Source organism: Mauremys reevesii, linkage group 1 (genome assembly GCF_016161935.1).
Source record: "Mauremys reevesii isolate NIE-2019 linkage group 1, ASM1616193v1, whole genome shotgun sequence".
NCBI lineage: Eukaryota > Metazoa > Chordata > Testudines > Geoemydidae > Mauremys > Mauremys reevesii.
This window is the reverse complement of record NC_052623.1, coordinates 295,196,016-295,484,373: the sequence shown is the minus strand read 5'-3', so window position 1 is coordinate 295,484,373 and position 288,358 is coordinate 295,196,016. Positions and strand designations below refer to the sequence as shown.

Sequence of the window (288,358 nt, the reverse complement as noted above, 5' to 3'; positions counted from 1 at the left end):
AGTTTGCACTTTAAGCACTTCAGTACTGTGCTGCTTCTGTCTGTGTAGGTTTCAAGAGTCATTTCCCCTTGGTTTTAATTATCTGAATTTGTTTAGATCAGCTTGTTCTACAGGTCAGAACAGAAGCTGTATGTGTGCAAAGAATGATTGATTGTCAGTCCAGGTTAAATGCATATATAGAATTATTCCAGCCCACAGGATTAGCAAAAAGCATTTGAAAGTCAATTGCATCAAACTAGATGGCTCAGACCCACATACTGTACATAGTACACTGCTTCCTTCCTCCTCCGTGTCTGTCATCTGGAAGATGAAAAATTATGAGGGCTGAAGCTGAAAGCATCATTAAATGTTAATCTGCTGGGGCTTCCTTAGTGCTACTGAGGTCAGTTTCTGTTCCTGAATATAGTGACAGATGGAGTGTCCTCTGTGAAATAACGCAGCTTTGCCAAAACCCCTCAGGACATGAGCTGTCTGTCATCCTGCACGTGATCCCACCATGCGCCCTATTAACAATGAATGTGAGCGGTGTGTGTGTTTGTTTAAGATGGAAATGTTCAGAAATGTGCTTAGGGGGATGTGAATTCTCACTAAGAAGAGATAGGTAGAAATACACAGGCATGAATATTATGTATTGACAATAAATTAGGGAGGATAGGCTTTAAAGAAGAGCCAGTCATGAGCTTTTAGCCAATGTAGGTACATCTACATTGTGTTTTAAAGGCAGCGAGTCTAAGGGTATGTCTACACTACGAAATTAGGTCGAATTTATAGAAGTTGTTTTTTTAGAAATCATTTTTATACAGTCGATTGTGCGTGTCCCCACACAAAATGCTCTAAGTGCATTAAGTCGGCAGACTGCGTCCACAGTACCGAGGCTAGCGTCGACTTCCGGAGTGTTGCGCTGTGGGTAGCTATCCCACAATTCCTGAGTCTCCGCTGCCCATTGGAATTCTGGGTTGAGATCCCAATGCCTGATGGGGCAAAAACAGTGTTGCGAGTGGTTCTGGGTACATGTCGTCAGGCCCCCCTCTCTCTCCCTCCCTCCCTCCCTCCGTGAAAGCAATGGCAGACAATTGTTTTGCACCTCTTTTCAGCGCAGAACCAGAAGCTGCAAAAGCAAAACCAGGTGAGGAGGTGACGGCAGCGCGGTGATGAGGACATAGACATGGACATAGACTTCCCACAAAGTACGGGCCAGGCAATGTGCCCCGGCAATGTGCATATCATGCTGATGAGCTCTGAATGGTCACCTGTGCTGATCAGCTCACCACGTTGGCCAAACAGGACATGAAATTCAAAAGTTCGGGGGCCTTTTCCTGTCTACCTGGCCAGTGTATCTGAGTTGAGAGTGCTGTCCAGAGCGGTCACAATGGAGCACTCTGGGATAGCTCCCGGAGGCCAATACTGTCAAATTGCGTCCACACTACCCCAAATTCGACCCGGCAAGGTCGATTTCAGTGCTAATCTCCTTGTCGGAGGTGGAGTAAAGAAATCGATTGAAAGAGCCCTTGAAGTCGAAAAAAAGGGCTTAGTCATGTGAATGTATCCAGGCTTAAATCGGGGTAAGGCTGCTAAATTCGACCTAAAATCGTAGTGTAGACCAGGCCTCAGAGCCCAGGTGTTCCAACTCAGGCTTGTGGAGCTTGTGCTAAGCAGGGGCGGCTCTAAACATTTCACCGGCCCAAGCACGGCGGCATGCCGCGGGGGGCACTCTGCCGGTCGCCGGTCCCACGGCTCCTGTGGACCTCCCGCAGGTGTGCCTGCGGAGGGTCCACTGGTCCTGCGGCTCCACTAAAGCCGTGGGACCAGCGGACCTTCCACGGGCACGCCTGCGGGAGGTCCACCGGAGCCGCCTGCCACCCTCCCGGCGACTGGCAGAACGCCCCCCCGCGACATGCTGCTCCAAGCATGCGCTTGGCGTGCTGGGGCCTGGAGCCGCTCCTGGCGCTAAGACACTTAGGGTATGTCTAAACTATGAAATTAGGTCGATTTTATAGAAGTCAATTTTTATAAATTGATTTTATACAGTCGATTGCGTATGTCCACACCAAGTGCATTAAGTCGGCGGAGTGTGTCCTCACTACCATGGCTACTGACTTACAGAGTGGTTCACTGTGGGTACCTATCCCACAGTTCTCAGTCTCCGCCACCCATTGGAATTCTGGGTTAATCTCCCAGTGCCTGATGGGGCAAAAACATTGTCGCGGGTGGTTTTGGGTACATGTCATCAGTCGTCCCTCCCTCCATGAAAGCAATGGCAGGCAATCATTTTGCACCTTTTTTCCTGGGTTACCCATGCAGACGCCATAGCATGGCAAGCATGGAGCCTGCCCAGCTCACCATCACCACTGCTGTTGTGGGCAAGTCTACTGTGGGGACTGCTGTGATCCCAGTAGCCAATGCAATCGTTGACATTCTGTTATCAAGGGTAGTGACTCTGGGAAATGTGCGGGCCTTTTTAGATACTAGGTGCATCATATTCCTGTTCTTTGTTGCTGGTGAAGAAGTCTTGCAGCCGTACATTCCAGTCCGGTTGGCGCTGTAACACCCCATAACACTTCTGTGGTTGACATGTGTAAGAGCTCCAGGGCTCTTGCTCTTTTGCCTTGGCCAAGGTACCTTGCCCTACCCAGACCTCCAAGCATTCAACACAGAAGCACCTGCAGCAGCTGGCATTGCTACACAGCAGCAAGCTCCTTGCCTTCACAGCAGACAGTGCAGTAGGACTGCTAACCATCATCATCCACCACTTCCACTGCAACTCTGCTCTCCTGCTCCCCAGCGACAAGCTCGGAGGAGCTCTACTGGTCCTCCTGGGTGCTGCTGGCAGCAGACGGTGCAGTCGGACTGGTGACCGTCCTTGTTGGACATGTAGCTTGGCCAGGGGTTCTGGGAAGGTCTTCCATGCCTGGCTTCTAGCAACCTCCAGGGCATGGTGTAGGGCTCCATCACTTCCCCTGCAACTCTACTCTCCTGCTCCCCAGCGAAGAGCTCACGGGATCCGTTCATGAAGCCTGGACAGTAGTAAGGAGCAGTTCAACTATAGGCTGAGCAAGTGCAGAATGGTGATAGAATGTGCCTTTGGATGTTTAAAAGCTCGCTGGCGCTGTTGGTCAGACCTCAGCGCAACCAACATTCCCACTGTTATTGCTGCTTGCTATGTGCTCCATAATAGAGTAAGTGGGAGATGTTTATGGTGGGGTGGTAGGTTGAGGCAAATCGCCTGGCGTCCGATTTTGAACAGCCAGACACCAGGGCGATTAGAAGAGCACAGCAAGGTGCTCTGCGCATCAGAGAGGCTTTGAAAAACAGTTTAATGACTGGCCTGGCTTCAGTGTAACAGTTGTGTGTGTTTCTCCTTAATGCAAACCTGCCCCCTTTGTTGATTTTAATTCCCTGTAAGCCAACCACCCTCCCCCCTTCGAAATAAAGTAACTATTGTTTTGAAACCATGCATTCTTTCTTTATTAATTAAAAAAAAATGAGAGAACGGACAAGCTAGCCCAGGTGGGATGGGGGAGGAGGGAAGGACAAGGCCACATTGCTTATTGTAGCCACACTAAAAATAAAACTGTTTGAATGATAGCCTTCTGTTGCTTGGGCCATCCTCTGGAGTGGAGTGGCTGGGTGCCCAGAGCCTCCCCTTTCCCCTGCGTTCTTGAGCGTCTGCGGGAGGAGGCTATAGAACATGGGGAGGAGGGGAGGCGATTATATAATGGATGCAGCAGGGGTCTGTGCTCTTATTGGCTTTCCTGCAGCTCCAACAGATGCTTCATCATGTCCGTTTGTTCCCCCATTAGCCTCAGCATAACATCCTGCCTCTGCTCTTCACGCTCACTTAATTCTTTCCTGGCCTCTGCCACTGAATGCCTCCATGCATTAAGCTGTGCCCTATCAGTGCGGGAGGACTGCATGAGCTCGGAAATCATGTCATCGAGAGTGCATTTTTTTTCACCTTCTAATCTGCGATAACCTCAGTGATGGAGATGATAGGGGGAGTGTAGAAACATTCTATGCTCTACAATTCTGGGGGGACTGCATGGTCACCTGTGCTGCTGAGTTTGCCACGCTGACCAAACAGGAAATGAAATTCAAAGTTCCTGGGGCTTTTCCTGTGTACCTGGCTAGTGCATCAGAGTTCAAAGTGCTGTCCAGAGCGGTCACAATGGAGCACTCTGGGATAACTCCTGGAGGCCAATACTGTCGATTTGCATCTGCACTACCCCAAATTCGACCCAGCAAAGTCGATTTTAGCTCTACTCCCCTCGCGGGGGAGAAGTACCGAAGTCAATTTTAAGAGCCCTTTAGGTCGATGGAACGGAGTTGGTTGTGTGGATGCATTCATTTTTAAATTGACCTAACGTAGCTAAATTCAACCTAACCCCATAGTGTAGACCAGGCCTTAGAAACAGCTGTGTAGATGTTCGGGCACGGGCTTTGAATCTCTCACATCCTGCAGCCTTCAAATGCATTTTTAAATTGGTTTGTGCAGAAACATTAGGTCTTTAAATTGTTGCTAAAGGTGATTTCCCTCAAGTTGAATGGTACCATGACTTTGCCACATTTGATTCAGGAATCAAACCTTGATGGTTTACCCATTAGTACAAAATATTTGAGGTCACTAGCTGACAGTCTTGGGAGTTTTACCTTAATGAAGGAGAGCTACATTTTAGCCAACTAAACAGCAATGTAAGAAAGGTGAATGGTCTTGCCTAGATCTCTAGATACACCTGTTCTGTAGTGTCTGTCTGGATTGCTATAACTTTTGCAGCATCCCTTTGTAATGTACTGTGGGGAGGCTGCAATGTGAAACAAACCAATACAGGCCCTCTCCACGCAGCACTACACAGCCTATTAGCAGCAAGCCTGGGCGCAATTACTGCTTCAATTGCCACTTTGTTATACTTGTTTGCCACACTGAATGAGCTATGGCTGCCGACCTAAGGTATTGCTCAGCACCTCCAGGCAGAGTTGCTAGCACTGTGACCTAAAGCCTTCCTATTGGCTGATGAGATGAGAGAGAAATGAGTATTGTTAAAGCACTATGTGACTCCCTAAGCCAAAAGACGTCCTGCTATTTCACACAGTTATGTTGAAGAGCCTGCAAACCTGCTGGTATCAGTATGAAAGGGGTGCTGTTCCTAATGCCCCTATGGAGTGCAGACAAGTTCCTCTGCTGCTTTACATGGATAAGAGACTTCCTTCCCTTCCTGTCTCAACTCTTGTGTAGTGTTGCCAATGCTGTTGTAATGGCTGCCTCCAGTCCAATCTTGAGCTGGCTGTTTTGGTGGTGGGTGAAGGGTTACAGGTATCATTCTACAGAGCGTTCTGAGGCTTGCGAAAAGGACTATATACATCAGCAAATAATAAAATTCCTTGAGTTTGCCACCCCGAGAAGACAGGCACACTCTGCTGAACTGATAAATAAGCCCAGCTGTTTCAACTCTGCCTGACCTTACTTAACTTCACTATCCTGCAGAGTATGCAATTTACAGGGCTGTGGTTATATTTGATAGGTTAATTGGGCACATCATTCTCTGGGCTTGATTTTCTTTTAAGGGCACAAAATGCTTCAATGCTTGTATAATTGTGTACTGTAAAAGTCAGCAAATCAGTCCAGAATGAACCTTTTTACTCTTTTAAATTGGTAAAGTTTTATAGAAAGCATTTTTCCATGCCAATAACAGTGAGCCTACATATTCAGCCTCTTGTCTCCACTGAACTGAATAGCATCATATCGGAAACAAATGGACTACCTAGCTGCATTTATGCACAAAGTCAGACTCTGAATGGATGTGGCCTTTCCACAACAGAAGCAGGGACTTGACTCCAAGAGGGAGGCTGTGTCGCAGAAGCTGCAAAAGCTGTAACAAAATTATTGAAATCATAGAACACACTGACTTCTAGGAACTGGAATTACAAAGAAAGTCTGACTGTGTGTGTAGCCAACAATGCTTATTGAGGCTGTTCTTTTTTCTCTCTATCTTGGTACATATGTAGCCCCAGTTACTGTTGTATCTCAGTGTCTCACAACCAGTAATAGAATTCATGCTCTCAACCCTGTGAGTAGGCAGGAAGAACTATTATTCTCATTGTACAGATGAGAAACTGAGACACAGAAAGACAAACTTGGCCAAGCTCACACAGGAAGTCTGGTAGTGGAGGGAAACCAGGACTTCTGAGTCCCAGGTAAGCCTGGCACCTAAATCACTGGATCATCTTTCCTCCCATATGGACATATCTCTATTAGGATTGTGTGAGCCTTGCAGGGACTGGTTTATGATCTGTACTGTGCAGTTCAGTTTTCAGGAGATCGAAATAAGCCAACTGAAACATGCTGCTGGGGAAATCCAGAGCTGTGAGCCACTGTGATGCCTCTCTGCTTCAGCAAGGGTGAGCTTTGCTGGTGATTAGACTGTCAGCTCCCTGCCACACCAGTCTGTCATCCTCACCAGCAAACTCCTCAGCACTCTACCAGTCTTCACCTTGCCTAGCAGGTGATAATCCGTGAACTCTCAATTTTAATTGTAAGCATGGAGGGGAGCTGGAATGATTCCATGGGAAGGGGTTCACTAGTGCCCCTTCGTACTGTTGGGGTGCAAGCCCCTCAGACTTTAAGGGGTGTATTTTGAGTCTCTTCGCAAACAATTTTTGTAAAAAATATATATTTGGTTCAAAAATAGCCACCCCACTGGGCGCATAGCACCGATCTGTGACAACATCTCAAATGATCTGCTTATTCTTTGAAATATACAGTATATAGTTGCCCTTCTTTTCTTCACTGAAAATAGCTGTAGTTATGCAATTTATCATGAAATTTGCTAGATCTTTTAAAAATCCTTACACCATATTAATATAATCTGAGAAGTGAATCCAATAGGCTGACTCTTTTGGTATGATTTAATTATACATTTATCCAAATAATATATCACCAGCTTTTGGGCTGACCAATCTGTTTAAATCCAATTGTAGTTTCTCATAGTCTTCTATAGCTTTTACTAACAAACAGCTCAGGGCTTGTCTACATGGCAAGTTACTGCATGGGAAGCCAGGGCATGAATCTACAGCGCCCCAGCTTGCTATGCAGTAATGTCCTATGTGCACCCTGCAACAGCACAGTGGAAGTCCCAGAGTGTGACTGGGGTTACTACTACTTGCACAGTGTGATAGGCTGCTACAGTGCACCGAATGTCCTGGAGAGCAATGTTCACATGGGGTATTACTGCATGGCAAACTGGTACTCCATAGATTAATAGTTACCCTGGCTTGCTGAAAAAGTAACTCCTTGTGTAGAGAAGCCCTGTTGTTTGTCACCAATAAACTTATCACTTGATCTGCTTTTAATCTAGAACAAGAGTTTGTGCTTAACCTGCAGCTATTGATTTTCCTCAATAACCTCCTATAAAGAACTTTGTTTAAAAATAAAGTGTTTGAAAATCTTTTTGACTATGTAGAGTGTGCAAAGTCACGCACACACTTTTGCAGGATCAAGGTCTAAAAAGACAGACACAGGGTGGGAAAAGGGATGCGACATACAAGCACAGTGAATTAGATAATAATTTTGGCCCATGTCTTGTTTGCACTCTAACATTTAAATGTGTGTTATTAGAATGTCCTCTGTTGCTCCTTTATACAGCTGTTATTAGCTGTTATTTTTCAAAGGTGTAGTGGTAGGATTGGGCTTTAAAGATGGATTTGAGTGTGGCAGAATGAATTATTACAGTATTCTACTATTTCACCTACATCTATCTGATCTATTTTTATTGTAATTTGGATTATAGTTTCCAGGTATCCAAAATGACCAGCATAACGAGTTACACTTTAAAAATACATCAGTGAATCCCTATTGGTATCCCTGACGTGACATTAAAATCATGGCAGGATGTGCTATTAACATTCATATGGAAACATAAAAGACAAAGGGTGAGTTCTAAAGTTCTGTATAAGCCTACAAAGTGGGGTAGAGTAGCTTTCCCTAATTTGAATTGTTGTTGTGATGTATCACAATTAAGAGATGTGACTAGCTGGGTTACGAATCAACCATCTAAACACTGGGTAAAACTTGAACAAGACTGGAGTCCAACTATAGCTATTTATAGTAATTGTTTGGCTAAAAAGACCAAGAGAGATACAGGCGCTTTATATTATTTACATTATTGTATTTTCCAAATTTACAAGTGAAACATTTTTTTGTGAAATCTGGATACAAGATGACTCTATCCAGACCTTTAACCACACTGGAGGAGTTGACTCTGGAACAAAAGGTTTAAGTTCTAAGATATATAGGATTCTGATTGAAAAAAGACTTCGATAAGAAAACAACCCAGATGAAAAGAGGGGAGAGGGATTTGAACAAAGAAGTTGATCTGAATGAGTGGGTTTCTATATGAGAAAGGGAATATTCATCTTCAGTCTGCGTAGCTCATAAAAACAATTGTTATAAGTTATTGTATAGATGGCATTTGACTCCAGTTAAGTTCCATCATATTTTTGCTACTAGGGAGGCACTCCATTGGAAGGGTTGCAGGGAAAGGAGAACATATTTTCACGTCTGGTGGTTATGTCCCGGAATTAGACAATTTTGGGAGGAAATTATTAGAGATTCATCTTATAATAAAATGCCAGCTTCCCACAGATCTCCTAAACTGCTCACTTAATGCTCCAGTAAAGGATCAAGATTTTAAACAGAACAATAAACTATTTGTTTTATCGTGCATTATTAGAAAAATCTGTCTTTTCCACCTATGGAATTGTGGTATAGTCAAATATGGACTGTCCTAGTAAAGTAAAATCTTTCACACCAAGTATGTACACAAGAGAAGCGCCAAAAAGAGAAGATATTTAGAAATTTGGTCACCCAACAAAAAACAAATTAGGTTACATTTTATTGCAACTTTGCCTTAATAAAAAAGTTTTAATCTCCCATCCCCAATAATAATTAATAAATAAAAATCCATTAGTACAGAATCAGGGATCTAGATGTTGGAAGAAAAAATAAGGGCTTTCGTTACATCAGATGCAAGCTAGATGGTGCTAAAGCTTACTAATACGTTGTTGTTCAATTAATGGCTGTTTGAAATTACCATCTTGATGGTCAGAAGGACCTGGAATAAAGGAGACTGTGGAGTTAGGATTTGTTTTTTAGTTTTTTGTATACAACTTTTGACCTGATTGAATAACAGAGATCCTGGTTCCCTAATCCTGTTAAAAGACCCTGTCAGGTAAATTTTTCAGTAAATAAATATGTTGAGACTCTCATTTATAGCAGATTTGCAGAGATGCTCCTGCTCCAACATGATTCTCAATACGGTACGTTTATTTTTTCATTTATATTAAAATACAAACATTTTTCAAAGTTGTTTCTTCAGTCTCTAACTGCCCTAGTATAGCATAGGAAAACAAGGTTACATAGTGGTAATGGCTGGGACTAGTTAGTAGCCATTGCAGAAGTCTGAAGGATAAGAAGGTAGGGAGAGGAGGGATGGGAATCTGGACTTCTTAGGCAAGGGCAGCATCTCCTTTAGCCAACAAATAAAGGGGTGTTCTGTTTACTCAGATTCTGTGTAGGTTTAAAGGGGGTGATTTTAAGTGACTGAAGCTGACAAGCAGCAAAGAATCCTGTGGCACCTTGTAGACTAACAGACGTTTTGGAGCATGAGCTCTCGTGGGTGAATACCCACTTCGTCGGATGCATTTAAAGGCTATGGGACTTCTGCTTCAAAATCTTTTAGATTTTGAAAAACTTCCCCTGAGAATAGTTGGTTACATTTTTAGCCCAGTACTTCCACACTATGTAGTCCTAATAAAATGTTAATCTTTGGTTGTAAATTCTCTCAACAAACATTTTAAGTCCAAACTAATAAAACAAGACAGCCACATATCTTTTGGTGGTTTTTTTTCTCCATTTTGGGATGTGCCTTTTTAGAGGTGCTAGATTCAAACAGTTAAACTTTTTTTAGACCAGTTCTGGGGGGCTGCATCGCATGACAGTAGTATTATCAAACAAGAATCTTTCTTTGCATGCTCCAGGCTTCAATATATTTAAAATATGGTTTTACTTATTTAATATCCCTTGAAATAACCAGTGATTAAAGGGAAAAAGCATTTTGTAAAACTCCAGTGTTTAGAAAATCCCTGAACTTGTTTTAAAAGTTTTCACAGAACTCAAAATACCATCTGATTCTCCCATCCTTAGGAAAGAACTAACCCTGTGTTCAGAGTGTAACTTTACCCCTGTGAACAGTCCCGTTGATCATGAATCTCATGAGCACCAGGTTTGTATAATTTTTGGTGGTGCCCAGAATGGGTCCAAACAGAGCTGTCCTGTCCATAGGATGGACCAGGGCAACCACCCTGGGCCACACGCTTTGAGGGGTCCCGTGCTTCAGGGGGTCGCAGGGTCCAGTGGGACCTGGGAGGTTAGCAGGGGGCCTGGTGCCAGCAAGAGTGAGTGACCTGGCCCCAGCCTGCTCTGCCCCGCTGGCTCCTGGCGTCGCTCTGGGGAGGGGGCGGAAGCCGGAGAGGAGCAAGGGTGGGGGTTTGGGGGAAGGGGTGGAATGGGAGCGGAGCAGGGTGGGCTGGGGCCAGGTCACTCGCCGTTGCCGGCACCAGGCCCTCGCTAACTCCCCAGGCCACCCTGGACCACACGTCCCCCTGAAGCACTGGGCTCAGGGTGGTTTCCCCGGTCCGTCCTATGGACAGGACAGCTCTGAAAATATAAGCCCAAACATTGGTGGAGCCAGGCCCACGTTCCTGAATATTGGTGGAGCACGGGCACCATGGGCCCATATAACTCGCTGCCTATACCATTGAGGGAATGAGACCACTAACTTCAATAAAACCATGCATGCACTTAAGTGTGCGAGTTCAGGGCCTTTGTCTGAACTCAGGCAAATCTTGTTATCAGCATAAAGCAGGTACTGAAATTTTCCCTTTGGCTCCTTCTAGTGAAATGTAGTCCACCAGCGGAGAGGACCCTGGGCTGTGAATCAGGGCTTGTCTTCACTACAGTGCTACATGATGCAGTGTGTCTGGGGAAGACACACTATGTCCACAAGAGAGTGCTCTACCGTCAACATAGTTGCTCCGCCTCAAATACTTTTACATTTGTAAGTTGCACTTTCATGGTAGAGATCGCACTACGGTATTTGTATGAGGTGAATTGAAAATGTGCAAATATTTGTAATAAAAAATAAACTGAGCACTGTACACTTTTTGTATTCTGTGTTGTAATTGAAATCAATATATTTGAAAATGTAGAAAAACATCCAAAAGTATTTATAATAAATGATATTCTATTATTAAACAGTTCAGTTAAAACTGAGATTAATTGTGATTAATTTTTTTAATAGTTTGATAGCCCTGGAGGTAAGTATTATTAAATATACATAAAGGGTTTAAAAAATAGCCTTGTGGAAAGCTCTGTACATACGAAGTATTTAAATATGCCTCAGGTTAATGGTTTAACTGGCACAGAGCCCTATATTTATGTACAGCTGTTTCCTGGAGATCCTACTTTATCAGTCTTACTGGTCTGCTGTTGCACATGTGAAGATTGCATCTCTAGTTGTCTGAGACACTATGCTCCATCTTATACACTCTCCATAACATCCTGTACAGTTCAGCCTGAAAGAAACTGAAAGAAAAACATTTCCCTTCAGCAAATCTATCTGAAAACTAGACTGCAATGTAGTGACACCGACTTGCACTGGCTTTTGGCTCTAGTCTCGTCTAAACCCTAGGCGGTACAAGAGCTGCTCCCTCTTGCAATCTGTGAATATGACTGACAAGCATAGCTGAAAATGGTTACAATTAACAGAGGTGGGAACTACTGCTATGCATGCTACTCTTAAAGGCATATACACTCAAATGTATGTTCAGTTGAACACTGAAGGGAGTTATACAGGCATGAAAAATACATTTGGGTTGGTAATTCCATGGAGAACATTATCTTAATGGAATGTTAAGGTTAAGGAGTTCTGGCAGCTGGGCTTGGGCAGGGATTTAAAGGGCCCGGAGCTCCGGCCCTGGCAGCCAGGCTCGGGCAGGGATTTAAAGGGCCTGGAGCTCCGGCCCTGGCAGCCAGGCTCCGGTGGGGATTTAAAGGGCCCGGAGCTCCAGCTCCGGCAGCCAGGCTCTGGTGGGGATTTAAAGGGCCCAGGGCTCCCTGCAGTGGGAGGAGCACTGGGCCCTTTAAATCCCCGCCCGAGCCCAGCTGGCTGCTGCAGGAGCCCCGGGCCCTTTAAATCACTGCTGGAGCACTGCCGCCACTACCTCAGGACCCGGAGCTCCATGGCAGCAGGAGCCCCGGGCCCTCTAATTCGCCCCTGAGCCCTGGGATTCCCAGCTGCCTCTGCAGCTAGTAGCTCTGGGGTGATTTAAAGGACCTGGGGCTCACAGCTGGAGCCTCAGGGCCTTTAAATCATAGAAGGCCCCGCCTCTTCCGATTGAGGCTGTGCCTCTTCCGATTGAGGCCACACACCCCGCTCAGGACTCCGGTGTACCAGTAAGTCCTTAAAGTTACTTTCACCCCAGAAGAACCTTTCATTTGATTAAATTGGTTGGACTGTCTGGGGATTTGTCCTGCTTTGAGCAGGGGGTTGGACTAGATGATCTCCTGAGGTCCCTTCCACCCCTGATATTCTATTTTAAAAAAAACAAACAAAAACACTCATCTTAAATTCTAGTGTTTTTGGTGGTGATTCAAGGACTGAAATGCCTACAGAAACTGCTGTTCTGACTTCTTGTTAGCCAGTGGGATGAAACAGAAGTTTACTTTTATTGTTGGATTGGTATATTTTAAGGGAGAATAACTGCCAGTTTTCGGCTGAATCTGCTGTATTTCTCAGCAGTTTGTCCTCAATTTGGTATTCTCAGTTGTGACCCACAAAGGCAGGGTTACAGATGTTTACAGCTTTCTTTATTGCCCTATCTCAGATTCTCTGAGATCTGCAGCAGGAGGGTCACACCTTCCTACAGACCACATGCAGACTGAGAAAGGACTGGTTGAGGAGAGAGGGTTTGGGTAGTGTGAAGGTATATGGAAAGGGACACCATTCCTCTGGGGTCAGAGGCCTGCAGCTGGCTGATTAGCCCCACCTGCTGCATCTGAGAAAACAACTGGAACTTAATTATCTGACACTTATAAAAGAGGGCAGCAGGAAATGGAGGGTGGAGATGGCAACACTGTCCAGAAAGCTGAGGAGTCAGGAGCAGGGCCGGCTTTAGGGGCAGGTGACCGCTTGGGTGCCAGGCTCAGGGGTGCTGTTTTTGTTGTTAACGAGAAAAGGGAAAATAGAATGTTTGAAGTAAAATGTTTCAGGTATTCCATATGTGGATTCACTTTTCATGAGCTTCCTAGAATGTTCTGGACCTTTGTAGAATCTCGTGGAACCTTCCAGACTTTGAGCACTATATTTTCCTCCATTTTCCTTGAATCTTCTAGAATGTTGTCAGCCATCCCTTGTGGGTATATGAGGGGCAGGGTATAGCCAGTCATTGAGATACAAGTGACATGAGAGCCCAGCTGCTGCAATATTGCAAAGTTATATATATATTGTGCGATATTAAAAAGTTTAACAAATAGACGGGGGGGCATGCCAAAGATGCTTCTTGCGTGGGTTGCCATTTGGTCCAGGGCTGGCCCCGGCCAGTGGCAAAAAAAAAAAAGTGAGAATTTGGGAGTTGTGTAAATATATCTGTTTTAATATAACCTTTTATTTAGAAAGTAAAAACATTTTACAAATGATTACCACATAATTCCAAAATTGCAATCTTACTAATTACTAATTTTGGATGTAATAATTCAGGAATCTGTTTGTCTCTTTCACTTCAGATTTTGTGTAAAAATTTTACCTTTTTCCTGGATGTAACCTAAAAAGTTTTAGGCTGAGAAGTTGTGTTAGATCGAGCCCAAAACTCAGTGCCATCACCATCAGTTACACAAAAAAAGGGTGACTGTTAATCCTCCTAGAATCATGCCGGGGCCCTCCATGCATTGGCAAAAGGGGCATGCATGAGACCAAACGGTTAAGTGTGCTGTCCCGTACTACTCTCAGCTTCTGCCAATAAGAGAGAAAGATTTGGACATTAAACTCTGATTCCACCATTGTAGCAGTGTGTTGTGTTGAGATCAGTCTGGCCGCTACCAAGACTAATATTTTAACTCTTTTGCAGTACAAATTTCCCCCAGACTTACAAAATTTTTTGGGTGTTTGTGAAGTTTATGCAAAAATATCAACATTTCTCAAAAACCTGCTCAGTAAACTAACAATTTCTGGCTATGCACTAAAGGAATAAAACTTGAGGTAAAATTGATTTGGAAGAAGATGGGTTGTTTGCCTGAAATTTAATTCCCTGTGATTGATTTCCCAGGGATCAGCTACATGTTCCCAGAAAATCAGCAAGAAATATTATACCAGTTTATCCCACTAGTAATTCAACTGCATACTACAACTGCAAGAAACTTTGGGCACAAAATCATCCTAGGTTTGAGTTCAAGAATCTCATTCCATGCTCATGAAAGTTCAGGGAACATGCACAACATTTTTTCATATAGAGGTAAAGCTGGCAAACCTCCCTCATCACTGATGGCCTCCTTTTTTTCATCCCCATGAACACATGTAAGATGGTGACATGCTGTATAAAGAGAAATTGAGGCTATGGGGATAAGAGTTGGTGGTTGTGAGTTCCCACTTGTTGCCTAAACTTGAACATCAAAGTGAAGTTGTAGGATAAGGTTCACCGTCAACCTTTGCAAATCAACTGCAGGGTCTAGTTTCTGAATGGAACCATGTGAGACCATTACAGGGCTACTCCATATCTTTGCTTTACCACAAATCCTATTGCTTCATGTTACCACATTTAGGGTATTCATGGGTATTCATTCCCTGCCAGGAATGATAAGGATTTGCTCTACAAGGACTTTTCAGCCCAATGTTAGTTCTGTCTGGAACTAGGTTATATATGTGCTGACAAAAACTAAACCTGATACTACTGCCATGAAGAATTTTTCTTTTGGGAATTTAAATTTTTACCAACCTGGTAATTCAACACTCATCACGTTCCTGCCAAAAATCATGTCTTTGGTCCTCTGAAGCTGTATCTTGTCTGTATCTGCCCCCGTCTTTATTAAATATCAGTTTTTCTCCATTACATTTGTCCTGCTACTCTATGACGCTATAAAGAGTCGCATAGATTTGCTGTATATGACCATCCATTCTCTAAATCCTGCCAGGAATAATTTAGTGTAGTTCACTTGGAATTCAAAACAAGATTTTCCTTCTTATGAATTACATGCATGTCCTGCCAGGAATCACATATGGTAAGTATATCTGGCTAAGATCCAAGCCATTCTGTATGTTTGTGCTGTCAAGAGGAGGCCATGTGGTCTAGCTCAAAGGGGTCAGGGCCCCAAAGGACTCTGGGTACTAATCTACACTGAGATATTTGTACACTGAGTGACCTTAAGTAAATGTTTGACTTCCTTGTGCCTCAAGTCAGCCCTGCTAGAAAACAGCAAGTCAGGTAATAGGGCCTGCTGGATTAATTGTGTGTGTGTTAAGTATTTAACTAACAAAATGATTCATGGATATTTGCCCTGCTGTATAGTCAATTCCTTATGTATCCTACCAGAGAAACTTACATTAGATTTATCTTGACAAGAGATCAATACTTTGTTGCTCAAAATCATATACTGTACTAATATCCTATTAGAAAATCAAGCCCCACTTGCATGTCTGCCCTTCAGTCATTTGGATTCCATATTATTTGTCTTTTCTCCTTTTCAGATTGCTGTAACTTATTTTTCTACTCTGAAATTCAACACTTAAAATACTATTCTTTATTATTATTATTTATTATTAAACATATGCCTTTTTTAAAGTAATCTGCTTTAACGATTGCTTTAAAAATTCAATGAGCTTTAGCAAACCTTTTTGTGGGATGGTGTACTTAAATTTACAGATGGCTTAACTGGGCGTGATTTGCCCAAGGTAACCAGTCCGTGGTAGAGCTGGGAATAAACCCCAGTAGCCCTTCCTGTCATTTGCTGTAGCCATTATATAATATTGCCTCAGTGATTAATTTTTACCACTAATCATGTATCTTTTTCTTACTGAGAATTTAGCCCCAGAGTTTGTCCCATCTGAAGTTTAACAGAATTCTTTTTTACCCCATTTCTGAAATCATATGTTATACTACTGTGTCAGAGAAAAACTCAGTTCTCACTCTTTGGTTGGGTGCAGCAAAGTCAGATACTTTATTTCTCTAGCAATTGCGTGGAGGGAGACAGTGCACTAGGACACAAGGTTTCCCCCTCCTAGGCAGGTCTCTCGCTCCACGTAATTCCTAGAGAAATAAAGTATCTGATTTGCTGCACCCAACCAAAAAGTGAGAACTGAGTTTTTCTCTGACAACTGGGTTCTTATCTGAAATGTATAATCCTCTATCATTTTCAGACAGCAACCATTCCTAATTGTCCTGGGAGGAATTAATTTTATGTCCCTGCTAAAATGTCTATACAAACTGGTAGGGATGAAATGAATAGTGTTGGCCAGCCAGGATTGAAGATGTGGTAATAATCTGGTAACGTTATTGTAGATTTGTCCTATGCATGACTGAAGGGCTTATTCTGCTGGGAAAATTTGATATACTGATCCCTACTGGAACTACATTTTTTTCCTTTTTTATTCTATATTTCAGGCATAAAAGATTGATGGTGTTATGCTAGGAGGTAAAACAAAAATGTATTGCCAATATGACTTTTACTCACTTATTGTTCTTAGTTGAATGTATAGAATTTGCTGGCAGGAGTTCCTGGTTACCAGAGTTCTGACAGTTGCAAATGCCAGAATAACTTACAAAAAGCTCCCCCCACTCTTCTCCTAGAATTTAAAAAAGAACCCACAAAATTCTCGTGACACTAGTCCTGAGCTTGTGGAACCAGGTCAAAATGGTGGTTTCTGATGCCACTCAAAACACTGTTCAATGTGAGGGAATAGAAGCAGTAATTTTCTTCTGAGCCAAACTCTCTGTAAAATGAGACAGAGTATTTGTTTGAGGGTGATGACTGTTGAGCTACTTGGGCCTAAAAATGTACCCTTTTTCTGAGCCCAACTGTAAGGAGTGTGGGTAAATCATAAGGTGCCATAGTAACTGATAACAACAAATGTTATTGAGAAAAGTTGCAAAAGGGAGACAGACTAAATTAGTTCAAACAAAAAAGCCTACTGATGTAATTCAAGGACTGTGTTTAAAATCATGTCTGATAGACAAGAGAAGTGTGGAACCAGAAATAAGTGAATCAAAACTGGTGTGTCAGAAACAAGCCTAATTGGTGGACAAAATAATGAGGGGATGGGTTATTCTGCCCATTACTCCCTTTTGGGGTCCTTAAAAAAAGAGAGAGACACTTTGGGGGTGGGGGGAAATGGGCTACGGGAGTGAACATCATGGCTGCTACCCACACTCTCCTGGGACACTGGACCTTCGTCATCCAATCCTGAGAGATGTCCTGATCAGACCAGGCCAGAGAGAGTGAGACCTAGACAGGGCCGCCCAGAGGTGGGGGCAAGTGGGGCAATTTGCCCCGGGCCCCACAGGGGCTCCTTTCCGCTTCTTCTTCCGCTCCAGGTCTTCGGTAGCAATTCAGCGGCAGGGGGTCCTTCCACTCTGGGACCTGCCGCCAAAGTGCCCCAAAGACCTGCGGCGGGGGGTCCTTCTGCTCCGGGACCCGCCGCCGAAGTGCCCCGAAGACCCATGGCAGGTGGTCCTTCCGCCCTGGGACCTGCCGCTGAAGTGCTGGGTCTTTGGCAGCAATTCGGCAGCGGGGGGCCCCTGCTGCGGGTCTTCGGGGCACTTTGGCGGCGGGTCTCGGAGCAGAAGGACCCCCCCGCCGCCGAATTACCACCGAAGTGGGGGCCCCCTGAATCCTCTGGGTGGCCCTGGACCTAGATGACATTACCATGTCTACTGGCTCTGGTTGACTCCCAGTCTTTCTCTCTCTCCCAGCCCTGACATGTTCACCACCCTAGTCCTTCTCTTTCCTATTTCTCTCCGCTTTCCTTCTGTCTAGTAAGAGTCTGGTTTAGCTGACCAAAACTGCATATTTTGCAACTCTGATGTAAGCCTATGACCAGGAAGAAGGAACTCAAAGCAATGCCTCAAAGAACCCAATGCTGGTATAAGTTTTCCAGGTCGCCGAGTGGCTGATGAGAACGTGTGCTCTGTCTGTGTGTCCCCAGCAGCAAGATTGCATGTAAGAATCCTCACCAGAGACAGAAGCTGCATTTTCTATCTTTTCTCTCCCCTTTTTGTGTTTCTCAGTGTTGTATTCTAGGAAATGAAACTGGACTTTAACAACAGCAACAATGATGTCTCCAGCCAAGCTCAGCTAACTTCTCTTTTCCCCCAAAAGCAGTTACCATCTTTGATGCCATCTAGAAGACTGTTGAACAAGGGTTTTTTCCTTCTAAAAACTCTCCATCTAAAGAGGTTGGGTCAAGAGATGTTAAAATAAAAACCTTACTTTACATTTCAAATGCTTTAACTGTTTGTCCTTTTCTGTATCTTTTTAATAGACTAAAAGCATGTTTAATGGTATGTCTGTGATACTAAGAAGGCTAAGGTCTCTATACACCAAACCTCCGTATACTTGTTTAAAACTGTTTAAGGTTGGACAATGATTGGGATATGTTAGTACCTTTGACCCATATATTCCATCTAAATTAATATAACAAGACTCAGTCCCAAAATTATTGGAGAAAGTACAAAGGATAATTGCATGGACAAGTCTCTACAACCATTGCGAAAGATCTGTGTATGCTTCACAGTCAGTGCTAACTGGCTTTACATTTAGCTTTGATGTGGGAATTATATTTGAATTTCAGCCTGGTTGTGCTAACGTAATACTGCCAGGTGAGATTTATCCAGTGTGTGTTTAGAATTTCATTAGAAGTAATTTATTTTATCCTATGGGCACAAACTAGCTACTGACTAACCTGACATTTTTCCTTTAATCCACGTGCTAGGGTTAGTCTGCTGAAAATAAAGATAATGCCTTCACTCTCCAGTGATATCACCTCATCCTTCTCTTTGTTTCTTTATCCTTTTCCAATTTATGGGGCTGATCTTCCATTTGGGGAAGTCAGTGTCAAAGGTCCCATTCATAGTGCAGGATCAGGTCATTTTGGTCTTCTTTCATGCTGACTCATGCCTGGAACAAATTGCATATAAAAATGCACCAGTCTCCCGCTCTATTAATCCTTCCTGAAAATCTATTCAGCTATGAAGCCCGTAAAAACTAGCATATATCACTGTGATGTCATCAAAACTAATGTAGAGTGTGTGTGTGTGTGTGTGTATATGTATGAAATATTAAATAAATGTTATAATTGTTTTCTGAGTTCTCTAGTCTTGTCTGATTTTTGGAAATACATTTCTGGGACCAATCCTGCAAGTGACTGTTTATAGATGGACTGTTAATTGAAGGACTGGGTGTTTGGATTGTAAACCACTGATCCTGCATACACTTACTCAGGCTCAAATTTAAATTTATGCATAAGGCTTTTTAGGACTGGGGCCCATGTTTTGTTTGCACTTTGTACAGCAGGAAGCATACTGTTAGTGTTTCACTAATAATACATAATCCCCCAAATGTAGTCAGATTTCAATCAAGATACATTTGTTGGAACGATTGTTAAATATATATGGCTTGCTGGATCCTATTTTATAGCATTTACAAGCAACTCTGTCTCATAATTTTATAAATTAAAATACTCAGAATAAATACTAAATAGAAATATTTTAAATAAAAAAATCTGCCGAAAGTGTCAGTAGCCTTATTTATAAGACAGCAATAAACCTAAAATGAAGTAAGAAAAAAAAATTAAAATCAAGCATCAGAGCATGTTCTCTCTTTTGCATATTCCAGGGACATCAAGGAATAAAGTCATGTGGGGTGACATTTCTGAGAGTCTGTCTCTTTGTTATGGCTAGTGCTCTAGCAGGCTGGATATTTCTGTCACATTGGTGCTTAGGTAAGTACTATTTGTTTACACCAGACATGAAATGAAACTGGTACATACCTAAACTGGTAATCCTGAACATTTTATCAAAAACTGCACTTCCAAGGATCTAGCTGTAGAAGTTCTGTGGGATTCTTTGGTTCAGCTGCCACTAAAAGCCTGGAACTGAAATTCAGTGATAAAAATTATATTTGTATTAGGCTCTTGACTTTGCGGACAGCCTTGAACTCTTGTGAAAGATGAAGCCCGTATGGGTAAACATGGGAAGTGTTTCAGACAATATGAGGGCTACGTGAACAAACAATGAGGAGAAAGGGTATGTAGAGGCAGACTGATGATAACCCTGCAGCCAGCTGCTCTAAGCAGGAAACACACGACCTTCTGTAAATGCCTGTCATGGTTCTGGTAGTATATATTCTGGTTATGAGGGTAACAGAAGGTTGTCTTCCTACTTCTGCTCCATTATCTGGTTGAATCTAAAAGCAGGTTGCTTTATCTTCCTGCCCTAACCTTTATCAATATTTCAGAAAACCACCGCATAGGTAAAAGGTATGGTTCTCAAGTTTGATTATATATTCTGAGTGGATTTCTCCAGTAAAAGAACATTGTTGACAAGCTGTGGGGTTATGAGCCTTTGGCTCTTTGCCTGGTTCTCAGGGTAAATGTACAGCTTTTTCCCCCCTCCATCCATCAACATACTAACACTGTCAGTCTGCAATTGACTTGCCTTCTTACAGTAAATACAAGTAGTACTTGAAGCACATATTGTCACTTTCACAGCCCATATGTTCTTAGCAGGTTTCTCAGGTGCCTAGTGCACTGTAAAGAGAGGCTATTCACCAGTAACTGTAGTTACTGCTGCTCAGGAGGACTAGTGAAGAAGAGGAAACATCCAGCCCCAAGACTGGAATGTATTAACCCATGATTGCCTAATTGGCGGCAAGGATCACCGAGATAAAAGAGAGATAAAAATTAGTTTCCCTGACAACATGAGAAATTATTTGTAAAATGAATAGATTTTAATGCCAGAAGGGACCACTAGACTATCTAGTCTGACTTGCTGCGTAGCACAGCCCATAGAATTTCACCCAGTTATTCCTGTATTGGGGCTGGTGGTCCACAGAAGAAGGCAATGAGGTGTTCCAGTGAAAGCTTTTCAGCCTCTTAGCGCTGTTCTGTTTGGGGAAATGCCTTTACAAGTGGAATGTTGGAATAAAACTAGTCTAGGAGATTGGATTTTTTTGTTTCTTTGTTTTTTTAGATTTGGCTGAATTTCTGCCAATATGACAAATTAATCCAGGCATATCTCCATTGAAATAAATAACAAATACCACTATAAAAGGCTCTTACTATTAACTCTGTTAAAAATATTAGCAGAATAACAGGCCAAATGCCCAGAGAAATCCAGTTTAATTCCCTAGTTCTGGTAGAGCTAGTCCAAGCCATTATCATATCTCCGGCCCAAAGGTTTGTCTTCCTAAGGTTCTTTGACATTGACTTAGTCTTGTAACATATCTCACTTTTTAATTTTCTTGATTTGTCTGTCAATTTGATATTTAATAGAAGTACCTACTTGAATCATATCGTAAATAAAATAAACAACTCACGATAAACATAATCGGGACAGGGCAGACCACCAAATACTTGCCCAGACTGAATAAAATCCAATGAAATCAATAAGGGATTTAAATAATTTAAGAATCATGGAGACACTGGGGTAGTTTTTAATTTTATTTTTAAAATGGCATTTTCAAAAGGGACTTGAAAGTCAAAGTCCCAGTGACTTTCAATAAGAGTTAGGTTTCTAAGTGGCTAAGTCACTTTTGAAAATGAGGCTTCTGACCAGGGCAAGATAGTTACAGTTCTGGGGAGCTGCGGGGGAGGATGGATGGGGATTGGCTGGTGCCTTTCTCTGTGTGATTCGTGAGTGGCTTAGGGAGCATTCATGCAATTTGGCTGGGTGTGGGGCTCCACATGCCGTTGTACTGAGTGATAGCAGCGCCCGGAGGGGTTTGTTGTTTTTTACTGGCAAAGCATTGTAAGAGAGAAGCCAGGCTGGAGAGCTAAGAGTGCACAGCGATACCCCAGTTCCAGGTTGTACCCAGGGAATCTAAAAAAACTTTCAAAATGTTAAGACTCACAATGCTCCTGAGAGGAAGCCAAGTATTACAACACCCATTTTATAAATGAAGAAACTGTGGCTCAGAGAGGTTGATTTTCCCAGTGTCACTTATGGTTAGCCTAGGTTAGGAAAGCAGGGCATCCTGCTTAGCTGATATGTATTAGCTAACCTTAGCCTAACCATGACCTTTGCTTAATATGTGAACGTAATCTGAACTGTGTTGGAGAAAAGTTTGGGGTTAGCTAACCCAAACTTAACCTCAATTTATCTTTCTAATCTACACAGTGTCAGTGACAGAGCTGGGAATAGAATTCAACTGTCCTCTGCTCTGTCAACTGAACAACGGAAACCTGCAGATGAGAAAATCCATGTCATACCATACTTGAAAAGACTAAGATCTGGGCCTCAATAATTAAGGTAAACTAATCAAGTTAGGTACAAAATGTGAATCCATTCTATCCTGACGTACAATATCTGAGCAAGCTTTCTGTCCCCAAAGTATTTACTGATGATCCAGGTCAGCTGCGTGTACCACCAGTATATTTTGTTATAACCAGAGGTAAAAACACAAAAAATGTATACACACAACAACAGCAGTCTCTTGTTCAAGGTATGCTGTATGTGCCTTTATTAAATCTTTCTGCTGGTATTTCTTTTGCGTTTCAAGCTCACATATTGTTTGTTTTGTCCTGGGTTTGAATTGTATTTGACCGGTTGCTTGGTTTTGTTTGGACAACGATCAGGGTTTTCCTTTATATTTAAAGTTATGCTAAGGCTATTTTTTTCAGAAAAATAGTATCAAGGCATCAAGCTAGAATATGAATGCCAGGAAGTAGCAGTAGAATTAAAATGAAGGCTGCACCAATTTTGCTTATCAGTTCTTTATTTTACTATTAATTATTATTTTTTTTGTGCTCAAGGGTATGCTGGGCACTCCTTAGAAGACTAGAGAGAGACAATCTTTGCCAGAAAGAGTTTACAATCCTATAAAAATGTGTACAACTCTTATGATATTTCTTACGCAACTCTTTTGATATTTGGTGGTTTTCTTAAAGCCCCCGATGCTGGAATAATGTGATTTCATGGGAATCTCAAATTTCATTTTAAAAAGATAAATTCTGAGTGGTTGTGGTTAAAGGTTGAAATATGACCAAAATACACCTGAAAGGCTCAAGAGTCATAAGGCAAATAAAAAGAACCAAAAATATCGCTTTTAAAAAAAATTAAGCTAATTTCATGATTTTGAGTAAGCCTGACTCATGAGGTTTGAACACTCAAGAGTGGTAATGGTGCACATGAGTAGCCCTATTGACCTCAATGGGTTATTCATCTTAATAAAATTAAACCCATGCATAAGTCTGTGCAAGATTGAGGCCTGCGTTTTAGATAGGAGACGTGAGTTACAAACAGTAGTGGAGGGATAGGGTGAAGAGGGCTGAGTTGAAATAGCAGTGCCATAACATGGTTACCCAATTTGGGCATATGCACAGCATAGTGCTTCAGTTAAGGGTTTGTTTTTTAGGAAAAAATGTTACCTTTCTCAGTATAGAACATTCAGATAAGACAGTGAATGTTAATGATTCACTTATTCTGGGCATCCTGGAAGAGATGAGTTTTTGGGACTGATTGATTTAAAATGAAGAGTGTGCGGTGTCATGCTGGACCAGAGTAGGGAGGGCATCCTCATTGTGTGTAGGCTGAACGACCTTGTAGTTTAAAGATCATGTGATTTCAACTGGATCTGTAACCCTTCCCAGCTGATCTCCTTGGCCCACCCCACTCTCAAATGGGCCATCGCTGGCCTGAAGACCAACACCATGAGGTCTGGGCAAGGCAAGAAATTAGGCCCCAAGGCTCTTGGTACACATACAGGAAAGAGTCATTCTTGTGTGCAATGAGAAGTCCCTTCTTCCATGGCTCAAAGGCTGTCAAGGAGGTGAGTCTGAAGGGAAGATGAAGAAGCTGCTGTTACCACACCCTGATGGGTAAGAGGGGTGACACTAACAGCTCTGTGGCTACTCCAAGGAGTTACACAGGCATTTCTTCCTGAAGCTTCTTCCCACTGTCCACTAGCAGGCGCTGGATGCACTACGTATGGCCATACACATTTACATGGCACAAAATCCAAACAACTCTAAAAGTGAGGGAATATTGGCTATGCCCCTGGTTTGGGCGCATCTCAATCGATAAGTGGTGTTGTTGCCTAAATGTTCTGATTTTTATCAGTGCTAAGTTTTTGTCTATAATTCTACAGCTCTGTGTGTGTGTGTATATACATATATATTGGTGAGTTATATAGCACACCATAAATCAGTGCTCTGGGAAGTGTTTTCCTTTGCTTTTTAATTCTCTAGTAGCTTCATATGACACAAAATGATTAACAGACATCTGTGAGGGATGCTATGTATCGGGATGCCATTGTTTTATTAACTCAGAAACTGCATTCCAGAATAGACTGATGGTCCACATCTAGGTCAGTATGCAATGTTACTGCTTCAAAAGGCTGAATAAAACACCCACAAATCACTTATTAGTGCACTGCACTCGCATTTCCTCCAACTCACACTGCCTTATGGGCTGATGCATGAGGATCAATAGCCCTTGTAATTTTTTTTCACAATAAACTCAGGTTTGTTAGGTGCAAAACAACCTTTTGGAGAAAATACTTGCAGATTTTATTTCGAGAGAGAGTTTCCTTGTGGCTTTATAATGCTCTTAGGTTTTCTCTGAGCTGTAACACTATAAAGTGTTTATACACAGGTTTCAGTTACAGTTACAGCTGTGACTGATTCTGGCTGACATTAAGTACGTAGTAAAGTATTTCAGTGCTTTAGCATTTTCTAGATATTTGGGCACCACATCTTTCCTATTTTACTTCACATCTGTGCACTTGCTATCCATGGTGTCCATCATGTATTGATGCCATCTCACCCTGCTTAGCTTGTGAGGATTGACAAAATCAGAGCCTAAGTGTAGCTCCAAGCAATAGGAAAAATTACATTGGGCCCAATTCTCTCTCTGCCTTGCACCTTATTACACCTATGAAAAGTGTGTGTAAAACCCTACAAGTTTACATTTTTACAGTTTACAGTTCATTTTGCGAAGTGTAAATGATAACTTTTGGTGCTAACACAACTAACATGCGAGATCACGCTCACTGGAAGAAAGGAATTTTCTTCAGCTTCTTTGCCTCTTTATCCTTTTCCCCCCCATTAAACAGAATTGTAGCCAATTAGTTCATTTTATCATCCACTGATCATTGTATTATGTGATGTTATGGTCAAATTATATGCTATTTCATATATAATCAATGTATGCTAAATCGATTTAAGTTGTAGGATTATCGAAGTTTAGAACTGATAAGTATTTAGGAGTGATGAGTGTGTATTAGTTAGATAAGTAAAGCGTGGCTGATATGCATGGCCTAGAAGCTGAGACCTGTAAGATTTTAGCTTAATCATATTAGGCCGTAGGCTTACAAATGCTTGACACGAGTGGGTGACCTAGGAATAACCCAATGCCTCAAAGGTCTCATGATTACTGTAAAGATGCGCCAATAGGCAATTGCAATCGACTGTAAGGTATTGTCCAAGACCACAAGATTGTAACATCTTTGAATGTCTGTGTTGACCACATGGTATATGCTGTGTGTAGACGCAAATGAGTATAAGAGGAACTATAAACAACCTATGAAGAATGGGCACCCCTATATTCATGGTGTGGATGTACAGATAAGGAAAAAAGGGTTGACACCTTCATGTGTACACATAAGGTGTTAGGTGTAGTTAGAATTACAATATATAAAGGGTTCCCTGGTTGGGTAAAAGTGAGAATAGTCATGGGAAAAACCCCAGCAGGAACTATCCCTCTACTGATGATCAGTTGGCAAGAAGTTCATTGGACCCTAGAATATCAGTGAGGATGTGAGTATGACTACAGTTATTATTAATGCGTAGGCTTATGTAGGATATCTATATGCATGGGTAATTGTAACTTTACTTATTGCTTTAATAAAACTTGTAGTACAGATAAGACTTTGTCCTTGTGATTGTGTCTGTGGTCATTATCCTTGGGCTTCATGTGTTCCTAGAGCCTCCAAATTTGAGAAAAGCCCCAGAGGCAATTTTATTCTGTTGAGTTTGAAACTATAGCAGCCAGAGCGAAACCCATGGTGGTGTAATACATCACTAAATTCATTTTAAATAAAATAAAAAGCTACAGAATACAGTGAAGCATATAGAAAATGTGTGAGAGGATTATCCATAGGAAAAATTGTCAAAAGGAGACCCAATCCTACATACTGTCACTGAGATTTTTTTCATCCCACTCATACGTAGAGACGCAGTCCATTGAACTTTTTGAAATTCACTAATTAAAAAACACAATTGTCTGATTTCAAAGCCTCTAAACAGTATGTCCTGGTTTTTTGTTTTTTGTTTTGTTTTTTAATTCCTCAAAGAAAATTTTTGTAAAGCGGTTTTTTACTTGCTGGCTGTGTTTTATAAGGGTTCCTCCATCCCCTGACTTTCATGCTAGCTGCAGATTGAGTGTAGGTCCTCAGATCAGCCCTTGGATAGTAGCTACGTTACCTTGCCATGGTGAATTTACATTTCCAGTTTTATTTTTGCAGTTTGAATTGTTCCTATTAAATGAGAGAAAAAATAGATTGAGAGAGGATGGCTGTTACCTTTGCATATAACAAATAGTGCATTGAAATTTAATACATTTTTATACAATGTGAATGAATGTGTGATTCATATGAGATTCATACATGTAGTCAGAAGATTTTAATTTAGTAGGGTACCATCTCAAGCACATGGAGGTCACCTCATATAGAATAGACCTGGGGGATATTCACCTAGTCACCTCTTTTGAATGTGTAATATGCAAAGACTTACATTTTTGTACATCTTTAAGGAAAAGGCCACATAAGATTGCTCCTGTTGGGTACTGTACTCACAAGCCCTTTCCTAGGGATCTTCTTAAGGATCTTGAGATAGGGCAATGCATTAGGAACTGCCAAATACATGTATGATCAAATTTTTATGTGGAATATAGTGAGTGTGGTGAGTTAAGGAAAATACATGAAATGAGTCACACAGTGCACCCTTCATGTGACACACTTCATTCTAATATCTCATGCATTGCAGTACCCTTCTCAAATTCCTGCTGAAATGCTTTAGCTGACAATACTGGATCACACTGATGCCTGGTGTTGCGTATTAGGATTATTGCCAAAACACTGACTCCTACCTTATTTGAAACTGGCTTTGTATTTCACTGCTATATTTTGTGCTGCAGAGATGTTCCTAATTGGCCCATATGAAAGTATATGCAGATATCTTACCTGACATTGATTTATCAGTGTTATGAGTTGTTGTTTAATGTTGTACTGTGACACTATTTATTCATAAGGTGAAATCCAACTGCTTAATTTGCATGTTTTTACTTTTCAGTAGACAGAGTAGAGAGAATGAGATGGTTCATTACAAGTGAATTGGATCTCTGCAACAGTGAAGAACGGTAATGAAAATTCTCCTCCTGTGCCAGAGAGATTCTGCCAAGATGAAAACAAATTCAGATTAACAGTAACTTTAACATGGTCAATATTGGAACAGTTTCATAACATGGTATGTGTTCAGTTCAGGAATACAATGTGCTTCCAGGAAGCTCTGTTAGTGAATATAGACTTGGAGGTTTATCATGAGTTTTAAGACATTAAATTAAATGTTCTAAATACATTTAGTTTTTGATTTTGTGGGACAACAGTGTAAAGATAATTAAATACCAATTCATTATCACAAACTTATATTGAGCAATAGGAATTATGAAATACATAATTGTGACAATTCTTAACCTTTCATTTTTTTTAATCAAGTGACTTTATTAACCTACAACAGTTGTATTGTAACTAAACAGAAGCATTTATTGTAATGTTTGGATTCTAATTATATTACAATTGATTACTTAAAAAAGATTAAGATCAAAATCTGCTCAGAGATCCACTTTGCATAGTTCTTAAAGTGTAGTTTTTGATAGCATCATCTTCATTTATACCATCATCATCACTCCTATAACTGCATTGGTCATTGGGACACCATCATTTATGAGCAATCAACCAGTTGTCTCCACCCCTGATGATTGTGTGTCAGTGCTTGAGTATCCACAAAGTCCATTCCTGTCCACTCTTTTATGTTGTCAGTCCGTCTCTTCTTCTGTCTACCTCTTCTTCTCTTCCCCTGTACTGTCCCTTGGAGGATGATCTTGGATAGGCCAGCTGATCTTGTTACATGGCCATATCACTTCAGCTTGCGCTTCTTCACGGTCATCAGGAGGTCTTCATGTGACCCAGCGCATTGGGTGATGATGTTGCAGACCTCTTCATTAGTGAAGTGGTCGAAGTAGGAGATGCCCAGGATTTTACGGAAGTATCTCATCTCTACTACCTGTATTTTCCATTCAAGTTCTGCCGTAAGGGCCCATGTCTCACATGCTTACAGAAAAATGGAGATGCGTGAGACCAGTGCATGCAACAGTTTGTTTGGATTCCAGGGAGATGTTCTTGTTCCTCCACATTGGCTTTAGCTTTGCCACTGCTGCTTTTTGCACAGTTCTTGCCAGAATTTCTGCCTTTGATCTTTTGTCCGTGACGATTGCCCCCAAATACTCTAACTCTTTCACTGTCTCCAGCTCTTGTCCACTGACCATGGTATGTGAGCTGATATGTGAACAAATCACATTTGTTTGTCATTAGCTTGGTTTTCTCTGCACTGATTTCCATACCATATTTTGCGGAGGTTTCATCCAAATGTTTCACAAGATTGACAAGTTCATCTTCCCTACCCTAACAGGCCATCAATGTCATCAGCAAGCCGAAGATTTGAAATTGTTCACCCCCAATGCTGACTCTGCATGTGTGATCTTCTAGGGCATCAGTCCATTATGTGCTCCAAGTAGATGTTGAACAGTGTGGGCAAAAGAAGGTAGCCTTGCTGGACTCCAACAGTGGTGCAAAACCACTCTCCTATTGTCCCACTGACGAGAACGGCACTGCTGGCCTTGGCATACAGCAGTTAATGGTAAAAATAAGCTTATGACCAACATTGTACTTCTTCATGGCTGCCCAGAGAGCTTCATGCCATACTGTCAAATGCTTTCTTGAAGTCAACAAAACCATGGTAGATGTCCAGCTGACGTTGTAAGTACTTCTCACATAGAACACGAAGATTGAAAATCTGTTCTGTGGTACTTCTTCCAGCATGAAAGCCAGCCTATTCTTCAGCGATGATATTCTCCACTTGTGGCTTCAATCTCTTCAATATGACTTTCAATATCACTTTTCTGAGATGGCTAATTAAGCTTATGGTCCAGTAATTTTGACACAATTTCAGGTTGTCTTTCTTTTGGCAGAGTGATGATTAGTGACTGTGTCCACATGGAGGGCCACTCACCAGTCTGCCAGATCTTATTGCGGATCTTGGTGAGTACATCTATTACTATTTATCATCAGTTCAGCTGGGATGTTGTCAATACCTGTAGCCTTTCCGTTCTTCAGTGATTTCACAGCTCTCTCCACTTCTTCACACAGTATTGGAAAGTCATCATCCTCTGTTGAATCTGGGCTATCTAGAACACTAGGATCTCCATTTGTTGGGTGATTGTATAGATCAAAGCAGTAATTTGTCCACCTATTGATGATGTCCTTTTCTTCTGTAAGACTGTTCCCTTCTTTGTCTTGATTTGCATTAGCTTTGGTCCATCTTTCCTTTATCAGATTGTTGGTGCCACTAGGCCTGAGTAAACCAAAGTTGTGACTTTGGGCCTGAAGTGAACCAAAGTTCTTACATGCTGTGAACTTTAACCAGCCTAAGATGCTAACAGACTGCAAGCAAAATGTGTAATTGTCAGCAATCTCAGCTTGCAAATGTAGGAGTTTAAAACAGCAAAAGCGGCGGGGAGGAGGGGGAGAGGGGGAAGGAAAATCTGTATGCGTTTGTTCTGTCAAGGCCAGAGATAAGCCTGTGGATGAGAACCTTTTCTAACACGCTGAAATGTAATGCCTAATGTAGCTGCTGCTGGGAAGGGAGGGGTGAGGGGGAAAACCGAACAAAAGGCTTACACAAACAAGGGGGGTATAAATGTTGGGACCCCGCCTGTGAGCGGGTGTGCAGGATTTGAGAATGCTTTTCTCCCTGGCACCTTTATTTGGGCTCAAATAAACCTGGTTTTGCTTCTCCACCCTGGTGTGATAATTAGTGCGACGCACACCGGGCAACGAACCCTGCTGTTGCTCCGCCTCGGGCTCTTTGAGCCGGCAACAAGATCTTTAACAATCTGGAAGGCTCATTCGCTATTTTTATTATTGATACACTCTTCAGTTTTAGAGCATTGTTTTTTGATCCATATCTCCTTGGCCACCATCATTCCTTTCTTGATCTTTTTGCCAATCACTCTGTATTTATCAGCTCCCTCATTACTGTTCTTGTCTCTTGTGAGTTCTCTTCTAATGTTTTCTATGTTAGAGCTTGGCTACACTTGAAAATTAATCCAGAATCAGGTAAAGTGTGAATTTAAAGCCAATTAACTATTCCTGATTAATTCAGAATAAGGTAGGGGGTAAATTTAAAGCTGATTAACTATTCAAGATTAACTCCATATCTTAATTCAGAATAAGGTACTTAATTCAGAATAACAGCATCCACATATGGAGTTAATCAGGAATAGTTAATCAGCTTTAAATTTACCCCCTACCTTATTCTGAATTAAACAGGAATAACTATACCAGAGTAACATGTAGAAAAGGCCTTACACTTGTTTAGGGTTTTATCTAATTTACCTCATTGGCCAACTGAAAATGTGGGTTTTTTTGTTTTTGGTCACTAAAGCAAGCAGTTATCACTCTGAATATACACAGGGAGCATATCTTTTGAATACCATGATGCGTTTTTACAGTCACTTTTCGGTGTAGAACTCCACTTGAATGTGGCTCCGTGAAACTGCAATTTGGTTTATACTACTGACCTTAGAATTTTTTCCTCCCCTTGATTTTTTTTTTTAATGTATGTGTGTGTGACCATAGTTACTGGAGGGACCACGCTGAGATTGCTCAAATCAGGGCAAACTGCAAAGAATGGGGAAGACAATCCTCAATTCTGGTGGTTTATTCTAATAATTAGATTAACCTAGTCAGCTACAAAACGGCTTCTACAATACCTTACTTGTTATCCAGAAGCTAAAAATACAGCTCTCTTAAAGCAATCCAGCCCTGGGCTCCCACCCAGACAGCCAAGTCAGATATGGTGAGGATTACTTAAAATCTCATTCACCATATGTAAAGTTCTACCAGTCACAAGAGATTGGACACATTACCCATCAGGTCAATGAATATTTCAAATGTTACTGAAATATATGCTTACAGCTAATTCTTATTTAACTAATCTAAGATTTATTTTTTAAAAAAGTGAGTACTATGGTTACAAGATCATTAGACATACAGATGTGAATAACATTCTTAGGTCACTTTCATAGCAGAGATGGTGAGCTGCTGAGTTGCAAAATGTTCTTCCAGAATCAATTCCATAGGTTATAGTCCAATAGGCATTCCATGTTCAGAATCTGTTTAAATTCTTCCATGAGAAATTTCACGGTAATCCAAAATGGCGCTAGAGTCCTCAGTCTTGCAATTTAAACTTCCCCTGACCAAACTTAAGCAGATCTGAAATGACAGGATCAGGCCCTAGTGTTCTTTTATAGCTGTCTGCCAGGCTACGATAGCCTCTTGACACAGATAATACAGTGGGCGTTCCTTGAGTGAAGAATAGGGAATATACACTGGTGCTTTGAAGTCAATTCTTATTTCCTATGTATACACAGGTAATTGGTTGCATTTATTAGCATAAGGCATTTTACCATTTAAAGGCTCACAGGTAGTTTACTACAAACTTCAAAGAGAAATAAAAACAATGATATTATTACACCACATATTTCATCTAATTGCTAATATTCCCTTTTGATCTCTGAATCAATAGACCATAGTAACAGACAGGAAAAGAAATTTATCATCTTACCAGCTAATGAGATCACACTGTGAAGCTTCTAACAGATATAGGTAAACACAAATGTAATTAGTATTTACTTCTAATTCTCTGACCATACAGACTTACATTTACATGACTTTGTTAGCGGTTTACAAGAGATGGCCCTGTTTACCATTTCAGTACTTCCCTAATATGTTCTTAAAGGTTGACCTGGGTCACTTTAGCCTGTTGGTTGCTTAACCCTTTCTGGAGCAGTGTCACAACATGTATTTATTTATTGATGTACCATTATAAATACAGCGGCGAGCCTGGAATAATAAATCTTTGAAGTGCTATGTGCACTTCAGTTTTCCACTCAAAATCTTTCCTAAAATACGTCAAATATTTAACTATTAATTATTACAGTTATGCTTGTCAAAGTTATCTAAATTTGGCTTTATTTTACCAAGAGCCAGTCTTCACTAGCTAGGAAGTTGGTTATGAACAATAAAATGTTTAAATAGGAGGTAATAGTGGTGATGCTGTCTATGGTAAGTGTTTTCTATAGTATACGTTACCAATTAAAACAATTGTAGGAACTCTGTCTAGAACTAAATATCCAAAACTGCATGATGACTTTGGATCCTCCATACGCAAATATGAATGCTCCTTTCCTTCACATTTAAATCTCTTTCCCATGGGTATCACTGTTGGAATAAGTGATGAATTCAGTTTTTATAAAGGAATTCTGCTGGCTGTTCACACACATTGGAGCAATATTGGTTCCCAATTCAAAGAGAGTTTAGCTCCCTTAGAACTTGTAACTCAGGCTACACTAGTCTATAATGAGAAAAGGATTTGAAGTATAGATTGAAAATCTAAAGGACTCCACTTCAGCTGGTTTTGGTTTTGGTGCCAGAGGCAAAAAGAAAAGTGCCTTATAAAGAATAGATTTGTGACACTTTTTGCTGGTTGGGAAATATTTGATGATTTTTTTTTTCAAAAAATGCATTTCTCAGGTGCAGGATGGAATTTCTGGTCACAAGCAGAGAGAGTGCGGGATAACCCCCATTAGCCAATATCCTGGTAGTTGGGGCATTCAGCTGGGATGAAGCAAACCCAGGGTCAAGTTCCTGCTCCAAATCAGGAAAAGCAGAGAGCAGTGTCCCCCATCCCAGGTGAGTGCCCTAATGACAAGGCAATTGGCTGTTTTGGAATTATATTAGTCAGTGTCTCCCTCCCTCCTTCCCAAGTAAATGCTCCAACCACTGAGTGACTGGGTATTCGGGGGGGTGTTTGTCTCCCTCCCTCCCTTCCTCTCTCTCCCATGTGGAATGAAACAAGGACTGAATTATGGAATAACCAACACGTTCATCAAACATATTATAACTGGTGGGGGAGGTATTTTGTAGTAATGCAATATATGGTTTGTAAGAGGAGTACTGTATAGCTTTAACTTTCCAAAATGAATACTGGGAAAACTTTTTTTTTATTTTTAATAGACCCAACTCTGCTCTCATACAGGTATAGCTGTGGAGTAAATCCACTGAAGACAGTGGCGTTACACTGTTGTAAAATGTGTCTGACCAGATGGCTCATGCTGTATCTTTTACTCCTTTTCATACATTAATATGTTCTCTTACATTTTCTTTCTCCCTAAAACCAAGCTTAACCTGAGCAGACAAAATACAAGTTTTTGGGGTGATTTTTTTCTCTTCTGGAAGAATGTCTCATTTGAATAAGAAATGATACTAAAGCACATTGAATACTGGAACTAAATAAAGCCACAGAGCAGTAAGAAATAATTACCATCACTAACAAGTGTAGAAGTAAAATAAACAAACCATTATCTTCCACTCAAATTATCTGGGTGTTTTGTCTCATTTAGATGCTTGTTATACACAGAGCTATAGAAAGCTTTCTAATAATAGGACAAGGATAAAATAACAATAGCAACAAATTAGGTTCCTTGTTTTATCTTGTTAATGGATTCATCACTTTTCCTGAATCAGTGATTACTTTAATGAACCTCTTACCCATAATTACCATAAAAAGATATGCAGGGCTGTCGTCTTCTCATGGGAAAGGCTTTGGAGAATATAGGTTGTCCAGAATGTGGACATTTTTGTTATTTATAACTATCACATTTCATAGGCAATAACTATCAAAGATATTCAGGCACAACATATGTCAAACTTTAGGTAAAGGGAATGCTCATCTGAAAGTCCCCAAATGCTCTTCAGTTTCATATACTCAGGCAAACTCCTCTAATTAGTAATACTATCCACTCTGCAGGTGTCACATAAAGACAGGTAGTTGAAGAGGAAACATGATCACTTTTGTAGAGGGAATGACGATGAAACCAGGCACTGGAAACACTTTAAACCTTTGTGTGGCGACCCTACCATGCTATCTAGGCCTAACAAGTTCTCTAAGCCTTCTCCTACCTTCCTGGTTTCCCCCCTCTCTGGGCCCACCAGCCTCCCAATTCCCTCCTCTCAGGGAGTAACTGTGGATTAGCCTTTAGCTCCTAACATGCCTACTTCCCTGTAGCCCTTTTGTGTTGCCTTCTCTTGGGCTGAGCCGTTCCTGTCCAGCTCAGCCTGCTCCCAATCAATTCCCTGCTTACAGTGTCTTAAGATACTTTTTCAGGCTCCCAATCACATATATCTCTAAATAATGAACTTTGTTAATAAACAACAACAAAACCCCCTAAATGTTAGCCTGAAAATGCACAGCTAAAGTTTGCAGCCACTTCCCCTCAGTTAAAGTACATGCAAAAAAGGGCTCTGTCTCTAGATCATCCCCAGAGGCTGAGAATCAATTAAATGTCTACACTACAGTGGCATAGCTACGGCACTGTAGCTAGTCTTCTGTAGCCCCTAGTGCTGGCGCTTCCTCCATTGACAGAAGGGGTTTTTCTGTCAATCTAGTTAGTTAATCCACATCTCCGAGACGTGGTAACCAGATCAACAGAATAATTGTTCCGTTGATCTAACTGCATCTAAACACAAAGTTAGGTCAACCTAATTACACTGCAGAAGGCATGACATTTTTCACAGCCCTGAGCAACATAGCTAGTTAGATCTAACTGTTAAGTGTAGACCAGACCATAGTCTTTGAAAACCTTAATAGTAAAATTCAGACTGATAGACTCAAGCATGTCAGGCATCAGCTATGAAGGTCAGAAACGTGGAGTTTCAAGGAGGACAGTCTATAAACCCCATCATTTTTTGTGGTTTCTATCATATGTAGTGGTTGGGTAGGCCCAGGTACCAAGTTCCCCCTCAAAATAGAAAATTCCCCTAACTGAACTAATTTTTTTTTTCAATTTAAAACTCACTAATATAACTATATTACAATAACTGCTCTTCACTAAAGATCAGGATGGCAATGGCCAAAAAGCTACACGAAATGGAGGGAATTCTGACGTGCGGATCAGTGGCTAGAAGGAACTGAGGGTGTGTAGAGGCCATGTCTCTTTACATAACCTTGCATGGATTGTTCCACGGCTTGAGGCAGAGTCCAGGTGGCCCCCAAGGGTCAGACCCTTGAGGTTTTTGGGCTTTGTTTGACATGAGCAAGCACATCCCTATAAGGTGGGATCTGTACTGACCATACTTGAAGGGGAAGAAATAATACAGCTCCTGGCAGAAGTATCCTTTGTGTAGAGACCTTCATCCCTGGGCTGTCCCCAGGAAACTAAGCCTAGGAGAGACCCTGGTAGGGCAGCTCCATTGGCACCACTTTGCCAGGGAATGGAGTATTAGGGCTGGATGGCCAGAATATGTGCAGCTGCACCATTCACTGAACCCCAGCCATCCTCTGCAATGAATGAGGCAGGGGTCCTCTGGAAAAACTAGTATGTGCTTATATAATACGACACTGTGTCCTATAATGCATAAGCAGTGCTTAACTTGTAATGAAAGAGATGCTGGGGATCAAGTAATTGTTTTACAGTCATAACTGGTGCAGCCAGCCCAGAAGTGGCAGGGCTATGAACTGCCAAGCCTACAGGTGCCAGGGCTCAGTCCTGGCAAGCCCTGGCACAATTTAAGCACTGTGCATAAGGGGTTGGAATTCAGGTTGGCTCAGGCAGGTTGTCTAGTGATCCGTTGGGCTGTAGTGGGTAGAAATGTGACTCAGTCTAGCATGGGCAGCCCTGCTCTCTATGGAGTAATTTAAAAGAAATGCAGTAGGGAATTCCTTAAAGTTTTTCTGCCCATTTCTTATAGTGTGGGGGAGGTTAATCAATGCCCTGGAAATGTAACTTCAGTTTGCAATATGCTCCTTTAAAGATCTGAGCCTATTTTCAGTGTAATCAATGGGAGTTTTGCTATTAACTTTATTAGAACAGGATTAAGTACTGAGAGACGTATTATTAAATTGGCCTCTCATCTACGCAATGAAACATCCAGAAGATTAAACCCTGATCCTATCTTTGCCTCTTATGCCATTCCAGACAAATACACACACAGTCTTAATTCTTTCAAGCTACTTCTTCGCCTTCCCATTTTTGAACGTTCAGTTAAGTGCATGGAATTCATTACATATTTTTATAGTTTTTACCTATTTATTCTTAAGCTTATCCATTATTCACCATGTGTGTTTTAAGTTAATTTGTTAATAAGACCCAGCAAAAAGCTTTGCAATAGTGCAAAACCGATGCGCAAATCATTAGGTCTGGCTGCTTGCTACTTATTTTTGCAATTATTATTTCCAAAAAAACCTGGTCAATCTATCCTCTCTTTAACCATATATAATTACTGCTTGACTGACTAATAAGATCTGGTTTAGAACCAACGACTGGGGAAGCCTCATTTTTAGACACAAGAGAAACATTGTTTTTGTAGTTCTTTTGCAGAATTTGGGTCCCATTTAAATAAATAAGAAAACTACTGTCTGTCTACTTTAGAAAAGTGTAGATGGTTGCCTCTGAAATTGAAACATTCCGCGTTATTTTTATGCCTTTCACATTGTGACAACATACAGCTTCACTGTAGACTGATATAAACTCCAGTGGGACCACACTGAAAATGGAAAATAGTGAACTAGTGAGACATTTAAAAAAATTGAATATTATTTTACAGTAACATTTTGAAATACGACTTGGCAGCAAAACTTTCTTCCATTGTGGATATGTATGAGTCAGAAATACTGGGATATTTTGATGGCAGAGAGAGAGAGAGATTTAACTAGGTGCAGTGATCCAGTGTCTTATGTAGTTTGCTATTTTTGACTCATGGTTAGGGCTCCGTGTCTGTCACAGAGGTCGCGGAAGTCACAGATTCCATGACTTTCTGTGACCTCCATGACTTCTGCAGTGGCCACTGTGGCTGACCCAAGGGCTCAGGAGGCCCTGGGAACAGCTGCTCAGGTGGTCCTGGGGACAGCCACACCAGCCACTGCTGGAGCAGCTCCGCAGCCAGCCGCTCGGGCGGCCCCGCAGCCAGCCGCACTGGCTGCTGCTGGAGCGGCCCTAGGGCCAGCTGCATTGGTCGCTTCTTGGGCGGCCCTGGGCAGCTGGCCCAGGGGACAACCCAAGCAGCAGCTGGTGCAGCTGGCCCCAGGGACCATCTGGTCAGTGCACGGTGCAGTGGGCCCTGGGGACTGCCTGAGCAGCGAGCCCTGGGGCAGCGGGAGCAGCAGCAGGTGGGCAGTCCTGGGGGTGGCCGGAGCAGCTGCTGCTTGGTGGCCCCCAGAAGCTGGTGCCACTGGCCCCAGGGTCCCCCCCTCCAGGGTTTCCTCTGAGCAGCAGCCCCCTCAGTTAAGATTTAGTCAGAGGTATTTATAATACAAGTCATGGATAGGTCATGGGCCCATGAATTTTTGTTTATTGCCTATGACCCGTCCATGACTTGTACTAAAAATACCCATGACTAAACCGTAGCCTTACTTACTCGTGGTTAGATACTGAGTGAAATTCACCCCTGTGCAAACAGGCAACAAAAGGTCAATGCACCACTTACACCATGTTTTATGCTCTCAGTGAGACTTAAGTCATGCCTACCCTTGTGCTAGTCCGTTACAAAGGAGCAAATTTCACCGAGTCAGAGTACTCGGAATATCAGCGTCCTCTCAGGCTTTGTCCTACTGGGGGGATTTGCCAGCCATTAATGGCCAGATACCAGTGCAAATACCTAATATAGGGAGGGTAAACTGCTCTAAGCTCTGACTTGCACCCATGCAATTCGCACAGGTTTCAAACAGGGACAAAATCCACTGGCACAAAGCCAAAATTTTCACTGGGGATTTGCAGCTATACTATTGGTTGGTATTAAGACAAATCCCCAAGAGAGTGAACATGGCCTCGGTACCCACAGGTCTGCCAACAGGATTACAAAATGGACTGGAGATGGGGATAACAACTTCTGCCTCAGAAGTGGTACCTTTTTCTTCTGTCACCTTCACCCTAGTTTCAAACAGGACTGGAAAAAAACCCTCAAAGGGACAGCTTTGGATTACATTTACACTGTTATGAATCTGTAGTAACTCCACTGACTCCCTGGAGTTACTCCAAATATACACCTGTCTAAATAGGATCAGAATTCGATCTGAAGACTTTGCATGGTTATCAGATAAGGATGTGCAGAAACAATTTACAGCAGGGACCAAAGATTTTCTTTTTAACAAACAATGGTGCGAACAAGCCTTTTATATGTGATTTCACAGACTTCTGAGATGAAACACAGCAGGTACAGCAGAAGTATCCTGCACAGATTGTAAATAAGACCTGATGTCTGTTTGCCCTGTCATTTTTGTTTTGTTTTAAAGCTCTGGTTTCAAAACCATTCTCTAAACAATAAATCCAAGGCAAATCTCTATGGTAGGTTATAATGAAGGCTCTGTTGTCAAAAACTATACTCTCAGAATAAATCATTTAAACTAAAATAAACACTAATGCTACTTTTAAGGGGTGCATAGAACCTTTTACATTAAAGGATCATTGCTACTGTTTTAAATTTTAAATAATGTTTTAAATTTTGCCTGTTTGTAAGCGTATATTAAATGTAAGTATGAAATTCACAGCCATTCCAGTAAAAGGCATGCAACAACTTAACTGAATTGCTCCCTCTCTCAGAGCACCCCCTCTAATGCTTATCTAAGGAAGGGTATGACTCGAGCTGGCTGGGGAAAAGGGGACATCTTTTTTCACAATTTTTTTGACCAAAAAGTCCCCTTTTTTCATCAATTTCTAAATTAATTTTTTTTGCCTGGGTCTCTAACTGGCCCATTCTCAGGAGTGGGTGGTGGGACTCCTGGGAGGATGTACAAGGAACCTCCCCTCTCCTTTGTTCTCTGTCACTCAAGGGCTTGTCGTGTTGCAGTCTCTCCATTTGGGAAGGTCCAGCCCTCCCTAATCCTTGTGCCTCTAGGGTATACCTTGCCTCAAAGGGACCAGGAAGAGGGGCCACTATCATAGGCACCAACTCCATGGGTGCTCTGGGGCTGGAGCACCCATAGGGAAAAATTAGTGAATGCTCTGCACCCACTGGCAGCCAAACTCTCCGCCCCACCCCCGTGCAAGGCTTTGTCTACAAGGTGCAACTCAGCCCTAAATGAATACCCGTGTGCGGTGTTTAATAAGGACTCAAGAGTCTGGCTTTTCTGGAAAGAAGGTGCAGTACTTTATCAACTGCATTAGCACTCACTTTGGATTGAGTCTACTAGAAACAACCAATTCACATGGTCCATGCTCAGAACATTAACACATCTGTTAGCACAGTGTTGCCCCTTTGACCTGAGTGCTTAGCGCATATCTGGGGCCTTACCAGGTTGCTTCCATGAGGGGAGAAATGAATGATATGAGCCCGGTATTCTTTGGTGCAATCTGGTTTATTGATAAAGAATGTACACAGAGTCCTGTTCTCCTGAACACAGTAAGAATAAACAACAGCAGACAATTTCCTTGCTCACAATTTCCAAGTCTGCCTTTCCAGTCAGTTCTGTGCCCAAGGAGCTGCTCCTTCTCAGGCCACGCTAACAACCGTTTCTTTCATGGTCTTCCAGCTTCTCTGCCTCTAATACACACACAGCTTGCCAAACCAGCCCCAAGTCCTTGCATTTTCACCCAGGGAAACCCTCAACCCACAGGATGCGGCAGCTGATCAGGCCTTGTCATGCAGCCCATTGCCTTGGATGGTGACTTCGGCAGTTTCCAGCTATCTCACTCCAAAATGGACTTAATTACTCCTTCCATTTAGTCTGACAGAAGGGTATTTAGCATACCCATCAGCTTTAACCTGGTCTGTGATTATCTGTAGATCAAAGACTTACTTGATGACAACCATTAACACCTTCAAGCATAACAATCGCTCCTATGCTAGCATTACATCCTCTCATTAGCTTAGTTATTTCCTAACTATTAGATATATAGCTATATTTCTGCTATCAACTGATTGTAGCTAATTCAAACCATTACTGGCTATCAGTCCTAAACATCTTTTGTAGTTTTGTTTAGGTAGTGTATGCTTCGTTTCCTGTTCTAAACATTGTGCGGTGTTGTGCACTGTTATGTATCTGCTATATTTCAGTAGAGAGAATGCTGCATTTCAGTACTTGGTGAATTTATACCTATATGTAGTTTTTATATCAGTTGAAAGGTCTGATTCTCCAGTGCTTTTTACCTTGGGTGTGAGCTGTTACCATCAATGTAATTGAAGGCTGAATTCTGATTTGGTAGCATTTTAAACCCACTTTGGCTAGGTGAGAATAATTTATGTAATGTGCAAGGCAGTGAAAAATCAGACCCTAATTGTGTAAAAGGTTTTTGGATGAATGGCACTATACACATGTAAAAAATTATTATACATATTGGAAAAAATAAAATATAGTACAATACAATGGCTCAGTGTAATCAAGTGATTAGCAACAAATAAAGACTCAAGTAACTACATACAAATGTTGGACTAACCTCAGCCATTTGTACCCTGTAAAAACCAAGTGTTAGCAAATAAACTACCATTTTGTTAATCTCAAATCCTATCATTATCCCAGTTTGTTTGAAAACCTCCAGGTATTAAGCCTGCCAATTACGATAATAGATGCAGTGACAGTTGAGAGATTGGATTTTAATTTTCAGTGTAGGTGCAAAACCAGCAAAAATTTGTAATTAGCAATGATTTTCTGAACTTTTATATTTACTGACAACAGTAATCAATTAACTGGCCAGCACTGTTTGGGCACACACAATGGGATCAGTGCCTGATATGAAGGGAGGGCGATGTATTGCATTGCCATCAACATAAAGTTAGTTAAGGTAACTAGCAGGTTGCAAACAGAAAGTCTGTGTACAAAGGAGCGGTAAAAATACTAAAAAGAATTCCTGCTTTTGTGTTCCTAATTGATAAAAAATACTACTTGAGAAATGAATTCAGATTGGTGTGGATCAAGGAGTTCACGCCCACAAGGTGTGTAATTTTAAGGGCTGCCATCTTAATGATGTATAGGAAACACCTATTGCCCATGGATGAGAAAGAGCTTAAGGATCCAGAGGTGACACTATGATCCAGTATCTTATGAAGCTACTGCTAAGGCACCTATGTTCCATGGTAATGTCCATTCCTATGCATTCATGACAGGGAGCAAGTGCAAGAATTTAAGGAAGAGAATGAGAGGGAAAGTAGATGAAAATATGAGTAAGGGAAGAATGATGTCAATAAAGAGGTGCAGAGAGAGAGGGAATTCAGTGGAACCTTGTTAATTAATGACTGGGAGTCCTGCTGAGGATAACTGAGCTCTGCAAATTAAGCAAACAAATCCTATTAAAAACATAATTACATTGCTTCACAAAATGTACTTTGTTCATTTATTCTGAGGAGTGTAGTTTAGTTTTAATTAATGAGATCTTATGCTGTATAAGTAAATGTTCTACAGAACATTTTATAAAAATAATGAGCCATCATTAATGAATCTTTGGGCTTTTTCCCACTACAGAGAGAACTTTTATAACTCTCTCACACCAGCGAGGTTAACTCATTGCAACAGCAGTCTAGACTTATCTATAGACCAGAGGTCCCCAAACTGTGGGGCTGGGCACGCCCCTCTAGGGGGGCACAGAGGAATGTTCGGGGAGGTGCAGCAGGGCCCAGGCCAGGCCCCATAGGGAGCGGGGAGGAAGCACCACCCAGCTCTGCTCTGGCCCCCAGCCATGGCACCGTCCCCTCCCCCAGCCTCGGCCTCTGGCCACAGCTCCATTCCCAGCCCTGGCCCCAGATCCACCCCCAGATGCAGTCTCAGCCCCCTTACCTCTGTCCACCCCGGGAGCCGTGACCCTGCTCCCAGCCTGGCTCCCCATCAAGGGGGGCAGGGACAGGGGTAATGGGGGGGCACAACCCTGAAAAGTTTGGGGACCACTGCTATAGACACTCATTCCAGTGCAAACATTTAGAATATGTAGCTAATCATATCTTATAAGGGTTTCATATTAATGTTAACTAGGTTAATGGCTTTAGGGGAATCACTACATAATAACTATTGTAGGAGAACCAGACTTGGGAAGTGACCATGGAATTCGAGTTTCCTTGTCTGAGTTCCACATAAGAATGGCCACACTGGGTCAGATCAATGGTCCATCTAGCCCAGTATCCTGTCTTCAGACTGTTAACAATGTCAGAGGCTTTAAAGGGAATGAACAGACCAGGGAAAATATCAAGTGATCCATCCCCTGTTGTCCAGTCCCAGCATCTGGCAATCAGAGGTTTAGAGACACCCCAAGCATCTTGGCTAATTGCCATTGATGGATCTGTCCTCCATGAACGTATCTAATTCTTTTTTGAATTTGGTTATACTTTTGGCTTTCACAACATCTTCTGGCAATGAGTACCACAAGTTGACTGTGCATTGTATGAAGAAGTATTTCCTTCCTTTTGTTTTAAACCTGCTGTCTATTAATTTCATTGGGTGATCCCTGTTTTGTGTGTTATGTAAAGTGGTAAATAACTCTTTTTCTCATAATTGTATAGATCTCTATCATATCCCCCTTACTCGTCTCTTTTCCAAGCTGAACAGTCCATCTTTTTAATCTCTTCTCATACGGAAGCTGTTCCATACTCTTAATCATTTTTGTTGCCCTTTGTAACTCTGACGTTTGCTTTGGATTTAACTATCTTGAGTTATTTTGTATCACCTGTAAGGCCCTACTTAATTTGCAACATTGCAGAAATTTCAGATCCTCAATATTAAGCTTCCACTGCAATTTTGATTTTAATTAGCTTACTTTGCACAGTCCACAATTTTGCATATATTTTGAGGTTTGCAGCAGACATTTTCCCCCCATTAGTATGGTAAAATCCCTTTTATCTGAGCTGATAGCAGGTGGGACTTGGGCTGTCAGCCCCATGTATAGCAGGGCTCCTGCTGTTAGCCTCGCACATTAATGACTATAATTTAGTTGCAGCAAAATGTCTGGTTATCAAAAAAAATTAGTAAGTGTAACATAATACTTGAGCAAAATTTTCTCAAACAAATAGATCTTCTCTGGCTTTTCTAAATTACCACAATTAATAAAGGTCCATTATCACTTTTCTGTGATTTTTCCATGTCTTGTCTGCAACTCAGCTGCAATTATTTGACAATCATCCCATAATTTAAGCAGAGTCTTAATCATCTGCAAATTTTGCCACCTCACTGTTTATCCCTTTTTTCCAGATAATTTATTAATCTGTTTTATAGCACTGGTCCCAGTACAGATCCCTGGGGGACGCCACAATTTACTTCTCTCCATTCTGAAAAGTGAACATTTATTCCTGTCTCTTAACCAATTACTGATCCATGAGAGGACCTTCCCTCTTATTCCATGACTGCTTAGTTTACTTAAGAGCCACATTTGAGTTCCTTCAGAACTCCTGGGTGAATATCATCTGGTCCTGGTGAGATTTACTATTGTTTAATTTATCAGTTTGTTCCAAAGCCACCTCTATTGACACTCAATCTGGGACATTTCCTCAGATTTGTCACCTAAACAGAATGGCTCAGATGTAGGAAACTCTCTCACATCCTCTGCAGTGAAGACTAATGCAAAGAATTCATTTAGCTTCTCCACAATGGCCTTGTCTTCCTCGAATGCTCCTTTAGCACTTTAATCACCCAGCGGCCCAACTGATGGTTTGTTGGGCTGGCTTTCTGCTTCTGATGTACTTACAAACTAACAGAATTTCTTTTTTGTCTTTTGCTAGTTGCTTCAAATTCTTTTTAGGCCTGCCTGATTACACTTTTACACTTAAGTTGCCAGTGTTTATGTTCCTTTCTATTTTCCTCACTAGGATTTGACTTCCAATTTTTAAAAGATGTCTTTTTCTGCCTCTTTTACTCTGTGTAACCATGGTGGCATTTTTGGTGCTTTTACCTTTTTTGTTTTATTTTATTTTTATATGGGCTACACCTATCATTTGAGCCTCTATTATGATGTTTTTATAGTTTCCATGCAGCTTCCAGGCATTTTATTAGTGACTGTTCCTTTTAATTTCTGTTTAACTAGCCTCTTCATTTTTGAGTAGTTCAACTTTTTGAAGTTAAATGCTACTGTGGTGGAATCATTTGGTATTTTTCCCTCCTACAAGGATGTTAAATTTAATTACATTATGGTTGCTATTACTGAGTGGTTCAGCTATATTCACATCTTGGACCAGATCCTGTGCTCCACTGAGGACTAAATCAAGAATTGCCTCTCCTCTTGTAGGCTCCAGGACTAGCTGGTCCAAGAAGCAGTCATTAACAGTGGCTAGAAATTTTATCTCTGCATCCTGTCCTGGGGTGGCAGGATCCCAGTCAATCTCAGGATAGGTGAAATCCCCCATTATTATTGGCTTTTCTGTTTTTATAGCCTCTCTAATCTCCCTGAGCATTTCACCATCACCATCACCATGCTGGTCAGGTAGTCGGTAGTATATTCCTACTTCCATATACTTATTAATCAAGCATGGAATTTCTATCCATAGAGATTCTAGGTGGTGTTTGGTTCATTTAAGATTTTCACTATATTTGACTCTATGCATTCTTTCACATATGGCACTACTCCCCCATCAGCACCACCTACTGTCATTCCCATATATTTTGTACCCTGTATTATCATGTCCCATTCCACCAAGTTTCTGTGATGACTATTGTATCAATATCCTCGTTTAATATAGATACTCAAGTTCACCCCACTAATTATTTAGACTTCTTGCATTTGTATACAAACACTTCTAAAATTTTGTCAGTATTTCATTGTCTGCCGTCGTGATTGAACGGGGTTCTTTTTCACTTGACTGTTTCTCTTCAGTTCCTGCTTGTACTTTATCAACTTTCCTTTTTATCTGGATATAGAGTATCCCCTTTAATCAATATTCCCTTAAGGGACGTGTCTGTCTGGACTATGTGCTCCTCTGCACCTGTCAGCTTTCCCCCAGTCCTTAGTCTAAAAACACTTTCATTTTACATGCCAGTAGTCTAGTTCCATTTTGGTTTAGGAGGAGCCCATCCTTCCTGTATGGACCACTCCTTTCCCCAAAAGGATCCCAGTTCCTAATAAACCTAAATCCCTCCTCTGAACACCATTTCAATCTGTCAGGATCCCAACAAAGGCATTTGGGATCAAAGGTCACAGCAGGAGCAAACCTGAGGTGGGGAGTAGCAGAGGAATGCGTAGTCAGGTTCCAGGCCAGGGTTAATACGACGGGTCAGAGTCTGAGTCAAGTTTCAGGATCTGAGTCAGGAGGCGAAGTCCAAATCAAGCCAAGTTCGAAGCCAGGAGTTCAGCAGCAAGGAGCAGAAATGGTCGTGGTAGCTACAGGAGATCCACACTGGTTACAGCTGCCACAGGGTGGCAGAATAGAGATGCCAACTACCTGCCAGTGCTGCCAGCCTGGGTTCTAGACCTGTGGGGCCTTACACATCCACACGTTGGGGATCCGCAGTTCTGCCTGTCTAACTGGCCCTGCAGTGGAATGCTGGAAGATTGCACCGAATGCACACACGTACCACCTGCCCACAAGCCATGTAATCATACATGCTGTATTCAGTGCAATAAAGTGGATAACCCCCACTCTGGTGCTAGGCCTCTGCCTTCATTACTTTTGTTCTTGCAGGGGTCTCTTCATTTGTTCTTTGTGAGGTTTTACTGGGGAAACTATAAAGGTAGGTTGGATTCTGAGAGAAAAAATGATGTTCAAACCATTTTACTAACACTTTCTGTTGTCTGATTGATGGAACAGCAAAAATATCCAAGTTAAAAAAAAGGGGGGGCATTTATATTTTTAGAGGTGAGGGTGGAAGATGAAGGCAAAGGATTTAACCCTTTGATTTCTCCAGTTGGTGAGGCCTCTGGACCTAACTGGTTTACTTAAACACTGAAACTCCAGGGGAACATGCATATTCGGCATGGTGAATAGGGCCATGAAAGGGCCACTCATCTGGTGATGTGTTGAATGTTTTCAGGATACCGTATTAGTAAACCTAAAAGTAGTCATTGGTTTCCTTTTGAGTTATATTTAGAACCAAGATTTGTATTCAGTTTATCAAACATTCCCACTCTCATGCACACTGATATGGTCTTCATGATAGGGTGTACCACCTGACAGGGGACAGGGACTGTCTAGATCGTGGATGGGTGAGAGAGTGCCAGGGGGGTTCAGAGTGGGAAGGCAAGGGTTAACAGTGGCCTGGGAAGGGAAGCTAGTTGTTGGCGGCTACTGAGAGTAGGAAAGCAGTCCTGCATGGCTGGACTGGGAAAAATGTGTTCCTTAAGAGGAAAACACTACTAACTATAACGAGTAATAAAGTTTGATGTATAGCTTGTCTGGAAAGGCTTTAATCTGAAGAGCAGCGAAAACACCGGAGACTGTTTTTGAAGCAGCCTGCTTCCAAGCCTTGCTAGGAAGGGAGAAAAGGAGCTCCAAAGACTGTCTTTGCTAGCAGCTTGCTCACAAGCTTTGCTTTGTTCTGGAAACAAGCAGGAACTCCAATTCCTCATCTGTTTATAGCCTGGCTGTGTTTCCTTTGCTCTGCTCTGAGGTGGGAAGGAAGCCTTAGGACCACTTATAGCCCTCACTTTACTTTGCAGAGAGAGAGAGAGAGCGGTGGGGACAAGAGGAGGGCATCTGGGAAGCTAGCCCAGCCTTCTTCCTTGTCTGTTCCCAGGTGCTTTTCTCTCCCCATATCATGGAGGCTTTGTCTACACTGTGCTTTCATCGTTATAACTTTTGTGGCTCAGGGGTGTGAAAAAAACCATTGTAAGGTGTGCAGTACAGACATACCCTTCGAAACTGCTGTAGGAGCTGCTCAGTACAGTCAGCATCAGCGTCCTGATCAACATGCCACTCAGACATAGGTTACAACTCGCCCATTACTCATAGAGCATTGTCAGCTCTCTTGATCTTACCATGAGTCTTGTGACATTTGATATAATAGCTCCAGTTCCAGGAGTTAATTGATTATGTGAGAATCTCAGCTTTGTTTCTTTTCTTAAGTAAGTTTCTAGCCCTCTTGGTTGTGGAGAAAATTTTGAAAATATTACTCTATAATAAAGGCTCAGAAACCAGAATGCAAAGAAAAAGAACCTCCATTTTTTTTAAACTCATTCAGAATGGAAATAAGGTGTATATTTTTAACAGTGAGGGTAATTAATAGGGCTCTCAATTATTCAGGGTTAACTACATGATTAACTCAAAAAATTAATCCTGATTAAAAAATTAATTGTGATTAATCACAGTTTTAATCACACTGTTAAACAATAGACAATTGAAATTTATTAAAGATTTTAGATGTTTTCTACATTTTCAAATATATTGATTTCAATTACAAAATAGAATACAAAGTGCACAGTGCTCACTTTATTGTTTGCACTGTAAAATGATAAAAGAAATAGTATTTTTCAATTCACCTCATACAAGCACTGTAGTGCAATCTCTTTATTGTGAAAGTGTGACTTACAAAGGGAGAATATTTTTTGTTATATGACTGCATTCAAAAATCAAACATTGTAAAACTTTAGAACCTACAAGTCCACTCAGTCCTACTTCTTGTTCAGCCAATCACTAAGACAAACAAGGTTATTTACATTTACAGGAGATAATGCTGCTCACTTCTTATTTATAATGTCACCAGAAAGTGCAAACAGGCATTCATGTTGCACTTTTGCAACGGCATTGCAAGGTATTTATGTTCCAGATATGCTAAACATTTGTATGCCCCTTCATGCTTTGGCCACCATTCCGACGCGGGCTATAATAGTGCCATGCAAAAACCTGTTCTCACTTTCAGGTGACACTGTAAACAAGAAGCAAGCAGCATTATCTCCTGCAAATGTAAACAAACATCTGTCTGACCGATTAGCTGAACAAGAAGTAGGACTGTTTCTATGCTGATTATGCTAAAAAAAAAAAGTGGTAATTAAATTTGTGACTGAATTTCTTGGGGGAGAATTGTATATCTCTTGTTCCATTTTACCCACATTCTGCCATATATTTCATGTTATAGCAGTCTCAGACAGACAAAGACCCAGCAAGTTGTTTATTTTAAGAACACTTTCACTGCAGATTTGATAAAACACAAAGAAGGTACCAATGTGAGATTTCTAAAGATAGCTACAGCACTCAATCCATGGTTTAAGGGTCTGAAGTGACTTCCAAAATCTGAGAGGGATGAGGTGTGGAGCTTTCTTTCAGAAGTCCTAAAAAGCAACACTCCGATGCGGAAATTGCAGAACCCGAACAACCAAAAAAGAAAATCAACCTTCGGCTGGTGGCATCTGACTCAGATGAAGAAAATGGACGTGTGTCGGTCAGCACTGCTTTGGATTGTTATTGAGCAGAATCCATCATCAGCCTGGACGCATGTCCTCTGGAATGGTGGTTGAAGCATGAAAAGACATGTAAATCTTTAGCGCATCTGGCATGTAAATATCTTGAGATGCTGGCTACAACAGTACCATGCAAAAACCTGTTCTCACTTTCAGGTGACATTTTAAACAAGAAACAGGCAGCATTATCTCCTGCAAACAAACTTGTTTGTCTGAGCGATTGGCTGAACAAGAAGTAGGTGGACTTTGTTTTATTTTTTAATGCAGATTTTTGTATATAATTCTATAGTTGTAAGTTCAACTTTCATGATAAAGAGATTGCACTACAGTACTTGTATTAGGTGAATTGAAAAATACTATTTATTTTGTATTTTAAAGTGCAAAGATTTGTAATAAAAATAAATATAATGTGAGCACTGTGCACTTTGTATTCTGAGTTGTAAGTGAAATCAATATATTTGAAAATGTAGAAAACAGTCAAAAATATTTAAATAAGTGGCATTCTATTATTATTTAATGGTGTGATTAATCACAATTAATTGTTTTAATCACTTGACAGCCCTAGTAATTAACCAAGGATTGTGGTGGATTTTTCATTACTGACAATTTTAAAATCAACAATGGATATTTTTCTAAAAGATCTGCTCTAGGAATTATTTGGGGAAGTTCTCTGGCCTGTTTTATACAGGAGGTTAGACTACATGATCACAATGGTCCCTTCTGGCCTTGGAATCTATGATTTTGTGTTTTTATTTTTTTACCAGAGACATTTTTTAACGCTTAGAGCCAGCTAAGCAGAGCACGTTGTCTAAAATTCCACAAGAACAGTACAAAAAAACTAGCACATTTCGGAGAAGAATTCCCTTTAGATTGTAGGGCAAGTCCGCACCATGCCTCAGTACCTCCTGGAGTGAAGTTAGCACCCATTTAGTCCCCTTATTCTCTAGTGAACAGTGGGGGAAATGTTAAAACCACTGATATTTAACATAGGTTTTTGTTTGGTTCAATGATACTTATCTGCTATTGGTACAGAGCATCTCCTGAGTAGGTATTTCACATTAAGCTATAATTATAAATTATATTCAGAACTCTCCACTTTATATACCCTTATTAATGTTCTAGGAATATATTTCAAACCCACTGTGTTTATTTCTAAAAAATGAATATCTAATTATATGAACAAATAGTACAAACTATGAACATTTTCAATTTCCCAGAGCTCAGAAGAAGGGAAGCTTAATGCCAGTTGTCCTGGCTAATCAATCAGATGATAGTTAATATGTCGCCCTAAATGCTGGCTCCTGCTTCTTTTATTTAATCTTGGTTTGAGATAATTGTCTGGCAAATGGACAACTTCTGCTGAGCCAAAAATGGGTGGATGTAGTTTCTTGTCTACAAAGTATACACGGAATCTGCTGCAGTGGAAATGTGTTTCCATGTCCGTTCCAGAGCTTGGAATAAGTTAACTGAACATAATGTCTTCTGAAATCTTAAATCTGTGATCTCCAAGAGATTTTATTTTAATTCTTTCACTCTGAATTACTGATTACTAACCTGCAAAGAACTACACTGCTGGATTATGATGGTTACAGAGCAGCATTCTGACATGTTCCTTCCCAAAAAATATGCTCAGAAGTGCTTCTCTTCATTTCTGTAGAGTTTTTCTGTAATTGTCACTTTTAAATGTGTGTATGACTCATACCAGATGTCATGTCTAGGATGCACTCGGGAGAAAGTTTCTGTTTAGAAAGTTAGATCAGTACAATGGCAAGAGGAAAAAATACTAAGTAATTGTGAAAGCAGATGTCAAAATCAGGTTTAGCTCTGCTAGCATATCATCCAAAGTAACTTCATTTGTAGTCTGAATTTTGATACCTTTTGGATGTTCCAACCCATTCAGACAAATGAAAAACTAATAATGGTATCTAGGTGGTAGTATCAACACAGTATTTACTTTAGGTAAACTATTTCCAGAATTAACGATTGTTTTATATTTAATCTTAGCATAGTCTGTTGGGTGTCTTAGAAAACCTCATATAAACTGCTATTGATGATGGAATGTATACAGTATGTATATACTAAACAATGCCAACTCTAGAAAGAATGTACTATTATTAGTGAAGGAATCCTTAGACAAATGACTGCAGATGTAAACAAACAAAGAGGTTCTTTCAGCATCAGTATTTTGCTTCTGTATGAACCAATTAAAGATGAAATCGTGTCCCCGCTGATATCAATGGGAGTTTTGCCTTTGAATTCAGTAGAGCAAGGATTGCACCTCAGAACTTTAATCTGTATACATATTGGAAGACTAGGGTTCATTTAGTGCCACTTATCATGTTTATGTTGCATCTAGAGGCCTCAGTTCTGCCCTCAGTTGTGTGTAACTCCTTTAGATCCCAGAGAGAACTACTCCCATGTAAGTGTGGAAGAGGTAAACTGGGCATATGTACAATCACAGACAGATCATCGGTTATCATTAATAGGAATTATAGTAGTTGGGACCAAGATTAGTGATCAGATAGTTTAAAGGAATATCTCCTGCAAATAATTCAAAGGGATTTGGATGCAGATACAAAAATATCACTCAGAGTTCTGGGAATTATTCTGAACATAACAGCAAACTAGTAAGGGATCTTTGATGTTTTTTCCTATGGAAAGGGCTGCAGCTGGATAAAAATAAAACACAAAAGAAGCTCCCATTTATTTGTAAAGAATCTGAATGTCCTTTAGCAGCTAATATTTCTGGATACCACAATGGCAAGCTTAGTGGGTGTCTGTAAAATGGATGTAAACTCTCAGCTACTGACTAATGAAATCAGATGCTATCCAACAAAACTGACAAGTGTACATGTAATTCTATGCTTTTGGGTCCAGATCCTCCATGATATCAAGGTGCCTCACTGTCATTCATTTGAACGGGAGATAGGTGCCTACCTTTGAGAATCTAAGCCATGTTTACTGCACAAAGGTTGATACATCTGTAGCTGAAAGGACCTGCACATCCATAGTGAGAGAAAGAAGCCTATTATATGGTGGCAGTTTTTAATTAATGTTCCTGTCACGCTGTCTGGAGTGACTCATGACCATGAGTGCCTACCTCTGAGCAGACTGTCAAAAGCAGGGCAGACACCCCAAACTGGTGGTATGTTCTATAATTAGATTTCACCAACCTGGTATCAAATGTGAACTCCCAAAGTACTGCAATAGTCTTATAATGGATTCACAGACAGTCCCCTTAGACACTCCTGTCTATCTTGCCACCCAGGCAGGCTGGCCTATGTGGTAAATAGTCGCACCAAAAATCACAAATATTCCAGGTTGCACTCAGTCTCAAGAGACCAGTCACGCACCCAGGTCGAATTGCATCCTAGATCTCACACCAAAGACAACGCTAGTAGCCAGTTCTGTAGTAAACTAACTAATGGTTTAATAGCTAAGAAAAAGAAATGTAAGTTATTGAGAAGTTAAAGCAGGCAAAATATCTGTGCAGGTGAGGCATGGCGTATAGTTCCAAATGATAGCAGAGATGTAGTAATCTGCCTGTTTCCAAAATGTCTTTCAGGGCTATGCAGAATAACTCTGGTGATCTCCATCTTCTCATTCAGTTATTCTGCCCTGTTAGAAGCCAGACAGTCTGGAGATGAAGGGTTTTCTTTGGTATTCATATTTATATTCATTCTCTTGGAACAATCTGATAGGACAGCTATCCAGTGGTTTCTTCTTTGATGGCCAAGAGAGAGGGATGCTTTTAGAGACTTTGAACTCTGAATGCCCTACACAGTGACCACTCACTTTGAAGTGCCCAAGATACATTACCTTTCTGATAGGAGTCCTTCATTTGCATTACACAAGGCTTCTTTCATGTTTGGAGGGTTACTTAGATATTGGGGTCATATACAATGCACTATATTAACAAGATACAGATAAGTGAAAAAAAAATCTCATTCATTATATGAACTTTAAACACCAAACACATTCACTCCGTCTCTTTTGATCTTCTGCTAGTACACAAGTGAATTGGCCTGTGAAGTTTTATCAGTTTTCAGCTAAATCTACAGATTTGATCAGAGCTGGCATCAGTGTCCCAGTCCCATATAGTATTTTTGAGTTAAGACGTTGATTCCTTCAACAAACAACTTTTATTTTATTTAAATAAAAGTTGTTGCCAGTATTTTGTCTTCAAAATTAGAAGTGGGTCACAGTCTGGAACCTCACAAGTAGCTACAAGAATCAGTAACTTCAAGCTCAATCCTCCTGTGCAGAGCTGAATGCCTTCTTCACTGTCTTCAGTGAGTCATGATTGTGAGTGCTCTGCACCCGGGAGGATTGGGCCTTTATATTGAAATGGTGCAAGATTATTAAATACAGCTATGATGTGATGTTTCTTACCAGATTATTATACATGGCATGGCATGTGGCATCTTGCATTGTATCATACTCTATGACAGTGGGACACTGCCAGTTTGAAACGGCGATAGAGCATGAATGAAGGAACCTAAAGAAGCTTTAGTCATGCCTACACTGCAGCTGGAAGTGAGCCTCCCAGCCCAGGGAAAATAGACACATGCTAGTTCCTCTTGAGCTAGTGTGCTAAAAAAAAGCAGTGTGGACATTGCTGTGTGGGTGGCAGCTTGCGGTCTTAAGCCCATCCAGCTCCCTGGGCCTGAGTTCAAGTGCCTAGCCCAAATGTCTGCTGGAGCCACAATGATTATAATGTTATTTTTAGCATGCTAGCTCCAGAGAAGTTAGTATGAGGTTGTCTATCCAGGCTGGAGGACTCACTCCCAACTGCCTTGTAGACATACCCTGGGTGGCCTATTGGCCAATCAGGTTCCTAAAGAAACTATCATCAACAATTAACCTCTTTCTGATACAGACAGGTGTGTCTATATGTCACATCTTTGGGGAGGAGGGAAGGACTAAGCCACCTGCTGTACATTTTCACTGGAATTCTTCCCGAAAACAATGTAACAGGTTTTCATTGACTTACACACCTGAAATACCTGGCGTGGGTGATGCACATGAACCAAATATTTATTTCCATATTAAATTTATATTGGGTAAATAACCTTCCCAGTATTATGTTGCATTGTGAGTGCTGCAAATTCCTCTGATATTCAGCTGATATTTTTGTCCTTAAGAAAATGTTGAGCCTTCTATTTGAATCTTTCTGAACTGAAATTGACCAGTCAGTTCAGGTCCTTTTCTGTTGCTTATGCTCACTGTTCTGTATTGATTGTTAATGCTGTATTTAAGTGTAGGAAATGTGATTGCTGGCTCACTTGGGACCCTCACAAACATGAGAAGTGTATTTTATGAAGTTACCTCAGTGAACAATCTGATAGCAAAATGAAGAGAAAATAGGTTAACAGTAGCAGAAATTCTGTTCAGCAGTCTTGTTTAATTTCAGTGACAAAACCTAGTCTTCACAAATTTCAACTGAATTTGTTTAGCCATTGTAATCTTGCATTATAATAGCATCATCAGAAGGTCTTTTTATGCATATTCAAGATCCCATTACATGTATGCTAGAATCTTTCTGCCATTGCAATGACACAGTAATGGGTTTTTTTCCTAGGACTTAGTTGTTTTTTTGTTTTGGCTTGGTTTTTTTTATCAAGCATAGTAATGGTATTTTAATGGCATAATCAGTCAGACTAGAAAGATTAGCAATAAAAACATTAACAGAAAATGTGGAAATGGCAGAAGTGCTAAATGACATTTTTGTTTCAGTTTTCACCAAAAACTTTAGTAACAATTGGATCTCTAACTTAATGAATACCAGTGAAAATGAAATAGGATCAGAGGCTAAAATAGGGAAAGAACAAGTTAAAAATTACTTAGACAAGTTAGATAGCTTCAGGTCACCTGGTCCTGATGAAATGCACCCTAGAATACTCAAGGAGCTGACTGAGGAGATATCTGAACAATTAGCGATTATCTTCTAAAAGTCAAGGAAGACGGGAGAAATTTCAGAGGACTGGAAAAGGGCAAATATAGTGCCAATCTATAAAAAGAGGAACAAGGATAACCCATGAAATTACAGACCAGTCACCTTAATTTCAGTACCAGGAAAAAGAATAAAGCAAATAATTAAGCAATCAATTTGCAAACACCTAGAAGATAAAAACATGGGGAAACATGGGTTTTGCGTAGTCTGGAGAAGAGAAGACTGAAGGGGGGACATAACAGTTTTCAAGTACATAAAAGGTTGTTACAAAGGGGAGAAAAAATGTTCTCTTTAACCTCTGAGGATAGGACAAGAAGCAATCGACTTAAATTGCAGCAAGGGTTGTTTAGGTTGGACATTAGGAAACACTTCCTTACTGTCAAGATAGTTAAGCACTGGAATAAATTGCCTAGGGAGGTTGTGGAATCTCCATCACTGGAAATTTTTAAGAGCAGGTTGGTCTAGATAATACTTAGCCCTGCCTCGAGTGCAAGGGACTGGACTAGATAACCTCTTGAGGTCCCTTCCAGTCCTACTATTCTATGATTCTATGACTATTAAATTATACCATTAGAATTTTGCATATTAAAGTCTTGGTAGTAGGGTTTAACTGTATTTATTTATATCTCTAGATATATTGTAGTAGCACTGAAAGGTCCTTCTTAGGATCAGGGCCACATTATGCTAGGGGCTGTAAAAACAAATAGGAAGACAATCCCTGCTTCAAAAAATAGGGGGAGAGGATTAGTGAAAAGGATTGAACATAAATGCAAAGGCCTCAGTCCTGTAATTGAGTTTGCCTGTGTGGATCTGATTTCAGGTTTGAGGCCAAAGCGATCAGGGCAATGAATGGCCCCAATGCTGTAGATGTGCTGTATTTTAAGTTTATTAATCAAAGTAATCTCCTATGTTATAGCTTTGTGTCTGTTATGTTTACTTAGTTTTCTCTTTTAAAAGTGTATTTCTTATGACTTTTGTCTTCAAATGAACATTAGCACTTGTCTACTTTCTCATTTTGTATGTTATTTTGATCTTTTAAAGTCATTGCCTGTTTATATGGATGACTGATATTAATTTACATGTTTTGTTTTTAACTCGATTATGTTTTGTAATGGTCTTTTTATTTGCCCGCTGACTTTCTCTCCTTGCATGTTCACCCTAAAGTCATTTCTACCCCTGAGTACCAACCCAAATCCTTGTGTACGTCAGTTTTTAGTTACTTGGGTACTTCACTTCTGAGTTTGGCTGACAACACAGGTTTCTTACCATAGTCAGAGTCCCAAAATGTGGTGCTGCTCCATCCCATCATTGCCCAGTACTTAAGGGCTGTCTGCTTGAGATGTAGTTTGTTGGCTCCAGATATTGTGCCTAGTAGGGTGTGTCAGATGAGAGCGTGAGGGAATGGATGGACGTAAGCTGATTGTGGATGCACATTAGTTAAACATGTCAGCCATTTAAAATCATTTTGTTCCCCAGAATCATAAAGACTGCAGTATATCACATGTATAAAAACTGTGTTAAAAGAACATTATTAAAGTTGCATAATCAAGCATTCTAAAGTTAGCAAATGATAGAATTAAGGACATCTGTGCCACGCTAAATCAACAACTTCTTTTGAAGTGTAAGATGTGTGCACTGAATAATATGGAGGGACGGCTTCAGTCAGGGTGCATCTTGCTATTGATTGCATTTGTGATCACAAGGTAAGTTATTTTCAAAGCAAGATGCAAACAGACATTCTCAAGAAAAATCAGTCCTCTTTCTTCCTAGTAAATTCCTTTGCCACAGTAAGGGCAGAATATGCCTTCTGAATACTGGCCTTGCCCCACAAGAGAGACTGTAGAGACCAAATTCATCCCTGCTGTAACTCATCTGAAGTCAATAGAGTTAAAAAAGAAATGGATTTGGCCCTAAATAGTTATCCTACTGCCATCTATGACTGATCAGCTAAAATTCTCTCTGCTGCTCCTGCTTCAGTTGGATATGCTATTGCTGGCTCCTCTAATGGGCCCAGTTTTCTTCTACCAGAGTTGTGGTGCTCTCTTGAGGAGAGGAAGATGGAGAATGTTGGTTGGATGGCCTACTCCATAGTCTCATGCTCAGAGAGTAGTCAGTTGGTTCACTGTTCTGTATTCAAGCCATACTCTGAAGACCCATGGCATCTCCAACTTGATTGCTGGATTGTTCCTTCCCTCCCTCTCTTTTCTTCTTTTCATTGTTTTTATTTTTAACGAGTGAATAGTTATAAAGTGTGAAGTGCCCTCTCTCGTGTGCATTTCACACTTTCTTCTGCATTATTATTCACATAATTGCAGATGTTTCCATTTGCAGTAAGTGCACTTCACTCTCCCAAAAGTGAAATTCCTATTTCAGGTGAGTTATATGAGGAAACGGCTTTCCTTCTAGGTAATGTGTTGTATCGTAAGTCTGAAATGCACACGCCTAGCAAAGAAACAGCTTGAGGGGACAGAGCCTAACAAGCTGGGAAATGGGCAGGATTCTACCATCTCTTGCTTTTTATTATTATTTTATTTTATTTTATTCTCTTCTTCCTTTTTCAAATTAGCCTCTTCTCTCATAACCATAAATCTGTGATCTGATATTCAGAATGCCAAACCGTAAGAGAAATAACAGTGATTTCTTTAAACTGTGAGTGAAGTATTCTCATATGATACAGCAGATACTTCACAGCTCACCCCAGATGACTTCGCTAAATGGCCCAAGAAAGACAGCTTCGCCAAGGAGCAGGAGGGCAGGTTACATCTTAAAGGCATTAGGTTGCAGCTTCACATTTGCTTTGGTACCAAAAAAAAGGGTCAGCAATCATCAGGAAGTCTTCCCAACACAGAGATGCAAAGCAGCACTGTGCAGCAATCAGGGACAGCTCTAGCCATTTCGCCGCCCCAAGCACGGCGGCATGCCGCGGGAGGCGCTCTGCCGGTCGCCGGTCCCACGGCTCCGGTGGACCTCCCGCAGGCGTGCCTGCGGATGCTCCACCAAAGCCCGCAGGCACGCCTGTGGGAGGTCCACCGGAGCCGCCTGCCACCCTCCCAGCGACCGGCAGAGCGCCCCCCGCGGCTTGCCGCCCCAAGCACGCGCTTGGTGTGCTGGGGCCTGGAACTGTCCCTGGCAGCAATGTCGGGAAAGAATTGAAGCCAAAATGTGGAACAAAGATTGACAGGGGTAGAGCTGAGTACTAACTGCCTACTTGGGAAATGTAAACAAACGGAAAGAAGATTGGAAGGGGTGAAGAACTGGGCAGGGATCCAGAATGTCCATTTGTTGAGTGAGTCCTGGCTGCAACAGATTTTCCCAGCAATAGTGGAGCTGATTTCCTCTCATTTTATCCCAAATATTTAATGTGGGTTTTAAAATACAGAATAAGTGGAGAAGCACAACAGATAAACCAAAAGCAGATACAGTGAGAAAAGAAAAAAATCAAAAAAGGATTAACAGTGTTAATGGATCTTAATGATTAGAAGCAGATTTTAACAGCTGCCAGAACAAAGTCATTTCTGTTCTTTAAGTGTAATAGTTCTCTTTCTAGGCATCAGCTCTGTTATTCAGAGCCTCAGGGTTTGTCCATGAACAGAAGTTACACTGATATACCAATGCAGTGCAATTGAAACAACTCTTTTGGTAGATTGCTTTTACATTGTGTCACTTGCCCCCATGTTGCTATGCACACAGCAGCACACTGTCCTGATAACAGCATGGTGCCTGGTGGGTAGTAGATATTCCCGTGTCCTTTGCACTGTCTGCAGGCTCCCGGCTGTGTGGGCAATTTTTTCATGCGTTTCAAACAAAACAGAAAAAATCTTATCAAGAGAACCTGTCTATGGACCCTTTAGCCTGCTTTGGCTGCTTCCAGCCACTCTGGCAGTGCAAAGCAGCCATTAAAAATGCCTTTAACCAGCCCCTTCCAGAATTCCCTGGAATTAGGGAGTCCCTGGGTGATACTGAGCAGCCATAGTAGTTCCTACATCACCCCTGTTTTAGCCGTGGTGCAGAGGGTGTGGCTAGGCATACAATGCTATGATTCAGGGGTTCACCATTGCTGGAATATCCCCTGGGGAGATGTCAGCAGCTAGCATAATTTAGAGCAAACACAAGGTTTTCTCAGCTCATATCTGGGGTCCAGCCAACACAGATTGGCACCAGGATCCAGGGTCAGCAAAGGTGGCATAAACCCCTGTTTTTCTACAGCCTCTGATCGTTCTGCCCCAAATCTCTAATAAATTGTTACAATGTTGTCTTGTAAGATGCTAGTTGTATCAAATTAGGCAGTATGGCTAAAATATTCAAACCGGGGTGCCTAAAGTCAGGCACCTATAACCATATATAGGCATCTTAATTGACATGATTTTCATGACATGAAAACTTGGACTGAAGTTGGGGGAGGTTCAGGTGCTCGGTATCTATGAAAATTTGGCCTTACTTCAGGGATGCAAGTTTGAAAATCTCGTGCTGTTACTAAATTCCTTCCTGACACCATAAACGGAACTTGGTTAATATACGTAAAAGCACTAAAGCTTTCCTACATTGTTGGTACTATCTGGAGCAGACCTGAAGTTAGCAGTTGTAACATGGTACCATTTCTTCCTATGCATGTACAGCATGTAGCACAAGATGTGCCAAGCTTGATCTGGGTGGCTATGTGCTAATTCCCCGTTCTGCGTTCTCTGCTAGGTAAGCTGTATGTCATGTTTTCCTGCAATCTGAATTCTAGATTCGTTTGTAAAGCACTATGAGATGTACTGATGAAAAGCACTATAGAATCATAGAAATAGGACTCAAAGGGACCTTGACAGGTCATCTACTCCAGTTCCCTGCACTGAGGCAATACTAAGTATTATCTAGAAAATCCCTGTCAGGTGATTCTCTAACCTGTTCTTAAAAACCTCCAATGACAGAGATTCCACAACCTCTCTTGATAATTTGTTCCAGTGCTTCACTACCCTGACACTTAGGAAGTTTTTCCTAATGTATATGCTAAATCTTCCTTGCTGCAGTTTTAGCCCGTTACTTCTTATCCTGTCCTCAGTGGCTCAGGAGAACAATTTCACTGTCCTCTTTAGAACAACCTTTTACAAACCTGAAGACTGTCATCATGTCCCCCTCAGTCTTCTCTTCTCCAACCTAAACAAACCCAGTTTTTTCAATCTTTCCTCATAGGTCATATTTTCTAGACCTTTAATCATTGTTGTTGCTCTCCTCTGGACTTTCTCCAGTTTGTCCACATCTTTCCCAAAGTCTGATGCCCAGAACTGGACATAGTAATCCAGCAGAGGCCTTATCAGTGCTGAGTAGAATGGAAGAATTACTTCTGGAGTCTTGCTTACAACACTCTTGCTAATATCTCCCAGAATAATGTTTTTTGCAACAGTATTACATTTTTGACTCATAATTAGTTAGTGATCCACTATAACCCCCAGATCCTTTTCTGCAATTCCTTCTTCCTAGGCAGTCATTTCCCATTTTGTATTTGTGCAATTAATTATTCCTTCCTTCTAGATCATTTTGAATGCTAATCCTGTCCTCCAAAGCACTTGCAACCCCTCCCAGCTTGGTATCATCTGCAAACTGTATCGGTGTACTGTCTGTGCCATTATCCAAATCATTTATGAAGATATTGAATAGAACCAGAGCTAGGACACATCCCTGCGGGACTCCACTTGATATGCCCTTCCGGGCTGGCTGTGAACTATTGATAACTACTCTCTGAGTACAGTTTTCTAACCATTTGTGCACTCACCGTATAGTAGTTTTGTCTAGCCTATATTTCCCTATTTGTTTAGGAAGTTATGTGAGACAGTATGAAAAACCTTCTAAAGTCGAGATAGAACACATCGTCTGCTTCCCCTGCCCCCCATTCACAAAGCTTGTAACCCTGTCAAAGAAAGATATTAGGTTGATTTGACATGATTCGTTCTTGACAAGAAGAGCTAGGTATTATTATTTAATAAAAAGAGGAAATTAATTTATTAAAATAAATTTAACACAGTTGGTAATACTATCATAAAATATAATTTTTGAAATATAGCATATTCCAAAGGGATAATGCCAAGAGGGAAAACAATTAAATATAGATACTTGGTACTAGTGTATTTTAATTCAATTGTCATGCCTTCAGAATTCAATTGGAGGGAGGATGCCCCTATAAATGTTACATGTGAATGTGCTAGTGAGATTATACACTTAGATCATCAGCCACAGGAAAGCTGATTTTTATTTTTATTTTTATTTTTTTATTGAGGTTTCATCTCTCTCTTGCCAAGCTCACAAAGGCCTTTTAGAGTTATTTATGTTGTGTGTTTTTCCTGACAAGCCAGTAATGAATCATGAGGCTCGTTTGCAAAGTACTGTTGCCCCTTTTTTGACCCAAGCAGCTAGTCAAAATCTGGAGCCCTGGAGATGTTCCAACTGGGAGTAGAAATTAACAATGAAGACTGGTATTCTCTTTGATGCAATGTTGTTTTCTTTACAAGGAATGGACAAAGTTCTGCTTCTCTCAATGCAGGAAGAACCAGATACCAGGGATAGCTTCTTTGCTTAAAGTGCCACGCTCCTTTAGCCAGCACACAAAAAAACTCTCTGTAGATTTTTCAGGGTCACACTGTCCTTATAGGCTGTAGCTTGGCTTCCTAGATCTCCTTGGAGTCGTACCCGCTTTCTTCTCTGGCCCCACAACTAGATTTTTCCCCCATGCTAGTTTCCAATCTGAGCAGACTCTATTATGCCTTGTTTGAGATATGGCCCCTTAACTGTCTCTTACAACTTAAGTGAAGGGTGTGCTCACACACCCATTTCAATGAGGTTTTAACTCAAAGCTTTTCAAGGTTTAACCCAGCTCATAACAGTACTTTGACATTTAACTCAGGGTATGAATGTGAATTCTTCCCTGTTAGTTTTTCTGTCAATTCCAGATTTATTTACAGTGTGCTTTCACAAGGTGTTCAGGAAGAAGAGGTTTTTTGAGCCTGCAACACACTATCCTAGCTTCTGTGTTGAGGGACAGAGTTACTCTATTAATGGATTCATCTGGACAGCAGCCAAGTCCAGGTGTTTCATTAGCCCTGCACTCATCCGATATACAAAGCTGAGAGCTTCCCTAAAGAAGAAAACTAGAGGCACAGACAACCTTGCTATGGGGAAGCTTTCACAAGAGGCATTTTAGGAGAGAGTATGGACCAAGTCTTTCAAAGCACATCCTGCCTCAGGACGTCATTGTTGAACTAAATCACTGAGAGAGCTGAATAAGGGAAACCACCTAAAAAAAGGCGAGCTACATTTAAAAAAGGCTTCTCCTTATGTATACCAATATGTGATATCGTATGCTCCATTGATAACCCAAAACACTGCAGGATCACTGCTAGAAGCAGTAGGATTTGGACAAGTACTGGAGATTATTCTGGCACACTTTTTAAAAATAAGAACTGGGTGTGTTTGAAGTGAGAAACTGGGAGAGAAGATACAGTAGAATCTCAAAAGCAAACTATGGAAATGAGACATTTGCTTCTATGTTCAAAATATAAAAATACAATGCATGGCAGAAATAGCCTCATGGTGCATTACAGCCAGATTTTGCTCTCATTGAAATTTAGTAGCAAGAGTCTCATTGACTTAAGTGGAAGCAAGATCAGGCACTCAGATATTGTAACATACTCTATGGGGCCATTTCTGCCATGCACTTCCTTTTCTTCTGGAGTTATACAATTTCTCTCCCTCCTTTTTTAGTCTTACTATTCCTGGTAGTCTGTGAAGTATCATCCTTGTATTTTTATATTTTGAACATCCAAGAAAATGTCTCAGTTCCATAGTTTGTGTTTGGGTTTCCACTGTATCATATGTCTTCCAGTTTCCAATTTACTTAAAATGAGCTAGTCTCTGTGAGAAGACAACTACTGAAGGGTAACTTATGCCAGTGACTTCGACTTATCTGATGATATGATAGTTACTACAGAAGAAACAGAATTTGTACTCCAGTTAAGGATTGGCTGAGAAACTGTAGATTCATTGCAATGCATTATTTAGTAACTTGGTTGCGCATAAGGCACAGCTACATCAGAAAGCAAGTGTAGATACTGTATGCAGAGAGAGTAGATGAAAGCGACAAACACATCATTACAGGACAGGAAGAAAAGGACTTTAGGAAGAGTAAAGAAGGAAAAAGGAAAACTGATAAGGTAAAATCCTGATAGCATAGTTTGCTTTTAATTCTGGAATAATAAAAATGATGGTCATATTATGCTGGTGGAGAGATGCTGGTGTCCTGAGAAGTTTGTCAGCATGGAGTTTTTGGATATAACAAATAGATGAGTAAATGAAAAGAAATAATCAAACTGGTATACTATTAAAAACTGATTGATTATTCAGCTGTCACATTTTTAAAAATACTTTTTCTGTACTGCAGATATAATAATCAAATTGATTTGGTAACAAAGAAAAGGTAATAAAATGTTGAAATTGTTTTCCATCTCAGTAAAAAGCTAAATATTGCTGTAGGACTATCTGGTTTTCTGACCACTGGTTTTTATACTACGTTATCTAATATTTGGATACTGTAAATGTACTTATTTCTTCTGAAAAAACTTTACATTTTACATAAAATCCATCGCATCTTCGCTTTCAGGAGGTTTAATTTTCACAATGTGTGTGTTATGATCCCTGTTCTTAAAAATTTTTAGTCAAGGTAATGTAACCAATTAGTTTTGCTTCAGCTATGACTACAGTAACATTTGTGTATTTCTCAGCACTTCTTCACAAATGCAGATAATTTTTTCATTGTTTATGATGAATTATTGTTGTGTCAAAAACAGCAGAGAGGAAAATTGGTGTTTCTTCCAAACATATCATTATACACACTAAAGGAATGAAGATACTATCAGATATTTTTAGATAATTTTTTGTCAGCAGAAATAACAGCCCTTTAGAATAAGTTGGAAATCATTATCACTTCCATTGGGAATCACTGTGATAACACTCAATATGATGAATTCATGTGGTATTCACACAGTTACAAATAATTAATTTCAAAGAAATTCATTATAGATCACAATGGGCTAGATTGTCCCCCTGCCCTGGAGAAACCCACAGGATGAAGCAGAGCATTAAAAATTTGGTCTTTCAGATATTCTAGATTATTATTTCCTCAATTATGATGTGTTTTGGGGAGCATAAAATAGGCAAGGAGTAAAATGTTGGCCCTCTGAAGTCAATGTCAAAACTCCCATTGACTTTGATGGAGCCAGGATATCACCCCAGGTGTACAGTCTCCTACGTCTATGGATCGTGAGAGCTGTTGGAAAGAGAGGAAGGATGGTCTAGTGGTTAGCGCATTAGCCTGGGACTCTGGATACCTGGTTTTAATTTCCTGTGTGACCTTGGGCCGTCATTGAGGGCTTGTCTACATGGGGACACACAGGAAAGTTAATCTGAAGCAAGTAAAGGTATGAATTTAAAGCATGTTAGTTTAAAAACTGCATTAAACCCCAGTGCAGACAATCTCAGAACTAAAGTGGCCTAATGTGAATGAAGATAAAACAAATTAAAACTATTTTAGCTCTGAATTAGCTTCTACATGGGGATTTCATTCAGTATAATTAATATGCTTTAAATTTACACATTTAGTTAAATGGATTCACTTTCTTGAGTGTCCCCATGTCGACAAGTCCTGAGTCTCTGTGCCTCAGTTCCCCGTAACACTGCTCTCCCTCATGGGGTGTTACTTAGTCCTGCCATGAATGCAGGGGACTGGACTAGATGACCTCTCGAGGTCCCTTCCAGTGCTATGGGTCTATGATTCTATGCTGTGAGGATAAATACATTAAACATTGTGAGGTTCTCAGATACTATGGCAATTGGGCCATAAAAGTACTTACTGTACCTAGATTGATAGAAAGGGAATTCCCAGTTGCACTCAGATACTGACTATCTTCCCTCTCACAACATGTCTCCAGAGGGCACACTTTGGTGGTGCAGCGGTATTAACTCCCATTTATTCCTTTTCACGTGGAAATTCAGCTGATCTGTTGCTCCACATTTTTCCTCCTTCACTGCCCTCAAAGTCACTGGACTCAAGAAGATCAAGCAGAGGACCATCCATGGGTTTCCAAGCACACTTCCTCTACTTCTCTTCCTAAGTCCCTTTTTAATTTATCCTGAAATGTATCCACTTTGTAGAAGAATAAAAAAAAGTATTAACATAAATTGAATTTCTGCCTCTCCCCACTTTTTTTAAGATAAAGGAGTATTTTATAATAGATGCATCATGGCTGGATGAGCAATAGAAATGATCAAAGGTATGTTTATTTCATGGAATTTTTTCTTGAATGAAATGGAATTTTGAGTTAGATTTTCTGTGAAATGTTTTTTTTTGCCATGACAATATTGAAAACAAAAGTTTTAACTTTTTTCCAACTGAAAAAAAATTAAGTGTTCCCCCACTGAAATGAAACAATTTTTATTTAAAAAATTAATTTTGCCAACAAATGAAATTTTTTTTTTTACCCAAAATTAATTTTTTGTTGTTTTCACACACAAATTAACAGACGATTTTAGTATCAACCTTTCAATGGAAAATTTTCAACCAACTTTAAAGAATAGCCAATTTATGTAGTCTCTGAGGAAGCTCAAGAGATCACCCTTCAAAAATGATGTGGTAATTTTAAACAATTGAAAACCAATTGAAAAGTAGAAATATCATTCAATTTAAAACATTTCTTTATCAAGAGATAGCAAGATTAACATTATTTTCTGAGTGTGACTGCTATTTTTCAATTACAAAATGGTAACTGATTTCTTGATGTAGGTGGTATTCTTTTGTAAACATTACAAATGTCTAACGGAGCTCATCATTTTAGAATTAATACCTCGGCATTCATTGAACCCAACAGCTCAGAGATATTTATTTCATATTTATTTAATTTATTTTGATTTAACAGGGGTTGGACTAGATGACCTCCTGAGGTCCCTTCCAACCCTGATATTCTATGATTCTATGATTCATATCACAGCCTTAGACTTTTTAGGAGTTTAATAGACTGAGATGAAAACAATAAAAAAGTGTTAGGCTTCATTCAGTGCTTAAAAAGCAATTCTGAGCATTACAGCATATAAAGGATACAACATGTGCTAAATGAGTCCTGAGAAAAAATGATTCTTCAATTTGAATAAATAGCAATTAAACAATAGCAAAGAGAGAAATGGAACATGTCAAAATTAACTTTCTTTTTACACATGCACATTTTCATCCCACAAAATGCCAAGTTGTTTAAAGTACTATGAAGCCATCAAATCGAAATGTCATGAATAAAAACTCAGCTACTGTCATTTACATGCCTGTATTCAGGGGCGGCTCCAGGCCCCAGCACGCCAAGCGCATGCTTGGGGCGGCATGCCACGGGGGGCACTCTGCCGGTTGCTGGGAGGGCAACAGGTGGCTCCGGTGGACCTCCTGCAGGCGTGCCTGCGGAGGGTCCGCTGGTCCCGCGGCTTCGGTGGAGCATTCGCAGGCACGCCGGTCCACCGGAGCCGCGGGACCGGTAACCGGCAGAGCGCCCCCAGCAGCATGCCACCGTGCTTGGGGCGGCGAAATGGCTGGAGCCGCCCCTGCCTGTATTCTAAATGGAATGGTAATTGCAAATATGTGTATGTTTAGTAATTGTTTCCTTTTTTATGTTACTTAGGACCAAGACATGACGTACCTGACAGAAGATACTAGTGTAAAGAACTTCAAGCCTACTGAGAGAATGCAGGGATCATATTGCAGGATATGAGAGCAATCAGAAAATGAGGCTAGATTTCATTACTGTAGACAATGGTCACAGAAGTAAACTGAGATGCTGCTGATACAACTTAACTTGACACACCAGATTAATTTTATAAATGATTCATTTTGTTGTCCATTGAATGATAACCCCTCTCCCCAGTACCCCCCTTAAAGTTCAATATTCAGAAGCTCTGGAGACCCCAGCAGGTGCCCGTTTGCTCACTAGAGACCCAGACCTGCTCTCACTGAAGTCAAGGGCAAAATTCCAATGAACTGTACAGGATTAAGTCTTCTGAAAGTTGCAACCACATTATGGAAACGATAAGAATTAACTGTGATTTGAACTGGATTTACATTTTCCCTCTTAATTCAGCAGTTATACCCCCTAATACCATATATTCCTTCACTTAGTTCACTCATAGTTCCAATGGTAACACTGTCACTACTTAGCTAGAGAGTTGAAAGCTAAATTTTCTCACCAGGATTTAGGCCCTTACCTAAAGCTCACACTGTTCTGTCCAGTAGGTTAGCATTTAGATACTATCAATGCTCTAGAAACACCTGGATAGAGAGTCTAAAAATGAGGTTTTGTTTAAGCACTGAATAGTTTTGTTCATATTCCATAGGATTAGGCAGAATGGCTAAACTTCCATGAGAATCAGCCAGTTCTCCCTAATGAAGGTTCGAACGAAGCCAGGAGAACTTGAAGAAAGACCAACAACAGCTTACCGAAGCAGGTAGGAATCAACTTGGACATAATAAATATATTAAATTATCACAGTTGTATAGCTTTCAGGTACACTGACTCCTGATGATTTCAATGTAAATTGTGATGTAAAAGCTCTGTGCAAAGGTTTGAAATGTAGAGAAGTGTGTGTCTCACTAAAGTGATTTTGAGCAAATAATAATAATAACACTGTCCCTATTGAAGAAAAGTTTGTGTTTTGATTCAAAGAAAAACATCTTTTTTGTCTTCCTTATATTTATCTTGGGTGGGATTTTCAAAAGCTTGAATGTTTTCATGGAACTTTAAAGCATGACTTTCATTGGGATTTGTGCTCCTAAATCACACTAGTACTTTTGAAAATCCTACCCTTAGGGATTGTGACATCTAAAGCACAGTAATGTGTTTGCACATTAATTGGTCTTTGTAGACTCTGCTGGTGCATATTAAATGGTCTCTAGTGTGTTTTAACTTCATGTTAAAGCGCACTAGAGGATATTAATGCACACCAGTAGGGTCTGCATGGACCAATTAATGCGCAACACATTAGTGCACTTTAGAAATCAAAGTGCTTGTAGTGTGCATTACCTCACTATGTAGACAAGCCCTTAGTCTTTAGGTCTGGTTGTTTCACTAGGAGACATGGAGAATCAATATAAATAATAATGGTAGCATAATGATCCACCTCTTTGTCCATGACTCAAAAGGCTTCTGTACTCCATAGGGATGCTGCAGCTGGAGACAAAGTACTCAGTTCTTGGTGTCTGCTGGAGCTGCCATAAAAGATGCTAATCAGTGCCATTTGCAATATAGACACTTATTCATGATACACCAGACTGAGACCATAAGGCCTCTCACATAGGCCCCACTGAATAAGTGTTAGATTATAACAGTTTTCACTAATTACTCACCTGGGGTGATATAGAACCAGTGATCGAGACATAAAAGAACATTGCCAATTCTTTCACTATCCACATGACTCCACTCACAGTATCTAATTCTTTTTTAGCTTCAGAAATACACAATATTCATGCAAAAATTAGAACAACGTGAATTTAATTGTAAATAGAATGTTATGTTCCTAATAACAGCACAAATAATACACACTACTAGACCACATCCATATTCGAAGAATATGCATATAAGACAAATTAAAAAAAAAATAAAAGGAACAACCCTCAAATAAGTATCCAGTATTGAGGAATTCCCAGCATTTAATGACGCTTTCTCTCCTTTTCCACTGGTGTGGGTTGTTCCAAAAGGGGAAACCTGGATGAAAACAATGTTGGTCATTTAAAAAGCCATTTACAAGTATCAGGGCAGGTGACAAGGAATGAAAAATGGAGACGTTTTAAAGGGAATAAGGTAAATGAGGTAGGAAATTCTGGAGACTTATTCCTTTTATAATATATGAATTTAATTCGCAATTTTGACTCTTGTTCGTTCAGAAGTACTCAGGAGGCCAATGACAGACTCTTCTTCCCTGTCCCTGGTAAAGTAAGAGACTATTTAGCACTATCCTTATTGAATCTGATACATTCCACTAGTTTTTTTCTGAGCTATTCTGTCAGTGAAAACCATGGGCCTCTTAACAAATGTCTCCGATCCAGGAATCTTGCATATCCATGTTAAGCTAAAAATATTTAGAAATGTACAGCTTTGGTGTACATGCACTGTCTAAATCTCTTAGCCCTCCAAGTAGTGGAGTCGTAGTCCAAAAGGACATTTGATAGAAAGACTATCTGTAAAAGACAATATGGCAGAAGAACCATGGGAGTAAACTCCTGGCCCCATTGACACCAATAGGAGTTTTGCCATTTACTTCGATGGGGCCAGGACTACATGCTCTCGTCTCTTGATACTGCTTTCATACATTGTTTGGCTGATGAGTTTATCTGCAACACTAATTTTCTCTTAATTTTTTAAGCATCCATTGACTCTTCTTCCATTTATTATAAGTTGAGGAGCAAATGCCAACAAGACTTTTTGCTCTTTTGTAGCACCTAAAGATCTCCAAAGTGCTTTAAAGCATTAATGTTCTTTGGGGCAGGGACCTATTCTGTGCTTGTACAGTGCTTAGTACCCTGGGGTCCGGGTCAGTGGCGGGGACTCTTAGGCGCTATAGTAATATAACAAATAATGACAAACAGTAATGATTTAAGCCTCATAACATCCTTGTGAGGTACTGTAGGGAGTATGATCATCTCCATTTTAAATAGACCGAGACTGAGCCATAGATATGTTAAGTGACCTGCTCAGGGTCTTGCAGATGGTCATTGGCACAGCCCAGATATAAATCTCAGGAGCCTGACTCCTCACCTTCTATTCTAACTTTCTGAATGCTGTGTCTCCTCTATTGCATGGACCATAATTCTCTGGATAGATACGGCAATAGAATCGTATTAATTTGTAGATCCCTAGGCCCAGCTTCTCAGCTGGTATAAATCAGCACAGATCCACTGACTTCAATGGAGATGCACCAATTACCGCCAGCTGAAGATCTAGCCCTTAGTTTGTAGATTGAATTGAAATGTTGTTCTCCAGTTAATGTATCTTAATACTGTACATACAAAAAACATGCAATTTGGTTTTGTTAGCTTGGTGCAGCAAAAGTGTGACCGTACACAACAAATAGACCCGTCTCGCTCAGCTAAAGCTATTGCTGTATTTTCTTTTCTCCCAACCCCTGTTCGGAACAGAAGAAAAACAGGAAGGCTTGCGACCCTTAGAGGAGCAAAGGCAGCAAGAAGAATACAGTTTGTTAATGGAGGTATAAGAGAAATGTAAATTACACCTTTTCATTTTATTAAGTACTAATTAAGGCTTGCAAATCTGACATGCTGCCACCAGACCTGGAGCCCTGTGTTGTGATGAAAGCAGCTACCAGTACGTGTCTGGAGGTTGATTGCTATCCTGTGATTATATTGAATCTGATCATGGTCTTTTTCTTCTCTGACTAATGCTGTCATTTGAATAATAGATCACGAATACATCTCACTTGGATAATCTATTATTCAAAAGAAGTCATTGTCCAAGGAAGATTTGACGCTGCCTCACAGAGCAGAGTCAGTTTAATTCAGGCGACAGGAAAGAGCACAAAAGTACTGCACAGAAATAAACTTTGTGACCCTACGTCCATGTCTGGCTGCTGTTGGGGGATGGAAGGTGGTGAAGTGGAATGGAAATATCACGACCCAGAGGAAAGAGTGCTTGACAGTCCAAAGGAGGTAGCAGAAATGAGATAATCTCTTGTACTAGTAGACATTTTCTCCTTCGCCCTAAAAGGAGGCTGCTATTTCTGGATATGAGACTGTGCATCTTGGTGCAGCTTCCAGTGCAGTGCATGAGTGTATTTGAATCCTCTTCAGCCAGAATATGCAGCAAAATGGTATGGCCAAAATTAACAGATATGACAGCTCCTGCTCCTGCTTACCCTGCTCCTGCCCTGAAGGGCTTAAAACAGCCCTGGGGGAAGGTTGTGGCTGGTAGCTACTAAGCTGGGCTGATTGGGAAGTGGCTGCAGCTGGGCCTCACCCCCAATCAGGCCACAGCTGGCCTGTATAAAGAGGCTGGGAGCCAGAAGCCCAAAACAGTCTCCCTCTGGCTGTAGAGGGAGATGGGCCTGGCTGCAGGGAGCTGGACACAGGGTACCTGAGTGAAGCAGGGCTGGGGAAAGGCTGAGGAGCTGGGGAGCTCCAGCCTGGAAACCCCAGGCTGCGGCCTAGCACAAGGCTAAAAGGTACTGGGGGGGGTTGCAGAGGGCAGCCCAGGGGTAGGCCAAGGCAGTGAGTCCAAACCCCACATGCCAGTGATGAGTGATGCCAGTAGACTGATACTGCAGTCTGCCCCAGGGAGTGGGGCTAGACGATGACTGGCAGTAGCCATACACTGAGGTGAGGTGGGGATAGACGGTGGGAGTTCCCCTGGGGAGGGGAGACCCAAAGAGAAAGGGGTTACTGCCAGGGGGCAGCACCCCAGGTAAAAGGGCAGTGGGTCCAGGGAGGGACACAGAGGCCAGAGGACAGGCGGATCGCCAGCCTGCAGAGGGCGCTCTGGAGCTGAATCGAGCTAATTTCTGGAAGACACCAGCAGGAGGCGCCGCAGGGGTGAGTCCGCACCTCTACAAGCACTAAAACTATAGTAATCTAGCTGTATGCACAAAATAAAGTGTTAGCAACAAGTGGATTTGAGCTAAACAATCGGCCATTTTAATGGTAAAATATGATCTTTAAAAACCACAGACACATTAGCAAGGGATTGGCAGGGAAGGGGAAACTGCATCTGCAGCTGTTCCCAGAGGCATTCTGCAAAAGTTGCCAAGAACACTGGGGGAGCACACAGGGGAATGGCAACAACCTTTTCAAGTGAACCCTGAACCATGGCCTTATCTACACTTGCCTCCACTTGCAGCAGCATATAGGGTACGTGTAGCTACATGTGGCATACTCGTCGTGGCGTGTGGCTATGCATAGCAGTGAAAGGCTCTGGCAGGAGGGAGGCAGCGGGGAAAGGATCTGGCAGGGTGGAACTGCCAGAGTTTTTTCCCCACAGCCAGAGTCTTTTACTGTGGCCAGGAAAGGCTCCAGCAGTGGGACACTACTCAGCTAAAAATAGCAGTGTAGAAGAGGGAGGTACTGCTTGGGCGTGTAAAGAGCTATGGAGGGTATATACCCTAGGGTTTAGGTGTGCAGGGCACTTTACTCCACTCACGTAAGCAATACCTCACCATCTATGCCACTAATTATATATTATAAATATATATAAATAATATATAATAAATATGTATATATTTATATATTAGCTGGACGTACAGGCTCTACTCATCAGCACAAACCTAGACCTGTTAGTTCTACTGAAGGTGCTACTAAGGTGAATCCATGTTGATTGACTGACTGAAGCACTTGGAAGAGAGGAAGGTGATCAGGAACAGTCAACATGGATTCACCAAGGGCAACCCGATTGCCTTCTATGATGAGATAACTGGTCCTGTGGATATGGGGAAAGCGGTGGGTGTGATATACCTTCATTTAGCAAAGCTTTTGATATGGTCTCCCACAGTATTCTTGCAAGCAAGTTAAAGAAGTATGGATTGGATGAATGGACTAAAGGTGAATAGAAAGCTGGCTAGATTGTCGTGCTCAACAAGTAGTGATCAATGGCTCAATGTCTAGTTGGCAGCTGGTATCAAGCTTAGTGCCCAAGGGTCAGCCCTGAGGCCAGTTTTGTTCAATATCTTCATTAATGTTCTGGATGATGGGATAGATTGCCAGGGCCGCCCAGAGGATTCCGGGGGCCCGGGGTCTTCGGCGGCGGGGGGCCCTTCCGTTCCGGGACCCGCCGCCGAAGTGCCCGAAGACCCGCGGCGGGCCCCCCCCCCGCCACCGAATTACCGCCGGAACGGGACCCGCCGCCGAAGCACAGCCCGGTCTTCGGCGGTAATTCGGCGGCAGGGAGGCCCCCGCCGCGGGTCTTTGGGGCACTTCGGCGGCGGGTCCCGGAATGGAAGGGCCCCCCGCCGCCGAATTACCACCGAAGACCGAGCTGAACTTTGGCGGCGGGTCCCGCTCCGTCTTCAGCGGTAATTCGCCGGTGGGGGGTCCTTCCGCTCCGGGGTGGAAGGACCCCCCGCCAGCGAAGACCGGGAGCGAAGAAGCTCCTGCGCCCGGCCCCGCAAGAGTTTTCCGGGCCCCCCCGGAGCGAGTGAGGGACCCCGCTCCAGGGGCCCCGAAAAACTCTCGTGGGGGCCCCTGTGGAGCTCGGGGCCTGGGGCAAATTGCCCCTCTTGCCCCTCCCGGGCGGCCCTGTAGATTGCACCCTCAGCAAATTTGCGGATGGCACCAAGTTGGTGGGAGAGGTAGATAGGCTAGACGGTAGGGATAGGGTCCAGAGTGACCTAGACAAATTGGAAGATTGGGCCAAAAGAAATCTGATGAGGTTCAACAAGGACATATGCAGAGTCCTGCACTTAGGACAGAAGAATCCCATGCATTGCTACAGGTTGGGGACCGACTGGCTAAGTGGCAGTTCTGCAGAAAAGGACCTGGGGATTACAGTGGATGAGAAGCTGGATATGAGTCAACAGTGTGCCCTTGTTGCCAAGAAATTTAACGGCATATTGGGCTACTTTAGTAGGAGCATTGCGAGCAGATAGAGGGAAGTGATTATTCCCCTCTCTTCAGCACTGGTGAGGCCACATCTGGAATATTGCATCCAGTTTTGTGTCCCCCACTACTGAAACGATGTGGACAAATTGGAGAGAGTCCAGCAGAGGGCAACGAAAATGATTAGGGGGTTGTGGCACATGACTTATGAGGAGAGGCTGAGGGAACTAGGTTTATTTAGTCTGCAGAAGAGAAAAGTGAAGGGGGATTTGATAGCAGCCTTCAACTACCTGAATGAGGGTTCCACAGAGGATGGAGCTAAGCTGTTCTCAGTGGTAGCAGATGACTGAACAAGGAGCAATGGTCTCAAGTTGAAGTGAGGGAGGTCTAGGTTGGATATTAGGAAAAACTATTTCACTAGGAGGGTGGTGAAGCACTGGAATGGGTTACCTAGGGAGGTGGTAGACTCTCCATCCTTGAAGGCTTTTAAGGCCCGGCTTGACAAAGCCCTGGGTGGAATGATTTAGTTGGGGTTGGTCCTGCTTTGAGCAGGGGGTTGAACTAGACTTGCTGAGGTCTCTTCCAACCCTAATCTTCTATAATTCTGTGAAGGTTTACCTCTTTCCTCCCAACCCAAACATCCAGAATTCTTACTGCCCTTGCACCAGTTCACAAAAGCAGGGAAACCAGAATCTGACCCTATGCATCTCTGCACTGTGTCGAAGTCTTAAATTGTCCAAAATGGGGGGGAAAGGTAGAATTAAGGGAATTTTAATTCATAAACAGATTAGGTAGAACTGAGGAGAGGTGATGGTTAAAGAAATGATGGGCAATGTATGTTTAGACAAGAATCTTAAAATAAGAAGTGACTGTGTATGCATTATTAGACGTTTGCTTGGGGAACTATTGATGTCACAAGTTTGCCACCCCTTTTGGACATTTTTTTCTGGGGAGCACTTATCTATTGATGGGTGGAAGAGTGGCAGGAAATTTTGGGCAGCAGCATCTTCATCGCATTAACCAGCATTGACGCTCTGGTTGCCACTATGACCACCAAAGATGGACAGATTTACACTTACACCAGTGGGCTTTATTTTTCCTAATCCTATCAAACGTTCTCACCAAACCAGACAAAGAAAGGGATTTAGACGCCCTCGCCACCTCCATGGCTGGGTCTTGAGTAACACTTTCCCCTTATTCCTCCTGCCTCCTTTCTGTCTTTTTTGTCTTTAGTCTAATAAAAGTCCATCTTAACCAGTGGGAGCTTATCTAATCTTGCAATAAAATCTTTTCTACCCACACTCTGAGCAGAAGAAAATAAGAATAATACAGCCAAAACTTTTCTAATGTCAGGGGAGTAAAGCTGAGATCCAGGAGTGACTTAACGGTCATATACCATGTGATCTGCAAGCATCAGAAGCTGATTTTTCTTATCTTTTGCTGTTCTTTTCTCTCTCTGTCTCACATGCGAGTAGTTGTCTTGTTCTGTCATAAAAAAAAGAAGTCTGGTCAAACAATAAATGAGAGCTGCCACCTAGCGCTAACTCTAATGGCTAGTCTACACTAGCAGCTGCACCGCTGTAGCGCGTCTTGTGAAAAGAGCTCTCCCGTTGGCATAATTACTCCACCGCCACGTGAGGCTTTCCCGCTGACATCGCGCTGTCCACACAAGCGCTTAAGTTGGTGTAACTTGCGTCACTTATGGGGTGGCTTTTTCACACCCCTGAGTGACATAAGTTATATTGACCTAAACAGTAGTGTAGACCTGTCCTCACATTTGATTCTATTTAACAGAATTTCAAATTATTTCGGTTGCCTTAAATTCATTAGACAAATAGAGAGAAGAAATAAAGACGTTAGCTCAAATGAACACTGAGCTATTTATCTTTAAAATATTTTGATTTTCCCACCTATATTGATAAATATTAAAAAGAATGTCTTTCCTGGTGAATTACAACAAGTAAAACTAAGTTCACAGCAAGAGAATCCAAAACCTACATTATTTTTAATGGAATAGTAAGAAAAGTAGGAATTAGGAATTTTAAAAAATTGTAACATGCTAAAAACCCTCTGTGGTTCTCACATCTGGGGAAATGGCTTACCAGGAATTCAAAGCACAGAAACAATATCAATCTAAATGTAAAATATTTGGAGGGAGGGGGTTGGAATTGCATCTGCATGAACATAAATAAGTTGTGTTCATCTATCCATTGCAAAGTGTACAGATAGTCACATGCTTTTTTTTTCTTGCTTCAGGTGATGAAGGTATTTTTTGTGCCCTCCTATTATTTTTACATACATGTAAATAATACCTTCCTACTTGATTTATTTGTTTAATATACCAATGTGCTGTGGGTCACAGAAAAAAGCAAATGGCCTGCTCACGCATGTTTACCAAAGCTTGTAATTGAGGAATTATTAATTTAATTGTCCAAGAGACACTTACCTCTTGAATAATGAGTGCATCTCTGGCACAGCTTATTCACTTTGAATCAGAAATCCAGGAAAGGACAAGGAAACAACAGGATCAGCAGAAAGAACAAGCAAAGCTGCAAAAGGAAGAAAACAGAGACAGATGGAGGAGTCTGTGTTACATCACACAGAACCAGCGCTTCAGCAAGTAAGGCTATTAATTGCTCAGTACATATACACAATGACAAACAGCAGTTTATTCAGAGTAAAGATGGCCTGTTTCCGTAATGTGTCCTGTATGATGGCTACAGACTGCACTTCTAGCTGCTGCTATTCAGTTTGAGCTCTGCTGACCAAACCTCTTTAGCGTTGCATGAAAAATGAGGGATTAACCCTTAATTTTCCCATCAGATTGGCTTTCAAAGCAACTAATATTAAAATATCACCTGTCTGTGCTTCCAGGTCAGGCTGTCCCAGATACTCTACCACCTGACAAGGTTCTCTCTTCTCCTTAGCAGGAAGTTTTTAGGATTTAGGATTTTTTTTTTAAGAGACTTACTAAGGAAGATCATCTTAGAGAGAACCTCCATATGAGGACTGAACCTAAAAATAAAGACTTTATTTAGGAAGGCTAGGATTTTGTCTGCTCCCACTTAGGCATTATAGTCTGCCCGAGTGTACGCCTTGAATGGTGCTCTGAATCAAGGAGACCATACCTTACAGCAATCATACATATAATCAGAAACAATTGTTCTACAGAACCTTGAGTCACCTCTTACGTTCACCAATTCTACACCTGTATAACTTCATTATCTTCAGTGGAGCTACAATAGGTAAATAAGGGGACAATCAGACCCTAGATGTCTTCAATAAAATGATTATTGTGAGATAGGACCCTAAAGTTCTTGTAAACTGCAGCATCTACTCTTTCAGTACTTAAATTATTCTTCCAGGTCCAGAAACTTCTTCTGAGAAAAAAAGAGGCATTTCTCCAGAGTAGTGGTGGCCAACCTGCAGGCTGCATGCGGCCCATCAGGGTAATCTGATTGCAGGCCGCAAGACATTTTGCTGATGCTGATCGTCTGCAGGCACAGCCCCCCGCAGTTCCCAGTGGCCACAGTTCGCCGTTCCCAGCCAGTGGGAGCTGCGGGAAGCGGTAGGCCACAGGGACGTGCTGGACTATGTTGCATTAAAAATGTAAATATCAAAAGGGGAAAAGCAAAGTGGTTAGGGACTTTGATAAATTAGAATTTAGAGGGTTCTGTGAAAAGCTATGAGAATGACTAGAGGATTAGAAAACCTGTCTTATAGTGATTGACTCAAGGAGCTCAATCTATTTATCTTAAGAAAGAGAAGGTTAAGGTGTGACTTGATTACAGGCTATAAGTGTCTACATGGAGAACAAATATTTAATAATGGCCTCTTCAATCTTGCAAAGTCAGATATAACATGATCCAATGGTGGGAAGTTGAAGCTAGACAAATTCAGACTGGAAATAAGGCGTACATTTTTAACAATGATAATAAACCACTGGAACAATTTACCAAGGGTCATGGTAGATCCTCCATGACTGAAAATTTTAAAATCAAGATTGAGTGTTTTCTAAAAGATCTGCTTTTGGAATTATTTTGGAGAAGTTCTGTGGCCCGTGTTATACAGGAAGTCAGACTAGATTATCACAATGGTCCCTTCTGGCCTTGGAATCTACAACTTTCTAGGGCCAAATTCTCCTACTTGCTGTATACTACTTTGAATGTTCTTACTGAGAAAATGATTCCTTGTTTCTAGGCCCCTAACATGTATAAAGAATTGCTAACCTACTACACATGACATCTATTAAAATATGAACCTGCACTGAATATCATATGTTAAATAACTGAAGTAACAATCACATTACAAAAACTAACACTTAGTTCTATTAAAATGAGTCTACATTAGTCAGAGTAATTATACAAAAATAATTGACTTGATCTGCATATCCTGCATAATCACTGCGGGTCAGGTTCTTCTACCCTTACATGTGCTGAATAGCATCTTGCTCCACGAGTGGTCCAGTTGAGTTCAGTAAGGTGACTCGGGGGCATAAGGTATTGTTCAGCATGACCAAGGGGATCTGGCCCAAGGACTCCATCCTCCCTCGGTTGCATGTATGCTGCAGGAGGAAGCAAAAGCACTTAGACATAACTCTGATGCAAACACCACCTCCTCAGCCCATCTTTAATATTTAGTAAATTATTTAATTTTATATCCTTATTTTAGTAAGGCATTTGATACAGTCCAACACACCACATTCTCATAAACAAACTAGGGAAATATGGCCTAGATGAAATTACTCTAGGTGGGTGCACAACTGGTTGAAAGACCGTACTCAAAGAGTAATGATCAATGGTTCTCTGTCAAACTGGGAGGGTGTATCTAGTGGGGTACTGCAGAGGTCAGTTCTGGGTCTGATACTATTCAATATTTTCATTAATGACTTGGATAATAGAGTGGAGAATATGCTTATAAAATCTGCAAATGACACTAAGCTGGGAAGGGTTGCAAGGACCTTGAAGGACAGAATTAGAATTCAAAATGATCTTAAATTGGAGAATTGGTCTGAAATCAACCAGATAAAATTAAATAAAGACAAGTACAAAATACTAAACTTAGGAAATAAAAATTAAATGCACAACTACAAAATTGGGTATAACTGGCTAGGCAGTCATACTGCTGAAAAAGATCTGAGAGTCCAGAGGAGAGCAATAAAAAATGATATGTTTAGAAAACCTGACCTATGAGAAAAGTTTTTAAAAATTGAGCATGTTTAGTCTTGAGAAAAGAAGACTAAGGGGAGACCTGATAACATGGATGCAGACTTCCCCTCTTTCCTGTGGGTGCTCGACTCCTCCTCTAGCCCCACTCCACCTCTTCCATGAGGCCCCACCCTGCCCCCATTCCAACCCCTTCCCACCCAAGTCCCCACCCCAACTCCGTCCCCTCCCTGCCCCTATTCCAACTCCTTCCCCAAATCCCCATCCCAGCCCTCTCTCCTCCCCGCCTCCTCCCCTGAGCACACCACATTCCCACTCCTGCCCCCCCTCCCAGAGCGTGCTAACACTGCCAAACAGCTGTTTGGCGGCAGCAGGGTGGGAAGCGCTGGGAGGTAGGCAGAGGAGTGGAGACACAGTGCACTCAGGGGAGATGGGGGTGGGGTGAGGGGAGCTTGGCTGCCAGTGGGTGCAGAGCACCCACTAATTTTTCCCTGTGAGCTGTAACAAAGAGAATGAAGATCAGTTGTTCTACTGTGTCTACTGAAGGTAGGATCTAGAAATAAGGGGCTTAATCCTGCATCAAGAGAGATTTAGGTTAGATATTAGGAAAAACTGTCTAACTATAAGAGTAGTTAAGCTCTGAAATAAGCTTCCAAGGGAGGATGTGGCATCCCCATCTATCAAGGTCCTCTTCCCACTCTGAACTCTGGGGTACAGGTATGGGGACCCGCATGAAAGACCCCCTAAGCTTATTTCTACCAGTTTAGGTTAAAAACTTCCCCAAGGCACAAATCCTTTCCTTGTCCTTGGACAGTATTGCTGCCACCACCAAGTGATTTAGACAAAAATTCAGGAAATGGACCACTTGGAGTCCCTATTTCCCCAAAATATCTCCCCAAGCCCCTTCACCCCCTTACCTGGGGAGGCTTGAGAATAATATACTAAGCAATTGGTAAGAATGTGAGCACAAAAAAAAAACCTTGGTTTTTAGGACACTGAAAATCAACCAGGCTCTTAAAAGAAGAACTTTATTATAAAGAAAAAAGTAAGAGAATCACCTCGGCAAAATCAGGATGGAAGGTAACTTTTCCGGGTAATAAAAAGATTTAAAACACAGAGGATTCCCCTCTAGGCTCAGCTTCAGAGTTACAAAAACAGGATAGGGCAAATTCACAAGCTAAAACAACAGATAATCTAGCGCATTTCCTTGCCTTACTTACAATATTTGTAATCGTAGATGCTCATTTTAGGTATGTTTTTAGAAGATGTTTTTTTCCTGCCCTGATCTCTCTCTCCGTCCCAAGAGGGAAAAAAACAAAGAGAGCGCACACAAAAAAACCCTCTTTCCTCCCCCTCCCGTCCCCTCCCCTCCCCTCCTCCTCCTCCTCCTCCTCCCCAGATCTTCTTTCCTTATTGGTCGTTTTGGTCAGATGCCAACAAGGTTGTTTGAGCTTCTTAACCCCTTACAGATAAAGTGATTCTGTACCTCTGGGCAGGAGGCATTTTATGTTACTGCATTCATAAATGTTGTTACCCTTTCCTTTATATGTATGACACCATCATTGAAGATTTTTAAGAACAGGTTGGACAAACAACTGTCAGGTTTGGTTTGGGTTTACTTAGTCCTGCCTCAGTGCAGGGGGCTGGACGTGATGATCTCTCAAGGTCCCTGCCAGCCCTAAATTTGTAGGATTCTTTGCCAAAGTTACAGAGGATCACCATAGTAGAGCTTCAAAGCTAAAGATGAAAAGAAAGGGAGAATTTCTTGAATGGTTTGTCATGTACTTGTGAAGAAGTCAATGATCTACAGCTTTTCCCCTTGAATTTAGCCACTGGCACAAAATTATTTTTTATTTTAAACAAGATCAGGAAAGATCATTGGTAGGAAGATTAAACCATTGTTGCACCTAATCTAATACTCTTCAGTATGCCACTGGCAAAGCTGTTTGCTTTGATTTTAATCTGAACCTACACGACTTGCAGAATATTTGGAATGTCTATATTTCTCATTATTTTAATTTATCTACAGTTGCTTATCCAGCAAATAAGCAAAGGATACAAATCTGTGTTTAATTTCTTCCTGTATTGCCCCCACCTGACAGATTGTAATCATGATTGGGTATAGACCATCTGACTCAAGGTTACTTGCTTTTAATGTAACTGGATGAAAGGCCACAGACAGTTACGGATTCTGCTTTTCTAGTACAGTCTTCTAGGGATTTAGGGTACTGCTTGGTGTTAGAAAGCATACTGAAAACAAGATGGCAGTGTGTAGGCCTTAATAGTATTCTTGGAAGACTGGAGATATCAAAAGATTATTAAATAACACACTTGACGGCAATATTTTGGAACTTAAACCTAATGGCCAGGAATGATCAAAACAAATAAGTAGAAGTAGAAAGAACAGATCACGAGGCAGAAACTTCCATGTAAAGCAGACATTCTGTAAACAAGCAAAATGAAAAATGAACTGTTCTGTAAATGACCATTTAAAAATATATTAATGTAAAAAAAGTGCTGTATTTACCCTCAGCTAAGAAATTACTGTACCTCTAATTAGGCTACTGTACTATGGCACTCCTGCTGCATCTAAGTCCTGTCTAAACCTGAGCTTTAGAGTAAGTGGCTTGCTGTAATGTGTACATTCCTTGACTCCAAAGAACAGCTTTCTTACTAGTCCGTATTAAAGGTATGCAATTGGCAGTGCTTGGGGAAAAAAGTGATCTATATACTCACCCTCGAAACAGCACAGTAGTGACAAGGCAAGCTTCCCCACGTCTGCCTGCCAATATGCCTCATTCTTGTTCGGTGACATCTGTCTCAGATTCAGTATTGATATCCCTCCCATTCCTTGGTCTCTGTGCTGAGACAATCAAGGTGCCAGTTAGTGATATGTGAGGTTGCTACTCTTGTAACATAGACAGCTCTTCTCTAGGAACTGGAACGAAAGCACCATTTCATTTTGCATAGATTGCCAAATAGCTGAGAGATGATAACTGTATTCCGTCATTACCAATCTAGGCTGGATTTAAACTGGTGACCTAGAAGTGAAAAACTCTGTGATTGCAAGATCTTGAAAAAATCCAGGATCTAAGCATAGTGGATCAATGTGTTCTAGGGAATTACTCTATTAATTAGTTATAGTACTTTTTCAGTACTATGTGATATAGTTCTCTGAAGCTCCTGCATGAATATCATCAATCCTTTTTCATTCATCTCACACTTAGCATATTTTCTAAGCTTTTACAACCTTGCAGCACCATCTCAGCAGGTCAGATGTTTGTCAAGGTTGTGCCTTTTCAAATAAATACCTCTAGGCCTGTGAAAGAGAGAGATTGCTACAATTAAGTAAAATAATGAAAATATCATGAATAAAATAGATCCTGTAAAGTGTTTGATATTCTAAAAATTGAGGTTAAAAATATAGGTTTTAAAAACTAAATAAATATAACACATTTGTATAATTTATAAAAACATACACTGATGCAAAAAGACAATTTTTATAGGTGTACAGTAGATTCATTAAAATCTTTCTGGTTTTTGAAAAGCCTCTTAAAACTATCTCGCTATCCATATTGCTATCCATTCTGCACTCATTTCCATAGTAGCTGCAATCAATAAATCAGAAACAGTTGAAAACATTTTGCAATATTTTTTCCTATTTTCAGTTGAAATTTTGATATTAACTTTCATCAACATTTTGAATGTCAAAAAAAGTCAATTACATACAACTTTATTATTATCTTGATCCCTTATTAATTTGATGAAGTGTTTTACAGATAGACACCACAAGAAAGGCCTCCTTTGTCTTCAAATCAAAAGATAAATGAATGCGTATACCGAGATGAAATCTTTTTAACTGTGTTTTTCCCCCCTCACAGGCCTTGGGTGTCCAGTTATTTTAAAAATATCCCCATGTACATCTACTGCCAGCCAATAGTGCAAGCCAGTCAAAGAGTGAAAAACAGAAAAATATAAGAAAATGGCAATGATGGGAAGAAATAAAAATTGTCTTTTAAAATATTTATTTTTCTACTGGGCCACTGTCGTGTGTTTTTAAATAAAAAAAATTTCTTTCCCTTTGATCATATTCATGATGTGCTGGGATTTAATATCTTTCAAGGAAAATAAATCTGCCACCAACAGTCCACTGCGCTTTTTTCCTCAGACTTTTAGAATAACAGTAACAATGATCTGATAGTTGGAGATTCAAGAATACTCTCATATCTGAAATGCTCATTAATGTTAATGGGAGCTACAATCACATGAAGGTGCAAATGCATCATCTTCATAAGCTTAAAGATGAACTTCTGTAGACATTGAAGTTTTTTGTCTATTTTTTACAAGAAGTTATAAACTGGTCTACCACATACGGGGTGAAATCCTGCTTGCCCAGCACATGTGCATACTGTTCCTACACTGCAGAAACAGTCAATCCCAGTACTGGCTGCCCCAGAAAGCTCTGGGGAAGTTGATTGCAGACACCCCTTTCCCCCTGTACACCCTTCCCACAGACAACATGCCAGGAAATGCGAGGGCCATATTGGCACAGGTTTATGGATCTGGGTAAGGTCTCCACATGTTTGAGCAGGAACTCCATGATTTGGTAATGGCCTTTGTAGTTTATCTGTAAGGAGAAAGACCTATTCATCATGTGCTGCTGCCCAGAACGTACCAGCCTATTTGGAGATGGTAACACCACAACCCTTGCACTGGCCAGATTTTGGCCCATGAAAATCTTTACATCCAGGTAAAATCCCAAGAGGACAAATTGACACATACTGGTAGGGTCACAGAAGCACTTAACTTTTTGAAAGTTACCATGGAGTGAGGAGTTATATAAACAAGTGTCACATTTCTAATGGTGACTTTCGTCAAGTCAAATGCACAGGAGCTGAGTAAGTTACCTCTAATGGTAAAAATCACATGCCCACTGAACACAATATCAACTTGTAGCTAATACTCTAAGGAGAACCAGAGCTTGAGTTTGCTTTTCTTTTGCAATATTTCTGCAAGAGTAAACTGTGCTTGATTTTCAGTTGACATATTATCACTAGACTATCTGGTTCAGAGGATAAGTAATGAGATATAGAAACTTCCATCCCCAAGTCAGCTATCTGAATGCAGTCCAGGTCAGTGGTGCTGAAAATGATTTATCATCTGACTGCTATTAGATAGCCTGCCATAGATGAAATGAGTTGGTAGTCTTAGTTAGTTAGACAGATAGTTAGTCACAGCAATACAAACCTACCAGCACAGTTTGAACTAACTGGCACTTCAGTTTGCAGTTTCAGCAAACAGGTGAAGGACTGTGTGAATTGGTGTTTTCCCAACTAGCTCTAAACCAAATTCACATGCTGTGTAGAGTCAAACAACAGCCCCCTCCCTGGGGTTTGAACTTAATGGTAAAAAAAAAATTCCAAGAAGACAATGAAAATTGCAACTAAGACTTCTCAGATTTGGCTGCTCCTAAGGTTCTGACCTCAGGGCTGACCAGCCCCCATCTAACTCCTGTACCCCAAAAGTACCACTCTTGCCTCCCTCTTATCCAGATGAGTTAACAAGCCACTTTTTTTGGGTGAGCCTTCAGTTCCAGGCTGATCATGTACAGTATGCAGACAGACCTATCATACCATCTCCTCTCTAGAGGAGGTGGCCACAGAACAGAGTTAAGAAAACCCATTGTCAGGGCAGGAACGTTTGCACTGCTGATGCTTTACTTATTATGAGGGGAGAGTACTTCAGCTTCTAGAATGTTAACTTGGCACCTTTCATTATTTCCTTGATCAAATCAACCACCTACAGAGTTGAACCAAACCCACTGAGGGCTGGATTGTGACACTTATACTGTAGTACCACTTACACAAGCAGTCCCATAGAGTCCCACAATGAGATCTGCCAACATGGATTACACAGCTCTAGCCCAAATTGCAGCTGCCAAAGTGGTAACCTTGTCAATGTCTGAGATCCATAATCTTCTAAAAATGGAATGAATCTGTAACTCAGCAATGTCATGCTTTGGGTCTGAGCAATATTCCCAGTGGCAGTTTTTGCTCATTGATAGTATTGTTGCTTTGAATTATTTGGGGGTTATTCTGAGGCAGACAAGCTAAAGGGCATGGGCTTAGACACATCAAATGTATTCAGCATGTAAGCGTATGTTGGCACTGCCCTAAACCTGGCCCTGACTCTGGTGTGAGCACAAGCCTCCCTTCCGTCCACGTGCAAATTAGGTCTGACCTGTGTCAGAAAGCACTTAGGTCCTAAACCCCGCTAAGGGGGTGAGTCAGAGGGTAGAGCCTGAATCCCCCTGTCATTCTGGAGTGGGGATGCAGCTCAAGCCACAGACCTGAGTCAGAAGGGTTGTGTAGTGCAGTAGGACAAATCACCAGAGCTGTGAGACTTGGGTCCAGAAACTCTAAGACCAGGTTTACAGTGGAGTGTGGATGCTCAAGGGTCAGCTTGGAAACACCAAGTCCAGAAGCCCAGGTCCCACACACATGGGTTTTCAAAGCACTTGTAGACATACCTTCAGTTTTTCATATAGCATATGTTAATTTTTATTTTAATAAAATGGCTTGAACAAAAGCTAACATCTGATTGGTGTCCACCCCATGGATTGCACTCAGGTCAGTGTGGTCCAGTGGATAGGATCCCAGACTAAGAGTCAGGAGACCTGGCTTTTGTTCCTCACTCTACTACTGACTCATTGTGGGAAACTGGGTGAGCCATTGAGTCCCATATGTGCAACAAATGTTAAATGGAAGCTGCAGATGCCCAACCCCTCTTAAAATCAAGCTATAAGAATCTCCGGTTTGGCAAACAAAATTAATGGCCACTTTTGAAAAAGTCACCTCTAATTTCTCTGTGCCTCAATTTTCCCATCTATAAAATTAGGATAATGATGTTTACACTCGTTTCTAAAGCACTTTGAGATGTACAGAGGAAAGGCACTATAAAAGTGGGTTATAAGAAGCAAGCTTTAGATATTATAAGTGTCTAGCTCTCTGAATAATGATATCCCACCCCAGTCAGCTCATTATGCCAGCCCAGTATTTTCAATTTTCTTCCTTGTTCAGCACTTTCTTGTATTTGACATTTTTCCACTTTACTCAAGCAGGGTGAGAAAAGAGGAGAGAAGGCTTGTCAGTGAATTATTTAGAAGTATTTTTAATAATTTGAATTCCCTCAGCCAAGCTCTTTCCCCTTTTTAGCTATCCTCTACTCCAAACCCAGGACTTTGGGGGCTGTTGGAACTTCATCCCATATTAGCTGCTTGTGGGTGGCCTGCATCTTCCCCTTTTGGGGTCCTCTGCTGCTTTTTAACACTGTTAAGACTGTATGAGCCAGGCCCGGAGCTGCCTAGCTTTTCTACTGCTGGCATTTTGTCTTCAAAGGACCATTGCTGTGGCCATTCAAGTCTCTGCAAGCAGTGAAAAGACTCTGAAAGCCTTTGAAATTTATGAGGCTCCACAGCATGGTCAGAGTAATGATGAGCATGAAAGAAAACCTTTTATTTGTTTAAAATGTTGGTAGACACTATATAATTAAAAAGATGAGAAGATCTAGGTTTGTTGTTTTGTTTTGTTTTTTTTTAAATGTAGGTCATTCCGAATCACTAGTTTCCACTCTGCTATACATTGGGCCAAATTCTTCCCTGATGGTTATCCAATGACTTCACTGTTATTACATGCAGGATAAATCTGGCCCTTGTGTCTCAGCACACTCAGGGCATGTGTACATTAAATGATGAATGCTGAGTCTGATGTATGTATTCACTTATTTGGATTATAAAGTACCTTAATATAAGGACCACATAATTATTGGGGTAAAGTTACTTTTCAGTTGATATACAAATTTTGACAGGTGATATACAAACAAAGTGGACATGCCTTGCCTGGAAGATCTTACTATCATTTTACAGAGGGGAAAAAAACCAACACTGGGCTGTAGGAGTACATGATAAAATGTTAGCAGACTTGGACAGAAGCGATGAACACAGACTATATTCTAGAGGACAGTTACTTTTTCATTCTGGTAATAATGTTGCTGCTTATATTGTATCACTTCAGCGTCCCAAAAATGGAAGCAGCCATTTGAATCTGCCTCTGGCAGTAGGGGACGATGGCAACAGAGCTTCTTTGACAAGCGATTCAGCCAGCTGAAGCCTTTCCTGAGACTGGGCCTCAGCGTCACAGGTTAACAGTGGTCCCCACAGTTCTTGGGGGCAAGAGCAAGAGGCTTCTAGGGGTTTAGGACATTCTGCCCTCCTCAGGAGCAGAATCCTCAGTACTGCAGGCTGGAGGTAACCACATGGTGCTGCAAGAGGTTAATGGCTTCCAAAAAAGAGTCACAGGCAGGGCCGGCTCCAGACCCCAGCACGCCAAGCGCGCGCTTGGGGCGGCGTCCCAGTGGGAGGGCGGCAGGTGGCTCCGGTGGACCCTCCACAGGCACGTCTGCGGGAGGTCCACCAGAGCTGCGGGACCGGCGACCGCTAGAGCGCACCCCGCGGCATGCCGCCGTGCTTGGGGCAGCGGAAATCCTAGAGCCGCCCCTCGTCACAGGACCCAGCCAGTATCACAACAAATGGTGTCAGCAGTGGAAGGGGAGGGTGGATCCTACACAGATACGATTTCAAACTGTGAAGTTCGGGTCTTACTCCGTCTGAACTTCCCCAAAATTCAAGGGAGTTTGAACTGGGTCTTTTGTTTGGGCTCATCTGTAGTCACAAGAGGCTTGGATCAGAATTCCCCACCAGCAGTGTCTCTTTCATGCAAGGGGCAGAACAAATGCCGATGAACCAAGAAGAAGTCAAGAGTATAGCAGCCGCTCTGTGGTGCTACTCAAAGCAGTAGCTGTGGAGAAGGCTCAGCAGCACAGCGATGTGGTGCTTTTCAGACCAGTGGTCAGCAAGGAGTACTGCAAGCTGGTAAGATAACAGCATGACATGGTGTCAATAACAATGATGGTTTTCAACAGGTACCTGGGAAAGAAAAAGGCCAAGAATAAAATATTGCCCAATAATGTAAAGGAAATAGAGCAATGAAATGACCTAATGCATGTCATCCTAACCTATCAAATGTTCAGTTGTTTTATTAGATAACATAGATAGAATCAGGTTTATTAACCTCTTTCAGAAACTAGATAGGTTTAGACATGTTTAATCTCTTAACGTAATAATCTATTATACTAATATTATAATCTTGGGAAGATAATTTGTTTACATTTCTGGGCAGCTGTTTGGTGGAAAAATCTGAAAAGCCAAGTATTATGAAATCAATGAAACAAGAAAGGATTATTAAAGTATAATTACATGGAAGCATTTGAGGCATTACAAAGGAGTTCACAGTATCAAAATGAACGTTTTCATAGAGCTACTGAATTACTTATGTCATACCTCATGTCAAAATGTATTCCAGGGAAGAAAGTTGATTGGCTAGATATATTAAAAACAGAGGAAGAAAAGTACTTGAGGTTTTACACAGTTCTGTTTGAGACAAAAGTAGAAATGACTTTAACCCAGATTAAAGAAAAAAAATACTGGAGTGATGAGTTTTAAATACCATGAGGCTTGTTCAGAAAGGAGAAGACTATGGAGTCTGCCAATTCTAGAAGCCCATGTCTGCTTGCTGCACAGCAGCTTCAACTATTCAGAGGAATGATGAGCTGGCTGTGCAAGACCACACATCTGCTCAATAGTAAGAACATGCTGAACGGCTCAGGGATTGATAGCAGAGTTTTGAACCAGAGCCTGAGTTGGGCTGAGAGGAATATGGGATTTGGTTGCAAAAGGCTGAAAGGGCCATTACATGGCTGCTTTTGAGAGAAAAATACTCTTCGAAAATAACAATTATGTGTACGGCTCAGATCAACAGCGGCTCTTGTGGTGAATTCGGGCTGGACAGGACCCATAATCTGTGGTCAAGGAAGTATTGATATCACATGATTGTAAGACTTTAACAACAGTTTTAATCAGAATGTGACTATTTACCAGTGTCAGGGCAGACAGATAGACTGACAGTAAGCTAACACAGTCTGCAAAATGTATAGTGTTAAACACGGCAGGGTATGGCCAGGGTGGGCTGGGGATGAGTGGATTAAGGAACTGGTACTGTTCCTATTTAAATCAATGCCCAAAGGCTCAGCACTGTAATGGAACAGGGTTGTACCTATGTGCATTCCCACTGCATTTTCTATCAGTAGAAATCCTATTTAGTTGCTGGAGGAAATTAAAGCTAGGCCTCCTGATCTCCTCAGGTAGTGAGTTTCTTCTCTGCAGGCAGGGTGAATCTAGCCTTTTGTGTACCCATGAGAATCTACTGGCCTGAGTCCAAGGGCCTGATCCAAATCTCATTGAACTCAGTGGGCTTTGCCTCAGGGGCCAAGGGATCATACAATTCATAATGGGCTGTAACAACACATGCAAGTGAATCGAATAAAAACAAAAATGAAAACACTTACGAAAAATTGTACGTATATTTTTCTCTCTCTCTCTTTCCTTTTATTGTTAGATGACCTGGCAACACATGTAATCCATAGGTAGATAAATGATTGCTGCTGGGAGGGAAGAGGGGACTTCCTGATATTTTTCTAAATACTTTCTAATGTTTATTATATTTAATACTTTTTTAAATGTTGGTGCTAAGTGTATAGGATACAATTTGTTAAACTGTTTGTATCTGCTACTCCAAGGCTCTCAACTTTCCTAAGCATAGACGTTCATCGTTCCTTCCCTGAGCAGCCCAATTTCTGGTTAGGGTGTCTCAGCACATACAATCCTAAGTACTGGGTAATTAGCTTTAAATATAGAAGTTAGCTTAATTTACATAATTTTGGCATAACTGAGGTCCCAAAGCTGCGACCCTCTGGCACCCAGAGCTGTGAGCTACTGTACCTCTGTAAGACTGAGTGTTGTGGGAGAATAGTGTGTGTCAGCTCCCTGCCATACTAGTCTGTCCACCTCCCCAGCAGACTCCTTGAGACTCTGCCAGTTGTTACCTGGCCTTGCAGGTAACAATCAGTGAACCCCAGTTCCCAAGTTCCTCAGAGACATCTCTCTGCAGTGTACAGTCCCTCTCACTGGACACTCACACACTCACAAAAAGCTGTGTATACACCAGCCCACTAGGTTAGCTGAGGACACACTCTATACTTCAATATAACAGCACTGATATGGTTTATAGTAAAATAAAGTATGAGCTTATTAACAAAGAACAGAGATTTAAGTGAAACTGAGCAAAAGAATAAGACACAGGTATGGTTACAAACAAACAAACAAAACAAAACATGCTTCCTAGAGACTAAAAATTAATTTTAGCAAGTTACAATCTTCGCTGATGCTGTTTGCTCACTTACATCAAGTTACCAGCATCTCTAGCCCTTTAGGTCAGGGGATCCAACCGTCACAGGATCAGAGGGTCCTGTCCCCTTTATTCCCTAAGTGATGGATAAGTAGAATGTCTTTTTGCTCCCCCTTAGATTTTTCCAAAGTCCATTGTCTTCATCTCAAGAGCCAGGAAGACTTCCTGGGTGGATCAGAGGATGCAGAGTCAGAACCCTCGTGTGCTCTGTAATTTGATTCCTCTACCACTTATTAGCTTAATTGTTTTGTTTACCTTATATGTAAATGTCCTTTCATTGTCCTCTGCCTGTAAGCAAGCTGGTCTGACAGGTAAATCCACATTCCTTTGTCTAGGGTAGACTTGATTTTTTCACAGCCTGAAAACACATTTCCAGCTCACATCCATAATTTGTTATACACAACCCTTACATACACCATGCAGTGATTTTTGGGACCAGTCTATGAATGATACTTTACATAACACCTCTTAGATACATATGATGAAACATTGTATTGAGTGTAGTGACCATGTCAGGTCTGATATGAGTTACAGTATAGTGAGCCCTTTAGCTTTGAAGAACTCTTAGGGTCACAAAAGTCTAATATACTGATTGTATGCTCAGATTGTTTTATACTGTCACAAAGCTATCAGGAGCTGCTCACTAATGGGACAGAGCTACATAATTAACTATATTTCCACCCATTACTAACCTGAAAAACCATTCTGGTACCATTGTGCTTCAAGTCAACTCATCTATGTTAATGTACTCCACCAAATCAACATCCCCCAGGGCTATACTTTGAGCACTGTATAGAATAATTATATAATGGGCTGGAGAAGGCTGTTTGTGCAGTAGTCATTCTGGATATCCAGCTGTATTGTTAGACCTGTTCCTCTATACATGTAGCATACATATATTTATAATGTTAAAGAGTAGTGTGTGCAAATGTTGGTGTTTTATTCTTCAGCGCTCTCTGTCACGTATCGAAATGTTCATTAAACATGCAAGTAAAACCACTATGTAGTGTAATGTGAAATGAATGCATAATTTAGAGAAAATTTTTATGTGCTATGTGGGTTATTTGCTGCCATTCCTTTCTACGTCTTATTAAATCAAATTTGCTAACACAACCAGACATGCTTAAAACTGAGGGTATAAAATCTGCATTTATAGATTTTTAAAAAATACTGATAATATATTAATAAAACTTTCTGGAGAATTTAGCAGGTTGCTAAGATCCAGCTAAATTTTATATTTTTTAAAAGTCTAAAAAGCATAATTTTTGACAGGTAATTCCCTACATTATATATTCAGCAGGTCAGAGTAAATGCAACAAATGAGGACTGTCTGCCCAGATGTACGTAGAGTAGAAAGCTAGTTATCTGAATCACAGAGCTCGCTTTCAGATTTCAAAGGTTATCATGGGTGATTCCATATTGAATCTCTCCATTCCTCAAAGTTCCATTCCCTCCTGCCCCCCAGAAAACCCAGCAAGCAGCAGCAGATTCATGTTAAATTTGATACCATCACACAAATTGTGCTCCTCGTATGAATTGCCCCCGCAACACAAAAAAGCCAATTCTGCTGAAACAGGAGTTTTATTAGATAGATTGTGAATTAACTTTATCTTCAAATGTGTATGTTAATAATGGAAAAGGAAACAGTTTCAGAATATTAATATCATATTTTATATAATCACAGGGTTCAATACTGTATTCGTAATGGAAATGCAGATTCACACCATAAAGCTTCTACTTTCACAAAGCTCAATGAAGTAGAAAAACATTTTGTGGTTAAGCCGATGATCACCAACTCAAACCCTTAGTCTGAATCTCTAGATTTTAAATGCACCAAGAGTCATGAATGATTTAGTCATGCAATTCACTGTGCTTTGCAAAGCACTGAGAATAACATGGTTGAAAATGTGTAATGGTTCAGAGACTTGCATTTTTAGCTTAGTGTTTCTTTCTAAACAGACAATGGAACGTGTGTGTGTGTATGTGAGAAAAGCCTTACCAATATTTTAAGATATTTTTCTAGCATTTCAATTAAGTTTTCATTTGTTAGGAAATCATTTTATAACTACAAGTCCCATGCTGATTTGTATAGTAATGTATTCTTCATCTGTGGAGAAATTACTGAGTTCAGTGCTTTTATAGCTTTAACATGCTATAGCTGTGGAATGAACTAACTTTATTTAAACTAATCTGCGTTACAAGGCTCACTAAACATTTGGGACAGAGATTTTTATACAAGCTTAAAAATTGGGCTGGTTGAAACTTTTTTGATGAAATTTTTCACTGGAAAAAAGGGAGGGAAGTCTAAAAAAAGACAAAGTGAGAAAAAACATCTTCTCGCATTATTTTTTTCCCCTGAAAAAGAAAGTTAGAATAAAATAAAGTGAGTGATAGTAATGGAGAAAAAACTAACTTTTTAATTACTTTCTGCTAGAAACATTTTTAAAAGTCACACACACACACACACAAACTTTCTTTCACTATTTACTTTGCCCTTTATTTTACATGAAGGAAAAAAAGGGGGGAATAAATAAGTGAGAGAAGGGGGAAAATAAAATTCAAATGAAATTTTAAGCAAAATTAAAATTTTGTTCTGAAAAATCTTTGTTCTGAAATTTTTTGTTAAAAAGTGAAAAAATTCACATGAAATGATGTTTCTTTTGAATTTTTTTACAGAAAGAAAAACCAACATTTCAACCAGCTTAAGTGCAAAAAAATGTCCTCTTGAATTGTTTGCTTGAAATATGTGTTAAAGGTGTGTATAACTGTAAAGGTACAGGCACAATACTACAGTATGTAATTGTTCTTTATGTATGTTCTCGATATAGAATTATTTATAACTCTTACAATTACATAAAAGTCTATACACATCTCAGTTAGGGGTTTTATGGACTTGTAAACATTAGTTCAAGTGTGAAATTAATGGCAGATAAAGTGTTTGGTTTTCTGTTATATATATATATTAATGAATAGAATTGTTAACTTGGAGATGTGTAATATTAAGTGCAGATACTTTGCTTTGTGCTGTACAAGATGCAAAATACAATGTCCTCGCATCAAGTCTCTACCCACTCACCACACACACCTGGACAGCGTATAGAGAACTCAGTGTGTATAGGGGAAATAGTTCTGTGGAGAGGGCTGAGCCCCATGGCTTCATGGAAGATCCTCTTGACCCCCCATAGCACAGGTATATTGGGGCACAATATTGCCCATTATAAATGTTATGGACTAATTTGTTATGGGAAGAGTCTTTAGGGTGGATTTGAATGAAGAGAAGGTAATGGCTTGGCAGACAGGAATAGACAGGGCATGTGGGAAAAGGCACAAAGACAGCTGAGAGAGAAATAAACCAACAAGCTTATTTAAAAAAATACCCATCTTGTTCAACATATCATATTAAAGAGACATCAACACAGTCGAAAATGTTTATCTGTCTAATAGTTCTACACAGAGCCTACCTCTGTGGTATCTTTAGGAATGTAAATAATATGTCTTTAGGAATATAAATAGTATTAAAATTCATGGCATCCCTGAGAGGTTTTGCGTAGTAACGTGGAGGGGGAATTTGAAGATAAGAAAAGACCCAAGAAGGTGAAACTGGCTTAGGGCTCGGAAAGAGCTCGGGAAACAGAAAGGGGGATATTGAAATATATATACATAGAAACATTAAAGAATGTACTTCTCAAACAATCATCAGCAGGCTATTACTGGTGACATGAAACAAACCACACATGCTTATCTCTTGTGATATGTGGTCAGAATCTCTTTTTGGAAAGAGAGCTTTGTTTTGTTCAGCTGGGCGGCGGGGGTGGGGAAATACATCACTCCTTATAAAGACACGTATTTATAGTCATATTATTCAGCATTGCTCTCAGAAAAAAAAATGATGCCAGAAAGGTACATTCTATTACAAATGTAATTCAAATATTATTGTGTACTTTTTTTAAATGTAAATAGTCTGAAATATGATATTATCCAGATAGGGGCCAAACATCTGGGACTAAAAGGACAGAATGGAAAAGCACAGAAAACTTAGGGATAAATCCTGGTCTTGGAGGTGCAACTATTCAAAATTGAAAACAACATAAGAAAACTATCAACTAACTTGGAATGTGTGTAATGTGGATGGATTACAGAACATCCTACATTGCCACAGGTGTGCTCTGGCAATATGCTCAGCTAACGTGATGAAGGATACATGACATCCAAAGAGGAAAAGATATGTGGGGTGTCCACAATCCAGCAGAAATACTTGTGGCTATCCGCAGCAAGATCTAGCAGGCAGCAGATTTAGGAAGTACACTGTTCCTGGTGAAAGGAGCAGTAAAAAGGACCTCACAGAGCTTGTGTAGGCCTGTAATGAGAGACACTGTTCTGCTGTTATATTCTTGGTTTAGATACATGTGCAGTCACATGACACCACTGCCACTGATCAAAGTGTTTGCTATAAAGTGAGGATTTAGGGCCAGATTTTTAAGCACCTAAATACCTTTATATATCTGGCCCTTAGACTACAAAGTGAAGGAGTAGATTTTAGCACAGTGGATGTTTTATATTTAAAATATACCACAGTGTAAGTAAAGGCTGTAATTCCAGATCGGAGTCTGATAACAACCATCAGCTTTTACTTGCCAGGTTTATTCTGTCACCAAAACACCTTGATTGAAATTACTACCTTGTTAGTAAAACTGATGATACATTATTCCTGATATGACACTTGAAGATCCTTTTAATTGGAACTATACTAAAATCATAGCTTCATGTCATATTTTTTTGAAGAGATAAAGCTATAGGTCGAGATAGTCCCCTCCTCTGCCATCCCCTCCCAAGGAGAAACCGACAGGACATTCCATGAGGGTCCACTTTGTAGAGTTTCCAGACAAGCATTCCTTCAGGCAGGAGGGGTGATAGAAGAGGTATGGTCTCCCAACCCTGCCATCATGGGATCCATGTTGAAAGGAAGCCTTAGTGGCACAAACACAGAGGTGTTTGCTGTGCTATGGCTTCTTCAGGATGAATTCCTCATGGCCATGCAGTAGAAGCCACAAAGAAGACCAGCAGGAGTTAACGGTGGGGCTTCCACAGGAAACAGCAATACAGCAAACAGCACCTGGTCCCTGGCATCATCCCTTCCAACTCTTTACACTGCCCCAAAAATAATACACAGGGACTAGGGATTGCTGGGGGGAGGGAGAGCTAATGTTGTAGAGTGCAGACTCTCCCTCTTTCCATGTCTGAAGAGATCTGCTGCATCTCAGTCCCCTCTACTTATAGAAGCAGAGGGAAGTGGAGGGTGATATAGCCCAGGTTTTCCACTCTCACCAGACATTCAGAAACTTGATTTTTAATGGTATGTCATGCTCATTGTAATTTACCTGCAGTCTGATTGGCTAAAGGTGAAGAACTCAATAGTGAAGATTTTCTACTTCTATCACAGTGGCAATTCATGGCTCAGTTAACCAGTACTATATGTCCTAACATGGCAGTTGGACCCTTAAATCAGACATGACAGGTGACATTTTCAATTTTCATACTTATATGCTGTACTTCATCTTTGTTGAACCTTCACTGATCTCTTGAATGCTGAATAATCATAGGTCTCTTGCTAGCAACAAGAGGTAGTTTTGTTGCCATGCTTTGCTGTCTATAAACTATATGTGAGCTTCATGGATTAAACAATGTTTATCTAGCGATGTTCACTCTAGCGGTGTATAGATTCAGCTTTCCCACACCATAATATGAACAGTTGAGGACTTTAAATGGGAAGCACCTATCTCATGGTGGCAGCTATATGCACAAGGGACCAGAGAGGAGAAGTAGGAAGGGCCAGAGCTCTAAAGAGTCAGGATTCAGATGTATGTCTGAAATTATCACAAACACTTCCATGCACAAAATGGTGTAACCGTGGTGGACAGGAGCTATTTATAGCTGGCAGAGTGGGGAGCAGCAAAAAACTGATTTGGATGCACATGCAAAAGCACTGGCTCTGGTGTGGAGACTTATACAATAGAAATATAATAGAAAACCAAACAATTATTCTGACTCTTGTCAGTTCTTCAGCCTCAAACAGGTCAATTTGGGCTAGTTCAGAACTTTTTCTGGAGGCTGCTATCTTGTGCTCTTAGATTCTGAGAGGAATGAAGGAGCCTAAAACCAGTGTCAGGCCCCTTTCCCTTGTATTCATCACCCCCCACTGCCATTGCCTCCTTCTGTTTGGGATGCAGCACGAAGGAAAGCAGAGAGGTGGCCTAGATGCCCACTCAGCAGATGCCACCGCAGTCCTTTACAGCCTGGAGGAGAAAATGCCTGCAGCTCGGTTAGATACCTGGGAATCCCCCTGAGATACAAGCAGGCATGCCAGGGGGCTGCAGACCTGAGTACCATGCAGGATGCGTGGTAACTCTATGCAGTTATGGATAGAGGTGAGCAATGTTAAAAACATGAGTTGGGATGTGCTATGTGTTCTGTATTTTGCTCTTTACACAATGTGTGTAATATGAAGGAACCACACAGGCTCAATGGGGTACAGATTGAAGTATCACAAGAGGAGGTTTTGGAATTAATTGATAAACTCAACATTAACAAGTCACCGGGACCAGATGGCATTCACCCAAGAGTTCTGAAAGAACTCAAATGTGAAGTTGCGGAACTATTAACTAAGGTTTGTAACCTGTCCTTTAAATCGGCTTCGGTACCCAATGACTGGAAGTTAGCTAATGTAACGCCAATATTTAAAAATGGCTCTAGGGGTGATCCCGGCAATTACAGACCGGTAAGTCTAACGTCGGTACCAGGCAAATTAGTTGAAACAATAGTAAAGAATAAAATTGTCAGACACATAGAAAAACATAAACTCTTGAGCAATAGTCAACATGATTTCTGTAAAGGGAAATCGTGTCTTACTAATCTATTAGAGTTCTTTGAAGGGGTCAACAAACATGTGGACAAGGGGATCCGTGGACATAGTGTACTTAGATTTCCAGAAAGCCTTTGACAAGGTCCTCACCAAAGGCTCTTACGTAAATTAAGCTGTCATGGGATAAAAGGAAAGGTCCTTTCATGGATTGAGAACTGGTTAAAGGACAGGGAACAAAGGGTAGGAATTAATGGTAAATTCTCAGAATGGAGAGGGGTAACTAGTGGTGTTCCCCAAGGGTCAGTCCTAGGACCAATCCTATTCAATTTATTCATAAATGATCTGGAGAAAGGGGTAAACAGTGAGGTGGCAAAGTTTGCAGATGATACTAAACTACTCAAGATAGTTAAGACCAAAGCAGATTGTGAAGAACTTCAAAAAGATCTCACAAAACTAAGTGATTGGGCAACAAAATGGCAAATGAAATTTAATGTGGATAAATGTAAAGTAATGCACATTGGAAAAAATAACCCCAACTATACATACAACATGATGAGGGCTAATTTAGCTACAACGAGTCAGGAAAAGATCTTGGAGTTATCGTGGATAGTTCTCTGAAGATGTCCACGCAGTGTGCAGAGGCGGTCAAAAAAGCAAACAGGATGTTAGGAATCATTAAAAAGGGGATAGAGAATAAGACTGAGAATATATTATTGCCCTTATATAAATCCATGGTATGCCCACATCTCGAATACTGTGTACAGATGTGGTCTCCTCACCTCAAAAAAGATATTCTAGCACTAGAAAAGGTTCAGAAAAGAGCAACTAAAATGATTAGGGGTTTAGAGAGGGTCCCATATGGGGAAAGATTAAAGAGGCTAGGACTCTTCAGTTTGGAAAAGAGAAGACTAAGGGGGGACATGATAGAGGTATATAAAATCATGAGTGATGTTGAGAAAGTGGATAAGGAAAAGTTATTTACTTATTCCCATAATACAAGAACTAGGGGTCACCAAATGAAATTAATAGGCAGCAGTTTTAAAACAAATAAAAGGAAGTTCTTCTTCACGCAGCACACAGTCAACTTGTGGAACTCCTTACCTGAGGAGGTTGTGAAGGCTAGGACTATAACAATGTTTAAAAGGGGACTGGATAAATTCATGGTGGCTAAGTCCATAAATGGCTATTAGCCAGGATGGGTAAGAATGGTGTCCCTAGCCTCTGTTCGTCAGAGGATGGAGATGGATGGCAGGAGAGAGATCACTTGATCGTTGCCTGTTAGGTTCACTCCCTCAGGGGCACCTGGCATTGGCCACTGTCGGTAGACAGATACTGGGCTAGATGGACCTTTGATCTGACCCAGTACGGACTTTCTTATGTTCTTATGTTCATCTATATCTACAAGGAAAAGCCTAACTACATATACACTGCCACTGTGGCAGGGTTCTGTTGGCTACTGGAATAGAGTGAGGACCACTGGAGGGCTTACAAACTATTAAAAGGGATGCTACCCAATTCTTATATACCCCAATATGGAACTCAGCCTTAACAATAGCCTGAATTACTATGGAAAAGTTTGATTAATCAATTAATGTATTTGATAGCACACGTCAGATATCCAAACATACTTACAAACGTAAGACCCTACCGTCGAAGAAAAGTTCAAAGCAAATAATAATAGAGAACTGTCTGAATTCCAGAGTGCCACCCACTAATTATTTCAGCTCTGGAATTTTCAGCCAGCCCCACCCCCACCCCATGTACTTGATGAAATCCACACTGCTAGTGGGGGTGGGGGGTGGGAGGAGCCTGACAATACAGTATATACCTAAAATGCTGAACATGTTGGGAAATATTTAATGAGTTAATCCTATACTGCAAATGAAATTCATATAACTGCATATCTGCAATTCCAGCGTATGGAATAAAAAGGCAAACTGCTATACAAGCTGAAATGATTTCATCCAGTGATCTTTTCAGGAAGAATGATTGTACAACTAAAAAACAACACACACAGTCCTGCAATACTTTTAATAGTTGTTGTACAGAGTTGGTCAAAAAATGTTCAAGGGAACAGTTTTCTCTCAGAAAATGCTGCTTTGTTGAAATTGAAATGTTTCCCAGGAACATGTTGATTCATTCAAATTCTCTACAGGAAAAATTTTCAATGTTTTGTTTTGATAATATTGAAACATTTTGATTAGATCAAAACATTTCATTTTGACTAGCATTTTGTTTCTTTTATATTATATTTCAATATTATTTTTGTTTTATTATATTATGAAACATATATTTAATATTTTAATGTACTATAAAGTCAAAAATTATTTTAATGGTTCTGAATCCAGTTTTCTTTTGAATGTTTGTTCCACTGGAAATTTCACCATTTTGTTACAATTCAAGTTTTGTTACAATTTTTCAAAATGTCAGCATTTCCCTCATAACAAACATTCTAGTTTCTAACCAACGTTTATGTCATGCAATATTTACACTATAAACACGCAGCACTAACTAGCTCACCACTAACACTAAACATTAAAGCCTTAGGTGCTGTAGTTGTGCTTGATTAATTGCTGGCTCTTTTGTCACCACGTCTGCATAGACTTAGGGGGGCATAATGCTGTTGGACTTGGAGCTACTATTGTTTGAATAAAACTAAGTTCCTGACCACCTGTAGTCATTGAAAAATCCTATGGCACTTTTTCAAAAGAATGAGGTTTGTCTCAGATAAATTCTATCAATGTAATGTCCTCTAACACCATACTGGATTTTTGGTCCAGTAACTCAGAGATGAGCACTCCCTACTGAATAAGCAGCACTACTTCTTACAGCATCTTGGTTTTTTCTCTAGGTTTCCTATGGCATAACCTGCTTGCTTTGTGAGCTCTGATAAGACTACAACTTGAAATTATATGGCTGTACAGCAGCTTTATCACTCAGATGGCATGATTTGCTGCATTTTATCTTTAGGATCTTAAGTATCAAGCCTGATGAATCATTTCATTGAGCCAATTCTAGTGCAGAAAGCCATTATTTACTGTGGTTAAAGAATAAATAAGAATGAATAATTAACAAGTGTTCTCCAAACACAGACACACATATTTAAAAGTCTTTACACTAGTAAAAAGGCCTGGTCTACACTACAGGGCTAGTCAAATTTAGCCGTGTTAGGGCGACTTAAAAATGAATTCGTTCACACAACCAACCCCATTCCGTCGACCTAAAGGGCTCTTAAAATCAACTTCTGTACTCCTCCCCGACGAGGGGAGTAGCGCTAAAGTCAACTTTGGAGAGGGTCCCATACGAGGAAAGATTAAAGAGGCTAGGACTCTTCAGCTTGAAAAAGAGGAGACTAAGGGGGGATATGATAGACATATATAAAATCCTCTCCAAACCCCTAATCATTTTAGTTGCCCTTTTCTGAATCTTTTCTAGTGCCAATATATCTTTTTTGAGATGAGGAGACCACATCTGTACGCAGTATTCAAGATGTGGACATACCATGGATTTATATAAGGGCAATAATATATTCTCAGTCTTATTCTCTATCTCCTTTTTAATGATTCCTAACATCCTGTTTGTTTTTTTGACCGCCTCTGCACACTGCGTGGACATCTTCAGAGAACTATCCACGATGACTCCAAGATCTTTTTCCTGACTCGTTGTAGCTAAATTAGCCCCTATCATATTGTATGTATAGTTGGGGTTATTTTTTCCAATGTACATTTTTTTATATTTATCCACATTAAATTTCATTTGCCATTTTGCTGCCCAGTCACTTAGTTTTGTGAGATCTTTTTGAAGTTCTTCACAGTCTGCTTTGGTCTTAACTATCTTGAGCAGTTTAGTATCATCTGCAAACTTTGCCACCTCACTGTTTACCCCTTTCTCCAGATCATTTATGAATAAGTTGAATAGGATTGGTCCGAGGACTGACCCTTGGGGAACACCACTAGTTACCCCTCTCCATTCTGAGAATTTACCATTAATTCCTACCCTTTGTTCCCTGTCTTTTAACCAGTTCTCAATCCATGAAAGGACCTTCCTTTTTATCCCATGACAGCTTAATTTACGTAAGAGCCTTTGGTGAGGGACCTTGTCAAAGGCTTTCTGGAAATCTAAGTACACTATGTCCACTGAATCCCCCTTGTCCACAGGTTTGTTGACTCCTTCAAAGAACTCTAATAGATTAGTAAGACATGATTTCCCTTTACAGAAACCATGTTGATTATTGCTCAACAGTTTATGTTTTTCTATATGTCTGACAATTTTATTCTTAACTATTGTTTTGACTAATTTGCCCGACGTTAGACTTACTGGTCTGTAATTGCCGGGATCACCTCTAGAGCCCTTTTTAAATATTGGCGTTACATTAGCTAACTTCCAGTCATTGGGTACAGAAGCCGATTTAAAGGACAGGTTACAAACCTTAGTTAATAGTTCCGCAACTTCACATTTGAGTTCTTTCAGAACTCTTGAGTGAATGCCATCTGGTCCTGGTGACTTGTTAACGTTAAGTTTATCAATTAATTCCAAAACCTCCTCTAGTGACACTTCAATCTGTGACAGTTCCTCAGATTTGTCACCTACAAAAGCCGGCTTAGGTTTGGGAATCTCCCTAACATCCTCAGCCGTGAAGACTGAAGCAAAGAATCTATTTAGTTTCTCCGCAATGACTTTATCGTCTTTAAGCGCTCCTTTTGTATCTCAATCATCAAGGGGCCCCACTGGTTGTTTAGCAGTATTCCTGCTTCTGATGTACTTAAAAAACATTTTGTCAGTACCTTTGGAGTTTTTGGCTAGCTGTTCTTCAAACTCCTCTTTGGCTTTTCTTATTACACTCTTACACTTAATTTGGCAGTGTTTATGCTCCTTTCTATTTGCCTCACTAGGATTTGACTTCCACTTTTTAAAGGAAGTCTTTTTATCTCTCACTGCTTCTTTTACATGGTTGGTAAGCCACGGTGGCTCTTTTTTAGTTCTTTTACTGTGTTTCTTAATTTGGGGTATACAAATTATCAGCTGTTCAGCACCCTGGGGCAGCCAGCAGAGCAGAGGGGGCTGGTGGAAGGCGCCTGGGGGAGGCTGAGAGGGGCACACAGCGGACACGCAGGGGTGCCTTGCGGGGAGAGGATGAAGCGGGAGCCGGAAGAGGCAGAGTGAGGGCAGGACCTCAGGGGAAGAGGCAGAGCAGGACACCCACTGCAGGGGAGGGGGAAAGTCAGCGCCTGTGCAACAAGAGAGAGTGAAGGCTCCCTACATCAGAATATCCCAGGGCTCAGTGGTTAAAGCGCTGCTCTGAAAGGTGAGAGGTCCCTGTTTAAATTCTTTCCCCTTTCAGGGAGAGAGGGGAGAATTGTATCTGGGCCTCCCATATCGCAGGTGACTTCTCTAACCACTGGGCTGAAAGTTATAAGGTTGGGGGCAGACACACACCCTAGATTTCAAATGGGACCTGATTCAGTAGGTGGCCTATGAGATTAGTCCCTCCATACTACTTAGGAGGCCGCACGCTTATCTTCCTCTGGTTCCTGAATGATTCTGAGGCTTAGGCAGAAGTTAGGTGGCCAGATGTCTACAGGAAGGCAGCAATGCACATGCCCAGAGGCAGGAAGGGAAGATAGGTATCTAGGGAACTTTTACTCTGAAAACTTAGCTGCCAAGTGAGTTTAGACACCTGCCAGGTTCAGCAGGCATTTTGTGGATCACAGTGAAGCCAAAACTGGGATTTAGGTGCCTAAACTTGAGACTTAGTACCTAAGTACCTTTGTGGATCTGGGCCCATATCACTTAAGATGATCCTTCTACTCTACTTTCACCTTTAGTTACCATAGTTATTGCTTAATAGCAATTGTTGCACTTTGGCGCTCAATGTCTTCAACATCAGATGAGATCATCAGTATCACAGATAACTACACTGTATTCCCCATTGTCAGCTCCTTTCCTGCTGAAGTTTGCCAGAAAATTGCAAATCAAGCTTACCATATATTACTGACAAAGTTTCCAAGGTAAAGAACCACAAATTATAGGTACAGAGAATTTATTTCACACCTCATTGGAATTAAGCCATGCAGAAGGTATCACCTGTTCAGTAGTATTTAACAACCTAATAATTTAAAATCAGAACTGAAGCATTTTATATTCAACTGAAAACCACATGGAGGGATCTCAGTAAGGTAGGATGCCGAGTAGAGCTGTAGAAAAACAAATTTGTTCCTATTAATGAAGAATTTTGATTTTTTTCAATCTGCTCTAACCCTTAGGTTCTCCCTCCCATCACTCTTACAAATAAGTGCAATAGGATATTATTGTCTACAAATGGTTAAATATTATTTTCAGTTTCAAGAGCCAGAACCACACTCTAACAGTGAAGTGCCTCCTTGCACTGATTCATCAATGACTCAGAAGGAAGAGTATCCTCTCATGAGTCACCACATGTGTTTTATAACTGGGGTGTCCCATCTGCCCCACCTTGCAGAACTTGTGAGCACTGATGAGATCACAGGAAAAGGTGGTGTGGCTATCAGCTAGAAATATAGGCAGAGACTTTTCAGCTTCTTTGAAGTTTTGACTTCAAAAGCACTTTGTACGCTACATTTTTGGTTTTGATAACTAAAAGCAATTTTTAAGTGCTGGTGTGAGTTTGTGAGGCTTGAAAGGCTATTCTGATAAAACACCTATTTATATTGCATCAGAATGTTTATCATGATAATAACTAGGAAAGGAGTTACAACCTTGGTAGATTTACAAAAACTGTATTAGTTAGACCTGAGGGTAAAAAACTGTGGTCCATAATTCTTAGAAAACTGGAAGGTCTCATGGTACTGTTTCTTCTTCTGGAATATGAAGAGGAATTTCTTAGTCGCCACTGCTTTTTAGTATCATGTTAGATTTTCTCTGGACAGAAGTATTATTTACTCCTTCTCATAACACAAGAACTAGGGGCTGCCAAATGACATTAATAGGCAGCAGGTTTAAAGCAAACAAAAGGAAGTATTTTTTCACACAATGCACAGTCAACCTGTGGAACTCCTTGCCAGAGGATGTTGTGAAGGCCAAGACTATAACAGGGTTCAAAAAAGAACTAGATAAATTCATAGAGGATAGGTTCATTGATGGCTATTAGCCAGGATGGGCAGGGATGGTGTCCCTAGCCTCTGTTTGCCAGAAGCTGGGAATGGGTGACAGTGGATGAATCACTTGATGATTATCTGTTCTGTTCATTCCCTCTGGGGCACCTGGCATTGGCCACTGTCGGAAGACAGGATACTGGGTTGGATGGATCTTTGGTCTGACCCACTATGTTCATTCTTATGTTCCTCCTTGCTTCCAGTTGCTTCTACAGGCATCCAAACTTTGCCAAGAAAAACAAAGGCACCTATTAAAACAGCTGGAAATGAGGAAGAGCTAACACAGCTGCCACCTCTAAGGGCAACTACTAAGAGAAGGGGAGGAAACAGGAACTGCCTTTAGGGAGCTTCTTCTAGCTAGCTTCACCTTGCCTGTGAGAGGACTTTATTCTATCAAAACCCTGTCCTCCATTTTGTATCCTTCCCTAAATAAGTGTTCCTGGTGTAGATAAACAGTTCTAGTTTTAGTGAGGGTCAGATTCTCTGACTCTGCTTTCTAAGTAAGGAAGGATAAAAAAAGCAGCAGCAAATAGATTATTCTAAACTAGAATTTTTTTCCTTACTAATTTGAAATAGGGAACAAGGGAAAGAAGAATTGCTGGGAGGTGACGGGAGGGAGAGATGTGTCACGGTAATATAGCCTTTGTCCAACCTCAACTTTCTCAGTTTGGAATGGGAAAAGAAGACTAGAAGTAGGGAAAGGGAGGCAGAACCTTTACTCTTACAAGTGCTTCTCCAATGAGAATGAGAACTTCTAGGTAAACTCTGTTCCTTGGACACTCTCTTGCCTGAGCCATCCTCTGGAATATCAAGGGGAATTTCTAAGTGGCCTCTGCCTTTTGGTAACCTCTTGTGCTTTCCCAATGGACATCATTTCCACCCAGGCAATGAACAGCTGAGGCAGAAGGGACACTCTGCTGTCTGGAATCTGTCATTGGACAGCTGACATGGGTCCTGGTATGTTTTCTCTCAAGCTCACCCTCTTCATTTGTCCCTAAACCCCATGCCTGGGGGTAGATCGCCTGCTTGACATTCCTAATGCTGCTCCAAATTCTCTTCTGATTCAAGAAAGTCCTTAAAGAGCTCATCTTTAAATCTGATGCCTTGGCTTTTCCCTGGAGTATATCTGCTGACACTCTGCCTCTCCTTCTCTCTGCACCTCAGAGACACATCCCTTCTGTGTCCTCCCTTGGCTCTTGGTTTTGCCTCTTTCTTTCTGCTGTGTTCTAATTATTCAAATTTAGGGAGGAAACCGTGTACCTTCTCCAAGTGACACACAGCTGGTACTTTTGACAGGTATCTTAGAATCCGTTGTAATTCTTTGCTCCCTTTTTCCAAGCTGGACCTCATGCCTGTCAATTTGTTAAAATCCCATTGTCTTCTGAAAAGATACTAATTAAAAGAATCTGAAGGATCAGAGTAGTTGGCTAGACAGTAAGATGCTATATGAACGTCCTCTTGTTACCCACAGAGCATGGGTGACAGGTATCAAAGGCCAGGGCAGACTAAGCCTCCCCTAACCCAGGTTGTGGCCCCACCCATGATCTGCTCCGAGGCCCCACCTCCCTCCCTCTCTCCCCTGAAGCTGGCAGGGGCTCCGTTCCAGCCAGCAGACTGGGGCTAGAGCCACCTGGGATGGCTCAGGCTGCAGCCTGGGGCAGTGCTCAGGCTGGCACAGGGCAGTGCTTGAGCCAGTCCATGGGTCTGGCCAGCAGCACCAGCCTGGTGCTGGGGTCAGTGGCTTGGCCACTGGTCTTGGGCAGGCTGGCTGGCTGGCATGGCTGGGGCAGACCAGCCAGTGGCTGAGGGCAGATGGGGCAGGCAGACCGGGGCTCCTCCGGTGGCAAGGGATGCTTGGGGCTCCAGCCATGGGGAGGGACACTGTGGGGAAAAGGGGCAGGGCCAGCGTGTTTGCCTTCCCAAAGGGGGGGGGGTCACCTGCTGCCCATGTCAAAGAGCTTCTGCCAAGAGATCTCTCAGAGAAATTTTGAGACCAAGGGCATTATCAGGGGATCAGTTTTTTCTGTTGTCATGTAACTTCACATAGCTTATCTGCAGTTTTAAATATACCCTTATAATGAAAGACTCACATTATGGAAGGATGTGAAATAGTGAAACCTCAGCAGTTTATGGCCCAAGCTTTCATGAGAGAGACCATCAACAAAAAATTAACTATGTAAAGGCTTTTGATTCTCTAATTAAAAGGGTTACTGTATCTTGATTCCCCATATCTTGAATTGTTAGAACTGATTTGTAAAGGTTGATTAGTAAAAGATATACAGGATTAAAGCTTTAACTGATGGAAATTAACTCTTTGAATTATTCATTGCAAATAAATTGTCCGAAAAATTAGCCCTCTTTTTCCTGCTGCTGAAACAATCACAAACTGGCCCTAATTAATATGCTTTCATAAGTAAGCAAACTGTTCACATTGATAATTCATTGAGCCACTATAGATGTTGGCATCACTTTTAACTTGAGGCTGCATTAACTTAACAGAGTGGCTCCTTCCATCCTGGGGAACCTGCCTTCCAGCAGAAGGATTGTAGAAACAACCAATTGCTCGGGAAGCCCTGGCAGGGTGGTTCCAATAGAACAATGCTGTAGGAAACTGTGATGTTCACTAAAGTCTAATTGCCTCAGTTTGATTCTTGGTTATTGTGACGAGGTGTACTCACCCTGCACTGACCCTGCCAGAAGCCTCGCTCACCAAGTACCCCAAGGAGAAGGAGGACCTGCAGACTATGGAGCGGGAAGACAAGGTAGGAAGTAGCCATGGGGAGCCAAATGTTGGTCCAGTTGCAGTACTGGGAATGGAGTTAGTGTGTTTTGGGTGGGATCCCTGCTGACCCAGTGGTGGGAACAACTGCCGCTGATAGGGACCTGGGGCTGGGACCCGGTGGAGTAGGAAGGGCCCAAGTCCCCCTACCCCTGGCCACCAGCCCCAGCACTGGATGACAGCCTGCTCCCCTTTGGCCAGAAGGCCTGAGCTTGTTGCTGACTTGCCCCAGCCAGAGGCTGTGGGACCCTAGATGGTGAGGCCCCATTGACTCCAGCCACTAAGCCACATGGCCCTTCCCTGAAGGGCAGCCCCATTGCCTCCAGCCAGTAGGCTACATGGTTCTGCCCCAAAGGGCAGCCCCATTGCCTCCAGCCAGTAGGCCACATTGCTCTGCCTAGGAGGGTAGCCACCTTGAAGCTGATCCGACACCTCATGACAGGGTGTACTTACTCTGCGAGAACTGGTGGAGAATGTGGACAATGACAGCTACATGATGAGAGGTCCTCAGCAGTGAGGACCAGCGATGAAACCCTCCTGCCCCCCCCCCCCATTTTGATTTTACAAAGTTGGAGATGGAAAAGGTTTTGAAATGGCTGCTGGAAAGCCAGCAACAATGAGCGGCACAGCAACAACAATGCACAGCTGCTGCAACAAATGGTCACCCAGCAGAAGCGCCAATTGGCTCAGCATCAGCAGCAGTGGCAGCAGCTGGTACAGGAGATGGTTACCCAGCACCAGGTGAAGCAGGAATGCCTGGTACATCAGATGGCAATGCTGCTGTGACCAACCACCCCACCTGCTCCCAACCAGGAGGAACAGGGTAGCAAGCGGACTGGTGGGGCTCCCTGTACGGCTCACCCATATGGGGCCCAGTGACGACCCAGAGGCCTTCCTGATGACATTTGAATAATTTGCCACTGCTGCCCAGTGGCTGGCAGAGCACTGGGCTACCCTGTTGGTGCCATATTTGATAAGCCCGGACCAGACTGCCTACTGAAATTTAGCCCCCCAAGAGGCACTGGAGTAGAGCAAGGTAAAGACAACAATTCTTGACCAGACTAGCATCAATCCCAAGGCTTACTGCCAGCGATTCCACTGCAAGCAGCACCTGGGGGCCAAGCCTAAAGCAGTAGCCCAGAGGCTCTGGGACTACTGTTAGTGCTGGTTGGAACCAGAGCAGATGATCGGGGGCCACGTGCTGGAGATGGTGGCACTGGAGTAGTAAACACAGGTCCTCCCCAGTGTGGGGGAGAAGTGGGTCTGGTAACCCTCATGGAGCCCATTTCCATAATGGAAGATTAGCTGACCACTGAAGGATCTGAGCCGCAGGTCTGAAAACCGCAAGAGCCCCGGGAGCTGGAGTCAGCCGGAGGATCAGGGGGCATGCAGGCCCATGATAGAGAGCCCTCGGCACCAACCCAGACTATCCACAATAGTAGTAACACCAGCAAGGAGGCGCTCCATTGACCCACCTGCTCCTGAGGGGGAAGAAGAGGACCCACCAGGGAGACATGCAGTCTCGAGATTAGAACCACCAGCTGGGGGCCCCGGAGTCAGTGTTACGCGTGAGGCCAAGAGGGGCACTTCCGCCGTGACTACCCGTTCATAGATTGTAAGTATAGCCAAGTGAGGGTGGTCAGCCTCCAGGAGGATGGGGCCAGCCAAGCTTCTGGTACCCCTGCAGGTAAATTGCACTCCAGAGACAGCTCTGGTCGACTCAGGGTGTGACCAAATGCTTATCTATGCCATCTTGGTACAGTCTCCTGATCCAATGGGAGCCCCCATACACTTACAATGCATCCATAGGGATATAAGACCATACCTGACCTCTTGGGTGAGGCTGGCAGCCAGCTGCCATGAGGAGGTGTGCCGAGTCAGCCTGACCCCAACACTGGCCTACCCAGTGATCTTGGGGTGTGACTGGTGCTGGTTCCATGAAATCTTGCAAGAGTGGATCAATTTCCCACCTGGGAAAGACAAAGCAAGGCCAGCAAAGAGGGAGCTATTGGGCCATGAAGACCCAGATGGCTCGGGTGCAGGCCCCTTTGCTAGACCAGAGACCCCGGTATGGCCCCCACCCGAGGCTGAGGTACTGGAAGAGGCCAGCCAGGACTGGTTGAACATCAGTGGAGACTTCCTAAGGGAGCAGAGGGAGGACCCAACCTGAGCCAGGCTTGGGAACAGGTAGTGGACCCCGAGCAGGAGGGAGGTGCTGGCCAATGACCACCCCCTAGGATTCCAATGTGAGGTACATGATTACCATTTCTACCAGCTGACTAAAAACCCTCAAACCCAGGAAGAATTCTATCAATTGCTGGTCCCATGGAGGTTTGACTGTGGCTCACTATGTCTAGTGCCCTCAGTGCCCTGGCCAGGGCACTTGGAGAGGGAGAAGACCCTGCAACAGGTGGCACTGAGGATTTTCTGGCCAGGTATCCACCCCGAAGTTTGGGACTTCTATGCCTCCTGCCCCGAGTGCCAACACACTGGCCCAAAGGAAGTGCCCAGGGCAGGGGCGGCTCCAGGCCCCAGCACGCCAAGCGCGTGCTTGAGATGGCAAGCCGCGGGGGGTGCTCTGCTGGCACCGTGAGGGCGACAGGCAGGCTGCCCTCAGCGGCTTGCCTGAGGAGGGTCTGCTGGTCCCACGGCTTCGGACGACCTCCCGGGAGGTCCACCGAAGCCGAGGGAGCAGCGGACCGTCCGCAGGCAAGCCGCAGAAGGCAGCCTGCCTGCCGTGCTTGGGGCGGCAAAATTCCTAGAGCCACCCCTGGCCCAGGGCGTCCTAATACTGCTCCCCATAGTTGGGATGCCCTTTGAGCAGATTGGCATGGACCTGGTAGAGCCCTTAGAAAAGAGCGGGTCAGCGTGCCAGTAAATCCTCATAGTGGTAGATTATGCGACTTGAGGCCATGCCATTACAGATGACCACGGCCCCCACAATAGCCACTGTGCTTCTAAAAATCTTTGCACGGGTAGGAATACCCTGGGAGATACTAACTGACTGAGGGACCAATGTCTCATTGAAGTTAATGGTGGAGTTGTGCCAGTTATTGAAAATTGGAGCCCTTAAAACCTCAGTGTATCACCCCCTATGGATGGTCTGGTGGAGAGATTCAACAGGACTTTGAAATCAGTGCTTAAGAAATTCAGGGATGACAACCCGTGACATTGGGACAAGTTATTACCTGCACTGCTATTCACAGTGTGCTAGGTCCCTCAAGCCTCCACAGGTTTCTCCCATTTGAGCTACTCTGTGGGAGGCAACCCCAGGGAATCCTAAACCTCCTTAAGGAAACCTGGGAGGAGCAGAAATCTTGGGCCACAGGGTTGGTCACCTATATAATACAGCTACAGGAATGTCTCCAGAGGCTGAGAACATTCACCCAGTAGAATCTACTGCAGACACAGCAAGCACAAGAACACCAATACAACTGAGGGATGAAACTGCAGATCTTTGAGCCTGGGGACAGCATCCTACTCCTATTGCCCTTCTCTAAATCCAAGCTCCTGGCCAAGTGGCAAGGCCCCTTTGAGGTGGTGTGATGGGTAGGGCACGTGGATTACAAGGTCTGGTTACCAGGGAGGCAGAGAGAGGTCCAAACATCCCACATGAACCTCCTAAAGGCTTGGAAGGCCCAGGAGGGCTTATTGTTCATTCCCTACCCTCCCAGAACTAATGCAATAAGCCACCACATAGTGACCATCCCAGGCCAGAAGGTCCGGGACAACCACCACACTTTTCCTAAGAAGATGTGGGATGCCATCCAAAAGGAGCTCAAAATGATGCTGGCCCTAGGAGTAGTGGAAGAATCTTGGAGTGAGTGGCAGAGCCTGATAGAGCTGGTCCCGAAGCCAGACAGGGCCATAAGATTTTGTATCAATTTCAGGAAGGTGATTACGATCTCCCAGTTCGATGCCTACCCCCATACCCTGGGTAGATGAGTTACTCGGGTGGCTGGGCAGTGCCCTGGATCTGACCAAGGGCTACTGGCAGATACCCTTGACACTGGCATCCTAGGAGACGAGGGCCTTCCCTAGCCTGTTTGGCCTGTACCAAATTGTCACCATGCCATTCAGACTGCACAGGGCCATGGCCACTTTCCAGCAGCTAGTGAACCAACAGTTACACCCACACAGCCAGTATGGTGCTACTTACATTGATATCATAGTCTACAGTTACATCTGGGAAGAAAACCTTCAGCACCTCACTAACATATTGCGAGCCCTTGGAGAAGCCAGACTCATCACTAACCTGGCCAAGTGTCATCTCAGGCAGAGAGAGGTGACTACCTGGGATACACAGTAGGAAAAGGGACACTATGCCCATTGGTAGACAAGTGCAAGCCCGTGGGACTGCCCAATACCTATGACAAAAAAGCAAGTAAGACAGTTCCTCGGGTTGGTGGGGCATTACCACCAATTTGTGCCAATTGCAATGCTGGCCACCCCCATCAGACTTAACAAAAAACCTTCCAACCCCGGAATATCCAATGGTCAGAGGAATGCGAAAGAGCCTTTCAGGATTTGAAAGAACGGCTGACTAAGCAGCTGGTTCTGTTTCACCTCGACTTTACAAAGTCCTTCCAGACAGATTCATCAGAAGTGGGGCTTGGGGTGGTACTGTCACAGGAGGTCAATAGAGAGGAACACCCAGTCTTCTACCTGAGTTATAAGCTGTTTCCCAGAGAGACTTGATATTTGTCCACAGAGAAAGAGTACCTGGCTGTGAAGTGGGCAATCAATAACCTGAGGTACTACTTACTGAGGAACCCCTTTCAGCTGGTCACCGACCATGCACACCTCCAGCGGCTCAATAGCATGAAGGATAGCAACGCATGGATTATGAGGCAGTACCTCTCCCTCCAGCCTTATGACTTCTGCGTATCATGTTGGCCAGGCAGGACCCACATGAATGCAGATTTCTTCTCCTGAATAGTTGGGGAAGATTGAGGTGTGGAGCTACCACTGGACCCTGTTTCAAGGGGGGGAGTGTGTGATGGGGTGTATTTACCCCCACACTGGCCCTGCAGGGGTTAACCATATGCTGTGGGCCAAGGGAGCCACACCCCCTCACCTTTGCTGGGCATGCTTCAACTGGAGGCAGGGACATCAGAACGGGGGGGGGAGGGGGCGGGGGCAATGGGGCATGACCCCATCACTTTTAAAAGTGGGAAGGCTATGCCCTCCCATTTTTTATCTGCCATAAGGGCAAGTGATGGGGGAGAGGAGGAGATGGAGAGGAGAAAGAGGGGGACAGGCCTCGGGGGGAAGGGTTGGTGTGGGGGCAGGGCCACGGTTTGGGCACTGGTGGCCCCTCCACTTTTAGGGAGCTTCCGTCACTCCTGTCTGGAGGCAGACTATAAAAGACGGTTGTGATGGGTTGGATCACAGAAACCCCCTGGGAGCTGCCACCTGATGTGCCAAGACTACTTTTACCCCTGCTTTCCCTGCAGCTCAGGACTCCAGCACCCTATCTTGCTGAGCCAGACACTCCTGTCTGCTCCAACAAAGACCCACGGTCTGAATTACTTGTCCCAGAGCTGCAGGTTTACCTGAAAGCAGCTAACAGAAGTGTTCTTGTCTTTAACACTCAGATGCCCAACTTCCAATGGGGTCTAAACCCAAATAAATCTGTTTTACCCTGTATAAAGCTTATACAGAGTAAACTCATAAATTGTTTGCCCTCTGTAACACTGATAGAGAGATATCCACAGTTGTTTGCTCCCAGGTATTAATACATACTCTGAGTTAATTAATAAGTATAAAGTGATTTTATTAAATACAGAAAGTAGGTTCTAAGTGGTTCCAAGTAGTAACAGACAGAACAAAGTAAGTCAACAAGCAAAATAAAATAAAATGCACAAATCTATGTCTAATCAAACTGAATACAGATAAGATCCTCACCAGTTTCAGAATGCTCCCTTTTACAGACTAATCTCCTTTTAGCCTGGGTCCAGCAATCACTCACACTCCCTGTAGTTACTGCCCTTTGTTCCAATTTCTTTCAAGTATCTTTCGGGGGGTGCAGAGGCTTTCTCTTTAGCCAGCTGAAGACAAAAGTGGAGGGGTTTCCCAGGGGTTTAAATAGACTTTCTCTTGTGGGTGGAGACCCCCTCCTCCTTCCTATGCAAAGTCCAGCTCCAAGATGGAGTTTAGGAGTCACCTCAGCAGGTCACGTGTCCATGCATGACTCACAGTTCTTACAGGTAGCATCCATTGTTTACCGGCTACCTCAAACGTCCTCAAGTAGATTTCTTATGTGGATTGAAACATTCCAAGATCCATTGTCCTTTAAGTGTTTCTTGATTAGGTACTTAATTTAAACATTCCTTTTTCCAGGAACTGACCAAATGCTCTAATAAGGTTATTTAGAAATCAAGCCACTACACAGCCAATATTCATAACATTCATAACTTTGAATACAAAAATGATACATGCATATAAATAGGATTAATACATTCAGTAGATCATAACCTTTGAGATATGTTACATGGCATAAGTAGCATAAAACACATTCTAAGCATATTTCCATAAAGCCTTATGGGAGGTACCGTCACAACGGTAGTCCAGCTCAGTGTGGGATGACCAAGTTGGAGAGCGGACCTGCGTTGAAGGCACCTACCCAGAAGCAGTCAGAGCCGCAGCTCGCAGAGACCAGCCATGCCAAGACCCTAGTGAGTACCTGGCTGTCCACTGAGGCCCACAGTGTGTAGGAGTTGCCAGAAACCTCGCTCACCCACCAAGTACCTCAAGGAAAAGGACATAGGGTAAGAAGAAGTCCAGGAGAACTAAATGTTGGTCTGGCTGTGGTACTGGGAATGGAATCAGCACATTTCAGCGGGACCCCCACTGACCCAGTGGCAGGACCACTCACCATTGATAGGGCACTGGACTGGGACCCGGAGGAGTAGGGAGAGCCCGGGTCCCCATATGCCTGGCCACCAGCCTCACCACTGGGTGGCAACCTGCTCCCCTTTGGCTGCAAGGCCCAAAGGCTGTGGAATCCTAGATGGTGAGGGCTGCCTGCCCAACCCTATTGACTCTGGCCACTAGGCCACGCTGCCTTGCCCTGAAGCGTAGCCCTACTGACTCTGGCTGCTCGGCCACATGGCTCTGCCCTGAAGGGCAGCGCTATTGAGTCTGGCCATGTGGCCCTGCACCAAAGGGCCATTCTATTGACTTTGGCCACTAGGCCACGCTGCTGTGCACAGGAGGGTAGCCACCTTAATGCTGACCCAACACTCTGTGATGGGTGTACTTACCCCACAACAGTTATTTACTAAAACTTTGGATGTTTGTGTGAGCCTGATTCTTCTGGGTTACAGGTAAGAGTTATTCTATTGATTCTGTCAATAGACATTTGGCTTTCAAAATATTAATTCTATGTATTTTTCTTTAAAAGTTAGAAGTGGAATAGATGTACTTTAATAATTCTATTGTAGAATTTAAAATTGAAAATGGTCTACTCTTGGGGTGGCATGTGGATTTTGAGGGGTTTTACTGTGCTTTTTCATGAGGGGGAAATCAAATATATTGATTTTATGCTATGTCCAACGCTTTAATCTATCTCATGACTTTGTGTGTTTTATTAACAAGATAGTCAGCCTAAAATTTTATTTTATTTTCTGATAAATAGATTATTAAAAGTTTATTAAAACTGAAATAATTTCAAAAATGTATCTTTCACCCATTATGTGGACAGTTTAGTTTTTGCATTGATCCTGCATAGGTGGACTCCTATAATTGCAAGGTGCAAGTTGCAGGATTGGGGCTTTGATTTCATTTTCAGCTTCTTATACATTATCACCAGGCTGCAAAGTCTGGGTTGCTAATGCTGCCACAGGCTATTTAAATCCATCAAACTGTTTTACTAAAATAAAATAAAAAGAGTGAAATTTTTAATAACATTAGGTTTTGTGTTAGGCCTTAACTTCTTGACATTGTCCCTTTTAAAATTTCTGTCTACCTTAATTATTTTTCCTACACTGCATCCGGGTATCCTAAGCAAGACTATATCTGAGCTCTGTTTGTCATTTATAAAAGAAAGAGCTGTGTAATTATGTACAGTTATGTTGTGATGCCACCTAAGTGACTGAACTAAGATTTTTTTTAATTTGTACAGATTTATTTGTTGAATAGTAGCAGGGATCTAGCTGTTTTCTGTATGTTCATTTTAATCACATAATGGCCAGAATACAACACAGAGTATTACCTGGTAAGAGCCATATACATCTAAATCCTTTTTGGTTTGACACATATGATTTGTTAAAACTAGCACGCAACCTTGTCAATGGGTGTAGTGCCATTCTGACAGATGAAAATGAATGTAGTCATGCCAGAGAATTGATGGGCCAAATTCACTTCAGGAGTAAACCCACTGAAAGCAGTGGAATTGCACCAATTAGCAGGTAGCTCCAATATGCTCAACAAAAATTTAGAACAGCAGGACTCCTAGACTATGCTACTGCTATTGCCACATGGCTGTAAGACTATGCTATTGCCACTTCAGGCCAGAAATGGATTATGTTTAAAATAAAAAATGGTTTCTGTGGATGCCTAAGGCAAAAATTTGGATCAGATATAATGGGTTACATTTTTAACATAAGTGAAGGGGGAACAATTGCTTGCAAAATTCCTTTTTGCTCCTCAGATCCTCAAACTAGCTTTTTTGGGTGGATTCCTCACTCTGGAGAATGACCAATCTGTCAGACCTTCAACAGTGGATCTTGGAGTTTTTGGTGTTTTCTAACCAGAGCTACTCTAAGTACTTGTTCTTCCGAGTAAATAAGTTACATAACTGATTCATAAATAGAAACATATTTCAGTAAAGCAACACCTTTAGCTACCTTTTGAAAACTAAGAGCCCTTCTCTAAGCAGCTAGGAGGGTCATAATAGATTAAAGTTGAGATGCTTCTGACATATTTCCAGGAAAAATGATATCTTAAGCAAGACTGTAATTACTTAGACTAAAGCCTCCTGCCATGGTTCTGTTGCATGGAGGAGGGGTTAAGCAGTAAAGTGACTGTGCAGAGAAGCTTTACAACCCCCGTCCACCATGGACCCAATTTCTTTGTTTCTCCTCTCTTCTCTCCCTCTCTGTCTGCACCATATATGTAGGGATGAGACGTGTTGTAGATAAGCTGGGGAATAGTTTGAGATGGCCACTGGGTCTCTAAATTACATCAATGCACTGGTCCCAAGCCATGTGTTTTGTGTGCATTAAAGGGGAATAGCATGTTGTAGCTGCTACTATGAACCATGAGCTAGTCTAGATCTTTGCCCATGCTAGCATTCTTCAGGAAATCAACTTTATTGTTGACAACAATGGTAAGATCATTACTGTAAAAGATCAGAGGCATTTTTATTACTGTTCCATCTAACCCTCCTTGGAGCTCAGACTCTCAGAGCAGGGCTAGATAACTTGATGATAAACCATTCACACCAGTGCTTCAACCATTGTTCCTACCAATGGTAATGCAATGATGGGGAGATTTCATGAAAAATGTGACTGTGGCCACTTCTTGACTGTCAAGGGGACCTATACTAACCTTCCGGAGGCGGGGGCGGGAAGCGGGGGAAACTATCCAACTCCAACCTCTGTGGAATTCCCACAGGCAATATTTCCTTACTCGGGCTTTTCACGCAGCTTCAGAATTTCATCCAAGAAGTCAGGATTAAAATAAAAAGAAAGCATTGTGTATGTGGTCTGAAACATATTGGCTAATCAAGAGTGTCCCCTTACATGCTTTGAAGATAAAATTACTGCATGTGATGCATGTGAATGGAGAAACAGAAAACTATCCCTGATGTACCTAATCCAACTACTAAAACAGCATTATATCTCTATCTAAAACAGAAAAGAATAAATGGGGGATATGAACATTTGTGCTCCTCAATGTTATGACATTTTTATTTATTCCTGTAGCGAGGGGGTGTGGTCTCCTGCCCTGATGGACAGGGAGAGAGCCATGACTGCCCCCTGGCAGGCAGAACTGTGATACCCGTGGCCACCCTGCTGGAAGCAGAGGGGCGGGGCAGGAACAGGAACTATAAAAGGCCGGCCCTCTAGCTCACTTGGGGCAGAGCTGCAGGATGTCTCTTCCCCTCTGCTGGAGCATGGACCTGATGGAGGCTGCTCCTGTGCCAGAGACCTGGAAGGACTGCCGGAGCTGCCAGATACCAGGGACACTGAGGGGCTGTTGGGGCTGCCACTCACCTGAGTGAGACCAACAACAACCCCGGAACCCAGGTACCCCTGGACTGGGAGTGTAGGAAGGAGACCAGGGAAGCTGAATAGGGTTTGGCTGTGTGACTGATTGCAAGCCAGCCAGCATGTTGCAGTTGGATTTCCCTGTTGACCTAGCAACAGACCACTCCACCATTGTTAGGACCCTGGGCTGGGACACAATGGAGTGGGAGGGCCTGTGTCCCCGTGGCACCCCACTTTGTGGTCAGAAGGCCTGCATTAGTCTGGCTGCTGCCTGAACTAAGGCACCAGATGGTTTGCTGACTCTCCTACCAGAGAGCTAATCTCCCCTAGACTGCACTGTTGCTCTGCCTGACAGCAGGCCAGAGCCCCATACATGCACTGATTGCTACTGTGCCCTGATGTGTGTATCATTTTTGTATCTGAAGTTATGAATATTAGCTATGTACTTGTACCTCAGTGTGTTTGATTCTAAGTAGCATCAGTGAAGCATTGGTCAGCTTCTTGAGAAAGGACTATTCTGAGTAAGTGCCCCATCAAGAAGCACTTAACTGACAATGGACCTTGGGAGATGCCAATTCGCATCTGAGGAGCCTTCCTGGGATGTTCAAGGTAGCATGTGAGCAATGGCTGCCACCTGCAAACTGAGTCATGCATGGACATGTGACTTGCCCATGTGACTCCAAACTCCATCTTGCTGCTGTGATTTTTCCACAGTAAGAACAAAGGGGTTTCCTTCAACATGGCAGAGGATATAAGGCCCTGGAAACCCCTCCATTTTGTCTTCAATCCTGCTTCTTATCTCTGGAGGAACTTTGCTACACTGAAGCTATGAACAAAGGACTGAATGACCCATCCAAACTGTGGATGTACTCCAGAGACTTGATTTGAACCTGCAGTTTATTCCATCACTGATACAAGCCTGAACCAAGAACTTTGCCATTACTGTATGTAATTGATTCAATTTAACCAATTCCAGCTCATCTATATTTTTCTTTTTATGAATAAACCTTTAGATTTTAAATTCTAAAGGATTGGGAACAGCATGATTTGTGGGTAAGATCTAACTGGTATATAGACCTCGGTCTGGGGCTTGGTCCTTTGGAATCAGGAAAACTCTTTTCTTTTACTGGGGTATTGGTTTTCATGACTATTCATCCCTCTAACGAATGGTGCTGGTGGAGATACTGGGAAATTGTAGTGTCTGAGGGAATTGCTTGTATGACTTCTGGTTAGCCAGTGAGGTAAAACCGAAGTCCTCTGTTTGTTTGGCTGGTTTGGTGTGCCTTAGTAATAAAGGACACTCAGCTTTGGGCTGTAACTGCCCTGCTCATAGCAATTTGTCCTGAATTGATAATCTCAGTTGTCCCACCAGAGGCCACATTGTTACAATGGCCCAGGCAGATAGACTCATTGCAGCTCTCCCAGAGCCATTAACTGTGTGTCGCCCCAACCTGATTGAGGGTTCCAGGCCTATAGACTTATTGCTGCTCAGCCTACCTGCAGGCTTGGGACACTAACTGTGAACTGATTTTTCCCTTCAACCGAGGACACCAGAAGTGTTGTAGCGAAGGGAGTGTGGTTTCCTGCCCTGACGGATGGGAGAGAGCTGCACCCACTTTACAAATTCTCACAGGTAAGGAATTGTATTTTACTCTTACGATTTGGCACAGCTGGGGTATTTTTCTCATAGCTTTTTAACATACAGTTACTGCAGGAGTCCAGGCGGGTCCTGGGGCAACCAGAGGTCCCTGCACCTCAACTCCGCAGTCAGATGTGACTCTCAGCCAGACAGTAAAACAGAAGGTTTATTAGATGACGGGAACACAGTTTAAACAGAGCTTGTTGGTACAGAAAACAGAACCCCTCTGTCAGGTCCCTCTTTGGGAGTGGGGAGCCCAGAACCAAGTTCTGGGTCTCTCCCCATTTCCCCAGCCAGCTCCAAACTGACACTCCCTCCTCTGGCTTCTGTGTCTCTTCCAGACAAGGAGGCCACCTGATCTTTGTCCCCAACACCTTCAGTTGGCATCTTGCAGGGGAAACTGAGGCACCCACACAGTATTCAGAGAAAATATTAAGAACATTCCCACTTGATCACAACAGGTGCAACAAAAGATAATACTGTATATTGAAGTAGGCAAGTGCTGCTCCTGACTTTCCACTTTTAATTGACCCTTGTAATCTTGTGGCACTGACGCGTTGTAGCTTCATTTTATATCGGCTTACAGGGCGGGAGCGGGGGGCACCACCATTTTGGGCCCCACCAAAAATTATACAAACCTGCCGCCTATGGAAACTTTGGACTTAGTTTAGTGGGGATGGACTCAGAGACTGAGAGCTAAACTGACACTACTATCCTGCTGTGTGGATCCCAGTGTGCTTGTACTGTGAATTTTTGGCATGCACATATGGCTATATTTATCTCATTGAGCTGATAGTGCTACTTCCTTGGTGTGGTGATGACATTATGCTAAGATGAATCATGAAAATAGTGTCCTGGTGTGGTGATGATCACTCTGCTGTTCATGTGAATCTTGCACTTTTGTATGCTGGGTTGGTGTAGCCCTGTTCCCAGGAAATTAGAGCCACAAGGTGGGTGTGGTAATATCTTTTATTGGAGCAACTTTTGTTGGTGAGAGAGAAGCTTTGGAGCTTTCATGGAGTTCTTTCTTCCTGAAGAAGAGTTCTGTGAAAGCTCTAAAGCTTGTCTCTCACCAACAGAAGCTGGTCCAATAAACTATATTCTCACCCACCTTGATATATATTGCCCCCCCACCCCCCCAACCATATTACCTCACCCAGCTTTCCAGGAGTGAGCTTTCATGATGACATGGGAAGTGCTCTGACTGGTCCTGACCTCTCTGTATCAGCCCCTCTAGCTTGCACTGCAGCCCAGTACCTGGGGGCTGGGTGCCTGCAGTGCTGAGACTCTGAGATCAGGGACTTACAGACCCAGCTGAGAGAGAGGCCTCCTCGGCCCCTCTCTCTCTTTCTGCCTCCTTTTCCCGAGTGCTTCATGATGCACAGAGCTAGCATGGCTAGGTGCTGCATTGGAGAATCTCCCAGTGCAGCCCCCCACCCACTCTTCCCCTATGCGAACCCCCAACAGACCCTGCCCACTTCTGTCCAATTGTCTCTTATGTGGGGGACTGTGCCCCTCCCTCCCCCGCTCCTGTGTGCTGCCTGCTTCCAGGGGCCACAGATTGCAGAGCAGCCCCATCAGGAGAGATGAGAGGGGCTGTCCCACCGGCTGTGTGTGCAGCCCCCAAGAGCACTGCTTTGTCCTGTTATAGCCAAATTCGTGTTATATCGGGTTTGTTATATTGAGGTAGAGGTGTAATTTGATAGTCAGGTGGCACCTTTTTTTGTGTTTGCTCCCCCTGATGTTAGAACCTGGCTACGCCACTGCTGCAGATCGCTCTCCTCTCTACTCCACCAGATCAAGAAGAGTAGGGGGAGTTGACAGTAGATTGTCTCCCGTCTACATTGCGTAGTGTGGTCACCGTGGTAAGTAGATCTAAGCTACATCAACTTGAGTTACGCTAGTCACGTAACTCAGATTGCATAGCTTAGATCGACTTTTCCCTTTAGTGTAAACAAGGCCTTACATTTGGGCTGGAGGCGTAATTCTGTTACTGTCTGAGTGCTTTTTAAGCTTTTGGATACACTTGAACAAACGAGACCCTAGAGTGCATTCATTTGACAAAATTTTGTTTTTAAATTACTATCCCTTTTAATTAAAAAATGTTTTTGGAGGGAAATGTATGCACAAGGCATTGTTAGCAACCTCTTCTCATAAAGCAAGCAAACAAAGACTACATATGATATATTGAGACACACAGATGACCACTGGATTTTTCATCTCATGAGTGATTTAGAAAATAGGAACCAAAACAGATCTATGCCTCACCACAGAAAGCATAACAGTACCATAGTCACACATACATATAACAACCTTTAAAAACAATTTTGGTTAATATATTTGCTGTGGGTGGGTTTGGCACCAATGTGTATTAGAAAGGAGAAGTGTAAGATTGGTTGCCTAGTCTAGAGAATACAAAGGAGGAATTATTCTGGCCTAATCTAATAGGTTTTTTCCAAACTGTCATAAAATGTAAAATGCTGAGTGATGGTTTGAAGCAAAACTTATTGCTTTCAGTTTTTCAAGCTAATCTGTACACTTCACCAGCCATATTGTAGGTGAGCTTTACATGTGACTTTTAACTACAAGTTACAAATCCTCTAACTTGTTAGGTGTGATTAAGCTGTATAAAAATGAGGCAGTGTTAGTCATCAGTGAACTTACCAACAAAAGACATTTTAACAGTATAGTTGCATTTAACAATATGGTTTAATAATGGGGTTGCATCCTTCCTTCCAGAATAACTTTCATCATCAGCATCTTCTATTGAAACCAGTACTTAACTAAGACATAGGCATAGTTTTGCAATAGACAGAAATGAAAACTTTTGTTCCCTTAACAGGGAGTTAAGGTTTTGGTGACATTGTACACTTTTTATTAGTACAACAATGGCTTGTGGAGCACAAGGTTGAGTCTTGCTCCTGGATATCCGATTCCCATAGGAGAAATTATAAGTAAAGCTGTTTCAGATTGCATTTAAAACTGAGGCCCAGCTTGTTCAGTGGATGGATATTTGCCCTGTAGAGCTTACAGTCTAGGGCCTACCCTTTTTTCTGTTTCTACAGTGTTTAACACAACAGGGCCCAGACCTTAGTTGGAACCTAATGTCCCACCACAATATATGTAATACTAAGAGTAAGAAGACACTTACCCCTGAAATGGGAGCATCCAGTGACTGGAATGGGAACCACCCATGTGCACCAGAGTTTGGCCCTCAAGCATTAAATCTGCAGTAATTAATTTCTAAAAATCCAGAATACACAACTGTTTCATTTGCTGCTCAGAACTATGAATTTTGACAAGATTTGTCCTGCATTGTGTTTTCTGCAATTACTCTAATAGTCATTGTTACATAACTTTTCAGGTTACTTTCAGTTATTGTAAGAGAAACCTGTTCTTCCTTTAATGCACGCCAACATCAATTGAAGGGAGAATAAAAAACCCTCTATATAAGAACAAATACACCACAGGCTTGTCAATCCCATTACAATAAATGATTTGTTAATAATAGTGTTTACCCCCTCCCCCAAGAAGATGGTGAAGACTAATAAAAGCCAAACTTCATATTTTTAAAATCACAACAGACTAGTGCACTTGCCGTTCACCCTCAGAGACTTCAATTCAAATCCTCTTAAGAAGGATGGTAATTCCCCATCTATGGACACCTTAAAAACTTCCTGTTTGGCACAGTAGGAAGTAGCCCAAACATGTTCCAAGTCCGGATTGAGGTACATTGACAGACTCAGGGCACTTGGGTGCTATTTCCAGCCCTGCCACTAACTTGCTGTGTGACTTTGAGCAGATCACCTCACCTCTCTGGTCTTCTACTGCCACTCCTGCTAGTTACATGGAATATTCTCATGGCAGGGACTGTCTCTTGGGAATGGGCACAGGATGGATCACTAGATTACCTGTTCATTTCATTCCCTCTGGGGCACCTCGCATTGGCTGCTGTCAGAAGACAGGATACTGGGCTAGATGGACCTTTGGTCAGACCCAGTATGGCTGTTCTTATATCTGTACAATGCCTTGCACGGGGGGCCCTGATCTCATTTAGAACCCTTAGTTACTATTGTAATACAAAAATCATCTCTATATTGATGAACTGGAGATGAGCATAAAATACCATCTGGCTAACAAATGACATAAGCAGTCGAAAAACATATTAGAAATATTACAATAAGATATTTTTGGTAAGAAACTGTCTTTATTTTCTAACCTAAAACATCTGAATGTCTCCTTTTATAGCTGTATGTGTGCTTCCTTCTATTCTGGCTACATTATTTATTTGTTAACCAACACCATACAACTCATGGTCCCTGCCTCAAAGGGCTCACAATTTCAGATCCATATAAGGACTATATGCAGTACTCTCTAGTGTCATCGTATTGAAAAAGTCTCCTTTATGGTATGAATTCCTCCCCTTCTCTTATGCCACAATGATATTTAATATACAGCTTGGTTGCTAGTCCACAAAATGATCTTTTGTGGAATAGATAAAGCCATTTCTCTGCCTTAACTCGAAAGCTGATATGCTGTAGCATACTTTTCTAAAATAAGGCCCTGATCTTGGAAACACATATGCATATGCATAACTTTACTCATACGAACAGTCCCATTATGCATGTGCATGTTTGCAGGACTGGGACCCAAGGCTTGAAAATATGCTATACTCTAGTCTAAATTTGGCAGGTGAACAGTCTGTTATGTTTTTAAAAAGCACATTCAATAAGTGCAGGTCACAAACTATTCAAGACTCCCACTTGGGTAAATAAAACCTATAATTTAGTATCCAAGCTTACATAACTTAAAAACAAAAACATCATATAAAAAAACCAAAATGTATTTGCTTATGAAATATTTGGGGTCTTGACTACATGATACTGTTTCTATATAGTTAAAATTGGAAATGTAATTCACTGTTACACTAAATGTTTCTTTGGTTTAGTTACAAGAGGAAATGAGCATCCTGTATACTCTTACAATGAATATACTTTAAAGAATTAAAAGTAGATTTAAACATGAAAAAGTTAAATTCTATAGGCCTAATTATAATTCAGTCAAAACTCACTTGGGGATTCCGGCTTAGAAAATGCAGGACTGGGCATCTAATCCTTTAACTGCAGTTAATACTGTATGTTTAAATATGGAAATGTTTAGGATGTTAAAGCAACATACATTTTGTACAATGTGACATTGGAATGAGGCGAAACAGGTTTAGCATAGCAGCTAAGGTACTGATCCTTCAATGAACTCTGCAGTGGCAGATGAGGTTCTACAATAGGCACAGAGGACAGACCACAGAGACCCCATTGCAGTATCAAAGTATAGTTACAAAAGTTGTATTCTCTTGATCTCTGTGTAAATCTCTCAGCAACTCTCACAGTGGACTGAGTGGAGGATGAAGTCTGAATTTCTATTCCAGCTCACAGACCCTAATTAAGTATGGGACCTGACCCTTTCCTCTGAATGAGTTTGCTGTTGCTAACTCTCTGGATTTTATCAAGTCTCATGATGTTGGGTGTTTTTCTTAAAGTCCAGCTCCTTGCATACTGTGAATACATGAGAAACTCAACTTTCTTTCCTTTTTTTTTTTTTTTTTTTTAAGGGAAGTTTCCAGGCTTCACGGTTGTGGAGAAAAGGTTGAGCTTGTGACCCAAGTTCATCTGAAAGGAACAAAATCTAAAGGGCAAATAAAATACCCTTTTAAAAACAAAAAAACCTTGTGGTTTTGAAGAACGTGACTTATGATTTTTGAATGCTTGAGACTGAAATAGTGAATCTGACACCCTGATCTTAAAAAGTGTGAAGTTAGTGCTTAATTAGATTCCAGAATCGACACTCAGCAAAATTATTTGAACTTTACATTGGGAAATATTCAGTTCTCATTTAATCTATTGTATGTAAAGGCATTTAATAATTTAAAATATTACATAAAAATGTGTTTATTCTTAAGTTGATAAGATTGGTGGTATGTGACTATTAAATACAAAAGATATTATGTATAATCAGTAGGGCTGTCAAGCAATTAAAAAAATTAATTGATTAATCACACTGTTAAACAATAATAGAATACCATTTATTTAAATATTTTTGATGTTTTCTACATTTTCAAATATATTGATTTCAATTACAACAGAATACAAAGTGTACAGTGCTTTATCCATCCGTCATTATTGTTAAAGGTCTCGCAGCAGATTTCTGGTTCTTTGGCGGTTCTGGTGGAATTATCCCTGTAGCTCTGACTATAGCATTGTCAGGAGAGTTGCCCCTGTGCCTTTATTAAGAAAAACAGATGTTCCAATTTAGCATCAAATAGTAAAGTTTTTGTAAAATGTTTCTCTCACCCATACCTATGTATTTGCTTAAAATACAAAACCTCATAAAATAATCAAACAATAAGAAAAATATATTTACTGGGTTTCATCTATAGACTTTCCTTTTCAGCTGTCTCTTTCCTTTTTCTTTTGAGCTTGTTTACCTTCATGGAGAAGCTGTGAGATTATGTGCACAAAAATTACAATGTTTTACAAATGGAGTAACTGTCTCTATTATCATTCTGAAAACCCCTGTTGATATGGGTTATGAGACCATATCCTGATTTCAGAGGACCCGTCAACAAAAGGTTCGGCTACCCAGTAGCTGTACGAAGGTGGTGGAATGTGCATTTGGCAGATTGAAAGCCTGCTGGCACAGCCTTCAAAACCATTTGGAAGCCAGTGTCATTAATGAAGTCAACATTATTGAGGATTGCTGTGCCCTACACAATGTTTGCAAAAAAGAAGGGGGAACCTTTTCATCAGGACTGGACTCAGGACACTGCTGACATCTGAACAGTATACACAACCAGACAGTGCCCCTCTTATTACTCATGCAATGGAAGTCTGAGATCTTGTGTGCCCATAATATAATGGGTGTGCCTGGTCCCATCCATGAGGGGGAATGGAATGGTATTTGAGGTTGGGGGTGTGTGTGTGTGATCCTTCTTGTAAATGTGTAGGTATTGTATATCATGAGTTCTGTAAATACTTTGATAACGTATGTTATCCATACTGGCAATGTGCTGCCATTTACAGGTTATGGATTACTGTGATGGCAGTTTGTATATGTTTATTATGAAACTTTGAGATTAGGTATTTGACATTAATTAAAGTCTGTAAAAGCAGCAAAGAATCCTGTGGCACCTTATAGACTAACAGCCGATTTGGAGCATGAGCTTTTGTGGGTGAATACCCACTTCGTCGGATGCAACCCACGTGCATCCGACGAAGTGGGTATTCACCCACAAAAGCTCATGCTCCAAAACGGCTGTTAGTCTATAAGGTGCCACAGGATTCTTTGCTGCTTTTACAGATCCAGACTACCACAGCTACCCCTCTGATACTTGACATTAAAGTCTGTGCCACTTTTACCACTACCTATAAGAAAATTTGTTACTATTGCCTTGTGTGCAAATCCAACATTTTATTTCACATAGGAATTTACAAGCTGCAACACCCAGTAATTCAAACCAGCCCACCTTTCGCCATGAATTCATCTGCCAGTCTCTCCTCATGCAGTGTCTTTCTTCCCTGCAAATATCCTTATCCTTTGGTAGTTGAGTTGGAACCTGGAATTTGTTTAATCAAGCAGGTCTCCTATTAGCTCATCCTAGCTTCTTTCCCCACAGTAAGGTGGTTCGGGTACCTAGGCTTCAGGTGCCATGTATTATCCTGTGGAGGTGGAAGGCCCTTGAAAAGAGAGAAACAGAGAACATTATTGCCTGAGCATGGTAGAAAAATACAGTGGAAACAAATGGTTATGTATAAAATAAAATTGTAACTCAGAAGTTACAGCCTGGACTTCAAAAACAAGATAGTCTCATGTCTAATAAAATATTGCTCACCTAAACTCCCTGCAACTCTTTATAGCCAGACAGCTTCTGATCCTTCTTCAATGAGACTTACACAATCAACTAGCCTCCTAGGTGAAAGATTTGGGGGGTCTCTGTAACGATCCACAGAGCTAGGACCTAGGTCAGATAGTCCCTGAGCATCTGCTGTATCCACACCACCACCCAACAACTTTGACAGAGCAGCAACGGACGGAGGGTGAGTCCTGTGGGACCAAGCACCACTGCACTACAGAGATCCTGACTGGCAGAGCCTACTGCATTCACTAATTGGCTGAAGCATGCTATTTAAAGCCTAAGAGAAACAGCTAGAGGCTGTCTGTGCAAACAGGCAAATCCGCCAGCTTGCTGCTGCAAACAGATCCAATGCACTCCTGACATATTGTATTGCTCCTGGTTTCTGGCCCCAATCCTGCTCCTAATACCTAGTCTGGCTTCTGGTTCCTAGTCCTCTGCTCCTGCATTCTCACCCTTCCTCTGTTTCACTAACCCTATTTATGCTGACTCACCTGGCTCTGACCTGGTGTGGCTTGGCTTGACTTGACTCCAACCTGATTGTATGGCTTGACACTAATACAGACTGTCCTAGTTCAGTCTAGAGGGTCAAAGCCCGAAGCAGCAATGTCTCCACACATCCAGGCCCCAGCCTTGCCCTGGGCCCTGTAGCGAGGGTTCAGACAATCTCTTTACACCGGACCAATCCTTTGTCTTTATTCATAAAGAAGACACCCCCTTGCTATTTGTTTCACCTTGTAGATTTCATAACGTCTCAATTGGCACCTGGCTCAGTATGCAAATAGACACAAAATGTGAGGCATACAGTTCACAAATGGCCAGATAGGGAAATAGGTATCAGTTACCTCCTGCCTGAGGAGAACATTTCTGAGGTATGTCACCTCCTGGTGACCTGCCTTAACTCCAACACTTTAAGAGCATAATTTTCAGTACACAATTCCTTAAATAGTATCCATACATTTTGCAATGATTATGATGACCAGAGGGCAACTGGCTCTCGGTAGAGATTTCACAAGCCACCTTTAGATGAACTATTAGGTAGATATCCGACGCAGGGGATCTCCTAGCCAACAGGACGAGATGGTAGAAAGCATTACTTGTGGCTGTTGTGATGTGAGAGCACATCACCACCAAGGATTCAAGAGTATTACTGGGTGATCACATGCCCCCAAGTCAGTATTTAGGCTTGTGACTACAATTCTGAGAGATCACACAAAGCAGCTTTCTTTGGGTTGTATGCTGCCAGTCTTGTCTGTTGATTTGCTGGCCTCTGAAGTTAGTCACAGCAAGATTAGAATGCTGTCTTAAAAGGCTACTAAACTGCATCTCGCATTCAGAAGATGTGAATGCTGCATGCTTCAATGTTGATTTTGGGATGGACTAGCAACTGAATATGTTTACAGATGTTTGCATGATTATATGCAATTCATGGGCACAAAAGTCTATGAAGTTTCTACCACCTTAGAATTTCTCAGCATTTATTTTGACTTTCAGCAGAAGGGAAGCCAGAGTCCACAACCTTGGGAGATGATTGCCCATAACCAGCACAAATATTTATTGATATAAAAATAGGGTGAGAAATGTAACAGAAAATATAAATACATTATTAATCCCAGTCTTCTCTTTTTTTTTGCTGTTGCCAGTGTAGACTAACTACTTGCTCTGGTCTTTCCTGAAATATTAGATCTGGTCTTGAACCTTTTGCTTTATAAAGAAGTTTTTTTAAGTTGCTAGTTGGATGGCAACCCATCCTCTACCCCGCTATTGGCTCCTGAATACTTCTGAGCAAAAATTAATGCCTTTAGTATATGAAGTAAGCCACATAATAGCGACAGTTGGCTAGGACTGAAGTATCCAGGGTAAGTTTGTTCAGTGTTGATTGAACTGTTGTGTGTTTAAAGGTGAAAGGGAAGATTCCTCTCAAACAAGGCGTTGGCTATTTCTGTTAGAAGTCACAGTCACACCAGTTGTTCATGACTCTCACAAACCAGGAAGGGCATGGGTCGGATTCACAAGTCTTGGGTCGGGACTCCTTTAGGATGTCCAGAACGTTTTGACTAGTGAATGTATGACCAAGCAGCTCTCCAAAGACCATGAGCAAGACAATAATCACAGACATATGATTCTTCCTAAGGTTCCCGTACCTTCTTTACCCCCACTTTCACAATTCTGGGATGGATCCCATCTAGTCTGTGTCTAACCAACCATTGTTTGAAATGCCATTATCACCTTTTTTTTCTATGAGCTTGAACATTTCTAATACTATCTCTCCTTTGGAAAATAAATTTGTTTGCATCCTCAGCCTTCCATTTTCCCTTGAGAAATAATATAATCTGTCTACAGTCCTAATTTTCTATAAGTGATATTATTTTACAGGCCTTGTTTTGCTGACCTCTTTTTCTTTATACTGTGTGTCTGAAGCATATTATTTCTTGTAAAATCTTTCATTTTATTTTTTATTGTAGGTCCTATTACTTTTCACAATGGACAGAGTTCTATTAACTTGACATTTGTCCTGATGATTTGACTTACTTTACACTAAGTCAGACACTGAAGAGAAGTGATAGACAAATATGTATATACTGGCATTTTTTTTTAATACTAATAAGGTTGTGGGATCACACCCTGTTCTAGGATGACATCTGGGGAGAAGGAAAAAAACATCTTTACCAATTCCCTTGTCGAAAATACAGATCCACTGAAAACCCTGGGCATCTGGGTGGGGGCCTTATCTATATAAAACTATATTTTAGTTCAACTTCAGTGACAGATTGGATCTCGAGAAAAACGGTCACTAACACACACTTCTGACATGCTCCAAAAACTTGTATTTTGGAGAGACTGTAAAATTTAGTAGACAATATTTATAATGAGAAAATTATTTTGCTAAATGTTTTCTTCTAGGTGTGAATAAAGTTTAACACATTATAAGCAAATGAACTATTTGTTTTTTCCTGACAGCTGCTGGGATAATCTGCAGGCAGGAAAGTGAAAAGGCCCCCTCTATACTACATCTGTTAACTGAAGCCTGATCTACACTACAGAGTTATGTCACCGCAAGGCAGCTTATGTCGACCTAACTAAGTGAGGGCAAGTCTACACTTAAAATACTGCATTGGCACAGATGCGCTCATGCAGCTGTACCACTGTAACACTTTAATGAAGATGCTCTAAACTGACAGGAGAGAGCTAGCTCTCCCATAGGTGTAGTTAATCCATCTCCCTGAGAGGCAGCAGTTATGTCGATGGGAGTTCTCCTGCCGACATAGTGCTGCCTACACAGGGGGTTAGGTCAGTATAACTATGTTACTCAGGGGTGTGGATTTTTCACACCCCCAAGCAATGTAGTTATACCAATATGGGTTTGTAATGTAGACCAGACCTAAGTGTCAACTAATATTTTGCTCCCTCCAACATAACTGCCTTGCTAGGCCGACTTAATAACTCAACTTCCACGAGAGGCAACGTCGACATAGTTAGGTCGACACAGTGTCAATGCAGACACTTCGTTACTTACATCAACTGTTACTGGCTTTCAGAAGCTATCCCACAAGGGTTTTGGAGCGTACCCTGGAGCTGGAGTGCAGAGCAGCTCCAGAGCAATGGAGCTGCAGGTTTTTGCCTAGAGCTGGAGCGGAGCCAGAGCACAGCTCCAAACAGGGGCGGCTCCAGGCACCAGCACGCCAAGCGCGTGCTTGTGGCGGCAAGCGGTGGGGGGCGCTCTGCTGGTCGCCGCCAGGGCGGCAGACAGGTTGCCTTCAGCGGCATGCCTGCGGAGGGTCCGCTGGTTCTGCGGCTTCAGTGGACCTCCCGCGGGCGTGCCGCCGAATCCATGGGACCAGGGACCTCCCGCAGGCAAGCTGCCGAGGGCAGCCTGCCTGCAGTGCTTGGGGCAGCAAAATACCTAGAGCCGCCCCTGGCTCCAAAGGCCTGTGTCCCACAATGCCCCACAGCGACAGTACAGTTGGTACAAGTGCTCCTGGGGAGGACACGCACTGCTGACATGAGCATAATGTGGACACACAAAAGCGATTTAATTAATGCAGTGGCTGTATGCCGACATAACTTAGGTTGACATAATTTTGTAGCGTAGACATGCCCTGAGTTTGTTGGCTTTGGTTAACAAATGTTTTTTAAGTCTGGCAGCCAATAATGACACTGCTCCTTCCCCAAACCTGAAGAGCTTGGTATAGCTTGAAAGCTTGTACCTTCCACCAACAGAAGTTAATCCAATAAAAAGATATCACCGCATCTACTTTGTACCGGATCAGCAGGTAGTAATCGATCTATCAGGGATCGATTTATCGTGTCTCATCTAGATAAATTGATCCCCGAATTGACACCTGTACTCCACCTCGGCAGGAGGAGTAAGCGGAGTCAAAGGGGGAGCTGTTGCAGTCGACTTGCCGCCGTAAGGACGGCCAGGTAAGTCAAACTAAGATACTTGGACTTCAGCTATGCGAATAGCGTAGCTGAAGTTGCATATCTTAGATCGATTTCCCCCCCCCCCCCAGTGTATACCAGCCCTCAGTCTAGACACAGCTATGTTGACAAAAGAGAGCTTCTATTAACATAGCTAACTTTGTTTGGGTAGGTGATGTTCCTACACCAACAGAAAACCCCCTTCCATTGGTGAAGGCTGCATCTATATTATAGGGCTATGCTGGCACAGCTATGCTTGTATAATCTCAGGGCTTGTCTATACTTACAGCGCTGTACCATTATAGTGCTTAGTGAAGATGCTACCTATGCCAATGGGAGAGTTTCTCCCGTTGATATAGGTACTTCACCTCTCTGTGAGGTGGTAGCTGTGTTGGTGAGAGAAGGCCTTTTGTTGACATAGTTCTGTTTACGCTGGGGGCTAGGTGAGTATACCTACATTGCTTTCCACATCCCTGAGTGACGTACTTATACTGACATAAATTGGTAGTGTAGACTAGTGGTTCTCAAAGCCGGTCCGCCGTTTGTTCAGGGAAAGCCCCTGGCAGGCTGGGCCGGTTTGCTTACCTGCTTGCGTCGACAGGTTCGGCCGATCGCAGCTCCCACTGGCTGCGGTTCGCCGTTCCAGGCCAATGGGGGCTGTGGTAAGGGCGGCCAGCACATCCCTCGGCCCCTGCCGCTTCCCACAGCCTCTATTGGCCTGAGGCAGCAAACCGCAGACAGTGGAAGCCACGATCGGCCAAACCTGCGGATGCGGCAGGTAAGCAAACCGGCCCGGCCCGCCAGGGGCTTTCCCTGAACAAGTGGCAGACTGGCTTTGAGAACCACTGGTGTAGACCAGCCTCTGTCATATAGACACACTTATATTGATTTAAAATTGGTTTAGATTGTGAAATAAGCCACTCTGAAACCAAAAGAAGACTGTCTACATACAAACTTGTACCAGTCTAGCTAAAATAGGTTTACAAACACACTTTTAGCCAAATCAGTGCATGTTTGTATGTTGACAAAGCCTTACAGCTGCAAGCTGAACTGATATACGCCAGGTTTAAATTGAAGTAAGAAAGTCCACATAGGGTTTTGCAGCAATTTAACTTAGTTTGTTTTAAATATCCTTTTATTAAACTGGTACAGTTTTGTGTGCAGAACAGGCCTCATCCTTGCAGAAAAATGTACTCAGCCAATAACAACAGGAGCCAAGTACAGGAGCAAAGGTGTGAATTCACCCCATTCATCACAGTAAACTGTGGACTATTTATCAACTTCAGAGTTTATTACAAACCATTAAAATGCTAAAAACTTTCCTTTTAACAAAACAAACAAGGAAGTCAAATACACAAAAGCTATGTACTTGCAGTGTTAATATTCTACAATTAAACACACAAAGCAAGGGAATACAGCAATTAAGGTTCTTGAATTAACATTAACTTGCCCACATTGTGCATACAGATTTGTGATTACTGGTTAGGCTACTGAATACACACTATGTGCAAAACAGCGTTCAAGTTTCTGAGAGAACCTTACTTTTTGCATTCCTTGACTTTGTTCAAATATGTAACCTTAATGTTTCACTAATCTCAATTTTTTCACTAATGCCCCAATCCTGCAATCTGACCAAGTCTCTTCATTGTGTCAAACTTGCTGCCCCATCCACCCTCATTCTTCCCTATGAAGTGTATTTAACAGAGCAGCTGCCCTCCTACCCCCACCAACTCCTATAGGGTATGTGGGTGTCTAAAGCTGTCTACACTGGGATAAAAAAACCTGTGGCTGGTTCAGTTGACTCAGGCTCACAGGGCTCAGGCTCTGGAGCTAAAAAATAGGTGTGTAAATCTCAGGGTGGAGCCCAAGTTCTGGGACCCTCCATCTCACAGGGTCCAGAGTTCTGGCTGGAGCCCAAGCCTGAACCTCTACAGAGCCATTTTTTTTTAGCCCCTCAACCTGAGCCAGGCAAGCTCAAGTCAGCTGACCTGGGCCGGCCATGGGTCTTTTATCCCTAGGTAGATGTACCCTAAGAACTTCTGCCCTCCCACCCCCACTTATTGTCTCATATGGTGTGGGTGTTTCAGGACTTGTCTATACAGCAGTGCAGCTGCACTGTTGTTAAGAGTGTGTTAACAATCCAAAGTTAGCAAGGCAGTTTATGTCAACCTTACTGTGTTTACACTAAAATCTCGCTCACACCGACATAACTGCCCTGCTATGGCAACTTACTTCCATGTGAGGTGTAGAGTCAATACTGATGTAGTTATATCAAAGCAGTGTCAGGGTACACACTGCGTTGCTTACACTGACCGTTACAGTTTTTCAGAAGCTGACCCACAATGCCCCAGAGTGACGTACAATCTGTACAAGTGCTCCTGGTGATGACGCACACTGCCACCACAAGGAGCAAAGTGTAGATGTGCACAAGTGATATAATTACTGTCACCACAGTATGCCACCCTAAGTTAGGTGGACCTAATTTTGTAGCGTAGACACGCCCTCAGTGTAGACATTCCTATGCCAATAAAAGGGGTTCTCCTATCCGCATAGATCATCCACTTCCCTGAGAGGCCGTAGCTAGGAGGAAAGAAAAATTCTTCTATCTCCCTAGTGCTGTCTATACAAGGACTTAGACCATCTTAGCTGTCACTCAAGGGTGTGGATTTTTCACATCCCCCCAGTGATGTAGCTGGGTCCACCTAATTTTCTAGGGGAGAGCAGGAGCCCTCACAGTTGCTGCCCCCACCCATTGTCTCCTGTGTGTGTGTGTGTGTGTGTCTGTAAGAGAGCTGCTGTGTCCCCATCTCCCCGAGGAGGGGACGTAGGTGGAAGGGTAACAATCCTGCAGCAAGGGAGGTTTAGGTTGGACATTACGAACAAGTTCCTAACTGTCAGGGTGGTTAAACACTGGAATAAATTGACTAGGGAGCTTGTGGAATCTCCTGCTCTGGAAATAGTTAAGAGTAGGTTAGATAAATGTCTATCAGGGATGGTCTAGACAGTATTTGGTCCTGCCATGAGGGCAGGTGACTGGACTCGATGACCTCTCGAGGTCCCTTCCAGGCCTACAATCTATGAATCCTAATTCCCCACCTGCTCTGCCAGGGAGCGGGTGTTTAACGGAGCTGCTCCCCCTCCACCCCCACGAGAGTATCAGACCCAGCACCCGCCCCACTCCTGTGCAGTGTGTGTGACCGAGCTGCTGCCCCCTCAGGTTAGGGGATCACAGCACTAACTAGGGCCCCGCTGTCTCCAGTGGGGAGCGTGGGGCAGGGCTCCCGCTCCCCTCCGCTCTCTCCCCCGGGGGAGGCCGCTGCCTATCCCAGGCCCGGCTCCCTGCCCCAGCAGCGCCCTGGCCTCCCGCCGGGGTTAAGCGCGGAGAGAGGGAGGCCCAGGAGCCGGGCTGGCCCGAGGGGGAGGAAGGAGCCAGGCGGCGGCGGCGGCGGCTCCTATCGCGGGTCGAGCCTCCCCCGGGAGGCGGAGGGAGCCGAGCGAGCCGCTCTCTTCGCCGCGGGGCCGGGCCCGGACGCGCCACTCTCGCCGTCTCGCCCTGGTTCCGGTTGCCAGGCCGGGCGGCGGCGGGGTCGCGGCGGCGGCGGGCGGGTCAGAGGGTAAAGGTCGCTCCCCCAGCATCCTCCGTGCTGGATACTCAGCCATCTTGGATCCGCGGGACAAGAAAATTCATGCGGTGAGTTCGGCCCCCATTATTTTCTGGCCCCCTCCCCGCGGCGCGCTCTGCCCGCTGCCTCCCAACCGGGCCTGCAGGCGCTGGCGGTGGGGCCCCCGGCGGCCTGGGCCCGGCTCCGGGCTCCCTGGGCCCGGCCGCAGCCAGCCGGGTTTCCGTTTGCTTTTGTCTCCGAGGGAGAGAGAGGGGGGGACGCGCAACGTCTGAGTCGGGAGCGGAGCCCTTAGGCCCAGCCCAGGCAGCGGCTCCGGCCTCTTCCGCCATCTCCGGCCGCGGCGGCGGCGCCCGAGCCCCGCTCTGCGGGGCGGGAAAGGCCGGCACTGCGGGAGGCGGCAGAGCCTGGGGCCCGCACCCTGGGGCCTCTTCATCCTCTGCGGCCGCCTGTGGCACTTCACACGGCCCCGGCTTCCCGTCCTGCTGCGCCGCTCGCTGCCCCTTGCCGTGGCCGCTGCCTCCCCTTCCACCCGCGATGTCCGCTCCCCGCTCCCGTCTGTGCCCTAGTGTCTCTTCCCTCAAGTCCTTGGCCTAGTTGTGGTTCCTGATACCCTGCAGCCCCATCGTACGTTCGGCTGGTTTAGGTGTGTGAGGCTATAAGTTGGTGTTAATGTCCCCCCCTCCCCTGTGCCTTTTGGCTCCGGGTTAAGAAACCGATGGAGCAAAATCTGCCACTCATCGACTCTGGTGCTACTGGCTTTTCCTCATAGGCGATGCTGGGGTTTTGCTGTTCACCAGTGTGGCCTTGCGGCCTGTTACATGAATCCCCTAGATGAAGAGAGGGGGTGAAATAGGGTTAATTATTTTTTTGGTGTATTCTCCACAGCCTTTCTGAGGGAGACTGAGATGATGTCGGAACAGGTTCTGATCCTCCCTCAGAAATGTTTGTTAAACAAACTTGAAGCAAACTGAACCACTTCCTCTGAGTGCTGTCTCTGTGTCAGATGATATCTTGTCTTCCTGTGTCTGCTGGTGTTTCTGCTTTGAAACAGCTTTCACTGTGAACCAGTGCTAATGGGAACATGCAGATACAGTAAGGGAGAGTTAATTCTTGTGTTTACAATTATAGCTGTGTGCACATATTCCTTAAATTTGCAAACCAAAAAATGATGCATCTGTTACTTAGACTTTTATTATAATTCAAATTACACATAACATTAGTTCAGATATTTTGTACTACTCTGTCCAAAACCCACAACATAATTATGTCATTGTGGATCAGCAGCATTTACTTTTAAAAAAATCCATGTTGTTAGAGAAACTTACTGCCAAAACTGTGGTGTTATATTGGCTTTTTATTTCATATATAAAATGTAGAGCCTCTCCCATTTGATTCCTGGGTGGAGGGTGACTTAAGTCCATGAAGGAACGAAACATTCATATTGACCTGTATAGCGGTAACATCTGGTGGAAGAGATTGGCTGCTGGGCTTAACTCAGCAATAGGGGAGCTTAAAGTTTATCAAACTTACTGTCATGTCAGTCAGTAGACATTAGGTTTCTGGAAACATGGATGCAGTTCAAACTATTAAGACATATGCAGAGCAGAATAATCAAATATAATTATTTAGGTTTTCATTGCAGAGATTCCTTTATTTGGACCTGAGGGTGGATTTACATAGCACTAATGTCCTTTGATTTTTTTTCTATGATAGTATTTTTCAGTGTGGTCTATTTGTGATCAAAGCATGCCTGATCCAATTCTTGAGGACTGCACTATTTTATAACATCATAACTGTTTGTGTGGAGAATTCCGGTGGACACATGGCCTATTAAGATGTCTCCAATTGGGCAGACAAAAAATGAGGTCTCAGAAATCACTCTTGACTTTTGAAAATCTTGGCCTTTGTCTCTAGCTCATGTTAAGAATTAGGTGTGCCATTTAAGCAGGTACTTGATGTTAGATCTGAAATCAGAAACTAGGTCTGAAATCAGAAACTTGAATTTGTAGGCTTCAGTTTTACACAGTTTGTATGGTGCAGGTATTCTGTACGTCAGTTCATTGTATCATCATAGTCTTAATCTTTATAGGTATTTTTGTATTTGAAAAATATACTTTTCACATCACTCAACTTTAATCTGTTCAAAAATTCTGTAACTTTTTCAACTTACCTGCCTTCAGGGTTGAAGTAGTAGCTATCAGTCACTAAATCGACAATGTATTGTTAAAGGTGTAATGAAAGCAACCTGCGTCAGACATTCCAACTTGATCTAAAATATTAAGCCTAACACTAATTGCACGTGCATTTTTGACAGAAAAATCTAACTACAAGTCTCACTGAAGTCTATAGGAATTGTGCACAAGTATTCAAGGACAGAATCTGGCCTTAAGCACTGCAGAATCCCTGTTGTTTTAAAGTGCTGTTTAAATAAATCTGTTATCCAACCTGTTACTTGTTTGTGAAGATCTGTGTGGCAATTAAAGAAAAAGTAGGAGCTATCATATATTCTTTAATTGTTGGTAAACCACTTGTCACATTTAGAAATATACAAAACAAATATTAGTCTAGACAGAGCGAGAAATGTTAAGTGCTGCAACCTAAGCCCATATACAAGTGATGTGGTATGTACTAGTCTAACCAAAACTGAATTTTGTTGGGGAGAAGAGGGAAACAAACAAAAGCAGTTTATCATCAGAAATACAAGATTAGTCAATCATTTTTATAATTAATGCAGAAAACACACAGTTTGATACATATTGACAAAAACCAAGAAATTTGAAGTTAAGGTGAGCTTGAATCCTCTGGCCTTTATTAGCTTATGTCAGAATCGTAATATATTTTTTAAATAGTGTCAGGAATTTGATAAAGTGGTCAGTGAAATTTTACAGATGCATTTGTAGTTGAAAACTCTTCTAATGTTTCAAATATACTATATCCAGAGACTCAGACTAGCTTGTTTTGGTTCCAGTTTCCTGGGTAGAGGTTATACCATAAATAAGACTACGACTAAAATCAAGGGCACTATATTGGGCTGTTAGTGATGGCTCTGATCCTGCAAACGCTTATGCGTGTGCAAGTAGCCTCTCTGACTTAAATTTAAGTCTATGAATTTGCATAAGTGTTTGCAGGATTGGGATCTAAATATGTATTGATGTCTTTCTAAAAACTTAAAAAAAAATCTTGTCTAGATAGATCAGAGTTAGTATCAATGAGCTTTATTATAACATTAAAAGATCTGCATTTTTTAAAAAGTGAAATTACTGCACAGACTATTTTAAAATGCTTATAACCCTTTACTGTGGGGAATATAAAAGGGAGAGTTGACATCCAAAAAGCCATGTCTATGTTGAATTAATAGTCACAATTAATTTTGTATGTAAACTATTTTTGAGATTAAGTATTGCTGAAATAAAAGTACTATTTTGTTTGTATGCCTTTGAAGTAAAATCCAACTTAAAATATCTTTTGAATTTAAGAGAAAATTAATAATCTTTTTGTAAAGAAGGGTCCCAAAATGCATTACAGGGATGTACAGGTTGCCAGGTTTTAGGCTTAGGCAGATAAGAGGCTAGGTGGTATCCTCTGAAAATAAAATTTCAATGACAAAAGTGCTTACGATGCCTAATTTACACTAGAAAAGTTTGTCGGTATAGCTGTATCCTCCTTGTGTAGATGCAGCTTAAGCTAGCAAAAGATTGTTTTTGCTGGGACAGGTTCCCTGAAAGAAGTAACCTACACTGGAAAAGGCACCTTCTGCTGGTATAACTGCGTCAAAAATAAAGCTTTTGCTGGTACAGAAATGCCTTAAAAAATCACTCCCCCAACTGACAAAAGTTACCAGCAAAAGTTTCTAATGAAGACCTGTCTGCTATGCTTCTCATGAAAAATTTTAATGGGCACTTGTCTCAAGCTTTAGTAGAGAGAGAGAACAGATGACAGAATATCAGGCGATAGCTTGAAGACTGTTATGCTGCTTGTAACAATGTGCAAATTACACGTCATTACTGAGTGTACACATCCTACCCTGCAGCTCTTAAAATAAAAAAATGTACAACTGCATAAGTAAAGGGACACCATTTTCTTTCATAGTTTTTTACCTCTCCGTTGTTTGTAATACCATCTACAAACTTGAAAATAATGTGGTGGTGATGGTTACTGGTATTATGGTAGTACCTATGTGCTCAAGTCATGGACCAGGACCCCACTACTTGGCACTGTACAAACAGAACAAAAAGATGATCTCTGGCCCAAAGAGCCTATCATTTTTTGTTTTCCATTTTGTAAATGTTTCCCTTCTGTTCTCTCCCCCCGCCCCCTTATTTCTGTGGAGTATAATTAGCTCCCTGGTTGTTTTTTTCATTACTTATCAGTGGTTCTTTGAAAATAAGATTTTTACTTAAACTTCACCTCTTCTGCCATCTGGTTAGGTGTGTTGTTTAATTTCACAATCACGGATTGGGAGACTTAAAAATGGAAAAATCCATAGGGCCTTGCCCACCAGATTATATTTATAAGTTAAAATTTGGGGCTAAGCTATTTGAGAATACTTTTAAAATAATTAAGCGTTGTGATCTTTTCAGTCACTTCCCTTTGCTGATTTATTTGCTCTAACAGTCCAAGAGTAACTAATTTGAAATTCATTTCAGGTTCTCATTTCCGTATGTTTTTGTTTTGAGGTTGTTTGGTTTTTTTTTCTTTGCTCTTTTAATGCACCCCAAATTTCTGGTGGTTTATATTTGCTGAAGTTGCATCAGTGAAATGGAAAACATTACTTTGCATGTTAATATGGTTGCCGGAGCAGTAGTCCAGAATGTGGGAACAGGAGTAAGAAAACCTGAGCTCTATTACTGACCCATCTGCTGACTTGTGTGACCTTGTGTATGTCACTTAACTAATTTATACCTCAGTTTCCCATGTGTAATAGTGGGGTAATACTTACCCATCTTCGTAGCTTTACAGATGGAAAGTTCTATAGACATGCATAGTACTATTATTTCATTAGTTTACGATTTACAATTATTGGTAACAGTTGAAAACTAGCACTTAAAAAACTGTCTTGTACACTGTCAGTAGGTAACAGTTCTGTTTGCACCTGGTTGTTTTGTAGTAGTGTTGCTAAAACACTTTCTATTGCAATATAAATATGCATATTTGTTTGGAACCATTAACAAGGAGTTTTTCACTTAAGTATTTGGTTGAAATAGAATAACTAATTATGTACAGCAACTGAGTTTATTGCAAGATATGGACTGTTAGTCTGAATTTGTAGGTCATTCCTTGGTAAAGAAGGTTTCCTAATGCTGTCCAAATTGTGCATAATGTCATTTCTTTGTCAAGTTTCTGCATCTACTCGTCACTTGCAGATATTCAAAATGTTCTTCTAATTAATTAGTGTTCCCCCTTTTCAGTCAATACAATTAATATATTATATGAAATGGGAAATATTTCCTTGTAACTAATTTCTTCCTTTGTAGCTGTTTACGTTGTAGTTGTAAAAAATGTTTTCTCACAAATTACAAGTAATTCCACAGAATGGCTAGTTACCAAGTGCATATTCAAATAAGATCCATAGTCAGTAAAGTAATAGGAACAAGGTTGGTGCACTTTCCTTTTCATTGTTTTAATTGTGTGGTAGCTCTTAATATGTGAGAGAACACTTTTTACAAGCATCAAAGAATCCTGTGGCACCTTATAGACTAACAGACGTTTGGCAGCATGAGCTTTTGTGGGTGAATACCCACTTCTTCGGATGCAAGTAGTGGAAATTTCCAGGGGCAGGTATATAGAAGCAAGCAAGAAGCAAGCTAGAGATAACGAGGTTAGATCAATCAGGGAGGATGAGGCCCTGTTCTAGCAGTTGAGGTGTGAAAACCAAGGGAGGAGAAACTGGTTCTGTAATTGGCAAGCCATTCACAGTCTTTGTTTAATCCTGAGCTGATGGTGTCAAATTTGCAGATGAACTGGAGCTCAGCAGTTTCTCTTTGAAGTCTGGTCCTAAAGTTTTTTTGCTGCAGGATGGCCACCTTAAGATCTGCTATTGTGTGGCCAGGGAGGTTGAAGTGTTCTCCTACAGGTTTTTGTATATTGCCATTCCTAATGTCTGATTTGTGTCCATTTATCCTTTTCCTTAGAGACTGTCCAGTTTGGCCGATGTACATAGCAGAGGGGCATTGCTGGCATATGATGGCATATATTACATTGGTGGACGTGCAGGTGAATGAACCGGTGATGGTGTGGCTGATCTGGTTAGGTCCTGTGATGGTGTTGCTGGTGTAGATATGTGGGCAGAGTTGGCATCGAGGTTTGTTGCATGGATTGGTTCCTGAGCTAGAGTTACTATGGTGTGGTGTGCAGTTGCTGGTGAGAATATGCTTCAGGTTGGCAGGTTGTCTGTGGGCGAGGACTAGCCTGCCACCCAAGGCCTGTGAAAGTGTGGGATCATTGTCCAGGATGGGTTGTAGATCCCTGATGATGCGTTGGAGAGGTTTTAGCTGGGGACTGTATGTGATGGCCAGTGGAGTCCTGTTGGTTTCTTTCTTGGGTTTGTCTTGCAGTAGGAGGCTTCTGTGTACACGTCTGGCTCTGCTGATCTGTTTCCTTATTTCCTCGTGTGGGTACTGTAGTCTTGAGAATGCTTGGTGGAGATTTTCTAGGTGTTGGTCTCTGTCAGTGGGGTTAGAGCAGATACGGTTGTACCTCAGTGCTTGGCTGTAGACAATGGATCTTGTGGTGTGTCCGGGATGGAAGCTGGAGGCATGAAGGTAGGCATAGTGGTCGGTAGGTTTTCGGTATAGGGTGGTGTTAATGTGACCATCACTTATTTGCACCGTGGTGTCTAGGAAGTGGACCTCCCGTGTAGATAGGTCCAGGCTGAAGTTGATGGAGGGGTGGAAGCTGTTGAAATCGTGGTGGAATTTTTCCAGAGTCTCCTTCCCATGGGTCCAGATGATGAAGATGTCATCAATGTAGCGTAGGTAGAGAAGGGGCGTGAGTGGACGGGAGCTGAGGAAGCGTTGTTCCAGGTCGGCCATAAAAATATTGGCATATTGTGGGGCCATGCGGGTGCCCATAGCGGTGCCACTGATCTGGAGATATATATTGTCATTAAATTTGAAATAGTTGTGTGTGAGGATAAAGGCACAGAGCTCAGCAACCAGTTGTGCTGTGGCATCATCAGGGATACTGTTCCTGACAGCTTGTATTCCATCAGTGTGTGGGATGTTTGTGTAGAGAGCCTCTACATCCATGGTGGCTAGGATGGTGTTTTCTGGAAGGTCACCAATGCATTGTAGTTTCCTCAGGAAATCTGTGGTGTCACGGAGATAGCTGGGAGTGCAATGTAAAAGATGCACATCCAGAAATAGTTACAAAGAGTGTTCTTCCACTTCATATAAATTGTATAGACTGAAAATAGGAAAACACTGTTTCATTAGAGTCAGAAGAGAACAGTATAAACAGCTTTATATAACAAATAGATGCTGAAAGCTCACTAGGGACTTTGCTATTGATTTTATGTGGAAGGCAGTCAGGTGCGATGGGGATGGGCAGCAGTATAAAACCCCTAAGATAGAAATCTGACAGATAAAGAAATGGCAATGTGTGCAAATTGAACAGTATTAGGAAAATGTTTACTAAAGAAACTTCCTACAAATTCAGAGTTTAACCGTCCATATCTTGAAACCAATTATTTTATATACATGGCCATTCTGTTTCATTCATATACTGAAATGAAAAGTTCATTATTAATGCTTCTAAACCAGTGGTTTTCAGTCTCTGGTCCATGGACCCCTGTGGGTTCGCAGACTGTGTCTAAGATTTTCAAAGGGGTCTGCACCTCCATTTGAAAATTTTTTAGGAGTCCACAAATGAAAAAAGATTTAAAACCACTGTTCTAAACATATCTTACAATACCACCTTGTTCCTTTTACTTACCTGAATAATGGACGTATTTGAATAAGCACCAGGTAATTTTAGTTATGGTCATAGAGTAAAATGGTTACTTATATTGGAATTGTAATATGTTTACTTTATAAAGTAAGTTCACTTTGTACACTCGGGCTTCTGAGAAGTATACTTTCCCAAACGTGTCTGATTAAGTTTTAACCACCATGCATCAAATTAAACTCTCATCTCATATTTTATTGGTTAAAGGTAAAAATGAAAACTGAAGTAAGCAGTTTTTATGCTAATCCTCTGTTATGACGTGGAAGCTGTTGGCGGAGAACTTGGGTTTTAATTTTTTTTTAAATGTTCTTTTTGTTCCCTCTAGGAAATTATCCTGGCACTTCACTTAAGGTATCCCAGAATACACTATTCTGGCACGTACTAAACGCGTTTCATGGGTTGAAAGGCTATTTCAAATGTCTGATAAATTCTGGTCTTCCTTAAGTGAACCAGAAAATACTGCAATAATTTCTTGAATGAGCAAAATAGTTTTTAAAAAGGTTAGTTAAAATTTAATGCTCTTCTGAGTGCATCCACATCCTAGTTAGTGTGGGGATTGAGCATGCATACCTGTGCTTAATACCATTTTGTTTTTTTCAGTTCATCTGTAATTTGTAACACTTAAGACATCAGTTAAACTATCTAGCAGTGTCGTGTTGTTTCTTCATCTTTATATTGTTTTCTTAAAATTCATATACTTTTAATGATAGTGAAGCTTTTCAAAGTTTATGAAGAATTCCAGATGCATCACCATATTTATTTTTTGGCCTAGTCACATGCAAGATCTGATGTCTTTACATCCAGTAATAAAATTTTAATAGAAAAATATAGTTTAATAATAGATATGAATGGTAGGTAATATTTTTATAACAGCTTGTATATTCACAAGTTATTTTTATTGGTCAAGATTTAAAAAAAATTAAAAAAAGTGCCTAAGGTCACTTATTTAGGAGCCTAACTTGACTTTCACTGATTCCAGCAGCTCCCATTCAAATCAAAACCTAAAAGCCCATTTTTTGGCGAGCCTTAATTTTTATAACAGCATGTGTCTTGAGAGCAGGGATGCCCAAATTTTGACCCATCTGGCACTCTTGCATGAAATGACTCACCGAGGACATTTCCATCTTAATTATTGAGACATAGTCAGTGCGTATATTTCCCAGCATGCAATGCTCTATTTTGAGCCAACTCAGTACCTGCTGGGCTTAAAGTGGAACAGTGTTTGCTGGGCTCTGTAGCCGCTGACTGTGTGGGAGGGGGATGTTTTGGTTTTTTTTAAGTATAGTAAAAGCTATGTGTGACTCTCTTATAGAGCTCTGTGGTTGAGCTTATTCCACAAGTCACACAGTAGCCATCCTTGGCAAAGAGTTTGCGGTGGATTACCCAAGCTGCAAGTTCTGAAGCATACAGATGCTAGAATCTCTGCTAAAAGCAGAATCTGTTTCATGGACTATTTAACTTGCTGTGAAGGTATTGAGTGTTGTGTGTCTAACCCATCTGTAACAAACATAGGAGTAATGTTGATGGATTCATATGAGAGTTTTGCCATTTTTTCCTACCATGGCACACAAGCTTGAAATTAGCTGGGGTGGTTTTAAATTGGGTAAAAATTCAAAGAATAGAGAAAATATTAGATGGCAAGGGAGTGCAGAATTCAGCCTTTTCCTGGAATTGCATGGTAGGTTCACACTGCAGTGTGAACAGTGTAAAGCTGAGCTAGAAGACGGAGCAATCATTTTTAAAAAACGACTCAAACTAACTCTTTTTGTGAAACCAGAACAACTTTCTTAATTACATGTATCAGGAGGAAACTGTTCTTAATGGCTTCTGGAAACTTCAGAATCTTGTCTGTCAGAATAGGATATTCCAATGCTGAAATCTCTCAAAAATTCTAGTATCAGGGACCTGGGTAGAAACACAACTCTAATCTTAATCTAGTATGCTATTTTTGTCAGTATCCTCTTCCAGATGTTGAAGAGGAAGGTGAAGATCTCCATTAATAATCTTGGGCAACTGTGCTTTGCATACATCAGTGTAACTGTCCTTGGCTTTGCAACATATCCAGTGCAACACTGAATTTTCTAGAATGTTCTTCTAAAGTAATAGTTGATCATACAGTCTGTGTTCTGTAATTTATTATTGCTGATTTTCTTTTTGTATTGCTCCCTGTGCTAGGAAGCATACAATTAAAAATATAGTGTAGGATGTGTTTGTAATTATTTCCTCATTTCCTCTATTAACAAATATAAACTGCATTTTATAAATACCGAATGCTTTATCTATACTATTGGATGAGTTGCTGTTTCCATATTCAAAATTCTGCAGTAACATTCTGGGAAAGTCTAAGAAGACCAATAGTTTGAAAGTATTGTGTTGCACATTCGGAACTGCTCCTGCAGTTTGAAAAATACAGTGTATTTCTGTTTACAGGTATGTGCACTACAGGTATGGTAGGCATAATTTTCCATAGAGAAGATGAGCCGTACAATAAAAATAAATTCCTTGACATTTCTATATAATAGTTTTATAGGTGTAGGGTATATGTTGTAGATGAGGGGAGAAGGAGAGTAATTTGATAAGTGTAACTTTCCTGTTATGGCTTAGCAAACAAGAATTGTTTAATATAAAAGTTTTGTATATTTTAAACCCAGCTTCAGGGAAAATTCATGGCCAAATTATACTTAAGAGTTTTGGCTTTTCTGTGCTTATAGCAGTGCTCTTACTGGCACTCTGAGAATATCTTTGACATGATATTCCCAATTACTTGCTTTGTGTGCTACTGCTCAGTTATAAGTTATGAATTAACCCAGTGGTCCTCAACCTTTTTGTGGCCAGTAGCACATTCATGTTTTCAGAAGTGTGTGGCGGGCACCAACAATTTTTCAAGGCTTATTTTGTATTTGTACATTAAATAATACGAAAAACATCATATTTAATATCAGAGGGGTAGCCGTGTTAGTCTCTGATTTGTAAATAAAGAAATCTTGTGGCATTATATAGACTAACACGCGTTCTAGCAGCAGACGTGTGGGTGAACTACTTCTTCTTCAGGTGAAGAGAAGTATTCACCATCAAAAAAGCTCATGCTGCAGAACGTCTGTTAGTCTATAAGGTGCCACAGGATTCTTTATTGCTTGATCATATTTAATATTACATAATATATGAATCCATAAGATACAAAGGGTAATTTTACATGTAAAAGGTATTAAAAAAAGAGCAAATTCACATGGTAAGGTGAAAGAGTAATTGCTGAATAATTTAATTATCTACCTGTAAGAAAAATTAAGGAGTTTTTACAAAATAAATATCATAAACAGTTTTCATCTTATTTAGTTTAAAAAAGTAAAACATTGTTGAACTGCTGGTCCAAATATATTTATTATTCTTACTTTAACATAGAATGAAGCCTGCAGCCCCGGAGTTCTCTGTCCCCGGCAGGCGCGGGGCCGCAGCTTCTCTCTGGCTTAAGCCACGGCCCCGCACCTGCCGGGGACCGAGAACACCGGCGCCTGCAGCCCCGGAGAAGCTGCGGCCCCGCGCCTGGTGGGGACAGAGAACGTCGGCGCCTGCAGCCCTGGAGTACTCTGTTTCCAGCAGGCGTGGGGCTGCGGCTTCTCTCCCCTCCTGGGCACTAGGCAGGCGCACATAAATGCCCCGGCGGGCGCCACTGAATTAACCTAAGGGTTTAGCAGTTTATCGCTGTATTAAGTGATGGAGTGCATCATATATCTCATTTATGGGATCACAGAGTCAAAATAAAACAAAAAAAAAGAACTTGAGGGTTGGAGCAGTGTAACTTTGACTTTGCAGTATGAAAAGAGTAGTGTTTAGAATATACAGTACTCATGTCTGCACCACTATTAAACATCCACAGCTGGCCCCTGTCAGCTGACATGGGCTTTTGGGTCTTGGGCTGCAGGGCTATTAAATTGCTGTGTAGATGTCCAGGCTTGAGCTGGAGCCATGTGGGGGAAGGGTCCCAGAGCCCGGACGTCTACACTGCAGTTTTATAGCCCCTCAGCCTGAGACTCGCAAACCCAAATCAGCTGACATGGGCCAACTGTGGATGTTTAATTTCAGTGTAGACGTACCCATAGGGAGTATCTACACTGCCAGTCAACCTGGGCTCCTTACATGGATTTTAGCCTTAACATCCCCTCTTCCTCCGCAACCTCTTCCCTACCTCCACCATACACAAAGACAACCCCCTGGCCTGTTTTAAAACCAGGCTAGATTACCTGGTTCAGGGTGTCGATTAGAACCATTCTCCGCGTTAATTTGGGCTGCAATTTGCCCACTTTACAGTGAAGGTCTCTAGAATCCTAGTGTCTCAGCAGAAAGAACCATGGACATGCCCCAGACATGCTCACAAGGTGAATGCAGAAACAGTGAGGAGCAGTAACAAGGATCGGGATTTGCAGTTGATACACACTAATGGTACAGACACTGGGCTAGGCTAATCCAGGTGCCCAGATTCAGATGCCAATCACCTAATTTAACTGTACAGTGTAGAGACAGACTTTGCTTCCCTGCTGTGCAGTTGCAGCTGGTCTCAAAGATCTGGAGTACGCTTAAATACTAGGAAGAGTGTCTCCTCTATTTTAGCCTCTCTATAATCTCTATTTCTTCCACTATCCTTATAAAAACAAGTGTGAGCTAATGTTTAATAGGGCATAAATTCTTCATTATATGTATGTTTTCAAGATGAATTTTAAAATCATTTTTGTATATTTTGACTTCTTTCCTGCTTTTTCTCAAACACTGAATTATATATATATATAAATGCCATTGTCCTGAAGAAGTTTGCAGGTCAATGCATCTTAAAGCAAAATGAATTAGCAAGCAAACCTGTAGTCATGAAGAAAGATTTATAAAAACACTCAGTGAAACTTCTTTGTACTGTTATATCTTCAGCTATATAAGGGATTTCTTAGATGTTTTATTGGTGATTGTACTAGCCAGGCAATTGAAATAGTTGGGATCTTTCTAGCAGTCCCTAGAGTGTCCGTTAATGTTTCATTTTTATAGGAAAAATGAAATGTTGAAGATGCTTTGACAATAAAAGTGTATCTGTATCTTTGCCAGATTTTGTTGTTACTTCACCTTTTTAAGGAGTATATAATATAAGCAACTCAGCACAGATATAACATTAATAGTTTGAATAGATCAAGATTTTTGGGTGTAAAAATACAGTGAAGCAATTATATTGAATTACAACAATATGCCTTTTATGTCTTATCTTCATTAGATCTTTTCTTAAACTTTTGCCGCTGTGGCTACCGTTGGTGCAGCTCTATCTGCTGGAGTAAATTCTAGTGTAGAGAAGGCACTGGTGGTTGCTGGCTTTTTAATCATTATGTTATCGTGACCTGCTTTGAGCAGGACTGGGTAACAGTGATTGAAGTGTTGGCAACTAATGCACACTCTTTATCTCTAGCATTGGTGGTAGTAACATTGGGCTATTGAGAGAGTCTTGTGAAACACAACCTATTAATTGATTAGTAAACAAAATATTACTGAGGAAAGTTTGAACGCATGTGTAAGTGGAGTCAAGTTAACACCCAGAAAATGTATTATTATGTTGAATAATTATGCATCAAAAAAATTGCAAGTGCAAAGTCCTAGAAATGAACAGCTAAGGGATGTAGTCACATCTATTGTATTACTTCACCTATTCAGTACACACTTTTTTTTTTAGTTGAAATATATTGATTAATACAAGGATAACTAAATGTAATCAGCATAATTTTTAATCTTTACTTTTTACATACAATTAAAGAAAAATACGACTACTGATGGTAGCCATTACCAAGATCTTAATTTTTTTTCCTTTCACTTTTATGGAAAGCAGTTATTTTTATTTCCACTAACTACATTTAATAGAATTATTAAATCATCGTTCAGGTTTTGTGTTATGAGTGTGTTTTGTGTGTTTTATGAATTATATTGTTAAATGTCCATTTGTTTTCAGTCATAATGTAGTCACATGATTATATTTTGTCATAGTTCTTTTGGTTGGGAATGTATTATCTCGAGTAATTACTGGGACATAAATATTTTTAAATTGGGGAGGGAGGAAAACAGAATCACATTTTACACAGTACACAAGAGACAAAAGGATTACAAATAAAATTGAAACGAGCTTAGCTTTTGTCTTGTAAACAAATAGACCCATTATGAGTATTTTAAAAAATACCATTTTAAAACTTTCTGCTTTAGTATTGCTAAGTATGGACAGACATAACACACGCACACAATTCTAAAACACAGTTCATATGCTGTATAGAGTAAAAAATTACTACCTTCATGTAGTTTGACTTATTAACAATAACAATGTTCGTTTGAAGTCTTTTCCCCAGACTTGGCTATTACTACTTTCAGACTGGTCTTTTGGTCCTCTCGCTCTGGAGAGCCATTCTCACTACCCTTATAACTGAGTGAGATAATGAATCACATTTCAGAGTGCACCTAATGTCTTCCATTTGCTGCCGTTAGGATGGATTTCGTAGGAGAATGCTTTCAGTGTGGAGATCCAGCTAGTTCCTCACTGCCATATACTTCTACCTCTCACTAACAATCTGACCTACATTGCCCACTCAAATTTAACATTGTCTCCATAAAATCTGCAAAGATGAAAATAACAAATTACTAGGATATTATTGGAAATGGGTCCCTTGAATAAGAAATGGGACTTTATGATCTCCTCGTAACTTCTTTTGACTTTTACATAAGTATACAAATTTTAAGAGGAGGTAATATTAAATTTGCGTGGCCACTGATAGTGCTACGTGGGTCTTCAGCATTCACTATCCATTAACAATTCATTTCAATCCTTCCTAATTTTTTTTAATAACAATTTACATTTAAAAAAGTGTAACTATTTTGGTTGTGTTGGACTCTGAAGCATACTTGCAACCTTAATTCCTAAAGTTTTTGTTAAGAAATATTTTTAATTTTAAAAGATTTGCCAAAGATTTTAAATTGTGTTGGTGTGTAAGATCTTCAGGAGGGGCGCTGTGCTCCAACGGATCTTATGAGGCCTACCAGAGCAGGACTCCATTCCAGATATTAGTAAGTGCATAGGTGGTGAATGCATATGATGCTGGGAGTTCAACTGTTTTGGATATTGCGCGTAGTGTGAATGGTAGAGAAGACAAGGTGGTCTTTATCCAGATGCAAAACTTCTTATCCAGTGTGCATTTTCCTGCCTCCTCAGGCTCCCTGTACCCCTGTTCTGTGCCCCTTCTATAATCTTCTGGCTTCTCTTGTACCTTTTTTACTTGTTTGTCCCTCTCTCCTGCTCCATGCCAGTGTCTGGTGTCTTTTTACTCAGAGCCCTGCTTTCCAGAATTGGAAAGCATGGCTTTCTGCTATCTTTCCATGTCTTCTTGTTCCTCTACTCATTCTCTCTCTCTCTCTCTCTCTCTCTGTGCTCCCATTCCATACCCCTTCCCACACTTCCCTCTGGTCTTTAAACCCCCAGTGGAAAAGCCAGTTTATAAACATTTAAATGTTTATATTCTGTTAATTAAAAAAAATTGTTAAAAGAACATTAATGTTACAAAGACAAAGCACTAAAAGTTAGGAAATGCCAGAATTAAGATTCCCCATGAAACCTTAAATCCAGCCCTCTTTTGTATATGCTCTATGATATGGTGTCTAATTACATGATTGTATGCTATTTTTTTCATACTACCTTGTTTCATTCAGTGCATGGGATGGGTTCTGTTCATTGAATGGGTAGTTATTCAATATTTCTTTTTATCTTCATGGTTTGATGTATAGCCCCATGCATTATTTACTGCACAACATCCAAAGCTTGCATTGATTGCAAAATTAATAATTTCCTCATGAGGTTTTCTAGGATGTTCTCAGTAATATCGTAAATTCATTAATCTTGTAAAGATGTATTTTCATAACACCTCTGTAAGGTATCGTCCCCATTTTACAGATGGGAAAGTGAAGAGTAGAGATTAAAGCCCGAAGTGTCAACTAAACTTTGTGTGCTGTATTTACAACACTTTATATTCAGAGCAGAGCTCTCCTTGCCCACAGTTGAAGTTGAATGTTCACCATTTTTCAGTGTTTGACTTTGCAACATTAACATGCTTTTAACTTAGTTTTTGGGGTGTAATTTCCTACGTTTTTAAAAACCTTTAACTTTGAAAATACAGAAATTCTATCATGTGCAACTATATTCGCACTCCCCTCTCCCCCGAATGGATCATCAGCAGGGTTGGCACCTTTAGATCTATAATACAGTCCTCTACCACTGGAGTGGATGGAGTAACTGTTAGTATTAGAAGGCTATTTTGTGGACCTGCCCACTAGAGGGGGATGGAGACACAGTTTGCCAGGTTTCACAGCTGCTTGCTAGACAGCAAAGGAATGTTGAGATCTAAGAATAGGTTCAGGAAGGGAGTTGGCTCTAGTGGTTAGATTCTTTTGTCCCTGTCCCCTTTTACTGCTATTCTCCCCAGATCCTTGCCCCTGTTCACCTTTCCACCCTTTTGCTTCTATTTTTCCCCTTCCACAGCTCCTGTCCCACTCTGCTCCTGACGCTGGTTCCTCACTCCTGTGCATTCAAATCAAGATGCTTCCTCCATACTGCCTGGGTGCCAGCAAGGGGAAGCACAAGAGAATTAGGTTCCATGCTCTCAGTTCTGGTGCCCAGCACTACAGTGGGAATTGGCTGATGGGAGGAACAATTTGAGGACTCATCCTCAGCTGCAGCTGCCCTAGGATGGAACATGTTCACTTGTTCTGTAGGAACGCCTCATGTGCAGTCCATTCACAAGCAGGACCTGTTTGGGGATGGTGTATGCTTGGGTGCAGATGGTTTTGTAGAATTTAGCTGTCAAATTCTCTCCACAGCATCTGATAAGAGTGAATCTTCAGAAGCTTATCACTTGGCCCAATATGGGTGAGTTTTCACAAGGATGACAAAAGCCATACTCCTGTCAAGGAGACAACCTGCCAGATTTCAGGTCCCTGCTCCAAAGCATGGATGTGCTAAAGTTTCTCAATGAAACAGTTGTAAGAATATTTTTTTAACATTATCAAAAGCTGTTTTTCCCTAATAGCTGTTGGAAACGATTGACCCATTTTTAGGTGTTGCTACCTATAATAAAAGTTACTTAAAACCAATTCTATAAATTTTCATAACCTCCCTGAAAGTAACTTATTTAAAAAACTTAAAAGCGCTTATTGACGAGACCTTCAAAAAATCTTCATTTCTAGACTATTCCACTTTTATAGAGATAAGACCAGAAGTGTTAGAATAAACTTTAAGTAGACTACAGTATCATTTTCAGTGCATCAGTCCCTTTTTCAGAAATGACTCCTAAAACTTAGGTTGACCTAGCTACATCACTCAGAGATGTGAAAAATTCACACCTCCAATACACATAGTTAAGTCGACATAAGCCACATTATAAACACCACTAGATCAACAGAAGCATTCTTCTACTAACCTAGCAACCTGCCTCTATGGGGTGGATTAACTACAGTGCTGGGAAAACCTCCTTCTTTCACTGTAGGAAGTGTCTACACTATGGTGCTACAAAGGCACAGGTGTCATCCTGTAGGTGTGCTTCTATAGCGTAGACAAATCCTATAAGATTACATGACCTGGGTTGCACTTTGAAAATGGAATTTAGAATTGGTCTACACATAAAAGTTAGGTTCACATTGCTACATTGGTTGGGGTGTGAAAAAGCCACACACACCTGACTGTCACAGCTATGCTCACGTAACCCCCAGTGTAGATTCTGTGTCTATGGAAGAATGCTTCCGTTGATGTAGCTAACTTTGTTTGGGGAAATGGTGATCCTACACCAACAGAAAAATCCTTTCCTTTGGCTTAGACTGTGTCTGTGCTATGGGGTTATGTCAGCATAGCTACATTGACATAGCTGTGCCGGTATAGTCTCATTAGTGTACACATACCCATAAGCTTCTAAGTCACTTAGGACTTGGCTACACTTAAAATATTACAGCTACATCGCTGTAGCGCTTCAGTGTAGATATCACCTGCACTAATGGGAAGGGTTCTCCCATTGGTTTAGATAATCTACCTCCTTGTGAAGTGGTAGCTAGGTCAACAAAAGAATTCTTCTGCCTGCACAGGGACTTAGGCCAGATCTACATTACAGACCTATGTCAGTATAACTACGTTGCTCAGGGGTGTGAAAAATCCTGACCCCCGAGCGATGTAGTTGTATCATAGAAGTGTAGAACTGGAAGGGACCTTGAAAGATCATCGAGTCCAGTCCCCTGCCTTCACAGCAGGACCAAGTAGTGTCCCTGACAGATTTTTGCCCCAGATCTCTAAATGGCCCTCTCAAGGATTGAACTCACAACCCTAGGTTTAGCACGCTAATGCTCCAACCACTGAGCCATCCCCCCTGTAGACAGCACTATGTTGGCTGGAGAGCTGGTGACATAGCTACCACCTGTTGGGGGAGGTGAATTAATTACACTGACGGAAGACGCTTTCCCGTCTGCTTAGGAGCATCTTCACTGAAGTGCTACAGTGGCACAGCTATACTGCTGTGCATGAACACAAGCCTTTAGGTCAGCTTTACAGAGCTGCTCAGGAGTGTGGATTTTTATGCTGACCTAATTTTCTAGTGTAGACCAGTCTGAAGGCCCTTGTGAAAATTTTACCTTTTTTGTCTGACTTTCATCAGACTCTGCAGAAAAAGTTGTATCCTGGTGTCAGTTTTGGCATGCAAAATTTTAGAAAGATAAGTGTCATTTGGGGGAATTGAAAATTGGATTTAAAATTACAAGGTTGCACCACCACTCTACTTGTGGAGACTTCCACTGCTCTATATTGAGCATGTTTTGTATAGATAATTTATCTGGGGAAATAACAGAGAAAACATTTTAGCTGCCAGTTTACAGAGGGTTATGTGGCATAAAAGGAAGCAAAACAGAAGAGATTGATGCAGATAAAAGGGAAAGTGTAGGTTAGTAGAGTAGGTGAGACTGAGGAATTAGGTGAGCTGAAAGTGATAATTGGAATTGCAATGGAAGATGTAAATCGAGAATAAATTATGTAAGTTCAAGTAGTACATAACTATCCAAAGTTTAAAAAAAATGGAGCGATATGGGTGGGGAAGGGCTGTGAAATTGATATCAAAAGATTTATTGGCTGGAACTTGGATAGTAAGAAAGTAACAGAGTAGAAAAGGTAGGAAATGTATAGAGTAAGCTTTGCTAATTGCAAAATGATCTAGCAGATTTGTAATATTAAGTTGTGCACATATAGCCAACATTTTTTTTCTCAGAACATGAGCAAGTAAAACTTTGGGAGTGGATTGAAGAAAGGAACTGCAGGGTTTTGTCTACCCTTAAAGAAAAAAAATCTCACTGGTGCTGTTGGTGACTGTATTAGTGGATAAACTGTTATATAATGCTTAGAGCAGCTCTAGACAACACAGTGGTAAAAATGCCAGCAGCTAGTAGTCTACACTAATGTTCCTTCTATTGTTTTAGTGAAGCTGCAGTGCACCAGTGTGGCGCTACAGCAACATTGTGACATTTCCAGAAAGAACTGGGTATAGACAACCAAGCCTAGATGCATTGATGACAGTGTCTGCTGTTGTAAAGGGTCAGTGTTTTAAAGTTGTCTTTCCATTGGAGCTTTGCCTGCACTAACAAATTAATCCACTTTCTAGCTAAAAGTACAGCTGAACTGGTGTTGAAGACAGTCAGGGTTGAGAACGATTCTTTCTGGAATGTGCCTGAAAGTTGTTTTGGTCCTCTCTGTTTACATTTTTGGGATGAAAAGAACTATAAAAATGACGAATGTTCCCTCTCTCCTAGATGTATTTTGTTGTTGTGTGTGTAGGAATAGACTGTTTCTTCTTCTACATTTTGTATGGTACCAAGCACAGAGGCTCTCCCATCTTGGTGTTCTGTAGGTGGTACTATAATACAAATAATCATTTTGGAGGTCAGGAGGGAAGTTAACTGCACTGGGTTATACCATGTTCATATTTAGAAAGGTCATAATGGACCACTTGAACTAAAATGATTATGAAAAGCTTTATGCCACACTTTATACAGGGAAAACATTTTATCATATTAGCAGGCATCTTGGATTTCATAATTTTTAACTTTTTAAAATTTTCTTGGAAACTATTTTGTTAGTGGGTTTTTTTCAGTGTGTTGCATAAACAACTGTGGGCTTAGTAGCAGCAGTTCCGTACTATGAGAGATGTTGATCACCTTTCAGAACTCTGCTTGTAGTTACCCAATATGTAACTCACTTTTGTTTGGCAGAACAATCCTGTGAAATTCAAAGGCTTCCTTGGGATAGCTCACTTCCAGGTGCATTTAACTGCATGGTAGTTTATATTGTAATATTTCCATAGGCATATATAGCAGCTTCAGCCAGAAGGAAAGAAATCACGCTGAATATTGCTATATAAACTACATACATGCTGGCTTCATGAAATGATAGATTTCCATCATTCTGTTTACTCATATGGTGAGAGTGGTTTCTAAGGCCAAAGTTCAGGTAGCTGTGTCTTGCTTTGTTCATAGCTTTAGGTTCTCAACTAGAGTGTACAAGACTTAAAAGTAAAGAATACAACTTTGATGTCATTGTCTGTTGCAAGTTTACTATTACCCATTTTTAAGTGGAAGTTTTCCATTAGGATTAGCAATAGTAGCAGTTAATTTAATATTCAGTGAGATGTTTCATCTTTCTCACCAACCATATTCTAACTTACTATTTAAAGTACAGTTCTTTATAAGAGAGTTCTTCAACTTGAGGTGCATTTAGCTGGTCCTATACTTTTATGCATGAAATAGTATGCAGACTATCAGGATCTATAATTTTCTTATTTATGTGGATAGCAGTTCCCTGTTCAAGTTTCTTTGTCAGTCGTTGATAATGTAGCAATGAACTTTTGCTAGAGTATCTAAAGACTTGACTTACTGTTCAATGTAATAATGACATAGTTCAAGGTGAATGGTCCCCTAGAATATCTGTTCAACCTTGTATTTAGCTTTGGCACTCTGTGGTACCTTGGAACAGCACTGTGTAGCTCAAAAGCTTGTTTGTCTAACTAACAGAAGTTGTTGGCCCAATAAAAGATGACCTCACCCATCTTGTCTCTCTAATATCCTGGGACCGACATAGCTACAACAACATTGCATACTCTCTTGAAGGTGTCGCTTAGTTGCAAATATCCTAGATTTTTCTTGCTACAGTTTGTACCCTTACTGTTTATATGCTAAATCTTTTACTTATATTACTAGTGAATTGGCAGTTGCATGTCAGAGTGAATTTTAAAACTTTTCCTGATGTTTAAAATGAACTCCACTTCCGTTGACAAGGTTACACAAAAAATGCTTTATGTTTAAAACTAGCACTTTTACTTGGCTGGAAGAAAAGTGATAGTTCAAAACCTATATATTAAACATGTGCAATAGTGAACTTTGTAATATTTAAATTAATGAATTTAGAGAGATGTTCCTAGCTAGGATTTTTTTCCCCTTGAAAAGACCAAAAAAATTAATTTGAAAAACTATACTAATGCAATGTTGAGGTTACGTAGTTCCGCATTTTTAAGTAATGAATTACCTAAGTGTAAATTGAAACAACTCTGCTTCCTTGTGAGATATGCATTACAGTAATCTGTGATCATGTAGTTAGACTCTAGAGTCACGTTTATATTTCAGAAATAGCTTGCAATCATAACTAGTGTAATGTATATGTGCAAAAAATTGAGGATGCACATTGTATTTTAACTCTAGCATTTCTTGACTTGAGTCCCTACCTGCATAAGTTTTGATGTATCTTAGCTTTTCCGATTATTAACTTAGTTTTGCATGGTTAAGTGCTACTCTGATTATATATAATTCAGTAGTTAAAATCAAATCCAGCAAATTTATACCATATTTTTATTTGCCACACTTTTCCTGCCTCAGAGTTAAAACAATCCTTTCCCTAGGCAATTGCAGCATCCAGGCTACAACAGGTTTCTAACTGAATCTTTCAAGACTGGGACAGTCTTTATAGCACTTTAGAATTTCCTTTAATAGGCTCTGGGCCAATCAGTTACCTCTATCTTTAGCAGTGAACATTGCAGCCACCATTAGTTCAAGAAGAACTCCTCTATCAGTATGGATCACCCCTTTTTAACTAACATGTAAGAAGGCACCAACCCTACAGAATACAACCTGAAGTTGGATTCTGCTTTTCCATTTATCTTGGAAATTAATACCAATTACTCTTTTAGCCTTGCACCAACAAATTCGCTCAGCCCCCATGTCTCCTTACTCTCAAATGAAGGACCATTCCTTCACTGTATATAAAACTACTTGCTGGATTTTTCACATGGTATCTAGCTTCCTAATGTTGCTGACGTCCTAACTCCTTTTTCCCTTCAGCATAGTATGCACAATGCTACAAAAATGTCTTAATAAATTTACATTTTAATTGTATTTAGTACTTATCTTATGTCTACTTTACAATTCCTGTTTTTTAAATGCATTATCTGACTTTATAATTTTCAATAAAGTCTTTGCCTGATTGTTTTGCAGCAGGACTTTCCAAAGTAACAATCATACACTCTGTGGCTAGCAAGGATAATACTAACTTTTTCTCAAGAAAACTTTTGAATCTGTGACCATTCTGGTACTTGGAAATACTGCCTCATCTTTATAGTGAAGCTGGAGAAATGTACAGAGGCACCCCAAGGAAGACTGAACTTTTTTTACAGACTAATTCTTCTACCACAATGTTTTTAATCAGGACAGATCTAATAATTGTAAGAGTATCCCCAGTATACTATTTCATCTTATATAATTACATGTGAAAGGAAATATAATAAACTTTGATGTTGCCTGCTGGTTGGGGAGGCGGGGATGAACCTAGGTTTTTAAAGGTCTGGTATTTTTAGACCTGTGGATGGTTCACTGCTGCTTTGCAGCTAGCATTAAAGAGCTTCTCCTACAAAGCCAGCTGTTGAGAGATTTGGAATTAGTTGGTCTCTTAGGTATCATTGTTTTGCCTAAATCCCTTTAAAAAAGTGATACCATAAAATGATTAGTACTATGACTCTGTTAAAACAAACTTTTTGCTTTGTCCTTGACTGACCCCCTGTTGTGGATCTCCTTTATTATGCAATTACGTAATCTTGCTATCCATCCGTTTTAAGTTCGTGTTCTCTCTCTCTCTCTCTCTCTCTCAAAACAAACTACCGTGTGTGAAATATAAATAAAATAGATACATGGGGCAGTTAATCTCATTTTTGTGTGTCCTGGAGCCTGGAGGGATAGAAGGCTAAAATGTGTCACCTGTTCCTTCCTCCCACAGTAGCTCTTCTTGTGGACTAGCAGGAACAGCAGACTGAAACCAAGGCTGTCAGTTTGACTGATGCTAATTGCACTGGCATCCTTTGCAAGTGCTTTGTGCAGTAACAGGAGAACAACAGATCCAGTGTTTTTCTTCCCAGTTGTGATTCTCTTGCATAAGATTATTAAGTATTTATGTTTTGTGGGGGACACAGAGTGTAGAGATGGCAATGTGATATCCCATGATTCATGAGAAATTCAAATCTTCTCTCTACATGTCTTTTTCTGTTTATGAAAATTATCAAGAGAATATACTTCTTGCATACTGCAAATTCTTTAAAGGTGTCAGAAAATACCCATACACTTCTTCAAGTACTAACTTTGCGCAGTGGCAGTATCATAGTCAATGTGGTTAATCTGAGGTGTGATTATTGCTAGTTGAAAACTTTTCCCAAGACCCCGCCGTGTTGATTTGAAATATAGTTGACACTGGCAATTTTTGACAGTCTCATGTGAGGGGGCGGGGGAAAAAACTGTAGGTATTTCTCAAACCAACCAAGTTTTCCAATTACAGTATCCAGTCTAACTCTCATTGACTTTGGGAGTGGGACAGGTCAGGACTATGGACGCACAGTTGGAAGATATTTTAAAAAATACAAAGAAATTTAAAACACAAACATAACCACGTTCTTCTTATTTAAATTACACCCAAATTACACACAAAAAAGAACTTGTGTATGAAATTGCTGAACGTACTGTGTGTGTTGTAAATGTACTCTTCTTGTGCCAACCATACAAGATGGAACTTTATAGTTAATTGATTTAAAGGTTATGTGCATTTTAAAATACCATGACAAGGCTATGGGGGTGGAGGAAGGATTTTAGAAGTTATGAGACTAGATAGACATCCAAAATTAGAACTGTATGAATATTCCAAAATATTTAAAATATTAACATTAAAAAGACCCAAAAAAACGCACCCCACAAGCAAGCAAACAATAATACCACAAGAAAAAGAATAGTTACTTATGAAGTACTAAAATTTAATCAGGAGGTAGAAAAGCTTCCCTGAAAACTCTGTATCTGCTATTACAAAGTAATCTAGAAAATAAAACAATGATCAGTGAAAATAATTTTGTTTTCCTATTTACTTTGTGCATTTGACGGCACTCTGTACATCCAATTTAACTGTGTTGCTGACACAGTTGCATTATTTGTCCCCAGATCTGTGTGTAAGAGTGATGTGCATATCCTTCTTCAGGCTCAGCAAGGAGTTGGTGGTGTTCGCTGCTCATGCTGAAAAGTCAGGGAGAAAAGTTAGAGGGAATGAATCACTGTATGGTAGTGTTGCTTTCTTGCCTGCCTTTACAAATAAGGCAAAGAACAGAAAAAGCCCTTAACTTTTTTAAAAGGTGTGTGTGTGTACCTGTGTGTGTGTGTGTGTGTGCGCGCGTGCATGCTCGCGCGCTCTCTCTCTATTAGTCAGTATATAAAAATATAGATTAAGCGGGGTCCCTTTCAACTTTAACATGCACACATCTGAAAATGTGCTAATACCAGACTTAAAGCTTTGTTTGCTCTAAATGGATGAACTTAAATGAACAGAATAAGTTACATGGTCTGTGGTACTGTGTACTATGAGTGATACCACATGATAGACTGTGGTGCACCATTTCCTCATTCCTGTATTATGAAGCTATGGCAATTTTATTATTCTACTCTGTTATAACTTACTCCATATTTACCATTTTAATAATTTATTCAGTGAACTTATATTGTGGGATGGTGTGTAATTTGATACAAATAATCGTTAAACAACATAGAATGAATAGGATGGACTTGTATTGGGTTATTGTGACAGTGCAAAACCACCAGAGCAGAGCTCTTCTACTTTATCAGATGGAATCTTATTAAGCAAATTAATATTACTATTTTGTGTTTTGGTTTTGAATATTTCTTTAGACTAAATGGGGATAGTAATGCTTTGATTTGTATTGCTATAGAAACGTTTAATATCACTGGTGATTAGAATATAGAATGTAAACAAATGTTTCAGACATTTCAAATCTAAAACAAATCAACAAATATGAAACAATGTATAATAATCCTATTAGAGTTCTGGTGATGTGTTCCGTGGGCACCACTCTTGAGTTAGTGGTACTAATACCCTTATTGGGATTACTGTTTTGTAATGGATAGTAACTATATTTTAACCTGTGTTCAGATCTGTCTCTGACTTCCTATGTTCATCCTTCCATGTTAGGCATGCATTGTGGCCAATATCATTGAAGTAAAGAACTGGTTTTGACCTCTTGGTATTGAGCAACTGGTCATTTTGTTTGCTGTTTGCGTATGCTTCAGACACACTGCCTCTGAACGCTTTGGTCCGTCCCTTTACATGCTCCAATCTGGGCATACCTTCTGTGAAGTGTGTTTTGGATTTTCTAGGTTAAAGGGTGCAATATACATGAAATATTGGTTAGTGTGGAGTTTCGTATTCGTTTTAGTTTGTTCGGCAAACATTAAAAATAATTTAAAAAATACGAAAAATCCAACTTAATGTATTTATATACAAAATCTGCAGCCTTAACAACTTTGGCTGAGATCTGAAAGCTATAAACTGGAGTAGGCATAATAAGTATTTGGAATGCAAAACTCCAGTGAAAACATCATTGTACAGTAAGTGATGTTCATGATTTAATAGGTGGTGCGCTTGCTTTTTTGGGGTCCATACTATACCAGCAAACTAACATAATGTAGGGAGGTGTAAAATTAAGGTTCTGACCTTGTTTTTTAAAGATCCTAAGATGTCTTTGGCAAGATCCCTGGCGTTAACCCTTGTTTCCTAACTAAATTACGCAATAATATTTTCTCTCTAAATTTTCTTTGACGTTTTAATTGATTACAGTTGTCTCAACTTCCCATCCAAAACTAACAGTGCACAGCAGTACTACACAATAAACAGCTACCACATTCCATTTCAGAAATGGCTGATTTTAGTGGTGAATGAATTGATTTTTATAGTTTTGTTTAGTGGTTAAAAGAAAACCAAGATTCTTTTCACTGCGTGTCAAACTTCAGTTTTAAAAATCAGTTGGAGTTTATGAATGTAGAAAGGTGCCTGAAATTGATATAACCTTGTGTACTTTCACTTACATCTAAATGTAAAGTGCTGTTGCTGAAATTTGAGTTTAAAGTGGCATTTAATGTTTTAGCTGTGGTGAGTTAAGTTCCAGTTCAATGGGAATCTTAATGATGGAGCTCTAAATCCCTGAAAATAAATAGCTGAAGAGGTGCTTACACAGCCTTCATTAAAACAGCACAAATGAATTTTAGTAGTGTCAATCAAATGGAATACATAGATTAATTACTTTGATTGTTGCATACTACTGTCGCACTATTTTTCACTCTTGTTGTATCCTGTAATGTTTGGTCATAATACCAGAATGTCTTGTCGTAATTTGCGCTAAGAGAAAAGTCTACCTGTGAAAGAAGGCAGATGTCTAATTGAAAAGTGGAGCTATGCTGAACAACATTAGATGCTGAATCTCCCCGATAAATAGGGTAACACAACCTTTCATCACACTTAACATTTTAACTTGTTTCCTCTAGTTTTGCAGGTCCTTGAAGAGCAGTCCTCTTCAAAGAACCAAATTTCCCTCTGCTAGAAGGCCAAGCCCCCCACTAGCCTTAATTCTGGTAGTAACACCCACTAGTCATCCATCTATATTGGAGCGAATAGTGCTTGACTTTGGGAATGATGTTCTTCCTTATTACATTCTAAAGGTTTTTCACATGCCTCTTTAATGTGCTCTGGGGAAGTTTGTGTGTCTGTACTTGATTTGCAAATATGGTTGAAGCAATTTCCGCTCTCCAACCCTGATTAATGATGGGTGTGATATCATCAGTGGAGCACATGCTGAGGCATATCACAGGGAAGTTGGCAATCACTTTGAGGAGGATTTGCTCTCAAGGACTTTCAAATGTAAGTTAAAGCATTTTAGCACAGCCAGAATTTTACTACATTTGTGGGAATTTTTTTGGGCATCCAGCACATAACTCTAAAGTAAATATGTGCTTATATATTTTACTGTGGGAAAAGTCCAATTTAGGATTCCCAATCAGTATAGGCATAGAGCAGACAATTACAAATACTTTTTTTACATTTTAATATAAAACATTTGCAAAGTAGTGTCACCTTAATTTACCTAAGTCCTTAGTTTAAGGTTTTGTTTCTTCTGCTAAAATTCACTTCACAACAATCTAGAACAATGCAAAGACATGGCTGTGATGTCATCAGCTGTTGCAGAGGACCCATAGGTTCTTGATCTGAAGGTCTGGTAGGTAAGTAAAGGTGATACTGAAATCGAAAGGACCCTGTTAATTTAGACATTATTTTGAAACCCCAGTTCCATGTGCATTCTACCATTATTTGTATCTCGTTGTTTGGTTTAAAATGTTTATATTTTGCCAAGCAAATATCTTGAACTGTGAAGACCTTTACAAATGACAGCTTGAGAATAGGCATGTAGAACATAGTCATCCCTTGATGACTGTCAAATGTAAGGCTTCCCCAGAAAGTCAAAAGGTGCTGCTTGTGGGGTAGCCATGGAAGGCAGAGGTTCAGGGCTTGAAACCTTGTTGTCTGTGAGGGTAGGTGAAGAGTAGTTGGTCTTAGAACTCCCTTTTGTAATGGTTTAGGGAACACAGAAGAGAGAACTCCATGGTAAGCTATTGGATTTGCCTAAAAAAATAACCTGTTTGAAGACACCCATTCAAATGTTGTTTGACAGATATGTAATAAAGAACAAGCAAATAACTTTTTTGGGGTGGGGGGGGGCTCTCTGCCTGTCAAGGAGAATGCGGTAAGGGGTCCACTCCCCTAGCTCTGCACCCTTCCCTTACTGCTCTTGTGGCAAAATCTCTCCATGTCTTTGTTTTCAGAGAACCCAGCTCATATGGGATTCCACTCCAAGGTAGTAGTGGTTCATCACTCCAGGGTACCTTTTTGGCTGGAGGCTGGTTACCAAATTAAGGGAAGCTCTTAGCTTTAGTAGTGGCCACTAGGATATCTACTTCTAGAGGATGGAGTCATGGGACCTTTCCTCAGGGGACCTGTCAAATTGGGTCTTCCCACCTGGAGAAGCCTTGAACCTCAGGTTTTGTTGTGTGGAGAATTGTAGGGGAAGAGAGTCTATGGCTTTACTGGGGGCCAGCTCAGGAATTTTTTCAACTACCCTCCGCATGAGAATCTGGCCATCCAGAGATGCTCAGATCTGTCTCCTCTGGATCTGTAATCATTACAGACTGTGATGCCTGAAATGTTGTCTGAAGAAGCAGACAAGGTTGTTGCTCCCCTCTTTGAGCAGGAGTATTTGGAAATGGACTATGAACCTGATTTAGCATTGGATGAACACATGGGGTAACCTCTGCCATCTTTCCTTCTGAAGATGCTACACAGTTTAACAATTTGGTGGATAATATGGTGTCCGCTTTAAATCTTCCTGCAGTACCTGTGGAAGAGACTTCTCACTCGGTGTTGGATATCCTTGGTCCTACCTCAGGGAATAGAATATCACTACCCATTTTTGGATAATTTGCTATAGCCAGCTATCTCTGTGTGAGCCATGCCTGCTTCTTGTCAACCTGTTTATAAGAAAGCTAATAAGTTGAATTAGATACCTTCTAAGGGGGTTTCCTACTTTCATACTCACCTGGGCCCAAATTCACTGGTAGTGGCTGCTGTCAGTAACAGGGCAAGATCTGGACAGTCGCACTCCACCCTAGCTGATAAAGGAAAATAATTGATTCACTGGTGAAACAAGTGTTCTCTTCATTGTTCCTTGGTATTAGGGTGGCAAATTATCTGGCGGTCATGTCCCTCTACCCGTTCCATTTACAGGAAAAGATGACATTTGTCCTTACAGGAGTTAGCTGACAAGCAAAGGTTGCCAAATGCCATATTGGTGGAGGGCCAAAATATAGCCCAGCATTCCCTCAGGGCCTCTCTTGACACTTCCGACTCTGTTGCCAGAGCATTGGCATCTCCTGTGACCATCAGAAGGCATACATGGTTTTGTTTTTTCCTCCCTGTCTCTAGACACACAGATTAATTTGGAGGATCTCCCCTTTGAAGGGAAGGGCCTTTTCAGTGAAAAGACAGATTATTGGAAAAATTAAAGGAAATAAGGTTGCAGCCTTCTCTCTAAATTCTGACTTCCTCTGCTAGGAGGAGATGACCTACTTTGTTTGTTTTTCCAGTACCAGAGCCCCTGCTCCCAGTCTTCATCTTATTTTTCATCATCAGAGAAGCCAACGGTATCAGCAGCCTTCCAGAGTCAACATAGTAAGAGTCCCTTAAAACTGAAGTCTAAGGCTAAATAACCTGCTTCTTTGTCAAGGAACAGCAAGCCTCAATTTTGGCAAGACTATTGAGAGTTGAGAATCAGTCAGTCTGCCCCCTTCTTTGGAGAGACGCTAGCTCATTTTATCATGCATGGAGACTAATTATGTCAAGCCAATGGGTTATAGAGACCATAGAAAGGGGCTATGTACAATTTGAAAGATGCTCCTCCCCCCATTTCCCTCTTCAAGAATCCCTCTCATGAGATTATTCTCTTGCAGAAGCAGAAAAATTGCTCCTGATAGAAGCAGTCAAAGAAGTCCCTGAATCCCTGTGGTGTCATGGCTTTTATTCCTGTTACAGAAGGAAGACAGTATATGTTTATCCAATACTAGACTTAAGGGACTTAAACACACAAATTTGGAAGTCCTGGTTCCATATATTGGCTTTGGCCTCCATAATCCCTTTGGTATTGATTATGGCTTGATTTGTGACTTGATTTAAAGGATGTGTATTTTCATATTTCAATTTGTAATGCTTATCACCAATACTTCCATATTTTGGTGGCTGGATGCCATTTCCAATATAACCTGCTTACGTTTGGCTCCTCCACAGCACCCAGAATGTTTACAAAATGCCTCTCTGTGGTGACAGCTCATTTGAGAAATCAGGGTATTTTTGTTTACCCTTGGCTATTGAAGACCACTGTACGTGAGGACCTGTTAAGCCATTTTGTTTTTTACAACTAATTTCTTTTCAGGTCAGTTATCTGTCCTACTCAATGGATTCCCTTTATAGGGACTTTGTGGAAGGCAGGGCTTTTCTATCAGATGATAGGTTTCTCAAGATGAGCCAGAATCTATTAAAGATTCAGTAGGGTTCCACTCAGAGAGTGAAATACTTCTAGGGTCTGATGGCAGCCGTTACTTACGTGATGCCATTTGCTTGTCAGAGAATGAGATCTAGGAAGTGCTAGATATCTCAGGTCAACAGAACATGTCAGGACAACATCCATATGTTTATCACCATACCTCAGAACATCATAGCCTACCTGAAATGGTGGTCAGTAAGAACAAATTTGCCCAGAGATTTACAATTTAACCCCAGGATCTGTCTCTGATGGTAATGTTGGATGCATCCAACAAGGGTTAGCGGGGGCTTATTTGAATCAGATGACAGTTCAAGGAGATTGGTCTTATCAAGAGACAGCCCTGCAAATAAATGTGTTGTAACAGAGCGGTTCATTTGACCCTTAAGTCATTTCTTTGTCACTTACAAGGGAGGCTTAAGCAGGTGGAGGCAGACAATACATTGGCAATGTATTATATCAACAAGTAGGGGATTGCTCATTCTGCTCCCCTGTGTGCAGGGGCTGTAAATCTATGAGATTGTTGTATCCTTTATGGTGTCTATCCCTGTGGCCCTGCATCTGGTAGGGGGAAACAATGTAGTTGCAGATTGGTTCAGCAGAGACATCTCTGAGTTCATTAATAGCCCCTAAAGGATCAGTTGGTTCAGACCATATTCTCCAGCTGGGATGGACCAGAGGTGGACCTGTTCACAATGAGGCCCAACAAAAAGTGTCCCCTCTTCTGTTCCAGAGCTGGTAGGGACAGTCTGTTCCTGCCTGATGCTGTGCTACTGCACTGGAGGAAAGGTTTCATGTATGCCTTTCTATTGATCCAGAAGGTAGCGAGAAAGATACACCAGGACAGGTCTTGAATGATTCTCATTGCCCCAGTTTGGCTGTGGTAATGGTGGTTTATTCATCTCTTTCAGTTGTCCAGCGGAGTCTTTGTGTGTCTTCCTCTGACACCAGACCTACTGTTTCAGCAGGAGAGCAAAGTCTTTCATCCAGACCCACAGTCTCTTCACCTGACGAGTGTGGGCGATTGGACCTTGACGCTGTCTGCTTTTGAGCAGTCATGTTCTTTATTTGTGCAGGACACAATAAAACTCTAGAAAACAGTCCACTAGAAATGGTAACCATTTCAAGTGGACCAGATTTCAGAGAGGGATGAGGGCAAAAACCTGATTTCCCCTTAATCTATTTCCATTTCTTGTGTTCTGGAATACTTCATATACTTAATCCCAGGGTTATATAACTCATTGTTAAAAGTTCATTTGGCAGATAGTTCAGTATATTATACTTTTAATTAATGGGAGATCACTGTTTTTTTTCATTGTTCGATTTAAAAGGTTTATCAAATGTATGTCCCTCTGTTAGGGATCTCAATTTGGTGTTAACCATGCTGGTAAAATGGTCCTTTGAACTCTTGGCCGAGTGTACTCTCTATCACTTATCAAGACAGCCTTCAATAGTGACATGTCAGTCAGCAAAGTGAGTGAATCAAATGCCTTTATAGCTGATCCAGCTTTCACTTCTTTTCATAAAGACAAATTAGTTCTCAGACTTGATCCCAGACTCTTACCTAAAATGGTGTCTGATTTTTCACATTAATCAGACTATTAATTTGCAAATTTATTTTCGCTAAACCTCATTCTAATAAGAGGGAGTCTATTCTACATTCTGTGGATGCAAGAAGGGCCCTTGCTAATTATTGAGATGGAACTAAGTGGTTTTTGTAGATTGTCGAGTGAGTTTGTTTTTATTTGTTTTACACTAACAATTGAATGGTTACATGGTTTTCTGCCAGATTATATCTTTATGGATTAAACAATGTATTGCTGGAAGATTCTCTGCACCTTGAAGTCTTTAAACCATGATTTGAGGACTTCAATGGCTCAGACATAGGTTTGATACAGGAGTGGGTGGGTGAGATTCTGTGGCCTGCGTTGTGCAGGAGGTCAGACTAGATGACCATAATGGTCCCTTCTGACCTTAAAGTCTATGATTCTGTAACATGCCAGAAAAAGGTTCTGTGCCTGCTTTGATTTGACCACATTCCACAAGAGTGGTGACTATTTACTTTGCTTGTTTTAGGCAGATACCAATTGTTGAAATTTGCAGGGCTGCAACCTGAATTTAGGTGCACACTTTCACTAAGTGATATTATTTGGATCTGGCCTCTAGAGCAGACACTGGATTTGGTAAAGTGGTGCTGCAGTGTCTATTCAATTAGGGCTCTGTTTCTGCCTCTGGGTCACTTTTTTGCACTAGTCAGCAGTCTGTCCCATAAGTGAGAATATGCAGAGCCTCTCAAAGAAGAAATGAACTTGTAACTGAGATTCTTCGAGGTAGCTCTTCATATTTGCTCTTCCTACCTGTCTTCCCCACTCTCTGAGCCCTTGTTTATTCTGTGTCTCTGGAAGGAACTGAGGTGGGGAGGGTGCTGCTCCTCCTATATAGCCTCACCTTCAGTACATCAGTGATACTGAGGGGAAGGAGAGGGCGAGAGTGCTCCAATTTAAACTGCTAGAAGAAGGTTCTATGCAAGGCACCATAAGGTGGGTGTAACGGGCCGACTCACCCCTGCGGCGCCTCCTGCTGGTGACTCTGGGGAATTAGCTTGGTTTCCAGCATGGAGCGCCCTCTGCAGGCCAGTGATCCGCCTGTTCTCTGGCCCCGAGTCCCTCCCTGGACCCTGGTGCCCTTTTACATGGGGTGCTGCCCCCCGGCAGTAACCCCCTTTCTCTCAGGGTCTCCCCTCTCAGGGAACCCCCACCCACTATCCCCACCTTGCCTCAGTGTATGGCTACTGCCAGTCATTGTCTAGCCCCATGTCCTGGGGCAGACTGCAATATCAGCCTATTCATCACTGGCAAGGAGGGTTTGGACCTGCTGCTTTGGCCTACCCCTGGGCTGCCTCTGCAACCCCCAGTACCTGTTAGCCCTCTGCTAGGCGGCAGCCTGGGGCTTTCCAGGCTGGAGCTCCCCAGCTCCTCTGCCTTTCCCCAGCCCTGCTCCACTCAGGTACCCAGTCTAGCTCCCTGTAGCCAGGCCCATCTCCCTCTGGATACAGAGAGAGACTGTCTAAGCTTCTGGCTTCCCTGGCCGCCTTATAAGGCGCTGTGGCTCGGTTTGGGGCACGGGCACGGCCGCAGCCGCAGCCACCTCCCCAATCAGCCCAGCCCAAAGGCTGCTTTCTCCAGCCACAGCCCCCTCCCAGGGCCGCCCTCAACCCCTTCAGGGCAAGAGCAGAGATCCACCCCGCTACAGTGGGGCAGTACCCATAAGTGAATATGCAGAGCTATCTTGAAGAATCTCGGTTAGAAGTAACCTTCATTTATGAAGAGACACTCAAACCATAAAACTTGTTATAAAATGACAATTGCCGTAAGTAGCAGGAGACCTAATACAAAAGCAATATTCTTTGGACCCTCCATATCCAAAAGTCTTAGAGGGGAATTCCTTCCTTCTGGTGGAAGGCAAATAAAATCTTTTCTCCTTTTCCTTTTTACAATTAAAGCAGTTGATATAACTTCCTCAAAGATAACACTTATGTCAGATACTCTGTCTTTAGTTTCCTACCTGAGATAACAGAGAGGTGCCAAGAGTTAGAATATTCACTGTGATAGTTAAGTGAGCAGAGGCAAATTCACAATTCAGTAAAAGCAATGGGCAAAATTGCGGTGTTGTTTTAAACATAACTTTTTGTTAGTTTCCATGGTGAGTTCAATTTAATTGATTGCATGATATGGCCTGAATGCTTTTAAGGCTTTCCTAAAAGCCAAAGGCATATTGGCCTATCAGAAAAATCTACGAAACAAGAAGTTGAATGAATTGAAAATTGGAAATATTTATCATAATCCTAGACTGCAATCTATTAACATAGTAAAAGATTTGAGGAAGAGTTTTACTAATCAGTGGACTGTGACCCAACAATTCTAGCATGGGAAGTGATAGAATTAGAATATGCTGTTTCTTAGATTCCCATATTGTTGACTGTTTCATTTATTAAAAATAAATCAAATCCTAAAGTTTCCTTTATTGTACTGAACAAATGAACTCAGGCCTTGTTACTGTAGATTCTGTACTAACATTTTTATGAAGTTTATATTGAATGCAATAGCTTCTTTTGTAGATATTTTATTATAAATCTGAATGAATATCCTGGCCTGTCTAGGGGACTAGTAGTCAAGCTACAATCTAGCAACTCTAAATTTGATGGTTTGTTTTTGAATAACCATTACTAAAAGAGATAAGTGTACTGGGAAAGGCTGCACACCCAAGTAGATAAAGTTATTAGCAGTAAGTAGAGATCCTATAGGGAATGGAAAGGAAAAAAGGAGTGATAGCAAAAAATGCTGCATCTTGGAGGTTAAATGTATGAATAACATGAGAATTGCTAAAAATCAAGCTGAATTTAATGCTTTCCAAGGAAATTAAATAATGAGGGTTTTTTGTTCTGTTGGTTTTAGTTATAAGGGAAATGAGGAAGGATGAGATTGGGCCACTATGCACTGTAGATGGGGGAGGAGATTTAAAGATAATTTAGGTATGGCCCAAAAACTAAATTAATATTTTGCATCAGTTTTCAACTAGATACAGTAACTCCTCACTTAACATTGTAGTTATGTTCCTGAAAAATGCGATGTTAAGTGAAACGATGTTAAGCGAATCCAATTTCCCCATAAGAATTAATATAAATGTGTGTGGAGGGGGGTAGGTTCCAGGGCAGCTTCCCCTACTCTGCAAGCACCATGGGTGGGGGGCTCAACCCTCAACCTGCCCACTCCACTCCTTCCCCCAAGCCCGCACCCTTGACCTGCCTCTTCCCGCCCCACCTCCTCCCCCTTTACTTTGCATGCTGCATCCTGACTCCTCCCCCCTCCCTCTCCTCCCTTCTAAACACCGCAAGCCAGCTGGCTTGCCGCATTCGGGAGGCAGGGAAGGGAGGGGGGAGGCGCACCGAGTCCTAGCTTCCCCCCCCCGCCCATGGCAATCAGCTGGCTTGCAGCGTTTAGGAGGGAGGGGGGAGGAGCGAGGACTTGGCGCAGGCTTCCCCTCCCTCTGCCCCCACCTTCTGCCCATGGCAATCAGCTGGCTTGCAGCATTCGGGAGGCAGGGGAGGGAGGGGGAGCCTGCGTGCTGAGTCCTCGCTCCGCCCCCCTCCCTCATGCCTCCAAAACGCACAAACCATCTGATTGCTGTGGGAAGGAGGAGGGGGAAGGCGCTGATCCGCGGGGTCTGCCAGTGGGTGGGAGATGCTGGGGGGAGGGAGGGGGGCTGCCAGCTGTGGAGAAAGTAGGCAGCCAAACAACGTAAGAGCGGAGCATTGCACAACTTTAAATGAGTATGTTCCCTAATTGATCAGCAACGTAACAACGAAACAGCGTTAAGCGGGATGACTGAGTTACTGTAATTTAGTCTACAGCTTTTTCCTATTTTTTTATTAGTCAGTTGAAAGGCTGGTTGCATCTGAATTTTATAAAACAAAAGTTCTTATTCCACCATACATTATTAGATCTTGGGAGAAGAGAGCTTGGTGGAATTAAAATGTGCATCTATGAAGGAGAGATGGTAAAACAACAACACGATCCAACTGCTCCAACACACAAAATAGTCAACAATATGCAGATTTACAGAGTGGATCACGTCAAGGCAGTACATACACACATCATTCCTTATGGGCAAAGGAGAATACATAGAACATTTAAGAGAAACATTTTAACACCAGTTTGGACAAAGTGTTTTGCCATCATGTGGGGGGAAACAAACTATCATTTTGGTATGTATCCATGACTCAGTTAACAGCTGATTTAACACATCAGTGAAAACAGGATAAAGCAGAGAAATTATGGGGACGTCTTCACTGGCAATGTTAAACAGCAATGCTTTAACGTGGCTTGTGTAGTCCTGGCAGAGCACTGGGAGAGAGTTCTCCCAGCACTCTTAAAAAAAAAACCCCACCTCCACAAAGGGTATAGCTACCAGTGCTGGGAGCTGGTACACTGGAATTTTACAGTGCTGAAACTTGCTGTGCTCAGGGGGGTGTCTGAGCAAGAAAGTTGCAGTGCTGTAAATTGCCAGTGTAAAAAAGCCCTGAGAAGGGATACCATGTGAAAACCCATTAGCCTATGAATGAAGTGTGATCATAATGGGGGCCTGTATGGTATGAAAACGTTTTGCAACCCCATCCAGCATTAAGACCACAATTCAAGGTTGCTGTTCCTGGAGTGTGTGACTATTTTCTCTGTCTTGTTGTGAGGGTAGATACTAAATTCTCTTTTCATTCTGAGGTTGAAGGAGGATGTGGAGACTTCTCATATTTCTTAAACCGTTAGATAATTTCAGAGCTAATCAAGAAAGGATTCATTTCAGTGTTCTCTCAGAATTTATTTTTATTTCCCTGATTCAGTTCTCTCTGAACTTGAAAACTGAATGTGCTGTTAAAGCAATGCTCAGTTTGGTTCCCTTCTCCAGAGCAAGTAGATGCCCAGGCTAATGTTTATTAACAGTAGTTAAATGCTGTCTGTTACCCATTTATCCAGGGGAGGAAAAATATGAAATGGGAATTTCTCTGAGGGATGAAGCTTGGAAACAATTTTGTCAAAATCTAGGGTATTGGGCACACTTCCTCTTTATCCAACAAATATTTAATTCAAAACATTGGTTCAGCAAAGTCTTACAATCAGATAACAGTGGATGAGCATTGTGGACCGTGTAAATGCTAGATATGCATCCATTCACATCTCAGTATTAAACATCTTTTGCCTCTCTCATGTGACTGCCAACATTTGGACAGTTATCTGCAAACTAATCTCAGAAACATGAAGCTACCTCTTTACTGCTGTTAAATTCTACCTCCTCAGCCTTTATGGTTGACCTTATAAAATCCTACCTTTAAAAATTACCTTACAGCTTTTAGCTTTATGCAAGTGATTTACTGAGACATAAGCACATACAATTAGATTGCTTAGGGCTTGGCTACACTCGAAACTCCAAAGCGCTGCCGTGGGAGCGCTCCTGTGGCAGCGCTTTGAAGTATGAGTGTGGTCACGGCGCCAGCGCTGGGAGAGAGCTCTCCCAGCGCTGCAGGTACTCCACCTCCCAGAGGGGATTAGCTTACAGCGCTGGGAGCTGCGCTCTCAGCGCTGGGGCATTGTTTACACTGGCGCTTTACAGCGCTGTAACTTGCTGCGCTCAGAGGGGTGTTTTTTCACACCCCGACCGAGAAAGTTGCAGCGCTGTAAAGCGCCAGTGTAGCTAAGGCCTTACCTTGAATTATGCATTTTGGAGGGAGTGTTCTGCATGCTGTGCTAGAAAGATTTTTTTTTTTTGTATTTTAGATTAATATGATTCCCATTTCTTCCAGTTTTTTTATTTAATGATTTTCCTGTTGTGAGGATATGCTTTTAAAAGAGAGATTAGAACTTCCTCTAGTAATGTCTTCTCAAAGATCGCTGCAACCAGTCTGACCCTGCTTTAACTGATAAGGGAAAGAAGGCAATTTTCATGATTATAGTTAAGTTTTTAAAAAATAGCATTCTGTTATATTTTAGGGCAAAGTCTCAGTATGCAAGTTTAACTATGGAATTAGGCTTCTGGCAATGAGTTGAAATGGTGTGTCCTACTTGAGGCTCAGCCCGTGGTTGTATGGTCTTATGACCATTTCAGCTGAGCTGGACAAAAATCAGTAGTGAGGACATTGGTGAACTTGGTCACTTGGGGGGGGGGGGGGAAATCAGGTAAGACAAATTTCCCCTTTCTTGGACTATGTAGTCATCCGCTGATGATGGATGCATGCATGAATACAGAGATTTTTGTCGTAAGGCTCTATGTACACATCAGCTCTATTCAAAATAAATACCAAAATATTTTTATCAAACAGAAAAGAAGAAAATCAGAGAATTGTTGATGCTGACTTTAGGGAGGTGTTCAAACTGATTAAAAATAAAATGATCCATTTTTTATTAACTTGTAAATAAAGTGAAAATAGTTCCTTGCTTTTTCTTTGTAGATGTTGAATATTTCAGAATGGAGAACAAGTTTCTTATTGCATTCACACTCCTGAAATGTAGATGAAATATAAAAAAGTTAATTTTAAATCTTAAAATGACTAAAAAGAGAGACATCCAATAGCAAGTAAGTTCAGAGTTCAGATTGCTTTCCTTTCTTGATCTTCCTTTTGTGTATAATTTGGACCCTCAGGATGCCAATTTTGATATCCCAGTGTACCCCTGCCATCTAGTATGAATGCTAGTGAACCGAAATCTGTAGTACTAGATGTTCCAGTTTGGGCTATTGTCTCCTTTTCTGAAGGTTCTTCGTGATTATAGCAGAAGTTGCAGCAACCTTTAATAACAAGCTAGCCATAAATATGCTATTTCAAGGCTAGTTATTTTGGCTCATTCCTAGATTCCAGAAATACAAGTGGTTTTCTAAATCATTTTAGTTGTTCCAAAATCTGATCAGCTGTGTCCTGCTTTAAGGGCCAAATGTTGCGTCCTGACCACTGATAATCACTTAGAGCTCTTCTAGACTATTGTATAATGCAGGGGAAACAGAATGTGTCTGAGAGTATTGAATAAATCTGAGTACCGTCATTGGAGATACCTGCCTTTTTCATAATCTGAGATTGACCTAAGATGAGTGTCATTAAAGCTGATTTATTGTATTATTAAACTACCCTGTGACAAGTAGAAACTCTGGTATTCTCTCTGAATCTAGGCCCTAAATTTCTTTTTGTCTAGGCCAAAATTTAGATCCTCTGAACATCTTTGTTCTATTCTCTGAGGTCAAGGGTCTCTAAAGAATGCTCAGCAACAGATAGACTTTATTATATATCTCTGAGTCTTAGAATCAAAGAGGTACCCTTTCCCCCTTCATTGCTGAGCCTGTTCTGTAAATATTACTATGCTGGGTGGAAATGTTTCAAGTGGTGTAGTATTTAGGATAGCGTTGTGGTCATCCTACTTTCTTGCACAAACAGTATAGATTGATGTTCCTCATGATGACATCTGTTCCTTTCTAGATTCTGCCCCTTTCTCTCAGAGCTTGCTATCAATCGTATATATTTTGGTGAACAGAGAGTAAAAGAACTTATTACTTGCACAGATGCTTCTTTACTTTCTTATATTCCAGCTACCTATTCTGATCTGCATTTTGTGTGTAAACAGTTCATCCTTGAACTATGTGCTATAACAATAGTTATTTGTTGAGGCTATCTGTTAATCATTGACAAATTTTTATGTTGGAAACTGCGGAATCTCTGTTAGGGCTGAGCAGTACATGAGCATGACTGAATGGGAAGGAAGATGCCAGAAATGAAGGTTCTGTGATTCACTGCTGCTTGTTCTCAGAAGAGAAGAAACAATCCATCAATCTGGATTGATGGATGAGGATGCAGAAAAAAGGCCTTTGAAAGAAATACTTTTGGCGGGGATATTTAAATGTTCTTATTCTGTATTAAAAATGCAGATGTCAACATTGCATTGAGGCATAAGTAAAAGTGAAACTGACTTTCATTATCAAATCTTAAGAGCAAAAAGGAAAGTTGGCACAAATATTGAAAAATCTTTCAGAAATGTTTTTAATGTAAGATGGTGACATAATGTAGTCCTCCCCCCCCCCCACCTTTATATTGACAATGACTTTATTCTGTAGATGCTAAAATACTGTCCAGTTGTCTTTATCCTATATGGAACCTTCGGATTCAGCATCTGATTCATCTTTTGTATTTTGGCTTACTCTATATTTGAATCTAATAGAAGCTATTGCAACCACTTACTGCTCTTCAGGTTGCTTTTCTGAGGACCAGGATGACTTGTTTTCTAAGGCTATATCTGCAGTACAGACCTTACAGCTGCACAGCTGTACCACTGCAGCTGCAATGCTGTAAGGTCTCCTGTATAACCGCTCTGTGCTGGTAGGAGAGAGCTCTCCTGCTGGAATAATTAAACCACCCCCAACTAGCGGTGCTAGCTATGTCTGTGGGAGACTTCTGCCAACATAGCACTGTCTACACCAGAGCTTTTTGTTGGCGAAACTTTTGTCAGACAGAGGGGTGTTCTTTTTTTTTTTTTTTTTTTTCCCCCACACCCCTGAGCAACAAAAGAGTTGCTAACAAAAGTGCTAGTGTAGACATGGCCTACGTCTCCAAATTTCCTCTATGCTATTGAACAATATTCTCTTCTGTTAGCACATGTTAAACTAGGATAAGGATAGGAACAGCTGGTAGGCCAATCATATCTCCTCAGCATTGCAATTCAGTGTAATTCAAGGATCTCTTTTGGGCAACTGTGTAATATTTCTGAAGTGATTCTGTCAGAGAAATTATTATTAAAAAAAAGATGCAATTGCTAACATTGTAAGTAAAATCTTCATATATTTTTGTAACAAATTTTTGGAAAATTGAAAAATGCATTTAAAAAACGTTTTAAACTACAGGCTAAGACTTAGCATGACAGTTGCTCTGTTTCTTACAACTGAGAGGCCTATATTTAAATCCTTTAACCTTGTTTCCACACTGTACTGTCTCTTCGTTTACATTTCTCGCATATTAAACAATGCAAATAGATTAGCAAATTTCACTTTTGCTTATATTCCACAGCCAAACCTTTTCATTTTCTTACATTCTAACACAGTATTGCATTGTTTGATTGCAGAAACCAAATTATTGTTGAAACTGCATAAATAAAATTGAAATACGTAGTAAAATTAGCTTTACAAAATTTACACGATAGACCAAATTTGGCCTAAAAATGCTCCTGAAATTAAGCTGAAGGTAAGAAATTTGTAATAAAACTATTGGAAAAAAGTTCAGATTATTTTTAGAGACTGTTGAAGTAGTGTTACAGCATAGAATGTTTTATTTTTTTCTTGTAAAATGGATTAGTATTGAGAGATGCTATTATTTTCATTAATTCATATAACTTAATTTGCTGAGACCTTAATGAAACCATGTTTTAAAATTAAAGTAAAATTTGGTTCCATTGGCAAAATAGAAGCTCTCTTTTATTGAAATGTTTCAACAGAATAGTGTATTTGTTTTGGTTTTGATAAGAGGAACTGGGATGTGCTTTACTAGAGTTTTTACTTTTTTTTAATTGGGGGGTGAGGTGAGAAGGGGCTTTGTCTTTATACCTGTCAGAAGAGCTTGGTCTTGCTACTACATTGAGGTCTCATTCCTGCTCCATCCAACCATGAGTAGATCAGAGTGCCTTAGAAGGTCATCAGTGCTGTTTTTTAATTGATTAAAGAGGGTCATAATATAGTGGCACAAGGCATTTTTCCACGACCAGAACTGAAAGCGATGCCTCTTCAGTGCAGTCAATTTATACTTTTAGGAAGTAAGAGATTAGAGCAGGGATGGCCAAACTGTGGCTCTTTTACCATTAAAGTGTGGCTCGCAGAGCCCCCCCCCCCATGTCTCCGCACCCCATTCTCCACCAACCAGACTGTGGGGGTGAGGAAGCTCAGGACCTCTGCCTTGCAGCAGGGTAGTGAGGGTAGGGGTAGGAGTGGGGTCTTGAGGCTTTAGCCTTGGCGCACCTGCCAGGGTTTGGGGCTTCAGCAGGAGCGGGGCTGAAACCCCAAGCCCCGGCAGGTGCCTTCTGTGGGCGTGAAGCCCCAAGCCCTGGCAGGTGCGTCCCGGCTCTCAAACTTCTGAAGATTGTCATACGTTGCTCGGAGATTCTGTAAGTTTGGCCACCCCTGGATTAGAGGAACTGGGTCATTTGCATGGCATTGCAGAACATTGCTCCTGTAAGCAACTCAGCTGACTCAAGGAATTGTCTTTTTACGTGCAGGAGAAAATGGTAATCAAGTGATGTAAAATGGAATTAGAGTACTACATTAGCTGAATTAATATACTTTTTAGTTCTCTTTGCTAAAATATATACTCTTTCTTTTGTTCTTTGGACTGGTCAGGTCAGGAGTAATGCAGAGAGTGCACACTCAGCCCTTAGGAAGAGAGAGTACATCTTGTTTGTCTCTACAGTAACCTCTCCTGAGTGTTTTAAATAGCAGCATCAACAGGCTATAAAGGAAAGTTTCTTCTAATTCTCTCCCAGATAATGATGGCTATAATCTGTAGCATTGTGGTCTGAATCTGTAAAAGTAAGTGGGAATGGTAAAGGAATCCTGTGGACTTTCAACAACAATGAAGATGATTCCTGAACAACCAAATTGAACATTCTCAGAGATTAACATCTATTCACAGGATTATAGATTATTTTGGAAGAGGCACACTGTGTTTTAGTGAATATGATAGTTATTGCCCATCATGGAAAAACTTAGTTTAAAAAAAAAAGTTTTTTGCTGTTTTGGTTAATTACCTACACCTGTTAAAAAGTGCGGTGAACACGCCTACAAAAAAACCAGCTATAGAGGCAAGTCATTTAAACCCAGAGATAAATTGGAATTTTAAAATGCAATTTATAATTAAATCTTTGATACAGCCTCAACATTAGCAACATTAAAGAGCAAATCTGTAATGTGCATCTGAGTTACAAACAGTGGAAAGATGTGTTCTGAATTTCCTCAAGTAATCCTACAATTTATAGTTTTAATTCCAGTAGGTTTGGGGTGGTGTATTCTCAAAATCTGGGTCACAGCTCCAGTGGAATCTCTAGATGTTTACTTTTTTTCTACCTGTATTGAAATATGACCCCAAGTATCTGAAACTTCTTGTTCAAGATTAAAAAATTTACATATGTGGTTTTAGATTTTTGTGTTCATAGGATGCAGGTAATTATGTGAAAAGTGGAAGTTCAATACATATTTTTTTAAATTGCAGCTTTGCAGCAATAGTTTACACAGAGAGTACATTTTTAACATGGTTTCTAACTCAATTGCTAAATGATATTGCAATCGGGCATGGGTCCAACAACGCTCCAGCTATCCTGGGTCCCACGGGGCAAAGGCCAAACCAACCCCTCTCGCTACTTGCTTTAACTATCTTCATGAGACACACACTAGGTGTTTATATCTTGCATTCTTCTCAACACTTCATGGTATAATAGTAATATGTTTTTATTGCACCTCTCTGTGGTGGAAATTATATAGCCCTTCTGAGAACAGCCTTACATAGGTATTTGTAGGAGGGAAAGTGAAGAATAACTTTAAGAATTTTGTTATATAGCACAGTTAACCTTTGCTACTATGGCTACCTCCCAGCTTGGTAACACCTTAATTATATGAAAAGTGCCATATACTCTTCCATGCAAAACCTGTGACTTTTACATCTCATCCAGAAGATAGTCCTTCACCAGCACAATGCCCTAGAATACCATACTGAATCACAGATTAGGGTAGATCCTACTATGTCAGTACCACATCCTGCACCACTTGGGTTTTCTATGGATGTGTCCAATTCAAGTATTGCCAAAGTTTCCAAAATCCAAAGAGATTACAATCCAAGAAGGGTCCCTTTTCCTCCTAATTTTTAATGCTGTAATTTAAAAAAATTCTTTATTTCTCTATTGGCTTTGGTTTTCCTCCCTCGAGCTCATTCAGTCAAAGCAAGCTGATTTGGAGGCCTGCTCCTCTTTCCGCTGTCCCCTGGGATCTGGAAACACAGTTTGACTTCTCCTACTGTCTTCACTAACTTTTTTTCCTTGTGTATTATCTCTAAACACTATTATTATTTATACATAAGCATAGCATTTACTTGCATTCTCCTCTCAGGGCTGTTTGGAATCCCTTTGTTTCATCAGCTGAGGATGCCAAATTTCCTCTAAGGTGCAGTAGTAGACGGGGCGGTGGGGGGCCTGGCCTGGCCTGTAATGTGCAGTAATAGAGGGGGTAGGAGAGAGTAGAAGCCTCCCAGAATAAGATAGTAGAAGCAAAAAATAATACAATGCATGATATATATCAAATATATTGTTTTCTTATGGTTTAGTACTAGACTTTATTTCCAGTATGTATTTTTTTCAGAAAAAGGCTTGCTTAGTTTTTCTTTAGGTTCAAGAATATTCACTAGTATTGTGTAAAAGGCATGTTTTGATAAGTTTTGACAGGCTTTGTCTCTTACTCTATAAAATGTTAAAATTTGTCCATTTAAGAAATTCTTAGCAAGAATTTAATTGTAGTTAATGCTTTTAAAAACTACTAATGCACCCTTTTTTCCCACCCAGGAAACTGAACAGGCATGTAAAAATGTGAATGGAAAGTGTGATTATTATTATTTATTATTATTATTTTAACTTACAGAACAATTAACTGTCTTACTTGCTCAGGTTCTCAGTGTATCCTTACTAATAATTTTATTTAATCTACTTCATTTACAGGAAGTGTTCTTCAGTCAAAGTTTGCTTACCTCAGCAGAGACAAAAATTTAATGGGCAAAAGTACAGTGTTTAGGTAGGTAGATATTTTCATGGTGTGCTCAAGGTTCTTCTAGGAAGGACTTCCATTGTAATGGAATAGGCTTCAGAATGAAAGATATTGTGCTTTAAAAGTATTGTATGATGGATTCCATAATGAAATGATGAGGAAGGTTTGTCTGAAGTGTTATTAATGTCGTCAGTTAGCTACTCTTCAGATTTATGTTTGTTAAATGAGACTATAGAAAGTTCTTCAGAATGTCGTGTGTGATTAGTTTATTTCCTTGTGTACCTTTAAACTTGGCAAATATTTTTATTTAATACTTGTACACAAAAGAGACTGTGTTCTTTTCGACTTTCTAGCATTTGAAATCTAGAACGTGAATTTCCTAATAAGTTATGACAGGAATAGACTTCCTTGACTTATCAGATATTTTTCTACATTTAGCGTAGCTGAATGTAGGAGCTTCACTTAAATAATAAAAGGTTTATTTTCCAGTTTGTCATAATTATCTCTGTAATACTCTTCATTGCTAATAAAAATTACTGTTAAGAGACCACCAATGTAGTTATGAACAGCGGTATGCAGAGAAGATAGATGAGTCTTACATTCCTTTTTACAGATGTTTTCTGTATCCTCTTCCAAAACCAACCCAAAACATGAACTAAAGTTTTTTTTTTCAAATTAATATTGTCTAGTTTGCAAATATTTATTGGATTCCTTTGCATTTCTTCAGATCAAACAAATCTTACAGGTTAATAATAGTCCCTGAAAAGAGTTTTCATTTAATGCTCATTAAGAAAGAAAGAAAAAAAAGACAAAGACTGAAAACATATTTCTTTATAATTATGTAGGGTATTTCTTAAATGGCATTACATTTAATTCAAATAAAATGCCTTTGGGCTCTACCATTAAAAGTGGAAAATTTTGTTTTGTGAAATGTATGTTTACTTTATACAGTGTTTTCAAAACATTGCAGAGTTTAATAGCACGGTTTTTATACCATGTATCCAATGTAATACAATTAAGCATTAATCAGTTCATAGCATGACCTAAAGGGAGGGACTCTATTAAATAAAAAATGAGCTGGCGCTTGCAAATAGAAATTTAAAACTAATTTTTTAAAATAATATAATTACTATTATAATATTAGAATGTAGGAACCTCAATAGATAACCCCACACAATGAAAACTGGATTTCATGTAGGAGCCTACAGAAAAGTAAAATGCCAAATGATAGGAGAAAATGATCATGTTCATCAAAAGCTGTTAAATTGAACATGGAAATAACAGAGATGGTGCTAAGAACAAGTCAGAACATGTCTTAACTAAATAAGAATCTTAAACAAGACAGCTATATGTAAGAGTTGCCAAATATCAGGAATAACTTGCCTGTTTTTTGTCTGTCTTCACACTTTTTTTGATCAAATACTTGCTTAGTTTTAATTGTTGAACAGTTTCAGAAAGTGCTAAAAATTATTTTTCTTTGACTTGCTATCAATACTGTGATGTAGCCTATTGTGCTTAAGTTGTAGCTACTAAAATATGAAGGTGAATCTTTCTCTTGTATACTACTTTTTCCAGTCCTTGTTATGGGGATTTCTAATACCCTGGTGGGAGAATGCCAGACCTGTCATGGGGTGGTCTCCCTCCATGTAGCTTACTACAAAAATTCTTCCTCTAAAAGTAGTGTCTAAACTGATCGTTTTTCCTCAAAGCAAAACTGAACAATACACCTTATTTCCCACCGAGAGACTAATTCTCATGAACACTTTGCTTTTTGTATTTTAATGAACTGTCTGTTCCTGAGGCATTGTAGGTTTACCTTCAGTCCCCAACACAGTGCATAAAAGAAGTTGAAGGCCAGCATGGCATTTCCATTTCCATTTGTCTCTTCTGATCTCAGTTAGCCATCATTCAAAACACAACAGTGAATGAATATGTGCTGCTGCCAGCAAATTCAGCAGTGGCCAACTGCAATCCCTGTAAGCTGTGGCACAGTCCAGTATCCATGGTCTGAAGACAAGACCCATACTGAGTTAAGGACTGTGACGAGAGTCAGATTGCTATTTTTGCTGATGTACTGATTTAATGTGAACCAGGCAATAGGAGCAGCTATGTGAGTCAGAAGCTCTACACACTTTTTGGGAAGAAAGGCCCTTTAAAACAATAAGGTCAGAATTTGTGAGGTGGCATGACATTAAAGGCTGGCCAGCACAGCTGAATGGTAGGTGAAATTATCCCTCTACATTGGCAATAGTCTTTACTTCTCTTCCGCTTGAAGTGTTAAAATGGCTTTGCTCCACAAGGTAGACATGCAGGGATTATGCAGGCTGATTTCCAGACTGCTCTTTCTCTTCCTCCTCCCTCCTGTTTCTCAGGAGGGCCTGTCTGCGCTAAAGAGAAATCTGAGCAAATATGGAGGAAGACAAGCCGCAGACACTAACCTCTATATAAAATGAGAGGCCATTACCGAAGAGTGAATAGATATTCTACAAAGAAATGGGAGAGTCCTCATAAAGATCGATTCTCAATATACGTTTCTTCCTTCATTAGGAATAAGTACTAAGACCAAGCAAAAGCTCTATTAATAAGAAATAAATCCAGGAAATCCTACAGATCATCCGGCTCTCAAAGGGACTTGAATCTAAAAAATTGTTCAGGAAACATGAGGGAACAAGAACTTAATTTCAGTTCATCTTTCACCAAAGAGAGATTCAGATAGTCCACTTTATCAGGAACTGAGATTTAGTGTGTGTTCTCTCTGTAATTCTTCAAAAGTATGACAAGAAGAATAAGTTAGTACACTAGTGCATAGTCAGAGAGAAAAATAGAGAAGATGACAATTCAGGAACATATTTTCCCATAAATTAAAGAATAATTCTGCCATTTCTCTTTAGTGGTCTCTTGAAGACATCTGTTCAGAGTGGGAACATCCCAACATGTCAAGAAAACTCCGCTGTCAGATATATTTGTTCTAAACTTTTCCAACATATACAGTGGACTGTCTCACTCCCCATGGCTGATGCCGCTGTGATGTCATTAGTTATAGTTATACCTTTAATGATTTTATTCCAGAAGAACCTAGAAATAGAAATAACCATTGGTTTCAGGACTGTTGACAATTGCAGTTCCTCATATTCCCCGCCTCCCCCCCCCATCTGTTTTACTAGAGCCTTGCTTGCCTGGGCCAAGTTCAAATCTATCTTAAAGAAGTCTTCTAGTTTCTTCTCTTGTGTCCTGTTATCTAGCAGATAATGACCGTTAACATGATTTCCAAGTGGCACACCTGGCTGAGAATTGAAAAACAGACCATGAACAGAGTAGCTGACACTGTCCTATTACTTCAGAGGGAAACTTACAGGAACTTCTAAATGCCTGTAGCAGAAATGTACCCTTCCCCCAGCTTTGTTATGTAGACAGGAAAAAAAAGCCATATGATTCTTACCTTGGTATAAAACTAGGGCTGTCGATTTAATCGCAGTTAATTCACGTGATTAACTCAAAATTAATCGCAATTAAAAAAAATAATCGCAGTTTTAATCACACTGTTAAACAATAGAATACCAATTGAAAATTATTAAATATTTTTGGATGTTCTACATTTTCAAATATTTTTATTTCAGTTACAAAGTGTACACTGCTCACTTTATTATTTTTTAATTATAAATATTTGCACTGCAAAATGATAAAATAGTATTTTTCAGTTAACTTCATACAAGTACTGTAGTGCAATCTCTTTATTGTGAAAGTGCAACTTACAAATGTAGAGGTTTTTTTTGTTACATAACTTCACTCAAAAACAAAACAGTGCAAAACTTTAGAGTTACAAGTCCAATCAGTCCTACTTGTTCAGCCAGTTGCTAAGACAAACAAGTTTGTTTACATTTATGGCTGATAATGCTGCCTACTTCTTATTTACAGTATCACCAGAAAGTGAGAATAGGCATTTGCATGGGACTTTTGTAGCCAGCATTGCAAGGTATTTACGTGCCAGATATGCTAAACATTCATGTGCATCTTTATGCTTCGGCCAGCATTCCAGAGCACATGCTTCCATGCTGATGATGCTTATTAAAAAACAAAAAAAAGTGTTAATTAAATTTGTGACTCCTTGTGGGAGAATAGTATGTCTCCAGCTCTGTTTTACCTGAATTCTGCCATATATTTCATGTTATAGTAGTCTCGGATGATAACTCAGCACATGTTCATTTTAAGAACACTTTCGCTGCATTTTTGACACAGCGCAAAAAAGGTACCAATGTGAGATTTCTAACGATAGCTACAGCACTCGATCCAAGGTTTAAGAATCTGAAGTGCCTTCCAAAATCTGAGAGGGACGAGGTGTGGAGTATGCTTTCAGAAGAGCAACACTCCAAGGCAGAAACTACAGAACCCAAACCACCAAAAAAGAAAATCAACCGTCTGCTTTTCATTATCTGACTTAGATAATGAAAATGAACATGCGACAGTCCGCACTGCTTTGGACTGTTATCAAGCAGGACTCGTCGTCAGCATGGAGGCATGTCCCCTGAAATGGTGGTTGAAGCATGAAGGGACATATGAATCTTTAGTGCATCTGGCATGTAAATATCTTGTGACACCAGCTACAACAGTGCCACATGAACACCTGTTCTCCCTTTCAGGTGACATTGTGAACAAGAAGTGGGCAGCATTATCTCCTACAAATGTAAACAAACTGGTTTGTCTGCGTGATTGGCTGAACAAGAAATAGGTCTGAGTGGACTTTTAAGCTCTAAAGTTTTACATTGTTTTATTTTTGAATGCAGTTATTTTTTTACACAATTTTACATTTGTAAGTTCAATTTTCATGATAAAGAGATTGCACTACAGTACTTGTTTTAAGTGAATTGAAAACTATTTCTTTGCTACAGTGCAAATATTTGTAATAAAAAATAAATATAAAGTGAGCACTGTACACTTTGTATTGTAATTGAAATCAATATATTTGAAAATGTAGAAAACATCCAGAAGATTTAAATAAATGGTATTCTATTATTGTTTAACAGCGTGATTAATCGCGATGATTATTTTTTTTGAAACGCTTGATAGACCTATATAAAAGCAATTTTTTTTAATGACAGCAGATTGAGAACCTAGAAGGAAATCAGGATATTCTAGGTGTAAATAAAAAAGAATATTAGAGGAGGAAAGTCCTGAGCAGACTTCAATAACCACAATTGTGGAACTTGAAAAATAATGCATAGCAACCAACTTTACTTGTCCAAAGATCCCATTCATTTGGAAGGAAAATTGTGAATTGCTTCTAAGAACTGTGGTCAAGGATGACTTCTGAATTCTTACAGGTAGCTATCACAAATAATTTGTTATGGATTATTTGTTAAAGTCCAGAAAGCCATGAAAATGTTTAAACTTTCATGTTGTGTGGAATGCCTGGAAACTACAGATTATACAGAAACCAAAATGTCAGACTCATGAGTCAGTTAAGTGAGGTTCCACAGAGAGATGAATTTTTTGTATTTAATTCTGTATTTGAGCATTTGTGCAGTACCAAGGTGACTAGGTGGACCTGAGTACTCTTACACATCAAACTTCTGTTTCAAATTCAGAATGTGTATGTGTGTGTGTGTGTGTGTGTGTGTGTGTATCCCAGTAAAAGTGCCACAGAATTTTTTTGTGAGATTCGCATATAACCAGAAATATTGGATGTAGTCCCTCACCTTTGATCTAGTGGTGTCACCAAAGGCCCTAATGAAATTCCTCTGTGATAATCATCCCACTGAGGAAAATAGCATATGTATCTACCCATTTGTGAACTATCTTAATCAGAGTGAACTAAGAAATGAAAAGGTGGTGCCAATACTAGTATCTCTTGAATTAATTCATATCCAGAGAGGAAGAGAGCTATTTAATACAGAGCTTAAGGGTACCAATAAGCTCTCCTATTTAGATGTCTATCTTCAAGAGACAATCCAAGAGTAAGTAACCATGAATCTTGTACTGTATAGCAGTCAGATCCCAGTAAGGATATGTCCAGGCTCATTGAAATGGTCTTGTCATGTAGACATTCCACCAGCACAAATTTTCATATGGTGCCTCTCCAGATGTTTCTACTTTTTATGAAGGTGCCCCTGATTCTGGGTCTAGGCAAGAAGGTAACAGAGCTATGTGACATGATACTATCATCCCTAAATAGGTGGACAGTGAAACAAAGATTTGGCTAGGGATATTGTATCTAAGAAGCATAGAGTACACTGGTCATAGAAAATTAGGGTTGGAAGAGACCTCAGGAGTTCATCTAGTCCAACCCCCTGCTCAAAGCAGGACCAACCCCAACTAAATCATCCCAGCCAGGGCTTTGTCTGGCCGGGCCTTAAAAACCTCTAAGGATGGAGATTCTACCCCCCTCCCTAGGTAACCCATTCCAGTGCTTCACCACCCTCCCAGTGAAATAGTTTTTCCTGATATCCAGCCTAGACCTCCCACACTGCAACTTGAGACCACTGCGCCTTGTTCTGTCGTCTGCCACCACTAAGAACAGCCCAGCTTCATCCTCTTCAGAACCCCCCTTCAGGTAGCTGAAGGCTGTTATCAAATCCCCCCTCACTCTTCTCTTCTGCAGACTAAATAAACCCAATTTCTTCAGCCTCTCCTCATAAATTATGTGCCCCAGCCCCCTAATAATTTGGTTACCCAATATATATTCTATGTGGCTGCAAAGTGGGCTCTGTGTTCCAGATTTCTCAAAGATAATGGACCTCTTGAGCACGTACTGATAAATGAGGGAAATCTAATGCTCAAAAACTTGGCAAGCTTAAAGGATGGAAATGCTGGCTGTCATCGGTATATGTAAATTGGCAAGGTAGTAACAGAGCTGGCAGCCTTCTCCAAGATGGTTCTGTTTTAAATTGGGCAAAAATACTTCTATCAATATGTGCTTCTGGTAGCCGGAACAAAGAATGTATATACTTGGCAGAAGGAAGACTCTATTTGCAAGCAGTCAGAGCCTTATGTATCCACAACAGACCCTATTCACAGGAGATGAAAATTACAGAATAAAATCAAACTGCCCATCTTCTACTGAGGCTCACTTGCGCTACAACAGGCTGGACTTAAATTTTACAGCAGAATTCCTGAATTCTGCTATATGGCCACCTAATGCAACAATCTGGTGCAGCAGACTGGAAATTCTGTGGCAGCTACATCTAATTTTCTTTTAAAACCTGAGGTTTTAGAGGGTTAAAAATAAAAACGATTAATTTTAGCTATTTTGTTTTGATATTAAATTCAGTTTAATATACTTTTGGCCCATAAGTTCAGATTTTACGTTCAAGATTTTTGTAATCATAAATATCTAAGTACAGCAAGAAGTTAGACAAGGTAAGTGAGGAAATATCTTATTAGAACAACTGCTGTTGATGAAAGGGACAAGTTGGTTCAATAAAAATATTTTTCCTCCTCTAACTTGTCTCTCTCATATGCTGGGACCAACACAACTACAATAGCATTGCAGTCAAACAGTTGTTGGGAGGAAGCTGGAGGTTTTGGTGTCTGGGTACGGGACCTCAGGGGGCTTTCTGGATATGTGGGGGATATTATTGGATTAAAAAAAGCTGAATGTTTCTGCAAAAATGACCAGGAGTGAAACAATTAATGTTGATATTTTAAAGATAATTTGGGACCTGACTGAAAAGAATGAGGATAATGATGATCACCTTGTTAGAACCAAAGCTTAGATCAGAGATCGGCAACCTTTGGCACGTGGCCCGCCAGGGTAAACACCCTGGTGGGCCAGGCCAGTTTGTTTACCTGCTGCGTCCGCAGGTTTGGCCGATCGCGGCTTCCACTGGCTGCGGTTCGCCACTCCAGGCCAATGAGGGTGTTGGGAAGCAGCAGCCAGCACATCCCTCGGCCCGCGCCGCTTCCTGCAGCCCCCATTCGCCTGGAGTGGCGACCCATGGCCAGTGGGAGCTGCGATGGGCCAAACCTGTGGATGTGGCAGATAAACAAACTGGCCCGGCCCTCCAGGGTGCTTACCCGGGAGGGCCACGTGCCAAAGGTTGCTGATCCCTGGGTTAGATTCTCATCACTTCCTGTCTTTTCCCTAAGGAGAAGAAGTTAGAAAGTAAGGAGGAAAAGAGCAATATCTGAGATACTTGTTTCCTCTTGTTGGCTACAGAGGTGGTGTTTCAGGTCTTCTAAATCAAAGATTCTCAAGTTGTTTGAAACCTGCTCATTTTTTTCCCCCCCTCTCATGGCTAGTCCTAGAATGCCTTACGTTGTTTCAGCCCCAAATTGCAAAATGCTGCTCTGTTAAAGTTCACATGCTATATATGGCCGGTAGAGACATTGATAGTTTGAATTCTAGATTTGAAGACCAGAAGGGACCATTGTAACCATCTAGTCTGAGCTTCATCACAGGCCATAGAACTTCCATAAAGGCCATAGAATGTAATGATATTTTTTTTATATGTGAAAAGTATACTTTTAAAAAAGTTATTGAACTATGATTTCCCCAGTCCTATACAGTCAGTCTCATTGCTAAAGCTGTTTACAGTTGTGACATTATTTTCTCACTGAGGCTTTGTCTATGCATTTATAATGCGCTGATCACTGCAATTCTAGGAACGCTTTTAAAATGAAAACAGTCTATAATAAGTATCGTGACCCCAGAAAATAACCTTGGGACCCAGGTCGTGGACTTTAACCCAAAGGTTGAGAATCACTCTGTAGAGTCTACAGTGTAGACCTCACAGAGCTTCTTGATCCTTTCTGTTTCTAAGACCAAAACCAATCAGCATGCAGCCCTATAATCCACATGTTAGATATCTGAACATGATAGCATGAAAATTGAGTGCCAACAGTTGTTAGAGGCTGCTCATTGTGAGTATAAATACCAGTCACAATTCTGTCATATTATTCATTTATTAACTGTTGACAACAGCTTTACTGTTCATAATTAAATGTGGATATAAAGAGTCAAATAGTCAAAATATCCTTCCAGATACAGTGAATATAATGCAGCAGAGTTCCTTGCTTTATCCTGATCTCGGTTGTACCTGAAGTTTCCTATCCGAAACCTTAGTAAGCATTCCTCTTAAGCTTATTGAGTCATGTGGTTATTTTAAACATTATTCCTTTTGCAGCAAGTCCTCAAAAATGTTTTTCTAGACTTCTCCATAGAGGTTTTTATCCACAAGCTCTGAGAGTAATTTAATTACGTTCTAGTCTCTAATATTATATGACTCCTGCTGCAGTCTTCAATTATATACCAGTATTTTAGTACTTTTGTAGTTGTGGTTCACTGTCACTTATTATGTAAATTGGGGACTGAAGGCATTCAAATATGACATTTCAACCCATCATTAAAGCTGCTTTCTACCAACCATCCATTGTATTTCTGTTTTCTCATTTCAGAATCTATCACATTTTCACTTTGAGAGAGGTTACATTTAATGAGGATTCTTAAATCTGTTTGACTTTTCTTTAGTTATCTAGATAAGGTGGTCCACAAGAAGCCCTAGACCCTGCCCAGTTTAGAACATGAACTCCATTTTAAATAGGTCAATAATATGTAAGTAAAATAAACTAAGTAGGTTGACTTGCTGTGCTTGATAAAATCCTAAATCTCTGATAATTTTTGTATTGTGGGGCCAGGCCATCCTTCTTGCATCCTTAAAAATGTTGTCCAGAATTGATTAATCTGTAGGCCTCCTTTCCCTCAATCCAAATGAATACTCTTAGAGACAATACTCATTACCCTTTCTTCATTTAATCAGTGGGGGAGGGGTCTACATCCTGTGATAGACTTTTCTATCCCTGTGGCAGAACTCTCACAATCTCAGCATTTTGGGGTATCTTCTGTCCCCAAACAGTTCTGTTATTTGGCAATTCTGAAATTTTCATATCATAAAACTTAATTTTGATGCTTCAAATCCAGCAATTTGGGTGAATTTCCACACTTGGATTTGGGTATCTTGTTTTTCTTTGGATGTGTGCAAGTAAGAAAGATTTATAATATATAAACATAATAGCTTGACAGTTTTTTTTGTTACTTTTAAAATATTTCTTCATTTTTGCATGCATTCCATGCAGTGATTAACAAAGCACTAGAAACATCAAGATACGGTTTTGAATATGTTTAGGTTTTGCAGTTAACTTCTAAATACACCTCTACCTCGATATAACACTGTCCTCGGGAGCCAAAAAATCTTACCGCGTTATAAGTGAAACCACATTATATTAAACTTGCTTTGATCCGCTGGAGTGTGCAGGCCCTCCCGCCACCCCCCCAGAGTGCTGCTTTACTGCATTATATCTGAATTCGTGTTGTATTGGGTCGTGTTATATTGGGGTAGCGGTGTACTGTGAAGTATTCCTGCATAGAATGTTTGCTTGTGCATTATATGACAAAGCACTATATTTTGCCATTTATCAATACATTTTCTATTAAATAGGTTTTTGTTGTTGGCAAGAAAGGGTTAATGGCAGACACTACACTCCTTTAATGGCAGTTCAGTCAGAAACTTATTGCACTATAGATAGGTTAAAACAATTTAAAAACCTTATTATAGTTAAGTAAAGACTCCAAACACAGTGTATGTATGTGTATATATACTGTGTCTTCAGCATTTGTAAATGTTTTTGCCAATTTAATTTCTCATTGGAAAGCTATGTATTGTACATAGTTTGAGAAACTGAATTGCATCATGTAGATATTCTGAAATTGACAGTTTTTTATATTGTATGCATACACCAGGTGAAGGTGATAGAGCTTTGATAAATTGCAGAGCCCTGTGATAAATACTTCTTACTATGCATCTTTCACCAGCTCATCTGTCCCTCTGCTCACTAAGGGCTTGTCTACACGTGAAAGTGAATTTACATTAAGGGAGGGAGCGAATTTAAAGTGTAATAGTTATTCCTGAATAACTGCATATCTGTAAGCTCTTATTCCAGAATAAGTGTGTCCACACTTGAAGATACTGAGAAATCATTATTTTAGAATAGCTATTCTGGGATAACACCATGTGTAGACAAGTCCTAATACAGCTCCCCTGAGTTTTACTTTAGCATTCTGAAATGTGCTAGAGAAATTTTTCCTCCTCTATCCAAAACTACTCTTCCTTAGGCAGGATTTACTGCTGGAGCTACTGCTTTTCTTTATCCCAGAATGTCACAACTTTGAAGAATATCTCATGGTCTTGCAGGGTGAGAAACAGGTGCACTGTATCATTAGGAAGGGGAGTTTTTTCAGCACTCATTTCTAGCCCAGGAAAGACCTGAAAAAGAGCCCTGCAAATCTGCTGATAAATCCACGGACCATATTTGTGGATCGGATACAGGGCTCTGAGAGAATCTGACTTTAAGGGTGGAGTGACTTTAATTTACTTTACTTTACTTTTTTTTTAATTCAAATCACTGATATAAATCAGGTTGACAGTTTGTAAAATTAATTTGAACACCTGTGCTATTGCAATTTTAAAAATGCATTTATAATTTAATTTCTTACACATTTTCATCTAAAGTGCCACTATTGGTAAGGTGGTGTATTTTAATTTTATAAAACAGCTGTAGGCAAACTATTATTAAAGGCCTTGAGCCTGCAAACTCTTAAGCAGTTTATTCACATGAATAATTCCTTGACTTTAATGGGACTATTCATGTTCTTTAAAGCACATGCATAAATATTTACAGCATCAGGGGTAAAATTTTATTTTTTATTAAAAAATGTTTTCTTAGTGGTTTAAAATCATTCTTTGTTCAAAACAAAATTGCTTCAGAGTGAACAATGAAAAGTTTTTTAGACTTTTAGTATATTAACAGAGTTATTTTGAACTTTTATCATTCAGAGGCCAACATTTTCAAATATAGGTCTAGGAGCTTAACTGAGGAATTTTCAAAGCACCTAAGTGATTTAGGAGCAGACATCTTATTCACTTGAAACTGCAAACCCTGATGGAGTATAGCTTGGTTGAAGCATTCATATAATCTTTCTTGATTTATGGATATTTAGTATATTGGACAAGAGTGTTTGGTTGATAATGTAGCACAGGCTATTTGCCTATCAATGCTGTGTTTGAATTGTGGTGTTCTCACATTAAAGGTGTTAGTGATGCCCTGACATGGCTTTATTCATTATAGAGGAGAATTTTAGTGTGAAACTTCTTGGTAGAAAATGAAATGTAAAAGTCTTAATTCAATTAATAATTAGCAGACTAATACAAAACACTCTCATGAGCAATTTAAGACTATATTAAACTAACATTGCTTAAATTTAAATTCCAGTTTATTTTTAAGATCATTTTTATCTACACTGCTTTAGATGTGACCTGTTTAGATGTAGAAAAGCTATTTTATCGCATCTTTGTTTTATGGCTCCCGTTGAACCCTGTACAGTTGAAATCTGAGCTAAGGCAGCCTAGCTTTGCAGGCAGAAGGTTACAATAAATAATCCCAAGAATATGTTTATAATATTCTAAAGCACCCTAAAATCTTTCTCCTGTAAAATGTGTAACAGTTTTTAGGGTGGGTGAGCAGGTTTGTGTGTATTTATTTTATCTCTCTCTCTATATATATATACACACACACATTTTATAGTATTTTGGAAACTGCTTCAGAAAATGTGCAACTTTTTTTTTATATATATATATAAATTAAATACACACAAACCCGCTCACCCACCCTAAAATCTGTTAGGAGTGCGCAACCCTGCCCCCCTGGAGCACTCTATATATACACACACCTCTACCCCAATATAACACGACCCGATATAACACAAATTTGAATATAACGTGGTAAAGCAGCGCTCCAGGGGGGCAGGGTTGCGCACTCAGGCGGATCAAAGCAAATTTGATATAATGTGGTTTCACCTATAACGCGGTAAGATGTTTTGGCTCCCAAGGACAGCATTATATCAGGGTAGAGGGGTGGGTGTGTGGGTGTATGTGTATGTATATATATGAACCATTTTTTATATAAGTATTGATCAGCAATATAGCATTGCCAAAATTCCATGTAAATGTAAACCAAATACAACTTATATGTAAGTGGGGAAAAAAAGTTGCAGATTTTCTGAAGCAGTTTCCAAAATACTATAAAATGCATAAGCATGTTAGTATTCATGTTGGCTACATGTAATTACTGCAGGGCTGTAATATTAATAAAGCTAGATGAGCAATATTAAGGTCTAGCCAAAGCTGATGGGATCACAGATCCTTTGAAAGTAAATAATTAGTTTTGAGGTAAATTAATGCAAGTAAAATTTTAGGATGTGGACTCTTAATGATAGTAGCATAGGAAAGCAGTGATTACTGTTTGAAGGTATTACACAGTAGCAATGAACTAGTTTAATTTTTTTCAAATGTACGAGAGAATGTACAACAAATGCAGGAAGCTCAATTCTTCCTACAAGCCATTTATGTATGTCATACTGAGATGTTTTTGTAAATCACTAAGGGCCTGATCCTGAACTAAAATGGTTGTGGGCACAGGGGTCTGCTGATGGAGTCAGCTACAGGATCAGTACCCCAACTGGTTTGATCAGGAATACGAAGTGTAAAGAAAAACCTTGAACTCAGACTTATATGCTGATCATTTATTTTAAGAAATAATTAACTGATTTTCGCTTAAAATTATCACCATTTTGCTTTTCTGCAAACCCCTAGCTCAGTGGTCCCCAAACTGTGGGGCATGGCCCACTATGGGGGCATAGAGGAACATTTGGGTGTGGTAGGGCCTGGGCCAGTGGGGCCGGGAAGGAAGCGCCTCCCAGCCCCGCTTTGTCCTCAGCTCTGCTCCAGCCCTGTCCCCCAGCTGCAGCTCTGGTCCCCAGTCCCACCCCAGTCTCTGCTTCTGCCAGCCCCGACCAGGGTCCCCGCCTTGGCTGCTGGCTGCGGCTCTGCTCCTGGCCTGTCATCAGCCCCAGTCTCTGCCCCTTATCCCATCCGTGTGCTCCCCCCGGAGCCACGGCCCTGCTCCCAGCCCCGGCTCCCAACAGGAGTAAGGGGGAGCACGACGTGAAAAATATGGGGACCACTGCTCCAGCAACTTCCTGCAACTCTTTGGAGAAGCAGTAACATAGTTCCAGAAATAATATTGCTATTTTACTAATGAAATCTAAGCAAGTGCAAAAGATAACTCAAACAGACAACTGCTATTAAGGAAGGAATTTTTTATTTTTTGTTTTTTAATGGGAACATCTTTACAAGTCCAATTTTGGATCCTTTTACTTGACCTGAGATTAGTTTCTGTTTTTATAAGTGGTATAAACATAAGCCACACTGGATTCTTTGACTTGTCAATACCCTGAGCCAATCAGTTTGGGAACCAGAAGTTTCAAATAATATATTTTGGACTGGTAAAAACACACTTTTTCATCTTTAAATGATCTTTGATTTTTTAAAAAACTTTAAAAGTTAAGGTTTTTTATGAACTAGTATATTTTTCCCACTAATTATCCTGAACATCACACTTATCCTGACTGGGAAAGAAGTATCTAATATTTTGGATTTCACCCATAGAAGAATCTTTCTTGAATGTTTTAGACCAGCGTAGGCAACCTATGGCACGCGTGCTGAAGGCGTCACACGAGCTGATTTTCAGTGGCACTCACACTGCCTGGTTCATGGCCACCAGTCCAGGAGGCTCTGCATTTTAATTTAATTTTAAATGAAGCTTAAACATTTTAAATATCTTATTTACTTTAATATATAGCTAAACTATTGTTGTATGTATAGACTTATAGAAAGAGACCTTCAAAAATGTTAAAATGTATTATCGGCACGCAAAACCTTAAATTAGAGTGAATAAATGAAGACTTGGCACACCACGTCGGAAACGTTGCCGACCCCTGTTTTAGACCCAACAAATCCTGCATCTTGGCAGGGGGTTAGACTAGATGACCCTTGCTTAACTGTAAATAATGACATTGTACAATAGCCTAGAGAATAATTTTGCTAATTGTTGTGCTGAGGCAATATAAACATTTGGATAAAGGTTTTATCTCAGTTACAACAGCAACACGATGTCCTGGGTCTTTATCTTATCAATGTACATCCTATTTAAGAGTGCACTTGCAGGTTGTCATATAGAGTAGTCCAATATGACAACTCCAAGAGATAATCTCTCTACAGAATTCAGTAACATGACGCATTGTGAAAATAGGAACTTATGCATTTCCTTTGTAGCGTCACTTTGTTTATGTGGTAGATTAGAGTGGATAAAAATCATTGATTTTATTTAAAAAAAAAAAAAAAAAGTCTTCCTGACTAGTGATTTTAAATCAATTTGATTTAAATCAAATCCACCCTCTGGTACTTATTGGATGATATTATCAAGAGGTAATCTTGTATTCAGGAACAGACAATCAGTCTGTCATGCTTTTGCGGGGCGGATTTGATTTAAATCAAATTGATTTAAATCACTAGTCAGGAAGACTCGATTTAATCATGGATTTCTACATAAAAGTGCATTCTTGTTGGTTGTTATAACCTTAATACATATTCTTCACAACTCAGCGATAGATGTAGGTTTCATTTTTAAAAGGTACACATTATACATTTTTAAAGTGATTTATTTTGAAGACTTTTCAGGTTAGTTTGGGACAGCTATATCAGAAAATGAATGATTGTTTGGTTATTTCATTTATCAAAAGTAACGGAAGCAGATATTTATGAAGTCATTGGGAGGTGAGCTATCTCCAATTCAACAGGTTAATCATTAATATTTGGAGGATTTTCTTGCCATGCTGTATTAGGAGGAGAACATCACCAGGCAGACATTTTAAATTGTTTTATTTAATTAAAACAACAACGTTATGTATTCTGGATTTTTTTTTTTCAACAGCAGACATATTTTTTTAACAAAACAAGCATTTGAATTTAGTTAAACATTCAAGTTTTTTAAAATCAGTTTTGTTTTTGTTAAAATTGTATTTAACTAAAATAGTTAAATTAAATATTAACCCCTGCCCAAAAAAAAATTAAATCGACTACATCAGCCAGGTCAACATGAGAAACTTAAAATATTGGCTTCTGCCACTAACTCAGTCGTCTTCACCTTCATTTTCCTGTTTGTTCATAATCTGGAAAAGAAAAACAAGCTTTCCTGCTTTTTTTGGGTCCCAAACGATTTCTCAATTTGGAATGAATTAGTCCAAAGAGAGAATATTCTTTCTACACTGGCAGAAGAAGCTACTGCAGTTAAAAGTGAGATTATCACTTCAACAGTCTCTGAATCCAGCTGCTTAAGTGACTTCCACCAGTTCACTGGTGTGACTTTCTTTAAAACATCATCAGCAAACATATATTTCTTGAATGGTCACCCTTAGCTCTGAAGTTTATTATAGTTGGCATTATGGAGGGATAGTTGCTGGAGGTCCATGTCATAGCCACCAACACTTCTTCAGCCGTTAAGTTTTGACCCTGGCACCACGTATTGAGACTGTTTGTTTGCAAGAAAATGAGCTGAAAATAGTGCTTGTTTCATTCGGGTTTTTTTAATGCTTGAATTTAACTCTGTCGTTGCATATTTCTCTTTTTATGATCTCATTCAGTTCCTTCCAAATTTTAACAGTGTCAGAAATAAAACAGCTATTTTCCCTGCGTTTTGTTCAAGGCGACAGAAATAGGCTTCTGGGTACTCAACATGTGTTCAACATTTCTCTTAAGCCCAATGTTGAGAACTTTGGCTTTGACAGTGCCATCTATTTTTTCCACGATTTTGTTCGCAAACTGTCATCAGGTTAGGCTAGTTCTTGATATAGTGCTCAAAACAGTCCACTACTGACTTCCATCGCATGTCTTGTGGGAGAGTTATCTTGGTTCCTCCCACTTTTTTCAGAGCAGCTGCTGCAAAGTGGTTGTTACAGAAGTATTTTGCAATTTCAACAACAATGGCCTTTATTTCTGGAACACTGAAGGCTTTGGCTAGGAGGTGGATCAAATGAGCACTGTAACTGTTTGTTACTAGCTTGGGACTCTCTTCGCTCTCTTCTAAATAATTTCTTCTCATCTTGGATACATTTGCAGCATTGTCTGTGACCAAGCTGCGTACTAGACATTTGAATTCTTTTTTTCACAGTTTGTTATAGCTTTTACTGTTACTTCTTGTAAGTATTCTGCTGTGTGTGCATTTCCTGATGTATCAATTGTTTCTGTAAGGAAGACATTCCCTTCTTTGGTTGTTGTACCAGTACATACAACAGGATCATTGTAGACATTGCTCCAACCATCAAGACTCAGGTTAACAATTTTACCCTTTTAGACCTTTTGCACACTGCTCAATTTCTCTTTCATAGCAATTTGCCCGTGACATCTGCTCTGTTGGGTGGACTGTATCCTGGTCTTAATGACTGAACCCTGTTAATGAAGTGTGGGTTCTCAATCATACGGAAAGGAGAGTTTGTTGCATAAAGAAACTGGGCAAATTTTTCATCAATTACCTCTTTTTGTAATCTGCTGGTTCTTATCACAAACTTATCTATGGTTGTTTCTGGATGATGGAGTGAGTTTGTTTTTTTTTGTGCTACAGGTGATAATACTGTGGCTATGTGACATACACGATGTGACTGAGACATTATCATTGGCAGATAACTCTGAAATGATAGAAAATGATGGTGATCCTGAAGGTGGATAGTCTGCAGAATCCTGTATGTTGAGGATGGATTCTCCTAAACAAAATAAGTCAATGCAGTTATTTAATTATTATTACCATACTGCTCATTTAGTATTACTCATTGCATTAACTGACACTCAGGCCTGGTCTACACTGGGGGGGGGGGGGGTAAATGATCTAAGATACACAACTTCTTCAGCTACGAGAATAGCGTAGCTGAAGTCGACGTATCTGAGATCGAATTAAAATTACTTACTTCACGTCCTCGCAGCGTTGGATCGACGTCCGCGGCTCCCCAGTCGACTTTGCTTCCGCCTCTCACACTGCTGGAGTTCTGACGGGTAGTGTAGACGTACCCTCAGTACCACTTTAAAGGTGAAATTGTAAAAGGAACATAAGGGATCTCTCTCCTGCCATTTCAGCTATAAGATCTGCCTATTTCAGCTATCTTTTTTTATCACAACTTCATCTAAAATGATAGTACCATAGAGTAACAACTATATTTTTTGCTCAAACATGAGAATTCAAGAATAGTCCAGAAGGAAGACAGGCAGTCCTTAAGAAAGAAGTATGAAATAAAAAAGTTTACCAGCCTGAAGATGCTGCATGTTCAGACATGTTCCTTTCATCATCTTCAGTGCTGCTTCCTCCTGAGAAGGAACACTTCTCATGATGTTGTTTCATTTCGGCAACCAGGCCTTGCATTTTTTTGTTGTATTGTTTGCACTTTGCACGCATGCTTGTCTTACCCACAGGTAGAAGATCTTCATTAAAATATTCCCAAACTGGGTCTCTTTTATGGCCTACTGCCATTATAGGCTTTCCCTTCTAGTGAGAGGCTGGTATGGTAGATCTCAAATCAATGAAGGCTACACTCAGAAAGACCTCAAGACTTCTGGAATATGCTGCTTAAACAGTTTCACTTTTGTTTCTACTGCCTGTCCTTCCCTTCTCACATTTATCTCTAGACTTCTTCTCCTTGTTCAGATCTATTCCCCCTGCAGCCATCTTCTATTCATTGAACTTTTTGAAAATTTGTACTTTTAGAGAGAGGTAAGGGATTGACTCTGTGAACACAAATTTGCGGAGGGACAGTAGGGTTGAGGTCTGTTTTCTCTCACCTCTCTCTCTATATATACTTATTTATTTATAAGCATTTTTGCTGTTAACAAGCATGTTATCTCTGGAGACACAAATCCACAGTTTGAGAACTGCGAAACTAAGCATCTCTGATGGTATCTTCTAGACTGAGCACTAAGTCCCATTGGGTAGATAGAAAAAATAACCTAAATAATCTATACAGAAGCCCCTGAAACCTCATAAGATTGGGTCCCTAATCCATGAACTATTAAAATTAATTAAAACCTTTCTTAAACATTACATGAATATATTGTCTCATGCTATAGAATTAGAATTTATAATCGCTATTCCATTTTGAGATACAGTATAGCTCAAAGAGATCTTAATTAAAGCTGTTAGGTTTTTCCCTCAGAAACATCCGATTTAAATAAAAAAACTTTTTTTTTTAAATCATTGATTTTTATCCACCCTGGGCTTTTCGAAAGCGCATTTTGGATGAAGTACTATATAAGCATCCTTGTCCTCAAGAAAAGAGGCACTACCCTAATATCTTGCAGGATTTGAGACAGCCTCACAGTGTTGTGTAGAGCCCAAGGTTGCTCAGCTGGGAAAGCCACCATTCTAGTTACTCAGGAATTCTTTATAGAATTATGATGCTCTGGTTCCCAGCTCCTTCAAGTGTACAAGATGTGATTCACTCAGGGCTATTCTACTTGATGGGTACGTGTTTCTGCATTCTTGAAAGCAGTCTCCTAAATTAGACTAAGCTAAATCCTCAGTTGCTACTTTAGTCTCATCCTGGTTCTTAGGGAGCTTTGTGAATTCTTGCCTTTTAATTTTTTGTTTTGAATTCTGTTCCACAAGGAACTTTCCTAATAGCTGTTGCTTTTCCCAGACAAGTGACTGAACTGCAGGGGTTTTCACATTTGATGCACATTTACTTTTCCACTAAGAGTTGTCTGTGCTGCCTTTATGTCCATCCCCCCCACACTTTATCTACACTGAGAAATGAGACTTTCCAAATTTCTGAGACACCTTAAAGTTGAAAGGGAGCTTGTCACGGTCTCTAAGTACGCATTGATCTCTGTCTGCACAGAACAGATAAACATGCAACTTTTGAGTTTGTATTTTTATTACTATGGTTTGAAGGAATCAGCCAAATCCTGAGGCATTTTGATTTGCGCTAGTAATGTGCATACACCTTTTTATATTAAGGTGGTATATAAAGTTACAGAAATTCTATATAATGGATAGAAAATGGCTCACTATGAAGTTTGTGGGCTCATTTTGGACTGAGATATGAGAAACCTCAGAGCAGTATCACAAATTGTTCACTTGGTGATCTGTTAACACTTTCCAGCCACTGGGCATTGCAACATTGGCCTGGGGACATTGGCAAGAGTACATTATGATGATTCATTAAACCAGTGCATATCTTTATAAGGAAAATAGGTTGTTGAGTTCATACCCTGTTCATCATTCAGCACATTTTCCCCTTTCCTATCTTAGCAGCCGTCTCTGTATCCTCTTCCCCCCTCCCCCCATACCACGTATAGAGAGAGCAACAACTAGTCAGAAACCCAGTCTGTATTGCTTGCTACTCAGTTACAGAATAACAAATTTCCTATGTGTTAAGTATTCCCTGGGCTTTGGTTACATCAGTACAAATGCTCTCCCAGGTATGTATTGGAGGGTGCAGAGTGCTGTTGAATTTGTAGGATTAACAGCTGTAGGCTAACAGATTTTTTTCAGATGTGGAAAGGGCACTACTGGAGGCTATTGTGAGTAGGAGAAAGTGATACATGAAGAAGTTTTGAGCTGCGATTAGCTTCGGTCTGCATTAGTGACTGATGAAGAATTGCTTTTCCTATTGCACTGCTGTAATGAGGTTACAGAAAATTCACTGGTGGTAGATTTGTTTTTCAGTGATGGTAGTAGTGAGTTTAAACTCTGGAATGCAAGACTCTGGCTAACACTTCGCAGTTTGGCTCAGAGTTGTTCATTCTGTAGGTGAAGGTAAAATCTTGTTTAGATCAGTGTAGTGCTGCCAGAAATGTTAATGAGACAAACACTTACATGGCAATACAATCCAGATTTGCCTCTTTTTTTTTTTTTTTTCCCCCTGAAATGAAAATCTTATGTAAGTAGCTTTCTTGTTCCAAGACTTGTCAGTGGAAACAGACTATTTAAAGCAATAGATTACTCCTGTTTTATGAAGAATTTATTGCCCTATACAGTTTTTTACAAGAAAAGACAATCTTGTATCTGAACATAATAATAAAATATAGCTGTATTTCACTATATATAACAGACTATATTTTAAAAAAATTACTAATTCCTCATCTTGATGCTTTGTTAAAAAATATGTGGACAATTACACCGTTACAAACAAAAATTCATAGACTTATCTCTCTTAGTTCAACTTTGAGAATTGCACCTTTTCTACTTTGTGTGCAAACAAATTGCTTTTTTTTTTTTTAGTATCTTTGACACTATTTCATGGTCAACAGATAATGTTTCATTTTCCCATCAGAGTTCTTTTTTTATTTATATTTTTTCTTAGTTCTCTATCTAATTCTATAGACTTGACAGAATTCAATTTTTTTTATCATTTTGCTGGATGGTAGCTTATTTTTAAACATTTTTTCTGTTTTAATCAATTTCAATTTTCACAACTGTAGGAAATTATGGAAGGGTCAGACAATTATTTAATTCAAAAAGTTCAAGCTTTATAATAGTTAAAACCCATGTTGTCAACATCACGTCAAAATGCACAAAATAGATATCCTTAAATAAAATTAAGTTCTCAAGCAGAATTTTTCTTTTTGCCCATATGTAAACTTTGATTATGATAGATGAAAATATTTGTCATCAGTTTGTGTATGTATGGTGAAATCAACATAAAATATGGATCTTTCCAACCCTAACGATATGATTTCTCTTTGCACTTTGGTTTTTAGTCAAAAAGCAAAAACTTGCATCTCAACAGAAACAATGAAAGAGACAATGGAAAAATAAAACCAGAGTCTCTTGAAAATATTTTTTTAAGTCCTGTTCATTATATTTAGCATTCTCTGTGTGCATTTTTCGGAGAAGACCATGTTTGTAACACACTACATGTACAAAGTGAAACTTTCAGTCAGATTACTCTGAGCCAGACATGCGAGAATAATTAATTACTAGAATAATTTTAAATATTAAAAATTGGCACTGCGTTTCTGAGGAACTGTTAAACAACTTAAATACAATGCAAAAATAACAGGTAGGCAATTAACCAATATATTTTTTTCTATCTTTAAATATTTCTAGTGGATTGATGTCTTATTTTAAAGTCCACCCAATAATCTGTGCATATATAATATTTAACATATATGAAAAGTCGTGGCATTTTATGTCTTCTCCTTCCCTCTCTTTGTCTCTCTCTTCAGCCCCCAAAACATCACAAAACTAAAACGCACACCCCACACTCTTCTGGGAAAAGCCAAGGAATGGAAACAGGCCTGGTACTGTTCCCTAAAAGTTGTCAAACTCTGTCAGAGCAGTGAATGCAGCAAATTCCAGGATTGATCCTCCACTAATTGTGCCCTGTCTGATCTTATCTACCTTAGTGATGCCTGGAACACAGGTAGTCTCCCAGTAAGTCGGGACCCAAGCCACATAGGACTTTTATAGATCAGTCAAACCTCTTAAATTTTATCCAGAATGAAGAAAGTAATACGAAGCCATTGCAGTTGTTGTCTAAGAACTTGTGCAATCCGCACAAGGGCAAGGCTGGTGTCCCTAGCCTCTGTTTGCCAGAAGCTGGGACTGGGAGACATGGAATGGGTCACTTGATGATTACCTGTTCTGTTCATTTCCTCTGGGGCACCTGGCATTGTCCACTGTTGGAAAACAGGATACTGGGCTAGATGGACCTTTGGTCTGACCCAGTTTGGCCATTCTTATGCTTCCTATGACTAATGCTGTCAAATAAACAGCCAGTTGTGTTTTGTACTAGCTGTAACCTCAAAGTGGCCTTGAAGGGGTAGCCCCCTTTAGAGCCAACTTAGAAAGCACAAAGGCATGAATTAGTTTGGCAAGATCCTGGTCAGGGAGAAATGGTTGTTATTCCCTTATCCAGATGTAAATGAAAAATTGTGCCTTGGGACTCCAATGCCAGGTGATTAAGAACAAATTGGGAATGAAAAGAACTTCTAATTTAAATTTCTCAAGCAGCAGACAGTTCTTCTCATTGTGGGCAATTGTAAATAGCGGGAGCAGAAACCAGTCCTGCAGTATTCTCCGGTACCTTTCTGCTAGTTCACTAGCATCATCTCTGATTTATAGTATAAAAGGTTGTAAACAGTATATGCAATGATAGTGAAGGACAATGTCTGTAGCCTAATAGGGACAGAACTGGCATACTCTCCTTAATGAAGGGGTTAACAAAACATCCATTATACAGCACTGTATAAGGCTTGGCATATTACAGAAATACATATCCCCAGTTCTAAAGTTTTCAAGATGAGTCAAGACAAATAGATTTTTGTCAACAGTTGAGATGATAGAGAATAAAGGAATTGTTTATAAGGTAGGAAAAATTGCTTGAAGTATGATTTAAAGTAGGGACGTCAGAAAAAGGGAGCCAGAAGGTGCTTGGCATTGATGAAAACAGAGAAATTGTTCAAGCCATGGGGACAGTATGGTAGACGGGGCGAAGACAGGGAACGGTAAGACAAAAAAATTGAGGAGTGCCTTCCTTCAGTACATAACAAATGCAGCTTGCTCATTGAAGTGACCATGTCACCTCCCTCCTGTTTTAATTCCCTCCATTGAATCCCTCTCCTCTACCACATGTGAATTTAATAACATTTCTGCCCCTGCCAATAAGGCTCCTAGATTTTGTCTTTTCCTGCTCATTGACTCATCTCTTAGTATTGTCCCCTGCTCTGCCAAAATTGCCATCTTCTGGCTTTCTTCCATGTTGGCCCTGTGCATAAGCTGTTCTTGAAGACACTGCCCATTTCCTTATTCAGACCCCTCCTCAATTCAAATTTCTACTGACACACCTGCAGGAACCTACACAACTAATAATGGGTAGGTGTTGGGATAGTTGGACATGGTTGATGCATATATAATAAAAAATCACATGAAACAAATGAGATGTGTACCAGTCATCATTTTGACCACTTTGTATAGTGTATCCCACATTTGGGTTGGTTTTTTTAGGCAAATTTTAATTGAAATTTGAATTATGACATTTATACTATACTCAAGTGTGCTCTTTTATGCATCTTAACACAGTTGGCTACCCAGGGTTCTGACTAGTCACTAGTCAATCCATACTCAAACTTTAAACTAATGATTTGTGGATTTATACATACATTTGTATGTATAGTTTGCTGTTCTCTAGCATTTAAAATAGACCCTTCAGTTGCAAATTACTTCTTTAATCTGCATTCATCTCCCAAATATATAAATTATTCCCTCCCCTTTAATTAATGTTAGTAGGACTTTTAACTCGGAAGATCGCTATTAACTGTTTAATATCAATACTATCCACTAGTTAATGACATACTGGTTACAGTGAGCACTGTTTAAAAAGAGAACAAATATTTTCACTCTATTTTTTTATATTTAGAATTTATACTGTAATGGGTTATTTATAAGCTCCTCTAAGGGACTCGATAGCATGATATATGAGCACCTCAGAAAGCTTCAGTGTAGTAATCACAATATCTTTATGATATCAGGAACTATGATCACTACTTTATACTTGGAGATCTGGAGAAAAGAGATTAGCTGATTTGCCCCATGGTCACCAAGGAAGTCTGTAGTAATTCTAGGAATATAACCAAGATCTGTTGCATTTGTCTGGTACCTTGACCACAAAACTATCCTCCTTTCTAGCAGGAGGATGAAGACAAATTTGGGGGCTAGTTTCTGGCCTGATATGTTAATGAGGAAATAGTTCGGCATAATATTGGGGTCTCTCAGACCCCAGGCAAGTTCTCTAACTTTTTTTCCTTTATGCCGCTCTTCCTGGTGAGGGTTGCAGTGGGAGCATGGAGAGTAGGGAGGACCTGACCTCCTTTTCTTCCGCAACAGGTTCCACCTCCTCCTAGGCCACCAAGGAGATGTAATCCCTCCAGCATATCCTGGGTTGGCCTCGAGGCTGCCACCCAGTGGGACATGCATGGTAGAGTTCCGACGGAAGCCTCCCAGTGGGCATCCTTATCAGGTGCCAGAACCATCTCAATTTGCTCCTCTCGATCCGGAGGAGAAGTGGCTCTACTCCAAGGCCTTCCCGAATAGCCAAGCTCCTCACCCTAACCACTGAACCAAAAGTTTTAAGGTGGCTGCCACTGCCGCCATCACCTCTGCCACCACCACCATCATTTTGCGTGGGACCTGATCTGGTAGGCAGCCTCAGATTACCCCTGCTGGATTGGGCCCTGCACACAATTTAGGCAGCCAAACACCTGTCTTCCCCTGATTTGTGAATTGCTCTGTGGCTTAGGTGTCTGGATGCCTGTTGGGAGGCAGTAGTGCACATGCCCAGCAACAGGAACATAGTTGCCTAGGGAGCTTTTGCTCTGAATAACTTAGGGGCTGAGTGAATTTAGGTGCCTACAGGATTCAGCAGGAGTTTTGTGGATTGTGATGGAGCTAAAACAGGGACTTAGGTACCTAAGTACCTTTGTGGATCCCATGCTTGGTTACTTTGTTAGGTCAGAAATAGCTGTGTATTTAACAGATGGTGCAAAGTTAGTTTTGTTTCTAGTTGATGAAAGGGCATTTATAGACCTCCCCCCTCCTCACCTGGTAATTTACATTACCAAGTATTCACCAAATACTCTGGTGCTTCTATTAGTTTAAATTTTGATACCATGGCAGAATATTGACCTGAACCATAAAGCTCTTAAAGCAACTTAATTAAGCAGTGATATTCACTCTAACCCTAATGAGTCTTGTGAAACACCACAAAAGAGTTTGTCAGCACTATTTTTCTTAATTTGCTTTGTCATTTTTCCTTTTCTGCTACTAATCAATTTATGTGCTGCTTTACTTTGCATATGTAGAGTAAATCAAAGCTATTAATTGACAAGATAAAAATTGACTTTTTTCTTGAGAGACAATAAATCTAACATTGCTTTCTAAACTGTATCTGATCTATTCTTAATATTAACCATTTTAGCAGAATCCATAATATTGCTTCTTGTGGTAATTTATTACACTGAGCAATTACTTTTTGAAAGTTTTTTTTATATTTTAGAATTTGGAGGGAGTAGTATTTTTATCTTTCCATAGCTGTGTGTACAGTAGTGTTTTAGTGCCTTTAATGTTTGTAGGACATCAGATGCTCTTCATTATTTTTTGTTGTTTCACTTACTGGTTGCATTTTGTCTTAAGTGTTCTAAGTCGCACTAATGTCGATTTTTTTGGATTGGGAGGAGCACTTTTTCTTCCCTGCCTTTCGCTTTGTGTGTAGTCATTTTATATATGTGCATAGTGGATGTAAAATGATACCAGATCAGAATGGAAGTGTTGTACAAGAATGAATGTAAAAGTATTGCATGACTACATAAAGTGCCAGGCATTGGAGTATCAATGAAGTGTATGTGTTTCCGTGCATGCACATTAGCTCTACTCAGTTGTCTTTTTGCTTTAATCAAGGTTGACTTTGAAGTTTCCTCAGAGAACAACAGGAGACTGGAAGATACTAAATCCACACATAGTTGATTTTAACTACACAAAAAATATAGCTTATTTGCATTATCTTGTTGCACAGTTGCAAAGGACAACAAAATCAGATTTTTAGAAGATGTAGTTAATGTTCATGAAATACGCCCCTCGTAGAAGATCTTAGTTTGAAATGACACTTGTTTTACGTGGTTTCATACCTTAGATTCTATGGTAACTAAATATACTCCTCTTGGAAATATGCATTTCCTAAGTTCAGTAAAATGACATGTCCACCCCAATTTTGAATCTATATTTGTTTGCATTGTAATGCAAGATGATTGATTCTCTTGAGCTTTCTTTCTATATAATTTTGGGAAAGTTTCAACTATTTTTTTTCAATAAAAGTTTTAATTCAGTCTTTGATAGCATGTGCAGTTATATACTTCTCTGTCTGTAGAGCTTTGCTACAGGGACTTATGTAGCTCTTGTACTGGATCCGTGTGGCTGCTATGTATGATTATGACACTGAAAGCAGTTATTGCACATACAGAAAAATGCTTTTCTATGTTACTTTTACAAAGTCTTGTAAACACCATATAATGCACTTTGGAGTAATGACTTACAAATACCCATTTTTAAGAGCATGAAAGGAATATGTGGTCTGAAATTACTAATCACTTCTCTGAGATAAACAACTAGATGTTTTCTTAATTTTTAAATATCTCCTGAGTAATGAGTATTGTAATTCAAATTTCAGTCTGGAGTGATATTATGTAGAAGTTTCAAGGTACTTAAGCTGTCATACTTATTTCTCTAAAGGAAACACAATGTGGTGTTTTAGGAGACAGGTTATATCTTGAGACTCAAAGTACTTTGAACTTGTATCAAGTTTTGTTTTAATCTGTGAACTGAATAGCTTGTTTCTGATTGTCTAGTTATTTTAAAAGGGTTTTGTGAATTTGAAAAATAATCCTTTTATAAAAGCATATAACACTAATACTGTAAAATTTGGAAGGTGGGTCACCTTTAGAATAATTTCTTGACAGATTTGCTGCTGATAGATATATATTGTCACTCTCCTGTTCAGTCTTTGTAGTTTTGAATTTTTAATTTACACAGGCCTTTTCTGGTTTAAAGAAAGTAAAACAAATGGTGAAGACATTGACAAACCCCACAATTCATTATTGTATTAATGGCAAGAATACTAATCTGTTTCAGTGCTAAACTACCATTGGGGGAGATAATTATCTGGTTAAAATATTGAAACATAAATGCATTCTGGGATATTTCACAGTAGGGACCATGTCTTAGTCTACGCAAGACAGAGTGAGCACACTGCAATTAAATAATAATGGGGAAATAATTTTATTCTTAATTACACATAACATAATTTATATTAGAAATGATTTGAAATGAATATTATCAATTGTCACCAATTTATGATTACATTACATTACTAAACTAAATTCCCTCAAATTATGCTTCTGTGTTCAGGGCCAATGTTCATCTTTTTTCTTTAATACTTAGGTTCATTTCATGGATTCTCATCAGTCAGCCACATGTAGATTGAATATTCTAATGTACGTTATATAGGTAAAAGTGCCTTAGAAGAATGTTATTGTATAAGCATATAATTTTAATACTATTATAAAATTACTCAGAGTCAGAATATTTACCAAGGGAATGTTAATTGTAGAAACTGTCTACTTTCAAATATGCTCGTCACCTGGAAAAGTGGACTGTTTTTTCTAAAAACTGATGACCTATCACTGACTTAAAAGGTTTTTTAAATTGTAAGATTTATCATTGCTTTAGCCATCTATTACATGCAATGTAAAATATATAGAACATGTTGATATATGCAAAGTAATGCACATTGGAAAACAGATTTCAAATGTACATACATAACGATGGGATCTAAATTAGCTGTTATCACTCAAGGCAGAGATCTTGGTGTCATTGTGGATAATTCTCTGAAAACATCCACTCAGTGTGAAGCTGCAGTCAAAAAAATCTAACCATGTTAGGAACCATTAGGAAAGGGATAGATAATAAGACAGTAAATATTATAATACCATAATGCCCTATACTTATACCATGTCTTTAAACAGCCATACTGGGTCAGACCAAAGGTCCATCTAGCCTAGTATCCTGTCTTCAAACAGTGGCCAATGCCAGGTACCCTAGGGGGAATGAACAGAACAGGTAATCGTCAAGTGATCTATCCCCTGTCGCCCATTCCCAGATTCTGGCAAACAGAGGCTAGGGACACCATCCCTGCCCATCCTGGTTAATAGCCCATCCTCAATGAACTTACCTAGTTCTTTATTGAATCCTGCTATACACTTGGCCTTCACAACATCCTCTGGCAAGAAATTCCACAGGTAGTTTGTGTGTGGTGGTGGTAGGAATTCTTTTGTTTGTTTTAAATCTGCTGCCTATTAATTTCATTTGGTGACCTCTAGTTCTTGTGTTATGAGAAGGAGAAAATAACATTTCCTTATTTACTTTCTCCACACCAGTCATGATTTTATAGACCTCTATCATATCCTCCCTTAGTCATCTCTTTTCCAAGCTGAAAAGTCCCAGTCTTATTAATCTCTCCTTGTATGGAAGTCGATCCATACCCCTAATAATTTTTGTTGCCCTTTTCTGAACCTTTTCCAATTCCAATATATCTTTTTTGGGATGGGGCAACCACATCTGCGCGCAGTATTCAAGATGTGAGCATACCATGATTTATATAGAGGCAACATGATATTTTCTGTCCTATTATCTATCCCTTTCTTAATGATTCCCAACATTCTGTTTGCTTTTTTGATTGCCCCTGCACATTGAGTGGATGTTTTCAGAGAACTATCCACAATGACTCCAAGATCTCTTGAGTGGTAACGGCTAATTTAGGCCCCATCATTTTATATATATATATAGTTGGAATTATGTTTTCCAATGTGCATTACTTTGCATTTATCAACATTGAATTTCATCTGCCATTTTGTTGTCCAGTCACCCAGTTTTGAGAAATCCTTTTGTAGCACTTCGCCGTCTGTTTGGGCCTTAGCTATCTTGAGTAGTTTTGTATCATCTGCACATTTTGCCACCTCACTGTTTACCCCTTTTTCCAGATCATTTATGAATATATTGAATAGGACTGGACCCAGTACAGACCCCTGGGGGACACCACTATTTACCTCTCTCCATTCTGTAAACTGACCATTTATTCCTACCCTTTGTTTCCTATCTTTTAACCAATTACAAATTCATGAGAGGACTTTCCCTCTTATTCCGTGACAGCTTACTTTGCTTAAGAGCCTTTTGTGAGGGACTCTGTCAAAGGCTTTCTGAAAATCTAAGTACACTGTATCTACTGTGTCCCACTAGTCCACATGCTTGTTGACCCTCTCAAAGAATTCTAGTAGATTGGTGAGGCATGATTTCCCTTTACAAAAAACTTGTTGACTTTTCCCCAACAAATTATGTTCATCTTTGTGTCCAACAATTTTGTTCTTTACTATAATTTCAACTGGTTTGCCTGGTACTAAAGTCAGGCATACCAACCTGTAATTGCCGGGATCACCTCTGGAGCCCTTTTTAAAAATCGTTGTCACATTAGCTATCCTCCAGTCATTTTGGTACAGAAGCTGATTTAAGTGAAAGGTTACAAGCTACAGTTAGTGGTTCTGCAATTTCACATTTGAGTTTCTTCAGAACTCTTGAGTGAATACCATCTGGTCCTGGTGACTTATTACTGTTTAGTTTATCAATTTGTTCCAAAACCACCTCTAATGACATCTCAATCTGGGACAGTTACTCAGATTTATCACCTATAAAGAATGGCTCAGGTTTGGAAATCTCCCTCACATCCTCAGCTATGAAGACAGATGCAGAGAATTCATCTAGTTTCTCCTCAATGGCCTTATGGCCACACCTTGAATACTGTGTGCAGTTTTGGTCGCTCAATCTAAAAAATAATAAAAATAAAAAAAATTAGAATTGGAAAAAGGTTCAGAGAGATGGGCAACAAAAATGATTAGGGGTATGGAGCAGTTTCCATAAGGAGGAGAGATTAAAAAGACTGGGGCTGTTCATCTTGGAAAATAAATGACTTGGGGGGGATATGGTAGAAGTCTACAAAATCATGAATGGTGTGGAGAAAGTGAATGTTACTTAATCCTTCACATAACCCAAGAACCAGGGGGCACTCAATAAAATTAATATGCGGCAGGTTTAAAACAAACTAAAGGAAGTACTTCACACAATGCACAGTCAACCTGTGGAACTCATTGCCAAGGGATGTTGTGAAGGCCAAAAGCATAACTGGATTAAAAAAGCCACATAAATTAGTGAAGGATAGGTCTGTCAATGGCTATTAGCCACGATGGTCAGGGATGCAACCCCATTTTCTGGGTATCCCTAAGCCTTTGATTGTCATATGCTGGGACTGGATGAGCGGGGATGGATCACTCAATAATTGTCTTTTGTTCATTCCCTCTGACGCATCTGGCATTGGCCACTGTCAGAGGACATGATACGAGGCCGGATGAACTACTGGTCTGACCCGGTATGGCCATTCTTATGTTCGTGTCTGAGAATTATTTGTTGGAGTTCTTTCACTAAACTTGACTCAGCTGGGTTAAAATAATTGCTGTAATTTGTGTAACATTCTTGCCTTGTCTCTGAGGCTATTTAAAGGAGTGAATCAGGTTTTTTTTTCTAGAAAAGAATTGGTTCTTAATCATTTTTGTAAAAAAGATATTTAATAGGTGAATACAACACAAATATTCAAGCATTTCCATCTCACTCTGTACCCTAAATTATTTTGCATAAATAAAACTGTCCTAGACCCATCCCCAAAGTTTCATTCCAGACTACACTTAATCAAGAACCAATTCTGTCTCCCATTTCTTGAGCAATTGGCCACCTGTAGCAGTCTGGAGGTTGAAGGAGAAGCTTTGAAGAAAACGTGACTCTGGGGAAGTAGGTCAGATCCTGTTGATTTCTGGGATTATATCCACAGAGAAAACAGTATGATATTCCATGAAAGTTTTTATATAAAAAAAAAAACCTCCCTTCTTATTCAAAGAAGGACTTTCATACTAGGCAAAATGTTCAGATAGATTATTCTAAAATATATTGCTATTCTCAGTTTGTTTTAATACATTGCCAAAACTATTTTGTTTAGAATGGTGTGTACTGCTTCTACAAAGCACTCCTCCTTTTTGATATTATGGTGAAATCCTAAGAATTGCATCACAATACATCTCACAACAACCAAGTGAATACATAATTACAGAGCTATGACATCATTGCTGGACTAATAAAAAAGAGATGTTGGACTGAGAGGTTTTATTTAAAAACAAAGTTGTTGAGTAATAGTGGAGGAAAGAAAAATGCAGTCAAGTCAAGCAATTCTTTTTTTAATATTAAAGTTTATTCTTTTTTTAATTTTCCTTCAGTACGAAAATTCTTCTGTTCTCAGCTTTTCTCCCCAAACCCCCTAATCAGACACTCTAAATGGAAGATCAGTGTTCTCCCATAAATTGTTTTAAAGTCTGTTTTTGTAATGTATTTGATTTAGAGTTGCTTCTGCATTTTCATGTGGAATTTGGCAAATGGTGCATGATGTGAAAATGTTTTATTCTTGAGTGCTTTTTAAAGGTAGTTGTCATCTTGTGGAAAAAACGGAAGCTTCAGTTTTAGGATGTATATATGACTGAAAACTAGACAGTTGGGCTTTGGTGGAGGCATGTTTCAGTGGAATTATTGTGCATTCCTAAATTACTGGTACATTCACTAGAAAGCCACGAACCACAAAGTGCTATAGGGACCAGGGGTGAAATTTGACCCTATTGAAGTTAATGGCAATATTTGTGGACCAAGGATTTCACCTGTGTTCCACCTGTGTTCCTTGTCCTGGATTAATGTAGTCACTGATATTGGAAGTTAGTCATAGTATGGGTTTATATGAGTACTTACTACAGTCCAGTAATCCATACTGCTCTGAAAAACTGTTGTAAAGAATGGGTTTAGAGAAACTGACAAAACTACTCCTAAGTAATTCTCTGGCTACAAACTATTTTTCCTTTCCTAATATGCAATTAATTTTTACTAACTTCACAATGAAGAGCAGTTATAGGGTATTCTTGAAAATTTTTGTTCGATTCTACAGCAAATAGTTAGTTAAACCTAACGTTTAGACTAGTATAGAAAATGAAAAAGTGGTAATTTATGGATTAGTTAAAAACTTCACCTTTGATGCCTAATAAAAATTACTGTATTAAATAACCTTAATTTTTCTTCTGGAACTTATTATTAAATGAAAATAACTGGTCTTTTATTCTAATAAAATCAATAAGCAAATAGCCCCAGAACTGCAATTACATTGATTTTGTAGGTTCAGCTAACACTTCTACCTACAAAGTAAATGCATGTATTTACTTTTACATAACTTATACACCTCTACCCCAGTATAACGTAACCCAATATAACACGAATTCGGATACAACGCGGCAAAGCAGCTCTCAGGGTGGGCGAGGCGGGGGTGCGCTCTCTGGCGGATCAAAGCAAGTTCAATATAATGCAGTTTCACCTATAACGCGGTAAGATTTTTTTGGCTCCCGAGGACAGCATTATATCGGGGTATAGATGGGGGGGGAATAGCTCAGTGGTTTGAGCATTGGCCTGCTAAACCCAGGATTGTGAGTTCAATCCTTGAGGCTGCCACTTAGGGATCTGCGGCAAAAATTGGTCCTGCTAGTGAAGGCAGGGGGCTGGACTCAATGACCTTTCAAGGTCCCTTCCAGTTCTAGGAGATTGGTATATCTCCAATTATAGCTTATGTATTTTATTCTAGTCATCCTTCGTCTCTTTTCATAGACTTTAATACATGCATGTGTGTTGTTTATTATAATCTGTGCTAGAAAGCTCAGAATGTGAAAAGAGGTTATTTATATGTTCAGTTTAATTTATATTGTATGGTACTTTGCAGTTGACTTGCATCAAATTAGATTTATCTTTGGCACTGAGAAATGAGATGATCAACCACAATTTTATTTACTTAACACAGAAATTATTTATATGGTCTGGTAAAAGTGGCTTCCAATCTATTTGCAAATGCTATGTTCTGACTTGACTTGCAGCCTGATTCAGTGGCTTTTTAACTTCCTAAATTGGGCTCATACATATTTGTATTATTTCATTGTAATTCACTAGGCAAACGCTTCTATAAGAATTTTTTTGTTTTGTTTTACAAAGACAAGTTAATGTTTCCAGCAGAAAGGAAAAGTAGAATAAATTTTAACTTGCTAGCTAGATAATTTCTACTGGACAATGCAAGACTTACTGGTTTTGACTAGTAGGAAGTTTTTGATGAAAATTAGGCAATTCCAGAGAGAGGTAATTATCTTGACTTATTGGCTCTACTTCAGACAGCACCTTTTGGCAAATGCCGTTGTCTTTGTGAGGGACAAGATGGGATATCACCAAGTTCTTTCTTTAAACACTTAGTCCAGACATAGAAAGAAAAACATTTGTACCATTGAATACAAGTTTTTGGATCTGTTATGGGGTAAAGAAGAATTTTATCAATTTTAACATAAATAAGGCAGAAATTTGCTGCTTTACAGAGAGATTTTTAAATCATCAATTCTACAAGAAAAGTTCTTAATATCTTAGTGTACTGTTGAGTCCAATAAAATGATAAACCAAATCTCCCTTGGTGATACCTACAATAATATTGAAAAACAAACATTTAATAAAGAGAATAGTTTTAGTATTCTAAACCCGTTACTTATTTGCTTCAGGCTGCTAAACTCTAATGTAATTTAATTAATCTACATCCATATGAGAAATCTTAAATCACTGGTGATTAGGAAAGAGATCTTTTTGAAATTTGTGAAGACAGAAGTTTATAGAGACGTTTATAGAAATGTTTATCTCAAAAATCAAACTCTGTGATAGCAAGGCATTTGCTGGTTATTGACCCAATTGTTCACATTCAGGAGCATACTTTGTTGCACAAAACACTCACTGATAACATATATTTGTTTTCTCTATGAACGAGAGGGATTATTGTTTTGCTCTGAAATATTCCCCTCTTTTCCACACACTCTCACAACCCCACTCAATCACCCCTTGTTTTTTTGGTTGTGTTGCTGTGGCTATCCTTCAGATGAGTTGAGTGAAGAGAGTGCAAATGACTGTTGACTGGAATACCTCAAGCTTGTAATATCTGTACAATGCTTTATATGTCCACCCATTATAGTTCATTTTATTGAACATATTACAGTCATGCCCAAAGACCCTAGTCACGTCTGGAGATCCCATTTTACTTTGCTCTGTGCAAACACTGACTTAGAGTGCTTATAATCTCTAGATTTTCTAGCATTAGTTTTATTGTCTGGATGGAGCATCTGGGACACAGCCATTAGCTGTGGTCAGGTTGAACTGATGATGGTTCTGCTATTCAGCGTGGACAGGAAGTCTCAAGCACTTCACTAGTTTAACTAGTCCTTCTAACTTCCTCCCACAATGTGGTGTTTCAAGTTTTACGGTCTTCCTTTTGTGACACCCCCCAGCCCCCACCACCTATGCTGCTGGTGCCTCAGACATCCCATGTGGCAATTCTTCATTTAATAAGGGCCACTATCTTGCACGGTATACAATGCTGAGCATTATTCACTCAGCGCTGACAGTATGCTCAGCAGTGTACAGAAGATAAGACAAGGATTTTACTTTAAGACAACAGACAATGATCAAAATATCACACACTTTGGGGGCAGAGACCATTTTTTGGGTGTGGGTGTGGGGGGGGGGGTATTTTGCACAGTGCCTATCAGTGGGCTCCTGATCCATGTCTGGAGTTTTTAGCTGCTACTGCATTATAAATAGTAGTGCAGATATTTTTTATATGCACATATAATAGCACCACTTGTGGAGGAGTATGGCCGCACTATTCAAGTGAATTGTGTTTTGAGGCAGTATTTAAGACGAAAGGATGGATATTTGTTACATGGGGTAGGGAGGGTAGCCCAGTTATAGAGGACGAATTAAAGAAAGATGCAGGAGTGAGAATGGAAGGAGTTGATGAGTGCACTTTACTACAATTAAACTGCAAAGAGCTGAAGCAAATGTACTTTTATAAGCTGGTGGTACTCTAGTGTTAGCTTGCCACATTTTTTTTTTCTTTCTTTGTTGAATGTCTATTCTAGTGAAAACCTTTTGGAGCTGTACATGGGCCTGTGTCATTGAACCTGCTCAGGATCTAGAGTGATCAGGTGATCTGAATGGAGCTCACCACCTAAGCTTACAGCCAGCAGGTCTACATTAGGCTTACTGAATAGAGTATTGAATGCAACACTAAGTGATGCTATGGCAATATTGAGGGGGTGAATATGTACAATAATGTCTAGTATAATAATTTATCAATAATTTTTTGACCACCACAATTCACCCTCTCAAAAAACAAAACAAATGCCAACAAAAAAAGCAAAACCCAAAACACACATACCCATAATTGGCTTTCATCCTCCGTAATTGCACTACAGAGCTCCCTAAGGATTTTGGGGAGGGTAAACAAGAAGGTTCCTTAAAATACATGGCAACCTTAGCTGATACAAATTAGATACAAAGTATACATTGAGGGATGGGATGTTCTAGATAGCTGGCAACCTCGGATGTATAAGGAGAACCTAGCACAGGGGTTCTCAAAACAAATTTTTGGTGGCCTCGGGGTGTGGCCACCAAACTCTTGCTGGTGGCTGCTCTGACAATTTTTCCTAAAATACTTAATTTTAGGAAAAGCAAATAAACATGAACAGATACATGTCCATATCGTAATTTATTTATGTAGAGTGGTTGTTTTTTTTTTTGTTGGCAGACTCAATAATAAAAAATAATGCACAGTTGTCTCAATTCTTTACTGGACTGAAACAGTTTTCTTTGCTTTTTGGATAGAAGGTGGATGCCTGTACAATAATTCTATCTGGCCTTTGCTCATATTCTTGTGCTCTGTGTCATGAAGCAAGAGCCCCTCACCCTGCTGGGGAGCTGCCAAACCCTGGAGCAGCTCATAGCCGTTGGGCTGCTGCGGTAGCTACAGCAACTGTAAACAGCAAGTGCGGCCCCAGGCGGGGGAAGCACCAACTTCTCTCTGTTTCCTGCCACCTCTGCCTCCCCTGACAAGCCACCTCCAGCGCTGCACACGCCAGCCCCATGAGTCTCCAGAAGTGCTGCCCAAAGACCTCGTGCTGCAGGGTGCTGATCCCTGCTGGCGGCATCAGCACAAACACCAAGCTGGCGCATCTCGCTGCCCTTAGTAACAGCTATTTAAGAGTAACAGCTGGGTGCTGCAAGGTGGGGCTGCTGCTTTGCCCCCCCCAGATCTCTGCCCATGCTGTTGTGCCTGCAAAAAAAATCTGCTGGGGGCTGCATGCGGCCACGGTGGCGGTAATTGATTTACACTGTTCGAGCTGCTTGTACCTTTTAACCCTAGTGGTCATCTTACATTGGTTTCATTTTCAAGACTACATTTGCTGGGGAAAGGGCTAGAAACACAGCTTTCATTTGTATTTTAAAAGTGATTATTCTCTCTACATTTCTAGTTCCCTCCCAAATGATGGGCCCAAAGGCTGGCTGTGCTGTAATGGTTGTCGGAGATCCTATCATACAATCATTTTCATGCTCCATTTCTCCCGCCCTCCCCGCACAATGGAAGTATGAAAAAATAATCAATATACATAATCTGGAAGCTGGTGACAAAATGCAGTTAATATACTCCTTAGTTTTTCCTACAGCTGCTATGTGTATTCAGTGTTTTCTTACCCTTTGCTGCTGCAGTCACAAAATATTGGCATTCATTATGTTAACTTTTCAGCCTACACAATGCTGGACTCTGGAATCCCTTGAGTTTTCTTTTAGACAAATCTAATGGCACATTCTGCCTCTTCATTCGTGCCTTTCAGAAACTATTGTGCAAAGTGTAGCCCAATGTGGACATAGTACTGCCATTACACATTAGAAGTCATCTCTGCCTCACCTTCAGCCGTTCAGATTCACACTTAACCAAAGTGACCCTTGATTCTGTTGATGTGATTCCGAGATGAGTTCATTAGCCAAGGGAAAACAAAATAGACAGGATGAAGTACCCTGCTTTCCCTGTTAATTTATTTGGTATCTGATGGGAAGTATGTTTCTTTCTGCCTCTTCTCATAGGAGTCAGAGTTCTTGAGTTTATGTCCATCATGCACTTGTAGCTGACTGGGCTCTGTGATCTACCAGGGTCTGCATCACAATGGGGAAGTAACCTTTCTGGTTAACTTTTTCTGATGGTTCTTGTGGCTCAAGAACGAGCAAGTGAGTTTTATCTTTAGCTCCACCATGGTTGGTAAAGTCCACTTGCTATCAGACCTTCTTTCTGTTGCAAGGATATTTCTAATAGTTGCTCACTTTTGTGGTGCTTTTAGTTATACACACCTGTGTTATGACGACTTTGATTAGACAAAATATGTGCCAGTGACCCTTGTTCTACATTTGTAGCCAGCCTCCACAAGCGATAGTTATTCTCTTGTTCACACAAGCTATTTTTCATCTTGTGGGCTCTCATTGTAATATTGCAGCAACAATCTGCAGAGAGACTGTAGGACATTTTCTTTCTCATTCAGAAATTTGCCTCCTATAGGCTGGAACATGGTTTAAAACCAGCCTGCCTTTTAGGCCAGGTTTGTGGTTAGTAAGTGTGTGAAGTGGATATTAATGGTATGCTGCTTGATCAGCTAGCTGCTTGTTCTGGGGACAGTTCTTGAGCTGAATACTGCGATTGCAATTTCAGTATCTTCTAATCCCCCCAGTTCCTCCCACTGTAGTTAATGATCCTCAGCAACCATCTGATTCTGTCATGCTATTGATTTTCTTATAAAATTGGTATTAATGTAAAACATCAGTGTTATTCCATGGTGTGATCCATGCTGTGGTTCACACTGAGAATGGCTGGCAGTACTCTTAATACTCTGATTCCATTATATGCTTACAACTCCCAGAATGCACTTCAGCTTCCACAGTGCTTCCTTGTATAGGGGGAGCAGACAGTTCAAAAACTTATATAAAAGCTCCTACTCTTAGCAACAGTGCAAGTCATAGACTTTGCCTATGCTATCAGTGTTTCCCCATATAGCTATACTAGCAGAACCCCATAGCGTTAGATGGAATGTGTGCCCAGAGACCGTTTTCCTGTTAGCACAATAACAACACCTCCCCACATGTGACAATAGCTGTGCCACATAGCTATGCCTGCTTGGGGGATACTTCCTGCATAGCTGTGTCAGCTAGATTTTTGGTCTTTTCCCAACCCAGATCAATATAGTTATGTGATCAAAACTTTGTATGTAGTGTAGACCTGGCTCCACAATCACTGATAAAGCCATGTAAGTGCCTGTCAACCAGGTACACTCAAAGTTAAGACTAATTAAAGGTGTGCAGTTGAAATGCATTAATTCCTTACCAGCCACCCTGCACCCATCTCTTCTCTTCCTCCCCTCCCCCCCGCCACGAGCACTCTCATTCAGAAGTAAACTGGCCTTAGTTGACTGTAGCTTAATCATCCTTTTTGCGGATGCACCAATATCACTGTCAAAAAAGCATGGATGTTGCTGAATCCTTGCAAGACAATCGGAGCTAGTAATTGTATTCACACAGTCGAGTGTCCCTATAAAATGCCATTGCTTAGGCCTTGTCTATACTACACAGTTTTGTTGGCAAAAGACAGCTTTTGCTGACAAAAGAAGGGATGTACACACTACAAAGCTACTTTTGTCAGCAAAACTGTCCTATTTTGCTGACACAATAAAACCACCTCAATGAGAGGCATAAAGCTTTTTGTGGCAAAGCTAAAGTGACAAATTGTCAATGTAGACGCTGCCGTTCATTATGTTGCCATAACTGGCCTCCCTCAGTATCCCCAATGCCCACTATGGCCATTCTGCTCACTGGTTTGAACTCTGCTGCCCTGCATACAGCTACACAGGCATGCGCCCCTCCCTTCAAAGCTCTGGGAAGCTCTGACAGCTGGGGCAGCAAAGAGCAAATCATTAATGTGGAATCCTATACTGTAGTTCTAATTTTAGTTGGGCATGTTTCACCTTTTTCATTGTGCATTTCTGTGGTGCTTGGTTTCTGTCATACCTGATGTATTTTTACTGTAGGGTTTTTTAAATCTACAGTGATTACACTTTTTGAGATAGAAAATATCTATTAGTGTGTGCTTTGATGACACCAGTGTTCTCAGAAGATATTTTTATTGTAATTAATTGCAGAATTTCACCATAATAGGAGAAGGGCCTACCTATCTAAAGGTTTTCCTCTTTACTCTCTCATGCAGGTGCAAGGGGTACTGCAAAATGGGAACTCTAGATGGGCCTCTCAGGGTAGTCTACACTGCAATTAAAACCCATAGCTGCTGGCCCATGCCCGTTGGCTTGGGCTAAGTGGTATAGACATTCGGGCTTGGGCTGGAACTCAGCCTGCGAGGTGGGAGGGTCCCAGAGCTCAGACTGCAGGCCAAGCCCAAACGTCTATACTGCAGTGAAACAGCCCATTAGCCCAAGACCTGTGAGCCCAAATCAGCTGGCATGGGCCATTTGCTGGTTTTTAATTGCAGTGTAGACATACCCTCAGAGGCTATATATTTACTCCCTCACAAGAGAAGTAGTTGGTTGACAGGCCTAGTTCCTCTTTGTCCCTTGCTTAGGCGTAGCTTCAGCCAAGGATTCCTGTATCTTATCCACACAGAGTGTAAAGCAACTTCTTTTCTCTCATCCTGTCAAACAGAGCAAAGGAGAGGATAATTCCCTTAGGCTGTTAAATGCTCCGTTTCATCTGGTAGGTGACAATTGCATTCTGAGACGATTGGGCACATATGCTTAATGCTTTTAGTGAAGTTTCACTATATATCTGACAGTTGACTGCGTTGATGTAATTTGGAACACTTCTTTGTGTATTATTTTATATTGTCTAGAATTGTGCTAATTACTTCAAGAGAAAAATACAGTAGATTATAGGCTCTTGCCCGAAGCAGTTTACAATCTAAAGAATAGTAATACTCCATTTCATTGTAATCAGAATTTCACTATAACTGAATTCCACTTTAAAGTCTTCCATGCATAGTATTTTAAATGTTGTTGATCAGTACAGTAAATGAGAAATATTTTACTATCTAAATACAGCTAAATTTCAGTAGCTGCTGTTGAGTTTTTCAGAGTCTGGACTCTCGTGTGTGCTTGAAAATATCATGTAAAGTTACAAGACTATACAAGTGTTTGATAAATGCTATATATGGATTTCATATTAACAAAGAGAACCACTCTCCTTTCATATACTGGAAGCAGCAAAATGACGTTAATTATAATGGGGGATGAGTTACTGCTAGTACAACAACATTAGTACAGAGTTATTCAGTTTCTATGGAGTTCCAGCCAATAAAGCTGAAATTTACTGAACTACATATTGCCTGCACTCTGAGGATAAAAATCATGGTTTCAATAAGAGTTGTGGGAATTTGTGCAAATAAGTTGGTTTTGGGATCAGCAGCAATATATACTTTTGATTAGCTGAACTGCAAGTGTGGGTTAGGAGCATGTATACATATACTTTAGCGGAGTTAAAATATTTCAATTATTTTATTATTTAAGAGTTTGGCTATGCATGATTCAGGGAATTTGGTAAGTTGACTGCCTAATGGAATCAGTGAACAACCCCTCCACTCCCTTATTTCATTGTACACCTGGCCAAATGGCATATTTTCTGCTTTACTCTGAAGGATCACTAGTGCAGAAGGCATGGGACCTGACTAAAGAATTGCTCCCATCCAGCCAAGGCTCACCATTCCATTATTCAAATAACTCCCATACCTGTGGTACACTAACCACATTGCTGCTTAGGGGAAGTTCACAGCATTTTTGATGATGCAACTTCCTACCACTTCACATTTTATGCCAAAGATGTAGAATGATGCAAATTAAAGCCGTGATTGAAAATTCACAAGTTGATATCAGGAGTCATGCTCCGTAGTTAGTAGTGTCATTTATTTTCTAGACTTTTTTTCAGATTCTTTTTTTGATATTTCAAGGAGTTAGAGTTGTTTTAAACATGCATATTACATGCAGAGAGACAACAGGTTGAGATTGTGACTAACATCCCATCCTTTTAAATTCTAGGACAACTTTGACCGAGCCAATCTTTTTGCACAGTAGGCTTATCCACAATAGGTGGAAGAAGGTGCATTTTCACACATTAGTTGATTGTGAACCCTGGCTGGGTGGAGGGAAGTCTGTTAGCTAGCTGAGGTGTACACAAGCACTGTATAGCTGTATATATTGTTTGGCTCAGAGAATACTGAGATACCATATAAAATACAGATTTTACAAAGCTTTGCTTCAGTTCCTGTTTTAGTTAAGTGTATAATTAATGTTTTAATGTATCTGATTTAATAGCAGAACATTTTGATGTTGATAAAAGCCCAAGGGGGCTTCATTGTTGGATGTTCAGTTACCTCCTTTTCTTAATTTTATTAATACAAAAACTACATTAAAAGAATACTGTTTAGATTGGGTAGTAAAGCACTCAAAAATTAGGAATTTACAGTTGGTTGGTTGCCTGTGCAACCTTAGTTTGCCCCCTTATGAATCTACCCTGTGCATTGACTGAGGTAGGGTTCCTGGGGAAAATAGTGTGTGATCCTGCAATTAAGACTGTATAATTAGAGCCCTACCAAATATATGGTCCATTTTGGTCAATTTCACGATCCTAGGATTTAAAAAATCATAAATTTCATGATTTCAGATGTTTAAATCTGAAATTTCATGGTGTTGTAACTGTAGGGGTCCTGACCCAACTCTGAAGGCAGGAGCACAGAAGGGTGGCATGATATGGTATTACCACCTTTTCTTCTGTGCTGCTGCTGGCGGGGCCCTGCCTTCAGAACTGGGTGCCTAGCCAGCACCTCTCACTTTCCAGCCACCTAGTTCTGAAGGCAGCGCAGAAGTAAGGGTGGCAATGCCGCAACCCTCCTACAATAACCTTACAACCCTCTTTTGTGGCAGGACCCCCAGTTTGAGAAACCCTGGTCTCTCCTGTGAAATCTGTATAGTATCGGGTAAAAGTACACAAAAGATCACATTTCACAGGGGAGACCAGATTTCACGGTCCATGACGCATTTTTCATGGCTGTGAATTTGGTAGCGCCTTATGTATAATAATGCATATGGGGCCAAATTAAGATTAAAAGGGCAACTGTAAATCTGGCATTTCCTACCGAATGCTTTAGTTTGAAACCCAAATACATACAAAAAAATTAAGAATGTTAATTTCCTAGGTTTTTTTTTTTTAAAGGACAAAAGTAAAAGTAGGTCTGTGTTTGTGTATAACTCTGACAGTCTCCCCATTGTGCATCTGTCACAGAGTCCCTGGGCGATGCTTTGGAACTGTTCCTCACAAAGCCAATCAGGACTTTGGGGAGCCTCCTCTCCCTTGGAGCAGACTGTCTTCAGGACAAGAAGCTCACACGGCTTCACCTTCCTGGGTCTGACCTTGGAGCATTCAGCATCCTTTGTCCCTCCATGCGTTTCCCACAGCGAGTCCACCCAGGTGGGGTCCTGGGGAAGCCAGAGGGTCCTGCACACACCCCCACTTCGCAGTCAGACGTGACTTTTAGCCAGCCAGTAAAACAGAGGTTTAGTAGATGATAGGAACATGGTCTAAAACAGAGCTAGTAGGTACAGAGAACAGGACCCCTCAGCCGGGTCCATCCTGGGGCCCAGCAAGCCAGACAACCCCGTCTGCCCTCACTTCCCGTTCCCAGCCAGCTCCCAACTGAAAACCCCCTCCAGCCCCTCCTTTCTGGCCTTTGTCTCTTTCCCAGGCCAGGAGGTCACCTGATCTCTTTGTTCACCTTTAGCCATCCCCTTGCAGGGGGGAAGGGCCCAGGCCATTTGTTGCCAGGAGACAGTGTCAGCCACTTATGCACACTGGAGACTTAAGAAATGCATAGGGGAAACTGAGGCACCCACACAGTATTCAGAGGAAACATTAAGAACAGTGCCACTTCGTCACAGCATCCTCAGCAGAATTTGAAGCCTGAGCCTTTGGCAGAGACTTCCATTACTTGAGCTATTAGTGTAACTACAGTAGCTGGCAGAAGGAGGATTTTTATCACAGAGTGTGGGGGAATGAGACACTGAAGCCATGCTCTGGGTCTGGGTGTGTCTGTCCTAGTTTGTCCCCCCCATGCCACCCCTGAGTACACTTGGGGCGGTGGGAGGGATTGGCATAGGAAGCCAAACCCAGCTCTCTCAAATCAACTCTATCCTGCCCCTTGCCTCACTGACTCTGGCAGCTCCCAGTTATTACCAGCAAAGTGTGGTGATGGTGCTGCTGTTCGGGCAGTTGCTTGAGCTGGACTTTTTAGAACGTTCAGCGGTTTTGAGATGCTACCAAAATTTTCCAGAGGTTGAAGGAAAGCCAGGGAGAGGAAATAGCAACTAAATTTTTTTTGACAATTTTGCTAAATCTGAATGGAATTTTATGGGACAAAGAAAAATGGCATTTCTGCAACCTGAGAGGTTTCCCCCAGGTGAATATCGAAGACTGATTGCAAGCATGTATGTGTTAATGCTTCTCAAAGAAGAGTGCAAAAATCCTTTAGAATGGAAAGTGTTAAACAACCTAAATATAAGGGTTCCCACCAGCTCCCCCAGTAAGTGTGGCTTTGTAATCTTTTATTTTGTCATAACTATTTCGGAGTTCCTTGAACCAGAAATCAAAATGACCTTTACAGAATATCAGAAATATCTGAGAATGAGGCACTTAAGTTCACATTTCTAACCAGGCTTTTTTCATTGTATAGAAATGTCCACATTAGCAGGTATAAATTTTTTTATTATTATTGCACTGAAATGCTTAACTGGTATTCTGAAACTTTGCTGAAAGCAAAAAAACCCTTTATATGCAGAAGTACACTGATCTAAAAGAAGTCTCCTCGTATTCCACAACATAATGTATGCTTTTGCGCCTCTGTTAATATAAAATTAATGTCATGCTTTTGCTTTCGGGTTTTAAGGGACCTTGAAATATCATAGTAATCCAGTAAGAGGGATGACAGTATTTCCTTATTTATTTAGCTGTTTATCAAAACTTATTTTTAGTTATAGAATATGCACATAAAATGTTTAGGCCATTCTGTAGTACAGAAGTATTTCTCTAGCATAACAGTACCTGCATAACAGTATAAAAATATGTAGCAACACAAACTGTACGTTTTTAAAAGTGACCATTAATATACAAATTGCCTTATCCCTCTTGCTTCTTTAGAAAGCCACTGTGTATAGAGAGTAATTATTTTTCTTATTATTTAGGTGACAAACAGCATGTTTGGTGCTTCAAGAAAGAAGTTTGTAGAGGGGGTCGACAGTGACTACCACGATGAAAACATGTACTACAGCCAGTCTTCAATGTTCCCACATCGGTCGGAAAAAGATGTAAGCTGAGCAAACAATATTTTGCCCTTTAATAATGGAGTAATCTCATAACAAGGTGTATGAAGTCTAAATAAGGACAGAATGTCCTGTACTCCAGGGAATTTCTTTAAGCTGTAGCCTATGTAAGTTAGTTGGTGTGTGGACCACACAGGTAGTTCAAATGAACTGCTTCATTGCCCTACTCCTAGTTTCTCAGCTAGAGATAAAGGTAATTTAGTTCCCAGAGAAGTCCTAGATAGATGGCCTGGATCTACTTTTCAAATTCAGCTATTTGAGAAAGATTAGGAGCATGTCCAACCCTGGCCATTGCACAAGAATATGCCTTTCTTTTTTTGTCCCCGAGGTTGTGTTTCTGGCCCATTGTTGAAGCATTGCTTATTCTCTAAATAAAAGCTACTCCTTCTTCTTTCACAGGGGATTATGATTTGAAAAACGTTCTTCAAATCTACTGGAAAAAAATGAACTATATTATTCCTCCTCCCCCAACCCTGAGGCAAGGAGATTCTTGTAGTTCAGACGCATGTAGAAGGACAAAGTTCTTCTAGAAAACTCAAAATTGAGGACTTAGCTCACATCCCCTCACCTCCCAGTGTAGACGAGACCTAAGTAAATAGTGTAGCTGAAGTTGACTTACTTAGAGCTACTTACCGCGGTGTCTTCACTGCGGTAGGTCGACTGCCGATGCTCCCCCATTGACTCTGCGTACGCTTATTATTGCTCCGGTGGAGTACCGGAGTTGACGAGAGAGGGCTTGGTGGTCGATTTATCACGTCTTCACTAGACGCGATAAATCAACCCCTGCTGGATCTATCACTCCGGAGGTAAGTGTAGACATGACCTTAGTATGATTATGCACAGCATAAGGGTCTATAGTAGTTTGTTAGAACACCTTTCCCATGATTGCCTCCTGTTCCAGCAAGGCATATCCTTTTGAGAAGGTAACATTAGGAGATGGAATACTCTAGCCCTTTTACTCCTTTAAGGAATTATTTGACTTGACACTTTTGCAGCACTATCACTATATATTTCCTTTCAACAACCAGGCCCTTTAGAATTTTTTTTTCAAGTGGCAAACGGAGAGCTTTTTCTTCATTACATTTTAGTTACGGAAGGGTTCTAGACCCTCTTTAAAATGCATACTCTAGATGCAAAACTATATTTTCTGCCTCTAGCTAACTATTTATATAGTACCTGTCATTATGGTGTTCTTCTGGCTTGCCATTTAAGATAGCTTCAACACTAAGACTTTACCAAGGTGAAAGCAGCAAAACTAAGGGGAGGGTACCTGAAGTCTTTTCTTGTAATTGGATGACTTAATGCAAGTGGCTGGGCAACAAACAGCACCACAAGTAGTTCAAGAGATTGTAAGAGTATTCGAGAGCCTTGGTTTAGGCCTTGTCTACACTACAGAGTTTTGTCAACGGAAGTTATACCAATGATCAAAAACTGATATAATTATGTTGCTTGTGCAGGTTCACACAACGCTCCTTCTGTTGGCAGAGAGCATCCACAATTGGTGCTCTAGCATTGATAGTGAGAGCAGTGCAGTGTGGTTAGCTATCCCACTGTGCTACTCGCCACCTTCTGCTGCTAGGAGTTGTGGGAAGGTGGAGTGGATCGCAGTGCATCATGGATGTTGGCTCAGCATCGAATTATGAAGTTTTTTCCGTCTCATCATTCCATGAGCTTCTGACTGCGTTTTGGGGCATTTTTCAATGGCCCCTGTTGACTGTGTGCCCTGCATCTCTGTCTGAAAGGATGGATCTTGTACTGCTCTCTACTCTTGTGGTCACTGTTAGGAACAGATCACGGCTGGTCATGCAGTATGTCATTAGCATCCAATCTGAACAGGAGTCAGAGGTGCCTGACCTGTTGCGTACCATGGAAAGAAGCAACACCAGATTACGTTTGGCATTCACCGAGCAGCTGCACATGGTGCACCGTTGCTTTTAGGCTCAGGAAATAAGCACTGACTGGTGGGATTGCATCGTTATGCAAGTCTGGGATGACGAGCAGTGGCTGCAGAACTTTCAGATGCGGAAAGCCACCTTCCTGAAACTGTGTGCAGAGCTTGCCCTCTCAGTGGAGAAGCGTGTGGTGATTGCTGTGTGGAAGCTGTCAACTTCAGACAGCTGCCGGTCAGTCGCGAATCACTTTGGAGTTGGGAAGTCCACCGTTGGAACCGTATTAACAAAAAGTGTGCAGGGCCATTAATCGCATCCTGCTATGAAATGACTGTGACTTTTGACAATGTGTGTGAAATAGTGGATGGCTTTGTGGCAATGGGATTCCATAACTGCAGTGGGGCTATAAATGGCAGGCATATCCGAATTTTGGCCCCGGACCATCTTGCGACAGAAGATATTAATAGAAAGGGGTACTTCTCTATGGTATTGCAGGTGTTTGTGGATTACCGTGGGCGTTTCACTGACATCAACACGGGGTGGTCCAGGAAAGTGCTTGACGCACGCATCTTCAGGAACACTGGGGTGTACAGAAAACTGCAAGCAGGGACTTTTTTTTCCAGACCAGAAGATTCCAACGGGGGATGTTGAAATGCCCTTGGTGATCCTGAGAGACCCAGCGTACCCCTTACTCCCATGGCTCATGAAACCTTACATGGGATACCTGGACAGCAGCAAGGAGCACTTCAACAATAGGCTGAGCAGATGCAGAATGACAGTAGAACATGCCTTTGGAAGATTAAAAAACATGCTGGCCCTGCCTTTATGACAGATTAGACTTAAATGAGGAAAATATTCCCATGTCCATAGCAACCTACTGCGTGTGCCATAGTATTTGTGAGGCTAAGGGTGAAAAGTTTCCTCTGGAGTAGAGTGTGGAGGTTGATCGCCTTGCAGCTGATTTTGAGCAGCTAGATACCAAGGCTGTTAGAGGGGTACAAGGGAACGTTATTTGAATCATGGAGGCTTTGAGGCACCATTTTACAATGAGAAACAGTAATATGTCTTTCTGTACAGCACTCTTCCATGCTTTGGTAACTTGCATGAAAATTTTGATGATTCCTGACCTGATGATTCCTGTAGTCAGCAAATGATCAAATTGCCATTGTATTAATTCCAGCAGCACCACCCATGTGTAGGAGACAAATAAAGATTGGTTATCTTTCAGAGAGTATGTTTTTATTAAATACCAATTAACAACACATACAAAAGGCTTGGTGGGAAAGGCGATAACAATGAAAGGCAGTGGAGGCTCTTATAGCTGTTTGTAACAGCTATCATTTTGGAAGCTGTCCGGAGGGGTGGCATGAACAGGGTACCGAGACATTCTAGGAAGTTGCAAGGAATGTGTGGGAGGTGTTTGGGGAGGGCTTGAAAAGCAGTTCTGTATTGGCTTGGGGTGGGTGGGGGGAGCGTGCATGTCTTCTGCTTGCAGCGTGATTAGGGACTTCAACATCTCCGTTTGCTCCTCCATCACTTTTATCATCTGCTCCTGCCCCATTAAAATTCACTCCTGGCTCTCCTTTCTGTCCTGCCTGTCTGATTTGTAATTTTCTTTTAAAGTTTCTGTCCACACCCTGTGTTCTTGTTTTTTGGCCTCTGAGGGTTGGAGCACCTCTCAAAGCATGTCCTCCTTGTCCTTCCTTGGTAACTTCCTTATCTGCCGGTGTATAGGGGGGGGGGTTCCCCTGAAGGCCACATTTGCAGAAGCATAAGAAACGATAAACGGAAGCATGATTGTTAGTGCACGCCCAGCATCGAATCATTGTAGTAAAATGCACATCTTTTTAAATGTTTAGATGTATCAGTTTCTCATTGTCCCTTAGCAAGCACGCAGCTCGGCGAACGCCCTAAACATGGTGAGTTCGACCTGGGGGGAGGAAAAGGGGTGCTCAAGATGGGGCAAAGGGGCTAGGTGTTTTTTTTTAAGGGGATCACTGCAGGCAACTAGGAACAATATTGTAAATTCTGCCACCATTTTCTACAGGCGGGGGCCATTGAAGCGGATATTTCACTCCTGATGGTAAGCAAGGGATGCAAGAGTGCATCTCCTCCATGCGTGTGGCCTCAGACCGTGTCCCTAAGCTGCTTGCCTGTGTGCTGCTTTGGTCCCTGCATAAGTGATTGCCGATTGGCACGGGAAAGTTTCCTACAACAGGGGAAGGAACAAAGCACCTCTGCCAAGGAACCTTTGGCAGAGGATTGGGGAGTACCTGCAGAAAAGTTTTTCCTAGAGATCTCTGCAGGAATCCTGTGAAATCTCGGTGTGCATTAACACATTGGTCCGCCGCACTGCTTAACTGCACTGGGGAGACTGTGAAGCACACGCAAACACAGCTAGTCATGTACATTTCTATCCCTTCAAGAATATGCAATGCAAAGGACAGCTCTACCTCCTATAACTGAGCAGCATCAACTCAACTTATCCAAGCTCTCCTCTCCTGCATCATGCGTGCCAGAGACGGACTGCTGGGACTGGCGAGATAGCTCCAGAGTGAAAAAAGAGATCCTGACTTGCTGCGCCACTGGACGATCCTGCCATGTACTCCGCATTGTCCTCCAACTCGATCTCCTTGTCCATGACTTCATCCCTGCGGTTGAGTACACTGACTCCAGCCCTGCCGAAGTATCCACAGGGCTCTTGGCGGTGGCAGTGGGGTCCCCACCGAGGATGGCATCCATCTCTTTATAGAAGTGGCAGGTCTTTGGTGCAGCATCAGGTCGACAGTTTGACTCCTTTTGCTTTCTTGTACACCTGCCTCAGCTATTCTGTCTGTGCACGGCACTGCTGCATGTCCCGTTCGTAGCCTTTATCCAACATGCCACGAGAAATCTGACCATAGGTATCGAAGTTCCTATGGCTGGAGTGGAGCTGGAACTGCACAGCCTCTTCTTCCCACTGTGCCAGCAGATCCAGCAACTCAGGTGTGCTCCAACCGGGAGAGCGTTCACTGTGTCGAGCTGCCCTGGTCAGCTGGGAAGATGTGATGTGAGCTGTCCACTTCGAGCAAACAGGAAGTGGAATTTCAAAAATTCCCAGGCTATTAAAGGGGAAGGGTGGATGTCTGTGTACCTTGGTTCAGGGCAGCAGTGTTCGAACTGCTGACCAGAGCAATCAGGCATTGTGGGACACCTCCTGGAGCCATTTATTAGAACATAACCAAGTGCGGTGTCTACACTCACACTTTATCGATATAACTTTGCTGCAAAAAGGTCTGTGCTTTTTTGTCAAGATGGTTTTATTTTGTCGGCAAAGCAGGAGAGTTTGTTGGTGGAAGAAGCATTGCAGTGTGTACACCTCCTTTTGTTGACAAAGCTCTGTAGTGTAGACAAGGCCTTAGTTGGGAAAAAAAAAAAAAGGATAGATCAGAGTCTACCTAGATTCTCACTAGGAAATTCAGTTCTAGATAACCAGAGTTGAAATCTTCTGTTGTGGAAGAATTCCATATGTAGTTCAGTGACTCACCTGCCCACCCAGAACCTGGACAGTCTTAATTCACTGGGTCTGCTGACTTCATGTATAATGCAGGGGTTTCTTAGATCAGACTCCACTCCAGTCGTCTAGTCCTTTTCTTCTTCCATATTGGGTGCTCATTGCTTGGAGTCAGTAGATCTTCACTCATTTCACCTGTCACGGGCTATGGGTAAAACACCCATAAATGCTATTGCTATGGATTGCACTGGACAAGAGTCAACATGTGACTCAAGGTAGAAGGTTGTCTTTGTCTTTGGCAAAGGAATTGAATATGCATTTTATAGAGCTTCAAGCATCTTGACCTTCTTTTGACAACTCAGAATTCCACTTGAAACAAAAGTGATTCTAATTTGAATTGACAGTGTGACTACTTCATCCAAATGGGTGATAATTCTGAATCAATTATTGTGTGAGCTTTGGTTAAAAAAGTATCTTATTCTTCTGAGCCCTATTCTCTTCTGAGGAGAAAACATACACTGGCTGATGTTCTAATTACATGTTGGCTCACAGAAGAGAGTGGATCAAGTTGTCACCTCTTACCCTCAGTGCTTTGCTACTGTAGCTCTCTGCCTGCGACACCCACAAAATCAAGGCATTCTGATGCACTTGGGGTTACAGGGTAAACAGTGACACAACTTTTCACCGGTCTGTGTTGCATCCCATAACATAACCATTCAACCGCAAATAATTTCACTTCTCACAGACAAATCTATTTCTGTCAGTTTGCATCTGTAACGACAAAAGAAAGACCTTCATGTTTTGTAAAATAGTTTTTGCAGTAAATGCTTTCTCCCTGATTTGGTGTTCATTTTCTCTCCCAGTCCTTTGACTGACAAAAAAGACTACAGAACAAAGATGATCAGTGACATCAGCATAATCTTTGGATTAGTTCACTAGTTTTGTCTTGCCTGGAAAATCTGAATTCTTCTATAGTTTCCAGGCTTCATCTTCTCAAGGCTTGATGTTTTGTTCTGACCGTCAAATTAATTTTTTTCAAAAGGTGACTCATGAGAAAGTTACTCTTATTTTAACAGAAGCTTTTCTTGCATGGGGATAGGAGCTGCATTACAGAAGTGTGGGGAGGCACATCTGTTATACAACATCTGATAAGGAAAAATTTCTTGGTGATGTGATAGTATGAGTCTCAAAGCTTTGAAAATGTTCCCTACCACACACTTTTAAGTTGTTAAAAGCTGGCTTGAAGCAATTTTGAAGTGTAAATACCTTTTGATTGGAAGCTTTTGCTTGTAATATCTTGAGAGGCCAAATGGGGTTTGAGGTTGTCATTACACCACCTGCTCATGTAAAGTTGCTGTCTTTTAAAGATACAAGTTCAACCCATCCATTTTGGATTGCAGTATTTTGGATGTTGAAAGAAGGATGCAACAGAAGTCTGCTTTTTCTTCTTTTATTGAGTTTTAATAGCCGTCATATGCATTTGCTTTTATTTTTGAGTTTTGCCATTCTGCTTTGAGATTAAAAGCAGGGCTTTGGAGCCGAGCGCGGAGCAGCTCCGGAGCAGTGAAGCTGCAGGTTTTTGCCTGGAGCTGGAGCGGAGTTGGAGCACAGCTCCAAAGCCCTGATTAATAGACAGTGTTTGTTTGGCTGGGAACAGGATGGTTTGGGGGTTGCTTTTTTTACTATTTGTTGGTATTGCAGGGGCACTTGCAGAACCCATTCAGGTTTGGGGCTCCATATTTGTAATAATGACTATCACTTATCGATGTTTATGCTTTCAAAGCTCTATTATAAATATTTATCATCTTAGTAATTTTTAGTTCCTTATCTTCCATTTGTTAATATTTTTATTTTGTGGCTATGTGCAGTACTCTAACATGTTGTTTTGACATTTTCGAGTTTTATCCGTTACAAATATTAAGTCTCAGTTGGTTGCAGATAAAGTCCTACTGGCTTTTGTGTAGTATATTTTCAGAAGACAGGTTTTTTTCAGGCTGCTGAATATAGTGTATAGCCTTAGAGTTTGACATCCCTGCCTGCTGCTGCTGCTGCCACTTGCTGGGATAATGAATAAAACGACAGTATTTTGTTTCCCTGAGAAAATTTGCTTAAATACCTTTAGTTAATATTTGAGAGGCTTTTAGCTAAAAATTTGACAGATTCACGATTTAACTTGAGAGGTTACATTTAGAGTTGTGTGTCAAAAGCATGCCCATGGGATCCTCTGACATTACAAGGAACTAGGTACAGTGAGGTTAGGACTGGGTATTTTAGTAGCATTAATTTAGATGATAAAAAAATAATTATTTCGTAATGGAGGACTAGCTTTTATCATTTGAATAACGTGGAAAGTTCATCTCTGGCAAAAATCAGGTTAGCATGATAGGTTTAATGTTAATAGGAGATATGTATTTTCATAAAACTTACACATATATTTTAAAATATAATTGTTATAGTCATTTCCCCTGCTTACCTTACGAAACTCGGAGCTTAAGTGCCATTTCCCTGCAATAGCTGATGATATTGCTAATGCAGAAAGCAGTGGGGATGGGAGCCTGCTGTCCTGTCTGAGAGATCAGAGAGACTCTTTTCATTCACCTCATTATAGGTGAAAAAGCTTTTATTGACATTTTAAGAGATGAATAAAAGGTGCATTGCTATCATTTGACAACAGTCTGAGGAAATTTCTTGCTGGACATAAGAACAGCCATACTGGGTCAGACTAGTGGTACACCTAGCTCAGACTCAGAGGTTCTCAAATTGGGGATTGTGACCTCTCCGTGGGTTGTGAGGTTATTACTTGGGGGATCATGAGGTGTCAGCCTCCATCCCAAAACCCACTTTGCCTCCAGCATTTATAATGGTGTTTAATATATTAAGTATTTTAATGTATAAGGTGGGGGGAGGGATTACACTCAGAGGTTTGCTGTGTGAAAGGGGTCACAAGTACAAAAGTTTGAGAACCACTGACCTTGCCCAGTATCCTGTCTTCCGACAGTTGCCAATGCCGGATGCTTCCGAGGGAATTAATAGAACAGGCAATCAAGTGATCATCTCCTGTTGTGCATTCCCAGCGTCTGGCAAACAGAGGCTAGGGACACTCAGAGCATGATATTGCATCCCTGTCCATCCTGACTAAGAGCCATTGATGGACCTATCTGCCAGGAAGTTACCTGGTTCTTTTTTAAATCCTGTTCTAGTTTTGGCCTTTACAGCATCCCCTGGTAAGGAGTTCCACAGGTTGACTGTGTGTTGTGTGAAGAAGTACTTCCTTTTGTTTGTTTTTAAACTTGCTGCCTGTTAATTTCATTGGGCAGCCCCTAGTTTCTTGTGTTATGTGAAGGAGTGAATAACATTTCCTTATTCACTTTCTCTACACCAGTCAAGATTTTATAGACCTCTATCAGACCCCACGTCCCCCCTTAATCATCTCTGAAAAGTCCCAGTCATTTTAATCTCTCCTCATATGAAAGCTGTTCCATACCCATAATCATTTTTGTTGTCCTCTCTGTACCTTTTCCAATCCCAATATATATTTTTTGAGATTGGATGACCAGATCTGCATGTAATATTGAAGATATGGGCATACCGTGAGTTTCTATAGAGGCATTATGATATTTTTCTGTCATCTTATCTATCCCTTTTCTAATGGTTCCTAACATTGTTACCTTTTTGACTACTGCTGAACATTGAGTGGATGTTATCAGAGAACTATCCACAATGACGCCAAGATCTCTTTCAGTGATAACAGCTACTTTAGACCCCATCATTTTTGTATGTATAGTTGGAATTATGTTTTCCAATGTGCATTACTTTGCATTTATCAACAATGAATTTCATCTGCTGTATTGTTGCCCAATCACCCAGTTTTGTGAGATTCCTTTGTAACTCTCCGCAGTCTGCTTTGGACTTAACTATCTTGACCAAATATAAGCATCCATTGTATAATGTTAAAAAACATGTTGTAACATTGATAAACATACTATACATTGTTACAAACAATTGCTACCACTTAAAAAAATGGTTTTCATAATAAATTTAAGCTGCATGATGGGAGAGTCAAGTGTTTGGAATGTATACGGTTTTACCTATATTTATTACCTATAAGATATCTGCTTTTGACTTATCTAATTTGGGCATGTAAACATAAAGCAGTATTACTTGGCTAGAGAGGAAAACAGGTATTCATGTTTTGTACTTTATATTGTCCTTCAGTTTGCAGAGAGGGAGGAAGTAAAATGCATCTCTGAGTCACATTTTAAGAAATTACAGGTAATTTTTTTTCTCCAAACTGGAATGTATGTAGTAAAAGAAATAGAGAAAAATCAATTTCTCGTAGTAGAATTTTAACTATCAGCAAACTACTGATTAAGAATTTTTGTTTAACATGGGCTATAAGTAGGCTTGGAAGGATTAGATTTTTATCAGTAAAGGTCTTTCACTGTAAACACATAAACCAATGAAAAAATCTTTCCATCCGTTAGAATAGAAATATACAGATAGGCAAATTAAGAAAAATGCTGCCTGAGAACTTCAGAGTTTGATTTAAGGATATTTACTTTGTATGTTTTGATACATGGTGTTGACAATTTGTGTTTCAATGTTTTTGAAACTTGAACTTTTTTTAAATTTCAAATGTCTACTGTCATTAAATAATTGTCTAACTCCCCCACCCCATAATTTCCCACAATTGTGAAAATTTAAATGGATAAAAATAGAAGAAAAAAGCTTAACCCATAATTCTGCACGACTGTGAACATCTACTCAATAAAAATGTAAAAAAGGTTAATAGAAACATCAGTATATCTGTTGAAATCATAAAGATAAAAATTGAATTCTGCCAAGCCTAGTTACAAGAGAGTTAAGTCAGTATGCAAGTCTTTCAATATATCACAAAATTGTTTCTATTGTTTACTACAAAGCTATGTCTAACACACCTATTCTTAAACCAACAGTATAAGAGAACTGGTGAATGCAAATAAGTCTTAAAGTTTCAAGTGGTTCTTTGGACCAAACTCCATTGCATGCATGCAATCATGCTCCTCTTCCGTGCTCCTGTATTAGAAATTGGCTCATTGAGTGTATGGTGAATGTATTGCATTGTGTTAGTAATGTATTTATTAGTTAGTGTTCATTCTTTCACCTTCAGTATTCATCTATTAATGAAGTGCAGCCAGTCTCTTAATCTGATTAAAATGTCTGTTCTATCAATTTAGTCTTAATCACTCATGGCATCTTCCATAATCCCAAATTACAACTTTCCCAGTAATCTCTTGTCTGATTAATAACTCGTATTGTATACCTTAGTATTGTATATATGAGTTTTAAAGAGATGCTAAACTTTTAAAAAGCAAACAAACTTGTTAATGATATCATTTACACCTTAAATTAAAACTGAAAATTATAAAAATCAGTTTGTTTTTCACTAGTTAGGCAGTTTATTTCTTACATTTCCTCAAGTTAAACAATAAAGTCGATAGTAATTTTCACTTCAAAATTTCAGTGCTTATAAATATTTTGAATATTGCAAATATTTCACTGTAAATGTTTATTTTAAACTCTTCATTGGAATTTTAATAACTTAGAGAAATGGTTTTATTGGTCTTACATTTTGTAAATGCTTGTTAGAAAATCTAATTTTGGGGGAAATCTTGCAGTGGTCTGTTTTAAATTGCATTTAAGATAAAAGGAGAATTATTAAGAAAATGAAAGCTAAACCAGAAGAATATGATAGATCTAGTTTATTTGTGTTAATTATTTATTTGCTTAACTTCTAATTTTGTTAAATGGTTAACCTAGTGCTGTCTCCCTTTAAAACTGTGATTCATTTACTTATGTCATTCAAATGGTACCTGTTGTGCTGTATAAGTAACAGAAACAAAGTAACAACATATACAGCATGATTGTCCTGTGTTGGTGACTAAAAAGATAATTATCAACCTTTCTCATATGTTTAGCTATCTACTGGTCTGGATATTATTTATGGATTTAAATTTGGTCTTTCTACCAGATTTTTCCTACTTCTTCCTTTGAGTTTAGGTTCACTGTACTGGACTGATGCAGCACTTCATTGACCACAGGTTACACTGGGCAAGTCTACATTACAGTGCTACATCTGGTGAAGATGTGCTATGCGTCTCCTGCCAACATAGTGCCAGTGTGGACTACACAAAACTTTTGTCGCTTGGGGGTGCGAAATCCACACCCCTAGCAATGCAAGTTAGATCAACTTAACCGGTAGTGTAGATCTGCCCATTCCTTCCATCTAGTAAAACAGCTTCAGCTTTGCTCAGGGAGCTTTAGAGCACACTTATTTCACAAACTTCTGAGGAACTTCAAATGAATGTGCATGCAACTTTTTCAGGGCTGATGTTATTAAGCCTAGATAAATTGCATTGCAATAAACCAATCTGGAGGTAATGAAGGCATTTATAATAGAAACCAGTTCAGTCACCTAGTCAGTTGTTTCTTGTTAGAATGTGTTTATTGCAGTTTCTTCTTATATCTAAGACTAGAATCAGTGAGGAGTGTGGTTGGACCTCACAGCTGTTTTGGGGTGATAAGAGTTCTGTGTGATAAGACTTGCATTAGACTTGTGGCCACTTTAGATTTGCAGTTCCTTACCCAAGCAATAAGAGGTTGACTTTCTCACCTCAGTTGCAGTCTTTGATCCTGTTGCCTTTAATTTTAAATTTTGCACACGATAAAATTAAAGTATGTGAATTAGGTCAACTGTCTCTATTTTTGTCAATTGCTGTAAGAGAAAAGTTGCCTTGTATTTGATATTTTTCCTAGGAATTGGCTGTTCCATCAGGTCAATCACCCACTTTTCCAGTCACCCACAGTATGCAGACCAGTGAACGTCTATGTATATGAGAGGAAAATTAGGTTTATTTGTAATCTTTTATTTTCTCTGAATTATTCCAAGGCATTCTACAAAGCAATCCATGACCATAATCAGGTTGGCTGTACTGTTGCCTGTTCTTTGCTGCTTTTTTATTTATTTATTTATTTTAATTATTATTAAACATAGCTCCTGGAACAATAGCTTCCTGATTGAGGGCTGAAGCTGTTACTGTAATACAGATGATAATCCTTCAATTTAAGGTTAAATATTGCTGTAAAATGCAAATGAGTTTAACAACAAAATCAAATACATTAGATAGCCAATGTACCCTTCATGATAAACTAATAAATGACATCTCATGTGCCTTTCCAGCTTACCTGAAATGTAGGTTAAAATACAGAGTATTAAGCCTCTTGTATTTCCTAATAGTACATACTTACGATGCCATATTAAACAATCTTTAATTGAATCCTACTGGTTTTAAAAAATTGCTATAATCGCCTGACCATCATATATAGTGGCTGTCATTAAATTTTGACATTTGCAAGTGGTTACCACCCAATTTTCCTTGTATTTAAACCACACATTGCCATTAAAAAGCCAACATCCAAAAACAGTGGCCGCACAACAACAAAAGAAGAAAATGGTAATTAATGTAGGTACATAAACGGTTCAAAATTAAATCACCGTAGACAAGTAAAGAATTGTATTAGCTAGGACTGAGACTTGGCGTCTACATTAGAAATACAGTGCTTGATTCTTTATTGTGCTATGTCACCATTATGCCTGTTCGGTTGTGCAAAGGGGCTTTAAATGAATTGGCTCTGATCACCAGTATGTTTCTCCAGTACTGTATATAAATACCTGAGTGGTGTAGAGATATATGCCAGTCATTACCACATCTAGCATAAGAAGTAGGGATGATGGAAAGGTGGTGTGGTGTGGTCAGACCATCTCTGTGCTCTAGCTGCTCTTAGCTACTGGAACCAGTCCTTCATGGCCACAAGTAGTTAGGACTATTTAAACTTACGTATGGGGCCTAGGCAGGAGATGCGCTATGCCTAGGAGGCCAGAGTTTCAATTCTAGTAGGATCATTTGAGTTAATCCAGTGCTACTTGCAATGAACTTAAGTAATAACGTAGTCACTCCAGCAAGACATCTGATATCTTTTTGAGACTTTCTCCGTATATAAGAGGGGTAGCCATGTTAGTCTGTATCCACAAAAACAATGAGGAGTCCGGTGACACCTTAAAGATTAACAGATTTATTTGGGCATAAGCTTTCGTGGGTAAAAAACCCACTTCTTCAGATGCATAGTGTGAAAATTACAGATACAGGCATAAATATATACTGGCACATGAAGAGAAGGGAGTTACCTTACAAGTGGAGAACCAGTGGTGACAAGGCCAATTCAGTCAGGGTGGATGTGATCCACTCCCAATAATTGATGAGTAGGTGTCAATACCAAGAGAGGGAAAATTGCTTTTGTAGTGAGCCACCAACTTCCAGTTCCTATTCAAGCCCAAATTAATGGTGTTAAGTTTATAAATGAATTGTTGCTCTGCAGCTTCTCTTTGAAATCTGTTTTTGAAGTTTTATTTGTTGAAGGATGGCTACATTTAAATCTGTTACTGAATGTCCAGTGAGATTGAAGTGTTCTCCTACTGGTTTTTGTATGTTACCATTCCTGATGTCTGATTTGTGTCCATTTATTCTTTTACGTAGAGACTCTCCGGTTTGGCCAATGTACATGGCAGAGGGGCATTGCTGGCACATGATGACATATATCACATTAGTAGATGTGCAGGTGAATGAGCCCCTGATGGTGTGGCTAATGTGGTTGGGTCCTCTGATATTGCTAGAGAAGATACAGGGACAGAGTAGGCAACGGAGTTTGTTACAGGGATTGGTTCCTGGGTAGTGTTTCTGTGGTGTGGTGTGTAGTTGCTGGTGAGTATTTGCTTCAGGTTGCGGGGCTGTATGTAAGCGAGAACTGGCCTGCCTCCCAAGGTCTGTGAGAGTGAGGGATCATTTTCCAGGATAGGTTGTAGATTGTTGATGATGTGCTGAAGAGGTTTTAGCTGGGGACTGTACATGATCGCCAGTGGTGTTCTGTTATTTTCAGGCCTGTCCTGTAGTAGGTGACTTCTGCGTATCCGTCTCACTCTGTCAGTCTGTTTCCTCAGTTCCCCAGGTGGGTATAGCAATTTTAAAAATGCTTGATAAAGATCTTGTAGGTGTTTGTCTCTGAGGGATTGGAGCAAATGGCTTGGCTGTAGACAATGGATCGTGTGATGTGTCCTGGATGGAAGCTGGGGGCATGTAGGTAAGTATAGCGGTGTTTCCAGTATAGGGTGGTGTTTATGTGACTATCACTTATTTACACTGTAGTGTCCAGGAAATGGATCTCTTGTGTGGACTGATCCAGGCTGAGGTTGATGGTGGGGTGGAAATTGTTGAAATCCAGGTGGAATCCTTTCCGTGGGTCCATATAATGATGTCATCAATGTAGCGCAAGTAGAGGAGGGGTGCTAGGGGTTTTTTTTACCCATGAAAGTTTATGCCCAAATAAAACTGTTAGTCTTCAAGGTGCCACCAGACTCCTTGTTGTTTTTCTCCATATATACCCTTTCAAAACCACAAAGAGTATGTGTATTGTTTGTGTGCTATGTTGGACATTAAACATTGTTGAAATCACAGTAATAGTAGATTGAGACACCTTTTTTTTTTCTGTATTAGCAACTCTGAATTGTTGTTTCCAAGGCATCCTTATTACCAGAAAATTCTCCTACTTGTTTTCTCTCAGTGAATTATGAATAGTTTAAGTAATAAATGATTTGCCCTCCATATTGAATCCAGATCAAATAGTCCCTGACTCCGAGATCAGCTAGAAGCAGATGATTTCTCGGTTACCACAAGGAAAACACAAAGAGAAGGAAATAATAAAAGCTAGAGTAGTGTATACTCTCCATCCAGTTTACTCACTTTCCAAAGAAGAAAATGCATATGACAAAAAACAGCTAATTTATCTTGGATGGGGTCATTGGGGCTTGTTTGTTGCATGTACCTTTACAGAGATGAGTAGTTTACAACTAAGTATTTAGTAGTAATAGTCTTACATTCCATTGTTTTGGGTAATGAAGGCTTGGGGCTAAGCAATCCTTCATGTTCAAGAACTTAAACTTCTTCGAGCGATTGCTCATGTGCAATCCAATAGGTGTGTGCGTGCTGCATGCACAATTGTCGGAAGGTTTTTCCCCTAGCGGTACCCGTCAGGTCGGTTGCGGAGGCCCCTGGAGTAGCGTCTTTATGGTGGGGTATATAGGTCCCTGCTGACTCGCCGCCTTCTCAGTTCCTTCAGACCACTAGTGACGGTCGTTGGAGCAGCTCAGTCTCTTGCATTCGCAAGTGCCTACTTGGTCGTTCCCTTTTCTTAGTTGTAAATAGTTATTAGTTAGTTATATAATAGTTTGTAGTTAGTTGGGTTTACTTTGGGGGGGCTTTCCCCCCCACCCTGGTTTCCCCAGGCACTGGGGCATGCCTCAGTCGCAGGGGTTTAAGGTTGAGAGGTGTGTGAAACCTATGCCCAAAGGTGATTTGCACGCTGCTTGTCTCAAGTGCCTAGGAGAGGACCATCAGACAGATAAGTACCCAATTCGCAGGAGCTTTAGAGCCAGGACAGAGAGCAGGACTGTCATTTGAAGCTCCTCCTACTGGAGTCATCCCTCTGCACCCAGCTGGCACCGGAAATGGATGCGGGATGTCCTGGCACTGAGAAAGGACTCCTCCAAGGAGCATCAGCGCCGCTACCCTGCGGCATTGCTCACAGTCCCCAGGTGCTGCATAAGAAAAAGAAGGCGGGTGGGGTCATTCCTCCATCAAGAAGCCGTAAGGGGATTCCAGCAGGGTGCATCCTCCACGGGACACCCGCGGTCCGGATCTCAAGACCCGGCACCGTTGGTTTCGAGAACCTCCCTCCAGACCGCATTAGATGCGGCGGCTCGGACTATGTTCACCACCATTACAGTGAGGCACAGTGCATGGCTGCAGGTGTTGGGGATACCACCTGAGGTCCAGGACACAATTCAGGACCTCCCCTTTGACTGTGCAGGCCTGTTTGCCCAAAATACGGACTCTCACCTGCACAGCCTTAAGGACTCACAGGCAACTTTGAAGTCTTTGGGGATCCACACCCCTGCACCCCAAAGAAAGCCTTCTAAGCCTCAGTCCCTGCCCTGTTTCTACTCTCGGCCTCCCGGGTGAGACTCGTCCAGGAGACAGGGCAGAAATAATAAGCAGTGCCTGCCACAGTCCTCCTCCAGGCTAAGACCTATTTTCCCTAAGCCTCATGCTAGTAACAGAGAGAGCATGTTCCATTTCCTGGACATAAGGCATGCCCTAGCATTCTGCATTGAGCGTACAAAGCCATTTTGTAAGTCATCACAGCTCTTTATAGCAATCGCAGAAAGGATGAAGGGGCTCCCGATCTCATCCCAGTGCATTTCATCATGCATCAGGCCCTGTATCAGAACATGCTACGACCTGGCTAAAATTCCAGCCCCTCTGCTTATGGCACACTCCACGAAAGCGTAGGTGTCATCTGCAGCATTCCTGGCGCAGGTCCCTATCCAGGATACATGCAAGGCAGCAATGTGGTCTTCCATCCACACCTTGACATCACACTGCGCCGTTACCCAACAGGCAAGGGACAATGCAGCCTTTGGCGAGGCAGTCCTGCACTCAGCAACCAGGTGAACTCCGACACCTCCCCCAGGGAAACTGCTTGGAAGTCACCTATTGGAATGCACATGAGCAATCACTTTAAGAAAAAACGGTTATCTACCTCTTGTAACTGTTCTTTGAGATGTGTTGCTCATGTCCATTCCAAATCCCACCCACCCCCTCTCTTTCGGAGTATTCTGGCAAGAAGGAACTGAGCAGGCGGTGCATCAGCAGGGACCAATATACCCCGCCATAAAGGTGCCACTCCAGGGGTCTCCACAGCCAACCTGATGGGTACCGCTAGGGGAAAAACCTTCCAATGATTGTACACACAGTGCACGCGCACCTATTGGAATGCATGAGCAACACATCTCGAAGAACAACAGTTGCGAGAGGTAGGTAACCTCCTGAGGTCCCTTCCAACCCTGATATTCTATGATTCTATGAGGTAGATAACCCTTTTTTTCTGCTTTTCATTCCTTGAGGCATTCATCCATTTAGCTATGACCTGAGGATGTGTTCATTAAATTGAGAGCGTGCAGACCATAAGGACCTATGAACAACTTTTCTCTGCTTCCTGTAGACATTGTTTGATTAAATTTGCCATTGTGGGAAGAAATACAAACTCCTTATTTGCCTTTTAGGCCATAAATATCAAATATCCTACTTCAAAGTATGTAATGTGCTCCCTCTAATTTTTTCACCTCAAGAAAAAAGTGTGTTGAGAGAACCTTGTCATTCAGATAGACACATCTTAGGGATGCTTTGGGGCTCTCTCCTTACTGATGTTTTGAGAACCACAACATTTAGTCTTATCAACCCATCCATTTTCAATAACCAGAGTTCCATGAGGATTTTCCTTACTCTTATTATGTTAGTAGTTTTTTATAAAATAGAGCCCAAGTTCAGCAGCATACTTCATTCAGCATGTGTCAAAAATTAATTGACATAACGAGGAATGTTCACATGTTTAAACTTAAGTGTGTGCTTATGTACCTTGCTGAATCAGGGCCCTGATCTCCAGCTTAATGCCTTTAGGTTAAATTGACCTTTATTTCTAGAATTCAGGAAGAAATCCTTTTAAATATTATACATTATTTTCTTATTAAATCTTCTGTAACTTCTTTGTTAAACCAAGTTCAAGTGAAGTATGAAGCAAATCAGAAGCATAATTATGAATAAACGAGTCATTCTAAGAAGCCAGTGTGTGTTAAGTGCCAGGATTGAGCGGAATGTTTCAGTGTTGATCTGAAAGATGAAAAGATGACAAAAAATAAGACAATGGGAATGTCAGATAGAAACATCTGTCATTGTAAGAAGTTCCTAATGGCATGGGAATCAATTATACCAGCATTACAGAGTAAACCAGAGACTAAACAAGAAGCACCTTCATAGCCTATAAGCATTTCTATCTACATAAGTGTACAGTAGCATGATAAAAAAAATACCAAAACTGTAGTATGCACTACCTTCTTGTGACATTATCCAAGAAATACCACCTCTATTCAGTCTGAAACAGGCTTATGGAAACTATTTGAATTATTTCCCCCCCCCTCCCTTTTGGGGGACGGAGAGGTAAGTGTTGGAAGATAAATTTAGTCAGATATCTTCTGGGAGAGCTTGGTATCTCAGATGTTCTCAGTAAGAATGTCATATCTACTCATAATTCATTCAGCTAGACTTCCCCAACTGAGTACATTGCTTTTGGATCAATGGCCATTTTTATAGTCTTTCCACCTAGTTCTCAGGCCAAGACAAATTGAATTATCTTTTCAAATAACAGTTCTTGACACAATAAATGAGTATTTTTGTAATTCCTCAAAACAAAAACATTATCTTCCAAGATTTGTTCTTTATTAAGCCCTGCTGTTAGTTATGGTTCCATTATCCTCTACTATATATTTTTTCTCTTAACCTTTGATCCAATATTTTACTGGCTATAGAAGGGTCCAGTACCTCTCAAGTTCTCTGATTTTTCAAAACATACTTGTAAGTGCTACAGGTAGTTTGATAGCTAATTACTTAATTGTTGTTATGTATTTCAGGTACTAGCTATTAATATTTATATTTTCTTAATTTTCAGTCACCTACTCTTAACCAACAGATTTTCTGGAATCTCCCTTTCAGCTTAATTGTTCGACTCCTCTTCCCCATGAATATTTGTAAATGCTGTCCTGAGTCCACTTAATCTTTTGGGCTAGCTCTAATTCATACTATTTTTCTGTTGCCTCTTCTAGACATCACTGTGACTTTTTGTTTGGATGTCTCACTCGTAAACAAATTCCACTACAGGTTTTTCTTTTAACTTCACGTCTTTGTCTCATAAATTCATAATAGCTGGTTTTTGTTCCTTGTATTTTTCTTAAGAATTGTGGTTGGTCATGCCTCACTTATGTCACATTCTTGGATCTTACAATTTTTATACAATGATGGATTTTAATAGATATCTGATTTCCCCCCCAGATTTGCTTTCTTAAAACAACTGCACTGAACCCATTCCTTTCTATACTGAATTCAGGTAGCTTATGGTCACTGGTTCCAAGCTTCCTTAACATTTTCCTATTCTAAATCAGTTCTTTGTTGTTAGTAAAGTATAGGTGCAGAGTGGCTTTTCCTCTGGCTAGAGTCTTTTTACTTTGAGTCATTAAATTGTCCTCTGTATACCTTGAAAAAAATCTCTCTCGTGATGTGTGTGGTTGCATTTATTGTTCCATAAGCAACTGAGTGGGATGTTTGAGACCATTGAAAGTAAAGTTTGATACACCACTACCTTGATATAATGCCACCCGATATAACACAAATTTGGATATAATATGGTAAAGCAGTGCCCCGGGATGGGCTGCGCACTCCGGTGGATCAAAGCAAGTTCAGTATAACACGGTTTCACCTATAACGCAGTAAGATATTTTTTTTGGCTGCCAAGGACAGCGTTATATCGAGGTAGAGGTGTATTAACATCAGTATGTGATATTACAAACTTTAGGTATAATTTTTTAGAGCAATGAAGTATCTATCTTTCTTTGTCCTTTTGGTAAGAACTCTTGTTTGTTTTCTTTGGCTGTTTTAATATAGATGCTGGCATCACCATCAACATCAGGTCAGCTGTCTCAGTTTGGGGCAAGTTTATACGGGCAACAAAGTAAGTATTCTGTTTATTACGGGTATGCTTCTTTTGTGATGTATGCATGTTCATTTTTACATCTTGAGGGAGAATATGCATATTGTTTTTTCTGTTAATTCCATAGGAGAGGTTGCATGTCTTTTTATGTGTGTGACCTGTGCAAGATACATTTTAGATCTGGCTTAGTAGTTTTTTATGCATTTGCCATGGTTCGATGCTCTACAGTTGCTAAACAAATATCACCTACAATATTCTGCAGTTAAACACGGTATAAAGAATATCTGTGGTTTAGCCATGACTTTTAAAAAGAAAACTAAAATAATAGGCCAAAATAAACCTAGTTTTCTGAAGAATAGATACAGAATCAAGTGAACAGCTTGATTTGTAATGTAGTATTGTGTACCCACAAAAGGCAAATTGATTCTCTTCTAAAAGTTGGTCTTTCTTAATTCTGTCTGTAAAATGTGAGGTAGTAAATCTGGGGGCAATATTCGAGGTTAATAGTTATTTTCCAACCCTCCATTTCTTCCTTTTTATCCTGCATCTGTTAAAAGTTTAAATTAGCAGTTGCAGAAAGACTAGTTGTGTGCTCTGCAGAAGGATTTTAAGTATTTTACCACCTCCTGATTAGACTCGATTGGAATTTTCTAGACAGTTACCATTGGCGGCAGACACTGTATGTAAAGTAACTTCTAGGGTATTTTAGCAAGTGACTATTTTAGCTGGACAGGGCAAGAGTATTGTCTCCTAGAAGATGCAGTCTTCCTGATACTGTATTTAATTTTCCTTTGAATAACAGTTAGGCTCTTAATAGTGAGAGTGGTTGCCCCATAGATTGTTGATGAGTAACAGTGTTAGACCTACTGGTACATTCATTCCAGTGATGAATTTTCTTTAAATCCATTTCTAGGAAATCTGAGAGGGAAGCTTTATGCTCATTTTTGAGGCCTTAATCTGGCATTGTTGAACCTCTTTTAGCCTCCACTATCTTTATAGCTTGGGGCTGTAGCTATTTTTGTACCTTTTTATCCACTGCAGTTGTATTCATTATGCCCATTAAGTCACCCAGATCTAATACATTTTTCTTAACAACCTAATATTTCAATCAGTTCTGGCTGTGATGCCTAAAGTGCAATCTAGCTTTCGTGGAATCATGCTTAAAGTAGAAACTAGAAGGCCATACTAGAACAGGCTTCTATTTCTTCCTGAAGTCTGGAATGCCATGCTTGGGACTGGATGATGTTTAGCCATGAAAATGATGTTTGGAAGAATAAAATTGATAATGCCAACATACCTAGAATTGGAGTAGTGCTATCTGCTTCATTATCCATCTATGTATGTGCCTCATTCTGGAATGGGATGACCAGATCCAGATGATTGTAAATCTGAGTTAAAGAAACCCCATTTCCAGGCACAAAATTAGTTTTTTATTTTCTTCTCCAATGATCAACCAAAGTCATTGCCTATTAGAAGTATTAACAAGGGAAAGTGAAAGAGAGAGAAAAATAGATTTCAGCTATCCATCCACAAACTTACAATGAGACTTGAAGGATCAAACTCCATCTGTTTACATATATTCAGATATAAAAAAATATTCTATAGCTGGAAATTGCGGAGAGTTTGAATATTCACTGTGCGGGCCAGCTGAAATCTACTTTTCTCTCTTTCACTTTCCCCAGAGAATGCTTCCTGTTTTGCACTGTGAGGTCATTCTAAATCAGTTCGTTAGAGATCTAGTTTACCACCCTGCTGCCAAACCAATGGACCAGTTATGAGGAATATTTTTTTAGCTGCACTGTTATATATGCTAATTTTGTTTCCTGATGTATATTACATGAAATTTCCTTTTTATTGTATTTGGACATAATTCTGAAAAAAAGTCAAATGTAGATAGGAAAAACTGATTTGTGAATCAGAAGAAAGTCATACACAACATTTGAAAATGTCCTCAGAAAACAAAAGAAAGCATTCTCCACAGAGTGTTTTTTTTTTTGGTCCCGATTGTTTTAAATAATGTGAATTTCCATTTTATTTGTCTTTCATGCTGAAATGCTTTCTTTATTTGCTGTATACACCCACACATTTATGGTGAAGCATTTGTGTTGAACACAATAATATTGAACACATAATATGGCCTTCACAATGATTTTTATTATATTAGTGGACAGTTAAAATCTCACTTTTCTCTTATTTCAGAACATTAGACTTAAGTTAATTACAGATACTGAATTTCTGTGGTCAAGAAGAAGCACTTTATACTTGACAGACAACAATTCTAAAAAGCATACTATTGAAAACTAAATTATTAATATTTGTATTAAAGAAGTTTGTATTGTTTTGCATGAGATGAAATAGTGTTTTCAACACAGGCCAAGTGTGTATCTGCTTATACTTTCTGAAAATGTATCTTCTAATTGAAATTTTACATGAATTTAAATGTACTGTATTTAGTATAAAATAATTCTAAATTGTGTAATTAGCCTATTCTAGAAATAGCATTTATCTTTTGTGGAGGGAGTGGTCCAATTACAATTATTACTCTTTGCCAAATACATATTTTTCTGTTTAAGTATTAAATGTTTTTAAAAATTAGTCAGATTTGTCCTACTTTCATTTAAAAAATGCTCTTATGAAGTTTGTGTGGACTCAGCCAAATATGTATTGTTTTTAATACTTACATAAAATGCTGTTTGATTTAGCTTTTTAGAAGATAAATATGCCAACAGATGACAAAAAAAGAAAATTCTTAAAAACAAGATTGAGAGACACTCTAAAGAAGAACATTAAGTCTTGCTTATCGCTTATGTAATTAAAGTTTTCAAAATACAAAATGAGTCAAGATATTCTTTTATACTATTCCTTCAGTTTTAAAGCTATATTTCAGTGCTGAGTCTAACAAACCAGTCGGAACATAAAACCTGCAAATTACTGATATAAAATTAAACCTATAACGCTGTAGAATGAAAATATCAATGGAAATGCAATTTTGGTAGTGCTTGTCAAATACAAAAAGCTTTCAAATAAAAAGCCTTTTTTCTGAAAATTACAAAAAGACAACATGTTTAGATCATGTAAATAAGGACTTAATTTTTTCACTGCATTTTCTTGCAGCATTACACTATTTTTTTTTTAGATTGTCAAATTAGATAAAGTTCCCTTCTACACCAGATGGATAACACTTTGTTCCTGATTGCTACATATTTCCACCCCTCTGAATTTTTTTTTCAATAGGTGCACTAGGCCTTCCAATGAGGGGAATGAGCAACAATACCCCTCAGTTAAATCGCAGCTTATCACAAGGCACTCAGTTACCGAGCCACGTAACGCCAACAACAGGGGTACCAACAATGTCACTTCATACGCCTCCATCTCCAAGCAGGTATTTATTGGTAGCTGATATTTCTGCAATTGCTTTTTTCTGCAGAGCAGTTTTTAAGCATATTTTACCTAAACTACTTTACATTATAGTTAATAAAAAAGAAAAATATTTCCTATTATGGATCACTGCCTGTGTTGAGGAAAATATTTGTAATACACTGTTTGTATGTGTAAGGATAGTGTTCACTTGCAAATTCTGTTGCGTGAACACAAGACATCATTTGACAGCTTTGGTAAATGTGTGGTTAAAATTTTATGCATGTTATACAGCATTCAGAATATCAAGGGGGTAGCACAGAAGCACTAATATTAAAAGATTGTATATATCAATTGATTTAGCTGTATGGTGTTTTCACACTCATAAGACTTTTATTTCACTTCAAATATTTTTTATAAGTATTCTACACTAGGCCTGAACAAGGATTTATCTAGTCTCATTGTATAAAGGAGCATATGACTTTTCTAAAGAAACCTACAACTCTACCATTTACTGAGAAGTAATTGCTTAGATCCAGTGGTTCTCAAACTAGGGCTACCGCTGGTTCAGGGAAAGCCCCTGGCGAGCTAGGCTGGTTTGTTTACCTGCCGTGTCCGCAGGTTCGGACGATCGCGGCTCCCACTGGCTGCGGTTCGCCAATCTGGGCCAGTGGGGACTGCAAGAAGCGGCCCAGGCCAAGGGGCGTGCTGGCCACCCTTCCTGCAGCCCCCATTGGCCTGGAGCGGTGAACTAAGGCCAGTGGGAGCCGCAATCGGCCAAACCTGCGGATGCGACAGGTAAACAAACTGGCCTTTCCTGCCAGGGGCTTTCCCTGAACCAGCGACGGCCCTAGTTTGAGAGCCACTTAGATGCTTAGATGATGTGCCATATTGAAATTATTCATAAATCTAGCTTGACAGCCTAAAAAATTGATTATTTGTTTCATTTCTATACTGAAATTGAACAGTATTGTATAGGTTCAACTTTTTGGATGGTTTTATCTCTTTCAGGGGTATATTGCCTATGAATCCTAGGAATATGATGAACCACTCCCAGGTTGGTCAGGGCATTGGAATTCCCAGCAGGACAAACAGCATGAGCAGTTCAGGGTTAGGCAGTCCCAACAGAAGCTCGCCTAGCATAATATGTATGCCAAAGCAGCAACCCTCTCGACAACCTTTTACTGTGAACAGGTAAGACTGATTTGGTCAAGCTATATACATGCAGGTATGGGGATGTTCAGCAGCATTCCTGAAATAAAAATCTAGTTTTAGCCATTATTTTAAAGTTTGAAGTGGTGAATTCTTACTGCCAAGAGACCATGTATCTGCTTTGAAATGTACATAAGACTCTCTTGATTGAAGCCTTCAAACTAAATTTTGGCTGGTCACTGGTCATCCACTACTGTTCGTGCAAAAATACATATTTAAACAGTTTTTAAAATGCAAGTTGGCATTTTTTTTGCACATTTTAACTTTAGTGCTGGTTATAAGTTACTTTTTTTCCAAGTGCATTTAATGTAAGGCAAGAATTAAAAATATAATAGTTCTTTGAGAATTGCCTCTGTAAGTCACATTCTTTAGGAGTCTTGCGCCTCTGTGCTGTAAGCCACGCAACCATTTGGAAAGCAGTGACGTGTCCTCCTGTAGAGCTGAGCATTTGTTGCAAACAGCCTCTGTTCCTTTCCTTCCACTGTAGGCATAGGTCTCAGAATCATCAATAACTTATCTTATCTTATGCTGTGTTACTGTTATGTTTGGTTTATATTGATTTTGAAGTTATCTGTTTATATAGACAATTAAAAAGAATCGTAACTGTAGTTTGGTTATTACTGCTTTTCCACACTTATGGTAGTATGTCCACCCAATGTCAGTGTTCCCAGTCCCCACCCTTTCTTCATTTAAATCTCTCTGTACTGTTTGCAAATTAACTCATGTCAGTCATATGCCTTCTCCAACCCAACATTATGTAAAAAAAGAATGAGGGAGAGAAATTTTAAGATAATGTTTTTAATCTCTTAGTTTGTGCAATTCCTATCCACTTCAAGAAAAGATCTTGATCTCCTCAGCCAGCCACACTAGGGATTTGGCAGCAGTAGTTCAAATCCCTGCCTTGTGGCATGAGAAGGGGTCTTTTGGTCCTCTCTATAGCAGAGGTGGTCAAACTACGGCCCGCAGGCCATGTCCGGCCCTTGGGACCGTCCTGCCCGGCCCCTGAGCTCCCAGCCAGGGAAGCTAGCCCCCGGCTCCTCAGCCTCAGCGCGGTGCGCTGCCAGTGCTCTGGCCCACTGCTCCTCCTGAGCAGTGCGGGCAGCATGGCCTGCTCCGGCCAGGCGGCATGGCTGCGAGCTCCTGCTGCTCTGAGCAGCATGGTAAGGGGGCAGGGAGCAGGGGGGTTGGATAAGGGGCAGGGAGTCCTGGGGGCAGTCAGGGGACAGGGAGGATGGGGCGGAGGTTCTGGGGGGGCGGCAGTCAGGGGATGGGGAACCAGGGAGCGGTTGGATGGGGCGGAGGTTGTGGGGGCAGTCAGGGGATGGGGAACGGGGTTGGATAGGTGTGGGAGTCCCAGGGGCCTGTCAGGGGCGGGGTGTGGATAGGGGTCGGGGCAGTCAGGGGACAGGGAGCGGGGGGTGGGGTCCTGGGAGGGGGCGGTCAGGGGACAAGGAGCAGAGGGGGTTGGATGGGTTAGGGGTTCTGAGGGGGGCAGTCAGGAGGTGGGAGGGGGCAGATTGGGGGAGCAGGCTGTTTGGGGAGGCACAGCCTTCCCTACCCAGCCCTCCGTACAGTTGCACAACTCCGATGTGGCCCTCAGGCCAAAAACTTTGCCCACCCCTGCTCCATAGGTTACCTCAGCATGTTTGCTGTAATGAATAGTAAAGGGGCAAGTAAAGGGGCAAATAAATTAGTGTTGTTTTTAAAAAAACAAAACAAAAACCTCATTAACATTATTTGAGATGCCCCTTTTCTTAGTTTCAGCAGTAATTCAGAGATGATGAAATCCCAGTCTGCAGTAGCTTTTGAATTCTTGTCTTCATCTTTTATGTACATACATCATATGCTTTCTTCTTGCGTCCCTCTCCCATTTAGGAAGGGATGATCACTAGTTGCTATTTTTTATTGAAGATATTTCCAGTGTGGGGTTATTCACTTGACTTTAAAGGCAAATATATACACACAAGTCTATAAATACACATGTTAAATTATACTACAAATGCCACTGTTAACACTGAATTTACAGACATTGTGAATAAACTTAAAAACTTCATGAAGATTTGATGAATTTTCTTGATGGTCACATAATTTGATAATCACTTCCATAAAATATTCTCTAAACATTTTCCCCAATTTGAACAATGTGTTGGCTATTTCAAAATTTATAGAATATTTAACTTTCTCCTCATCACCTACCTCTGTTTTCCTGAAGAGGCAGCACTATGTATTGATAGAAAGTTGGATAACACACAGGTAAAAAATAACTGTGGGGCAATTTTTTCTCCTGCTGTCTGACCTCTTGTATCTCTCTGAAATCCCTAGTCTGAGGATTCTTTTAATTGCTGGATTTTATTTGTTGAGATGTGTTGTGTGAAAAGTACTATATATCAGCAGGCTATATTGCATGCCCTTACTAACTAACATCAAGATTGACTGTCTTGTCAGTGCTCTCACCTGATTTAGAATTCCAGAAGATGCCAGAAATCTGTTCTTCGAGTGGCTGATAGCTGGGGTTTGATGTATTCCAAATACACCACCTTGCTGAAGCCAAGCTGAGCAGGGTCATTCTTCACTTATTGTTCCCCTACTCAATCTCTTGAACCGTGTTAGGGGAACTGAAAGTAGTTTCTCTTGCCCCTCCTAGGGTGATTATTGCTGCTAGTAGGCAAAGCAAGTTGTCTAGTTCTCTGATTGATGTGTACCCACATATGGGAAACCGTAAAAGCAAAAGGTTAAGGGGGATAGCCTTTTTTACTTTTTCTTTTTTTAGACCTTGGCCTAATTGCCTCTCTTAATAAAGCATAAGAGAAACTAGGAGTTAGCCTGGACAGATCAAGCCAAAATTATCTTGTCAAAATACCATCTTGACTTTATTGTATCATATACCTTAGCAAAGTCAAGATGGTATCTACTGTATTCTATTTATCTATAGATATATCAACTTTGTCATGATTCACTTATGAACTCGTTATTTTAATGCCTATGGCTCTGTTATCCTTAAGTCTTAGCATTTTTCTTAATGTTCTATTAGAAATTTCTAATAAAATTGTCTTGATTAATTGCCCCATTGTTTATACAAATTTGACAAGTGCAAAATATAAAACAGTGAAAACTGAATTTGAAAGATGAACGCAGGTTTCTTAGCCTGTAGTAACTCAGGTGAGGTATTAATGAAGTCTCTTCGTTTTCCTTTCTTGTCCTGCCTTCTCACTCAGCTGAAGTTAGAAAGTGTTTATTTTTTGTGTTTGTGCACAGTATGTCTGGATTTGGAATGAACAGGAATCAGGCATTTGGAATGAATAACTCCTTATCAAGTAACATTTTTAATGGAACAGGTGAGTTCTCTTTAAATAGAGTATGAAGTACAATAGGAGGTATATATGTTAGCTGGTTAAACCCCCAAATTGTTAAAGTTGTTTGTATCTATAATTGTGAATTTTTGTAATTATGCTTAATGACTTTGTACAGAATTGTTCCCATTACTTAAGAATATGCACATAAATTGGAACACTGACATTAATATATGACAAATGTGTAATTCAGTTTTTAAGATCATATGGAAAACACAAAATACATTTAGGTAGTAGCAAATGGCTTAAAAATAACATTTCTGAAATTATACTCAAAATTAATATTTATATTACTTTTAAAGACAGTAGAAAAACTTAAATTACACTAAAAATAGTTGGTTTTGCAAACTATTGCAAAACAATACACGCACACACACACACACACATTCGTAACAGCCAGTTTCAATGTCAAAAATGATTTAAAGATACAGGAACAACAAAGGGATGATCCTGTTAAATGTTCATTAATCTGTAGGTGGCGGGGAAGTATCCATTTAGTATAAAAATATTATGGTGAAAAACTTATTTAAAAACTATATTTAGATCTTCCCTTATTTCCAACTCCTCTTACACAGTTATAAAAAATGATCCTTTTAAATCAGTAGTCCGGGTTGTGACAGTTTCTAGGAATTCCAGACTGTTCATTTGTATTAAGAAAACTATTTATAAAATCATCCAGATAAATGTTTTACTTTAGATATGTATGGCTATACTAAACTTTCTGTATATAACTACAAGGTTATAATTACATCTTTAAAATACTGATGATGTCATAAAGTAAAAGGGTAATGCCCAAGTGGTTTGTGTAGTCACTAGAACCCTGTGATGGCGTTATAAACCTGTAATTCAAAATTTGTATATACTCTGATACCAGGTCCAAATCATAATTCATGCCTTGTCCTGAGTTAGTAGCGATTAACCGCGCTGCCACTGATACTACTACTACTTCCCCTCCCCAAGCCCTTCTCTTGCTTAGTACCCTGTTAGTGCCGCTTTTCTTTCCCACTATGGAACCACTGATAACTTCAGTCCTGTAATTTACAGGTACGGTTTCACATTCATGACTCTTGGCATATATTATTGAGTTGTTATTTTAAAAACAAAAAATGCTCTATAGCCTAGCCTTGTCATCTAGGCTTCTTTTTTTTTCTTTTTTTTTTTAAATTTATACAGAATACTGATAGAAACGTGAAGAGAAAATGAAGTGTTCTCCTACCTTTTAGTGGTGGGATTTTATTTCTTCAGCATATCATCTGTTGCTAGCACTGTAAACCATGGAAATCACATCTTGGTGACAGGAGGTGGTGTTTGTTGAACATTTTAACCAAATCAGTTTATTTGAATGTACGTTTTCGTGAAAAGAAAATATTTCTGATCCTTTTATTGTTTTATGAAGAAAAACTTGATTTCATGTACTGCAGTACCTGTGCAAAAAATTCAAGGTGGTTAAAAAACAGAGTGCTTTTTATTTTAGATGGAAGTGAAAATGTGACAGGACTGGACCTTTCAGATTTTCCAGCACTAGCAGACAGAAATAGAAGGGAAGGAAGTGGCAACCCAACTCCATTAATAAACCCATTAGCTGGAAGGGCTCCCTATGGTAAGAATGTACTTCTGAAAACTTCATTGAATAAAATAAATGTTTACTTGCCTGATTCGCCTATGGCTGTTTGTAATACGTTATTATGAGACAGTGGGTAACATTTTCAAAAGTGCCTAGATCCCATGGACCATCAATAAGACTTAGGCTCCTAAGTCATGTTTTCAAAAGTGACTGAGACACTTACCGTCTGGTCATCTTGATGCTTTTGAAAACATTACCCAACATCTCAGCAGTTGGAAGTTGACTTCAAACATGTTGCAAGTCATTATAACTCAGCTGTTTAAATTCACCTTTGATTAAAAACTGGCAATTTTTTTTTACAGTCTGGATATGCATATTTTAAATAGCTTCAGTTTTTTGTTTCCTGTCAAATTGATTGCTTATCTTTTAGATGCCTGTTGGTCAAATTGTCTCAGCGTACCTTGTAAATAGTTTATTTTAGAAATAAAATGTGACTGGTACAGTTATTTAACATTTAAAAAGTCAGCATTTGCTAAGAGATGTGACGACATATCAGAGGTGCTACAGTTTCCTCCTATACTGTGCTACCTATTGACTTTTTAATAGCGATCACAGTACATCATGCTTATTGATTATTTTTTTAAAGTACTAAATAGACAGATATCTTATGCAATAGAACTACTTGTAGAATCGTTAAAAAATTATCTTTGCTCATGTGATTTCTAGTATAAGTCATCAGGGTAGCTTAGCCTCAAAGTACAACTTTTTCTTGTTCCTTAATATATGTTTGTACTGCATATCACTTGGGCTCTACAAGAAAGAAGGTATTAATTTTTTTTAGCTCATTCTCCAAATTTCTGACAGAAAAAGCTCTGTTACCTTTAGAATATCAATCAGCATTTTGCTAAAAGATCTTATTTGCATCTATAAATGCCAGAATCCATTTATTCAGAAGAAAGAAGAAACAGGATTCAGTAAACCGATTTCCTAAATTGAAAAAAGGGAGCTTTGATATCTTCTTGACCTCAGAACATTGGAAAATGTCTAATCTCAACAGTTGATGCACTTTAGCTCATCTACACCTATCCAGAACCTCTGGAAAATGAGCTCTAGGTTTCCTTCTATCTGCACTTACCCTGCATCAGAGGTCTGAGGAGTAATTTGCAGCCAGATTACTATAATCTGGACAAGAGGTTGACCCCTGGAGTCTTTTTTAAATTGGTACAATAAATAATGCTTCTCTTCAGTCCCTGGATCTGATCTTCCAGTATGAATGACCTACTTTTCTGAAATTAGGGTCAGATACCTATAGACTTGCATTTTTCCTACTGTTTAAGTCACTGGCAAGTATAATATAGTGGTGGTGATCTGTTGCAAATTACCTGCATGTCTACTTAAAATAGATAAGCCTAACCAAATTTCAGAAAACATTTTCAGAATTTAAAGGAAAACCGATTTCAGTTAAAAAAAATCTATATTTTTATCAAATTGCTTTAATATTTTAAAAACTCCTCTCAGGGTTCTTCTGCTTATTCAGATTTTGTATAAGATGTTCAGTGTTAATAATAGTAATACTATTGGGCATAATTTAATTCTTAGTGTAACTTCCATAAAAACAGTTCAATTGTGCTAGTTATGAATTTGTTGCCAAAGTTTTCTACTACATCTAATTTAAATAAGAGAACTGAGTCAGTGACGTATGGTTCCAGTAAACCAACACACTTTCATTTTTTCATATTTCCTGTTCTTTTAAAGTCTGTTGCACTGTACCAATCACTCATAAAAGCAGCAGCAGAAAAATGTTTTCATAATAGTTAATATTGTACTTGCTCTCATTTGGATTGTAGTCGGAATGGTAACAAAACCAGCAAGTGAGCAATCCCAGGACTTCTCAATACACAATGAAGATTTTCCAGCATTACCAGGCTCCAGTTACAAAGATCCAACATCAAGTAATGATGACAGCAAATCTGTAAGTAAATGTTAAAACTTTATTTTTTCCCTCCAGTGATGATGATTGTTTTTAACAACTTAGTTTAAAATTGGCAGTAAAGCAATGTGAATATACTTGCACTTCAAGGTGACAAATTTTAAGAGGTCTTCTATAAACTACTCAGTAATTGAAATATCACTATATGTACTGTACAGATTGGCTCTCCTGGGGAATCAGTTGTCTTCTGACCATGAAAATGACCTTGATAACAGATTATTTGGGTGGGGGAGAATCAAATTACTTTCTCAGTTTCAAAAAAGTCCTGTGTACTTTTATGTACACTTTTGGAGATAGAAAAACTGAGTTTAATTGTTTCTTTCAGGTATACCTCACAAAGTTTGCTTCTAGAATCAAGATATAATTGTTCTAAAATTCCCAGTGCTGAGTTTTAACATAGGGAAAATACTTCCAGTTCAGATCCCTCTTCTTAGCTAGATTCACATGTTACTTTTTCCAATAATACTTTCCACAGTACAGCACCTTCCACTGAGGTTCTCAAAATTCTTTACAAACTTAATGAGTTAAGTCTCGCAATGTCCCTGAGAGGTAGGTAAATATTGTTGTTCCCCATTTTTTTACAGATAGGGAAATAATGGCACAGGGATAAAGTGATCTTAACCAAATATCACACAGGAAATCTGTGTCATAGTCAGGAATTAGGATTTCTAACTCCTAATACCGTGTCTTAACCACAAGACTATTCTGCATCCTTTTAGTTATTACAGATTTACATGTATAATTTTATTGACTCTGAAAATTTGGTAATATTGGTATCTATCAGCAATGTGAATATTAATAGTGTAATTGCATGGTTTGGGGTTGTTCTAAAATATCCATATTCCAGTGTAGTTGGATTATAGCAAGTTTTGGCAAATATTGGTGGGGTTTTATGATTCTAGTTTGCCACTCATATTTTTACATATATGGTATTTACTGGACATTCAAATAAGAATAAACTTGTAAAAAGATTTTTTTCCTCTTCGGTTAATGTGGCAGCAAGCCATGAGTGTAGGAACTGTTTAATCCAACTCAAGTTCTTTGATCATAAATTTCATTAATAAACTATAGGTAGTATGTAGTGTTCCATGGAAACGATAAAAATTAAATTCAGGGGATTTACAAGTAAAACAGAGTAAATATCTCACCAGTTAAAACCACAGTCCTGGTGCATGTGAGATCATGGAGCTGATTTGATAATGCAAATTAGACTAGCAGAATGGCTAATTTTAAAAAAAATCCTAGATTCTGTACTTTAATGGGCATTTCAGAGTGGTTGATCTCAACTATGTTCAACCTGTTTTGGATTAATGATTAACTTTTTGAGCTTGGATGATTCATAGAATTTCCCACACATTAATCTCTGCAAAGAAGCTGCCAAAAAGGGAAATATCCTAGATCTGTACTAGCACTAAATACCATTTGGAATTTTTCAGTGAAGTATCATGAATCGCTGTAACCATGGGAGATTCAACCATTCAGATTGCCAAAATTAGCATTTATCCACATTACACACTTGATTTTTTGAAGTAGTATAAAGCTTTTGCAGCATCCAAGCAGCTGTAGAAAGATATGGGAGTGAAGCCACTTCGTTGCATGCAGTCCTGCTATCTGTGGAGGTCAAATTGTTCATTTTTCATTCCCTGGAGAAAGCTGTTAAGGTTTGCCAGTACTGAAAAACAGGAGGTAGAAGCTCCGAGAGGGATTGGATAAAAATTAAACTGATACTATGTGAGACTATAAAAAGTTGTCTTGTCAAAGAGTTACAGTACTATGCAGGCAGTATGTCCTGATACACTGATGTTCTGCCATTTGAAGCAGCAGTATGTCAGTGCACACTAGAAAACTTTTAGTGTGCAGCAGCAAGATCTATGTGGGCAGTTAGGATGCAGCATGCTGAAGTACTGTAGATTTACACCTGAACTTGCTGCGCACCAAACGGCCTTTTAGACGCGTCTTTAATTTCTTTTATTGTCCCTTCCTGTGATATCTTCTCTAGACATTGAACTCTTCAGAGTAGTATCCTGTCAGTGTGGCACCGTGCATTCTATGGTATTGTAGAAATAGTAAATAGAAATGACGACAGAAAAACAATTTGCAGTAGAGAGCAAACATTTTATAGTTTTCTTGTCAGACATAGTGTTATACCTCTTTCCTAACTGGTGGGTGTGAACTGTAGTTTGCTTGCTTCTGTAATTGGTCCCGTTATTATATCCAGTGTTAGCCACTGCAGCTCAGAGGGGCTCTCTATGTGGAGACGAGACTGTTGGCTGGCCTGTGAAGTGAAGGGCTCACGAGCACCTCCTGTGCCACGCGCTCTTTTAGAAATGCAACAGTTTACTCTTCCCGTTAATGTTCTGCTCCAAGTGTGCACAAAATATTTAAATATCCTGACCTTTTTAAATTTGAGATTATAGATTTGGGAGTAGTTCTTATTTTAGGGATTGTAAAAATAACGAAGGCATTAATCATACCTACAGATTGGTAACAGAACACAAGGACTTCAACTGACAGAGCTGTGGTTTACATTTTGCTCATAAGTAAACCCTGAAAAGTGTGGAAAACTACATCTTTGTTTTTAACTCCTTTTTTTTTACAAATACCAGGTGTGGGGTTTGTTTTTGTTTTTTTTTTCAAAACTTAAAACTGAATTACCTTGTAATGTGGCAGGGCACTTAATTTCTTTTGGGATATGAATAATTGAACAGACTTCAGCCTCACAGTACATGTATGGTCCTGTCGATGGCTTTTGAAGAGCGCTTGATTCAGAAGGGCTGCGTAACCAAGTTTTCCATGTTGGTTTGTTTTCTATCATGCTAACTTGCACAAATTACTTGTTTCTTAATAGAATTTGAGTACATCAGGCAAAACATCTTCTAGTGCAGACGGACCCAAATTCCCTGGAGATAAAAGTTCAACAACGCAAAACAACAACCAGCAGAAAAAAGGGATCCAGGTGCTACCTGATGGTATACTTGAGCCTTTTTTTGATAAATCACTTGAAAATATTTTCAGATGATCTTGTTGATTCCTCTGCTTTTTGAAAGGAGAAAATTAATTTTGTTGTTCTTGCCCAGGTCGGGTTACCAACATTCCTCAAGGGATGGTGACGGACCAGTTTGGAATGATTGGCTTGTTAACATTCATCAGGGCAGCAGAGACGGACCCAGGAATGGTACATCTTGCATTAGGAAGTGACTTAACAACACTAGGTCTCAATCTCAACTCTCCTGAGTAAGTTCTGTTTTCAATACTGTCATCAGTTTTGTTGTAATTATGTTGCTGTTCATAATATTGGGTTCATTTAGTTCACATGAATATAAAAAAAACTGCAGATACTTTGACAAATTAAATTTGAAAATGCAATGATAGTAAAGTAAAGCTTTCATTATTAAGAGAACTGTGCTTCTAGGCATATTGAGATCTTGTTTTGCAAACTTTCAGTAAGCTGGGAGGTCCTCCTTACTCCCTTAACTTGTTAAGGATTTTTTTCAGGAAAGCTTTAGTGTGGTGTTAATAAATTTCATGCATAAATTATTTTTTAAATAAAAATTTTCCTTGAGGATATTTACATTTAACGATCAGGCAGCATTTTTATTGTAAATTAAACTTACACTGATGTAATAACAAATAGTACACCTTCATAGTTGCATTGTATAGTTGTATTGTTATCTTCAAGAGCAGTATACCTTTTGAAGTTAATTTCTAGTCCACTAGCTATTTTATATTCTCCATGTGAATAATTGTGAGCCCTCCACCATGATATCACAGGGCAGTAAGGAATTTTAAAGAATCTCTTATACCTCCATGTGGACTACCCACCTCACCAGAGCCTGTGTTGGGAGGCAGGAGGGGAGCAGCTGCTGACATGCTGCTACTTCTCCTTCCATACATTTGGGAAGTAAGTGGAGTATTGGCTCTGCCCCCTCAACACATCTGCCCATATACTTGAGCTGCTGTAGAGTGGGAAGTCATAAGGATCAAGGGAAAAGCAGGAAACAAGAGTCACATCTCTTTCTTACCTTGCTTCTGGGGCAGTTCAGTGGCATATTATCTCTTACTCCGGCTGGATTGCAGAATTACAATCCTGCCTCATGTTTTGTGAGCTACATGGGCAAACTTGGGACATGGAGCTCTAAAGATTTTGTTTACTCTGCATAACCTGATAAACAGAGTACTAAAAACATAATTCATCTAAAAGATACTTGATGCATGACCCACCTACAGAAGAACCTTGCTGAACTTCATAGTTTATTCTCAAAAAAAAAAAAGGTCTTTTTTTCACCAAATATTTGTGTACTATGTTTATTGAAATTTTATGAATGCACACAATAAACCAACCAGCAAAACCAGATTGGGATGGTACATATAGATGAAAGGAATTCTTTGCACTTCACATTTCTCAGATTATATACACATGAAATAGGTATGTATGTGAGTTCAAGAAGGATTGGAGGGAGAGAGAGAGTGTAAAACAAGATGAAACAAGAAAGAGTAATAAGAAAAAGGTGGCATTCTGGAATCTGTACTCCTTATACAGTAATTAGCACTAATTTATATATATCCCTCATGTAAATTGATTATTTTCAGGAATTACTCCATAATGCATTTCTCAACATTTTTTCAGAACATTGTTCCATTAGAGAGACAAGGTGGGTGAGGTAATATCTTTTATTGGACCAACTTCTGTTGGTGAGAGAGACAAACTTTCAAGCTTACGCAGAGTTCCATTGGTATTCTCAGAATTACACTTGTGCGCCTTAACTGGATTTAGATTCTGCAGAATGAAAAGAATTAGTGCTGCTCTTACAGATGACTTCTTGTTTGAGTGTGATGGATTTTTCTACTTCACTGAGAACATGAAAGTTTTAAATAGCTATACTAAGAAATAACTCTTCTCACTACTAGCTCCATAATTTTTAGCATTGATTTAATTTTGATTGTCTGAGAAGGTGCATCTCGAGGCTGTGCGCAATATCAGAGTTGTTTGATATTTCCAATACAGATTGTCTTCAGAAAAGCTATGTTTGAACCATCTGTTTAGAGCAAAGTACATCTGAATTCAGTATTTTAAAGTAGATTTAAGTGTAATTTAGCACATGTAACTGAATATTTGAGTTTTTGGTACAATTTTGTCCCACTCTTTGCTAGTAAAACTAGCATTTAAAATCCTTTCATTTAAATCTCAGGTTATTTATTTTTAGCTTTGGTTATAGTCAATGTAAGACTGCAATATAAAGCTAGTTTTTATTTGGTACTGTTGAAGTGCTAAAAAATAGTAATGGTTTAGAATGACATTTTTCATGGTGTCGATATATGAAATTAAAGGTACTTTATTGTGGTTTATTGGTATGCTATGTATCTCCTCTATTTGATAAAAGTCCAACTTGTTAATATACATATCTATGCAGGATATTACCAATTTGTTGCCATGCTTGTTGGTAATTAGTTAACTGGATTTCTTTTAGTTTTTAATAGGAAATTGTTTCATACAGAATATTTACTATCTTCCTTGGATGCATATTATTCAAGTGAAAACATTTGATCCATATATATATTAATACCTGCTTTTAGTCTGGTTTTGGAGCTTTTGCAGTTGATGATACAGATAAAAGATTTGCTATTTTATTTTACTGCCCTCAAAGTTAGTGATACGTTTTTGCCTAGTGTGACAGTCAGTCATCACTGCGCTTTAAATCAGCGGTTCTCAAGAGGGGGTCTGCAAACCCTTTCAGGGAAGCCTGGGGCCCCGTGGCTAAAACCCAGAGCCCGAGCTCCAGCAGCTCCCGTGGGGCTGAAGCCAGGACCCACGCAGTTGAAGCCCCGATGTCTGGCACCCCCCACACAGCTGAAGCCTGTAGCAGCGGGGCTGAATCCTAGTGCCCTGATCCCTGGTCCTCCCCACAGGGCAGAAGCCCTGAGCCCATGGGCAGAGTTGGGGGTGTTGCCTCCCTCCCCGCAAAACTACACTGCCAGAGCAGGGCAATCCTAGGGCAGCTCCACCCCCCACACACACCTCCTCCTTTCCTCCCTAGCTACCCCTCTCTCTGCACCTTTAGCTACCCTCCTGCCTGCACACAATCCCTAGCTATCCCCTGCCTGCACACAGCCCTCAGGTACCCCACTTGCTGTATCTGAGCTGTTTTTAAACTCTTTGAGCTGACCCCCCCCCCCCATCTTTGAGTTAGAGAGAGAATAGAAGTTGATAAAGTACTGATAGGAACTGACAAGAAACAGTCAAACGAAAGTGTCCTGTTCAGTTACATCACATGAAGGCAGTCAGCTAAATATTGACACATTTTAGAAGTGCTTTTATACAAATGCTAGAAGTCTAAATATTAAAATGGATGAACTTGAGTGCCTTGTATTAAATGAGGGTATTGGTATAATAGACGTCACAGAAACTTGCTTGACGATGATAATCAATAGAACATGATAATACCAGGGTATAAAATATATAGGAATGGCAAAGTGGGTTGTGCTGGTGGAGGAGTGGCATCATATGTGAAAGAAAGAATAGAATCAAATAAAGTAAATATCTTAAATGAATCAAACTGTACCAGAGAATCTCTGTGTATAGATGTTCTATGCTTCATTAATAAGAGTATACTAGTAGCAATATACTACTGACAACCAGACCAGGATGATCGCAGTGACTATGAAATGCTCAGGGAGATTAGAGAGACCACAAAAATTGAGAACTCAATAATAATGGGGATTTAACTAACCGCATATTGACTAGATACATGTCAAGGACAGGATGCAGAGACAAAATTTCTAGACACTATAAATGACTGCCGCTTGGAGCAGCTAGTTCTGGAACCCCCAAGAGGAGAGGCAATTCTTGATTTAGTCCTAAGCAGAGCACAGAATCTGGTTCAAGAGGTAAATATAGCTGAACCACTCAGTAATAGCAACTATAGTGTAATTAAATTAAACTTCCTGGGGGGGAAGAGGAAATATCAAAGAAGCTGACCACAGAAGCATTTAACTTCAAAAAGGGGAACTACTCAGAAATGAGGAGGCTAGTTAAATGGAAATTAAAAGGAATAGTCACAAAAGAGAGAAATGCCTGCAAGCTGCATGGAAACTTTTTAAAAACACTATAATAGACACTCAAATTAAATGACAGAGTCCTGTGGCACCTTATAGATTAACAGACGTATTGGAGCATAAGCTTTCGTGGGTGAATATTCACCCACGAAAGCTTGAAACCTTATGCTCCAATACATCTGTTAGTCTGTAAGGTGCCACAGGACTCTTTGTCGCTTTTTACAGATCTAGACCAACATGGCTACTCTTCTGATACTCAGATTAAATATATACCCCAAATTCAAAACAAAACAAAAAAAACAGAGGACCACAAATATGCCACCATGGCTAAACAGAGTAAAAGGCAGATAGAGGCAAAAAAGCATCCTTTAAAAATTGGAAGTCTGATCCTACTCAGGAAAATAGAAAGGAACATAAACTCTGGCAAATCAAATGTAAAAGTGTAATTAGGCAGGCCAAAAAATACTTTGAAGAGCAACTAGCAAAAGACACTAAAACTAACAGAATTTTTTTTTAAACTGTATCAGAAGCAGGAAGCCTGCCAAACAATCAGTGGTACTAAAGAAGCACCGCAGAAAGACAAGGCCGTTGTGAGGAAGCTAAATTAATTCTTTGCATTGGCCGCCTTTGCGGAGGATGTGAGGGAGATTCCCACACCTGCATCATTCTGTTTGGGTGAAACATCTGAGAAACAGCCCTAGATTGAGGTGTCAGTAGAGGCAGTTTTGGAACAAATTGATAAATTTAACTGTAATAAATTGCTAGTACCAGATGGTATTCACCCAAGAGATCTGAAGGAGCTCAGATCTCTTGCAGAACTACTAATTGTAGTATGTAACCTATTGTTTAACTCAGCCTCTGTATCAGATGAATGGAGGATAACTAATGTAATGCTGATTTTTGAAAAAGTCTCCAGCAGCAATCATAGGCCAGTAAGCCTAACTTCAGTACCTGGCAAACTGGTTGAAAATATTGTAACAAAACAGAATTATCAGATACATAGATGAACACTATTTGTTGGGGAAGAGTCAATACAGCTCTTGTAAAGGGAAATCATGCCTCACCAATCTGGTATGTCAGCACGCATGTGGACATGGTTGATTCAATTGATATAGTGTACTTGGTTGTTCAGAAAGCTTTTCAACATATTAATTAACAATCTGGAAAAAGAGGTAAACAAAGCGAGGTGGCAAAGTTTGCAGATGATACAAAATTACTAAAGATAGTTAAGTCCAAAGCTGACTGCAGGGAGTTACAAAGAGATCTCACAAAACTGGGTGACTAGACAGCAAAATGGCAGATGAAATTCAATGTTGATAAATGCAAGTAATGCACATAGGAACCATTAGGAAAGTGATGGATAATAAGACAAAAAAATCATAATACCACTATATAAATCCATAGTACGCCCACACCGTTCTGGGAGCCCTATCTCAAAAAAAGATATATTAGGATTGGAAAAAGTACAGAAAAGGGCAACCAAAAAATTATTAGGGGAATGAAAGTTTCCATATGAGGAGAGATTAAAAAGGCTGGGGAGTGTTCATCTTAGAAAAGAGACTAGGGGTGGGAAGGAATATAAAGTCATAACTGGTGTGGAGAAAGTGAATAGGGAAGTGTTATGTGAAGGGATAAATAAGAACCAGGGGTCGCCCAATGAATTAGCAGGTTTAAAATAAACATAAGGAACTACTTCTCCACACAGTGTTCAGTCAGCCTGTGGAACTCATTGCCATGGGATGTTGTGAAGGCCAAAAGCATAACTGGGTTTAAAAAAAATAGAGAAGTTTACAGAGGACAGGTCCATCAGTGGCTATCAACCGAGATGGTCAGGGACACAACCACGTGCTCTGGGTGTCCATAATCTCTGACTGCCAGAAGCTGGGACTGGACGATGGGGGATGGATCACTCAATAATTGTCCTACTCTGTTCATGCCCTCTGAAGCATCTCGCATTGGCCACTGTCGGAAGACAGAATAGTGGGCTAGATGGACCATTGGTGTGACCCAGTATGTCCGTTCTTATGTTCTTTCGTAGTGTGAAAGTCTCCTGAAATATTCATCAAATAATTTGTAAACTGCCCAGAAGTACAGTAGAACCTCAGAGTTACAAACACATTCAGACTAGAGGTTGTTCATATCTCTGAACAAAACATTAGGGTTGTTCTTTCAAAAGTTTACAACTGAACATTGACTTAATATAACTTTGAAACTTTACTATGTAGAAAATAAATGCTGCTTTTAACCATCTTAATTTAAATGAAACCCAGAAGCACAGAAACGGTTTTCTTACCTTGTCAATTTTTTTTACTTTCCCTTTATTTTTTTAGTAGTTTGTTTAATATAGTACTGTACTGTGCAATATTTGCCCCCACACACCCCCTTTTTTGGGGGTGGGGGGTCTCTGCTGCTTGATTGCATACTTCTGGTTCCAAATGAGGTGTGTGGTTGACCAATCAGTTTGTAACTCTGAGGTTCTACTGTATCCATTAATAAGAGTGTTATCTGCTTAATACAGTGCTTTATGCTTTTCTCTGCCCGTATGAATTCTTTTTATCCCTGGATCTTGCTTATTCCAAAAGCTAGAAATTCAAAATATAGAGCAATTGCTATGTTCCATGAGCCAAAGATACTGCTTTTGACAGTTGTCCGTTACTTATGTTTTTAGCACACTATACCAAATTTTTAAGGCTACGGTCAAATCTTTTTAAACTCTTCCAAAACTTAGCAGACGTCACAACAAAATTGATCCACCTTCCTTATGGAATATAGTAAATAAGTCAGACTTCACATATAGCATACAGGGGATCATCTCTTTCAAAACTTTACCTATGATAGGCAGATAACATTAGGAAGAAGGGTCTTTACCCATTGATATTTTTGCAAAGATATTCACATTATGCTGATTAAAGAAATAGCGTTCTGTGATCTTTAAGGCAGTGTTTAGATGGGTGAGTGAGCCTTTATATTCCAATTCTTGGGAAGTACTACACAGTTGGAAAGATTTCTCCCAGCAGAAGAAAGGTCTTGGTCGTTTTCCACAGATGCTGCCCCCTGTGATGCCTGCAGTCAGGATATATGAGGATATAAGCTGTTGTCAACCTTGGGTTAAAGGTGGCCTATGGTGTAGGATTGGCCCCCCCTTGGTCTGGAAACATTTTTCTTTAGAACTTGGTTGGGAATTGGTCTTCTCCTGGTAACTTCCCAGGCTTCAAAGATATTATAGCACTCTTATGCCTTCCTGATAGAAGGTATAAAGATTTAATAGGTTAGTAGACTGAAGTCTCATTTGCAAAATACATCACAATACTATATTATCACAAACAAAACAAAAGTGCAGCTGCCAAAAAAGTACATCTTGTGATTCACTGTCCTTTTTTGTTCCTCTACCTGCTCATTACCAAACTTCAGTACTTCTCAGTGGATCACTAAGTCATTGGTTCAAATTAGCAAAGTTCTACAGTTTTTAATTAGTAATCTAAAGGTTCCATTTTTTTCGTCTTGATGTATTATCAAGAATTAAATCAGTGGTTCTCAAGCTTTTGTACTGGTGACCCCTTTCATACACCAAGCCTCTCAGTGCAACCCTCCTTATAAATTAAAAACAAATTTTTTTTATATTGAACACTATTATAAATGCTGAAGGCAAAATGGGATTTGGGAGTGGAGACTGACAGCTCGCGACCCCCCCCCCCCCCCATGTAATAATGTCACAACCCCCTAAAGGGTCACGATCCCTGATTTGAGAACCCCTGAATTAAATGAAATCAGAACATTTTATATTTTTCATATGTTTTTTCATGTTCCACTGAAGTGGTGAAATTGGTTCTTTGTCAGCACAGAGGAGAATTTAAAGGAAGGGTATAGTCATTATCGGTGCTAGGCCTGCCAGCTATAAGCCTTTTTCCTCTTTTAATTATGGGCTCAGATTTATTAGCCCATCAGGCTCTTGAGAGGTGTTACACAATACCTCCATTCTGCCGAGTGTGTTTGGCCTTCTCAAAGGGGTTGGAGCCAAAGGCACTTGGGTTACAAGCACAATTGAGAATTGTGCCCTTTTGAATTCAGTGGGGTGGGAGGGTTGCCATTGAAGTCAGTGGTGCCAGAATTTCACCCTTAAAGTTAATGAAGTAACTAAATATAATGGTTTTGGAGGACGGGCGGGATGGGGGGTTGGATGTCTTCTTCAAAATCATTGCTTTTTAATTTGTGTGTGTTTTTTCTTGTTCAGAAATCTCTACCCCAAATTTGCATCACCTTGGGCATCTTCGCCTTGTCGACCTCAAGACATAGGTAGGGAAAATAAGTTGTGTTTAATGCTGTATTGATATTTATAAATGAGAATCAATTACATGGTTTAACAATTAGTCAATTCTGATTCCTTTATCTAGACTTCCATGTTCCATCTGAATACTTAACGAACATTCACATTAGGGATAAGGTGAGTGTGCTTTCTTGTCCCCTATAATAAGATATGTAGATAAGAGGCTGCTTGGTTTATAGAATTCTTTTCAAGATAACCTGATGGAATTTTTCGCAGATGGATATCTCTCATCAAATCCATTGTTTTTAGAAAGTCTTAAATTCTTAAGAACAGAGGTGCATGGAATGTTCTAGGAATGTTACATACCCTTTCCAACATTACAAGACCAAAAAAAAATTTAAAAACAAAATCCTGCATCTGTTCCCAGTTTTGTTTTCTTTTAATTTCTTGGATGCTAAAAATGGTTTGCATTAGCTTTTGGGGAATGTGAGAATGGGTTTGGGAAAGGACCAACAGAAATCATTAGAGCCATAGTCACATGTAATGAAAGCAGTAGTCAGTCTAGACCAATATCCTATCTCTGAAAGTGTCAGATCTTTCAGGCCAAAGCATCAAACCCTTATAATTAACATACCATAGTATATCAACACTATACACTACAGAGAGATTTCTTGATTCCATCTGATCAGCTTATAGCCTGTAGCTTTAAAACTGGTAGCTCTTACTCCTTTCTTCCCTAAATAATAGAAATAGGAATTTTAAGCTTGATATGTTTAAAAAGAAATCCTAAATATTGTGTGTTGATGAGATCATTCAATAACGTTTTAAAAATTGAGATGTAAGGGATTGCTGTACTAATGTAGCTATATAATGAAATTTGTAAACAAACTAATAAATTTAAAAGTAAAGCAAGTAGATCAGAAAATACACAAAGAAAAAATATTCCCCCCCTTTCAGTTATATAAACAGCAGGACAGTTAATGTAATAGGAAAATTGGAAAGCTTAATTTAAACTGGAGAAAAATTGAGCTTTTGATTAGTATATTACACTGCTATATATCTAGTACAGGGGTGGGCAACCTTTCAGAAATGGTGTGCTGAGTCTACATTTATTCACTCTAATTTCAGGTTTCACGTGCCAGTAATACATTTTAACGTTTTTAGAAGGTCTCTTTCTATAAGTCTATAATATATAACTAAACTATTTTGTATGGAAAGTAAATAAGGTTTTTTAAATGTTTAAGAAGCCTCATTTAAAATTAAATTAAAATGCAGATCCCCCTGGACTGGTGGTCAGGACCTGGGCAGTATGAGTGCCACTGAAAATCAGCTTGCGTGCCGCAGGTTGCCTACCTCTGATCTAGTATAAGTTTTGCAACATACTTAATATAATGGAAACAGTTTGATTATATTTTCTTGTCACGTTTAAATGGTATTAGCTGTCAATTATTTTATTGACTTTTTCTGGTTTTTAATCTTAATTTTTTTATCTTTTGCAGCTGGCTGCAATAAAACTTGGCCGATATGGAGAAGATCTACTGTTTTATCTCTATTACATGAATGGAGGAGATGTATTACAGCTATTAGCAGCAGTAGAGCTGTATGTGCAAAATATTTTGGCCAATTTGGTAATATGATAGAATGACAGTTTACGGTAGTAATCACATAGTAAATCTAAAATTCTGCTTTCCCGTTTACTTCTAAAAGCTAGAAAAGCTATTTTAACCCCTAAAAATAGAGGCATGGTCTGTGCACAGGGCTGTAACCCTGGAGCTCCTGAATTCTAATACTTACTCTGGTACTGGTTCCTTTCTATAGTCTCTCCATTTGTAATAAAATGCACCTGCCTCGTATGGGTTTTGTGTTGCTTTTAAAGCACCCTGGAGACAAAAAGTGCTACATAAATGCCAACAGTTGTTAAAATTAATGGTATGAAGAAAATGAATATGAAAGTGTTATTTACCCCTTCACATAACAGAAGAACCACGGGTCACCCAATGAAATTAATGGGCAGCAGGTTTAAAACAAACAAAAGGAAGTACTTCTTCACACAGTGCATACAGTCTGTGGAACTAGTTGCCAGGGGATGTTGTGAAGGCCAAAAGTAGAACTGGGTTAAAAAAAGATTTAGATAAGTTCATGGAGGATAGGTCCATCAATGACCAACAACTAAAATGGTCACAGGTACAACCCCGTAGTCTGGGTGTCCGTAGTCTCTGATGCTGGGACTAGATGACAGGGAAGGGATCTCTCGAGAATTGCCCTGTTCTGTTCACTCCTTCTGAAGCATCTGGCATTGACCACTGTCAGAAAACAGGATACTGGGCAAGATAGACCCATTGGTCTGACCCAGTATGGCCATTCTTATGTAACCATCTAAAAACAAAACAACAAGATGGAGGACAATAAACATTCAGAAAATGTTTTGCTGCTGGAATAGGCCAACTTCTTACCGAGCATGGCCAAGATTTTGGTCCTACCATTAGGACTGTATTTAATAAATGGTTATATTGAGCAGATAAGTAGGTGTTTTATGGACTTTGTTTTATGTCTTAAGAGGTTTTTTGTTTTTTGGGGTTTTTTTGGTTTTTTTTTTTTTTAATAGTGTAAACCAATGTCTGCTTGAAAGGGGGGGTGTTTTGTAATCTGAAATCAAAGCAACTAACATCAAAAATTCTTTTTCCTCCCAATTAAAAATGAAAGATTTAACCGTGATTGGAGATACCACAAAGAAGAACGAGTATGGATCACCAGGGCACCAGGCATGGAGCCAACAATGAAAACCAATACATATGAGAGGGGAACATATTACTTCTTTGACTGTCTTAACTGGAGGAAAGTAGCTAAGGTATTTTTTCTTCCACTGTGCAGATTTTTAAATCTATCAACCATGTATTTTTAAATATATTTTTTTAAAAACCTCTTTTTCACTGTATGTATGTGCGTGTGTAAATATTCATTCTGTATCCCACACACTGGCTTTCTGACTTGAATTCAGATGTAGGCGGGAATAAGAATTTCCTAAAAACACTGGTTCATTACTGGGTGGGGTCGGGGGGGGAGGAACTGTCCTCTCGATCTCTTCAAGAGGTAGAAAAATGTAGAATATCATTTTTCAATAGTTCTAGTTAAAATCCAAATACTTTGTTCTGATTACTGAACTATGGAGTAATTACTTCTGGCCATTTAGAAGTTGGGCATGCAAATACTGTACTTTGTTTTAGAACATTAAAAACAGAGCACAAACTTTTTATTTTCAAATTAAACCATTTCTCCTTCATGGTATTCCCTCCACAGATGCACATTGTAGGAGATTCATGCTTTGTCACTTGAATTACAGAATCCTTTCATATTAGGAAATATTTTGGGGCATATGCCAAAGCTCCTCAGAACTAGTGTTCTTGGCCATAGGGTGGTGTTCAACACAAACAATATCCCCACTTGTATTCATCTTGCTTTGTTCTTCTCTGGCAGACAAAATCCAGCCTTATTGTGTACAGGATCAATGTCAAGATTTTATAGAATTTTATTTTTCTCCAAAAATTTAGTTATCGGTGTGTAGTAGTTTCCTTAGCATAATTTTAAGATCTTTTTATAGGAGTTTTTTTCCTCACTAGAATTTGATTATCAACTGTCCAGTTCCAGAGGAAGCAGCGAAGATTCTCACTTGCAATACTCTGGAATTATATTTACTTGAACACCGAGGGAGGAACTGACTTCCATTGTATTTTTATGAGATGCTGAGTGCTTTTATGGTATGATGCATTCAGAACAAGGTGATCTCTTCAGCGCTATCTCTGGCATGAGTTTAACACCCAAAAAAACCCAACAACAAAACCCCACCCAAGAACCTTACACTAAATGCAGTGCAATTTATTGGATCAATGGTCCCTCAAGAATTCACTGAGAAGTTTTATTTTGTCATTATAGGGTCATCTGGATATAGCATGGGTTTGCAATGTTCAAATTTAAATGTCTGATCTGCTACAGAATATTTGTTTGTTTTGAAGTTCCACATTTCTTAATCATCAAGGAAAGGGGAATAGGCATATATATATGCCTTTCTCCCATTTCCTCTGTTGTTTCAAAGTTGACCTTGATATCTTCAGCTCAACAGACGTGGCTCTTGAATATTAGCTCTTTTCAAGAATGTACCCATTACTCTTCCCTATAACCTATTCTCAGATCCTTTATCTCAAGAAAGAGGGCAAGTATTTCATCCAACTTGAGATTTCCTTAACCTGAAAGCCTAATTGCAGGATTGTTTGTTGGTGAGTCATTGCACTTCTCTGTGTAAATCACATATCTGCTGTTTGGAATGATGAAAATATTCTTCTAAGCAGTTATATGCCTGAAGGTGAAAGTATTTTCAGGTTTAACCAGAGTCTAAAGGGGGTAGTTCCATTTTCTCCCCTGTAGCAGTTACCTTGATTTTTCTGTTACCACAGTGGACTCAGGTTTGTCTTCATCTACAGATAGTATATATAATAGGTCGTCTCTGACTACCATATTAATGTGCAAGAGTATTCAGTATTTTCAAATCCCTCAATAAAATGGCTTCTTACTAGTCTGGTGACTGTGAGAACATCTAGTTCTCACAAAGTTTATGGAATCCTTTTTTTTTTTGATGTCGTGATATGTTATCTTTTGCATCTGTAATTAGGTTTTGTTTTGAGTTTTTGTGTGTGTTAGCCAGTCAAAAAACAACAACAAGAACATTTCCACACTTCAGGTTTTAATGGCAAAACTGCCTTATACAATTTTTCATACAGGCAAAATAATTGTAAGGCCTCAAACAAACAAAATTGGCCTAGATGAACTTGGATTTTTAATTGAATTGGTTGATTTCTTTATCAATTTTTTTTCTTAGTCTTAGGTATGCTGTCAGTAATGCTATCCTACATGCCTGAGACGTTCAGAGAGGTATTACCTATTACCTTAATAGCGGGAAAAGGCCCTATTGGAAATCTACAAGGTTGTTTCTCGCTTTTGACGAAGAGTGAAGGCCAAACCCTTTCAGTTCTGAGTCTGTATAAATGGATCATATTATGTATTCAGACATCCTATGAGCTTATTTGAATTGCTGTACCAGAAAAAATAAGTGCCCACTCTGCCACAGAGGTAGCAGCATGCATAGCTGCTATTCGCTATATGCCTGTAGTAGAAATTGTAAAGTTGCTGCATGGAGCTTGATTATTCCTACTTTTAGAAAGCAGTATTCTCTTTGCAGAATGTAGATTGGATGCTGTATTCAGGAGAGCAGAACTTCAGTCTTTTTGACTAGTGTGCTCCTCGTCCCTCTTCCAGGGGATAGGTAGTCTACAGCAGTGTCAATAAAGAAAGATTACTTTTACCAATAGCTGTTGCTCTCCCAAATATATTGTCTCTGCAGATCCATACAGCTTCTCCTACCTCCTTCAGCTTCACAAATTGATGATAATTGTCCAATATTAGGGAGGAACTGAGGTCTAGTTAGGGAAAGAGGTAGAGTTTTTTATACCTTTTCTAGAATTCTGGATCCAAGGAACATGCAAGCAATAGAGTCTTAACAACTTATTGATTTCTTGTTAGTTTGGAGCAAAATATACCAGGCAAGCTGAATATTGGTGGAAAGGGAGCTATGGAGGACTATGAGGAAAATTTGCTTTTTTGAGCAATGGAAAAATAACGATTAGGCTAGCTCTTACTATCTATGTGTAAAACTCATCTAAGACAAGTGGGAATTTTAGGCACAGATGGAGGGCAAGTATATGTCCGTGTAGTAAAAATGCTATCTCTAATATTAATCTTTGGAGTCAAAATTTCCTAAGAAATTTAGGATAATAAGGACATGATTAAATTTAAATGCTGTTTTTAATATTAAGGGTTAGTTGTCCAAGTGACTATACTTCTAAATCCCATTAGAAAAATTAAATTCCAGGACAGTACAAATATCAAATACCGTGGAGAACGTATTCTGATCAATTGCAACCACATGGAGTCATTTTTAAAAGATATTTTCCTTGTACTTTGTTTTACTGTAACAGATACATTATTACTTAATATTGAGAATATCAGTTTGCCAGAAGAGCATATTAATAACTGATACTTAATTGATCCATGGATGTTGCTTTACTGCAGTCAGGTTAGAATTATCTGCAATAAATTACCATCGTTTACATCTGTACTTAAATAAATTATTTTTCTAGGTGCTTTATAATCTTTCCTCTTGTTTTAATGTATATGTGCATTCTTTGGATAATATTACTAAAAGCGCCAGACTGTTTTTTTTGTTTTTGTTTATTTTTTAAATATAGACTATACTTGCAATTTAATAAAACTCTGTGACAACATCCTAGACTGGTTTTAACAATCTAATAAAATAAATTATACATAATCCTACTCAGTAAAATAGCAAATAACATTAATTTAATAAAGAATGAGTTTTACTGTACATTCACCTTCGGTAACAGACTGAAAAAGAAAGTGAGTGAAAATTGAATAAGCATTGAGACAGCTTCCTAGATTGTTTTGAAATTCAAATTAAATGATTTCTCCATAGACATTTAGTTAAATAGTCCAAGAACTTGAATAATGAAGAAGTTTACATCATATTCAATGTGAACAGAAGTATTAAGGACATGTTGATCACAACTATGATATGCTTTTATGGCTTTTCATCCTATTCCATGTAGAAAGTACAATATGGTTAGAGAAATTTTGAGTTTATACTGAGCAGGTAAAGCAAGAGAATACTCACTGTATAGCTTCTTCTGCTGAAGCTGCTGAGGCGATGCTGAAAGGCTCAGCAACAGGAGAAAGGAAAGTGGAGACAATGAGACCAAGCAATGCCGCCAATGATTACACATTACTAAAAGAAAATTCTGTTAACTAAAATGTTATAATTTCTCTGTTCAAAAATGAGGAAAGGTGATCCCCGTTAAAAAACAGAATTAAAACCCTTGTTTTATTTTTCCTTCCTAGAAGCTTGAATTCTTTATGGTAGCGAAATGTAGACTTCAGAAAACATATTCATTTCTTAGCAAGGGATGCTGCCTATACTAAATATCCTTTCAAATATTTAGGTCAATATTTAAATATTTTTTAAATTATTAATAGAACAACATTTAACTTAATGACAGACATGTTATAGAGTAGTAGGTTCTAGTTCCTAATTTCTGTTTGGGTCTTTTGTGTCCATTTTGTAGCTAATGCAAGTATTGTTTCTAGGCTAATTGAAAACTATGTCTAGTAATGGGGCTTCCAGTGTTTCCCTTGGTAGACTGATTCACAGTCCAATAGACTTCATCATTTTTCCTACATTTAGCCGGTTTAGCCTACATTTGCCATTGCTCTCTTTTATTCCATTAATCCTCTTTAAACAATTCTCTTCCATATTTGGTGTTCACACCTACTAAATATTTTGTATAAATACATTGATTGCTGTGACATAACTCACTCTTTGTGACTGTAATCAGAATGACACATGAAAAATAAGATTCACTTCACAGAAAATTTCTTTAGCGTTGGATATGCTTTGTGGGATTCCCCCCCCCCCCCCCAAGTATGGAATCCCTATTCTTGGTTAATTCAAGGTATTTTAAAAAATCATTGTTTCCAAATGAAAAATAAAAGCAATTAATTTTAACCAATGTTTGCTTAATAGACAAGCTGGAGTTTTCCATTTCTTTGTATCTAATAAATACAAAAATGATCAATGCAATTGTTCATATCCAAATCTATGACGGCCACTACTAACTAAAGTGAAACGTAAAATAACATGTATGAAAGTATTTTTCTATGTGCAATAAATACACTACTTTTTGGTTTTCAAAAATATTTGGTCAGTGAATTATTTTCCCCTATATTGTTAAATATAATAACTGTTAAATGTAATTACACACGCTGAATGTGGGATCTTTTAATATTTCAGTATACCTGAAGCAGCAATAAAATGACTGACAAACACTGTTTTTTAATGCTTACAAAACTTGCATCCTATAGGTGTTAATATTTACTAAAAAAATCCATCACAGTAACAAATCTCAATCCATATGGTTCTAAAGGAACCCTCATGAGCCAGTAAGATTCCTTCCTTTCGACTCCACTCATTAATTCAAGTGGCCGCTCTCTACATGTAGTCTTGAATGCACTCCAGAATATGTGAGGGTTTAGCATTCACCTGTTTCCTTGCTTAATAAGTTTTGTTAAAATAGCGATTCCCCAGTTGTAGTCCATAGACTGGTAATGATCTGCAGAGCCTTTTCTGGTCATCTGCAGAACATAACACTGAGAATCATGAACTGGAAGGTTGGAGAGAAGGTAATTTGAGGAGCATTTTTCTTATTTCAAAGTGAAAGACAGGAGAATTAGAGTTAAAGACTCTATCTTAAATTATATCCCCAAGAACCATGTGTGGAAGTGTTTTCCCCACACTGGTATCCCTGGTCTCCCCCCCTTTTCCCCCCCCTCAAAAAAAACAAAACTCATGTGCCTGTGCATTACCCCACCCTATCCATGGATGTGCAACACTAATACAGTGGCACGCTATATTAACTATTTTCCACCTCAGGTCCCCAGGAGCGGCCACAGCCAGGAAACTGGGGTGGAAGATGGGATGAATGTGCAGGCCAGAGCCTCAGTAGGGAGAAAAGGCTTTCATGCACATGGCCATGGCCTTGTAGATGCTGCTGGGATTCTCGAGGTTTGTGGAGAGCTTTATTTGGGGGATATAGATTCAATTAATTCTCAGCATGATTCCCTAAATTCCCTCATTACCATGGTGATTTTTTTCTCTATGCCAGATAACTTTGTTTCCCCTTAAAGATCAGAGGCCTGGGACTCAGAACTCCTGAACTCTAGTCCCAACTCTTGCATTGATTTGTATTCTAATTCATTTTACCCATCTGTAATAGAAATAATACTGTATTTAACTACCTCCCAAAGGTGTTGAGGCTTTATTATTAATTTTTTCAATGCTTTGAATGTGTTCCTCAGTAAGAGTTGACATAATACCTACCCAGATAAGTTTAGAGTCTGTAGGAGGTTTGTTGTTTGAGATAATAAAGTTCAATAAATTACAAAGCTGAAGGCAGAAGTGTTTATTTAGCCCGGGATGATTATTACTGAGTTAACAGAAAGTATCCTTAAAGTACTGTACTAAATTTTCAATTAAACATTCACTTTTTGAATGCAAATGCAATGAAAGGGGTTTGGGGAGCTGTCAAACTACTAAAAGGTTAAAAAATGATTATTTTTTTTGAGGCCCAGGTTTATGTATATTTTTGCGTATACCCAAGTTTTATGCTGAAGATGCCAATGTGAGTACACAAATTGGTGATCACAATTCAAGATCATGCAGTGGAATTGTAATAAAAGCAGAGCACTGCATATTCATAGTCGAGTTGTCAAGAGGTATTTAAATGGTAGGTATCCCAGCAATCTGATTTATAATGGTTGCTAGCCATTTAGAATGTATTTACATAACCTCTACCCCGATATAACGCTGTCCTCGGGAGCCAAAAAATCTAACCACGTTATATCAAACTTGCTTTGATCCGCCAGAGTGCCCCGCCCCCCACCCCAGAGCGCTGCTTTACTGCATTATATCCGAATTCATGTTATATCAGGTCACGTTATATCGGGGTAGAGGTGTACTTGAATGGCTGGAATATTTGTATAATTACTAAGCAAATCAAATGCCCACACATAATGCAAGGAATTGTAATAAATGAGAGAGAAACTCTGCATTTATGAACTAGTAGCTGTAAGAGCCTCATACACTGGCTGTGCATATTCAGTATAATGGTTTATAAAGTGCTTTGAGGTCTTTAGAAGAAAGCCACTACTGAAGTGTAGAGTGGTAGTAAAGGGCTTCTATCTATGCCTCAGCAAACCTAAAGGAAATATGGATACACCTGAAGTTTAACACTTCACCCAGGTACAAATGGTAGTGGAATGCTTTGTTACAGCTGTGATTCTTAAGTCGATTTAAATCTCTTTACATGGTTGTTTATTCTTCTTACATTTCACATCATGAAGAAACCTGGCCTAATGGTATTTCTGACTAATTTGCCTTCCACCAACAGTTGGCATGGTGATATGCCACAAAATACCGCAGTGTTGTGGCATCTAAAGTAAATCTTAGGAAAGATCTTTTGAATTGCTGAAAAATAGCGTTACTAAAAGTTTAGTTGACTTACCTGCACATTTGTGTCTTGTCTGTATGTTTAATAGTTTAAGTGCTCACAACTAGGTTTCTGAAACTAACTTACCATTTAAAAAATGGGTAAAACAGTGCTATTGCACTATATTATATTGATTTTTGTCTCATTTATATAATAGGAGTTAAATCAAGCTATTTCTAAAAGCATCATTTTATTTAAAGAGAAGAAGTTGCTCGTCATGGATACAGACATTTGCATATGCAAGGGAAATATCAACAATTAAATAATCCTTTTTGTTTAATTGTAGGAGTTCCATCTGGAATATGACAAATTAGAAGAAAGGCCTCATCTGCCATCAACCTTCAACTACAACCCTGCTCAGCAAGCCTTCTAAAGACTTCCCTTTTCTTGGGGTATGGCTGTCTCAGCACAATACTCAACATAACTGCAGAACTGATGTGGCTCAGGCATCCTGGTTTTAATTCCTTGAGGATCTGGCAATTGGCTCATGCAAAGGGTCACCATTTGAGGTCCTGCCTTACTAATTATGTGCTGCCCAACAACTAAATTTGTAATTTGTTTTTCTTTAGTTTGAGCAGGGTCTGAATTTGTTTTTGTTTATTTTATTTTATTTTTTGCCAGCAGACAAGCTTGGGTCTAAAGACAAGCGAATACACTGTCAAAAGTTTACCACTTAGTTTCCAAAATGTAAAAAAAAAAAAAAGAGGCAAAAAGACAAAATTAGACAATTTGCATTGTTCATTGTAGCACTATTGGTAATAAAAAATGTTTGTGCATTTTTATGTGAAGATCCTTCTCGTATTTCATTTGGAAAGATGAGCAAGGTCTGCTTCCTTCATTTTACTTCCCCTTATGTTTTTGAAAGGCAGTTTTCGCCAAGCTTAATGCAAGAATATCTGACTGTTTAGAAGAAAGATATTGCCACAACCTCTGGTTAGTTTCCAGGGTTGTGTATTACTGAGCTTCATCTTTCCAGAATGAGCAAAACACTGTCCAGTCTTTGTTACAATTTTGTAATAAATGTGTACATTTTTTTTAAATTTTTGGACATCACATGAATAAAGGTATGTATGTACGAATGTGTATATATTATATATATGACATCTATTTTGGAAAATGTTTGCCCTGCTGTACCTCATTTTTAGGAGGTGTGCATGGATGCAATATATGAAAACGGGACATTCTGGAACTGCTGGTCAGGGGACTGCTTTGTCGCCCTGTGCACTAAAGGGCCAGATTTTCAGCAGCCAAGGACATCCATACCCAAGTGAATGTGATGGGACTTAAAGAAGTGAACTGAGACAATTCACTCTGGCTGTTTGAACAGCAGCGTTTCATAGGAAGAGAAAAAAAAAATCAATCTTGTATTTTCTGACCACATAAAGGCTTCTTCTCTTTGTAATAAAGTAGAAAAGCTCTCCTCACTGCAGTGTTGACTTTGATTTGAGATTGTGAAATCATTTCTTCAACAATGAAAAATGAAAATAACTGTTGAAGTATTAAAAATATCAAGCTGTACAGTGGTTAAGACACTTACATTGAAGAGTCTTTTAGCTGCTGATAAATAATTTAAGAGATTATATACCTTCCCTCAGTAGGCCAAAAATTATGGTCAATCTTGTTTTCACATTAAACAAACTAATACAAAATAGAAAATTATTTTTTACAAATGGGGTTGGGTAACATTTGAAATGATAGAAAAGCTTGTATTAAAATACTTTTCTTTTTGTGATGGGTTTGTTGGTTTAGAATTAAAATATCCTAACTCGTCACAGCTTTACTTCCAAGCTGATATTTTACCACTTCAAACAGAGAAGTATGTTTCATTTTATGCATATGACTTCCTGAGGCTCAGACCTCAATAAACAAAACCTGAATACACCATTTCTGGAAAGTACTGTAACTGTTCTCTAAACTAAAGGAAAAAAAAACCAACCTGGGTAGTGTGTGTCCCTTATTTTAATGTGACAGCTATTTTACATTCAACAACTTGTGAACTATATTACATCTGATGATGCAAACTATGTTTTAAAAAAAACCTGCGGTTACCAAAGCAAGAAAAGACAGCAAAATAATGTCAGTGAATCTTGATTTTTTTTTTTAATTTTAGTTTTTAACCTATTTTTCTATGTAGTACAAAACAGTTTGTTGGCATTTATCATATAATGTTTGGAAATTGACCAATAATGACATTTGCTGTGTTTCTGTATCAGGTGTATAGCAACTTTAAATTCTACATTTTTATATGTATTTTGGGATAAGAGAGACATAAAAATATAAAACTACTTATATATCATCTTTTTATTATTTAAAGCAAACAACTTTCTCAATCTGAAAAAATGGAAAGTGATGGTCATAATTTAAATGGTTATAAACACTGATGAAAAAAGTTGCCTATGATTTTTCCCTAGCTCAGAAAAGAATAAAACATTTAACTATTAAGAAACAAAAACTATAAATGGAGGAATGATGTATTGAAAAAAATCACAAAGGTTAATGCTCACTCATGGTAAATATTTCTAATTTTAAAAGGCCTGCTTGGACTTCAAGATTTAGGTTTTTAAAAGTATCTTAAGAATACATATAACTTTAATTTAGATGTGATTATTTGTGATCGAATATATTTTTTCCTGCACAATATCAGTCTTGGTGAAATGAACAAAGGTAGAGTAAGGAGCAAGACAGTTAATGAAATTAACAAGACAAAACAAAATCTTACATGCTGCAAAGTATGTGATGACATTTTAAAATCAATCATTAATCTGGAATTGGGAATGTAACCGCATCTTCCAAATGGTGACTTTTGTAAAGACTTTGCATTCAGTTACACTAATTCAGAAGCTTGATGTACTTAAAATTAATATCAAATACAATGCACAAATACCAGTGCAGGAGCTGATGACTTATCCTTTCCAAGGGAATAAATGATTTGGCTCATTTATCCTGCTTCTGGGTGATTAAATAAGAGAGACAGAGATTTGTAACTCCTTGATTATTTTAGTTTTGTATCAGGTTGTGCCAAAGTACGAGAAGGAGCTTTGAATACAAAACAAAAGATATAAAACTTATAGACTCATAGACTTTAAGGTCAGAAGGGACCATTATGATCATCTAGTCTGACCTCCTGCACAACGCAGGCCACAGAATCTCACCCACCCTCTCCTGTAACAAACCCCTAACCTGTGTCTGAGTTATTGAAGTCCTCAAATCGTGGTTTAAAGACCTCAAGGTGCAGGGAATCCTCTAGCAAGTGACCCGTGCCCCACGCTGCAGAGGAAGGCGAAAAACCTCCAGGGCCTCTGTCAATCTGCCCTGGAGGAAAATTCCTTCCCGACCCCAAATATGGCGATCAGTTAAACTCTGAGCATGTGGGCAAGACTCACCAGCCAGTACCCAGGAAAGAATTCTCTGTAGTAACTCAGATCCCAACCCATCTAACATCCCATCACAGACCACTGGGCGTACTTACCTGCTGATAATCAAAGATCAATTAATTGCCAAAATTAGGCCATCCCATCATACCATCCCCTCCATAAACTTGTCAAGCTTAGTCTTGATGTCAGATATGTCTTTTGCCCCCTCTACTCCCCTTGGAAGGCTGTTCCAGAACATCACTCCTCTGACGGTTAGAAACCTTAGTCTAATTTCAAGTCTAAACTTCTTGATAGCCAGTTTATATCCATTTGTTCTTGTGTCCACATTGGTACTAAGCTTAAATAATTCCTCTCCCTCCCTGATATTTGAAGTACTCCAGGAACAATTACAGGTCTCCTTAATAAAAAGCAGAACACTTCCAAAAAAAACTTCCTGAAAACATTTTAAATCACCATATTTTGGTGACCTGAATTAACTTAGGATACGAGGGTTATATCTATATTTCAATAAAAGACCTGTGGCACAGCCATGGCTGGCCCGGGTCAGCTGACTCAGGCTCACGGGGTTCAGGCTACGGGGCTATAAAATTGCAGTGTAGCCATTTGTGCCTGGGCTGGAGCCCACGCTCTGAGACCCCACGAGAGGGGTGGTTCCCAAAGCCCAGGCTCCAGCCTGAGCCTGAACATCTATCCTACTATTTTTAGCCCCACAGCCTGAGTCAGCTGACCCAGGCTCTGAGACTTGGTACTGAGGATTTTTTTAACAACGCTGTAGACCTATCCTGTGGGTATGTCTACACTCCAGTGTAAGCCCAGGGTTTGAACTCAGGCTCAACCTAACCCCTCTTCTGTCAACACACACATCACACTAACCCAGGCTCCCAGGGTGGGTGGAGGATCCAAGCCCGAGTCAAGCCAGGTCCCAGGATTCAAGCCCCAACTGCTTTGCAGTATAGATGCAGCCCCACTGGACTCATGCTCTGGGAGTCTGCCAAAAGTATCCCACTGGCCAACTTTCTTTGTTCTCTGGCAGTCAAGTTTTCCCACACTGCACTGTGAACAAAGGCTAGAGCAGCCACATTTTGGGAGGGCCCAGCATAGTGTGGTGTAGATGCTGAAGCCCTAGGTTGGGACTGATGGTTTATGAATTCCTAACCTGAGGTTGCAAATGAGTGTAGATGCTCAAACCCAGGGTCTGTTAACTTGAGTTCTAACCCGGGCCTTAGGTTGCAGGATAGGCATATCCTATACTACAACACTCTGGTTTGTTGTATATCCAGTGGCAGCTAATGTACAAAAAACTTTGGAGGGGATTTTATATTCACTGTAACATTATTATTCTTGGAGTAAAAAGATTACTATTCAACTATTTTCATTTGTCTTTTTCTGTAATTACATGTAGTCCTCTGTGGACCGTACACAAAATAAGTTTTGAGTAGCAATATAAAACTGGTTTTCTCAAAACAGTTGGAAATATTTAGATCTTTGAAGTGTTTCAAAGACATTTAATAGAATTATAGAATATCAGGGTTGGAAGGGACCTTAGGAAGTCATCTAGTCCAACCCCCTGCTCAAAGCGGGACCAATCCCCAACTAAATCATCCCAGCCAGGGCTTTGTCAAGCCTGACCTTAAAAACCTCTAAGGAAGGAGATTCCACAATCTCCATAGGTAACCCATTCCAGTGCTTCACCATTCTCCTAGTGAAAAAGTTTTTCCCAATATCCAATCTAAACCTCCCCCACTGCAACTTGAGACCCTTACTCCTTGTTCTGTCGTTTCTAGAGTTGTGGTTTTGTTAATGCTTGTTATAAAGCCCTCTTCATTGACACATTGAAACAGATGCAGAATTATTCCAGTTTATTTGGATAATCGTTTCTGTTGGAAAAAATTAAATGGATATTACACACTTGTCTAGAAATAGTATTGAAGAGACTATTCAGTTAGACAACTATTCCTGCCTTATCTCAAACCACTGGGCCTTTTCCAAAACTGAATTAAAAACAAGCAATCTTAGCATGGGTCCTGATGCTGCAAATATTTACACATGTGAGTAACTTCATGCACTCGAGTCTTACTGAACACACACATAGTCCCACTGAACATGTGAGGCTACTCACATGTATGGTTATTCGTGTACGATATTTTGGCTTAGATACCAAAGCTGTCTGCGCTATGTATTTTAGTATTAGTGACTGACAGATTGCTGATTGACACAGTAAGTGTTATCCAGCACAGGAACTTAGAGTCCTGCTGCTATTTTGCTATACATTATGTGCAATGTTGTATCTTTAGATCAGTGCAATTGATTTGAATTTTATACTTTATTACAGTAGATAATATTTCAAGAAAAGTATTGACTCTCAATTTTCAGAAGATTTTGCTTAAAATAAGCTAAGAGTCATATACTGTAGTTAGTATTTAACTGAAGTTCTAAAATGTGCTGCATTTCAGTAACAGGAGACACTAACTTTGAATTATATATTTTTTTTGTAATGACCCAGAGGCAATGCTGAAAGTAACTCTGGAAATCTTCAATACTTTTGTCTCTAAGTCTGTTTAGTAGACAACAAGATCCTGGCATTGATATCTAGTTGGTAATGACTCAATGATTCAAACAGGTTAGTCAGTTTCTAAATAAAATTGTTATAAATATATTAAACTATACTGGACACATTTAAAATTTACTTTTTAGTAATCTCCCAGTAACTTTAATTTAAAACTGCTTCCACAGGAATGTGTATTTACACTGACTGAAATTGAATGCAAACTTCATTGGCAGTCTACCTTATTCAAGAAGGGGAATTGTGATGCTAATTAATGAATGAGCTGCATAGTTTTGTATTCTAAATAACTAAATATAGGTTGCATAGGTTAAAATAGTTAAACATTTCAGAATAAGATTATTCTTTGGATACCATGCTTCCCCCACACATTTTTCTTAAAGAGGATCCTTAGAATTATGGTAATAGGAGTTTGAGCTGGGTACAGGCTACTGTACTGTAACTTTTTTCTCCTGGATTCTCACTTGAGACTCTTCACATAGCCAATCCCCAAAATTCTCACCCTATTTATCTCCCTCCTTCAGCATTTTGGGGGCATCAAGAGTTTACATCTAGGCATTTGAATAATAATGAAGTTACATTTTACAGATTAATTTTTAAATTGTGGTTGGAATAACCTCAGTAGATTTAATTTGCCCTTTTAAAAACAGTCTACAATTGGAGTTACTTTTCAGCTTTTAAAAGTAAAGTTAGATTTAGCTGACACATTTTTCTTGAATGTTATGAAGTAAACTGACTTGGAAATATAGTACTACAAGTTGGATAAATAAAACATTTCCACTTGAACTTGTTATATTTTTATATGCCCAAGTTTCCTATTTTATTTTACATAAACATACAGTGTTTTAACTGTGAAGATGTCAGAGCATTTTAACAATTTTTATTGTATGCAGCTGTTAAAAAGTCTGCACTGTCCACTGTACAAGCAAACTAGCAACTGTCATATTATACGCTGCTTCTTTCATATGCCTGTGCATTGTTGCTGATCAATAGCTAATGAAAAGTTGGGCACTTGTGTTGACATGTTTGCGAGAAGAAGGGAAAAGTGATGCCTCCTTTTGTTCCTGAGCCCTGATGGTCACTTTTTAATTTGAAAGTATGGGATGAAATCTATACATCTCATGTTTACAAATAAATAAACTGCTTATGGTATCATAAGCATTGCATTCTCAATAAGCTTAGTGAAGCAAGGCTATCTACATGCTCCTAAAAATTGTATTTAAAGATTTCAAGAAATATGACAAGAGTTCAGTCAATCTAGTATTGCAGAAATACTTTTATACATTACTAGTCCAGGCACTGTCTATAAAAGCCTGCATAAAAGATTAAACAATATTTACTATTTTCATATTCAAGCTTTGACTTAAACACCAAGACACTTGTTAATGAAATTGTCCCCTCTCATGCTTTAGGATATATGGTAAAAAAGAGTATACATAGAGGACCAGTTTTTTCTGTAGCACTGCTTTGGATGAAGAGCAAGACCTTTTCTTTGCAATTTACCTTCATACCCATCTATCTGTGATTTGCCTCCCCTGTAGCCAAAGTTCAGTTTCTTTGAACCAATCAATAACTGTCTACGTAAGCAAGATGCCCATTTCAGTTTGGCTTATACAAAAGATTGTACTGGCCGTTTGTATAGAAATACAACTGAAGTCAGAGGGCTACACTAAACACATACACTTTGACAAATATTACAGGAACCGTCGCCGCTGCTACTACAGAGAATTACAGGAAATCACACAAAGAAATACAGGTTGCTTAACAGAGCTCATTCTACGCAGTTGCCCATAGTTGTAGATTGTGTCAAACAGCCTTCAGATGCCAGAAAAGTGCACTCTGCTTTTCATAGGAAGATTTGTCTGTAGAATGCAGTCTGTCCACCAATTAACAAGACAAAATGTATCTGAAACTGGTGAGTAGTTAATGCTGTGAGATTTTCCAGTTGTCAACATACGTGGCCATATCGGTAGATTATCAATTGGAAATATTCAGTTCCTCCAATTTTTGAAAACATGTCTATGGGCCTCTCCTTAACACTCTTAATAAATGCAAACAGCTTGAAGCATATTTGAATTAACACATTTCCTGGGCATTTCCAGCTCTCCAGTACCAAAAGTAAAAAATTATAATATAGTTAGACATCTGAAAGGATTAAAAACCTGCACAAATTAGATATAGATTTCATAGTTAATGTTTACCTTTCTTTGTTGAACATTTTAATCTACTTATGACTAGTGGAACTTTATTAATACTTACCCATCTGTTTTCAAAGTGCTGTATAAATGTTAACCTTCAACACTGATTTGATTTGGACCAATTGGACAAGATTAATAGTGCTACCACTCAGGCAACTGTCCTGCAATCACTCTGTACAGGTGCACCTTTAGCCCTTCAGAGGGACTGCACAGGTGCTGGGGCCTGCCCATGCAGAGCCCCATTGAAGGTGCAGAGCTCTGGCCAATCACAAATCCTATGATTGGGGCATTAATGATTGCATATGTAACTTCTTCTGACCCAAATAAAATGTATGGAATGTAAATATTTGTAGAGCCCTTTGTAAAGGTAAAGGACCTGGTAAGTGTTCAGCATTATATTCCATTCTCATTTCACCACCTTGTGAAGGCACATTTGTTCAGTGAGCTAAAGTTATCTATAAGTGGTTTTGTAGTACTTACAAGACAAGAAATAGTGTTCTTTTCCCAGCAGGTTAACCAATTTAATGGTGATATATGTAAGAAAAAAGGCTTCAGGATGAAGAATTGGTTAAATGTGTGTAAGTTAGTTTTGTTTGTTTAGCAGGTGGATGAACCAAGGAATGTACGCAGTTTTGGTACAATGAAAAGGATGGTGAATCTCAGAAACTAAATGTCCCCCTTACATGCAAAGACCCCGTGTCTTATAACGACTGAGTACAGAACACATGGATGGTTATTGATACTGGAAGGGAGTAGGGGAGGGTACAAAATTGAATACCAAATGTGAGAAGACTCCTATTGCTAATTGTTTGAAAGGGGAAGATTAATAGCGGGAGGGTTAGTCATGCTTTCATATAAGAACACAATGTAATGAGGTAATCAGGAGGCTGAGGAACAAAGAATTTGTCAGCATGGGAGCTGTCCTTTAGGAAGGTAGACATGACAGGTAAGAAACCTATGTGGTTAAAAATGAGTTGTTAGGAACCAGAGGGCTGGATGTAGATCACATAGGGTTTAGAATCATTGTAAGAAGTTTTAGTATTTTACTTACATACATGTGCGCACAAAGAGCAGCATTGTGGTTCACAAGAGAGCACCATCCCCAAAAATGCTAGCAGTTCAGAATGATTGTAGGGGACAGATGATAAAAAACTAGCCAAAATGAGGAGTGTGTTAGAAATATAAAAAATAGATGGCAGCAGATAGTATGAAGAACTAAAGACAGCAAGCCACACACCTACGATTGGAGTAATTTTCCTGAAAAATATTTGATTATAAACATGTATGTGATATACAGGAGCTAACCTCCGGATAAAGAATGTAGTGGTGCAACTGTGGATAATATTCAATAGCATTTATATTCATATCACAAAAGTAGATTCTTGATAGCCTTTGTGCCAAATATTGCTGAATATAACATTTGAAGAACTTACTTATTTGTAAAGGTTTGACATTGAGCATTGCCCTATGAGAGAGGTGACAGTGAAAAGCGACACTGCTATTCCATATTTATTCTCTGATTACTTCTGTATTTTGTCCAATGTACGTCACCTGAAAAACTGCAAGCTCAGCTTCTGTCTGGAATTACTACTGGTCTGTTTGTATAGAATTGCCCACACTAAAGGCTATGGAATCAAAACAGGTGAGGTAGGATACAATTGAGTATGCTTTCACAGCTGTATCTTTAGGCAATGCTTGCTTGGTCAGTGTAAATTTATTAGAGAGCTATTCAGTAGGTCTCTGAAAACACCCAATGCCTTTTGCAAGGAGATCTATACTTATGCTGGGGTAGGCAGTCTATGGGGCCACCTTTAAATGTGCAATCCCCTCCTCAAAAAAATCTGCAGTTTGTATGCAAATAATTGTCATTTATCACCGTCTACTCTTCCATATTCTGCATAAGTGATTGAAATGCTCCTGAAGAACACATTTCAAACAGCTGATCTATCAACAACATAGACCCTCGAATTGGATTTCAGACCAGATACAGCACTGAGATGGTGCTGATCATGACTGTAAACCTCCTGGTTGACTGGGTGATTTGGGAGAGTAGAAAGAATCACACTGCGCTGGCCCTGATTGTTAGTCTCATGTTGTAACCCGCTCAAGGGGATGCCCAGAGTTGTGAACCACTGTAGTGCCTCTGTGCCACAGCAAGTGAGAGATTTGTCAAAGACTAGAGTGTGTCAGCTCCTTGCCCCCCAGTCTGTTCATCTCCCCAGCAAACTCCTCAAGGCTCTCTCAGCACAAACCTTGCCTAGCAAGTAACAATCAGTGAACTCCAGCCCCATGCTCAGATTTTTCTCTGCAATACACAGACTACCACTGTGCATTCACAAGATATTAAGTTTGCTACTCTGATGAGTCAATAGATCAGTTTATTAATTTAACTGAGATAAATACACATGACCCTTTAAACACAGTACTGAGCTGGGTTAATAGCAAAAGTAAAACAAGTTTATTAATTTTAAAAGATGGATTAAATGATACCATGCAAAAGAGATAAAGGTAGAGAGGGTTACAACCAAATAAAAGTGAAAACACATCTAAAAGACTACAACTTAACCTAGCAAGATGCAGTCTATTCAAGCAGGTTTTTCTCACCCCCTAATCTCCTTTCCTGCTTTCCACTGGCCATGATGCATCACAGAGATCAAATTGCTTGATTTCTTTGTCTCCTGAGGTGAAAGATAAAGATGGAGTCTCTCTTGGTTCCTTATATCCCCAAAGGAATGTCTTTGTTTTACAAGTCAGGAAGGCCTCCTGGATTCAGTCTTGTATGTCTCTTTGGGGTACAGAAGCCATGTTGATTCTGTCTCTCAAGTTCAGGATCATGAGAGCCCCTGCCAGTTCAGCTCAATGGTTTTGTTTACTGCTATATGTAAATTGAGGTAAAGCCACATTCCTTTGTCTAGGGTAGACCTGTTTATCACCTTTACCTAGGCTAGGCTGTC

General features: G+C 40.2%; 1 protein-coding gene, 1 long non-coding RNA gene and 1 other non-coding gene across 10 annotated transcripts; all 3 read left to right on the top strand.

Annotated features, from left to right (window-relative positions):
- The first annotated feature begins 12,263 nt into the window (after positions 1-12,263).
- On the top strand, positions 12,264-27,788 carry LOC120398168. The gene is made up of 3 exons (XR_005594220.1): positions 12,264-12,505; positions 19,931-20,036; positions 27,603-27,788. It is a non-coding gene; the product is annotated as an uncharacterized LOC120398168 (long non-coding RNA).
- A 106,720-nt stretch (positions 27,789-134,508) lies between these two features.
- Positions 134,509-278,693, top strand: CNOT2 (CCR4-NOT transcription complex subunit 2). 8 transcript variants are annotated; one of them, XR_005588232.1, is made up of 17 exons: positions 134,532-134,655; positions 224,106-224,228; positions 233,841-233,897; positions 244,268-244,334; positions 247,548-247,695; positions 248,682-248,864; positions 252,138-252,217; positions 253,707-253,832; positions 255,644-255,768; positions 258,635-258,755; positions 258,864-259,020; positions 267,071-267,132; positions 267,231-267,280; positions 268,603-268,703; positions 269,807-269,951; positions 270,721-271,374; positions 271,974-273,368. XR_005588232.1 is itself a non-coding variant. In XM_039500215.1 (17 exons), the coding sequence occupies exons 2-16, from the start codon at positions 224,118-224,120 to the stop codon at positions 277,640-277,642; spliced, it is 1,620 nt and encodes a 539-aa protein (XP_039356149.1). In that variant the 5' UTR covers positions 134,532-134,655; positions 224,106-224,117; the 3' UTR covers positions 277,643-277,661; positions 278,415-278,693. The 8 variants fall into 8 exon arrangements, 7 of the variants coding, with proteins under 7 accessions (XP_039356155.1, XP_039356167.1, XP_039356149.1 ...); XM_039500215.1 differs by lacking the exons at positions 270,721-271,374; positions 271,974-273,368 and adding exons at positions 277,556-277,661; positions 278,415-278,693; XM_039500210.1 differs by adding an exon at positions 179,325-179,397 and having other exon boundaries at positions 134,580-134,655; positions 270,721-273,368.
- Positions 158,224-158,364, top strand: LOC120396170. Its single transcript, XR_005593032.1, has one exon. It is a non-coding gene; the product is annotated as a U4 spliceosomal RNA (small nuclear RNA).
- Positions 278,694-288,358: the final 9,665 nt, after the last annotated feature.

Coding starts and splice junctions, on each gene's coding strand:
- CNOT2 (XM_039500221.1), top strand. CDS start 224,118: ATGTTTGGTGCTTCAAGAAAGAAGTTTGTAGAGGGGGTCGACAGTGAC. Junction 224,229..233,840: donor CACATCGGTCGGAAAAAGAT/GTAAGCTGAGCA, acceptor ATTGTCCTTCAG/TTTGCAGAGAGGGAGGAAGT. Junction 269,952..270,720: donor ACTGGAGGAAAGTAGCTAAG/GTATTTTTTCTT, acceptor TTTCCTCACTAG/AATTTGATTATCAACTGTCC.